The following is a 288358-nucleotide window of genomic DNA, read 5'->3' on the forward strand; positions in this document are numbered from 1 at the left end:
CGCTACAAACCCCTCCCTCCCTCGCTACAAACCCCTCCCTCCCTCGCTACAAACCCCTCCCTCCCTCGCTACAAACCCCTCCCTCCCTCGCTACAAACCCCTCCCTCCCTCGCTACAAACCCCTCCCTCCCTCGCTACAAACCCCTCCCTCCCTCGCTACAAACCCCTCCCTCCCTCGCTACAAACCCCTCCCTCCCTCGCTACAAACCCCTCCCTCCCTCGCTACAAACCCCTCCCTCCCTCGCTACAAACCCCTCCCTCCCTCGCTACAAACCCCTCCCTCCCTCGCTACAAACCCCTCCCTCCCTCGCTACAAACCCCTCCCTCCCTCGCTACAAACCCCTCCCTCCCTCGCTACAAACCCCTCCCTCCCTCGCTACAAACCCCTCCCTCCCTCGCTACAAACCCCTCCCTCCCTCGCTACAAACCCCTCCCTCCCTCGCTACAAACCCCTCCCTCCCTCGCTACAAACCCCTCCCTCCCTCGCTACAAACCCCTCCCTCCCTCGCTACAAACCCCTCCCTCCCTCGCTACAAACCCCTCCCTCCCTCGCTACAAACCCCTCCCTCCCTCGCTACAAACCCCTCCCTCCCTCGCTACAAACCCCTCCCTCCCTCGCTACAAACCCCTCCCTCCCTCGCTACAAACCCCTCCCTCCCTCGCTACAAACCCCTCCCTCCCTCGCTACAAACCCCTCCCTCCCTCGCTACAAACCCCTCCCTCCCTCGCTACAAACCCCTCCCTCCCTCGCTACAAACCCCTCCCTCCCTCGCTACAAACCCCTCCCTCCCTCGCTACAAACCCCTCCCTCCCTCGCTACAAACCCCTCCCTCCCTCGCTACAAACCCCTCCCTCCCTCGCTACAAACCCCTCCCTCCCTCGCTACAAACCCCTCCCTCCCTCGCTACAAACCCCTCCCTCCCTCGCTACAAACCCCTCCCTCCCTCGCTACAAACCCCTCCCTCCCTCGCTACAAACCCCTCCCTCCCTCGCTACAAACCCCTCCCTCCCTCGCTACAAACCCCTCCCTCCCTCGCTACAAACCCCTCCCTCCCTCGCTACAAACCCCTCCCTCCCTCGCTACAAACCCCTCCCTCCCTCGCTACAAACCCCTCCCTCCCTCGCTACAAACCCCTCCCTCCCTCGCTACAAACCCCTCCCTCCCTCGCTACAAACCCCTCCCTCCCTCGCTACAAACCCCTCCCTCCCTCGCTACAAACCCCTCCCTCCCTCGCTACAAACCCCTCCCTCCCTCGCTACAAACCCCTCCCTCCCTCGCTACAAACCCCTCCCTCCCTCGCTACAAACCCCTCCCTCCCTCGCTACAAACCCCTCCCTCCCTCGCTACAAACCCCTCCCTCCCTCGCTACAAACCCCTCCCTCCCTCGCTACAAACCCCTCCCTCCCTCGCTACAAACCCCTCCCTCCCTCGCTACAAACCCCTCCCTCCCTCGCTACAAACCCCTCCCTCCCTCGCTACAAACCCCTCCCTCCCTCGCTACAAACCCCTCCCTCCCTCGCTACAAACCCCTCCCTCCCTCGCTACAAACCCCTCCCTCCCTCGCTACAAACCCCTCCCTCCCTCGCTACAAACCCCTCCCTCCCTCGCTACAAACCCCTCCCTCCCTCGCTACAAACCCCTCCCTCCCTCGCTACAAACCCCTCCCTCCCTCGCTACAAACCCCTCCCTCCCTCGCTACAAACCCCTCCCTCCCTCGCTACAAACCCCTCCCTCCCTCGCTACAAACCCCTCCCTCCCTCGCTACAAACCCCTCCCTCCCTCGCTACAAACCCCTCCCTCCCTCGCTACAAACCCCTCCCTCCCTCGCTACAAACCCCTCCCTCCCTCGCTACAAACCCCTCCCTCCCTCGCTACAAACCCCTCCCTCCCTCGCTACAAACCCCTCCCTCCCTCGCTACAAACCCCTCCCTCCCTCGCTACAAACCCCTCCCTCCCTCGCTACAAACCCCTCCCTCCCTCGCTACAAACCCCTCCCTCCCTCGCTACAAACCCCTCCCTCCCTCGCTACAAACCCCTCCCTCCCTCGCTACAAACCCCTCCCTCCCTCGCTACAAACCCCTCCCTCCCTCGCTACAAACCCCTCCCTCCCTCGCTACAAACCCCTCCCTCCCTCGCTACAAACCCCTCCCTCCCTCGCTACAAACCCCTCCCTCCCTCGCTACAAACCCCTCCCTCCCTCGCTACAAACCCCTCCCTCCCTCGCTACAAACCCCTCCCTCCCTCGCTACAAACCCCTCCCTCCCTCGCTACAAACCCCTCCCTCCCTCGCTACAAACCCCTCCCTCCCTCGCTACAAACCCCTCCCTCCCTCGCTACAAACCCCTCCCTCCCTCGCTACAAACCCCTCCCTCCCTCGCTACAAACCCCTCCCTCCCTCGCTACAAACCCCTCCCTCCCTCGCTACAAACCCCTCCCTCCCTCGCTACAAACCCCTCCCTCCCTCGCTACAAACCCCTCCCTCCCTCGCTACAAACCCCTCCCTCCCTCGCTACAAACCCCTCCCTCCCTCGCTACAAACCCCTCCCTCCCTCGCTACAAACCCCTCCCTCCCTCGCTACAAACCCCTCCCTCCCTCGCTACAAACCCCTCCCTCCCTCGCTACAAACCCCTCCCTCCCTCGCTACAAACCCCTCCCTCCCTCGCTACAAACCCCTCCCTCCCTCGCTACAAACCCCTCCCTCCCTCGCTACAAACCCCTCCCTCCCTCGCTACAAACCCCTCCCTCCCTCGCTACAAACCCCTCCCTCCCTCGCTACAAACCCCTCCCTCCCTCGCTACAAACCCCTCCCTCCCTCGCTACAAACCCCTCCCTCCCTCGCTACAAACCCCTCCCTCCCTCGCTACAAACCCCTCCCTCCCTCGCTACAAACCCCTCCCTCCCTCGCTACAAACCCCTCCCTCCCTCGCTACAAACCCCTCCCTCCCTCGCTACAAACCCACGACAGTCTTCAGAAAATACACACAATTTCTAGACTCTTTTCAAAAAGAAATTCACTTCCCTCTGATACATACAGACCCCTGGATTTATCGGATATGTCTAAGGGTGTGACAACAAATACATACCTCACGTTGATGTTATTTCTTTGTTCTGGATGAAAAGCATTGGTTAGAACTAGGCTGAGCGGCCGATGGAGTTGTGGTCCTTACATTATACCTCCTTAATAATCTTGGATCATGTAATTCAACACCCAACACGAGTCCCTCCAGATCGTCACCACCATTCCTCTCAAACTCCCCCCCTTTCTTAACTCTCAAATGTTCCCTATAGTGGTGGATAAAGCGTTTCCTTCGAAGAATCTATGCGGGAAATACTTAAAAGAGAAGGGATTTTCAACCTTTGATCTACTCCGTACCCTTTCACATGGTATGTACGTACACCACGAAGGGATAAAGTTATAGAAAATACCAGACTGACAAAGAGGAAGATGTGCTAACGTTAATAACACTTAGCAATATAATAATGATTTCTTTGGATTTGTAGGCAGCATCTATGGATCTGGAGAAACCATATGATAGCGTTTATTCATATATGGTTTCTTGATGGTGTCACGAATGCATGGTGTGGAAAAAGAGCTATCAGAAGCAGCGAGCATATTTTTTACCGAAAGAGCTAAGGCGTAGGCGCAAGCACGTAGAGAGGAGGGGAGTGGCTCCAGGCGAAGGTGGGTGTATGATATCACCATGGCTGATTAAATCATTTGTGGATGGAGTGGTAAAGATGGCAAATGGGAGGGTCTTGAGGAGAAGGAGGTCGGGTCCCCAGCGTAAAGGGAAACTGGGCCGCCTGACAGTTGCTGAGGCAGACCCGACAATTGCAGGAACTGGTATGTGTTTGGGACCGTGTGTGGTGGTGAAGGGTGGATATGGCATATGAATTGGTCAGGAAACACCATGGAAAGGTGTGTGTGTGGCGGTTAGTGGTGGACAGGGAGCGCTGATTTCAGTGCACTGTAGAGAATGTGAGCAAATGAAGCCGCTTTTCGACTATTCCTGGCGCTCCCCCGCTGCACTGGAAATGGCGATTTCGTATGATATGTACAAATTAGTGTGTGGGTGTTTTGTTTATGTTCGTTTACTAACATCCACATCATACAAGACACTGGTGTAAACATATGATTATGAAGAGTAGTGAGCTACGCATGTGCGAAACCTTCAAATGTAGTGTTAAATGTGGACCTTTAATAATGAGACAGTTGTCTTAATACTCAAAACTAATCATGTTTCCACAAACAACTGTAGGAATGATGAAGTTTCATTCTACATGGACCTAAGCTGAACGGCTGAGCAAAGAGGCTGCTCTCAACCACAGCGGCGGGGCAGCGGGGAAGCCAGCTGTGAAACGGACTTATTGTAGGTTTTTATCAAAAGGTTCCCGATTCACATCTGAGATAAAAACCCAAGATGACCAGTACACACGAGTCTGTTATCACCTAGGCAGTTTTCTCAGTTCACAGTTAACGAGGTAAATAGTTTGATGATTTTTTTTTTAACTGATTTCTCTATGGTTAGCAATGATTTTTCTTATGTGATATAGCCGATCACCGTCAATAGGCTGCCCTTATAGGCTTAGAAATTACGTACAGTTTTGTGACGACTGTGAGCCACGGATGAAACACATTTGGCCAGCAGTTGTATGGGTCGTGCTCGACCACATCTTCTGCTGCACTTAGACTTCTACCACATACTTTCATCCACACATAGTTCTCCCACAACACAAACTTTATTCAAATAGGCTTCCCGTCTGATTGATACAGTTTGGGCGGAGACATTCAATGTCATATTGGTACATACTAAGGCTCAAGAGATGCGTACTAGCGAGGAAATCCCTGTAGTGTAGCGGGTGTGGCCCACGGCTGACCGCCTGCTTCACACACACACACACACACACACACACACACATCTTGCCATTGTTAAAGATATTTCGTCATTTTTATACAAAGGCAAAAACACTAATATCAGTAATGTCATGTGAATTACTGTAATTCCATTGAAAGTTTCAGATTACGAGACTAATTCAGAGGAACGAACTATGAAGTCATGAAAAACGTTGACAGAAACACAAAACCTGACAATGACAACACTCGAATCCAACGACCTCAAGGAATACTTCCAAATACCACAAGTTATCTATCAATAGTCTTTTTATTTCACAGCTATGGAAGTCCCGCAAGATATGAAATGGTCTCTAGTCAAATAGAAATTCTTATCGCATGAATACCATATCCGGTCATTCCACAAAAATAGAGCCATGTGATTAAAGTATATATAATTTCAGCATACTATTTCTGAGTGGAATTCCACAAACAGGAAGTGATACACCGTCACCCCGAACGAAACTTTCTGTACCGGGGACGCTCGCCGCGCCTCGGCCTTGACGGCCACACCACGTCACTCTACGGTTAAGTCTTGCCAGCTTTCACTTGACCGTCAAATTACTAGTTAGATAATTATATGTCTAAGCAAGAAATGGAGATTAGGTGAGACGATAAGTCTTTGCCAGACTCATACTGTTTCTCGAGATGAAGCTCACGAAAAGTTGATGTTGTACAATATGGTGTATTGATGCTTCCACTGTCAACACACTTGTGAAACCTCTCAAGTCTAATCACCAGGTGTTTTTTTACTCGTTTCCTAATTCGAAATACGTCCCTCATGCATGGTTCAGCAGACAGGTATTATCTTCGGCGTTTTATGAAGTTTGCTCTGTTTACTGGCATATAAAGTACTTTCTAAATCCATCATGTCCTAAAGTAGTCTATTTATAGTCAAAGAATGAACTTGCAATTACTTCTTGAAAAATGTCATATAGAAAGAACGCATTACAATTTTGTCCAGTGAATTACTTTGTCAACTATGTATAAACTGCTAGTATTGAGAGCAGATATATATTCTTGGTTATGTCCTCCACCTTATATGCAATGAGCTGCCGCGACCTATATAACAAAGAGTTAGAGTATTTACCTGTCTATTTACCTGTACAACTTGAAACATACAGGGTTGCGCAGTACCAATGCGTACACGTCTCTTTCAACACCGTGTTTCCTTGGGTTCCCGTATGAAGAAGAACTTTTTACTGTTGTTGTTGCGTCGTCTGCCAGTAATATTAGTTAGGGATGGTGCTTGAAGGCAAAAATCTTGCCAAATGAATTAAACATCAATGCAATTTCAGACGCATCGCACACACCTCAGACGGATTTAGGGTGGGCCCATTGCCCTAAGAAAATATTCAGGGCACCCATAGAAAAATGGTCACTCCGCACTAGTTTCAATGATGTTACTAGTCTGCCGCATTGGTTTTAATTCATTAGGTGATGCAATACGTGTTTGCTTTATCGTATTTCATATTGAGCTACTTGACATAGCTTTGGCTACATGATAATCCTACCCCACAACCAGTATGAGTTACAGGAGAATGGGAGGAGGTAATTATAAACATCCGGTGAAGAAACGGTAAAATAAATGCGTTTATTTGAAATCCTGGCCTTCGCTTTACAAAGTTAAATCCATCTTTCTTGTACCTCCTAGGCCTCTGAATGTGTAATTACAGTTCAATTACATTTACCATCGTAACTGATTTATCAGAGTATTCAGTTTGACCCTCTTCATACAGGTCAGATAGCTAGAGCCAAATGTTTGAATTAAGGTTGCTCATTGGTTAATGCAACACTCAGGAGGGTGGTAAATCTACAACTCTTCTTATTTTGACATATATATTCATATTTGTAAAGTGCTTGCAATAAATAAGCAGCCACTTTAAATATGGAATAATTTCCGAAGCTGAAGAGGTAAAAATTGGCTTAAAACTTTACCGTTATCAGAGAAAATTAAAGTTGATTATAAAGTTTTATAAAACGATGAGTGACGTTTGAAGTAAATGCGGGTATGTAGGTGTTCCCAATCAACAAGGTTACGTGTTTTGTCTCAATGAATAGTGCGAACTGTATAGAATCCTACTGTAAATATTGGTTATCTGCCAGTTTTCATTATTCTGTTGATAATCATTTTTTGCCAATTTAAGTAATTTTTTGTAACAATTGTATCTGGCTTTATTTTGCATGATTTAGAAAAAAAAAAAAGGCAAATTCAACATTAGGAGTAAAAAGGACATGCGGTTTCAGATTGTGTTTAATACCTTCATATATATTCACCACGATCCGTTTAGGACTGGTCACTCCATTTGGGGAGAGGCAAGATCAGTCAATTACTATTCCTGAAATGTTATACCATCTCTTATTTTGCTTTCATCTTTGGCTAAGGAAATATTCATGAGACATGATCGGGTACTCATAAGTGTATAGGGCTTTGAAGAAGGGAAACTGAGGGATAAAAATGTGCTAAGTACACTTAATCAACCTAAAGTACACTTAACCAAAACCCATCTAGGAAAGCCTAGTATTGGAGGGGATTGGTTATGCCTCATCGAGGATTCCAACACAGGGCTTGTTGCCTCTCTATTTGGTTAGTCTATTCTTACAACGTACTTGAAGAGAGTCAATTAGAAAATGATTCGCAGAATAACTGATCACAACTATACGTTGACAAGATTAAACTGCGCTTTTAAGAAACGCTATCACTTTCTCGCCCGTCTTTTACACTGATAAAGTTCCAAACTTCTCCAACCATACTTACGAAAAATAAAGAGGTTATATTACCTAACCTAAAGACGACAATCAATAGTACTCAATCAATCCAATATCTTGATCACCAGTAGTAGACAAAAATGCCACTTGCACAGCAGTCATAACAAAATTATGTACATAACGGAATAACTGAAAATTATCGAGATTCATGACAAGTTCATAGAAAAGGATTTGACATGTCCACTAGCTTATTTCCCGAGGTAAAAGAGTCTGTATCTTTCGAAGGCCTATCATTCATGACGGGATGGACAGCCTTAACAAACAGATAGCTGGTAAAAAAAAAAGGGGGGGAGAGAAATATTAGGTAAATCTACAAAATTGATGTCTTTACATTTCATTAATAACTAACACTTCCATATTTCAACCTACAGTCTTCCTTGCAAATCGGAGCCCTCTCCTCAAACGCATTTTTAGTATAAGAGGATCAAAACTAATGATGCAAATTAAGCTATCCCATCTGATTCCCCTACGCCATTTATAGGCATCCATTCATATGCGTTTTGTAGAAACCCATCAGTTATTCCAGTGGTGCCTCTAAACTGGAACTTGGGCCAAGTAACGTCATCGAAGAACAGCCTTAATGACATCTAATAAATAAAGTCTGCCAATTAAGAAACTGCACTGTGCTCGTAATTGACCACATACATCAGCATTCTGCCATTAAGTCACCACAATTAGTTGGTAAACGAGTGTAGTCAACCAATCAGGAAACCATTCATAGGTCATGCCTAATAAGAGACTGGACCTATATAGTCCTGAAATGGACGCTTGGCGTATTTAACCATATTTTCGCTTTCTTTCATCATGAGCACACACCAAGAACAGTTATCTCAGTAAAAGACTGCTCGAAAGTGATGTGCAGTATATCGAAAAATGAAAACTGGTTTTGTGATGATAAACTGTTGTGGTAAACGAAAATATTTACTTCAAATGAGTCTAGCATAGGCTGATATACTTTTGATGTGTGAGTATGTTGTGTAAATGAAAATATCCCTTTTACGTCTCTGCACACATTTATCTCACATTTACATCATTATAAAAATGCTGGTATGAGTATCAATGACTTCTTATAATTATGAAATTTTGTACAATCTTAAAACCCTTTACATAACATTATGCATCCACACGAAAGCCCTTCTAAATCCAAGAGCATTAATTAATAAGGAATCAATAAGCCGATTACTTCATTGTAACATCTCACACAATAGAAATAAAATAGCTTGCAATCAAACCTGATCGTCCTCACAAATTGGCGAATCCCTCTGGAACAAAATGCGTGGTTCGCCTCTGGGATCAAGGCCGTGAGTGTTGACAAAATGGAATGATGGATATTGAAATGTTCATAGGTGAGGTTCTGCAGTTGGGAAGAGCATCTAGGGAGGTCATGTGGAGGGGTGTGGTATGTAGATGCTGATTATGATGTAGCTGGTACTGTTAGGTTTCATTCTTATCGATTGTATTTCTAAGGTGCTTTCGCTTGTATTTCTAAGGTGCTGTCGCTGACTGTGAGCTGTTTTGTTGTTTTGGAGAAAGAGGTGGACGAGTGTTCGGGGGCCTCCTCCTGGTCCTTGTTGTCTGATGTTTCTTAAAGGTGTGTAGTTGTGGATAGGTGGGAGTCGTAGATCTTGTTGCGAGTCTGGTTTCTTGGATGAGAGCTGTGTGGATATTTTCTCTGAGCTGGTTGAGTATTTCAATGTTTGTTTCTCATGAAACTGGCGATGAGTTGCGAGACGTGTTGTTTGTCTCTGGAGTCGAATGGTTTGTTGGTAAGGAGTGTATGTTCTGTGGTGTTTGTTCAGTGCTTGTGCTGAAGGTGAAGAGGTTTGTGCTGACTAGGCTCCGCCCGCAAGAGGTTCCACTGTGAGAGAAAAGTCACTTATGGCAAGGCTGTACCACTGGTAGAACAGTCTCGTTACAGAACTTCACCCCCAAAGGAGTGTACATATCCCTTCTACTGGGGTAATCATAAATATGCATATACTACTTACTTCCTGCCCTGCATGAGTTCTTTTCATTCTTATGAGGCTCCTGCAGCACTCAGGAAGCTGGCCACATCCACTGGCTGGGACAACAGGTAATAAAATGTTATGATGCTGTGTGACTCTTTATGTTCAAAGAAAACAGGGCAACTGCTTGGTGTCTTCTTTATGGTAGTTGTTGCATCGTGAGCATGATGGTTCCCATGAAATGCAGAGACTGTTTGTAGTGCTGTAAATAAGAATGTGCAACTTGAGTTTGGGAGTGTGGTTTCTGATGGGTGTATCCTTGGTGGGAGTTTAAAACAGAGATGGGAGGTCAGTTGTTTACTACATTTCGAGTTATTTCAATGTGAATGTGTTTTGTCAATATTTAATGGAGGTTGTGGGATCTGTGAGAAGAGGTTACGAATGTGTGACACAGCCATTCTATAAAATGTTTATATCTACATGGAGGTTCATAGTCAGTTATAGAGTGTTTTGGGTAGGAGGGTTCTAATGCTCTTGCATAGAATTGGGTGCTGAGCATGCTGAGGTGGTCTAGACGTACTGGCAGGATCTTTGTTCAGTTGTGAAGGTGATAAGTATTTGTGGTTGCTAAGCATCCAGAGATTGCTCCAAGTGCACAATTTTCTTTGGTTTGGACCTTTGTTATATTTGCTTTTGAGTGAGTGGAAGACCAGATTGGTAAGACTGTTTAAAGAGAAGTGGATGACTTCTTTGTTTAAGATGCTGATGCATTCTTACTCGTCTACATCTGGTGCCAGTTAGTGTTTACAGGTCTTTTGGATTAGCTCTCTCTCTCTCTCTCTCTCTCTCTCTCTATATATATATATATATATATATATATATATATATATTCCTTTTATCGTACACACTGGCCTTTCCCCGCGTTAGCGAGCTAGCGTTAAGAACAGAGGATTGAACCTTAAGAGGGAATATCCTCACTTGGTCACCTTCTCCGTTCCTTTTTTCTTAAATTAAAAACGGGATAGGGGAGAAAGAATGCTTCTCACGTATTCCCTGCGTGTCGTAAACGGCGACTAAAAGGGGAGGGAGCGGGTGGCTGGAAATCCTCCCCTCTCTTTTTTTTTTTTTTTTTTGATTTTTCAAAAGAAGGAACAGAGAAGGGGGCCAGGTGAAGATATTCCCTCAAAGGCCCAGTCCTCTGTTCTTAACGCTACCTCGCTAACGCGGGAAATGGCGAATGGTATGGAGTATGGAAATAATATATATATATATATATATATATATATATATATATATATATATATATATATATATAAACTTCCCCTGTATTCCCAGAGTGTCGTAAAAGGTAACTAAAGGATGAGGGAGTGGGGGCTGGAAATCCTTCCCTCCAGTTTTTAATTTTCCAAAAGTAGGAGCAGAGAAAGGTGCAAAGTGAGGATATTCTCTCTCTCTCTCTCTCTCTCTCTATATATATATATATATATATATATATATATATATATATATATATATGATAATTTGTGAAGAAATGAAATCAAGAGAGAGAGACTTAAAGAGGCTGTATCAGCCAAATGATCGTTGAAAACAGCATGGCACATGCCAGTACACAAATCTGCTTCAAGGTCACAGAGACTTTCCTGCACACCTCAGTGAAGATTTTTGGTAACCATGGGATAAATTCTAACTTTACATTCACTGGGTACAAATATTTATTTGGATAAATCCAATGGTCACATCAAGAGGGTTAAACTATTTCCCAATATAAATACATGGCAAAGAGACTATCAATAACATGGAAGTTATTATCACAAAAGAAGAGCGAGGATGACAGATTACATAATTGAAGCAAAACTGTGGTGAGTTTAAAGGACAGAAAAGATGGGAACAAGCAGAGGAAATATGAAAACAAGTTAAAAAACTAATGTCCTTACCAACATCTGCCACCTTTCATTGGGAGACAACCTCCAAGAAGAAGAGTTAGCCAAGCCAAGGGTCTTTGGTATCATAGGCGGGCTTTGCACATCAGTAGCAGATTACACCCACCAATCCTGCCCAGTTACAAAAGTGAATGAATGTCTCATAGACTGAGAGGCCAGTGTCATAAAACAATGCTACTGAACTTTGTGTAAAATCTAAATGTGTGAAGAGTTATAAGTGCAAAATGTGTAGCGTGAACTGAGAAAGCAATGCATTTGCAGAAACAGAAAAACAACTTATTAATGAAATGAAAAGCAGTCAGAGGAAAAAAAATAGTATTCCTTTGAAGAACATATGGCATTACTTAAAATTGTGCTGATGTGTTTCCAATGACAATTATGATCATGAATCTACTTCATATACCTGAAGTTCTTATCTGTGAGCATCCATTGTAATGGTAAATAATTACACTATGCACTATAAATTCACAATTCTTTAATGACTATCAATTCTTAAGTACAAATTGTACAACTATAATTAATGGCACGAGAAGTAGGCCTGGGAATGAGCACTAGGATTACATATTCACCCTCATGTGCGACCATGATGTTTCAGGTAGGTTGTAATATGTTAACTACAAACATTCATTCCCACGATAGAAAAAGATTTACCAAATGGCATTCTTGCGCTAAGTGGAGGGGAGTTTTATACATCAAGTTACCCCATATGTATCAACTAATCATGACCCTACTTATCAAAATAAAATTCCTATTGAATAAATATCATAGACATCTAGAAGAAACATGGAATAAAGCCAAAATAAAGCTTGTGGAACAGAGATTTAATATCAAAAGTTGAACTCCCAAAAAGAAAAAGAAAAAATGTATATACTTCTTATGGAATGTAAACACTGATAAAGCCATTTCCTGCTGTGCTGCCAATCATTACCTGACCAACAGAAAATCAAATCTGTGTAGACTAATTACTTCACTCTGACATATAATGTCTAAGGGTTTTTAATCATCTCAGATGGTCATGTCTACTTTTAAACTTGGTTATCTTTCATGGCTGACATGTATTGATATGAAAATAATAAATGAACATTTTCCTTATACAGCTTGCCCTGGCCTGCCTTAGCAAAGTATCTCCAGGGAAAGACAACTTCCACACTAAAGACATTAAATGCTTATACCATTAGTCCTGCACTTTCTTTGCAAAGTCATACAAACAAAACTACGCTTCTTGACCAATGGTCCTGCCAAGTGGACATGACTGGCTTCCTGAGCACTGCAAGAGCCCTACAAAAGGGAATCCTTTAGGTTGGAAGGTATGGTAAGGTATTTATATATATTCTTTACTCTGGAATTAGCCACTTACAATGTTGGCAAAACATTGCCCCCATCCTCCAACATATTTTCGAAGATGATACCCAGGTTTATTGTGGGTACATGCGCACAATGCTCTAGGGGTGAAATCATTGTACATCAGGTTGCTAAGATTAGTGTTTCTAACAGTGTGAACACCAGCAGCCTGCCTCAGTGCACCTCAGGTTATCTTATGGAAAGGATGCTCTTTCTTTAATCTTCCTGGCTGCCACATCATTCATGGAATTTCACTTCTAAGCACTGTACTTCTTTCACCTTTACTTCAAGATGGTTGGCTCTCACCTTTCTAAGGAGAAAAAAGCCTCAAGTTTAGCCTGGAAGCAAGAAAAGTGGGTACACATGAGACTTCTGGGCACACTGGGCACTCAAAAAGCACTCTCAGGCAGCTGCTTCCTGCAACACCTCATCAAGACTCGTGGAACTCAAAACATGGACCCAGAATACTGCAGGAACCGTGAAAATTCCATGGTTAGACTTCTGCAGATGGTAAACAGGGCCAAAGTGAGATGATAAAGGACTAAATGTAAGTGTGACATAGCCTTTGAAAATGTATTGGGAGGTGGACAAGGGTTTTTACATGTAACTGCGGACACTGTACTTCAAATTTCATCTCTGAATCCTGAAAGGAAATTCCTACACTGCATATTCAATTTAACCTTGGAGTACAAAGATCCAAAAGCAGAAAATACAACAGCCCATTACCTTCCTCAACTCTAAAGGGGTCCATTACCCTCATAAACCCTAGTTACATTTAAGATCTTACCCAAATCTACTATATACAAAAGCTCATGTGCTTTTCCATATGATGCCTCAGCCTTACCAATAAACTTTTTAATGAACCGAAAAACTGAGGACCTGACATATGGATGCTTAACAGAGACGATTCTGCATTACCTGTAACAGTGACATCAGAAATTATGTTACTGCTGTTTACTGTTGATGAGCAACTCGGTCAGATTTAACAGCTAAAGTTCAGCGAGACTGTAACTTCAACACTTCATCCACTTTAGGTCCAAACTGCACTCTTCAGCCCTTACTTATAAGCTATCTAAAGCTTGGTCTGCCCATGTCTCCCAGGTTTTAATACCTTTGTAATTATGACTGCCATCTATACAGCATACCATTTTTTTTATTTCACTAACACTTGAGCTTTCCATACTTATCTGTCTTGCACTCTAGACAAAACCAGTCTAATTCTCATGGAACACGTAGATCAAACGTAAAACCCATAACATGAGCAATGACTTAATGCTGATCATAACTTTCATCAAGAGCAGTGGTTACATGGCTCATAGCAAAAGGTATATGAAAGTGACATATATTTTGTTTGGTTGGTCTGACAAACCATATCATGTTAAATTTTTTCAAGCTTGGGTCTTTCAAGATTTGTTGTGTTAAAATTCTGACAAGGTGATGATAATTCTGACCCACTTCATTAAAGAGTGGTGAACATTAAAATATAAAGATGTTTCATTAGATCACTAAGGCAGTTTCAGCTAAATTTTTCATAATTTCAAGTTCACTAAAGATAATCTTTATATGTACCAATCTTCATTCTACACCTTAAAATTTACATTTTGGCACTAAAACAAACAATCAAATTAGGAACATTTTGAAAATACAATATGCTTCAATAAGAAGTTATACAGTTACCTAAGTACTGTTGACAAGCACTATTACTAGGCATTCTACAAAGTTCTACAACTTACAAAACTTCTAAAAAAAAGTTAGTAAAAATATACAGACCAATAAACTTACACACGCACACACACACTACTTATCTTATGAGTGAGGTAGGCTCTGAAAGAGTCAACACTCAATGAGAAATGAGCTCCTTAAGAAGGATAATAATAATATTTACCTCAAAGAATATGCTGCAAAACATGAGGGCCATCAACACCTACCCAGCAGTTATAAACTACTTGATACCAAGGTGACTGTCGATGAAACTCCTTTCTTTTTTCTTTTCTTTTTTTTTTCAAAATCATACAATAAGGAAGGGAATGCACAGACAATAAATAGTTAAGAAGACTTCAGATGATCTGACAGAGCACTGCACATCCATGACACTGCTTCACAATTTACCTGAAGTTAATTGTGACCAGCTGGTACTATACCTCTCCTTAATTAGATAATACAAAGAGTCGGATACTATATAATATCAACAAAACTGTACCTCAGAATTTTTCAGGAAAGTCCACCAGACTAACTTATTTCATTTTGCAGGATGACCGCAAGGTGAGGAGCACATCACCACCTTGGGGAGAAGTAGCAATTCAAATATCTGAAAATTCATCGGAATACTGACTGATTGATTTTGTCATGAGGAGAATGAAAATTAAAAACATACTGGAAAAAACTTCAGAGGACAATATTCAACACTAATCCTTCTTCTTGGGTTTCTTGGGGTTGCGTGAGCGAGACTTGGCCTTACACAATGGACAAATTGGAGCATTGCGGTGGATCTGTTGGTGACAGCTAAGGCATGACTTCATTGGGGGTGGTTGTTGCCTGTGGTTAAACAAAATATCAAAGATATTGCAAAATCAGCGCACATTACAGCTTGAAACTCTAAACAACTTAAAGGAAAATCAGTCATTAAGGTTATTTGGTTTCAATTCTATCATACCTAAAGTTTTTTCTAAAATTCATTATACTTTCATTATTCCTACAACAAAACAGTGCTAGGAATTCTTTAGTCACAGTTTGGAAAAATGTGTCACCTAAAAGCTGGAGTGGGTGGTCCTGGTGGAGGCGGCAGGGGTCGCTGATCAGTTTTATGGGGAGTTGCTCGAAGGGGTGCTGGCAGTGGGGCTTGAGGGGAGAGGAAGGACGGTGGAGCACTCATAGCACCAAGGGAAGACAAGCTTAAACCCCCACCACGAAGGTCATCATGATCCATATTCCACTCTACACCAGCCTTCTCAAAGAAGCTGATAAGAAATAATTCTTTATACTAACGTGTACTATTTACACTACAGAGTAAAAGATTTCCAAATTTCTATCATGAATGTTCCTTCCCTCATTTGCTGTGAGGCAGGGTATATATGTACATCAAAGTCTTCTTTGAACATTCAGCCACTCATTATCTTCAAACTTTCAAATGCCTGAGACCCAACAGAAATGCATGTAATGTACGCTGAAGAATTCTGCATGTAAGTCTGGCTAACAAATTAGTGAAGCAGTCTTCAAATACCTTCTTTGAACTGTAAGTCTGTGGACTGAAAGCAAGAATTCTCAGCAAACTGACAAACAAGAAAAAGAAAAAACAGCAAAGGACACAAACACAATAAAAGGTAATGAAAGAACAAAAAGGAATTTACATAGCAACAGACCACTGGGTCCTTATGAGAATGTTCAATATAATGTAAAATATCAGAAACTTACAGATTAAAGTAGAAAAAGTTTAATGGTATTAATATAATTCAAAGAGAATAACCAGCATATTGTCAATATGACAAAGGAGTTGCATATAATGCAAGTTGTGGACTTGACTCAAAATATTTATCAAGTCTATTCTTAATTATACCTATAGCACTGCTTTAACCACTCTAATTGGCATATTGTTTTATATGTTAACAATCTTGTTAAAAAAAAATGTACTTCACCTCTTTCAAGGTTAAAAGACAAGTGTTTGTCTATTACAAGAGTGAAATCAGATAAATCACGTCTTAAGGAACTTGAGAGACCAAGATTATCAAAGCCTTTGATAATTCTGAAAACTTGTATTAGGTAATCCCTTAACCTTCTCTTTTCTAAACTAAACAGATTTAAGTTGTTTCATCTACTCTCATGGGATGTTTTGCAGCTCGGCAATCATCTTGGTAGCTTGACGCTCTTGCACTCTCTCCATTCTGTCTATGTCTTTTCTAAGGTACGGTGAAAAAAACAGGGAATTCAATTTGCAGAGCAAAGGTCTCTAATACCTATTGTTCAGGATGACAAAGGTCATGGATGCCCAACTCAACCTTAAACTTTTTTAATTTCATAATGAAGAATATAAATCCCAGCATTTGCATCTGAATATATCTTATTGTCCCTGAGATTTTGGTCTGTTATTTTGATCCCCATTCAAACTGAAGAAGCTAACATTCCTCCTTGTAAATGATAATCACTGCTTCTGAAGCCTAAAGTTTACAAGTCTCTGGTAACCATTCTGTCAAGCAATATCATGCCACACCAAAACTTCTGGAGTGAAGTAATCTAAAACTGCTAAAATGTTTAGAAAAACTTTGTATACCTAATCTTTTTTTAATCACAAATATTGTTTTCATTCTGCGAGATACTCCTTCCACATTTATAAGAATGCATCCAATTACTCTATAGCCCTCCTAGACAATATCCATTATACACCCAAGTTCCTTATCAATGATTTGTTCCTCACTCCTAAACTCTTTTCCTTAACATACAACATTCATTAGGCTCTTTGTCCCCATTATTCCATTTTTTCATGATAAATGTTTAAATGAATTTCATTGTTCAATAATACCTTGAGCCCTATCTATTTCAATGGTTATCACCACAAACTTCAAACATCCTCCTCCATACTTTCATTCTTTATTTCTTGTATCTTTCTTTTCCATCTCTATGTATGCTTTAATAATACACATGAAATGAAACTTTTCTGATTAAGAGTATGCAAACATCTATCAATTACATGGGAAAAATCAACCTCTAAAACCATATAAATTTCATCCTGCATATCATTTTTTCAAAGATCTATTGGAATGGTGTAGCAGTTGGGGGTTCCTGACCGCAATGAACTCCTGGGTTACCCTAGGTTTGAGTCAGTCACAGTCAACCTAGCTCTCATTCATCCCTACAGATTGATCGATAAAAAGGGTACCTGGCTCAGGCTAAGGTATATATATATATATATATATATATATATATATATATATATATATATATATATATATATATCCCTGGGGAGAGGGGAGAAAGAATACTTCCCACGTATTCCCTGCGTGTCGTAGAAGGCGACTAAAAGGGAAGGGAGCGGGGGGGGCTGGAAATCCTCCCCTCTCGTTTTTTTTTTTTTTTTAATTTTCCAAAAGAAGGAACAGAGAAGGGGGCCAGGTGAGGGTATTCCCTCATAGGCCCAGTCCTTTGTTCTTACCGCTATCTCGCTATCGCGGGAAATGGCGAATAGTATGAAAAGAAAAAGAAAAAAAAAAATATATATATATATATATATATATATATATATATATATATATATATATATATATATATATATATATACAAAGGTTTTACCTCTATAATTCGGCAACAGTGGGACCTGGCTATTGCCGGACCACAGAAAATGCCGGAAAACATATACTGACCCCTAAGTCATATACAGTTGACGATTCGATCTCATAGTACTCACACAAAGTGTCTACAAAAGTTTCTTTATCGAATTTTTTCAATAACTCCACCCTATTCAAGCACATATAATGATTAATGTTAACGCTTACTAGCACTAACACCATCTGCACCTCTTCTTGGTCTCTTGGATGACATCCTGAAGGGATAAAATACTGCTGAATATAAGAAATTAACCGGACTGCTAATTAGCGCAGCCACAGTGTAAACGTATTTCGACGCCTGTGTTGCCAACAGATCCACAAACTATTACCTAATGGCGGCAGGTTCAACATGTGCCGGACCACAGAGCGCCTGTTTAGAGGTTGCTGTTGTTTCGTGTGTGGCGGGGTGGCGATGGGAGTGAATGGGGGCAGACTGTGAATTATGTACATGTGTATTTATGTGTGTGTCTGTGTGTGAATGTTTATGTGTATGTTGGGATGTATAGGTGTGTATATTTGTGTGTGTGGACGTGTATGTATGTTCATGTATATGTGGGTGAGTTGGGCCATTCTTTCATGTTTCCTTGCGCTACCTCGCTGACGCGGTAGACAGCGACAAAGCAAAATAAATAAATAAATAAATAAATAAATATATATATATATATATATATATATATATATATATATATATATATATATATATATATATATATATATATATCACTAAGAAAATGATAAGTTCCCGAGTGCACTTTCATGTAATGATCACATTGTCAGAGAAGATACGAGAATGAGATAGATGACGCAGAATAGTCAGTTAATATGCAAGAGACGTAAACCAGACGGTTGTGTTAGGGTTGATGTTCGAGGCTAGCAGTCATATGCCTGTCGAAATTTAATCATGCGGACAAGAAATGTACCTGTTTACAAATTTTGCCAACGACAAAGCTATCCAATTTGTAAAGATCTTCACCAATATTGTTACATAAATGTAGTAAAAGAGCAGAACAAGAATCAAATGCCTCTTTTAAATCATGCTAAAAGTTATGTCCACTGTATTGACTGGTATAACACCAATTCAGTTATCAACTGTAACTACCACGAGAAATATCACCGAAAATTCTATTATCAAATATACAAAGAGTTGTAAAATTAATGTTAGTGAAGGTCTAAACAAACTGGATAGCTTTGTCGTAGGCAAATCTTGTAAACAGCTCCTTTTTCTTGTCCAAACAATAAAATCATTAGGGCAGGCATTATGCCCGACCTAAATAACACCAACCCGAACACCAATATCCGGTTAACGCCTGTTTCCCAACTGCGTATAAGCTACTTCTATTCCTTGTATATCAAGTGACTGTTCCACGTCTTCTATCACATTCTTGTATATCAACTCTGACGATGTGCTCATTACACGAAAGTGCACTTGGGGATTTATCGTGTTTCATTTTCGTAGTGGTTTGATGCATATATTCGATCACGCACACCACTGTGACCTCCTGGTAATATATATATATATATATATATATATATATATATATATATATATATATATATATATATATATATTCTTTTTTTTAATTTTCCAAAAGAAGGAACAGAGAAGGGGGCCAGGTGAGGATATTCCCTCAAAGGTCCAGTCCTCTGTTCTTAACGCTACCTTGCTAACGCGGGAAATGGCGAATAGTGCTGGAAATGAGATGTTTGAGGACAATGTGTGATGTGAGGTGGTTTGATCGAGTAAGTAACGTAAGGGTAAGAGAGATGTGTGGAAATAAAAAGAGCGTGGTTGAGAGAGCAGAAGAGGGTGTTTTGAAATGGTTTGGTCACATGGAGAGAATGAGTGAGGAAAGATTGACCAAGAGGATATATGTGTCGGAGGTGGAGGGAACAAGGAGAAGAGGGAGACCAAATTGGAGGTGGAAAGATGGAGTGAAAAAGATTTCGTGTGATCGGGGCCTGAACATGCAGGAGGGTGAAAGGAGGGCAAGGAATAGAGTGAATTGGAGCGATGTGGTATACCGGGGTTGACGTGCTGTCAGTGGATTGAATCAAGGCAGGTGAAGCGTCTGGGGTAAACCATGGAAAGCTGTGTAGGTATGTATATTTGCGTGTGTGGACGTATGTATATACATGTGTACGGGGATGGGTTGGGCCATTTCTTTCGTCTGTTTCCTTGCGCTACCTCGCAAACGCGGGAGACAGCGGCAAAAAAAAAAAAAAAAAAAAAAAAAAAAAAAAATATATATATATATATATATATATATATATATATATATATATATATATATATATATATATATATATATATATATATATATCACACTTTTCGTTGTCTCCCGCGTTAGCGAGGTAGCGCAAGGAAACAAACGAGACTGGCCCAACCCACCCAAATATACACATGTATATACATAAACGCCCACACACGCACATATACATACCTATGCATTTCAACGTATACATGCATATACATACACAGACGTAGACATATATACACGTACATATTTATGCTAGCTGCCTTCATTCATTCTCGTCGCCACCCCGCCACACATAAAATGGTACTCCCACTCCCACCGTGCGTGCGCGAGGTAGCGCTAGGAAATAACAAAGGCCACATTCGTTCACACTCAGTCTCTACTATCTGTCATGTATAATGGATCGAAACCACAGCTCGCTTTCCACATCCAGGCCCCATAGAACTTTCCATGGTTTACCCCAGACGCTTCACATGCCCTGGTTCAATCCACTGACAGCACGTAGACCCCGGTATACCATATCGTTCTAATTCACTCTATTCCTTGCACACTTTTCATCCTCCTGCATGTTCAGGCCCCGATCGCTCAAAATCTTTTTCACTCCATCCTTCACCTCCAATTTGGTCTCCCACTTCTTCTCGTTCAATCCACCTCTGTGACACAAATATCCTCAGTTAATCTTTCCTCACCCATTCTCTCCATGTGACCAAACCATTTCAATACACCCCCTTCTGCTCTCTCAACCAAACTCTTTTTATTACCACACATCTCTCTTACCCTTTCATTACTTACTCGATCAAACCACCTCACACCACATAATGTCCTCAAACATCAGACATCAAGCTGTCTCTGCTAACATATTGTCCTCAATCATCAAGCTGTCTCTGCTAACATATTGCCCTCAATCATCAAGCTGTCTCTGCTAACATATTGTCCTCAATCATCAAGCTGTCTCTGCTAACATATTGTCCTCAATCATCAAGCTGTCTCTGCTAACATATTGTCCTCAATCATCAAGCTGTCTCTGCTAACATATTGTCCTCAATCATCAAGCTGTCTCTGCTAACATATTGTCCTCAATCATCAAGCTGTCTCTGCTAGAAACAATGTGTTGACATTCACAGTAAACACACACAACACTACTGTAATGACACCAATACATATATACTCACTCTGGCGGCACAGGATCATCCTCAGCGGTCAAGTTAGGCAGACTGAGATCGTGACCCAGCTGTTGCGTCACTAAACGGTTCACTTCTTGTTTCAGGGGGTGGTACTCGTCATAGAGCCTCCGCGCATGCTCCAGACTTTTATTGCGCAGGTCCTCCGCTGATTTTATGATGCTCTCCATCTGGGGGAAGGTATGGGGAAACTTCGGATGATACTTCTCTTCCATACCTGGATAATTATCTACGATATTCCAAGGGGAAAAAAGCTACAATGTCACAGTGCATTTCAAATATAATATTGACTTAAGAACTACCAAACTGCCTGTTATTCAAAGTAATTAGGTCCCGTGTTTTGTTACAATCGTGAAGGTAGGAAGACATCAAATATGGCAGCACTAAGAAAAAATGGGTGGGCCTTAAATATGGTAGGCTTGGGATAAGTTTGATGGTTCTTGATATTCAGGATGAGTAAAATACCAGAGAATTCAGATGTTTGCTGAAGACACAGTACTGGTGCTGGTGTTACATTCAAGTGAGAAAACGGAGTTGTTGTTGACCGAGTTTGGAAGTGTGTGTGAGTGATAGGAGGAAGTTATCTTCAAACATTTCATTTCACACACATTCACCCTCCTCAACACAACTCTATCTATAGACCATGCCGCCCAACTACATAATATTCTTGGAACTACTATTCCTTCAAACAAACCCATTTCAAAGCTCTGGGAAATAACGTTCTCTCTCTCCACATATTATTTATCACTTCCAGAACCTTCGCCCCCTTCCCCACCCTATGCCTCACTACATCCTCCATGGTTCCGTTCACTACTAAATCCACTCCCAGATATCTAAAAAAAAAAAAAATTCACTTCCAATTTTTCTCCATTCAAACTTACAACCCAACATAATTGTCCCTCATCCCCGCTGAACCTAATAATCTTGCTCTTATTCACATTTACTCTAATATTTCTCCTTTCACACGCTTTTCTAAACTCACTCACCAACTTCAGTTGTTTCTCACTCCAATCAGCCACCAGTGCTGTATCATCGCCAAGCAATGATGACCCAATAATCCACAACACACTGCATACTCGCCCCTCTCTTCAAAACTCTTGCATTTACATTCCTAAGCACTTCATCCATAAACAAATTAAACGGCCAGACCCTCCTCTTAGTCAAATGTTTTTTCTTCACTTATTCTCCATATGTTCAAACCATTTCAACAAACCTCCTCTGCTCTCTCAACCACACTCATTTAAATTACCTTCTCATCAGTTACTTAAGCAAACCACCTTGCACAACATAGTCTTCAAAAATTTTATTTCCAACACATTCACCCTACTCCGCACAACTCTATCTTGAGGCCATGCCTCGCAACTATATAATATTGTTGAAGCTAGTATTCCTTCAAAAACAACCCACTTTTCATCTAGATAACGTTCTCTTAATACTAATTATTCATCACTTGCAGAACCTTCGCCCCCTTCCCCACCTTATGTCTCACTACAACTTCCATGGTTCCATTCACTGCCAAGTCCGCTCCTACACGACTAAAAAAAAATCACTTCCTCCAATTTCTCTCCACTCAAACTTACAACCTAACATAATTGCCCCTCATCCCTGCTGAACCTAATAATCTTGCTCTTATTCACATTCACTCTAAAATTTCTCCTTACACACACTTTTCCAAACTCACTCACCAACTTATGCAGTTTCTCCCTCCGATCAGCCATCAGTGCTGTACCATCGCCAAGCAACAAATGACGCACTTCCCCGGCCCTCTAATCCACAACACACTGCATACTCGCCACTCTCTCCAAAACTCTTGCATTTACATTCCTAAGAACTTCATCCATAAACAAATCAAACAACCATGGAGACATCACACACCCCTGCCGCACACAGACCTCTTTGTCAACCTTTCCTCACTCATTCTCTCCTTATGTTCAAAACATTTCAACACACCAACTCTCCTCTCTCAACCACACTCATTTTCACTACCACACATCTATCTTACCCTTTCATTGCTTACCCGATCAAACCACCTCACCCCATAATGGTTTTAAATATTTCATTTCCAACATATTCACCCTCCTCCGCACAACTTTATAGTCCATGCCTCGTAATTCTATGATATTGTTGGAACTACTATTCCTTCAAACATACCCATTTTTCCTCTAGGAAATAACATTATCTCCTTCCAAACTTTACTCATCACTTCCAGAACCTTCGCCCCCTTCCCCACCCTATGGGTCACGTTCAGCTTCCATGGTTCTATTCACAGCCAAGGCAAATCCCAGTTATCTAAAAAAAAACTATACTTCCTCCAATTTTTCTCCATTCAAACTCACATCCCAACAAAATTGTCCCTCAACCCTTTTGAACCTAATAATCTTGCTCTTATTCACATTTACTCTCAATTTTCTCTTTTCACGCACTTTTCCAAACTCACTTACCAAGTGCAATTTCTCACTCGAATCAGCCACCAGTGCTGTATCATTGCCAAGCAACAACTCACACACTCCCCGAACCAATAATCCACAACAGACTGCATACTCGCCCCTTTCTCCAACACTTGCATTTACATTCCTAAGCAATTCATCCATAAACAAATTAAACAGCCATGGTGACATCACACACCCTAGCACCAGACCCACCTCTTTGGAAACTTTTCCACACTCATTCTCTGTATATGTCAAAACAATTTCAACAAACCTCTCCTCTCTCAACCACAATCATTTTCATTACCACAACTCTCTCTTACCCTTTCATAACTTACTCGATCAAACCATCTTATACCACATACTGTCTTCAAACATTTCATTTCCAACACATTCACCCTACTCCGCACAACGCTATCTATAGGCCACGCCTGGCAACTACATAATATTCCTGGTACTACTATTCCTTCAAACACACCCATGTTTGCTCTAGAAAATAACGTTCTCTCTCTTTCCACACAATATTCATCACTTCCAGAACCTTCGCCCCCTTCCCCACCCGATAGCTCACTTCAGCTTCCATGGTTCCATTCAGTGCCAATTCCACTCCCACATTTACATAAAAATCTTCACCTCCTTCCATTTCTCTCCATTCAAAATTCCACCCCAACAAAATTTTCCTTCATCCCTGCTGAACCTAATAATGTGGCTCTTATTTACATTTACTCTCAACTTTTACCTTTCACACACTTTTCCAAACTCACTCACCAACTTATGCAGTTTGTCACACCAATCAGCCACCAGAGCTGTATCGTCGCAAAGCAACAACTAGCACACTCAGCAGGCCCTCTGATCCACAACAGACTGCATACTCGCCCCTTTCTCCAAAACTTTTGCACTGATATTCCAAAGCAGTTTAGCCATACACAAATCAAACAACCATGGGGACATCACACAACCCAGCCGCACACCGACCACTTTGTCAACCTTTCCTCACTCATTCCTTCCATATGTACAAACCATTTCAACACACCTCAGCTCTCTCAACCACACTCATTTTCATTACCATACATCTCTCCTACCTTTTCATTAATGACATGATGAAACCACCTCACACAACGTATTGTCTTCGAACGTTTCATTTCCAACATCATTCACCCTCCTCCGCACAACGCTATCTATAAACCATGCCTCCCAACTACACAATATTCTTGGAACTACTATTCGTTCAAACAAACCCATTTCAAAGCTCTGGGAAATAACGTTCTCTCTCTCCACATATTATTTATAACTTCCAGAACCTTCGCCCCCTTCCCCACCCTATGCCTCACTACATCCTCCATGGTTCCATTCACAACCAAATCCACTCCCAGATATCTAAAAAAAAATTCACTTCCAATTTTTCTCCATTCAAACTTACAACCCAACATAATTGTCCCTCATCCCCGCTGAACCTAATAATATTGCTCTTATTCACATTTACTCTCAAATTTCTCCTTTCACTCACTTTTCCAAACTCACTCACCAACTTCTGAAGTTTCTCACTCGAATCAGCCACCAGTGCTGTATCATCGCCAAGCAGCAACTGACACATTTCACGATCCAATAATCCACAACAGACTGCCTACTCGCCCCTCTCTTCCAAAGTCTAGCATTTATGTTCCTAAGCACTTTATCAATAAACAAATTAAACAGCCAGACCCTCCTCTTAGTCAAACTTTCCTCACATATATTCAAACCATATATTCAAACCATTTCACCACACCTCCTCTGCTCTCTTAACCACACTCATTTTCATTACAACACATCTCTCCTACCCTTTCATTAATCACTCGATCAAACCACCTTACACCACATATTGTCTTCGAATATTTCATTTCCAAAACATTCACCCTCCTCCGCACAACGCTATCTATAAACCATGTCTACCAACTATATAATATTGTTGAAACTAATATTCCTTCAAATACACCCATCTTTGCTCTAGGAAATAACGTTCTCTCTTTCCACACATTATTCATCACCTCCAGAACCTTCGCCCCCTTCCCCACCCTATGGCTCAATTCGGCTTCCAAGATTCCATTCACTGCCAAATCTACTCTCAGATATCTAAAAAACTTCACTTCCAATTTTTCTCCATTCAAACTTACATCCCAACAAAATTGTCCCTCATCCCAGCTGAATCTAATAATCTTCCTCTTCTTTACATTCATTCTCATATTTCTCCTTTCACGCACTTTTCCAAACTCATTCACCAATTTCTGCAGTTTCTCACTCGAATTAGCCATCAGTGCTGTATCATTGCTAAGCAACAACTGACACTCTCTGACACAATCCACAACAGACTGCATACTCGCCCGTCTCTCCAAAACTCTTGCATTTCCATTCCTAAGAACTTCATCCAAAAACAAATCAAACAGCCATAGTGACATCACACACCCTTGCACCAGACCTACCTCTTTGTCAGCCTTTCCTCGTCACTCTCTCCTCATGTTGCAACCATTTCAACATACCTCATCTGCTCTCTCAACCACACTCATTTTCATTACCACACATCTAAATTACCTTCTCATTACTTACTCAAGCAAACCACCTTACACAACATACTGTCTTCAAAAATTTTATTTCCATTACATTCACCCTACTCCGCACAACTCTATCTTGAGGCCATGCCTCGCAACTATATAATATTGTTGGAGCTAGTATTCCTTCAAAAACAACCAACTTTTCATCTAGGAGATAACGTTCTCTTAATACTCATTATCCATCACTTGCAGAACCTTCGCCCCCTTCCCCACCCTATGCCTAACTACAACTTCCATGGATCCATTCACAGCCAAGTCCACTCCTAGACAACTAAAAAAATTCACTTCCTCCAATTTCTCTCCATTCAAACTTTCAACCCAATAAAATTTTCCCTCATCCCTGCTGAACCTAATAATTTTGCTCTTATTCACATTCACTCTAAAATTTCTCCATTCACACACTTTTCCATACTCACTCACCAACTTCTGCAGTTTCTCACTCCAATCAGCCATCACTGCTGCATCATCGCCAAGCAACAATTGACACACTTCCCTGGCCCTCTAATCTACAACACATTGCATAATCCACACTCTCTCCAAATCTTTTGCATTTACATTCCTAAGCACTTCACGCATAAACAAATTAAACAGCCATGGTGACATCACACACCCCTGCCGCACACCGACCTCTTCGTCAACTTTCCTCACTCATTCTCTCCATGTTTTCAAACCATTTTAACGGCTCTCTCATCAACACTCATTTTCATTACCAAACATCTCTCTCACCCTTTCATTTCTTACTCGTTCAAACCACCTCACACAACATATTGTCTTCAAACATTTTATTTCTATCACATTCATCCTCCTCTGCATATCTATATAGGCCATGAATCGTAACTGTATGATATTGATGGAACTACTATTCCTTCAAACACGCCCAATTTTGCTCTAGGAAATAACGTTCTCTCTTTCCACACTTTATTCATCACTTCCAGACCCCTCGCCCCCTTCCCCACCCTATGGCTCACTTCACTTTCCATGGTTCCATTCATCACTGCCAAATCCACCCCCAGATATATAAAAAAATTCACTTCCTCCAATTTTCATCTATTCAAACTACATCCCAACAAAATTGTCCGCCATTCCTGCTGAACCTCATAATCTTGCTCTTATTCATATTTACTCTCAAATTTCTCCTTTCACACAGTTTTTCAAACATACTCACCAACTTCTGCAGATTCTCAATCGAATCAGCCAACAGTGCTGTATCATCGCCAAGCAACAACTGATACATTCCCCGACCCAATAATCCATAACACACTGCATACTCGCCACTCTCTCCAAAACTCTTGCATTTACATTCCTAAGCACGTCATCCATAAAAAATTAAACAGCCAAGGTGACATCACACCCTTGCACCAGACCCACCTCTTTGTCAACTTTTCCTCACTCATTTTCTCCATATGATCAAACCATTGTAACCACCTCCTGTACTCTCTAAAACACACTCATTTTCATTACTACACCTTTCTCTTACCCTTTCATTACTTAATCGATCAAACCATCTTACACATATTGTATTCAAACATTTCATTTCCAACACATTCGCCCTACTCCGCACAGCTCTACCTATAGGCCACACCTGGCAACTACATAATATTGTTGGAACTACTATTCCTTCAAACACACCCATTTTCGCTCTAGAAAATAACGTTCTCCCTTTCCACACAATGTTCATCACTTCCAGAACCTTCGCCCCCTTCCCCACCCTATGCCTCACTTCAGCTTCCATGGTTCCATTCCCTGCCAAGTCCATTCCCACATTTATATACAAAAAATTCACTTCCTCCTATTTTTCTCCATTCAAACTTACACCTCAACAAAATTTTCTTTCACCCCTGCTGAACCTAATAATCTTGCTCTTATTCACATTTACTCTCAACTTTCACCTCTCAAACACTTTTCCAAACTCACTCAACAACTTCTGCGGTTTCTCACTCAAATGAGCCACCAGTGTTGTACCGTCGCCAAGCAACAACTGACGCACTTCCCCGGCCCTCTGATCCAAAACAAACTGCATACTCGCCCCTCTTTCCAAAACTCTTGCATTTACCTTCCAAAGCACTTTAGCCAAAAACAAATTAAACAACCATGAGGACATCAAACCCAGCCGCACACCAACCTTTTGTCAACCTTTCCTCACTCATTCTATCCATATGTTCAAACCATTTCAACACACCTCCTCTGCTCTCTCAACCACACTCATTTTCATTACCACTCATCTCTCCTACCCTTTCATTAAAGACTCGATGAAACCACCTCACACAACGTATTGTCTTCGAATATTTCATTTCGAACAAGTTCACCCTCCTGAGCACAACGCTATCTATAAACCATGCCTTGCAACTATATAATATTGTTGGAACTACTATTCCTTCAAACACACCCATTTTTGCTCTAGGAAATAACGTCCTCTCTTCCCACACATTATTCATCACTTCCAGAACTTTCGCCCCCTTCCCCACCCTATGGGTCACTTCAGCCTTCATGGTTCCATCTACTGCCAAATCCAACCTCAGATACCTAAAAAAATTCATCTCCTTCAATTTTTCTCCATTCAAACTTATGTCCCATCAAAATTGTCCATAATCCTTGCTGAACCTAATAATCTTGCTCTTATTCGCATTCACTCTAAAATTTCTCCTTTCACAAACTTTTCCAAACTCACTCACCAACTTCTGCAGTTTCTCGCTCGAATCGGCCACCAGTGCTGTATCATCGCCAAGCAGCAACTGTCACACTCCCCGACCTCATAATCCACAACAGACTGCATACTCGCCACTCTCTCCAAAACTCTTGCATTTCCATTCCAAAGCACTTCATCCATAAATAAATCAAACAGCCACGGTGAGATCACACACCCTTTCACCAGACCTATCTCTTCCTCAACCTTTTCTCACATTCTCCCCATATGTTCAAACCACTTCAACACACCTCCTCTGCTCTCTCAACCACATTTTCATTACCACACCTCTCTCTTACCCTTTTATTACTTACTCGATCAAACCACCATACACCACATATTGTCTTCAAATATTTCATTTCTAACACATTCACCCTCCTCAACATAACTCTATCTATAGGCAATGCTACATAATATTGTTGGAACTAATACTACTTCAAAAACAACCCAGTTTTCCTCTAGGAGATAACGCTCTCTTTCCACACATTATTCATTACTTGCAGAACCTTCGCCCCCTTCCCCACCCTATGCCTCACTACAACTTCCATGATTCCATTCACTGCCAAGTCCACTCCTAGATATCTAAAAATATTCATTTCCTCCAATTTTTCTCCAATCAAACTTACAACCCAACAAAATTGTCCCTCATCCCTGCTGAACCTAATAATCTTGCTCATATTCACATTTCCTGTCAACCTTCTCCTTTCAAACACTTTTCCAAACTCAATTACTATCTTCTACAGTTTCTCAACCCAACTGGCCATCAATGCTGTTGACACAACAACTGACACACTTCCCCGGCCCTCTAATCCAAAACGGACTGTATACCAGCCCTTCTCTCCAAAACACTTGCATTAACATTCCTAAGCACTTCATCTATAAACAAATTACACAAACATGGTGACAACACACACCACTGCCGCACACCGACCTTTTTATCAACATTTCCTCACTTATTCTCTCCATATGTTCAAACCATTTCAACACACATCCTCTGTTTCATCAACTACACTCATTTTCATTACCACACATCTATCTTACCCTTTCATTGCCTACTCGATCAAACCGCCTCACACCACATATTGTCTTGAAACATTTCATTTCCAACACAATCACCCTCCTACGCACTACTCTATCTATAAGACATACCTCACAATTATATAATATTACTGAATGAAATATTCCTTCAAAAACAACCAACTTTTGCAATAAGAGATAACGATCTCTTTCTACACATTATCTATCACTTGGAAAACTTTCGCCCCATTCCCCACCTTATGCCTCACTACAATTTCCAAGGTTCTATTCACAGCAAAGTCCATTTCCAGATATCTAAAAAAAAAAATTTACTTACTCGAATTTTTCTCCATTCAAACTTATAACCCAATAAAATTGTCCCTCGCTCCTGCTGAGCCTAATAATCCTTGCTCTTATTCACATTTACTCACTACTTTCTCCTTTCTCTCACTTATCCAAACTCACTCACCAATTTCTGCAGTTTCTCACTCTAATCAGCCATCAGTGCATCCTTGCACAAGATCTACCTCTCTGTCAACCTTTCCTCAATAATTCTCTCCATATGTTCAAAAAATTTCAACCCACCTTATCTTCGTCTCAACCACACTGATTTCCATCACCACACCTCTCTATTACCCTTTTTTACTTACTCGATCGATCGAACGACCTTACATCACATATTGTCTTCATACATTTCATTTGCAAACGATTCACCCTCCTCTGCAGAGCTCTATCTATAGGCAATGATATATATTATTGGAACTACTCTTTCTTCAAAAACAACCCAGTTTTGCTCTAGGAATAACGTTCTCTCTCCATACATTATTCATCACGTGCAGAACCTTCGCCCCCTTCCCCACCCTATGCCTCACTACAACTTCCATGGTTCCGGAACAGTCACTGTCAAGTCCATTCCCAGATAACTAAAAAAAAATTCATTCCTCCAATTTCTCTCCATTCAGACTTACAACCCAATAAAATTGTACCTCATCTCTGCTGAACCTAATAATCTTGCTCCTATTCACATTTACTCCAAACTTTCACCCTCAAAAACTTTTCCAAACTCACTAACCAACTTCTGCAGTTTCTCACTCCAATCAGCCATCAGTGCTGTATCACCGCCAAGCAACAACTGACACCCTCCCCTGCCCTCTAGTCCACAACAGACTGCATAATCGCCCCTCTCTCCAAACTCTGGCATTTACATTCCCAAGCGCTTCATCCATAAAGAAATTAAACAACCATGGTGACATCACACACCCCTGCCACACACCCACCTCTTTGTCAACCTTTCCTCACTCATTCTCTCCATATGTTCAAACCATTTTAACACAATTCTTCTACTCTCTCAAATACACTCATTTTCATTACCACACATCTATCTTACCCTTTCATAATTCAATCGATGAAACCACCTCACACTACACATTGTCTTCGAACATAATTTCCAACACATTCACCCTCCTACGCATAACTTTATAGGCAATGCCTCGTGACTTTACGATATTGTTGGAATTACTATTCCTTCAAACACGCCCATTTTTGCTCTAGGAAATAACGTTCTCTTTTTCCACACTTTATTCATCACTTCCAGAACCTTCGCCCCCTTCCCCACCCTATGCCTCACTACAACTTCCATGGTTCCATTCACTGCCAAGTCCACCCCCATATATCTAAAAAACTTCACTTCCTCCAATTTTTCTCCATTCAAACCTACATCCCAACAAAATTGTCCCTCATCCCTGTTGAACCTAATAATCTTGCTCTTATTTACATTTATTCTCAAATTTCTCCTTTCACACACTTTTCCAAACTCACTCACCAACTTCTGCAGTTTCTCACTCGAATCAGCCACCAGTGCTGTATCATCGCCAACCAACAACTGACACACTCCCCGACCTATTAATCCACGACAGACTGCATACTAGCCCCTCTCACCAAAACTCTTGTAATTATTTTCGTAAGCACTTCATCCTTAAACAAATCCAACACTCATGGTGATATCACACACCCCTGCCGCACACCGACCTCTTTGTCAACATTTTAACAAACCTCTTCTGCTCTCTCAATTACACTCTTTTTCAATACCACACCTCTCTCTAATCCTTTCATTTTTTTACTCCATCAAACCACCTCACACCACATATTGTCTTGAAACATTTCATTTCCAACACATTCACCCTCCTCCGCATAACTCTATAGACCATGCCTTGTAACTGTATGATATTGCTGGAACTACTTTTCTTTCAAACACACCCATTTTTTGCTCTAGTACACAACGTTCTCTCTTTCCACACTTTATTCATCACTTGCAGAACCTCCGCCCCCTTCCCCACCCTATGCCTCACTACAACTTCCATGGTTCCAGTCACTGCCAAGTCCACTCCAAGATAACTAAAAAAAAAAATTCATTCCTCCAATTTTTCTCCATTCAGACTTACAACCCAACAAAATTGTCCCTTATGTCTGCTAAACCTAATGATCTTGCTCCTATTCACATTTACTCCAAACTTTCTCCCTCAAAAACCTTTGCAATCTCACTCACCAACCTCTGCAGTTTCTCACTCCAATCAGACAACAGTGCTGTATCATCACCAAGCAACAAGTGACACATTCCCCCGGCCCTCTAATCCACAACAGACTCCATACTCGTCATTCTCTCCAAACTCTGGCATTTACATTCCCAAGCACTTCATCCATAAAGAAATTAAACAACCATGGTGACATAACACACCCCTGCCACACACCCACCTCTTTGTCAACCTTTCCTCACTCATTCTCTCCATATGTTCAAACCATTTCAACACACCTCTTCTGCTCTCTCAACCACACTTATTTTCATTACCACACATCTATCTTACCCTTTCATCACTTAATCGATGAAACCACCTCACACTACACATTGTCTTCGAACATAATTTCCAACACATTCATCCTGCTACGCTTAACTTTATAGGCCATGCCTCGTGACTTTAACATATTGTTGGAATTACTATTCCTTCAAACACGCCCATTTTTGCTCAAGGAAATAACGTTCTCTTTTTCCACACTTTATTTATCACTTCCAGAACCTTCGCCCCCTTCCCCACCCAATGCCTCACTACAACTTCCATGGTTCCATTCACTGCCAAGTCCACCCCCAGATACCTAAAAAAAAACTTCACTTCCTCCAATTTTTCTCCATTCAAAACTACATCCCAACAAAATTCTTCCTCATCTCTACTGAACCTAATAATCTTGCTCTCATTCACATTTACTCTCAAATTTCTCCTTTCACACACGTTTCCAAACTCACTCACCAACTTCTGCAGTTTCTCACTCGAATCAGCCATCAGTGCTGTATCATCGCCAACCAACAACTGACACACTCCCCGACCTATTAATCCACGACAGACTGCATACTAGCCCCTCTCACCAAAACTCTTGCAATTATTTTCATAAGCACTTCATCCATAAACAAATTTAACATTCATGGTGATATCACACACCCCAGCCGCACACCGACCTCTTTGTCAACATTTCAACAAACCACTTCTGCTCTCTCAATTACACTCATTTTCAATACCACACCTCTCTCTAACCCCTTCATTTTTTACTCCATCAAACCACCTCACACCACATATTGTCTTGAAACATTTCATTTCCAACACATTCACCCTCCTCCGCATAACTCTATAGACCATGCCTTGTAACTGTATGATATTGCTGGAACTACTTTTCTTTCAAACACACCCATTTTTTGCTCTAGTACACAACGTTCTCTCTTTCCACACTTTATTCATCACTTGCAGAACCTCCGCCCCCTTCCCCACCCTATGCCTCACTACAACTTCCATGGTTCCAGTCACTGCCAAGTCCACTCCAAGATAACTAGAAAAAAAAAAAAAACTCATTCCTCCAATTTTTCTCCATTCAGACTTACAGCCCAACAAAATAGTCCCTTATATCTGCTAAACCTAATAATCTTGCTCTTATTAACATTTACTCCAAACTTTCTCCTTCAAAAACTTTTGCAAACTCACTCATCAACTTCTGCAGTTTCTCACTCCAATCAGACATCAGTGCTGTATCACCACCAAGCAACAAGTGACACATTCCTCCGGCCCTCTAATCCACAACAGACTCCATACTCGTCATTCTCTCCAAACTCTGGCATTCACATTCCTAAGCACTTCATCCATAAAGAAATTAAACACCCATGGTGACATCACACACCCCTGCCACACACCCACCTCTTTGTCAACCTTTCCTCTCTCATTCTCTCCATATGTTCAAACCAGTTCAACACACCTCTTCTGCTCTCTCTACCACACTTATTTTCATTACCACACATCTATCTCACCCTTTCATTACTTAATCGATGAAACCACCTCACACTACACATTGTCTTCGAACATAATTTCCAACACATTCATCCTCCTACGCTTAACTTTATAGGCCATGCCTCGTGACATTAAGATACTGTTGGAATTACTATGCCTTCAAACACGCCCATTTTTGCTCTAGGAAATAACGTTCTCTTTTTCCACACTTTATTCATCACTTCCAGAACCTTCGCGCCCTTCCCCACCCTATGCCTCACTACAACTTCCATGGTTCCATTCACTGCCAAGTCCACCCCCATATATCTAAAAAATTTCACGTCCTCCAATTTTTCTCCATTCAAACTTACATCCCAACAAAATTCTCCCTCATCCCTGCTGAACCTAATAATCTTGCTCTCATTCACATTTACTTTCAAATTTCTTCTTTCACACACTTTTCCAAACTCACTCACCAACTTCTGCAATTTCTCACTCGAATCAGCCATCAGTGCTGTATCATCGCCAACCAACAAATGACACACTCCCCGACCTATTAATCCACAACAGACTGCATACTAGCCCCTCTCACCAAAACTCTTGCAATTATTTTCGTAAGCACTTCATCCATAAACAAATTTAACATTCATGGTGATAACACACACCCCTGCCACACACCGACCTCTTTGTCAACATTTCAACAAACCTCTTCTGCTCTCTTAACTACACTCATTTTCATTACCATAACTCTCTCTAACCCTTTCATTTTTTTACTCCATCAAACCACCTCACACCACATATTGTCTTGAAACATTTCATTTCCAACACATTAACTCTCCTCCGCAAAACTCTATAGACCGTGCCTTGTAACTGTATGATATTGTTGGAACTACTTTTCTTTCAAACACACCCATTTTTTGCTCTGGTACACAACGTTCTCTCTTTCCACACTTTATTCATCACTTGCAGAACCTTCGCCCCCTTCCCCACCCTATGGCTCACTTCAGCTTTCATGGTTCCATTCACTGTCCATTACCAGATATCTGGAAAACTTCACTTCCTACGATTTTTCTCCGCTGAAACTTACATCCCAACAAAATTGTCCCTCATCCCTGCTGAACCTAATAATCTTGCTCTTATTCTCATTCAATCTAAAATTTCTCCTTTCACACACTTTTCTAAACTCACTCACCAACTTCTGCAGTTTCTCACTCGAATCAGCCACCAGTGCTATATCACTGCCAAGCAACAACTGGCACACTTCCCCGCCCTTTCATCCTCAACAGACTGCATACTCGCCACTCTCTCCAAAACTCTTGCACATTCCTAAGTACTTCATTCAGAAACAAATTATACAGCCACAGTGAAATCACACACCCTTGCACAAGATCTACCTCTTTGTCAACCTTTCCTCATTAATCCTCTCCATATGTTCAGAAAATTGCAACACACATTCTCTGCTCCCTCGACCACATTCATTTTCATTACCACGCCTCTCTATTACCCTTTTTTACTTACTCAAAGAAACCACCTTACATCACATATTGTCTTCATACATTTCATTTGCAAAGGATTCACCCTCCTCTGCACAGCTCTATCTATAGGCAATGATATATATTACTGGAACTACTATTCCTTCAAAAACAATCCAGTTTTGCTCTAGGAGATAACGTTCTCTTTCCATACATTATTCATCACTTGCAGAACCTTCGTCCTCTTCCCCCACCCTATGGATCACTTCAGCTTCCATTAACTGGCAAGTCCACTCCCACATATCTAAAAACTTCATTTCCTCCAATTTTTCTCGAATGAAACTTACATCCCAACCAAATTGTCCCTCACCCCTGTTGAGCCCTAATAATCTTTCTCTTATTCACATTTACTCTCAAATTTCTCCTTTCACACACTTTTCCAAACTCACTCACCAACTTCTATAGTTTCTCACTCGAATTAGCCACCAGCGAAGTATCACTGCCAAGGAACAACTGACACACTCCCAGACCCAATAATCCACAAAAGACTGCATACTCGCCCCTCTCTCTAAAACCCTTGTATTTACATACCTAAGCACTTCATCCATAAACAAAGTAATTCACTTGCAATTTTTCTCCATTCAAACTTACAACTCATCAAAATTGTCCCTCATCCCTGCTGAACCAAATAATCTTGCTCTTATTCACATCTACTCCCAGCTTTCCCATTTCACACACTTGTCCAAACTCACTCACCAACTTTTGCGGTTTCTCACTCGAATCAGCCACCAGTGCTGTATCACTGCCAAACAACAACTGACACACTCCCTGACCCAATAATCCACAACAGACTGCATACTCACCACTCTCTCCAAAACTCTTGCATTTACATTCCTAAAAACTTCATCCATAAACAAATTAAACAGCCATGGTGACACTAAACACCCTTGCACCAGACCTCTTTTTGTCAACCTTCTCTCACTCATTCTCTCCATGTGCTGAAACCACTTCAAAAAACCACCTCTGCTCTCTCAACCACACTCATTTTCATTACTACACCTCTCTTACCCTTTCTTTACTTAATCGATCAAACCACCTTACACCACAAACTGTCTTCAAACATTTCATTTCCAACACATTCGCCGTCCTCTGCACAGTTCTATCTATAGGCAGTGCTATATAATGATGTTGGAACTACTACTACTTCAAAAACTACCCAGTTTTGCTCTAGGAGACAGCGTTCTCTTTCCACACATCATTCATCACTTGCAGAACCTTCACCCCCTTCCCCACCCTATGGCTCACAACTTCCATGTTTCCATTCATTGCCAAGACCACTCCCAGATGTCGAAAAAAATTCATTCTCCAATTTTTCTCTATTCAAACTTACAACCCAACAAAATTGTCCCTCATCCCTGCTGAACCTAATAATCTTGCTATCATTCACATTTACTCCCAACCTTTTCCTTTCACACACTTTTCCAAACTCACTCACCAACTTCTGCAGTTTTTCACGCCAATACGCCATCAGTGCTATATCATCGCCAAGCAACAACCGACACACTACCCCAGCCCTCTAATCCACAACAGACTGCATACTCGCCCCTCTCTTCAAAACATTTTACATTTACATTCCTAAGCACTTCATCTATAAACAAATTAAACAACTATGGTGAAATCACACACCCCTGCCGCACACCGACCCCTTTGTCAACCTTTCCTGACTCATTGTCTCCATATGTTGAAACCATTTCAACATACCTCCTCTGCTCTCTCAACCACACTTATTTTCATTACCACACATCTACTTTACCGTTTCATTACTTACTCGATCAAACCACCTTACACCACATATTGTCTTCAAACATTTCTTTTCCAACACATTCACCCTCCTCCGCACAACTCTATCTACAGGCCATGCCTCGCAACTATATAATATTGCTAAAACTACTTTTCCTTCAAAGACAACCCATTTTTCCTCTAGAAGATAAAATTCTCTTTCCACACATTATTCATCACTTGCAGAACCTTCGCCCCCTTCCCCACCATATGCCTCACTACAACTTCCATGGATCCAGTCACTGCCATGTACACTCCCAGATATACAAAAAAAAAAATTCACTTCCTCCAATTTTTCTCAATTCATACTTACAACCCAACACAATTGTTCCTCATCCCTGCTGAACCTAATAATCTTACTCTTACTCGCATTTACTTCCAACTTTCTCCTGTCACACACTTTTCCAAACTCACTCAGCAACTTCTGTAGTTTCTCAATGACACACTTCCCACAACACACTGCATACTCACCCCTCTCTCCAAACTCTAGCATTTACATTCCTAAGCACTTCATCCATAAACAAATTAAACACCCATGGTGACATCATACACCCATGCCGCACATCGACCCCTCAATCAACCTTTCCTCACTCATTCTCTCCATATGTTGAAACCATTTCAATACACCTCCTCTGCTCTCTCAACCACACTTATTTTCATTACCACACATCTATTTTACCATTTCATTTCTTAATCGATCAAACCGCCTCAAACCACATATTGTCTTCAAACATTTCATTTCAAACACATTCATCCTCCTCCGCATAACTCTATAGGACATGCCTCGTAACTGTATGATATTGCTGAAACTACTATTCCTTCAAACACACCCATTTTTCTCTAAGAAATAACGTTCTCTCTTTCCACTCTTTATTAATCACTTCCAGAATCTTCGCCCCCTTCCCCACCCTATGGCTCACCTCACCTTCCATGGTTCCATTCTCTGCTAAGTCCACCCCCACATTTATATAAAAAAAATTCACTTTCTCCCATTTCTATCCATTCAAACTTACACCCCCAACAAAATTTTCCTCCATCCCTGCTGAACCTAATAATCTTGCTCTTATTCACATTTACTTTCAACTTTCATCTTTCACACACTTTTCCAAACTCACTCACCAACTTTTACAGTTTCTCAAAAGAATGAGCCACCAAAGCTGTATCGTCGCCAAGCAACACTTCCCCGGCCCTCTGATTCAAAACAGACTGCATACTCGCCCCACTCTCCAAAATTCTTCCATTTACATTTCAAAGCACTTAAGCCATAAACAAATTAAACAACCATGAGACATCACACACCCCAGCCGAACACCGACCTCTTGGTCAACCTTTCCTCACTCATTCTTTCCATATGTTCAAAACATTTCAACAAACCTCTTCTGCTCTCTCAACCACACTCATTTTCATTCCCCCACATCTCTCTGACCCTTTCATTACTTACACGATCAAACCACCTCACACTACGTATTGGCTTCAAACATTTCATTTCCAACGCACACTCACCCTCCTCTGCACAACTCTATCTATAGGCCAAGTATATAACATCGTTGGAACTAATATTCCTTCAAACACACCCATTTTTCTCTAAAAGATAACGCTCTCTCTTCCATACATTATTCACCACTTACAAAACCTTCGACCCCATCCCACCCCATGCCTCACTTGAGCTTCCATGGTTCCATTCACTGCCAAGTCTACTATCAGATATCTAACAAAAATTCACTTAGTCCAACTGCTCTCCATTCAAACATACAACTCAACAAAATTGTCCCTCATCTCTGCAGAACCTAATAATCTTGCTCTTATTCACATTTACTCTCAACTTTCTCCTTTCATACACATTTCGAAACTCACGCACCAACTTCTGGAGTTTTTCACTCGAACCAGCCACCAGTGCTGTATCATCGCTATGCAACAACTGACACACTTTCAAGGCCCTCTAATGTACAAAAGACTTTTTACTCGCCCCGCTCTCCAAAACTCTTCCATTTACATTCCAAAGCACTTGAGCCATAAACAAATTAAACAGCCATGGGGACATCACACACCCTTTACGCACATCGACCTCTTTGTCAACCTTTCCTCACTGAATCTCTCCATAAGTTCAAACCATTTCAACACACCTCCTCTGCTCTCTCAGCCACGCTTATTTTCATTCCCACATACCTTTCTTACCCTTTCATTACTTACTCTGTCTAATCACCTCACACCACATACCGTCTTCAAACATTTCATATCCAACGCATTCACCCTACTCCGCACAACTCTCTCTACAGGCCATGCCTCCTAACTATACAATATTGCTTTAACTACTATTCCTTCAAACACGTCTATTTTTGCTCCAGAGATAAAGTTCTCTCTTTCCACACATTATTCATCACTTCCAGAACCTTCGCCCCCTTCCCCACCCTATGGCTCACTTCATTTTCTATGGTTCCATTCACTACTATCTATAGGCCATGCCTCCCAATCATACAATATTGTTTTAACTACTATTCCTTCAAACACACCTATTTTTGCTCTAGAGATAGCATTCTCTCTTTCCACACATTATTCATCACTTTCAGAACCTTCGCCCCCTTCCCCACCTGATGGCTCACTTCAGCTTCTATGGTTCCATTTACTGCCAAGTCCACTCCCAGATACCTAAAAAAAACTTCACTTCCTCAAATTTTTCTCCATCTCAACTTACTTCACAACAAAATTGTCCTTCATCCCTACTGAACCTAGTATTCTTACTCTTGTTCACATTCACTCTTAAAATTTCTCCTGTCACACACTTTTCAAAACTCTCACCAACTTCTGCAGCCACCAGCGGTGTATCATCGCCAAGCAACTGACACACTTCCCCGGCCCTCTATTCCACAACAGAATGCATTTTCGCCCCTCTCTCCAAAACACTTGCATTTACATTCCTAAGCACTTCAACCATAAGAAATTAAACAACCATGGTGACATCACACACCCCTGACGCACACCGACCTATTTGTCAACCTTTCCTCACTCATTCTCTCCATAAACCGTTTCAACACACCTCCTCTTCTCTCTCAACTACACTCATTTTCATTACGAAACATCTCTGTTACCCTTTCATTACTTACTCGATCAAACCCCATCACACCATTCTCTTGAAGCATTTAATTTCCAACAAATTAACCTTCCTCCGCACAACTCTATCTATGGGCCATGCCTCGCAACTAAATAATATTGTTGGAACTACTAATCCTTCAAACACACCCACTTCCGCTCTAGAGTCCAAGTTCTCTCTTTCCACAGATTATTCATCACTTTCAGAACCTTCGCCCCCTTCTCCACCCTATGGCTCATTTCAGCTTCCATGGTTCCATTCACCACCATGTCCATTCCAAGATATGTAGGAAACTTCCCTTCATCCAATTTTTCTCCATTTAAACTTACATCTGAACTAACTTGTCCCTCATCCCTGATGAACCAAATAACCTTGCTGTTATTCACATTTACTGCCAATTTTTTCCTTTCACACGCTTTTTCCAAACTCATTCACTAACTTCAGCAGTTTTCTCACTCAATGAACAACCAGTGTTGTATCATGGCCAGCCAACAAATGAAACACTTCCCAGGGCCTCTAATGCAGAACAGACTGTATACTCTCCCCCTCTCTCCAAAACTCTTGCATTTACCTCCGAAAGCACTCTGTCCATAAACAAATTAAACAACCATGGAGACATCACATACCTCTGCTGGAGACCGACCTTGACTGGGAACCAATCACTCTCCTGTCTTTCTACTCGCACACATGTCTTACATCCTTGACAAAAAAAAACTTTTCACAGCTTCTAGCAAATTACCTCCCACACAATATTCTCTTAAAACCTTCCACAGAGCATCTCTATCATATGCCTTCTCCAGATCCGTAAATGCTATATACAAACCCCTTTGCTTTTCTAAATATTTCTCACACATTCTTTAAAGCAAAACACCAGATTCATACATTCTCTACCACTTGTGAAACCACACTGCTCCTCCCCCAATCTGATGCTCTGTGCATGCCTTCACCCTCTCAATCAACAACCTCCCATATAATTTCCCAGGAATACTCAAGAAACTTACGCCTCCGTACTTTGAACACACACCTTTATCCACTTTGCCTTTGTACAATGGCACTATACAAGCATTCCGCCAATCCTTACCCACTTGACCATGATCCATATATATACTGAATATCCTTATCAAGCAATCAACAACAAAGTCACCCCCTTTCTTTAAGAAATTTCACTGCGATACCATTGAAATACCGCCGCCTTGCCGGATTTCATCTTCCGCAAGGCTTTCACTACTTCTCTCTTAACCAAATCATTCTCCCTGACCCTCTCACTATACAAACCATCCCGACCAAAACACCCTACATCTGCCACTCTGTCATCAAACACATTCAACAAACCTTCAAAATACTCATTCCATCTCCGACTAATTTCAGCACTACATGTTATCACTTCCTCCCTTGCTCCCTTCACAGATGTTCCCATTTGTTCTCTTGTCTTTCGCACGTTATTTACCTCCTTTCAAAGCATCTTTTTATTCTCTCACTTGCCCTCTTTTTCAACACTTGCACCTTCCTCTTGGCCTCCTCTCACTTTATTTTACACATATCCCATTTATTTGCACTCGTTTCAACTAAGTATCGTCCAAACACCTATCTTTTCTCTTTCAGTAACAACTTTACTTCATCCCACCACTCACTGCCCTTTTTAATCATGATGTATATGCAAATATTCCAAAATCCGAAACACTTCTGGTCCCAGGTATTTCGGATAAAGGATACTCAACGTGTTTATGTATGCTGATATGTATATGTACGTTTATGTGCATATACGTATGTATATGTGTATGCGAGAGGATGGGTCTTCGTCTGCTTCCTAGCGCTACCTCGCTGACGCGGGAAACGGTAATAAAGTACAAAAATATATATGAAGCCGACTAAGAAGGGCGGAAGTGGGTGGCTGGAAATCCTCACTTCCTGTATCACTTTCCAAAAGAAAGAAGAGAACAAGGAGCCAAGTGAGGATTTTTTTCTTCTCAAGCTCTGTCATGTGTTCATGATGATACCTCAATGATGCGGGATATGGCGAACATGTATGGAAGAAAAAAAACTTTCATACTTGTTCCCTGTTTCCCACATTAGCAAGGTAGTGCCAGGAAGAGAAAAGGCCTCAGTCGAACACACCCATTGTTAGCTGTCATGTGTACTAGAATGAAACCACAGCCCAATATCCATATTAGACTAAATCTTTCTGTGGCTTCCCCTAGAAGCTGCACATACCCTGGTTCAGTCTGTGGTTTCGGAGCATTATACATGACAGATAGAGACTGAGTGTGAACGATGTGGCCTTTGTTGTCTTTTCCTAACGCTACCTCGCGCGCGAGGGGGAGGGGGTTGTCATTTCATGAGTGACACATGACGGGGTGGCGACGAAAATGAATACAGGTAGCAAGTATGAATTATGTACATGTGTATATATGTATATGTCTGTGTATATATATATATATATATATATATATATATATATATATATATATATATATATATATATATATATATATATATATATACCTATACGTTGAAATGTATAGGTATGTATATGTGCGTGTGTGGACGTGCATGTTATATACATGTGTATGTGGGTGGGTTGGGCCATTCTTTCGCCGGTTTCCTTGCGCAACCTCGCTAACGCGGGAGACATCGACAAATATATAAAATAATAATTTCCTATATTCCAAAAACTTTTACTGATATTTACCCACACCTCCACCAGGTAATGATCAGACATTCCACCAGCTGCCCCTCTCTGCACATTTTACTGATATTTACCCTCACCTCCACCAGGTAATGATCAGACATTCCACCAGCTGCCCCTCTGCACATTCACATCAAAGTTTCTCTTTTGCAAGGCTATGAATCTGTACTTAATCCAATAATGCCAGCTTACAATCTTTACAACTCATCCATGTATAATTGTTTGCATTCTTATTCTTAAACCTGGTAATCAAAATCACCAGTCCTTTTTCAGTACGCAATTCCACTGGCAGTTCACCACTTCCATTCGCCATTCTGAATATTCCATGCCCCTTATTATACCGTCAACTATCACATTACTCACTTTCGCATTTAAATCACCCATCATCAATACCAGGCCTCTTACATCAAAACTGCTGATGTAATCACTCAGGTGCTCCCAAAAGACACCCTTCTCTCACTATCTTTCATGTCACAACCAGGTGCATAAGCACTAACAATCATCCATCTCACTTTTATTCTCACCCACATCAGTCTGGAGTTTACTTTTTTACACTCCACACATTCCCACAACTCCTGTTTTAGCAGAAGTACTACCCCTTCCCTAGCTCTCACCCTGTCACCAACCACTTCATTTCTAAGACATTCCAATACTATTCTTCACCCTTACCCTTTAGCTTTGTTCCAATCAAAGCTAGAACATCCAGGTTCCTTTCCTCAAACATACTACCTATCCATTCTTTCTTCTCAAAAAAAATACAAGGTGAGGGTTTCCAGCCCCCAATACCACCCCTCTCACCCTCTATATGAAATGCAGGGAATACATGGGTAAAATTCTTCTTCCCCTATCTATATTCATGAGGATAGGATGAAACATGGGCTACTAATACCATAAAGGTTTTGCTCCAAATTGCAGCATCTAAAATGTGTTGGTGAAGAAGGGAAGGAATAAAAATAGTAAAAGCACTGAATAAAGAAACAGCAACTTGTGTGAATGACTTCCTGGTGATTAAGATGTTACGTTTTTGAAACAAAACACATCAAAATGATCACGAGTTGAATTTTCAAGATATGAAAAGCAAAACTAGTGTTAAAGTTCTTAAGGCATTTGTACTTGCATGTGCTAACACTATTTCCAAAGTGGGTGAAGTAGCCAAGTTAGAAAATGCACACAGACCTTTTATAACCTAAACAGATGGAAGATATACCATGTCATTCTTTTATATGAAAAATTAAAGAAGACATGGATCCCAAGAAACTGTAGAATATACCTCCTACTGGCATGATAATTATGGAAGATACAGTAAAATTTAAAGGTATGATGGCTTGCTCTTTGACATGACCCACCCACGGAAATCAAAGATAAACGTTCAAAGAGACAGAATTAATATCCAGGGAACAAATTCTTTAAAACATTGCCTTCAGGTATTAGAAGCAGTGGGACGACCAAATGAAGAAATATATAATGACCTGAACAAATACCTACAAAATGTGCCACAGTTAGGATGTGTTAGAAAAGGGTGAACAGGCTAATTGCTGGATGATAAATATCAGATGAAAAGGTTCCCATCTCTGAGGGGTGGGGCCCTGTCATACGAAGATGAAAAATAAAATTGTTATTCTGTATGGTCAAACATAGTTGACAGAGCACTTTCTAAATGTTAGGGAAAAGTAGGTTCAAAACTGACATTACGATGGAGATTGATGTTTAGTGAAACTTCTTTTGACAAAGATGCAATACCTAACATTAAAAAGAATGTGAATACAATGGCTGATGAAATACAGAAATTTACTATGGTGCTCTAAGTATAGGAAAAACCATGAAAGTTAAAAATCAATTAACTTGCACTTGTGCTTGCTCATCTGTTCTGTTTGTTTGAAAACCAAACTTTTCCTTCTCCCTGAAAGCATGCATTGATACACCCCATCCCTAAGAAGGGTGACTGTTCAGACCCCTCTAAATATCATCCTACTGTTTTGACATCTACCATTTCCAAAGTCTTTGAATCCCTCCTCAGCTTCCATATCGCTATACACCTCGAAAATCAGTCTTCTCTTCGATCACTAGTTAGGCTTCCATATGGCATGATCCACTGGTGATATTCTTTTCTATCTTACGAATATCTGTTCATCATCTCTGAAAGATTTTGGGAAGTCATGAGGAGCTGCCTTCGACATGTCTAAGGCTTCTAACAAGGTGTGGCTTTCGGGTCTTGTCTCTAAGCTTCCCTCCCTCACTTTGCTCTTCCATAACTAGCTTCCACTCTGGCCGATCTACCTCTGTAGTTGTTGATGGATCAGCCTTTCCCCTTTTCTCCATCAACAGCTGTATCCCTCAAGGTTCTGTCTTGTCCTCTACACAATTTTCTCTTATTCAACGATTTCCTCTCCTCCACAAATAATACAATGCACTCATATGCTGACGAATCAACACTGCATTCTCCTAAACCCTTCAATTCTGCTTCCTCTTCTCTCACTCAATCAGCATATTGTCTTGACTCAGCTTCCTCAATAAACTCAGACAGGATATCTCAGTGGGGTAGGCAAAATCTTGTTGAGTTCAATGCCTCTAAGACCCAATTTCTACCCATCGTTCTATCAAAAACTCCTTACAACTCTCTCCTTTGATGGTTCTGTAATTCCACCTCTTGACTCAATGAATATGCTTGCTATTACTATAACATCCACTCTTCCTTGGAAACCCCAAATTACAGGAATGGCTAAGTCTGCCTCTAAACAGTTGCTCCATTTATACAAGGGATCAATTCATCCTTGTATGGAGTACTGCTTACTTGACAGAGATGAGTCAAAAGTGATCCGACATATAAACTATCCCCAAGTTAACTTTCAAACTTGACCCCCTTGTCCTGTGCTGCAATGTTGGTTCACTTTCCCTCTTCTACAGATATCACTTAGGTTTTTGCTCCCAAGAGCTGGCTGCTTGTGTGCCCCCACCACTAACTAGACCACATAATACTCAGCGAGCTGCTGCATCAAATGATTATTGTGTGGCCATCAGCAACTCAAGGGTGGACCATTCTGATAACTGCTTCTTTCCCTACACATTGAAGCTTTGGAACTCTACCTTCTCATGTCTTTCTGAATAACTATGATCTGGCACATTTTAAAAGACAGGTCTTTCACTTCCTCCAAAATTCATGGATACTTTCCCTTGTCATTTCTTTTTCTGTTTCATAATTCTTTCGATATCTGAATTAAGCCTGGCATCGATGTAGACTTTTATCCTTGGCTGAAGCCTGCAACATAAAAAAATTGAGTAGTGTGTCAGAGCACATACAATGACAGGATAAGAATGAGATGGAATATCATAGTAAGGAAACGTGTGACTGGAAATATATATACTGAGGGGATAAGTACTGAAGAATGGGATGTGTGCAATGACTGCAGTTTGGAGATTGTTCACAACCTATACAGCAATACAGTGGAAATAAACTAATAACAGAGTTAGTATCATCCATTCATGCACATTCACTGATTCATAATTACATACTCTTAATCATAGTCATATGTACAATCATATATGTATGCTAATTTTTTTCTATGGTTAATTTTGTAAACAAACATGTTTGAATACTCACAGCATTAATGTCAGCATGAATCTGGCGCAGTTCCTCAACATGAGCCATCTTCTCTTGCAGCAAAAGTTCCATCTCAGCTCTATATTCTGCTAAACTGGCCTCCTCTGCTTGCACCACTTCCACCTCTTGAGCTAACCTTCCACGAAGTCGTTCCACCGCTACCACTTTGGCCCTGAATCACACATACACACACACACAAAATCTTTTAAGATTACACACGATAATTGTTTCAGGGCAGATAACATAAGTAACACTAATTGTAATTCGTTCTCCAACTGTAATAACAGACTTCTAGATGGTAACAGGCAAAAGCTTTCCCGTAACCCTGTGGAATTTAACTGCCTAATAATGCAAACTTAAACACTAACGATCACCAGAGTCGATATTTGTATGAATCTCGATTTGCAAGAGCACTTCTTTTATAAAATCTTATACAAAATTTGAAAAACTGGGAATTTTCAGTCGGCACAACACTCTTCCACTCACAGACGCAGCCAACTAGTATCATAACCCCGACGAAAAACTGAACTCTGGGATTTATTCACATGGCTCTATAACATTACGCTATTACGATAGTTATTCATTATATCATACTTCAAATTCTGTTATTCGCATTATATGTATTAATTTTAATTACACGTTTGCCATAAGAGCAACCGCCCCCCCCCAACCCCTTCACTTCCCTCCAAAAAAATCGAATCACCACTTCGATGGTTGGCCAAAATCAAGGTGCTCGGGAAGGCAAGATCAAAGAAGCTAACACAACCTTTAACTTAACAAAGACAATCTAAGTTACTGCTATCTATCTTGGAAAACATTATATCATTCACAGAATTACCTAATATCTTTGAGGGCCTCTAATTTCATATAAACTGCCCTATCTCGCTCGTCTGCCATTCCGCCTGACATGTTTGGTAAACAGTTGGGAGGACCAAGCGACAATCTAAATTATTTCAGAAAAGAATAAAAATCCATACAACCATAAAAATACAAAAGATTATGATAAAATTTCCAGTCTTTCAGTCTTAATATCATGACTGTCAATTTGTTAAAGAAACATTTTGCTTAGGTTTGATACGTGAAGCACCTCTTTTAGTGTATTACATTTTTCAAAACTAAATAGTAATATATACTGCAATTTTAGTCTTAATTATGAAATTATTATAATATACTTTTATAAGAGATATATCAAGATTTTCTTTCGGCCAGAGGAACTGAAGATCGGAAGGTGAATTGACTGATTCCAGAACTCGTGAGCCCCAGCTGTAAACAGCAGAGATTTCCCAGTTTCCCAGCACAGTTCACGGCACAGAATTACCGGTTCAACATGAGATCCTACATCGTCCTTTTGTCCCTGTTTGGGCTGTTGGCAGCTTCTCCTACTTTCTCTCAAGGTACGACTTTACGTTGTCCAACAACAAAATATGGTATTAATTGACTGGCAAGGCTTAGTCGAACGTTATCAACGGATGCAGTTAGATTAGCATGACATTGAAATTGAATGTCGTTCTATTGCGTAATATTTGGTAACTTGGCTGATATCTCTCCCTATTCTAACATTGTGTGGGAGGAAGAGTAGATGGTGATGGTCTAGGCCAAGAAATAAAAGAAATTTATCTTGAATCGATAATTCATAAATTCCTGGAATTAGTTAAGCCTGTGCGTTCCAAGACATTTGCCTCTTTTTTTTTTTTTCTAGTCCATTTTCCTGCTCATCATCCTTGTACTTACGATAATTAAGCTGAAAGTTCATTAGAGTTACAGAAAGTCGGAATATTACTATATGGAGGATTACTTTCTCAAGTTGTATCTGTATATGTCGTTCTCCTTTGATACTTGTTCAAGACATGGTCGGATACGGGCAGTGATGAGAACCAATATTATGTAGGTTGATTATACAGATTAGATTTGGTTAGGTTTGTGCTTGGTGACTTATATATAGCGGATTTCTGGGATAATTTTGATAATGATTTTAACTTGGATATGGATAAGGCCAACCGAGAACAAAATCTTGATGGATTTGAGAGTGAGAATCCATTTTTTTTTCTCCCCATGTATTATGTTGTCTTGGTAGAGTCTGACATGGATGGATTTTTGATGTTTCCAGCTGACATTGATGGTTTTTTGATGTTTTCATCTTGACACCCACATGTAATAAGAAAAGAAAACTGGTTTAATGAGTATTGGCCAGATTATTTTTCAACATGCATACATAGTCTTGAACAAAAAAAAAAAAATGTGGTACTGTCCAGACATATTCTTAGTTGAAAATATTGGGTAAACTTCGTGAAGAACGTGCGTATTCTAGATGGTAGAATGAATGAAATTGGTAAGAGTGAATTCCATTCAAAGTGTAATTGTGAAGAAGTTTAGGTGTAGCACCTCTAATTTCATTATATTCAAATGTGGGTAGGGCTATGAAGTAGATGGTAATTGTGGAGTGAAAAAAAACTGTAATTCGCAAATATACGAACTGAAAGGAAGTACACCCATGGTGTTACAATGTCATTTTCTATGAAATTTTGATGAACAACATTCACTTGGTGCTTGCTCGGATTCTGTAAAGGTCTATTTTGTATATATGTTGATATACAAATTAAATGAAACTATAACAAAAGAAAACTTGCATATAGAGTAGAATTGCCTATAATACTTGATGTTTGCATTCTGGTGAATGCTGCCATACATCATAATGGTTTAATCCGGTGTAATTTGAATTTTGCATATATGTTGAGTTCAGGTATTCATATAGATTTAGGGCTGGAATTGTTCATAATGGCCCACTCCAGGTCTTATTCGTATAAGTCATTAGACGTGTGGACTTGCTGTTTGCCTTTCATGCTATAAGAATCGTGTAGGTAAGTCTACATATTCTTGATGAGATTTCAGATATAACTTGAACCCAAAGGACATGTGAAGCATTAGAATGGGTAGGCTATCATTGTTTCTTTTAACTGATATTTTACATCTTAGATATATATAACCCTGCATTATCTCTCTTCCTTGTAACCTCATCAGTAACATTTTTGAATGAGTTATGAGCGAGAGAATCACTTCACGATGGCAACAACAGCTATATAAAAGTAGAACACACATTATCATATACAACTTCAGTCCACCTTCGTGACTTTTACCTAGTTTTGAAAGTGTTGACATTTGCAAATTTCTTTGGGACACCTTTGGCATTCTACATGACTGATGACAATGTTTGTGACCCGATAACCTGTTGATATGGTGTTCTTTTATCATCCTACAATATGCTCCTAATTCAGTATCAATACTCCAACAATATCAAGACTTGATATTATTGGAGTAGGTGAAAAATCTGTTGGCAAGAACTTGTGCACCTTCTTTCTTTTACTTTACGGTAAGATTATTGTAGAGGCACAAGGGCTTATCTGAAGAGCACTGATGACTGGTTTGTTTGTTTCTTAGGGCTTCTAGGGTAACTGTAACTATTTATTTTCTTATTTGCAGTACTGGGAGAGTAAGATGCTTGTGGGGACCAATCTCTTGAACTTTCTTTACCATCTAGTAGCATTTTAGACCTTTGTAAACTGTCCACCTTTTGGTGTCTCATTGGTTAGTTTATTCCAACTATCCACCACCCTAACCCTAGCACTAAACCAGTACATCTTGACATCCTCCTAAACTCAGTACCCAGCTTTTTGTCATGGCCTCTGTTTACTCTGGTGTTGCATGTCTTGAACTCATCGTTATCGCCCAGGTGATTTAGAAACTTGAAGGCTATCAGACACCCGTCTCCTCTTCTCGATGGTGAACAGTTTTGTGGTCTTAAGCCTAAAATTATAGTTTTTTTTTTAATCGGTTACCATCACAATTGCTTTTTTCTGCCATGTCAGACATTTGTGCTTATTTTGGTGTGATCAAACTTGCAGTGCATAATTGTTTTGTTTTGATGTGCATAGTGAATGAATTTACAAACATGTCCACATATTTCAGTAGATTTCTTTTGTCCAGCAGCTATTCTCATTCCTGTGTATACATGAAGATTTGTGTGTACACAATGCCAGGATTTTATGCTTGCAGTTTTAAAGAAAACATCTTAAAATGTTGCATTAAGAATATTTAAAATGCACAGATAACCCTAAGTGCAAATAGTATATGAAATGAAAAGCTGTGATGTAGAAGGGTGTGTTGGAATAATCAAGGTCAAATTATTGCCAGGCAAATGATGAAAATCTTTGTTAGTGATATTATGAATGGCACTTCTCTATTAGAAAAAAATGTGCATGTAATCCAATTTAGACATTTTTATTAGTATATACTTGCTAAAGAATCTTTGTCTACACCTATGTAAGAGTACAAACATGGACACCCTTCTTGAAGTTTTATCAATATTTCCAGTTTTTGAAGTATTTTGAGCTTGATATGCTTCTGTCTGTAGCTCTAGTCAGCACTATCATGTGGTTGCCTAATAAATGCCTTTGCAAGTGTTAAATTTTTGGTGACTAAATAAATGAGTTTGAGCACAGTTGTCGGAGGCTGTAGCATCCATTGAATGTAGAAAAATTGCCCTGTGATTCTGCACACTCAAGCTAACTTGTTAAAACAAATGAGAAACACATGGTGGGAAATTTGTGTTTGAATTTTGGAGATTGTGATTTGGAAGTTTTACCTGTGCTGAATTAAATCTAGTTGCTTCCAGCAAGCAGGATGTTAACTTGTATTTTGGAAGTTTTACCTGTGCTAAATTATATTTAGTTCCTTCCAGCAAGCAGTATGTTAATGTAGTACTTTTAGCACATGTATTGCTTTAGATATACCAGATTTTTTATTTTTTATCGACATGAAAATCTTAACAAGAACCACGTACTGTTAACCCAGTAAGGTTGTAGATAAGATTATTTGAATTTATGATATACTCATATTGCAAATTCCCTTGTGTTTATTTAAAATGTTGCAGATAACTGTACAGTGATATCAACATGCAGTGATTGCCTCTCTGCCTCGTGCCATTGGATAAAGTGTTTTAGGGAAGAACCAAGTTGTCAGAAAAGTGAGGTGGCTCAGTTCTGCCTGGAGATTTCTTGTATGTAATATCAACTCAAAATGTATGCCTGGAAATTTCTTGTATGTAATATCGACTCAAAATGTATTGGCTGCTAACCTACATGTAAATTCTTGAAGCATTGAGTACATGAAACATTAACAAATATAACCTCCTTAACTTTCTTACTTTGGTTGTAATGCTTCCATGTCATGAACTTTGTACATTTAATTGGCTACACTCGCTTTCTTAATGTCTCTAAAAAGGCCTGCCACCTGTCTGCTTTTCATATCCAGTGTTTCAGGGTTTTGTATTGCTGCTTGGAGTTGTCCTGTCTTATATAAGGGGTATATTTTGTTGATAATATGAAACCCACAACCTGTAGCAGGTTCAGGAAGTACAAGTAAGAGGATGAAGTGTAATACTCTGGTTTTATCTTGGAGCACAATACTGTTTTGACAGGAGTGAAAGCACAGTCTGTTGCTGGGTGTTGATCAGTTAACCCGTTAGGTGAGGCACCCCATCTAATTGTAAGATTGGCTCTCATGCTTATAGACCATGCCAGAAGAACAGTTGAATTAGTGTTCACTGTATTAAGGTCTTTTCATGTTGGCATGATCTTAATACTGAAACATTGCTTCGTAATTACATTTCATAACATTACTGTGTTTTAAATGTATAGTTCTCCATGCAGTAGAATCAATTCTAATAGACATAGACCCTTTGAACTCCTGGACTAAGTTTGGGATATAACTGAAATCTCCATGAAAGTCCATTACTTTCTACATCTTTCCAGCAGTTTAAGAACCCATTGGACCGAGTTTGAGATTTAACTGAATATGTAGTCTCTGTTCCCAAATTCCATCCAGGATGCTGGGCATCAGAACATGTAACAGCCTATTGTGCATCCCCTCTGTGCACTTTATTTTTGATTAACAATGACACTTCTCTCCTCACCCATATTGTAATTTTACACTGATTTGTAGCATTTTAATGGTGCACATACACTGATAATCTCAGTACATTTCAAGATGAAAAACACCTAGCATGGTCACTACCCACTAGATTGAGGCATGCATGAGCTTAGTCATCATGTGACCAAAGTCTGTGCCTGTGTTTTCACTCAATTGCTGTGTATTTTTGATAACAACAGCTTGTCTTTTTGTCATACGAGAGTGCTATCAGTTTTTCATGTGCTTAGAGACCCAGGAAACACCTCGGCATTGCTGAAAAGTTGAACATGTTTGAGAATCGTAAGGATGAGGAGAATCGCTTATGACCCATATCAGATCAGGGAGAGATTTGTATGAATCTGTTATCCTGGAACCGTTTCCTTTTGATTCTAAGTAATCTTTATTCCTCTCAATACCTCCAGCCTCGGGGTTGGATGGATGACTTATAACAGTAGCTATCAAATAAAACGGCAAGTTTCCAATACATATTTCACTTGTTAATGTTCCTTGGAAAAATTTCCCCTAGTTAGTCCAGTTGAATGGGTTTACTGTATGATGTGTCTTTGTCAGAGTTCTTATGTGGTTTCTAGACATGCTCTATTCCTGTTCTTGGTTGCATGCCATAACTTAATTTGTTCCAAAAGCAAGTATAACCTATATTGCTTGCAAATTTGAGTCAAGGTTTCTGTGTACAGATTCTGCACCTCAGATATAATGACTTAAGATAATCTTGCATATTTATAACCAGCTTTGCTTTTCTTATTGATAATTTTGATTTCTCTGTTGTACAGGACTGCCATTATTAGTGGTGGTTTGCTCATTTTTTTTCTAGTAGCCAAGACTGGATGGCTGAAGAGTGCTTGAAAGAAAACTTCTCATATGTGGTAGCCATTTCCCATGGTAGTGAGGTAGGGCCAGTAACATTGAGAAATGGCTTCATATTACAAGCATCCACATAACCACAATCAGGCTCTACAGACCTCCCTGTGATTTTCCCACATGTTCTCTTGTTTAGCCCATTGACAGTAAGTTGTCCTGTGTAAACCATGTCTCAAATTTGCTCAGTCCCTTGCCCACCATGCACCCTTCTGCATGTTCAGGTTCTGAGCTTTCAAAGTATGTTTCACTCCATTCTTCCTCATACTTGGTTTCCCCCTCCTTGTTCCTTTCATTTCTAATGAGTAAACCTTCTTGGTCATCCTCTTCATATGTCCTAACTATTTCAGCACACCCTCTTTAGCTTTCTCGTACAAACCTCTCATCCTGTCATTTTTTGTGTGATCAACCCAGCTAACAACACACATTTCATTTCCTATACATTCACCAAATCTTCGTACCTTGCATCCATATGGCAATGACAAGACTACTATACCATCAACATGCCCATCTTTGCCCGTAAAGACTGTGACATCTCTCCACAAATTCTTCATTGTTCCCAAAACCTTTGTCCCTTCATCTGCCCTTTGGCTCTCTTCAACTTCCATTGTTCCATTTGCTGCCAAATCCACTCCCAGGTATCTCAAATACTCCACATCCTCCAAGTTTTCTACATTTAAACTCGCTCTTAAGTAAACTGTCTCTTTACTGCTAAACCTAATAACTTGGACCAGCTTCTCACTCGTATCTGCCACCAGTTCTATGTCCTCCTAGCAGCCTGCATATCTGCTGCTCTGTCCAAGATTTGTGCATTCACTTCCCTCAATACTCTATCAATAAACAGATTAAACAGACATGATGATATCTACACTTTGCATCACACACCCTGCAGTAGACCCATGTTCACCTGGAACCACTCGCCCTTCTCTGAACCTACTCGCACACATAAAAAACTCTTCATGGCTTCAGATAGCTTTTTTCCTTTCACACCATATATCTCAGGATTCTCAGTACTTTCTAGAGAGCATTCCTATCAACCCTATTAAATGCTTTTCCACATCCATAAATGTCAGATACAAAACCTTTTTATTTTTGTTTCTTTCATTCTTCAAAGCAAATGCCTGATCCACACGTCCTTTGCCACTTCTGAAACCACGTTGTCTGATGCTCTGTTCATAACACCACCCACATAAACGACACTTCCATTCATTTCATGCCAGGTTTTTCTGACATAATATGCCATCCTGTCATCAAACACATTCAGCAATCTTCAGAGTACTTTTTCCATCTCTTCTTTACCCCATTTCTACCTGTTACCTCTTCCCCATTTGCCCCTTTACTTATGTTCTCATATGTTCCTTTATTTTGCGTTATCAGCTTGCTTCTAAACCATATTCTTATGTTCCCTGAATTTTATTAATATTTAATCACCTCAAACATTCATTTGCCTTCTTTTTTAGCACCCTCTGCTTTCTCTTGTACATTTCCCACTTTTACACAAAACTTCCCTTAAGTTACACTGATATGCACCTCTTTTCTCTTTTACCAGCAACTTCATTATCCCACTACTTGAACCATTTTTCACCTGCCCACCTCCTTCATAATTCACACTTCAGTCACATATGCCAGCAATACTTCCTATACATTTCCCATTCCTCACCCATTTCCCCTAGCCTCTTATACCCCAACCTTTTGGCATTCTGCATTCTGTCACTATTTCTTTTCACATGCATCTATTTTTTCAGCTTTACTTTTTTATTTGCATGATTTCCTGTTTTCTAAAAGCATCTATAAATCTTCGCTTGCCTCCAACTGGTAATGATCAGTCATCTCACCAGCACATTCACAAATAGGATTTTTTTTTTTTCTTTTTTGGCATACATATTGATTAGTAAGTAATCCACTAATGCCTGTTTATCTTTCCAATTTCATGTATACTTACATATGGCCACCTTTTTAAATTGAGTATTTGCAGCCACCAGTCATTTTTCAGCATGGAACTCTACAAGCTGTTCACCGTATCCACTTGCATCACTAAATACCCCATACCTCTCGACTACCTCATTACCCACTTTCAGATTCGAGTCCCCATCAAAGATATCCAATCTTTTGCCTCAAAACTATTGACACGCTCACTCTAAATTCAGAGCACTCTTCTCTTTTTCTTTTTCATGGCCAGGTTCTTTAGTAATAATAATCACCAGTCTCTGGTAATTCACCTTCATTTTTAACCACATTAGTTTGAAGCTCCTTTCCTTGCACTCTTTCACACATTCCTGCAACTCTCGGCAGAAGTGCTACACCTTCCTTGGCTTTTGCCCTCGTACTAACCCTTGACATAACCCCTAAGACGTTCCCAAACCAATAGATAGATTTGAGCTCTCAAGGTGTGTTTGAATTGATTCTTTAACCCCCTAAACTGTGGCTACTGGGAAAACCTGGCTACCAAGGTATCTAGTGAAAAAGAGAGAGAATTTGTATAAGATTAAAGAGTGAAACTTGAATCCATTATATATCTTTGTTTTGCTGTAGTGGTGTTTGAAGTTTGAATGTTACTCTTTGTGCATGATGATAAGGGTGACAAAATCACTTGAGGTATTGAAATATTTTTATTGACTGCCTTTTCCTGCTTCAGCAAGGTAGCGCCAGGAGACAGAGTAAGAATGGCCCATCGATTCATACTTTCTTTTTTCTTTCAAACTATTCGCCATTTCCCGCATTAGCGAGGTAGCGTTAAGAACAGATGACTGGGCCTTTGAGGGACTACCCTCACCTGGCCCAATTCTCTGTTCCTTCTTTTGGAAAATTAAAAAAAAAAAAAAAATGCCCATATACACATATACATACATATTGATTACATACACATAGACATATACACATGTACATATTCATATTTGCTTGCCTTCGTCTATTCCTGTTGCTACCCTGCCCCACAGGAAACAGCATCCCTACTCCCTGCTTCAGTGAGGTAGTGCCAGGAAAATGGACTAAAAAGGCCACAGTAGGTCACACTCGGTCTACAGCTGTCATGTGGAACACTCCAAAACCACAGCTCCCCATTCACATCCAGGCTCCACAGACCTGTTCCACAGCTCACCCCAGATGCTTCACTTGCCCTGGCTCAGCACATCGACCCTGGCACACCACATCGCTCCAACTCCTCCATTCCCGACTTTCCTCTCACCCCCTGCATGTTTAAGCCTCAACTGCTCAAAACTCCCCTCACTCCACCCCCCACGTCCAATCTGGTTTCTCTCCTCTCCCCATTCCCTCCACCTATGACACACACATCCTCCCTCTCAATCTCTCCTCGCTTATTCTCTCCACATGTCCACCAACCTCTCCCCTCCCCTCAGCCGCACACTCCCTATCTCCACACGTCTCTCACCCCTTCACCACCCTCCGTATGCAAATATATTTATGAATGCTGCACTTAGTGCACCATTTAAAACGGTTGCATGGATATCTTGCCTTACTTGGTTGATATGTCAGTTAATCGTGTCAACAAATGATTGGTATCACAGTTTAAGGATTTGAAGTGGAAAGGGAAAGAGTAGTGAGTAAAGATAATTCTTGAGCTTGCTGTGTATAGAAAAGAAGCCATCATAATAGCCTTCTTGAGGCTTGTCTGCATACTGAAGCAACCAGTCATGAGCTGCAGATGGTTAGATTATCTGAACACAGAAAAATTTACTTGGCAAAAATACAAAATACTTTACAAGAGATTTGGGTATTCAAACTTCCAGCAGCTTTGTTCACCAAAGTTTGAGTCATTAAGGAATCTTTGTTCAATCTATTTAACAAATGATTAGTGAAATGGCAGTCAAGTTTGTAAACTATAAATCTTTTCTACACCATTTTCTGTGCTAGATACTTGCCTAAGGGATGAAATTCTTACATGGGTCATGATTGTTTTGCATTCAGAGCATTGAAATTGTAACCATTGATTGATAGGGTAGGAACATTGAAATTGTAACCATTGATTGATAGGGTAGTAAGTATTTTTTCTTAAATTTTCTGAAGCTGGCTTTTATCTAGCTAAACAACTGATTATATTCATATATTAAGAAAAGGTTTTGAAAATTGGATGTATGAATGGAAGAGCTTTGTATAACATGAATTCTTGTAATCCTAGAATGGCTATCATGATCTTCAGCTGAAAACAGTTGACATGTACTCTGTAAATGATACAGTAAATTGCATTCTTTACAATTTTTCTTCATTTCTCATAAGTGGGTTTTTGATTCATGCCTGAGTTAATAAGCCCATGCATGTTCAGAACAACAGAGGAGAAATAGCTGAAATAGAATTCTTTCTAAGGTTGCAATAGCTGTCGGTTCAAAGCATTCAAGTTACAACTGGTGAATGATCGATTATATTGTATTTTTCATATGTTTTCAAAATGCCCTTCAGTAGGTTCTTGCACAATGCAAATATTAAAGATTATCTACAATTAAAAGTAACAAGTAGGAGAAAGTTGCTGAAACATTTGAAATGCCTACCTATCTCCCATTCATCACATGTTCAAAACGTGCCTTACGCTTGGTCAGTGGTATAGTAAAATGTATATCTCGTATAGTTTTTCTCCAAATCTCTTTCCAGTTGGGTATTCCCAAATTCATGAATCAATAATGATTAGATATCCAGAGAAGTAAATGTGAAAATGGGTGAACTGATTAAAGTGCTATGTAGAGTGTTAATGCTTGCAATACCAGGGAAGCTAGCGTTGCTTTCAGTTGAAATTCAGCTTGTACTTGATGAATGATGCAGGAAATTGTATTTTCAGTGTTTTTTTCCATGCATTTCTTGTTGCATGAGCAACCATCCGTTCATAACATTCGACTTATAATTGAATTTTATATTTATTTATTATACTTTGTCGCTCTCCTCCCGCTCTGGTGAGGTAGCGCAAGGAAACAGACGAAAGAATGGCCCAACCCATCCACATAAATATCCACACACGCACATATACAGTACCTATACATTTCAATATATACATATATTAAACATACAGAGACGTATACATATATACACATGTATGTAATTCATACTTGCTGCCTTTATTCATTTCGTCGCCACTTTTGAAATGACACCCCTCCCTTCCCCCGCACGCGCACAAGGTAGCCCTAGGAAGAGACAACAAAAGCCACATTCATTTACACTGTCTTTAGCTGTCATGTATTATGCACCGAAACCACAGCTCCCTTTCCATATCCAGGCCCCACAAAATTTTCCATGGTTTACCCCAGACACTTCACATGCACCAGTTCAGTTCATTGACAGCATGTCGACCCCATTATACCACATCATTCCAATTCGCTCTATTCCTTGCACGCCTTTCACCCTCCTGCATGTTCAGGCCCCGACTGCTCGTAACCTTTTTCACTCCATCCTTCCACCTCCAATTTGGTTTCCCACTTCTCGTTCCCTCCACCTCTGACACATACATCCTCTTAGTCAATCTTTCCTTACTCCTCTCCCTGTGTCCAAACCATTTCAGTACACCTTCTGCTCTCTCAACCACACTCTTTTTATTACCGTCACATATCTCTTGCCCCTTTCATTACTTAATCAAACTACCTCGCACGACATAGTGTCCTCAAACATTTCATTTCCAACACATCCACCCTCCTCCACACAACCCTATCTATAGCCCATGCCTCGCAACCATATAACATTGATGGAATCGCTATTTCTTTGAGCATACCCATTTTTGCTCTGAGGTAACGTTCTCGCCTTCCACACATTCTTCAACGTTCCCAGAACCTTCGCCCCCTCCCTTACTCTGTGACTCTCTTCTGCTTCCATGGTTCCATCTGCTGCTAAATCTGCTCCAAGATATATAAAACACTTCTTCCATTTTTTCTCCATCCACACTTACCTCCCAGTAGATTTGTCCCTCAACCCTACTAAACCTAATTACTTTGCTCTTATTCACGTTTACTCTCAGCTTTCTTCTTTCACACACTTTACCAAACTGTCACCAACTTCTGCAGTTTATTCACCCGAATCTGCCACCAGCGCTGTATCATCAGCGAACAACAACTGACTTGCTTCCCGAGCCCTCTCATCCACAACAGACTGCATACTTGCCCCTCTCAACAAAACTCTTGCATTCACCTCCCTAACCACCCTGTCCATAAACGAATTGAACAATCGTGGAGACATCACACACTCCTACCGCAAACTGACAATCACTGGGAACCACTTGCTTTCCTCCCTTCCTACTCGTACACATGCCTTACATCCTGGGTAAAAATTTTTCTGCTTCCAGCAACTTAGCTCCCACACCATATACTCGTAATACCTTCCACAAAGCATCCCAATCATATACCTTCTCCAGATCCATAAATGCTACATACAAATCCATACGTTTTTCTAAGTATTTCTCACATACATTCTTCAAAGCAAACGCCTGATCCTCACATCCTCTACCGCTTCTGAAACCACACTGCTCTTCCCCAGTCTGGTGCTCTGTACATGCCTTCACCCTCTCAATCAATACCCTCCCATATAATTTCCCAGGAATACCCGACAAACTTGTACCTCTGTAATTTGAACACTCGCTTTTACCCCCTTTGCCTTTGTGCAATGGCACTATGCATGCATTCCGCTGATCCTCAGGCACTTCATGAACCATACATAAAATGAATATCCTTACCAACCAATGAACAGCACAGTCATCCCTTTTTTTTAATAACGTCCATTGCAATACCATCCAAACTCGCTGACTTTCATCTTCCACATAGCTTTCACTACCTTTTCTGTTTGCCCAACCATTCTCCCTGACCCTCTTACTTCGCACAACACCTCGACCAAAACTCCCTATATCTGCCACTCTTATCATCATACACATTCAACAACAAGCCTTCAAAGTACTCTCTCCTTCTCACTTCACCACTGCTTGTTACCTCCCCATATGCCCCCTTCACTGATGTTCCCATTTGTTTCTTGTCTTTAACACTAAGTTTACCTCCTTCCAAAACATCTTATTATCCCTAAAATTTAATGATACTCTCTCACCCCAACTCTCCTTTGCCTTCTTTTCACCTCTTGCACCTTTCTCTTGACCTCCTGCCTCTTTCTTTTATACATATCCTGGTCATTTGCACTATTTCCTTGCAAAAATCGTACAAATGCCTCTCCTCTCGTTCACTAACAATCTTGCGTCTTCATCCCACCACTCGCTACCCTTTATAATTGCCCACCTTTCTCATGCCACAATCATCTTTTGCGCAAGCCATCACTGCTTCCCTAGATACATCCCAATCCTTCCCCACTCCACTTACGGCATTTGCTCTCACCTTTTGCCATTCTGCACTCAATCTCTCCTGGTACTTCCTCATGCAAGTCTCCTTTCCAAGCCCACTTATTCTTGCCACTTTCTTCACTTTTCTGAAGACCTCTACATATCTTTCACCTCCACTAGATCATACATCCCTCCAGCTGCCCCTCTGAGGACATTAGCATCCAAAAGTCTCTGTTTCACACACCGACCAATTAACTCGTAATCCAGAATGCTCTCTGGCCATCTCTCCTAGTTATGTACGTATACTTATGTATATCTCTTTTTAAATCAGGTATTATCAGTCACCAGTCCTTTTTCAGCACACAAATCAACAAGCTTTTCACCATTTACAACAGAACACCCCATGTACACCAATTATACCCTCAACTGCCACATTACTCACCTTTTTGCATTCAAATCACCCATCACTATAACCTGGTCTGCTGCATCAAAGCTGCGAACACACTCACTCAGCTGCTCCCAAAATACTTGCCTTTCAAGATCTTTCTTCTCATGACCAGGTGCATAGGCACCAATAATTGTCCAACTCTCTCCATCCACTTTCAGTTTTACCCATATCAATCTAGTGTACTTTGCATTATCACATACTCCTACAACTCCTGCTTCAGGAGTAGTTCTACTCCTTTCTTTGCTCTTGTCCTCTCACCAACCCCTGACGTTACTCCCAAGATATTCCCATACAACTCTTCCCTTTTACCCTTGAGCTTCCTTTCACTCGAAGCCAAAACACAGGTTCCTTTCCTCAAACATACTACCAATCTCTCCTTTTTCTTATCTTGGTTACATCCACACACATTTAAACACCCTAATCTGAGCCTTGGAGGAGGATGAACACTCCCCACATGACTCCTGTTTCCTCTTTTAGAAAGTTGTATTTAACTTTCATATATATGGTATAAGTTTGTTGAGTATTCCTGGTAAATTATATGGGAGGATATTGATTGAGAGGGTGAAGGCATGTACAGAGCATCAGACTGGGGAAGAGCAGTGTGGTTTCAGAAGTGGTAGAGGATGTGTGGATCAGGTGTTTGCTTTGAAGAATGTATGTGAGAAATACTTAGAAAAGCAAATGGATTTGTATGTAGCATTTATGGATCTGGAGAAGGCATATGATAGAGTTGATAGAGATGCTCTGTGGAAGGTATTAAGAATATATGGTGTGGGAGGCAAGTTGTTAGAAGCAGTGAAAAGTTTTTATCGAGGATGTAAGGCATGTGTACGTGTAGGAAGAGAGGAAAGTGATTGGTTCTCAGTGAATGTAGGTTTGCAGGCAGGGGTGTGTGATGTCTCCATGGTTGTTTAATTTGTTTATGGATGGAGTTGTTAGGGAGGTGAATGCAAGAGTTTTGGAAAGAGGGGCAAGTATGAAGTCTGTTGGGGATGAGAGAGCTTGGGAAGTGAGTCAGTTGTTGTTCGCTGATGATACAGCGCTGGTGGCTGATTCATGTGAGAAACTGCAGAAGCTGGTGACTGAGTTTGGTAAAGTGTGTGAAAGAAGAAAGTTTAGAGTAAATGTGAATAAGAGCAAGGTTATTAGGTACAGTAGGGTTGAGGGTCAAGTCAATTGGGAGGTGAGTTTGAATGGAGAAAAACTGGAGGAAGTGGTGTTTTAGATATCTGGGAGTGGATCTGGCAGCGGATGGAACCATGGAAGCGGAAGTGGATCATAGGGTGGGGGAGGGGGCGAAAATTCTGGGAGCCTTGAAGAATGTGTGGAAGTCGAGAACATTATCTCGGAAAGCAAAAATGGGTATGTTTGAAGGAATAGTGGTTCCAACAATGTTGTATGGTTGCTAGGCGTGGGCTATGGATAGAGTTGTGCGCAGGAGGATGGATGTGCTGGAAATGAGATGTTTGAGGACAATGTGTGGTGTGAGGTGGTTTGATCGAGTAAGTAACGTAAGGGTAAGAGAGATGTGTGGAAATAAAAAGAGCGTGGTTGAGAGAGCAGAAGAGGGTGTTTTGAAATGGTTTGGGCACATGGAGAGAATGAGTGAGGAAAGATTGACCAAGAGAATATATGTGTCGGAGGTGGAGGGAACGAGGAGAAGAGGGAGACCAAATTGGAGGTGGATAGATGGAGTGAAAAAGATTTTGTGTGATCGGGGCCTGAACATGCAGGAGGGTGAAAGGAGGGCAAGGAATAGAGTGAATTGGAGCGATGTGGTATACCGGGGTTGACGTGCTGTCAGTGGATTGAATCAAGGCATGTGAAGCGTCTGGGGTAAACCATGGAAAGCTGTGTAGGTATGTATATTTGCGTGTGTGGACGTATGTATATACATGTGTATGGGGGTGGGTTGGGCCATTTCTTTCGTATGTTTCCTTGCGCTACCTCGCAAATGCGGGAGACAGCGAAAAAAAAAATATATATATTATTTATATTTATTATACTTTGTCACTGTCTCCCGCGTTAGCAAGGTAGCTCAAGGAAACAGACGAAAGAATGGCCCAACCCACCCACATACACGTGTATATACATACATGTCCACACGCACATTTGCATACCTATACATTTCATCGTATACAGACATATACATACACAGACATATACATAGATACACATTTACATAATTCATACTTGCTGCCTTTATTCATTCCTGTCGCCACCCTGCCAGACATGAAATGACACCCCCTCTCCCTCACACGCGTGCGAGGTAACGCTAGGAAACGACAACAAAGGCCACATTATTCACACTCCATCTCTAGCTGTCATGTATAATGCACCAAAGCCACAGCTCCCTTTCCACATCCATGCCTCACAAAACTTTCCATGGTTTACCCGAGATGCTTCACATTCCCTGGTTCAATCCATTGATAGCACGTCGACCCCGGTATACCACACATTCCAAGTCGCTCTAGTCCTTGCACACCTTTCACCCTCCTACATGTTCAGGCCCTGATTGCTCAAAATCTTTTTCACTCCATCCTTCCACCTCCAATTTGGTCTCCCACTTCTCGTTCCCTCCACCTCTGATACATACATCCTTTGTCAGTCTTTCCTCACTCATTCTCTCCATGTGACCAAACCATTTCAGTAGACCCTATTCTGCTCTCTCAACCACACATATCTCTTACCCTTTCATTACTTACTCGATCAAACCACCTCACACCACATGTTGTCATCAAACATCTCATTTCCAACACATCCACCCTCCTCCACACAACCCTATCTGTAGCCCATGCCTTGCAACCATATAAGATTGTTGGAACCACTATCCTTTCAAACGTACCCATTTTTACTTTCAGAGATAATGTTCTTGTCTTCCATACATTTTTCAATGCTCCCAGAACTTTCGCCCCCTCCCCACCCTGTGACTTGCTTCCACTTTCATAGTTCCATCTGCTGTCAAATCCACTCCCATATATCTAAAACAGCTTCTTCCTCCAGTTTTTCTCTATTCAAACTCGCATCCCAATTGACTTGTCCCTCAACCCTACTGTACCTAATAACCTTGCTCCTCTTCACATTTACTCTCAGCTTTCCTCTTTCACGTACTTTACCAAACTCGGTCACCAGCTTCTGTAGTTACTTGCCCGAATCAGCCACCAGCGCTGTATCATGAGCAAACAACAACTGATTCGCTTCCCAAGCCCTTTCATCCACAACAGACTGCATACTTCCCCCTCTCTCCAAAACTCATGCATTCACCTCCCTCACAACAACCCCATCCATAAACAAATTAAACAACGATGGATGTTTGCCATGTTAAGAAGGCTGAAATTAACCTGAGAAAATTCATTGTTATTACAGTTGGTTTGAGAGGCTTCAATCTGAATTAGCAGATATCTTTGCCTGTCAGGAAAGCAAAGAACTTCACACTGGAGATGGCTCAGTGTGTCTGTATGTTTTTTCAAAATCAGACTCACGGTCCTCCCATTTCTCTCAAGAATATTGCTGACAATTACACTGTTTACTTCAAATTTTGCTTCAGGTGTATATAAAATGAAATGGTCTTGAAGCACTCTTAATATAGAAAAATGTTCGAATGACCATGAGAAAGATTATTTACATCTTTTGGCATCTGTTTATCTCCAGTCACCGAGGATACTAAAAATGAGAACTTCTTGAGTATCTGGGAACAGGGAAAACATAGCTAGTATGATATCCCTAAAGGCCAAAAATAAAGAAGTGGACATCATAAGCTGTTGTCAGTTAACAGTCAGCAGTTTAATGGTGCCAATATTAGTTTGGAATTGAAAGAGCAAGTGAATCCTCATGTTTGTATTTTTGTTTTATAAAGCAAATTATCTTAGATTTGCTGATAAGATTGTACACGAGAAAATAAGTAGGCACTTTTGTGATAGTGTTTCCTTTATTAAACAAAATAGTGAATGCTGTACAAGTATTAAGGCAGCCATATCATGTGGTGCACTTTTCTATGAATTCTTTTCTATGGAGCACCATATTTTCTTTTATTATTTTTGTAAGATTTACTTTAAGATGCAAGATGTAACATCATTTGTACATTCTGTATGTGTGATCATTGGAACTTTACTTAGGTTCAACAGTAAAACCGACAACAACGGAACCACCGACGACAACGGAACCACCGACGACAACGGAACCACCAACAACAACGGAGCCACCAACAACAACGGAGCCACCAACAACAACGGAGCCACCGACAACAACAGAGCCACCGACGACAACAGAGCCACCGACGACAACAGAGCCACCGACGACAACAGAGCCACCGACGACAACAGAGCCACCGACAACAACAGAGCCACCAACGACAACAGAGCCACCGACAACATTAGCACCAACAACAGAGGTACCAACAACAGAGGCACCAACAGAGGCACCAACAACTGCAGAACCAACTCCCCAGCCTACAGAACCTCCCACTACAGGTAAAGATTAGTTCACAAGACAGTAGAAAAATTTTTGACTGGGCATATTGAATATCTGAGTGATAGAAATGTAATAAGATTTTCTTTGCTAGAAAACAAAATGGGCACATAGTGTTGCACTTTCTTTTGGTAATTACCTATTAGTGTTATATGGTGAGGAAATTTTGATCTTGTGGGGCCCCATCTCTTGAACATTCTGTACTCTCATACTGAGTCTTAAGATTTCTGCATATTTCTGTATGTTACCTACATTAACCGTGTCATTTAATTTATTCCATTCATCCATCACTTTTCATGTGTGAAATTCTTCACATCGTATAGAAGTTTCTATCATAATTTCACTTCCTCTTGAAAAAATTTCAGTTTCTGTTGGGAATATGTTTTAAATGCTTAAAGGTTATGATCAAATCACTCCTCACTTTATTTGAATGTGACCCTGAACATTGAATTTTTTCGCCCTGGCAACCCTCAGGGCGGAAATATAGTTTGTGTTTCTTCATTTAGTTTTATCCAATAAATTTGACTGAATTGTACTTTGATTTGATAATAAAAAGAATTCTATTGATTGAAGAAAATGAAAGGTACAATTTCATGCAAATGAAATTTATAGCAAAATTAGGAAAACTGAGAAAAACAAACTTTTGACTGGCAACTATGATGATTCATGAGTAAACCCTTGAGACAATCGATTCTTTGCCTTTAAGTTTAGTAAACAAAGATTGTGGTTACTGTGTTTTTCTATGATAACACAAATGACAGGAATGATTTTTTATCTTCAAATGGACTTGATTGCAAAAATTTAAAGGAAGAAAACATTTAGTATTTGTGGCAACCATGGCTGTCCTTCATTTTATGGGTGAGTTCTTGCAGATTCAACTTTATGTTGTTAGATAGAGCATGGTGCAGATCTTGCTGAGGATTCATATGGTTCCTTGCTTTAGTCCCTGATTGTCACAAGAGCTGAAATCCTTGTTCAAAGAGGTGTATGGTGGGAAAAGGGAGAAGAGCCTTTTCAGCTTCATAAGTTAGAATAGGCTTATCCTTGAGTTGAGTCCAAAATTCAGAGTATCGAGACTTTCAAATTGTTGCTTCCGCACCAAAGTTTTCTAGAGATCTGTAAGTTCTTGAAAACTAGGGATATCTCTCCAACTTCACGGACATTCACATAGAACACATTCCTAACGTAGCTATGTTGACATGGGTCAGCATTTTATGGCAAATATCTGTTCATTTCCTCCAGAAGCTTCTTCAAATGTTGAAAAACCACTTAAATGTCAGCAACGGCTATATCTGATGAATCATCTAGCACTGCACTTGTTTCTGGAAAAGCACCTGTTTTTTCCCCTGGCTAATTTTCCACTAAAGCGCAAGTTTCTTCTTGAATAAGGAAGTTTTTTCACTAATGTCCATCATAGTTTGATTCTGGCCTTGCAGGTCATTTCATTTCTTTCAGGTCTCTGAAGATATCAGCTTAGTGCTTAAGCTAGCTTTGCCACCCAAGCAGGATTTTTGAAGCAGTTAGCCAGCTTTATGCTTCTTCTCTTGGAGAAAAACTTTAATATTAATGAAGTTTTAGTTCAATAACCTGTTCAAGAATGCACCCTTGAGACAGCCAGTGACATCAGAGTGGAAAAGTAAGTCCTGGTGATGTGATTCTGTCGCTTCGCACATTTTATGGAAAATGCCAGAGTTCAAAGCTCTGGAGCTCTGGCCTTGATAGAATTCACAGTTTGGATAACTTCATTCAGAACATGTTGTTCAGGCTGGAGACGTTGAGAGGCCAAGCTTTCTCAATGTTAGAAACTGGGAATTATTACATTGGGGTTTTCTCTTTTACTCTTGAGTTACAAAGCCTACATGACTTCCCATCATAGATGAAGCTCAATCAGTACATGCAGCCAAACAATTCAACCAGTCAAGGTTGTGTTTCTTTAAAGAATTGTCCACCATAACTAAGATGTCTCCACCACTGGTAGTTGTTAAGGCATTACAGAATGGAAATTTCTCCAGAAGGTCTCCTCTATACTTTGCAAAAACCATGTGTTGAGGTTCGCCGGCAGTGTCCACAGATTCGCTGTAAATTCTCTCGCTTTTATCAGCACCACAATTAGTCGATCCAAAATATCTAATGGCGTGAGATCAATTCAACGTTTGATGCTGTTTTTAGAAAGTATCATCTGCTTCTGCCTCGCAAGTAGTTTTCACCATGGCTACTGCTGCTGGTTTTACCAGCTCCTCTCCAATGTTATGAGGCATTTTGCAGTATGCCATACCAATTCAAAGGATGCAAAGGAAGCTTTCTCCAAAGAAATGGCTGAGCCTGAAGAAGCATTAATCTTTGTTTTACCTGTTCTTCCGTATTCTTCTAATAACTTAGTGGCTTTTAAACAAAGTTGGTTGAATTGAATACAGGTGATATATTTGTTTTCCTTCATAAATATGATGGCGAGGACTTGCAGGCAATTGACATGCCGAGGATGGATATTGTGCCCGATCCCTCTTTTCAGCTCGATGAAGCTGTAATTCATAAACTCGTTTATACTGCAATTGTTGTTTGCATTGAGCCAGTGTTCCCCCTGGAATTCAAACCTGAGAGGGCCTGGAAAGCGAGTCAGTTGTTGTTCGCTAATGATACAACACTGGTAACTGTTTCAAGTGGATAACTACAGAATTTGGTAACTGAATTTGGAAAAGTGTGTGAAAGAGAAAGTTGAGAGTATATGTGAATAAGGGCAAGGTTATTAGGTTCAGTAGGGTTGAGGGACAAGTTGATTGAGATGTAGCTTTGAATAGAGAAAGGTTGGAAGAAGTGGGAGTGGACTTGGCAGTGAATAGAACCATAGAAGTGGAAGCAAGTCACAGGGTGGTGGAGGGGGGCAAAGGTTCTGGGAGCAATGAAAAAAGTGTGGAAGGAGATAACATTATCTCTGAAAGCAAAAATTGGTATGTTTGAAGGAATAGTGGTTCCAACAATATTATATGTTTGCTAGGCATTAGCTGCAGATAGTGTTGTATGGAGGAGGGTGAATGTGTTGAAAATGAAATGTTTAAGGACAATATGTGGTGTGAGATGGTTTGATCGAGTAAGTAATGAAGGGGTAAGAGAGATATATGGAAATAAAAAGTGTGGTTGAGAGAGCAGAAGAGGGTGTGTTGAAATGGTTTGGATATATGGAGAGAATAATTGAGGAAAGATTGACAAAGGATATATTTGTCAGGTGGAGGGAACAAGGAGAAGCAGGAGACCAAATTGGGTGAGGAAGGAAGGAGTGAAAAAGATTTTGAGTGATCTGTACCTGAACATAAAGGGGGGGTGAGTAGTACGCAAGGAATAGATTGAATTGGAACGATGTGGTATACTGAGGTTGACATGCTGTCATGGACTGAAATAGGGAATGTGAAATGTCTGGGGTAAACTATGGAAAGGTCTGTAGGGCCTGGTAGTGGATAGGGGACTATGGTTTCGTTGCTTTACACATGACAACTAGAAACTGGGTGTGAACGAATGTAGCCTTTTCTGTCTGTTTTCCTGGCACTACCTCTCTTAATCAGGGGGGTAGTGATACTGCTGTTTTCCTGGCACTACCTCTCTTTATCAGGGGTAGCAATACTGTGGGGCAGGGTAGCACCAAGAATGGATGAAGGTAAGCAAGTATGAATATGTACATGTGTATATATGTGTGTATGTATGTAGATGTGCATATTATCCCTGGGGATAGGGGAAAAAGAATACTTCCCACATATTCCTTGCATGTTGTAAAAGGCAACTAAAAGGGGGCTAGAAATCCTCCCCTCCAGTTTTTACTTTTTCAAAAGAGGGAACAGAGAAGGGGGCCAACAGAGAGAGTTTCTCTAAGGCTCAGTCCTCTGGTCTTAACGCTCCCTTGCTAATGCGGGAAATGTCAGATATGTATGAAAAGATGTGTGCATGAATGGGCGTTTATGTATATACATGTGTATATGAGTGGATGGTCCATTCTTTGTTTGTTTCGGCGCTACCTTGCTGATGCAGGAAACAACGATTGAGTAGAAGAAAATTGTATATGAGTGGATGGGCTGTTCTTTGTTTCCTGGCACTACCTCATTGACGTGGGAAACTGCAATCAAGTATAATGAAAAATCATTCTTTGAGGTTTGTGTACAAGTATACCTCTCTATGCTTTTAAACAAATTAGCAGTCCGTGACCATTCGTCAAATTATATATATGATTATTAGGTGAATACGAGTACTCTGCCCATGAATTAGAATTCTAAAACCATTTTATAAGAATAATTTGAATACAAATGAATACTGGATTTGAATTCATTCAAAGATGAATGCTAAATACAAATTTTCCATCTCTGCATCATACATTGTTCTATCTTGTAATCCTCTCACTTATTCACAAACACTCGCCCACATGCTCAATGATAATAACTTTAATTATAAAACACACTCGTGTAGAAGTTACCAACCTTATTGTGCCAGTCATAGCAATGAAATTTATCTTTGGCAAGTTTCCTTCTTAAAGTGAAAATTCCCAAGCTTAAGATGTTTCCTCTATTAGGATATTAAATGACAATTGTACTCGTGAAGTAGCTTGGCAATCGCAGTAAATACGAAATGCAAGAGGCAAATGTTACTTAACATTATAACTGCATATCACAGAACACTGTCATCCACCACAGCCACACCAGAAGTAAGAAACGACTGTGATTGCATCAAGCTCCAGCTGCTTCAGAGTACAATTTTCCACTTCCTGTGGCCAATCTTTTAACTGTGATTTGAACATGCTCCTTTATCAGTGATGACTTTCTACAGTGTCACTATACATGCATTTTTCCCGTCCTCGCCATGATCCATACATACTTTGAAAATCCCGACAAACCAGTCAAGGACACATGCACAATCTTTAAGAAATTCAGCCGCAGTACCATTCACTTAAGCTGCCTTTGCACATTTCATCTCATGTAAGACTTTCACCAAACCACTCTCCACTACTGTCTCGCATCACATACTGCTCCAACCCATACACCCTACATCTGCCACCCTATCATCAAACTTGTTCAACAATCCTTCAGAATACATGCTCCATCTCCTCCTAATTTCATCACTACTTGTTACTTCTCTTTGCATATTGTTAATTTCCCTCCAAAACATCTTATTCTCCTTAAAGTTATTCTCACCCTTCCCAACTCTCATTTACCTTCTGTCAAATCCTTTACCTTCATGACCTGCTGCTTTCTCATGTACATTTCCAATCCTTTTTTTGTAAGTATTGCCCAAAAGTTTGTTGAGTATTCCTGGTAAATTATATGGGAGGGTATTGATTGAGAGGGTGAAAGCATGTACAGAGCATCAGATTGGGGAAGAGCAGTGTAGTTTCAGAAGTGGTAGAGGATGTGTGGATCAGGTGTTTGCTTTGAAGAATGTGTGTGAGAAATACTTGGAAAAGCAAATGGATTTGTATGTAGCATTTATGGATCTGGAGAAGGCATATGATAGAGTTGATAGAGATGCTCTGTGGAAGGTATTAAGAATATGTGGTGTGGGAGGCAAGTTGTTAGAAGCAGTGAAAAGTTTTTATCGAGGATGTAAGGCATGTGTACGTGTAGGAAGAGAGGAAAGTGATTGGTTCTCAGTGAATGTAGGTTTACGGCAGGGGTGTGTGATGTCTCCATGGTTGTTTAATTTGTTTATGGATGGGGTTGTTAGGGAGGTGAATGCAAGAGTTTTGGAAAGAGGGGCAAGTATGAAGTCTGTTGGGGATGAGAGAGCTTGGGAAGTGAGTCAGTTGTTGTTCGCTGATGATACAGCGCTGGTGGCTGATTCATGTGAGAAACTGCAGAAGCTGGTGACTGAGTTTGGTAAAGTGTGTGAAAGAAGAAAGTTAAGAGTAAATGTGAATAAGAGCAAGGTTATTAGGTACAGTAGGGTTGAAGGTCAAGTCAATTGGGAGGTAAGTTTGAATGGAGAAAAACTGGAGGAAGTAAAGTGTTTTAAATATCTGGGAGTGGATCTGGCAGCGGATGGAACCATGGAAGCGGAAGTGGATCATAGGGTGGGGGAGGGGGCGAAAAGTCTGGGAGCCTTGAAGAATGTTTGGAAGTCGAGAACATTATCTCGGAAAGCAAAAATGGGTATGTTTGAAGGAATAGTGGTTCCAACAATGTTGTATGGTTGCGAGGCGTGGGCTATGGATAGAGTGGTGCGCAGGAGGATGGATGTGCTGGAAATGAGATGTTTGAGGACAATGTGTGGTGTGAGGTGGTTTGATCGAGTAAGTAACGTAAGGGTAAGAGAGATGTGTGGAAATAAAAAGAGTGTGGTTGAGAGAGCAGAAGAGGGTGTTTTGAAATGGTTTGGGCACATGGAGAGAATGAGTGAGGAAAGATTGACCAAGAGGATATGTGTGTCAGAGGTGGAGGGAACAAGGAGAAGTGGGAGACCAAATTTTAGGTGGAAAGATGGAGTGAAAAAGATTTTGTGTGATCGGGGCCTGAACATGCAGGAGGGTGAAAGGAGGGCAAGGAATAGAGTGAATTGGATCGATGTGGTATACCGGGGTTGACGTGCTGTCAGTGGGTTGAATCAGGGCATGTGAAGCGTCTGGGGTAAACCATGGAAAGCTGTGTAGATATGTATATTTGCGTGTGTGGACGTATGTATATACATGCGTATGGGGGTGGATTGGGCCATTTCTTTCGTCTCTTTCCTTGCGCTACCTCGCAAATGCGGGAGACAGCGACAAAGCACAAAAAAAAAAAAAAAAATTGCCCAAATGCCTTTCTTTTCTGTTAGCAATTTTTTATCTTCATTCCACCACTTGCTTCACATTACCTCTTCATCTTACAACTCTACCCTTTCTAATCTGCAAGCCTTTCACCTTTTGCATGTCACATGCATCTTTTGCACATGCCATCACTGCTTCCCTAAATGCCTCCCTTTCCTCACCAACTCCCTTAGTGTCAATTACTCTTAACTTTTGCCACTCTGCACACACTCTCCAGGTATTTCTACAATTAATGTTTTGTGAAAAATGGCATAGGAACAGTGAAGATCGGGGACATAATTGTACCAGCTTGTCAACTTATTTGCTGTTTACAGTACTGTACAGTAATCATACAAGTTTACTATATAGAAGTAATTGTTTCATAGCCCTTCATTCTTATTACATGTTTTTTTCACATATGAGTGAATAAATACTATGCTAGACTTGCCATCTGCCATTGGCCTGTTAAGGGTGAGGCACTAAAGGCTAAGAAAAGGTACTGAAATTCTATAGTTAAGGAGAATCTGTTGCAGTGGCCACTCCTTTGAGGGACTTCCAATTGGAACAGGCATCAGAGATATATATAGATAGTAAATAAAGAAAAATAGGGTAGTCTAGCAAGAGTTTCAGAGGCAGGCAGTGTTAGGCAAATTGGTTGGCAGTTTACTTTGTCCCAACAGTATTTGTTCTTTGCCTGGCGCTCGAGTTTTCTTGATTTACAGCACTTATGCATGTAAGGATGAAATACTGCGAGTTTTTGAATGTGATAGTGTGAGAGTAAGGGAATAATGAAGTACGTTTATTTCCTATCATTATTTCAAGGCATATGAAGCAGTTGGAAGAAACGGAGGTGGTGGATAGGGGGCTATGGTTTTAGTGCATTGTACATGATATCTAGAGAATGGATGTGGGCAAATGAGGCCATGTCTTCATCTGTTACTGGTGTAAGTTTGTTAGTTACTTTAACATGCAAAATAGCGAACATATAATAGATACTGTTATTTGTAGTACCGCATACTTTGATTTTTCTGACTTGTCTTTCGGTAATTATTCTTGTTTTTGACTGTCTGTGTACGTGTGTGTTTGTTTGTGGAACTGCTTGTTTTTAACTACTTGTACAGTTTAGTGAGGGAGCTCTACATTTGTGAGGCCCATTTATCGAAATTTGTCAGTTTTTTTTAACTTTTGTACAGTCGGCACTTTTAGTTTCTTCTTGGCTTTTTCATTGTATCCACTACTCTTGCAATTCACTGACACGTTTTCTAACAAGTTTCTTGCATATTGTATATTTCCGAAGATAAGGCAACAAAGGGCCTTGGTTGGGAGCTATTTAGAAGGGTTGTACAGAAGTACAGTACTCTTGTAGTGACAGAGTTGTTGAATGAACTGTGATGTTTAAATGCTGACAGCCCTAACTCTCAGTGCAGTACACCATTCTTCTTGTGCCAGTCCTGTGAGCAAAGATGGCTTTTACACATAAAGTTATAGACTAATACTGGTTTACATGTGTGAATGTCTTTAGACAATGAATTGTGTAATTGTTATTGTGTTTGGTGAATATTGGACAAGTGATCAGATTTATAAAATATTTGTTCTTTTTTTCCTAATTCTGTAAATCGTAATATTCTTTTGAAGTCTGAATGCTGTCTGTATCTGGTAATCTTTTGTATATCGTGACTTTTAATAGAAGCCATTGCTCCAAAATCTTTGATCACAGCAGTAGTCTAGGTAATTTCAGTTTCTATTTCCAGTGGTGCAAAATTTCAAATATTTGTTATAATGTTAGAAGTGGAATGGTTGCATATATGACATTGTACAGGAAGATCACAAATAAGCATGGTATGACTGTGAGACACTGGTATTGTGGACAGTACAAGTGTCAGTGATTTAACTAGTAATAAACATTTTTTGGAATTTTCCAAGTTAGTGAAAAATAAAGCATATTTTGATATGGAGTAATTCATAACCTTCAGTAATGTATAAGGGCCATGGCCTGGGCCAAGTATCATAATTTAATGGTTTTGCTGTACTAGCCAATGATAATGTTACTACCTAATTGTAAAAATCTTTTTACTGCATTTGTGCTATATTTCTTTCTATGACACAACCTTGAAGGCTATTTGAAGCTAATTACAGAAAAATTAGAGGTATTAGGCTTAGGAAATCAGCCACTTGTAAACTGGTTTGGTATGGTGTAGTGCAAGAAGTGGGGTAGCCATTTTCCTTGTAAATAATTATGAATTATGAAATGAGAACGATGAAAAATATTTGAATGTTGAATAGAAAATATATTGTTCCTTTTTGAAAAAGTTTAGAATGTTGATCTGTGAATATAGTTGGATGTTTTGATGTTTCTGCAACCATAACAAAGCAATGAGACAGCAGCCCTAACTTGTTTCAGCTGGAGAAAATACTTTTTTTCCTATTATCTTCTAGTTTGGGAGATTTTATCTTTAGGGAATCTTAACACCATTGAATTAGGTAATGTCCAGCTATGTGAAATTTGTTCCTTTGGTATAAAAGATATTGCATGGGGGAAAATATTGGTCTATAGTCTGTTTTGATGCCTAAATCGCAACCGTAGGAAATGTTCATTGGAGTGGGAGACGTATGTTCTCAAGGTCTGTCCCACTATATTGATCATTCGAGTTTTTACTGCTGTAACTGAATGAAACCCCATGTAAAATAGATAAAAACATTCAAGTCATTGACATTACTCTTCTTGGAAGAAGAAACTATTAATGTAAAGGTATTATTGGATATAAGGGATGCTTAGCAGCTCAGATGGCATGCTTGAAACATATTTTTTGGATATTCCTTGCCAAATTAGGGGTGCATCTTACATGGTGGTGCATCTAATATACTGTAAAATACAGTTTATGTTCAATGATTTATAGATGTTTTATATTTAATTCCAGAAATCCCAACCACCACTACAGCACCACCTTCTCCTCCAGGAAGGCATTTTGATGCTGCCAGTTTCTTTGGTAAGTATAAAGAAACATTTGTCATGTGCACTAGAAACTGACACTATTTAGTAACATGTAGGTAATAAGCTATATTTGTGTTATTTGCACAGCATGACAAGCTGGTTGCTTTGTCCTTTGTCTGTCCATCTGTCAGTGGAAGTCTCATTTTAACCCTGAAAGTCCTGCTGACATTCAGAAACTTGGATATGATTTGGAACAGAACTACCAGGTTGTAAATGTAAAGTATATGTTCAAACAAATGAGCTAAAATAACTTTTATGGCTATGGCATGGTGCTGAGGTTAATACATAGATCACCTGGTAGAGGTGGTGGAGGGATGTATGGGGGAATTAGTGGGGATGGACCTCATTATTCAAATACACTGTGTAACACTAGGTACCGTTTGGTTGCAGTTTACAAATTTACGTGTATTTATACATTAACATATCTTTAGGAGAGATGGCCAGAGAGCGTTATTGGATTACGTGTTAATTGACAGGCGTGCGAAAGAGAGACTTTTGGATGTTAATGTGCTGAGAGGTGCAACTGGAGGGATGTCTGATCATTATCTTGTGGAGGCTAAGGTGAAGATTTGTATGGGTTTTCAGAAAAGAAGAGTGAATGTTGGGGTGAAGAGGGTGGTGAGAGTAAGTGAGCTTGAGAAGGAGACCTGTGTGAGGAAGTACCAGGAGAGACTGAGTACAGAATGGAAAAAGGTGAGAACAATGGAAGTAAGGGGAGTGGGGGAGGAATGGGATGTATTTAGGGAATCGGTGATGGATTGCGCAAAAGATGCTTGTGGCATGAGAAGAGTGGGAGGTGGGTTGATTAGAAAGGGTAGTGAGTGGTGGGATGAAGAAGTAAGAGTATTAGTGAAAGAGAAGAGAGAGGCATTTGGACGATTTTTGCAGGGAAAAAATGCAATTGAGTGGGAGATGTATAAAAGAAAGACAGGAGGTCAAGAGAAAGGTGCAAGAGGTGAAAAAAAGGGCAAATGAGAGTTGGGGTGAGAGAGTATCATTAAATTTTAGGGAGAATAAAAAGATGTTCTGGAAGGAGGTAAGTAAAGTGCGTAAGACAAGGGAGCAAATGGGAACTGCGGTGAAGGGCGCAAGTGGGGAGGTGATAACAAGTAGTGGTGATGTGAGAAGGAGATGGAGTGAGTATTTTGAAGGTTTGTTGAATGTGTTTGATGATAGAGTGGCAGATATAGGGTGTTTTGGTCGAGGTGGTGTGCAAAGTGAGAGGGTTAGGGAAAATGATTTGGTAAACAGAGAAGAGGTAGTGAAAGCTCTGCGGAAGATGAAAGCCAGCAAGGCAGCAGGTTTGGATGGTATTGCAGTGGAATTTATTAAAAAAGGGGGTGACTGTATTGTTGACTGGTTGGTAAGGTTATTTAATGTATGTATGACTCATGGTGAGGTGCCTGAGGATTGGCGGAATGCGTGCATAGTGCCATTGTACAAAGGCAAAGGGGATAAGAGTGAGTGCTCAAATTACAGAGGTATAAGTTTGTTGAGTATTCCTGGTAAATTGTATGGGAGGGTATTGATTGAGAGGGTGAGGGCATGTACAGAGCATCAGATTGGGGAAGAGCAGTGTGGTTTCAGAAGTGGTAGAGGATGTGTGGATCAGGTGTTTGCTTTGAAGAATGTATGTGAGAAATACTTAGAAAAGCAAATGGATTTGTATGTAGCATTTATGGATCTGGAGAAGGCATATGATAGAGTTGATAGAGATGCTCTGTGGAAGGTATTAAGAATATATGGTGTGGGAGGAAAGTTGTTAACAGCAGTGAAAAGTTTTTATCGAGGATGTAAGGCATGTGTACGTGTAGGAAGAGAGGAAAGTGATTGGTTCTCAGTGAATGTAGGTTTGCGTCAGGGGTGTGTGATGTCTCCATGGTTGTTTAATTTGTTTATGGATGGGGTTGTTAGGGAGGTAAATGCAAGAGTTTTGGAAAGAGGGGCAAGTATTAAGTCTGTTGGGGATGAGAGAGCTTGGGAAGTGAGTCAGTTGTTGTTTGCTGATGATACAGTGCTGGTGGCTGATTCATGTGAGAAACTGCAGAAGCTGGTGACTGAGTTTGGAAAAGTGTGTGGAAGAAGAAAGTTAAGAGTAAATGTGAATAAGAGCAAGGTTATTAGGTACAGTAGGGTTGAGGGTCAAGTCAATTGGGAGGTGAGTTTGAATGGAGAAAAACTGGAGGAAGTGAAGTGTTTTAGATATCTGGGAGTGGATCTGGCAGCGGATGGAACCATGGAAGCGGAAGTGGATCATAGGGTGGGGGAGGGGGCGAAAATCCTGGGAGCCTTGAAGAATGTGTGGAAGTCGAGAACATTATCTCGGAAAGCAAAAATGGGTATGTTTGAAGGAATAGTGGTTCCAACAATGTTGTATGGTTGCGAGGCGTGGGCTATGGATAGAGTTGTGCGCAGGAGGATGGATGTGCTGGAAATGAGATGTTTGAGGACAATGTGTGGTGTGAGGTGGTTTGATCGAGTGAGTAACGTACGGGTAAGAGAGATGTGTGGAAATAAAAAGAGCGTGGTTGAGAGAGCAGAAGAGGGTGTTTTGAAGTGGTTTGGGCACATGGAGAGGATGAGTGAGGAAAGATTGACCAAGAGGATATATGTGTCGGAGGTGGAGGGAACAAGGAGAAGAGGGAGACCAAATTGGAGGTGGAAAGATGGAGTGAAAAAGATTTTGTGTGATCGGGGCCTGAACATGCAGGAGGGTGAAAGGAGGGCAAGGAATAGAGTGAATTGGAGCGATGTGGTATACCGGGGTTGATGTGCTGTCAGTGGATTGAAGCAGGGCATGTGAAGCGTCTGGGGTAAACCATGGAAAGCTGTGTAGGTATGTATATTTGCGTGTGTGGACGTATGTATATACATGTGTATGGGGGGGGGTTGGGCCATTTCTTTCGTCTGTTTCCTTGCGCTACCTCGCAAACGCGGGAGACAGCGACAAAGTATAATAAAAAAAAAAATATATCTTTATAAATTGGGAGAGTAGGTAAGGGAATGAGCCTTTGGATTCAGACTCCCTAATTGACAGTTATAATTGTTTTTAGGTATTCTATGTAGTAACTGTGACTTGTTGGCATACTGAATATTGGTAGAGCTAGTTATTGCTGGTCACATAGAAGCAGCTACTTGTTGGATGTAAAAAGCAAAGTTAGTTTTACATGAGCAAGGAACCAACAATTTGGAGTATGAGGTCAGACCAGGTAATCTGATGGTTTAGTACTCTAGACTCCATTTTATTTGAAGAAATATTCCAGAGAGCCCTCTTGATATCTGTAACTGCCTGCATTGTAATGTTATTCGTCATTTATTGTCTTTTCAGGTGGTATGATTTTGGCGATAGGCATCTTGGCAGTGGCTTATGCTGCTTGGCGCTACTACAAGTCACGGAATGAGAATAACTACCATACCCTGTAAGTAGTAACCTGTTGTCTATCTGTAGCTAGCTATTGCTAGCTGTGCGCACCATACATCACTTGAGTGTTGCCTTCTGATCCTTCAGCAAGCTGTAGGTTCATCTCCACTATTGTTATTAGTTAATTAGTACTGCTCACTTGATATCAGTAGTTTTTGGAAGATATAGATAATCAAGAAACTCTATGGCTTGGAACTATATTGTTAAGCATCATACCACCTGTTATTTGAACAGTGCCTAGAAAGTGCCTATTGTTGGAAATGTTTCGTATTTTTATTTGTTGAATATATGTTGCTTTTATATATAACTATTATTGGTTTTCCATATCTTCCAACTCTGAAGACTTGAAGCCTGGCTAAAGACTTTTGATTTCAAGTTTTTGCCATAGACCTTCTTGGCCATCCTTGTAACTCTGGTTGTGGGATGCGAGTCATATATGTGATATGTGATGGAAGCTTTGAGTAGTAGAAAAATTCCAGGTATAAAAACCTGGAGTTCTTGGTGGTCTGAAGAGGGTTAAGGGCTTTATTATTTTTTAAGTCCATGTTACCTACAGTTTAAGGTACAAGATTACAAGGTGTTTACATTACTCTTATTTGAGTAATAATGTAAATAATGATTCTGTAAATTATTACTTTGCATACAATTTTATACAAGATCTCCATTGCAATGAGAATGGATTTAAGCTTGGTTCATGAATAGGTTGCAACTTTATTAATATAGTTGTTGAGTAGAATCAAGAAAATACTGAATTGTTAAGCATTAGACCCTGAATTTTTTTTTTTTGCAGTACTGTTGTGCATATCTTGGAAAAAATTTGTTTAAATTGGTGAGTCATATATTAGTAGGAACATGAAGTGTATGAAAATTGAAAAAAAAAAAATTAGATTTTATATAATTATTTTAAGATGCAAGACGACCCATCAGGCTCATACGTTAGCCTCCACATTTATCAACAGACTTTACAATTCTCTGTCTTGTAGAATTTCTTAATTTAATTGCCCTTTAAGGGCTTTTAATTGCTGTTGGAGTATCTGTAGGTCCTTAACATGCATGTCTGTATGGATGGACTTGACTAGAGTAGGTTTGAATGTTAGAAAAAAATATATATTGATATTAATTTGTCTCATAAACATAGGTGATGTGGTGAGCATCCTAGAATTATGATGGGATTTAAAGATCTGCTCATACATAAGTGTGTGCAAATGTGTGTTTGTAATTGCTGTATTTTATGGAATAAGATGCACTTTTTTCCCTGAAAAATGTGTCCAGTAGTCACCATGTGTCTAGTATGCCAAAGGTTACCCCAGTCATCTGTAAGGCATGTCACTTGCAGGAGAGGACCCTGTTTAAAGTTTCAGTAGAGCTGCAATTTCATATGAGTTTCATGCGAGGCATGTATGCCTTTCCATTGATGCACATAGTGGATATTTTTCAATGATGTACGAATGAGATTTGTTTAAATCATAACTATCAATATATAATATACATTGGCTATTTCCAGCAGGTCTTACCAGAAGATAGATGTATTATTAGTGGTCAATGAGTGGGGTCATTGATTTTGCAGGGACAGCATTGATCTGTTCAGATTGAGGAAAAGCCATGGTTTAAGCTTGCTACATAGTTTGTTTTTTTTTATAGTAAATGTCCGATTCTTAGCATGAACCTCAGAATTTTTTGCCGAATACTTTATAATATCAGGGTACATCGTAAGTACTGGTGCATTTTATGTGCCAGAAAATACAGTACATGTTTGCACCCTATGGGGAGGGAATTTTATACTCGCTGTGCCCCATCTCTTGAACATTCTAGGCTGTAATAAAACTTTTTAAACTAAAGTATGATTGTCCACATTTGCCTTGTCCTCATTCATTTTTTTCATTTGTCCACCACTCGTACTGTAAAAGTGCTTGTTTACATCTTTTGTAGTGATAAAATTTCATGTTTAATTTTGTTTGCTCTGGATGTTGTTCATTGCATATTTTAAAAAACTGTTCACTTTCTTCTTCTTCTTGATTTAAATACCTGAAGGTTGTAATTATGTCCTTTCAACTGCCTTCTGTGGTTTGCAAATTTTAGGCCAATACTCATTTTCTGTAATTCTGCTCATTGTTGTCTTCCTCTTGACTACCTCGATTAGCACATTTTACTTCTTTAGGTACAGTGAACAGACTTGAGAAGCATTATCTAGTTTTGGCCTTATTTAACGATGTGAACATCTTAGATATTTCCTAAATCATGTACTTGAATGATGTGATATTTACTTGCAGACAGTTTCTCCTTTATTGTTCTAATGTGGGACTCTTATCAGGTTTGGGAGGTGTGTGTGAAGTTACCTGTTTTTACTGTAGAGAGTTTTACTCTGCTGGGACCCATTAAACATTTTCTACTCGTGCTTTTTAAATTCATTTGTTCATGTTAACCATGTCTTTTTGTTCCATTTCCCCACAACTTATTATAGAAATGTAATTCACATCTTTTTATAACAAATTTCTTATTTTAAGACCTCTGTTCTATCCCCTTATTTTTCAAAGAATATTATCTGTGCATTAATAGTCCTTAAGAATTTAAATTGTGATCAGATCACCTGTCACTCTTTCATTATGGGCAAATTCAAGGCCTCCTGTCTTTCATATTGGTTGGATATCTTAATTCTGGTACAGTTGTTGATGCTGTTCTTGAACCTTTGTTTTTTCTTTTTTCTGCTGCTTAAGAAGCATATTCTAGTTTTATCCTTCTGTATGACATATGCAGCTCTCTGAATATTTCTGTATCTGTGTACTTTAAATCCTTTCTAATATTTGCTACCAAATAGTTGGTTTGGTTTATTCTTCAAAGGTAGGACTCTATGATGGGTGTAGACTTCCAAGTCTTGTTCACACTCGTTTGTGTAGCTTATTTTTCTGCTAAATGATATTCATATAAAGTTTTTCTTTCACTGTGACCCATCATTATTTTACATTTACTTGTCAGACTGACTTTAGAGTTCTTAAAGGTCCCTTCATAACTTGATGCAATCCTCATGCTCTTTACTTCATAACATTTGCTTCACCTGCAAAGATGTATATATTTGTGTGTGCATATTATTGAACTTTTGATTGCTTGTGGTTATGCCAAAATGAGAAGTTGCCTCCAGTGAGGTTGTATTATCAGAAGTGGATGAAAATAGTTTATTATAGAACTTCTTATGCCCAAGGACTCCCATCCTTCTCTGTTATCAATTTTAGCTCAGCTTTGTAGTTGCAGAAGCCTGATGAAAGGGGTCCTTATGTTTAAGCAAATATAGCAAAGCTGCAAACCACACATGATAATGTATTCTGAACAGTCTTTGGCTGCCAGACAACCACAAACACTCAAGACTTACACAATAAAGTAAAGATATTCTCAATACAACCCCACCTCAGCATGCTTGGCACTCGATTCTATGCAGCAACACAAAATTTCTTACTCGCAAACAACTACAAAACTAACCACCATCCCCAAGTTGAAATATATAGTCTTTCCCTGCATCACACTTCAGCAACCTATACTCGCAGATCCCCCAACCCCCAACAGATATAACTTGTAATAAATTCGTATGCAGTGACACCAGCTGATCTCGCCACTCTCTTTCTCCCACATTCCACATCTTGCTTTTTTCACATGTATAAGTGTTGCATCCTAATTACCTCCCATTCTTCACCTTTTACCATTCTACTCTGTCTCCTATGTTATCTTGTCATATAGGCATAGTTTTCAAGTACATTTGTTCGTCACTCTCTTCCCTCTTATCATTTTGTTGTCCCGAAGCATTTTCAAACCTTCATCCAATCTACTATCGAGTAATGGTCCTACTTCTTACATTCCACCAGCTGCTCATCTTCACACAGTCACATCAAAGACTTTCCTTTACATGCCTGTCAGTTAGTATGTAATCTGATAATGCCTGCTTTTCATCATCCCAACAAATGCACTTTCTTATGTCACTATTTTGAAACCAGGGATTTCCAGTCACTAGTCTCTTTTGAGCACACTGGTACAAGCTGTTCACCATTTTCATTCACAACAAAGGGTAACTAACCCATTTATTCATACTTGCTTGCTTTCATCCATTCCCAGCACCACCCCACCCCTTATAAAACAGCATCGCTACCCCCCACATCAGTGAGGTAGCACCAGGAAAATGGACAAAAAAGGCCACATTCATTCACACTCACTCTCTAGCTGTCGTGTGCGATGCATCAAAACCACAGCTTCTTATCCACATCCAGGCCTCGCTTGTTTGCTGTTTCTTGTGTTTGCAAGATAGCATAGGAACAGGCAAAGAAAGGCCTCATTTGCTCGCATACATTGTTTAGCTGTCGTATATAATGCCATATCCACAACCAGACCTCCCAGACTTTTTTGTTATACACCACCTGCTTCATATACCCTGGTTCAGTCCATTGACAGTATGTCGTCCCCTGTATATCACATTGCTCCAGTTCACTCTATCCCATGTACACCTTTCACCTTCCTTGCTGTTCAGACCTCTGTAGATAAATTTTCACTCTCTCCTTTAATCTCCTCCTCCCTCACCTTAGCTCACAATTAGCTTGTCAGTCACATTCTTATTACAACCTCTTTCATATCCTTTTATTACTTGATCATACCACTTCTTACAACATATTGTTTTCAATTATTTAATTTCCAGCATATCCACCCAACTTTGTTCATCTCATGTATAGCCATTTCTCGCATCCAGATAAGGAACTTTCTTTCCATGCATTTCTCAGTGCTCCCAAATGCTCTTTTCATGCATTTCTCAGTGCTCCCAAATGCTTCACCCCTTCACTTGTCCTGCCCTGCTTAATGTACTAATCTTGACTTTATTCACATTTACAATCAACTTCATTCTTTCTCATGCTTTTTGAGACATAGATACCAACTTCTGTACTTTCCGTTTTGAATCTGCCACCAGTTCTGTTTCATCAGCAGAGAACTGACCTCTTTTTAAGCCCCCTCACCCCCTATAGACTACAGAGATCACCATCAATTTGTGTAAATTTCTATTCCTTTTGAATGATGTGGTACCCTACACGAAGGTTTTAGTTAGTATCGTATATACATGAAAAGGCAACCCCCTTCCCCCTGCATGCACGCAAGGTAGCGCTAGGAAAAGACAACAAAGGCCACATACGTTCACACTGTCTCTATCTGTCATGTATAATGCACCGAAAACCACAGCTATCTTTCCACATCCAGACCCCACAAAACTTTTCATGGTTTACCCCAGATGCTTCACATGCCCTGGTTCAGTCCATTGACAGCATGTTGACCCCAATATACCACATCGGTCCAATTCACTCTATTCCTTGCACACCTTTCATCCTCCTGTATGTTCAGGCCCCGATCACTTAAAAATCTTTTTCACTCTATCTTTCCACCTCCAATTTGGTCTCCCACTTCTCCTAGTTTCCTCCACCTCTGACACATATATCCTCTTTGTCAATCTTTCCTCACTCATTCTCTCCATGTGATCAAACCATTTCAAAACGTCCTCTTCTTCTCTCTCAGCCACAATCTTTTATTACCACACATCTTTTACCCTTTCATTACTTACTCGATCAAACCACATTACTCCACATATTGTCCTCGGACATCTCATTTCCAGCACATCCACCCTCCTCCACACAACTCTGTCTATATCCCACATCTCGCAACCATATAACATTGCTGGAACCACTCTTCCTTCATACATACCCATTTTTGCTTTCCGAGATAATGTTCTCGCCTTCCACACATTTTTCAACGCTCCCAGAACTTTTGTCCTCTCTCCCACCCTGTAAAAGTATTTATTATTAATTATTATACTTAATTGCTGTTTACCGCGTTGGCAAGGTAGTGCCAGGAAACAGGTGAAGAATGGCCCATACACACACTTATACATGCATAGCCATATCAACATGTACACATATACATACACATACAAATTAATATATACACATGTACATATTCATACTGGCTTGCCTTCATCCATTCCTATTGCTACCATGCCTCACAGGAAACAGCATTGCTACTGCCACTTCAGCGAGGTAGCACCAGGAAACTGACAAAAAAAGGCCACATTCGTTCATACTGTCTCCAGATGTCATGTGTAATGGACTGAAACCACAGTTTCCTAATCTACATCCAGGCCCCACAGACCTTTCCATGGTTTACCCCAGATGCTTTACATGCCTTGGTCCGGTCCTTTGACAGCATGTAGACCCCGGTATACCATGTCATTCCAATTCCCTTTATTCCATGCATGCCTCTCTCCCTCCTTTTATGTTCAGGCCCTGATCACTCAAAATCTTTTTACTCCATCCTTCCACCTCCAGTTAGGTCTCTTGCTTCCCCTTGTTCCCTCCACCTCTGACATGTGTATCCTCTATGTCAATCTTTCCTCACTCATTCTCTCCATATGTCCAAACCATTTCAACACACCCTATTCTGCTCTCTCAACCACACTTTTTATTTCCACACATCTCTTACCCTTTCATTATATAATATGTATGTATATGTATGTATATATATGTATGTGTATGTATATGTATATTGTATGTATATGTAAATATATGTATATATACAAATATATATGTATGTATATGTATAATGCTATGCATTCGCCACACCATGACATGAGAGAGTGAGCACTTACATAGCATTTCAGTAGTGAAATGGAGGGCAATGCAAAATGCTTGAATGATAATTTTTTTATTTTTTCTTTCAAGGCAGACTGTATACTGATGGAACTGTAAGTGAAGCTTTTTTGTTTTTGTTTTTTTTCTTCAGCACGATGGCCTGTTTGTTAAAAGAACCTTCCTTTTTAAGTTGCAGCATATGTTGTTTTTAAAAAGAAAAAGTCCTTTAGTTTTGTGATGACAATGTTTAGGAGAGTTTTGTGATGACAGTGATTAGGTGCCTTGAAACCAGGTTGATGAGAAGTAACTATATTTTCCAAATGGAATACCTTAATGGGCTGAAAGGAGTGATTGTGTGTTCAAGTAAACACTGTAATGAAAGCAGTGATTTTGTTCTTAACAGATGATACCATATGGTATAGTACTATTTTTTTAAAGATTATCTGAATGTTGTTAATGATAGATTTTTGTTTTGGGATAGTTACATATAAAGATATATTTGATGGGTAGGCTAAAGCAGAATTTGCACTCTTAATTTTTTTTTATCTCGGAGTGAATTCTAACTCGGGGAAAGGCTCTCTTTATATTTCTTCAGAGTACTTTGATGCTCATATCCGTCCATGGCATTGTAAAGAAAATAAATCATAATTCAGAGTACCTTCACACAAAACATGAATAATTATGAATAAATGTTGGTGACGGAAGGTTAGCATTGTAGTAATTAAAGAAGAGAGTAGACAATTGGATTTACTTATGAGTGGTTTGGTATTTAGCCTTATTAATTTTGCATGCTGTATACATTAACACACCTGTGCATGATAGAACATGCATTTTGGAAAAGCAAGAAATTTTGTTAAAGATGATTACTAATGTAACACCCTTGTATAAAAACATGACAGTGCCTGGTATATGCATTTGATCTGAACATGTTTAGACTTTATCTGTCGTAGCTAAAATATGTGCTCTCAGTAGTGGTAGTAAGCCCAAGAGTTTGGATGGCACTATTTGTAGTTGAACATTTCTAATCATTATGTAGTAGGCTTAATAACATATGTATATATATATATATTTTTCTTTTATTTTTTTTTGTTTGCTAATGTAGATTTTAAAATTGAATTTAATGTAAAATGATACTTGTTAATTTTGCTTCATTTTTGCAAGCATTTGGTGTAAATTTAAGCCAGAATGAGAATGTGAACATGTATAGCTTGCAGTGATAAGTCGTGTTACCTTTTGATTTTGTGCGTTAGTATTAAAGTGAAATTGGATGAAGCAAATGTTAGGAATGTCTTTAGACCTCAAGTAAACGGTAATTCTGTATGAACAAAGATATTGTGAGAATCGGCTTTGTTTATCAGTTTTGAATTACTTCTTTTTTGTCATTTCTCCAGGAGTGTTTAGTGTGTGATTAAGTAGATGAAAAATATCATAATTTGGTATTTGCCCAAAGATACTGATATTATATACCCATATTTTGTATATGTTCTTGATGCTACCTCACTTGCATGAAAAAGGTGAACATGAATGATATATATCAATTTTCAGTGATCAGGGCTTGAACATACAGGAGGGTGAGAGGCTTGCAAGGAATAGAATGAATTGGAATGATTTGGTATACTGGGGCCGACATGCTGTCTGTGGATCGAACCAAGGCATGTGAAATGTCTGGGATAAACCATGGAAAGGTATATGGGGCCTGGATGTAGGTAGGGAGCTGTGGTGGCTAGAGATTGTGTGTGAACGAATGTGGCCTGTTTTTGTCCGTTTTCCTGGCACTACCTTGCTAAAGTGGGGAGGTAACAATGCTGTTTCCTGTGGGGCATGGTTGCGCCAGGGATGTATGAAGGCAAGCAAGTATATGTACATGTGTATGTATGTGTATTTGTTATTTATACGTATGTGTGCGTGTATGGGCATTTGTTTATATATATGTGTGTGTTTGTATATGTGGATGGGCCATTCCTCCTGTGTCGTGGTAATCAAATATGATATATAGATAGAAATATAAGTGTGTATATATATATATATTTTTTTTCTTGCTTTGTCGCTGTTTCCCGCGTTTGCGAGGTAGTGATATATATATATATATATATATATATATATATATATATATATATATATATATATATATATCCCTGGGGATAGGGGAGAAAGAATACTTTCCACGTACTCCCTGCGTGTTGTAGAAGGCGACTAAAAGGGAAGGGAGCGGGGGGCTGGAAATCCTCCCCTCTCATTTTTTCTTAATTTTCCAAAAGAAGGAACAGAGAAGGGGGCCAGGTGAGGATATTCCCTCAAAGGCCCAGTCCTCTGTTCTTAACGCTACCTCGCTAATGCGGGAAATGGTGAATAGTATGAAAAAAAAAATATATATATACATACACATGGACATATTCATACTTGCTTGCCCTCATCCATTCCTGGCAATATCCAGCCTCACAGGAAATAGCATTGCTACCCTTAGCTTCACCATTTCCAGCATTGGCAAGGTAGCAATCAAGAACAAATGAATGAGCCTTTGAGGGAAAGCTCCTCACTTGACCCCTTTTTCTGTTCCTCCTTTTGGTAAAGTAAAACTGGATGGGAGGATTTCCAGTCCCCAGCTTCCTCCCCTTTTAGTAGCCTTCTACAACACGCAGGGAATACATGGGGAGTATTCTTTCTTGCATATCCCCTTGTGCTACCTCGCTAATGTGGGAAATGGCAATCGATAAATTGATGAATTATATATATGTATATATATGCACACATGTCCCTCATTTAGAAATTAAGATACAATTGAGGGGCATACACAGTATAGTGAATTGGAACGATGTTGTATACTAGGTTGACATGCTGTCAGTGGACTGAATCATGGCTTGAGAGATGTTTGGAGTATACCTTGGAAAGGTCTGTGGAGCCGGATTGTGAATAGGGAGCTGTGTTTTTATTGTATCGCACATGATAGCTAGAGAATGGATGCGAGCAGGTTGTCCCTTCATCTGTTCCTGGCACTTCCTCGTTAATGTGGGAAATGATGATCACGTATAAAAAAATGAAATGTATATAACCTGCCCTTGAAGGCCCCTTTATGTTTCAGGCTCTTGCATTGCTCAGGAAGCCAGCCATGTCCACCAGTCAGGACTACTGGTCATAAAGTGTAGTGATGTATGTGTTGACGATGCAGTCAATGAAGTAGTAGGTGCTTAGCATCTTCATGGTTATTGCAATATGGCCAAATAGGATCTTGTAATATGTTAAAACTCTTTTGTGTTGGATGGATGGGGAATGAGCAGAGTGTAGACAAGTAAGTGTGACTTGTTTGTGTGGGGATTGTGGCAGATTTTTTTTTTTTTTTCACTTTGGACATCATCCATCCCTAGACTAGTGGATATGGCTGGCTTTATGAACATTGCAGAAGTCTCATTAAGATGCAAGGGACTCTTGCGGCAGGAAGTAAGTACTTAAGTGGTGTGTGTAGGAGTAACTCCTGAGGCAGGAGGTAAGTACTTAAGAAGGGAGTCTGTTTGTCTGTCTGTACCCCCTGAAGCAAGGGGTAGGGATGCTGTTTCCTGTGGGGCGGCTTAGTGCCAGGAATGGATGAAGGCAAGCAAGTATGAATATGTACATGTATATATGTGTGTTTTTGTGTATATGTATATATGTATGTTATGTATATGTGTGGGTGGGCCATTCTTCGTCTGTTTCCTCTCATTACCTTGCTGATGCAGGAAACTGTGATCAAGTATGGTAGTTATATATATGTGTGTATGTATGTGTATGTATAAGTTAAAATGTATATGTATCTATATGTATATGTGGGTATTTGTATATACATGTGTATGTGCATATACATATAAATTTATATACACTTGTATATATTTATCCTAGTTTGCCCTCGTCTATTCCCGGCTCCACCCCACACTACAGGAAACTGCGTCGCCACCCCCTGCTTCAGTAAGGTAGCACCAGGAAAGCAGACATAAAAGGCCACATTTGTTCACGCTGTCTCTACCTGTCATTTGTAATACACTGAAACCACAGCTCTCTGTCCACAGCCAGCTACCTCGCAAACGCGGGAGACAGCGACAAAGTATAAAAAAAAAAAAGAAAAAAAAAAAAAAATATATATATATATATATATATATATATATATATATATATATATATATATATATATTTATATATATCAGCTGGTGGCTGATTCATGTGAGAAACTGCAGAAGCTGGTGACTGAGTTTGGTAAAGTGTGTGAAAGAAGAAAGTTAAGAGTAAATGTGAATAAGAGCAAGGTTATTAGGTACAGTAGGGTTGAGGGTCAAGTCAATTGGGAGGTAAGTTTGAATGGAGAAAAACTGGAAGAAGTAAAGTGTTTTAGATATCTGGGAGTGGATCTGGCAGCGGATGGAACCATGGAAGCGGAAGTGGAACATAGGGTGGGGGAGGGGGCAAAAATTCTGGGAGCCTTGAAGAATGTGTGGAAGTCGAGAACATTATCTCGGAAAGCAAAAATGGGTATGTTTGAAGGAATAGTGGTTCCAACAATGTTGTATGGTTGCGAGGCGTGGGCTATGGATAGAGTTGTGCGCAGGAGGATGGATGTGCTGGAAATGAGATGTTTGAGGACAATGTGTGGTGTGAGGTGGTTTGATCGAGTGAGTAACGTAAGGGTAAGAGAGATGTGTGGAAATAAAAGAGCGTGGTTGAGAGAGCAGAAGAGGGTGTTTTGAAGTGGTTTAGGGCACATGGAGAGGATGAGTGAGGAAAGATTGACCAAGAGGATATATGTGTCGGAGGTGGAGGGAACGAGGAGAAGAGGGAGACCAAATTGGAGGTGGAAAGATGGAGTGAAAAAGATTTTGTGTGATCGGGGCCTGAACATGCAGGAGGGTGAAAGGAGGGCAAGGAATAGAGTGAATTGGAGCGATGTGGTATACCGGGGCTGACGTGCTGTCAGTGGATTGAATCAAGGCATGTGAAGCATCTGGGGTAAACCATGGAAAGCTGTGTAGGTATGTATATTTGCGTGTGTGGACGTATGTATATACATGTGTATGGGGGGGGGGTTGGGCCATTTCTTTCGTCTGTTTCCTTGCGCTACCTCGCAAACGCGGGAGACCGACAAAGTATAAAAAAAAAAAAAGAATATATATATATATATATATATATATATATATATATATAGATATATATAGATATATATATATAGATGTATATATATAGATGTATATATATAGATATATATATATATATATATATATATATATATATATATATATATATATATATATATATATATATATATAGATATAGATATATATATAGATATATATATATAGATATAGATATATATATAGATATATATATATATAGATATATATATATATATAGATATATATATATATAGATATATATATATAGATATATATAGATATATATATATAGATATATATAGATATATATATATATATATATATATATATATATATATATATATATATATATATATATATACATACATAAGTATTGGAAAGGATCACAATTTTGCGCATGATCAAGTATATTCCTATGAGTTCACAGGGAAAATGAAACACTATAAGTCCCCAAGTGTACTTTCGTGTAATAATCACATCATCAGGGGAGATGCAAGAAAGAAATATAAATCTGCTGATATCACGTGTTTACCAAATGGCGTCCTAGCTATGTCTCTTCGTTGTATATCAGTAGACTTGTATTTCTTTCTCATATCTCCCCTGATGTGATTATTACACGAAAGTGCACTCGGGAACTTATTGTTTCATTTTCCCCGTGGACTCATAGGAATACATAAGTATATATTATTTCGTACTTAATCGCTGTTTCCCGCATCAGCAAGGTAGTGCCAGGAAACAGATGAAGAATGGCTTGTCCACTCTTATACACGTATATATGTACATAAATGCCCATACATGCACATATACATGCATATCAACATAGTATACATATGTAGACATATACATATTCACGCTTGCTTTCATCCATTCCTGGCGCTACCCTACCCTACAGGAAACAGCATCGCTGCCACCAGCTTCAGTGAGGTAGTGCTTAGAAACAGAAGAAAGAATCCACTCACACATGTACACATGCACATTCATGTACATATACAGACACATAAATTTACATATACATGTATACACATGTACATATTCATACTTGCTCACCTTTGTACATAGCCAGTGCCACCCCCTCCCACAGTAAGCGGCATTGCCTACCCCCTGCAACAGCATGGTAGCACCAGGGAACATACAAAGACAGCCTACATCCACTCTCGTCCATTTTCAGGTGTCGTGTGTAATTCAACAAAACTACAACTCCACATCCAGGCCCCACAAACCTTTCCATGGTTTACCCCAGATATTTCACATGCCCTGGTTCAGTCCGTTGATGGCACGTTGACCATAGTATACCACTTCGTTCCACTTCACTCTATTCATCTCTTACCGTTTTATTCATTACTTACTTGATCAAACCACCTCAAGCCACATATTGTCCTCAAACCTTTCATTTCCAACATATCCACCCTCCTTGGTGCAAACCTGTCTATATATATTTTGTGTGATATATATTTTATGCTTGCTGCCATTAACCATGCTTGTGAGTTTGTCAGGGGCAGATGAAGAACAAGCTCATTTGATAATATCTGTTCTTTAGCTGTCTTGTATAATTTACTCAAACCAGAGCTATCATTTTTGTCATATGTTCTAGACATTTGTGATTGGCAAATTCATACACAATTAATCTAATTAGGGATAAATGTAAATATATGTAAGTGTACAGTATAATTATAGGGCATATTGTCTTTTAGCTTTGAGTGTACTTGGAGAGTAGGGGTTCATAAGCATAGGCAACAAAAGAATTAGATCAACTGGTCAATTCAGTTTAGGGTAAGCCACATGCACAAAGCCAGTCAAAGCAAAAATTTTCAAAGTTTATTCTTGAATGAAAATGGATTCTTAGAAGGGAAAGTACCATGATGAAACAGTAGTGACTATAATTTAACAGAGTATAGAAGATGAAGGTTATGTGGGTCTTGCAAAGGGTACAGAAAATCGATAGAGAAATGAAGGATGATTTAACTGAGCCAAAGGCTAAAGAAATAATTGAAACTTGTTAAAAAACAGGACTAAAGGTTTCATAAGTGAAAGAGCAAATAAAGAAACGGGAACCAAATCAAAAGATCATAAGCCGTTTTGTCAGATGAGTGAGGAACTTGGAAGACTTTCAAGTAGTGGCATGAACACAGATTGGATCAATTGAGGGGATTTGGAAGGTACATGATTAGAAGAAGGAAGTGACTGAAAAGGTCAGAAGGGCATACATATAGACTGCAGAGGCTGTTCAACATAGAATATGCCTATGACAGTGGGTAGGAAGCATGACTACTGCCATGGAAAAAGAGATCGGGGAATTTTGAAATGAGGCACACCGAGAATTACGGGATGTTGTAGCACGAATAATGTGCTCTGTTAGAGACAGAACACATTGGAAAATGTATTGTCTGGTGGATGAAAAATCATAAAAGATTGAGCAAAGGTACCAGTGCTTGTTTGTAGAAAAGGAGATTTTAGAGAGCCAGAATCATGTCGATTTACAAATCGACACCGAAATATTTAGCAGAAAAGTGAATAGTGTGCCAGAATTAGAAATATTAGTAAAGCAGGAGGTTGATATTTGTTAATTGCTGAAGATTTTTGGACTAGGTCATACTTAGGAAAGCTGTTAAAACAGTATTAGAGGCAATAGTAATGCTAGACGTACTTTGTGATGTAAGAAAGAGATTTCTTGGTATAGGACATATAAGGGGTGACCTGTTTTGGGTACATTTGGAGTCGGACTAAAAAGGTATCTAGGCATGGTAAGAAACTTGTGTAAGAAAAAAAAAAAAGGTGATAGACAAAGGCAAGAGAGGGAGGAAAGCAAAAAATACAATAAAAAGGCAAAAATGGAAGAAGTCAAATGGAACAACCCTGTCAGTGCTGCAGAAAGTGTTAAAAATGTTATTTGAAGGAATTGTCACTGAAATAAGGTTGAACCTCCTTAATCCGGCCACATGGGACCTGGCCATTACTGGACTACAGAAAATGATGGAAGACACGGATTACCCCTAAGGGAACCCCCTATGTAAATATATACCCAACCTGTGGTCTTGCCAGCTCATTCCACATACATATTGCTGTGTAGAACAAAGCTTTAAGCAGGAAATAATACAACAATTAATGCTTCCAAACAAGTCTCCTCCCCCCCCCCCCCCCCCCCCCCCCCCCCCCAGAAGTCCCCCCAGATGGAGACTGCAATATCTTGTTCAAGGGTTTTTGTGGCATACCCCGCCAATACAGGGCTTATTTGGCAGCATTATGCATTTGTTCTGGGACTAATTTTTCTGCTGCCGCTAACTGCAATTTCCATCCTCAAACTTTGTCACAGCTCTGTGACGAGTAGTTAATGTAATGAATGACCATAAGTTGGTTGCTGGCTTTGGTTGACTCTAGTTACTATTGCTTTTTTTTTTTATCTGTACTGCATGAGATCCTGCGAGGTGATGGGCACATGTATTGAGTGTATGTGGTCTTGGAATTATCTGGGTGTTAAAGATTTTTCAGTTGGTTGATGTAGCTTACGTTGACAGCCTCGATGACCCTGGCAGTTGATAGGCCTAAAGCCCAAACAACCATCCAATCAGCCAGGCTGCCGGCTTGTACACACTTGCCCTGTACATATTGCTGTTGGTTGTTTGATAGAAAATTTAGTTTTTACAGATTCTTTTAATGACCTTACACTACAAGCTTCCATGTCAGTACTAACTGCACTTTTCACTGCACACACTATGTAACCATCCTTGCAGATATTGTCATATCGCAGCTTTAGTTTATGAAAATCTTGCTCAATGCGCATCTCCCCAGAAATGCTTGCACCTTTATTATGTGGGAGCTTAAACCACTTTATAAGTGCACTGTCAAATTCTGTACTCCTGGCAGCTTTCAATGTTTTCCAAAACTTTGAATTTTTCTTGCTTCCATTTTCAGCAAAAAAAACTGAATATATGAAATTAGAAGGACTTAATTAGCTCAGCTGCACTGTAAACAGATTTTGGCATCCTAGCACTGCTAACAGCACCACCCTAGTGGCAGATCCACAAACTGATGGTGGCAGATTCAAGATGAAGATGTCCCAGACCATGGGAATTACCAGACCACAGAGCACCAGATTAGAGAGGTACATCCTGTAATGTATACAATTGCAGATGGAGTTGTAGCAAATGGTAAAGAGCTAAGATTGAAGGAGTGCACTAATTAGGGCAAATGCTCTTTGTGTTATTGTAATGGAAAGAAAGTTTACCACAATATATCTTAACTTTCTGTTCTCAAGAACCTTTAATAGCAAGGAGTGAAGGGAGACAAATGAGCGAGGAATTGGCTCTCTTAAGAAGACAGTTTTAAGTTTTGGGAAATACTGGTCGATGGATCATTCACAAAGTTCAAATTGGGAAGCCTAACAGTAGAAAAAAGTACATATTGGTGTTGATAATGTATAATTCTTTAATAAATTTTAGAGTAAATATAAGATAAGTGAAGAAATGTTCAGGATTGTACATGTAGCTATAAAAAAAAGCACTTCTCATGAGTTAGTGCCAGTAATTGGGCATTTTCTTAAGGAGTTTGTACTTTTGTGGAGCATAGATTTGCTCTACCAGGATGTCACTAAGCACAAGGATCAGAAGATTGATACACTATCATTATTAGATGTTTTTACACATAATAAAAATATGTAATGGAGTTTATCTGGTAAATGATTTATAAAATGTATTGGTAAAATCTAACTCCAAGTGGAGATAAGATTGAAATTTATACTGACTTGTGTGATTGCTATGGTGAGAGGTGGTCAGTATCCATGAACCAAGGCATTGTGGTAAAAGCAAAGTACAGATGAAGGGCCAAAAAGGAGCTGCAGTTAACAAAAAATGAAAAAGTGGTGTTAAGACACAGACAGCACCCAAACCAGTCGACTTTTGAAAGTATAAGAGAGCAAGAAACAACTATTGGAAGAATGAGGAGGAGGAAGAAAAAGCTTTTGAAAACAGAGGCAAGAGAGTCCAAAACTTATCCACAAATTCGTCGAGTAAATTTAAGAGTAGCTAATATACACCACAGGAATTCAGAAAGAACAACTGCAGAGGATGATGTTATGATACACAAGGATCAAAATGACATGTTCTCACAAGAAATTTATCCCTATTACTAGTGAGATTGGAAAGGAGGGAGGCCCTAGTAATAAAATTTTGAGAAAAGACCTAAACAGAATACTGAAGGATCTTTCTCTGTATATGTTGATGTATTTGATGCATTTGAGAAATCACTTGAAATGTCCAGGATTCTGCTGGATGAAGGTGAAGTGCCTAGGGAAGGGAAGAAGTCTGTCATACTCTTCATTATGAAGATACCTTGGAGATGTGTTGAACTACTGACCAGTCTTCCAGATGAGTGTGGGCTGTAAATTAGGGGGGAAGATAGTAAGAAAGCAGAGTAAGACTTCTAGGAAATGAAAAATTACCTTAGTAGGAACCAGCACAATTTTAGGTAAAGTTCATGTGTAATGATCCTCTTAGATTTCCAAGAGATTGAGATTTGTTTTAGACAAAAGAGAATGCTGCATGGTTTAGACAAAAGAGAGTGCTGCATGGATTCCGTATTTGAATTGCCAGAAATATACCATACTGTAGGCTGGTGAAAAACCTATATCTTGAAACGGGAATAAGGGGAGACAAATATGATGCATAGATTAATCACAATGGAAAAGAACAAGAGGTGCATATTGGGGAACCTTCTCAGAATTGGTTGAGGTCAGTAGTGGCATGCCACAGGGGTCCTTTCTGGGACCATTGCTCTTTTTTATGTACTCAAATGACTTGGAAGGATTGGACTTTCTCCAAAATGTTTGTGGATGATGCCAAAGTAATGGTGTAGGTGGATTGCATCCATCTACAGGGACTTGGAAAATCCTCAAAATTAGTCTTAAGATGTAACAAGGATGGGGTACAGTTAAAAAAGGCTTAAATTTGAATATTTTTTTGCTGGAAATAAGCTGCAGGGATCGTTGTGTGACAGGGGCTTCAGTCAACATCATTCCTAGCCTGTTGACAGAGTCCTGTATCGAGAGAATTGTAAAGTTGGCAATAACTTTTCAAGTACTTTGATAGGGAAAAATTCAGCAAGCTAACCTCCTACATAAGGCCAAGCAAAAATTTACTGTAAAGTTTGGTCACCTTACAAAAAAAGGAAACTTATAAGAAAGTAATTTTATAGTATGAATGGTGGATGTGTGAAATAAAATGACCCAAAACATAGTTAATGAATCACTAGACCTAGAACACAGTTAATGAATTCACTACAAGTAAATTTAAGACACTGAATGATACTGTTGTGGCGATGGGGTCCCACATCTTAGTCTCGCTTTTCATTACAGATATGTAATTACAATGAACTATAGAAAAGATCCAGGGAAGGTTAACAAAGATGGAGCCAGAATAAATTGAGCTGTGTTACAAAGAAAGATTAGAGCCCTTATATTTAACAGTGGAAAATGAAGGGTATGTTTGATACAATCACAGCCTTTTATTTGTAAACCAAATTGATGGTGATTGTCAAATCATTGATAGATGCACTGATTAAACAACCAGGAACCATACTTAAAAAAGTTAGCAAGAAACTTGTTTTGAAAAAATGTAACTGCTTTCTTAATAAGAGTAGTGGATGAATGGAATAAACTAAATGAAGGAATTGTAAATGTGAACAGCACACAGTTTAAAGAGTTTTACGATAAAGGTTCAAGAGATGGGGCCCCACAAGTGTAGAACTTGCTCTGCATACAGCACATATTGATTACACACACACCAGGTAAAGTTTGTCCAGTTTTGAAAAAAGTTATTTTTAGCTGATTAAGATTTAAGGTCTGAACATTTTTGAGAATTTTATCTATGACCTACGCTTAGTCCAAGAGATAACTCATGAATTCATAATTAGTTTTGTCTGTGGCATTTAGATATTTTATTATAGATTATGATTGTGTGTCTGTTAAGTTATAGTGCGCAATAATTGAAAATGGTTGTATATCTTGAAAACGTTAACACGTCTTACTAGCCCTGAAAATTCTGAATAGGTCTGTATTTTGAATTTCCAGTAAGTTTTACTAACTCCTTGTAAATATTGCTGATTAATACTTCAAGGAGCACTATGCTGTATGGATTATTTATATGCCTGGCCAGTTTTTGTAAACATTCTACCCTATTTCTATTAATAAAACAAAAATATTAGACTAAAGATATTGCCACTAAATTAGAAATTTTTTGTAAAGAGGGACCACATGTAATGTTGATTTGAAGAAGGTTCATTATTGTTGTTTAACTAAGCTGTACCAAATTGAATGTAAGATACATTTGCCTTTTGTTGAGTGTGCATAGTGTGGGTTTGATTTTATTTGTACATTGGATGAACCACTTAAATCGTTGTTGCACCTTTGATTAGTAACTATCCTCGTGGAACGTGTGTTAATCTGGACATGCACTTTACATATACTTTCACTCGGCGAGATTTGCCATAAATTTCAGGGTTAATTTCTCGGTAGGGGTGGGTGGGTGTGTGTGGATGCCAGGACTCTCTTTTACTTGTGAGGAATGAGAAAGGAAGATATTAAACAGTTATTGTATGCTACTGCCATCACCAGTTTCTGGTGATATACGATATATCTGTATATTTTTATCAATCATTGCTGATTAAGTATATATGAACTTTGTTGATTTGAGTAGAATGTTTAGATATATTTCATTACACAGTGTATAGAGATAAGGTAGAAAAAAGTGAATGTTGAAAAACAGGCATTGTGGCTACATTGTTCACTGTTATCTAGTATTGTTGTTGCAGTCAGTGGATTTTAGAAACCTAACTTTAATATTGTTTTTCTTTTATTCTTTATGGGAATGCTTTTTTTATGCAACTAAAAGTATATTGGACATGAAGAAACTTGGTGAGAAATTGAGGATATAAACTTGTGATATGTACCGACTTGGCTGCCTGTTTTGGGTCATTGGAAATTAACCCATAGTCATGCTGCTGATGTGCTATATAAAGGTCTACATAAGGAGAAGATTTTTTGTTTATACCTTTTTAAATTGATATTTAAACATATGGTTGAAAATTTAAAATTGTCGCATGTGACCTGAGTATCTTCAATCAGACTGTACCAGGTTGATAATTATCATAGCTATTGTATCAGGATTTCAAGCATTGAAGCTGGTGATAGTTATTTATTGGTTAAAGTACTTTGTGTGAAGAAGATTTAGAGATAGATCTTGAAATTAGGATGAAATATGCCAGATTTTTATAGTTCCATTGGCTTTAAAGAAATTGTGCTTTATATCTAGTAAAATTTTGTTAAAAGTTTACAGTGTGTGTGATAACACTTTTATTTTCTTTTATATTGATTAGTTGGTTTTTGTGTTATTTAGTTTTGCTCTACAAGGTATGCTTTATCTAATAGGTTGCTTTTTGAATTGTGTAAAGTAGGATACAAATTTTCTTTTGAAAATACCTGTTTTACACTTTCAAAATGAATTACAACAAATATTACATGTGATTAGATAGAAACGTTGGAAGTTGTTTAGCTTTTGACCTATGGTTATGCTCAAGACCTCTGTGTGATATATCTAACAATTAATATGACAAATTCTTTTTATCTATTTTCTTTAACCAGTGGTACTTTGCTATTACTCTTATTTTATATAGATTTACATTCTTTTTACTTGTCAATTCCTGTGTTAGTGAGGTAGTGCCAGGAACAGAGGAAGAATGGCCTCATTTGCTCTCATCCATTTTCTGTCATGGGCAATGCACTGAAACCGCAACCCCAAACAGGCAGTCCATACAGGTATTTCCGATGGCTGCCCATGGCTGTGTCATTTCCCCTGGTTCAATGTATTGACATTGCTCCTATTCACTCTGTCCTGTTCACTTGCACCCTCCTGCATGTTCAGTCCCCAAGCAATCAAAATCTCCTTTTTCTCTTTCCTTCCATTTCCAGTTTAGTCTCCCTCTTCTTTTACCCTGCACCATTGACGTATATTTCCTCTCTGGCAGCCTCTCCTGACTTGTTCTCTCCTTATGTCCAAAACCATTTTAACCCACCCTTAAAAGCACTCTTGAAGATATATTTGTTTTATGAGGTCTGTGTAGTGCGTTAGTGAAATGATTGGGTCTAAAGCCATGTTGTGTAAGTGGTATTGATATATTTCTTGGTTCTGTTGTGGATTTTTTTTCATTTTCAGAGATTCGGTATACTGATAATAGTGAAATAAGGCATTAGGAGAAGGGAGAGTTGGATGGTGTGGATGTATTTGATTGGTTTCATGTCGGATTCGCTAAATGACAATTTATAACAAAACATATTTTTCATAACACATTTACATATAGTTACAAATTTACATTGATTTTTTTTACTTGTGTATTTCTTTTTTTCCAACATGTTTGCCATTTTCTATGATTGCCAAAAACACACATAAATGGCTGCATTTGCTCTCACATCCACTTGTTATATATGATGCACCAGAACCAGATCCCCCCTATGTATTAACACTTAAAAATTTATTCCAGAGGGTGGTAGTCTGAAGAAAGCACTTGTAGTGAACCAGATGACACTAAGCAGTCATACAGATGTCAAAATATTGGCAGGAGATTTAAACAAAGCCTGTGAACATTTGTGCCCATATGATGAGTCCCGGAGCCTGCTTTACATGATGACTCTGGGGTTAAGGATTAATGTATGTGGGACCTTAACCCCCTCCACTATGTGATGTGCTTCATTCCCTATGGTTCCATCCACTGCCACGTCATTTCTTCAGGTTTTTCTCGTTAAAATTTAGATTCAAACTATCCTGTCTCAACCCCCTCTTGCACCACATTACCTTGCCTTGCTTTTGTGGGATAGGTTAGTGTTTGAGAGCACGTGGGTTTTTTGTAGTACAGTATTCATGATAGTATTATATAGATGCAAGCAAGTCTTGGGATTCAGATGCATGTGAAAGTGAATGGACAGTTAGAAAATTAGATACCCTTGGACATGTGGAGTGAGAATAATTGATCTTGCAAGGAATAATAGAGCAAGATGGGTTGATAAGTGTGATAGTAAATGCTGTCAGATTGAAAGAGCTGACCAGGGTGTTCTGAAAAGGTTTGGACATGTGGAAAGACTTGATAAGAAGTGGGAGATTAGGGGAAAGTTGGAGTGCAAGAGGATCTGGAATATCAAGGCCTGAACGTTCATGAGCATGAGAAGCAAGCATGGAATAGTGAATTGATATGGTATGTGGGGGGCAATGGGCTTAATCATGACATGGGAGATGTTAAGTGTAAATCATGGATTAGTCTGAAGTGTTTTGCAATGGGTGGTAGGCTTTGGTTTTGTTGCCTAGTATGTCTAAAGTGGATATATGCAAATGAGGCTGTTTGCATTTTCTTGAAGCCATATCTCTGAGGCAAGAGAAGCAGTTATGTACAAAAAGATTTATCGTAGTACGTGGATAGTGTAATATATGTATGTATATATTCCTATGAGTCCACGGGGAAAATGAAACACGATAAGTTCCTAACTGCACTTTTCATGTAATATTCACATCATCAGGGAAGAAACAAAGAGATGTGATTATTACACGAAAGTGCACTTGGGAACTTAACGTGTTTCATTTTCTCTGTGGACTCATAGGAATATACTTGATCGCGTAAAATTGTGATCCTTTCCAATATATATATATATATATATATATATATATATATATATATATATATATATGTGTGTGTGTGTGTGTGTATATGGAGCGAGGAGGCTGGAAATCCCCCCCCCCCCCCCCCCAAAAAAAAAAGGGGGGGGGGAACAGAGAAGGGGGCCAGGCGAGGATATTCCCTCAAAGGCGCAGAACAGTCCTCTGTCCTCAACGCTACCTCACTAATGCGGGAAATGGCTAATAGTATGAAAGTGAAAGAAATATATATCTCGGAAAGCAAAAATGGGTATGTTTGAAGGAATAGTGGTTCCAACAATGTTGTGTGGTTGTGAGGCGTGGGCTATGGATAGAGTTGTGCGCAGGAGGATGGATGTGCTGGAAATGAGATGTTTAAGGACAATGTGTGGTGTGAGGTGGTTTGATCGAGTAAGTAACGTAAGGGTAAGAGAGATGTGTGGAAATAAAAAGAGCGTGGTTGAGAGAGCTGAAGAGGGTGTTTTGAAATGGTTTGGGCACATGGAGAGAATGAGTGAGGAAAGATTGACCAAGAGGATATATGTGTCGGAGGTGGAGGGAACGAGGAGAAGAGGGAGACCAAATTGGAGGTGGAAAGATGGAGTGAAAAAGATTTTGTGTGATCGGGGCCTGAACATGCAGGAGGGTGAAAGGAGGGCAAGGAATAGAGTGAATTGGAGCGATGTGGTATACCGGGGTTGACGTGCTGTCAGTGGATTGAATCAGGGCATGTGAAGCGTCTGGGGTAAACCATGGAAAGCTGTGTAGGTATGTATATTTGCGTGTGTGGACGTATGTATATACATATGTATGGGGGTGGGTTGGGCCATTTCTTTCGTCTGTTTCCTTGCGCTACCTCGCAAACGCGGGAGACCGACAAAGCAAAAATATATATATATATATATATATATATATATATATATATATATATATATATATATATAATTTTTTTTTTTTCTCCAAAAGAAGGAACAGAGGGGGCCAGGTGAGGATATTCCAAAAAAGCCCCAGTCCTCTGTTCTTAATGCTACCTCGCTAACGCGGGAAATGGCGAATAGTTTAAAAGAAAGAAAAGATATGTATATATATATATATATATATATATATCCTTTCATACTATTCGCCATTTCCCGCGATAGCGAGGTAGCGTTAAGAACAGAGGACTGGGCCTTTATATATATATATATATATATATATATATATATATATATATATATATATATATATATATATATATATATATTTGTGGAGCGGGGGACTGGAAATCCTCACTTCTCGTTTTTAGTTTTCCAAAAGAAGCAACAGAGGAGGGGGCTGAGTGAGGATATTCCCTCAAAGGCTCACTCCTCTGTTCTTAATGCGACCTTGCTAATGTGGGGAATGGCGAATAGTATAAAAGAAAAATATTTATTATACTTTAGTCGCTGTCTCCTGCACTAGTGAGGTAGCTAAGGAAACTGACGAAAGAATGGCCTATCCACTCGTGTACACATGTATACCTAAATGCCCACATACGCACATCCATTCCTGGCGCCACCCTGCTCGATAGGAAAACAGCAATGCTGCCCCCCACTTCAAGATAGTGCCAAGAAAATTGACAAAAAGCCACATTTGTTCACCCTCAGTGTCTATCTGTCATGTGTAATGCATGAACATTACAGCTGCCTATCCACACCCAGGCCCCACAGACCTTTCCATGCTTTATCCCAGTCATTTCACATGCCCTAGTTCAGTCCATTGATAGCATTTTGACCCTGATATATCACATTGTTCCAATTTACTTTTTACCTTGCATGCCTCTCACCCTCCTGTATGTTCATGCCCCGATCACTCAAAATCTTTTCCACTCCATCCCTCCACCTCCAGTTTGGTCTCCCGCTTCTTGTTCCCTCCACCTTTCCTCACTCATTCTTTCCATATATCCAAACCATTTCAACATACCCTTTTCTGCTCTATCAACCACACCTTTTATTACCACACATCTCTCTTACATATGTGTATTACTTACTCTATCAAACCTTTTCCTTAAACATTTCATTTCCAACACATCCACCCTCCTCCGTACACCCATATCTTTAGCCCATGCATTGCAACCATATGATATGTATGTGTGTGTATGTAGGTGTATTTGTATGTATGTGTATACGAGTGGATGGGCCATTCTTTATCTGTTTCTTGGCGCTACCTTGCTGATGCGGGAAATGGTGACCGGGAAATGGTGACCAAGTATGATAATAATAAATGAATGTTTGGGGTGTGTATATATATATATATATATATATATATATATATATATATATATATATATATATCTTTTTTTTCTTTCATACTATTAGCCATTTCCCGCATTAGCGAGGTAGCGTTAAGAACAGAGGACTGGGCCTTTGAGGGAATATCCTCACCTGGAGGAATGTGTTATCCATGGAGCAACATTCTTTCAGTTCACTGTATCAAGGAATATGAAGCAGCCAACCAGGGGAAACCACAGAAAGGCCTTTAGTACCTGGCTGTGGTTTCAGTATTACACATGACAGCTAGAGAATGAATGCATGAGAAAATGAGGCCTTTTCTTGGTATGTTCCTGGTACTACCTCACTAATGTAGGAAATTGCAAACAAGTAGGAAACATGGAGATAAAATACATATTTTACTGATGAGTTCTCTTTACCTGTAGAGGATAATAGCAAAGGTTATCACTGGTTTCTGTCAGATTTGGCTAAAAAATTCCTTGCTATCTGATAGTTTGATAGTTCCCTAGGAAGTGTGGCGACTTTCTCCTTTGATTCATGGTATTTGTTTAATGTTGAGCAAAGGTGTTGCTGTATTCTGCCTGTTCATAGTTAGACCTTGAGTGAAAAGGTCACCTTCAGCAAGGCTGCATTACTATCAGGTGTTGAAAGGGATTACAGTCTTATAGAAGAGAGTATCCCTTCAAAAGAGTCCTTTGTTTCCCTGCTTCTGATTGTAATGCAGCCTTATGGTTGGAGCCCAAATTGAAGGGTCCTATATTTGTGTTCAGCAATTGGTTTGATTTATTTTAACAGTAGTAGGAAAAATGGACAGCTTTGATCATTTCACTTTTTCAGGAACAGCTGAAAAAAAAGTTTGCCCATACTTTGCTGGTGTAACAAAGGTGGTTCTCCTTTTTTTTTTTTTACCAGCTTGCCTTATTCTGCCTTTGTGAGGTATTTTAAATATATATAAATTTATTTTGATATAAAGGTTATGTACATTAAATGAAATTATGCAGAACTTACTGGAGTTACCTATGATCATTAAAGTGCTCTTAATGTCGAGAGAAAACATCAAAATTTTTCATTCTTGTTGTTTGCAGACTTGGATTTTAGTATTTTTTATGTATCTTATTAGGAATCTTCTTGATTGACATTTGGACTAATATAGATAACCCAGTTAGAAGAGAATATATCTCTGATTTATTCCTGAATAGATATTTAACAAGTAGATAACCATACTAGAAGTAATTCATTGATGTATTTATTGATTGACTGTTTAAGCTGGAAACAAGTTGTAAACAGTAATGTGAAAGAATGGAGAGTTTGAGAAATATCACTACATCAAAGTGTAATGAATGCTGTAGTTAAGACAAGAGATGTATTATAAGCTTTTAGTTGCTTGATTTTATATTGATTATCCAACAGTTGTTTATGCTTAGTCATATCTAGCTTGATCTCCATCCACATTACTTACCTGCACTTGTATGCTCCAATGAAATCAGCATCAAGGGGTCTTGGTAGTTAAAGTGAATAAAGTACTAAGATGATTATTTCCTTAGCATTGCATTATCAAAAGCTAATAGGAGGGAACTAGGAGCTTTTACCTTACTTAGGGCATGATTTCTCCCTTGTCATTGTGGTATTTCTTGGTTTTATGTATTTATCTTCCTTTTCTTTGGGATTAGTGTACCTCTGACAAGTATGTATGTATAGAGGTTGTATTTTGGTGCTTGGATGCCTTATCAATAAACTAGGTAACTGGACACACTTTTTGCTCACCTGAGAATATATTAGTATTATAATGTATACAGTAGCATGAAGTATGTTAGCCATTAATACACATGATAGAAATGAAGTTTTGCTTGATTGATTTTGTCTACTGTAAGTATTTGTATTTAAATGTATTTTGTAGGGTATTTTATTTTACTCAAGTTTATGAAGACTGAATTGGCTTTGCTTCATTTTTATATTTTGCTTGTTGTATCTTCAGGCATATAGCTTTCCATGTTCTCTCTAGCAAATTTTGTTACTACTTTATATATATATATATATATATATATATATATATATATATATATATATATATATATATATATATATATATATATATATATATATATATATATATATATATATATATATCTGACTTTGAATTGATAATCATGAACATAAAATGAAAAAATGAACATCCTAAGATTAACTTTTTTGATTATACATTTGTTAAAATCCATTTCATTGTTAACCGTTTGCCAACATTTTGAACTGCTCTAATAAACCTAAAATCATGCAGTACAGGGATTTTGATTAATGTCATTAGTATGACTCCTGTTAATTGGTATTGAGAAGTAGTGAATGGAAGTAATTTTAGATTTAACTTCAGATTAATTTATTATCCAGGATCCTTCAGAAGACCAAACTTATTATCCAGGTCACTAGATTTGAAGACTATTTTTGTTTATTAGAAAATAGAATGAATTTGCAATTGAGGTTGTTTGTCTCTCCAGTAAGTCATTTTCCATGGATGAAGCAGAGTCATTAATACAGATCCCTCCTATGTACTATTTAGCACTTAGTATGTATAAATAGATTTTTGCTGTAAATGGTAAAGATTGTGGTCACTGGGTCCTGGAAAATTACGGCAGTTTTGCATAAAGAATTATTCTCCCTGCCATGTGCTTCATCTCGTGATCATCTCTCTACCATCACCTTCCCTTAGGTCTCACCACGGCTTCAGGTATGTTTACTTTGGTTTCCTTTCGTGTATCAATTAAGCTTTGACTTTTAATAATCTATAAGTAGTTACAAGTTGAATAGTGTTGAGCTTCTCCCAAAGGTCAAGGGAACAGGGCTTTGGAAAACATTTGTATTTACTTGTTGGATAAGAAGACTTGTAGGTATTCCTCCTCCTTGGCCATTGTCTTCTTTACAGAGTTTGGGAGTAATCTTTTATTTTTGAAGTTTGTTTCAATGAAAACTTGGGAAAGATTATACCATTTCTGTGGAAGACTAGGTAATTTTTGTTTGTAGACATTTGTTTTAGTGTGATATTGCTTTATAATATTGTGTATGTCGGACTAACATTTAGGCCTGTGTTGTAATAGCTTGCTGCCATGGTTACAAAAGAGATAATCATGAGTGAAGTCTGTAGTGTATGTGTTACATGTTTAATACCAGTAAATTATGATTTGATTAAACTTCGTGGCTTAATCTCTTCTACCTTGTTTTCAAGTCGTTAACCATCTTACGGTAACATGTAACTGGCCACAGAAAATCTCTTGTACAAAGTTTTGTAAGTTTTTATGCATATACGGTAACTGTAACCATCATAATGAGAAAGAAGACATGTTAGTGTGATACGGTTGGACATGAAAAGCCAATCCTTAGGACAACTCTTTATGCTTTTTTTTTTTTTTTTTTTTTTTTTTTTTTCTGGGTATCTAAATTTTGAATAATTCTTATCCAGGTATCTCTTTCAAGAGATCTACTTCATGCAGTGTAGGAACTCCTGCGTTTGCTGTGCCTTGTGTTGTTTTACTGGGTAGAATGGAAATGTGCTGGTTGCCATAACTTGTTGAAATGGGGCACTACCACACTTTCTTAGTACTTACCTCCCTTAACCCTTAAATGGCTCCCATCATCACATGACACTCCTCCAGAGAATGTTTTCCATTGTCACATTATTGAAATTTTCCTGTCTTTAAATAACCATTAGACTAATGTACAGTTATTAACCTATATAGTTCTCTTATAATGGTAGGGATTTTGTTGAAAAAACTACTGTCCGTAGTACCCCTTCATCCACCATCTTAGATATATAGCTGTTGACCTGCAGGTCATGTTTAAATGGTATCCCTGTGAAAGATGTGTGAAGTTTGTAAGATGAAGTGGGAAATGAGGAGGAACACATGATAGGTGTTGGTTGTTGAAAAGTGAAATAGGAAAACTGACGAAATAAGCGATTAAGAGGAATTTAGTGGGGTAATGAGGAGACAGAGGTGAAGATCTACATTGTCTAAAGAAAGAACTTCAATAACCTCTTCATAATCTTGGAAATACCTAATCTTGGAAAACAATTGTAAGCATGTATAGTGTAGTCTATATATTTATCTAAATCTCTTGACGCTCACTCCCTTTGGGAACTCCCATCAAGGGGATGGCCACAGCAAAAGTCTCTCCACTTGACCTTTCCCATACATTACTGTCTTGCATACACCATGCTGCACATTTTCTACCATGGTGTGGGAAGGGTAACTTGACAGGTGTGAAAATATGTTAGCATTCATGTAAGCAGGCAGAATATTTTCTTAAATACTTTGTCAAAGACCATTGTACATATGACATTCGCTGGCTTTCTGTTGGTTTTTAAGCTTGTAATGCATTTTGCATCACATAAGATGTATGTGAAGTGTCATGTTATTTCATTCTTGAAGTTCACAAGATGTTTCAGGCATATGAATATTCAGTCAAATTGACTATAAATGTTACAACACATTGTAAAGAACAAAACAGGAATGAAGCACATCTTGAAGTGTTACAAATTAGTGGGGACATAGATATGTTGAGTGGTGGCCCATGTTCCCTCAGAGTTGATGCATGGTAGTGAAGGTCACTTTGGGTCATACTCATTAGATTCATGGTTAGGGAGTTTGTTTGAGGTCTCCGCACTTAGGAAAGTTTGGTGAAGGTAAAGAGTGGGGTCAATTAGGATGCGGTAGAGGATAATTTTGAGTCCTAGCTTGCCCTGTACTTTGATGGTTTATGAAGGGATTATATTCTCTTATCTACATGGCTTCTGTAACCTGTAGTCTAGTAGGGTTGTGGCAGCTTTTCAGTATTATCAAATTTTTAGTAAGATGCTAACGAGTGAGATTTGTTGTGTAGCTATGGGAATACAAGGTCCTTTTTGAAGTTGAAGTATTACGAGTCAGCTAAGTGATGTATTAGTCACACCGATGTGGTTTAAGATTTGAAGTTTACAACCTTCATTTAGGCAGGAGTACTTGTAAAATACATACACAACATAGGTTGACTGTAGTGTAATATCCCAACATCACACTTGGTACCTGCCGTCCAACACTAGTCTCTAGGCTAAGCCAGTGCTTGGCCTAGAAAGATTTGATGTTGGATGGCAGGAACCAAGTGCAATGTTGGGATTTAAATAACTTTAAGTACTGACACCTGGTGAGATTGATTGTCTCCATGAAACATGTTGAATAAAATTGTATGAACTCCTACTGAAGTGCAATTTTGCCTTCATACTGTCATCATGGACAAATGTGATCATCATGTCTAAAAAAGTACTTCTATAGTAAGTAGGGTTACAGATAGTTACAAGGGGACCTAGGCAGACACTAAAGTTATGATAGTGACTGATGAAATTTAACCCAAACAAATGTAGGTAATGAAGATGAGAGTGAAAGAAGACCCCAGAATTACTGCTATCTTGCAGGAATTAGTTTGGATTCAATTTTTGATAAGGAGTCGGGTGTTATCATTCTTAACCAGAGTCCTACTTTATAATAGTAAAGAATACAAACTACCTCTTTTGCAAATATCAGAATAGCTTTCAACTATATGGATTACGAAATGTGTATTTGGCTGGCTGTCCATATCCTACACATGGTCAGAACTGAATTTTCGCTTTACGAGATTGGTGACTGTACCTAAAGAAGCACAGAATTCATAGAAAAGGTCCAAAGGAAGGTGACAAAGATAATACCAGAATTAAGGGTGCTAAGTTAAGGGAAAGGGGAGGCTTTATGTGCCCACATGTAAAAAGAGAGGAGTGAGGGGTGACTTTATGGCAACCTTTGTTCTTAAAACTATTGACTTGAACAGTGAACAGTTTGAGAGATTTGAGGATAGAGCAACTTGAGGACATTACACAAAATTAAACAATAATGTGAAGAAGTATGGGTATAGTGCAAATGTTAGGTGAAAGGAATAGACTGATTAAGGACATGGTTTATGCAGATAGCTTACATAAGTTTGAAATGTAGTATGATTATAGAGAGTGTTTAAGGTGGGACACCACAAGTGTGAAACTCCTTTTCCATACAGTGCAAATAAGTGATTATACACACATACGTATGCCATATATAATTGTGGAAACTTCTTCCCTAAATATAACGTATGGAGACATAAACTGGGAAATCTAGTATAGTAGACACAGTCCATGTTATTGTAGAGTTGGAACACCAGTACTTTACTTCAAATGTAGAGGATAATTTGAAAGAGATGGTAATTCGGGGAAAGATGTACTGTGGAGAAGATGGGGCTGTGTTCCAGCCAGGCAGCATTTGAAAGGCATGATATAGCAAGAACTGAGTACAGTAGGGTAAGAAAAATGGAACAAGAATTTTGCAAAGGATATGGTGGACAAGGCTGGAGATAATGTAAAGCTTTTCAGAAGTTCATAGATTAGATTGACAGTTTGAGCAGCAAATTAGGCATTGGGATTGGGAGGGAAGAGTTCTAAAGGACGTAAAGATATGTAAGGAGCTGTTGACAAGTTTGAGAGAGAGAGAGAGAGAGAGAGAGAGAGAGAGAGAGAGAGAGAGAGAGAGAGAGAGAGAGAGAGAGGAGAGAGGGGGGAAAGTAGTGAGGGTCTTGTATAGGTAAGCTCTTCTGGCTTTCATTATTGGCTGCCTGTCATAGATATTCATAAAGACTTTTATTTGGGGGACTATAAGCCACCCAATCTGGCAGTTCATTCAAAGAATTGAGCACTGGTATTTTTGTTTTCCCCTTCCTTGACTCGACAATTTTAATTGAGGCATCTCATTTTTTTCTCAGCTGATCTCCACTTGAGGAATTGGAGAGTAATTGATAGTTTCAAAACCATTTTAGCTTTAGAACTTTGACTTTTTTTTCCTGGGCTAACCCTGCCACAATGACAAAATCTTGTCATAGGTACTTTTAGGAAGTTACTCTACAATTTTCATCCTAACTTCATTTAGACTTGTTTTAGCAAATCTCTTTGCTCAGGAATTAATTTAAAAGCATTTCTTTTTTATACTTCAGCTTTTTTCATTTGGTGTAGAGAGACCAGGCTTTCATTTTAATTTCCCTGAGGGAGAAAATTAAATCTTATTAAGGCCTGGGGAAAATCTTATTTACATATGTAAATATTTCTTCACCCTAAAATGGCATTTACTTTTGTTGCAGCCTTAGCAGCATGAACTGATGGCTTTAGGTAAGTGGTAACTTGAAGAAAACTTTTTTCAACATCTTTCTCTCGCTATGCTCTTTAATTTTGTATTTATATCCTCTCGTACCTTTGTGCATGACGATTTATGAACCCAAGAAACTAGTAACCACTTTTTTTTTTTAATTTCTTGCAAAATATGTCTTTTAGGTTATTCCCCTATATATTTCTTTCTTATTTGATTTATGACTTTATAAAATGCACTATGGGCACAAAAGTACCATAGAATATCCTGACATTTTATTAACCCCTTTATATATATCATGAAAAGGTGCGCTTTTTTTGTATGAAATAAGACTTAACTGTCCCTAGTTTAGGTAACCCATTATTTGCAAAGTTAGCCAATTTTAAGTGCAATGCATTTACAACATTGTTTATATCATTAGGTGCCCAAAACAACTGAACCATTAATTTATTTTTTCCTTCTTCTTGGTTGAGTCTTCCTCGTTTGGCAAAACATTTTATTCGCCAAGTAGGTCCATCCTGAGTTTGGGTGTCATGGGTGAGGTGGTGGGTGCAACAGGCTACAGTGTACATGATGCATGACACTGGGCTCTGTATCTGTAGTGAGTCCATCGAGAAGGTGCACACCACCCACTGTTGGCTAGCAGGTTACTTGTGCTTCCAGGCAGCTCTTATCACTTTAACTTCATATAGGTTGTCATTCATGGTTAGCCAACAGTGTGTGAAATTCAGCTTGTGGCGGAAAAGCACATTTTCTCATTAAAGACAATAGCTCCCTACTGGGTTTACCTCGACTTAGGTCTGTAGCAGTGAAATGATGAAAGAAAAAGGATTATTTTATACACAATATACTTTTCTTTTTTCTTTTAAACTATTCGCCATTTCCCGCGTTAGTGAGGTAGCGTTAAGAACAGAGGACTGGGCCTTTTTTGGAATATCCTCACCTGGCCCCCTCTGTTTCTTCTTTTGGAAAAATTAAAAAAAAAAACGAGAGGGGAGGATTTCCAGCACCCCGCTCCCTCCCCTTTTAGTCGCCTTCTATGACACGCAGGGAATACGTGGGAAGTATTCTTAATCCCCTATCCCCAGGGATAACACAATATACATGATTATTTATTTTTTCCTCGTATAGTAATTACTTGGCCTTACCTGTTGTAATTCAAGCCTGTACCCTAATTTTATACTGTTGTCATTGCAAAACATTACAAATGAAAAGTTACAAATTGATGTGCTTTAAAAGTACTAATTTCCATCTTTTGTAACTGATTTTTATGATTAGAAAATTCCTGTTATGTCATCTGGTTGTCCCACGTTTGAATCTTTTGAAGAACAGCTCTTTCCTGACAGTCAAATAAGTTTAAAAATTTACAGGATGTGATCATCACCCCCATATTTTTTCTTTTATTTTGCATTGATGTATAGTCTATAAACTCTCTCTATTGTATTCGTTTAACATCCACTATTTTTCCCTTTACAACCCTCAAAGTTTACATTTTTCAAGTTGTTTGAAATGTGTGTGTAACCTAACAATTTCAAAGATATTCTTATAACAATATGAAATGAAATCACTTTGAAGTGTTTTCATCCACAACCTTCACCATAATTATGTGAAGAAGTATTGTAGGTGTCACAGCATAATCTGCTAAAAAGTGCATGTGTCAATTGAAATCCCTCTGCATGCTTTATTTTTTACCTACCCCAAAATATCAGGTTTTATGTTATGTAAAAAAAATTTTTTTGCTCTAATCAATCATTCGCTGATAATTTTTCTTAGTGTTGTCAAGATCAGGCAGGCACAGTAACAATGCCATTTTTTTTTTTTTTTTTTTTTTTTTTCACTGGGAAACTGCTGCCTTGGTGTGGGGAACTTTTGGTGCTTAAAGGTGTCTGTGTCCATAAGTTAGATCTCCATTCATTATACAGATCATGATTGTCAAATAATTCAGGATCTTCTGCCTGGTCCTCTAAATTTAAATAAAGTCTGCTCAGTTTCCTCCCTAGAAAACTGGAAATGTATTCTCACCATTATGGGTGGAGTATGACTTGACCATAGGGAAAATTTGTTTTGCCTCGGCCACCATCTAGGCTTGGTGCATAGCAACGAAATTGAGGTGTGAAACGTGATACATGATTATCAGTTTAGAGATGTGATTCAGCTTGCATAAATGTCTAACTGTTGGAATTAAGTGATTAATTCTAGTGCCATCCTAGTTGCCTTCTGGACATTTTCTACTTATTTTTGGTTTTAAGTGCAGTGACGTAATTTGAGGAGTTTGTATTAGTTTTACCCTAATACATGATAGGAGCAGTCTGTTGATTTTCTTTGCCATGTACTTGAATGTATTTCTAATGCTATATTGGCCGGCAGAGAGTTTTGTCTCCTTTACAGTCTCTCTCTCTCTCTCTCTCTCTCTCTCTCTCTCTCTCTCTCTCTCTCTCTCTCTCAATTGATATATAGAGAATTATGAACTACTAAAAGAAAAGGCAAGGGAAAGTATTTGTGAATTTTGGAGGAAGTGGAAAAACCTATCTTTTAAAATGTGCCAGGTCATAATTGTTGGGAAAGACATCAGAAGGTAGAAAGTTCCAAAGCTTTGAGGTGTAGGGAAAGACATGATTATCAAAATGGCCCACCTTTGAGTTTCCAACAGCCAGGCAGTAACCATGTGATGCAGCAGCTTGCCAAGTATTGTTTGGTCTAGCTAGTGGTGGTGGTACACAAGCAGCCAGGTCTTAGGAGCAAAAACCAAAGTAATACCTATAGAAGAGAGAAAGTGAACCAACATTGCAGCGTAAGGCAAGAGGGTCAGGTTTGGAAGTTACCTGGGATAGTTCTTAAGATGGACTGTTTTTGACTTGCCTCTGTAAGGATGCAATGCAGAGTTGGAACTTCATGCAAGGATGAATCAGTCCTTTATATAAACGAACAACTGTTCAGGAGGAAACAAGTCTAGACATCTAAACAGACCACCCAGTTTCTTAGAGGCAGACATAGCTGTTCCCGTAAAGTGGGGTTTCCAAGAAAGGATGGATGTTGCAGTAGTATCAGTTATGTTCATTATGTCGAGGTGGAATTACAGACCTGTCAAAGGAAAGGCGAGAGTTGAGAGTTTTCGATAGGGATATGGGTAGAAATTGGGTGTTGGAGGCATTGAACTATATTGAATTTCATTCACCTCACTGGGATATCCTGTCCAAGTCTTGAGTTTATTGGAAAAGCTGTGTCAAGATAGTGACATAAGGGGCAAAATTGAAGGATGTGGATGATTGCGGTATTGAGTCGTCAGCAGACGAGTGTATCTGATTATTTGTGGAGGAGAGGAAGTCATTGAAGAAGAGTGTAGGCGACAGGCCAGAACCTGAGGGATAACCACTGTTGGAGAATGGGGGAAGGCTGATCCATCACCAACCACCAAGATAGGTTGGCTGGAGAGGAAGCTAGACATGCAGCAAAGTGTGAGAGGAGAGCTTAGAAATGAGATCCTGAGTATTTCTCCCGTCAAAAGCTTTTGATTTCTCAAGGGCAACTACCCAGAATCTTTCAGGGATGACCACTTTAGTAAGAGGGGAAAGAATACAACCTGTGGATCTCACCTTACAAAATATATGTTAGTGTTCCTAGAGAAGATGGATTCAAGATGTCTCAGGATATGGGAGTTGAAGATGGATTTAAAGACTTTGGAAATGGTAGACATCAAATCAGTAAGACAATAGTTAGAGATGTCAGAATGGTCACTCTTCTTAGGAAAGGGATGGATTAATGTCTGCTTCCGGGGAGAAGGAAAAGTTTTGATTTTTAAACAGAAAGGGAACTGATGAGCAGTCACAGGTGCAAGCTCAGAGGCATACTCTTCGAGTACACTGGGATGGATGCCATCAGGACCATCAGCCTTGCTTGTGTCTAGAAAAAGAATTGCTGTTTGAACAGTCCGAAAAGAGATAAGGACCATCAGCCATGCTTGTGTCTAGAGAAAGAATTGCTGTTTGGACAGTCCAAAAAGAGATGAGAGAATAATTATCCAAGGAAAGTTAGAAAAGTTATTCAAGTTCTTCCAGTCAGCTTTGTTGAGGTGCCATTATTTACATTTAGAAGGGGATGTTGGAGGGCAAGGTGCCATAAAGATCACATCTTTATGAATGTTTGCCCATAAAGATCGCATATTTATGAATGTGTGACCAGATGAATCGGTTGGGGGCAAGATTGTGCCATTACAGAGGGATGTACCACAGGTGAAAAACAGATACAGAATATCAGGAGAGTGGTCACAGGGGTTGGGAATGTGGAAGGGTGGGAAATGAATTTGCTCTAAATCATTGAGAATGGAGAATGTGAGGATTTCAATCCTTCCATCATACATAAGTGAGGAATTCAGCCATTCCCTTGGGTGAACATTGAAATCACTGAGGTAGAGGATCTACTTACAATATTGAGTTGGATTCATCTCGTATACAGTTTCTTAAAGCTTATTTCCAACTAGATTTTTGTATTGAGGCCTTCTTTAACTGTGTCCCATGTCATTATTCTGCACTTGGGTAGAATTTCATCGACCATGTATCGGACCATTTTTGGGATATGTATCGGGTCTCTTGCAAGTCATTTTTTGAGTGTTTATCAGAAAATCTGTATCGCTGAATTTATTAAAAAAAAAAAATGCAAAGAATTAAGATCCTCTCACAAAGATTCTTTTGAGATCAAAGGAATGCTTGCTGAAGAGTGGAAAATAAATAAAATGAATGATTAATCTATGCTGGATGATTAATCTATGTTGGTCCGGCCATAGTAGAGTGTTGAAGGGGGTATCTTGGTGCTGCCAAGCTGACTGTTAGTATGTTAGTATATTGTAGGGCTAGAAAGGAGGAGTTATAGGAGAGGGGGTGATGGATATTGTATTGCAAGAGACAAGTGATGGAGTAGTGAGCACCAGAGGTGGAGTTGCTCAGTTATTCTGTGTTGTCCCTGTTGTTTACATACACCTTATTGCTGATTTGTGCATTCTTATCTAATGTTGGAAAGCTTCATGCTTTTGTATTAGAAATGTATTGAGTAAACTTAAAAACAAGAAAAGCAAAATAGTCATTCTTTGGTTGGCATTGTACACACACTGAAACCCATTCTTGTTTGTAGATTGCTGTCTTTAAGCTGTATCATCACTAATGTAGATGTTTGTGTTGATAGTATTAAGGGTATTTTAAGGTAATTATAATAGATGCTCCTCTCATATTTTAAGTGAGATTTGAAAATGCTTCGCTAGAGTTGCCCTCTGCTGGTGGTCCGTTAAGGGTGAGGAACTAAAGGCTAAGAAGCGGCGCTGGAAGTCACCAGTTATGGAGACTTTTGCCATGGCCACCCCCTTGAGGGAGTTCCCAAAGGGAAGAGGTGTCAGATATTGATAAATTGATCACCATTTTTGTTGATTCCAGTAATTTGGAATCATTCATAGAATTCTGTTGAATTTTGAACTTCCCAATTGCAGACAATATTGTTCGATAACAGTAGTGTGTGTGATAAGTATGATGTTCGTGTTGAAAATATGTTTCGTGTCCATGTGCTCTCTTTGGATCATTTATTGAATTACTGTAACAATATGTTGCTTATCTAACTGCATGGAAACTTTAGTCGAGTAGCAGTTTATCTTCTGGTATTTTAGGAAAGTGCCCTTTTCAGAAATGTCAGAAGCTCCCTTTGCATAATGACATCTGTTTACTTCACATGAATGTTTACACCAAAATTATTGAGATTGTTGGAAAGTGTGGAATATGTGAATGGATTCAAGTGTAAGTCTTGTGTGTTTAAGGAAGTCAGCTAAACCAAACAAACGATTTTAGCAAGGTTAGCATGCTGCTTTAAGCACAGCCACTTAGTCTTGCATTTTTTAGTATGTTAGTGTTAAATGTTTAAGATTGTTGTATTACGCTTAATTTGTCTTTGCATGAGTTTTCATCTTGCATGGTAAAATGGCATTTAGATAAAGAAATGGGGAAAGTGTTAAAGCACATGTAGTGGCTATAGGTAGGTTTTTGCATGAAAAAGTTCATTGAAATGTAATTGTAACTAAAAGATATTTGAATATCATTCTTGTTCCATTTATATTTTCAGTTTTAGTTTGTAAGAATTTGTTTTAAGTAAACTCTTTAATTTGATCACATTACTTGTTTCACAACATACACCATTCTTTACAACTTCAATAAATTTAGACCATTACAAAATCCAGATGTACCAATTTACTATAAAACAATTTTATGAGCTTCAGAAGAATTCTTTATCATTTTCTCCATAAACGCACAATCTCTATTTGTCATATGTGACACTTGACAGCACTTAACATGCACGGCTCATTCTTCATAACTCTAGATTTTCCTGTAGTGAGCACTATGTGCTAGCCCTGCCTTTTAGGAAAATGGCATGAGCAGCAGATAGAAGTATTTGGTAGGATTAACATTTAGGCAGGAGCATTATTTAGAAACATTAGGTAAAAATAGGTGGTAGGATCATTAGATAGTAGTAATTAGGAACATTAGGAAGGAGCCTCTGCAAATATTGTGCTAGACTTGCCCTTTGCTTGTTGCCTGTTAAGGGTGAGGCTTTAGTACTAAAGGCTAAGAAGCGGCACTGCGAACTTCTTTGGTTATGGAGACTTTGTTGCTGTGGCTACACCTTTGAGGGAGTTCCAGTTGGAACGGGTGTCCAAGATAGAAGAATTTGGAAAGATGAGAGTATTATGTAACACTACTTTGGTGCAAATTTTCATAAACTCCATATTAGATATGTATTATAAATAAATGAGTGCGAAAGGAGGAAGTTGAGAGTAAATGTGAATAAAAGCAAGGTTATTAGGTTTAGCAGGGTTGAGGGATAAGTTAGTAGGGATGTTTGTTGGAGTGGAGAAAAATTAGAAGAACTGAAGAATTTAGATGTGTAGGAGTGGACTTTGCAGCGAATGGAGCCATGGAAGCAGAATTGAGTCATAGCGTGTGGAAGGGGGCAAAGGTCCTAGGAGCAATGAAGAATGTGTGGAAAGAGAGAATATTATCTCGGAGAGCAAAAATGGGCATGTTTGAAGGAATTTTAGTTATAACAATATTAGATAGTTGAGACATGGGCTAAAGCTGAGGTTGTGCAGAGGAGGGTGAATGTCTTGGAAATGAAATGTTTGTGGACAGTATGTTGGGTGAGGTGGTTTGATTAAGTAATGGAAAGGTAAGAGATGTGCAGTGATAAAAAGTGTGGTTGAGAGAGCATTAGAGGTTGTATTGAAATGGTTTAGACGTGAGAGAGTGGGAGGAAAGGTTGACAAAGAGGATATATGTCAGAAGTGGAGGGAACAAGAAGTGGGAGACCAAATTTGAGGTGGAAGATGGAGTAAAGATTTTGAGTGATTGGGACCTGTGTGTGTAGGAGGGTGAGAGGCTTTCAAGGAAAATAGTGAATTGGAATGATGTGTATTGGGGTCAACGTGCTGTCACTGAACTGAAGCAGGGCATGTGAAATGTCTGGGGTAAACCATGGAAAGGTTTGTTGATCCTGGATGTGGATAGGGAGCTGTGGTTTTGATTCATTACACTTGACAACTAGAGACCGAGTGTGAGCGAACGTGGCCTTTTTTGTCCATATTCCTGGTGCTACCTTGCTGACGCAGAGGGTGGCAATTCCATTGCCTGTAGGGCGGGGTGTTCTCAGGAATGGATGAAGACAAGCATGAATATGTACATGTGTATATATGTATATGTATGTACACACCTTGACATTGCATTATGCGTGGGGGAGCCAGTTGATAAGATAAACTATTTTCTAGTTATGTACAGTTTTGATAGAAGATTTGCTTCCCTTATCTCTCTACATTCTTGAGGTATAAGTTTGTTGAGTATTCCTGGTAAATTATATGGGAGGGTATTGATTGAGAGGGTGAAGGCATGTACAGAGCATCAGATTGGGGAAGAGCAGTGTGATTTCAGAAGTGGTAGAGGATGTGTGGATCAGGTGTTTGCTTTGAAGAATGTATGTGAGAAAAACTTAGAAAAGCAAATGGATTTGTATGTAGCATTTATGGATCTGGAGAAGGCATATGAGTTGATAGAGATGCTCTGTGGAAGGTATTAAGAATATATGGTGTGGGAGGCAAGTTGTTAGAAGCAGTGAAAAGTTTTTATCAAGGATGTAAGGCATGTGTACGTGTAGGAAGAGAGGAAAGTGATTGGTTCTCAGTGAATGTAGGTTTGCGGCAGGGGTGTGTGATGTCTCCATGGTTGTTTAATTTGTTTATGGATGGGGTTGTTAGGGAGGTGAATGCAAGAGTTTTGGAAAGAGGGGCAAATATGAAGTCTGTTGGGGATGAGAGAGCTTGGGAAGTGAGTCAGTTGTTGTTCGCTGATGATACAGCGCTGGTGGCTGATTCATGTGAGAAACTGCAGAAGCTGGTGACTGAGTTTGGTAAAGTGTGTGAAAGAAGAAAGTTAAGAGTAAATGTGAATAAGAGCAAGGTTATTAGGTACAGTAGGGTTGAGGGTCAAGTCAATTGGGAGGTAAGTTTGAATGGAGAAAAACTGGAGGAAGTGAAGTGTTTTAGATATCTGGGAGTGGATCTGGCAGCGGATGGAACCATGGAAGCGGAAGTGGATCATAGGGTGGGGGAGGGGGCGAAAATTCTGGGAGCCTTGAAGAATGTTTGGAAGTCGAGAACATTATCTCGGAAAGCAAAAATGGGTATGTTTGAAGGAATAGTGGTTCCAACAATGTTGTATGGTTGCGAGGCGTGGGCTATGGATAGAGTTGTGCGCAGGAGGATGGATGTGCTGGAAATGAGATGTTTGAGGACAATGTGTGGTGTGAGGTGGTTTGATCGAGTAAGTAACGTAAGGGTAAGAGAGATGTGTGGAAATAAAAAGAGCGTGGTTTAGAGAGCAGAAGAGGGTGTTTTGAAATGGTTTGGGCACATGGAGAGAATGAGTGAGGAAAGATTGACCAAGAGGATATATGTGTCGGAGGTGGAGGGAACGAGGAGAAGTGGGAGACCAAATTTTAGGTGGAAAGATGGAGTGAAAAAGATTTTGTGTGATCGGGGCCTGAACATGCAGGAGGGTGAAGGGAGGGCAAGGAATAGAGTGAATTGGATCGATGTGGTATACCGGGGTTGACGTGCTGTCAGTGAATTGAATCAGGGCATGTGAAGCGTCTGGGGTAAACCATGGAAAGCTGTGTAGGTATGTATATTTGCGTGTGTGAACGTATGTATATACATGTGTATGGGGGTGGGTTGGGCCATTTCTTTCGTCTGTTTCCTTGCGCTACCTCGCAAACGCGGGAGACCGCAAAAAAAAAAAAAATCTCTCTACATTCTTGAAGGTGTGAAGGCACCGATTCTACCAAGTTTTTGAGAAGCTCTGGAACCAAATTGTGCCACTCTTCATGAATGGCCGCCTCAAGCTTGGGGACACTGCTTATGTCTTTCCCTGAAAGTTGGGACTTGATGATGCTCTACAAGTTTCTTATCGGATTGATATCTGGACTGTTTCTAGGACAATCGTTGATGAAGTCAGTTCTATAGTTGATAAGCCACTGCTTCAGATTTTGCCATATGGCAAGGAGTGCCATCCTGCATTGAACACATCTGCATGGCATTTTTGAAAACATTGGTAAATAGTCCATCAATAGCTCGAGGTAGTTGTGCTGATTCATGGTTTGATTTTTAGGCAGTATAACAAGGTCACTATTTCCATAAACAACCCCAAACCATAAGAGAATCAGGGTAATTAACACCACTGAAATATTTGGGATTGAGAGGGTCACTCCTGGAATGCCGATAAGCTTGCCAACTCTGTTCCCAGTTGCAGAAATTGTGGTTTCGTCGCTCCATAGAATGTGCTTCCAATTGGTCTTTTCCCACAGAAGTTATGTCTTAGTAAATGCAACCCTAGGCTGCCTCTGCATAAAGGTGAGGAGGGGCTTCTTTTGGGCTTGATGGCAGATGAAGTGCTGGTCATCGTGGATGTGCCGTGGATGTGCCGATGAATGGTCCTTGCTGACTCTTCACTAATCAGTCTTCTGTTCTTTTAATTCCTGTGCTGACAAACATGGATTAGCTTCTAGCTGACACTCCAGGATGGTTAGTGTGCTTGGTGAAGTTTTCTGAGCCTTTCCAGGTCTTCCCTTGTGCGCTGGTATTTCCTTAACTCTGCTGTTGCAAAATCTTTTTGTCCATACCTGAATTGATACACTCCTCAGTATTTCCCTTACTGGCCCCTATGCCTTGTAAAGACTAATACTTGATGCCATTTGCTCTTTTGTAGAGTCCTTTCTCTTCCCCATTGTGGCTAGAGAGCATGAAAACCTTCGGCAGTAGGGTATCAGATGGGGACAAACTCGGGTAGACCATTAACATTCATCAACTTGCTACTAATGCTGAAAGACTACTTGCAGTTGTTTCCCTGGGCATGCTCGTAGCACCTCCCCTCTCATCCCTTCCTGGTGCTAGATAACTAGAGAAGCTTCAGTGGTTTGGCTGTGAAGATAGCCATAATTGGTCATAGGATTATGCACTGTCCTCTCGTACATAATGCAATGTCGAGGTATGTATATGTACGTGTGTGTATATATGAGGTATGTATATGTACGTGTGTGTATATATGGGTGTATATGAATGGATGGGTCTGTTTCCTGTGCAAACTGCAATCAAGTATAATAATAAAGAATATGTATTGGGAGATGGGCAGACTAGAAAGGATAGTGAATGGTGGGATGAAGAAGTAAAGATGCTTGTGAAAAAGAAAAGAGGCAGTTTAACAGTACTCTTTGGGAGAGTGTAAATAATTGTAAATTATCGTAAATAATTGCAAAAAGCAGTAACAACATTATGATGTTCCTTAGATTTACTCATTACTATGATTCTGACATTTAATCTTGAAAATTCAGCACAACCCTTCATCACCAAATAACAGTGGTAGACTGCAGTTATTCAGCACATCTCCAGCACAAACGTTCATCTTACCATCTTTGATGTACCATTTTTCTAAAAATCACAGTACTGAATTGCATCTGTTCTACAACTAACCTTACCACGTTCAGTATTCTGGAACTTATTCCACTGTAAGATCTTCAGTATTATTTAACACTGTAGTCACACTGCTTTCTTGATACTATAACAGTTAGCATTTTTTCAGTACTTCATCAGCAGTTCAGCATTGCAAGACCATTACTATTGCTCTATTTTTTCTATTATTATTATACTTTATCGCTGTCTCCTGCGTTAGCGAGGTATTGCAAGGAAACAGATGAAAGAATGGCCCAACCCACCCACATACACATGTATATACATACACGTCCACACATGCACATATACATACTTATACATTTCAACATGTACATATGTATACATACACACACATATATATATGTGGGATAGGGGAGAAAGAATACTTCCCACGTATTCCCTGCGTGTCGTAGAAGGCGACTAAAAGGGGAGGGAGCGGGTGGCTGGAAATCCTCCCCTCTCGTTTTTTTTTAATTTTCCAAAAGAAGGAACAGAGAAGGGGGCCAGGTGAGGATTTTCCCTCTAAGGCCCAGTCCTCTGTTCTTAATGCTACCTCGCAAATGCGGGAAATGGCGAATCGTATGAAAAAAAAAAAAAAAAAACATATATATATATATTCTTTCTTTTCTTTCATACTATTCTCCATTTCCCGCCTCAGCGAGGTAACGTTAAGAACAGAGGACTGGGCTCTGAGGGAATATTCTCACCTGGCCCCCTTCTCTGTTCCTTCCTATGGGGGGAAAAAAAAAAAAAAAGAGGGGAAGATTTCCAGCCCCCCGCTCCCTTCCCTTTTAGTCGCCTTCTACGACATGCAGGGAATACGTGGGAAGTATTCTTTCTCCCCTATATATATATATATTTCATACTATTCGCCATTTCCCGCGATAGCGAGGTAGCGAAATATATATATTATATATATATATATATTTATATATGTATATATATATATATATATATATATATATATATACATACATACATACACATGTACATAATTCATATTTGCCACCTTTATTCATTCCTGTTACCACCCTGCCACACATGAAATGACCCCCCCCCCCCCCCCCCCCCCCCCCCCCCAAAAAAAAAAAAAAAAAAAAAAAAAAAAAAAAAAAAAAAAACCACGCATGCTCGAGGTACCGCTAGGAAAAGACGACAAAGGCCACATTCATTCACACTCAGTCTCTAGCTTTCATGTATAATGCACTGAAACCACAGCTCCCTTTCCACATCCAGACCCCACAAAACTTTACATGGTTTACCCCAGACACTTCACATGCCCTGGTTCAATCCATTGACAGCACATCGACTGCGGTATACCACATCATTCCAATTCACTCTATTCCTTGCACGCCTTTCACCCTCCTGCATGTTCAGTTCCCGATCGCTCAAAATCTTTTTCACTCCATCTTTCCACCTCCAGTTTGGTCTCCCACTTCATCTCGTTCCCTCCACCTCTGACACGCATATCCTCTTTGTCAATCTTTCCTCACTCATTCTCTCCCTGAGCGAAATCTAAACATCATTTGCTGTCTAGAATATAATTGTTTGAAGCCCTTGTGTGAATGATAATGGTAGGGTATTTATTTTGTTAGTATTATTATTGTAGGGTATTTATTTTGTTAGTATTATTATTGTAGGGTATTTATTTTGTTAGTATTATTGTTGGTAGTTTTTAAGCAGCCACCAACCATGGAGGTATATTACTGGTACTACCCGCCAAGGTATTAGGAGGGTTAGTGATGCATGCCTAGTGAGCCAGCACTTAATTGAATGTCAAGTTGCACTTCTCTGACCCAGGTAACTGTCTGTCTGTCTGTCTCACACACTCGTGGACTGCTGGTGTTCTGTCTACAAACATACAATCTCCCCTTGTCATACACATTTGACACCACTTGCACAGTTTATTCTTTATAATTATTTTCTTGTGGTAAGTGCTATGCCCATGCTATGATAAGGCCATCATGCATCAGGATTTATTTTAGAACAAGTCTAATTATTTGCTTGATGTATGTGGTGAGTGCTATCCACTACCCCTGCCTTTTGGCAAAATGGTAGGAGCAATAGATAGAAGTAGTTGGTAGGAACATTAGACAAGGAGCATTAGGTAGAGAAATTAGATTGAATTAGTAGGTTAGAACATTAGTTTGAATTAGTAGGTTGGAACATTAGGTTGTGGTGGGTTGGAACATTAGGTTGAATTAGTAGTGGGTTGGAAGATAAGGTTGAATTAGTAGTGGGTTGGAAGATAATGTTGAATTAGTAGTGGGTTGGAAGATAAGGTTGAATTAGTAGTGGGTTGGAACATAAGGTTGAATTAGGTAGTTCGAACATTAGGTTGTAGTAGTGGGTTGGAACATAGGTTGAAGTAGTAGTGGGTTGGAACATGAGGTAGAAGTAGTAGTGGGTTAGAACTTTTAGTAGGAGACTTTGGAAACCCTATGCTAGAGTTGTTCTCTTCCAGTGGCATGTTAAGGTTGAGGTTCTAAAGGCTAAGATGCTGCAATAGAGTTCACCAGTTATGTTGACACTTTAGGCTGTGGTGTCCTTGGAGTTCCCACAGGGAATGGGCATCAGAGATAGATCGATAGATTATTGTTAAACAGAGGCTTAAGTATGTTTTGTACCTGGTAAGTTTGATGGGATAGTGTGATTGTGAGGGTAATGATATGCTCAGAAAATGACTGGGGAGGAGGAGGGTGGCTTCAGAAAAGGTAGATGATATGTGGTCCGGGTATTTGCTTTGAAGAGTTTGAGAAATCTTTGGAGAAATAATGACTTGATATGGGGCACTACAAATCTGGAGAAACTTTATGATAGGATTAGCAGAGGCCACTTGGAAGGTGCCCAATGTATGGGGTAAATGGAAGATATTGACTGCAGTGAGGAGTTTTTAGACGCTTAGTCATGTGTTAGGAGGATGAATAGTTCTTGTTGAAAGCGAGTCTTCTTCAAAGATGTGTGATTTCTCTGTGGCTGTTTAATGTGTAAATAGATAGGGTGGTGAGTTAGGTGAATGTAAGGGTTTTAGAAAGAGGGGCAGGCATGCAGCATATTTGGGAATGGAGTGGGAAGGCCTTGGAGATAAATCCATTGCTGTATGTGGATGACGAGGTTACAAACTTGAAATTCCAGAAGCTGGTGACAGTTTTAGTGCATGTATGTGTCTGTGTGAAAGGAAAATGTTGAGGGTGAATTTGAGCATAATTAGGGTGATGTGATAAAACCAAGATGACACAGGATAGATGGCAAAGGTGGGTATATATGAGGATATATTTCCAAGGGGAGGATGCTATTTCCTGTGTGGCGGGGTAGTATTGACAGTATTGGATGAAGGCAAACAAGTATGAATATGTTCATGTGTGTATATGCATGTGTATGTATATGTATATATATGTTATGTATATGTGCATGTAGGTGTTTATGTATATATGTGTATATGAGTGGATGGGCCATTCTTCGTATGTCTTCTGATGCCATAAAAAAGGATATTTCCAAGGGTGTTGTAAGAATGATAGTTTTGGGCACTGAATGCAGAAGAAAGAAGGTGGATGCCTGAGGACAGTATGTGGTGTTAAATGCAGTGAATGCGTAAGAAATGACTGGGTAAGTCAGAAGTGTGATAGCAAGCAGAAAATGAAAGAGAGCTAATTAGGGTGTGCTGAAATGGTTTGGATGTATGGAAAGGATAAGTGAAGAGAGACTTAAGAGGTTGTACTCTTTATGGAAAAAACATAATCCAGTTATCAGAGTTTAAAATAAGGCTGGTGTATCGGGTTTTATTTTGGAAACAAATCGAATTACTCGCTGACATTGGGATATTGTTTCACAGCATGGTGCGGTCTTCGAAGTCGGATAACATGACTTGCGGCCTCAGTTGCCCATGGTATTGAGAATGGAGGGATTTGACTTTTGCTCCCTAAATACTTTCCAGACAATATTTTCATCCTCCAGTAATGAACTATGGGTCCTGAGAAATTGTCGTAGGAAGAAAAGGGCATATTCTTGTTTGGGAGCAAGAAATGTGCATACAAGCAAGTTTTCAAGATGCACTGGTAGGGCCAGCTTAATTCAGAAATTGTTATTGTTTGTTATTATTATAAGTAATTCTTTTCTTTTTTCATACATTCATTATTTCCTGCACAAGTGAGGTAGCATCAAGAACAGATGACCGATCCTTAGAAGGGAAAATCCTTACTTTGCCCCATATGTTACTTCATTTGGAATATTAAAACTGGAGAGAATTTACAACCCTCAAACCCCAGTCACTTTCTGACACTCTAGGGAATATGTTGGAAGTGTCTCCTATCCCCAGGGATGATTATCACTAATTATTATTATTATTTATAATCTCCACTTGGGAAAACCAGTGATACAGTTGATAGCGTGATGAAACACACGATATTGAAAATCCCTCCCTGTTGGGTTATCAATTTAGGAGGGATGATGGTAGGAGGAAGCCCAGAAAGTGTCTAAATGGTGAACTTGGCCCTGCCAGTATGCCTTGAAATCTTGCTTGTTGGCACATTTTATTGCTTCCAAGCAATAATATGGGCCTTTTCTTCCAAGGACAACTGCCTAGGACCTGTGCTATGGTAAAGGTAGAGGAAAAATATCATAGAAAAGAAATAGGGAGAGCAAGCAAAAGTTACATCCCTCCACTCTTAATACCATTGGGTAACCAAGATGGTTTATCTTGTCATTTGATTTGTAAAACTATACATCCAGAGTTAAGATACACTTGCCATAAGTGAATAGCAAGATTTGTTCTGCAACTAAAATCTGAAGCACAAAAGCCTTATTTTTGCAGTGTTATTTAATGAGGCACTAGAACCCCACGTTCATTTTGATAAAGTTTTTACAATCTCATTGCCTGGATGTGCATTTGATTGGACATTGTATTTATTATTAGTCACAAAGAGAGAACTTGTGGCTTGGCCACCATGATGCAGAAACCAGTAGTTTCCCTTCATATTTAAGGAGTTCTGCCTTGCCTGATTTAGAGCATGAGACAAAACAAAATGAAAAGCTTAGGAAAATTAATCAGTTTAAAGTTTTACTAATTTTTCTTTCTGCCCGTAGCCAAGAGACGGTTCACATGTAATCTGAGGAGGAGGAGGAGCTGAGAAGCATCCCAGAAGACTAGCAAAGGCACTGTGAAATCGCATGTTAGTAAGTAAGAAAAGTATACTTTACAAACAAAACCAGATTTTTGTAGTAAGTTATATGATGATGCACTGGAGCTGCACCATGTTTCGTAAGTGCAATTTAATCTCATAAAATATACTTCATTGATTATGAAACATGTTTTGTGCATCTGCTTATTAGTGTTTTAAAGTTTGTTTGTCAGTGCTGTGAAATATGATGGTTAGCCACAAATTTTTGTTTTATTGAAAGGTAATTTTAAAGTGAAGATATTGTAATGTATGAAATAGAATAAAAAAAAGTTTCATTTTAAGTTTTAAAGTGAAGATATTGTAATGTATGAAATAGAAAAAAAAGGTTCATTTTAAGAACTCCGTAATGAAAGGTAATTTTAAAGTGAAGATATTGTAATGTCCAAAATAAAAAAAGAATATGGTTCATTATAAGAACTTGGGAGAATGAAGATTGACAGTAAATAACTGCAGTAGTGATTACTAGAACTGCATCTAGTTCATTTATTAAAGATTTGGTGAACAGACATTTTGGAGTGATTCTACAGTACAGTAGTTTTATACCAGGTTTTTATAGAACAGGAAGTACCACTAAAATGATTGTGCAAGCTCATCCGAAAAGGATGTAATATTGTCTTCTCTTGGGTCCAGAAAATTTCCTATTTGTTTTTGTTTAAAGCTAGAATATAGCTGAACATGAAACTGAGGTATCTTAAAAAGAGAGATGATCCATAATGTACTCGTGCATAGCATTAAGGTCACTAGATTCATCCTTGAAGCTGATTTTGTTTTTCCTACTGTGATAGTATGATGAAGTGAAGACAGGTAGTCCTTGTGTGCTATAGTCTGTGCATTGTGTCTTGTTGACTCTTACTTTTATCTATAGATGCAAGTGCTGTAGTCTTTATTATCATAGTTATTGGTATAGTTTCTTCAGTTATTGATATAATTTCTCTTCTGGTGGCCTATAGCTTCAGACCTACATTTTGTATTCTAGTATTTGGTTGTGTAATATTTTGTTGAATGCATTATTTGAGTGATATCTTTGATGGTATGCAGTATTTGAAATAGAGCAAATATTTTTGGAAGATGTTACAGGCAGTAGAATTTTAAATGGGTGCAGTTCATTTTCTTGCAGCTTCAGAATGCAAGGAACATTTATGGTGACATTTTCCTAATAGATTTTCAGACTATTTCTAAGAAACATAAAGCTTTAAGAAGAATTTGTTTTGACTTAGACATTGATTAATTTTTCACTTTATAAGTTTGTTTGAGTGATAACTTGCTACATGAATTGGACAAGCTGTGTAATATTTATCTCATTTTGCTTTAGTTTGTAATAGGCTTGACATTTGTTGAATGTAGTTTGATTCAGATTGTTTCAAGTTTATTTGAATCACGTACAGTCATAAGTCACAAATGAAAGCACTCGTGGTGTAGTTTTGAAAATTATCAAAATAGTGGAAATTACCCATGCTATTTCAGTGAAAGGGACAATACTTAAGATTGTCTTATTGTTTACAGTCTGTCTACATAACCATTTCATACATCTGCAGGACAGGGGTGTCTTCTGTACAATTTCCTCTGTTTACCTTGTATGCTAGACATCTCTGCACAGTCTTTAGTGTGCACAGTGTTTTGTGGTCTCTCTTCACTCTGTCTGATTCACCTTTACTTTTCCCTGCTCAAACATTATGCCATTTGCAGACTGAAGTAGCTCTTGCATTACCACTTTCAGGGCATCATATGCCTGCATTGGGAATCGGGTCTTAGAATATTAGAAAACTAAGATGAATATAAAGTATGATGTGATATACTAACAGGTAATTAATTGCCTGGTTGAAATGTTGCCTTAGGTTGCTATGAAGCAGCATTTGATTATACCATCAAATTATCATGTTTGAATGTGTAAACAAAACCTTAACTCGTGTTTGAGGTTGGCTTGCATAACGTAAACCACGATGTGGTGCTTTAGAACAAGGACTAATTGATGCTTTTATTTACTCAAGTGCAAGCAAGGCTTTCACAAGGATATAGTAAATAAACCTTTTGACAGTAATCACATGTGTGAAAACAGTATGCCTGCATGCCTATGGATGTTATTGATTCCAATAAAAGGTGAGCTATCTACTGTGGCAAGAGTAAGCATTGTAGACGATTTTGAGATAAACAAGGACATGTTACCTAACACAGTATTAGGGTTAGATGGCTTTATTTGTGCAATGTGAACTTGGATATCCTGGCAGTAATTTGGCAAATTATAATCCTTTATAAAAGCAGGAACAAATACAAGGACTCTGTGATAACTGTATACCAGAAGATATAGGGAGAAAACTAAAAGATTATTCAGGAAAAATAGCTGACTTTGAAAGATTGTGGGATTAGATATTTGGCAGGCCATAAGGTATTTTTGCTGTTTGAGATACCAGAGTTGTTGATTACTCAGAATTTTTTATTTTGGCTAAAGGTTAAATTCAAAGCAGAAACGCCAAAAATATTTGTTTCTTAGTCAGTGCAGTTGGATGTCCGGGTAAGTGGTTTTCAGATACCAGTTTGCATTGAGGATAGTATCTATAAGCAAAAGTAATGGAAATGAATAGATTCTTGTATCGTGGTAACGTGCACCTTTTCCCAAGATCAAAATAGAGTGCTGTGTGTAAGAATTTTCCCCAGTTTCATTACTTCACCATCTTCATACCTGGAAGAATTGATTACCAGCAGCCATGCTCAAATTTTTTGCTATATATTTGTAAATGCATATTTGGTTTGAATTAGATAAAATGGCATCAGTTGTTGACTTCAAGTATGATTGTGGTAATGAGTAAATGTTCTCAGCGAATGCACATGGGAAATGGACAAGACATGAAAGGATTGAAGTAGAAGCGACATATTCAAAGAAGACACTTGATTTTTTTTATTTCCTGTTTGCCATAAAAAGGTGATGTCTTCCTCAAAAAAAAATGTTCACAGCTCCTTTCTCTGTTCCTATTCATTGGAAAGAAATAAAGGAGGGGGGATTTTCAGGGCCCCTCTCCCTCTTTTGCTCCTTGTAGTATCCTATAACGTGTAGGAGACGATTGGTTATTATTTTCTCCATCACTTTAGATGATAGAATGTATGGGAATGGAAAATTTTCAGTATTTGAAGACATTATGGAGTCCTAAAATGTTGCAGACCATGAAGCACTTATGACATAGGAATTCAAATTCAGTGGATTACAAGTGCCAGTAATAATGATTTTCAGGTGACCAATGTAGCCTAGTCTAATGATGAAAGCTAAATGCTCTATATTTGTTAGAAAATTTACAGAAGACGAAGTTGAAGCTGTCTGAGTGGGTATTGTGCAGAATGGCCTCGATAGAAGTGCATTACAGTCTATTGTAGGGAGAAATTGGAACGGTTATAGATTTTATTCATGTGTTTGTCTGTTCACACATCATACTTAGAATTGGTAATGTAAGAATTCACTTTAGAAGAAAACTTGAGCTTTTTTTTACAGTAGTGAATTGAAGGAATATTAATTCTAGAATATCACTGAAATTAGTTTTTCACAAATTCTTAGCATTTGACATGATGAAATGATCTAGCTTTCTTTATATTCTCAAAGGATTTGTCGCAACTCCATTTTCATGAGATTGATAAAGTGCATGCAGAAAATGCACATTTTGTGAGAATTAATTTTGTGGAATGACTTCCCAGCCAAAACCATGAAGGCTGGCAAAAGGCAGGGTGCTTATTTCAGAGATGAATTTTTTACCCTGATGCCCTGAATTTTGATGAGATATTCTCTTGCCTCTGCTGAAGCATTTATTATAGTTGTATACTCAAAAGTATTTGAATTCTATATTTGTGTTCTTCATTGTATTTACTGTTAACACAAAAATCTTGGAAGGCATCCTCATGGTGTTTGCTTATGTATATTCTTAACCTGTATTGTATTCCTGAGTATTCCAACTCTTAAGACTCCTTTTCAGCTGACATTTTGATCTTGCACTGTCCAGTCTGCTGGTCTTATTGTATGTACTTACTGTTCGTCTTTCTTTTATATGTGTTTTCCATTTCCCACGTGAGCGAGGGAGATGAATGAACCTGAAGAGGAAATCCTTGTTTGGCTCCTTTGTCTGTTCCTTCTTTTTGAATGTAATAGCAGAGGGGAGAATTTCCAGTCTCCTGTTCCTGCCCCTTGATTGCCTTCTACAAAATGTAGGAGGCAAGTTGGCTGTACCCTTTCTCCCCAATCCCTTGGTAAAACTGCACAACATAATAGGATGAAGTTTTACACCCTCCCTTTTGTTTTTTACATAATGCATTTGCTATGCTCAGCTCATTAAGCAGTGTTTCACTAATGCATGTTTTATATTCAGACATCAGTTTACAAAAACACAGGGTGGATTTTACCTGTGTGAGCTACCCTACCCATGACCATGGCAAAGGAGAGGTATCTTGGGCTTTTTTGCTACCTTTCATGTTGGGCTTCTGGATTATCTGATCCCTTTAAACCCCCCCCCCCCTCTACACCCATATTTTGTTCTTGTTTTCACCACAATATTCATGTGAATTTTAACTAATTTGCACTGTATTCTTAAGGTCTACAGCAGTGGTGAAAAAACTAAGAGTTCAAAATGTATTTTCTTGTAAAATATATGGTCACAATCAAAGATATACTTAACCCAGTATGGCAAAGGCATATTGAAGAAGGAAAACTAAACATTCTGTGGATAACTCGAGCTAATGAATTATTAACTTTTCTTGATGGTAATCTCATAATTAACTTTGGAGATGAAAAATTTGATATACCATGGTTGAAATTCAAAGTTTCTTAATTCTAATATACTTAAACCCCATTATGTACATAGGGAAAAAAAGATTCAATTAGACTTGTTTTGCTTCATTAATTAATGTTATCTATCATAAATCAAATTTATTAGCTTAGTAGTTATACTTTTGATTATTACTTGTAAAATTTTAGGTGAAAAAATGTTATATTGTGCATATACACTCTCTCTCTCTCTCTCTCTCTCTCTCTCTCTCTCTCTCTCTCTCTCTCTCTCTCTCTCTCTCTCTCTCTCTCCTGACCAAAGCTCTCTTTAACCAACAACTATGCATAATTATATATCTAACCCCTGCCTCTCATTTTGGCAACTTGTACTTATAAACTACACATTCTCCAACAAACACGGTGATGATAAAACTTAGTCTAATCTTAAACTCCAGTGTACATTCATCTATGGGAAACTACACTCTTAAGCACACAGGAGTTACTTCTCGTCTATGTTCTCGACAATACCAACCTTGTCAGTATTACATGCATTGATTCCCTGTAATGCAAGACCTCTTGTGCTGAAAATGCAGCTTTCACACTGAAGATTTGAACACGTACTCCTTATTTGCCCTGCACTCGCCCAGCAAGAGCAAAACAAAATCTTGATATATTGATTGACCAATGGTCTTACTGGTGGTTGTGGGTGGCTCCTTGAGTGACGTTGGAGCCCCTATAAAAGGGGGTCTTAAGGCAGAAAGTTAGATATTCAGTTGATATATTTCACAGTATTTTATTTTTGAATACTAATTGCTAATATAATCAGATGGTAAATTCAGTGTGTTCTGTCTCTGATAGAGGGTTTCTATTAGGGGTATTGGGGTCCTGAGGTGGCAAGATACAGGGAGGCCTGGGAGTAATGTGTGTGTATGTAAATTGGCTGTAAATATTTTTCTTTGGTGGAAGTGAAAAAATGGGAGGGACTGAGAGATGTGAATGCACCCCTAATTTCTGCATATACTCTCCATATGGATTCGCTGTTCATTCATTTTTCGCGGAACAGATCCTCAGTGCATGACAGTGCATTCCTATTCAGACTCAATGTTTCTGGTTTCATGTGCATTATTTTTTTCTTCAAAATACCTTCATTTCTTCTTTGCCATGTCTGGTAATTCCTATAACCTTGCCTTTTATCACCATACCATTGTCAAGTAACTTTGTCTTTTTAGTTATATATTTCTGTATTCATAACACTCGTGCTACCCTATTGCTAAATACATTTGAATCACCAAATGTAACTTTGAATCGGTCACTTAGTAGGCTTCTACTTATAGCAGATGTTTTGATCTCATTATTTACATCTGTTTTGATAGAGAGGCACCTCCCAAGTAAGGAGGTTTATATGAATTCTTTGCTTTGTATTTCCCTAAACTGTTGTTTCTTTCAAACTGTGCACCTCAAAGATTTTTCTTTATTGTATTAAGTAGCCCTACTTTAAGGCCATGTATTTGACCATATGTCTTTCCAGGCTGTTTTATTTTACTCTTTCAAATCGAACGAAATGCAACATCCATTTGTCTTTGTTGCACAATCTATTTGTGTATAAACTGTTAAAATCTGATTGTCAGATCCACTTCTATGTTGACATCCCAGTGTTCAGGCTATGCTACCACATGTGGCCATAATTATGCATCGCACTTGGTAATGTTTTATACTCCTTTTATTAAGGCAGTTCTTTAAGTATTACAGTCTTGACCATTTCCTTGTACACTGATAACTGTCTTATCCCACAGCTGGTTTCTTGATATCATCTTTGCCCTTGTTAATTTCGGTTAAGACTTTGTGTATTGCTTTCAAACATTTCAACACATGTAATATTCTGTTTTGATCATCCATATTTTGCTTGCACATATTCTGACATCACTTTAGTTTCCTGTACATTATATCTATATATCTATCTATCTCTCTATCTTTATATCTGATGCCTGTTTCCTTCGGCAACTCCCTCAAGGAATTGGCCATGGTACAAGAGACTCCATGACTAATGAAACTCTAGTGCCGTATCTTAGCCTCTAGTGTTAATATAGAGGAGATATTGTTGCTACCTGCATTATGGACAACAGATCCAAGAATTTCCCAATTTCTCGAACATTCTTCTCCCGATCATATTTCCTCGTTTGTTTTGTCGGTGGTAGTGTATCGTTTTGTCGAGTATTATTCAGTTTTATTTGTTGTATTCTGATCAGCAATTTTTATGATAATGTATTTGAATCATATTGAATGTAACATAATGCTGCAATATTGTATGAAGACTTCCTTTTGTAGTGATTTATCCTATCCATGCTTTGTTGACCCTAGTATGTTAGTTTTCATGTTGGGAGGAATTCCCTGAAAACCATGACAGTATTTCATTTAGTTTGTATGCATTATGTATGTTGCTTTAGGTACCATTTCCATTTTAGCAGATATAATGTAAAACTTTATGTACAATGCTTTTTACTTCGTTCATGTGTGTATGCTGATACTTTAGTGAAATCTGTTGACACTACTCATGATTCTTAAACAATATCTGCTTGGTTTCCAAAGTAACAATGATTGAGTTTTAAGAATTGGGCATTAAAAGATTTAATTTATTTACTAGCCAAGATGTACTGAACTGTATTGTAGAAATTCACTTTGCATCATTCATATGATACATTGTTAGCATTTTTAAGTATCTCGAGTGTGAGGTTCATAAACTTTAAAGTAGCATCTGGTTGAGTGTATTAACTGTAGTCTGAATTGCATTGTATTGGATATACTATATTAATGCTTCCCAGAGCCTTCTTTTAGTGTGTTAGATTAAAACTGGCCATTGCCTAGAAGACAGCATACACTAAAGATTGCCAAATGACAAGTGATACCATCAGTTCTTCAATGTACACCTTATGTAGATGCTTATTGGAAATCTCCTTCATAATGAATGCGCCTTTTGTATTGGTGCTCTGTTTGCTGAAATTTTAAATGGGTTTGTCCCCCTTGATCTGTGTACAATGAGTGACACTAGATGATATGGTAGGTAGCATATGGGAAATGTCTTGAAAGTTATGTAAAGCTAATTAGCCATTTAGGGAATTCATAGAATACAATGGCAAAGATAGGCTGCCATTGAAACCCAAATAATATACTTTTTCTGGAAAGTTCCTCAAACGTATTCAGTAAATTGTAGCAGTGATAATGGAAAAATCGTTTGGATAGAATACTGTATTGCGCAGATGAATTAAGTAAAACCACATGAATGTTTGGATGCTATTTCCTGTGGGATGAGGTGGTGCCAGGAATGGATGAAGGTAGATAAGTATGGATATGTACATGTGTGTATATGTATGTTTGTGTATGTATATATGTGTGTATATTAGTGGATGGATCTTTTTTTGTTTCCTGGTGCTACCTCGCTGATGCAGGAAACTGATCAAGTATAATGATTATAGTAATAATGATAATATATATATATATATATATATATATATCCCTAGGGATATACATATATACCCCTACCCCCACTTGGTGCAAGTAGTAAATGTGATAGAAGCTGGAAAAAAATTAGATTCTCTTGGAAGTGGTGAGAAAATTTGAGATTGTCTAGATGGAAGTTTGTAGCATATGAGTACCTTATCAGTTATAATTGTTAAAGGAACATTTACTAGTTCAGAATCTCTGGAATGTAATCTGCATTATGAGTTACGAATTTCTCCTTAGCTTGTAACTGCAGAAGATCTCATTTAAATGTCCTCTGCAAAGAGTTTATGTGCCTAAGTAATAATGTGTGTAAACTGGTACAAATGACAGATGTCAAATGATCACTTTGTTCTGATGTGCCTCAATGACATTGCCTGTGAGCTGATAAGAATGTAATAAGAAGCATGGCAATTGTCTGTGAGTTAGTGGGAGTGAAATTAGAAACAAGGTGTTTCTTTTTTGTGATGTTCTTAGCAACATTGCATTTATTTGTATGATTGATGTCAGAGGCCAGTTGATGCGTTCACTCTGGTGTGCCTAAATGATATGAGCTAACATAGATTACATCAGAAGCCAAATTATTTGATGATTATTTACCAAAACCTAAGGGAAGGCCTTAACTTATTCTTTTAGTAGGCTTTGCTCTGAAGGAAATGTTAAAGAAGAAGCAAAAATGGATTGATTCTTTATTTTTTGTGTGCAGGCCATATTTCTGTGGATAACAGCTGTAATATAGATTACTTTTAACTGGTTGTCAGAAAATAACTGGCATTTAACTTAAAAGATCATGAGTGGCATTTGTTTAAATCAGAGTTAAGTATTTATAGAATTATGATCATACTCCTGGTCATCGTAAGAAATGTGAAGAGCATAAGATTGTGATCTTGCAGAATGAGAGTTTCCCCGATTACCAGGAAATGAAGTTCATTGGGAGTTAGGATACTCGATAGTTAAGAAGTTATTATAAAGTTCTAATCAACTAACTGACTGTCATTGATATTATTGGAAAGCGTTTGCTATAGATATTTTTTGATGTTCTTGCTATTTTTGATAAACTTTTCTTGCAGATTTTGAAGGTTGTTTAAAACCTCTGTATATTACATACTTAAGGTCAGACGTTGTATGTGATAATGATTGTGTGATTATATATAAGAATTTTAGTACAGTATATGTATGCACCCTAGTATACTGATAGTAATACAGTAGTTATAAGATATATGTTAAAAAAGAATTTTTATTTGTGTGCATTTTTCTTTTTCCAATTGAAAACATGATGCCAGAGCACTGGCATGGTCATAGTGACTTCTAGGGACTGTTGGTGTTAATTGTGCATACCGTGTTAAGGTCACTATTCTTCTGATGTAGTAGGTGTTAATTATGTACTGTATGAATTATAGATATATATATTTTTTTCCTAGTACAGTGGGTTAATGTTTTTGCCTTGGTTTGAAATTTTTTTAAATTGGTGCTTTAATCTTTACAATATTGTATTTATATAGTACCCATTTGCTAAACTAGAATATAATGCCATTCTTTGATAATGAAATGGGGAAAAATATTTTCCAGTTTGTGATAGTATTAACTATTTTTTCTTTTCCCTGTGGTGATAAATCCTGTAACTACACCATTTCCATAATGTGCCTGATCAAGCATAAGGTAAACATAAAACCACTGAAACATGGCATTTTTTTTTTTTTAATAAAGTACATAGCTTTTTGCAGAAATTTGTCATAGGGTAAGAACTTTGAATTTTTTTTTGTAATAAAGCACCTTCATTTCCAAAATATTCATATGTGAGCATTATGTGCCCACTGTAAGTATACAGGCTTATAAGTTGATTATGGGGTAAGTAGATTTAATAGGAGAAGTTTTAGTTATATAGAGGGAATGAAATGTTTTGAAAAAAGAAAATACTATAGGCATGGATTATTAAACAAAGGAATCGGTAGCCTATTCACAGGTTTCATGTACTGGTACAACAAAATAAGTGTTTAGGGTAAAGTAGCATATGCCTACCAGGGTCAGTTATTACTTGCAGATATCCAGTCTGAAAGGGATTGAGTGGTTACCTTTGATTTTCATAGTTTTGCATCATAAAAATAACTAGTGGTTTGTGTTTGGTATGAAGTACATTGCATTAAAGTTAATAGCATCCACAGATTATTTTCAAGACTGATTGAAGTCCATATTTTGCTTTGATATGTATGTATATTGATAAACAAAGCCTAAGTATTACTTTTTATTTCCAAAGTGTTACTTTGTTAGTGAACAATATGGTAGGTCATAGTTTAGAAATCTTTTGCTCTGATGAGTTAAGATGTACCCAGTGATGGGAAAAACTCCATCAAAGTTGGTCAAATAATAATATAACAAAACCAAAAAATTCTTCAAAGATATGATGAAAACTTGTTGCAATAATTTTCCATCCCATTATCTTTTGCATTTAGTTGATGGACTTTCATTGTAAAGTCTTGTATGATAAATCAGTCGTATTTTATGGAATTTTCCAAATAATCAGAGCTTTTACTTAACCTGCTGAATTTTTACACAACCTATGAGCCCATGAATGCTGAGCCACTGAAAATTAGTATAACATACAGATGTCAATGACCAGAGTCCATTCTGAGTTTTAGGAGTAATGAAATGAATCAATTATAGATAGTCCTTGTTTTTATGTACTTTAACCAGTCATAGGCAGTGGAATAATTTAATCGGTCACAGGCACTGAAAAGATATTTTGGTATCCTTGGATGTTATACTTTGTTCTTTAAAAGAATAAACATAAAATTTTTCAGATGTTGAATGGATGGAAGTCAGATTCCTGCAGAAATGGCATTGTACAATATTTTTGATAAAAAAGTATTATTCATATGTTAAAGTTATTGAAGTGAATATCTTTTGTAAAATCATTGGGCAGTGCCTAAAACATTGGTATAGCAAAAGGGTTAAAAGCAATCAAATGAAATTCTTTTACATTAACCAGTAATTAGTTTGTCCATGTTAAAGATCTTCAGATTTATACTGAACTTAGCTACTGTATATTATGGCGTCCAAGTACCTAATAAAAAGGTTATTTTAGTGGGTGTTTTTAACCTTCAGATTTATTGTATACAGGTACATCCCATCTGTAGAGTTGGTGTTGAGTTGTAATGCGACATAAATCTTCCAGATTTTTTTATGCGAGTAGATTCGTGCACATGTTCCAGATAGATTGATATTATTAGTAATGAAAGAGATATCTTTATATCTCTGACACCTGTTAGCCTTGTGTCCAATGATGACACAATTGAGTGAAAAACTGTATTAGTTTCTCTGAGTTTAGGTGTGCAAGTGAAATGAGAAAGTTGAGAGTAATGTGAATAGTACCAAGGTTCTTAGGTTTATCAGTGAAGAGAAAGAGGTTATATGGAATTTAGATGAAGAGAACTTTGAAGCATTGTTTTAGATACATGGGAATGGATATTGCAGTGATTGGAACCACTGAAGCTGGTGAGCTATCAGTTAGGTAAGGGGTCAAAGGTCCTGGGCACACGGAGGAATGTGTGGAAAGACATGTTGGACTTTTGAGAAAGATGGGTTTATTTGATGGTATAGTAATCCCTTCGGTGCTGTATGGATGCAAGGCACAGGTCTCAGACAAAAATGTAAAGAACAGGGTGGATGTGTTGGAAATGGAATATTTAATATCTGTGTGTTTGAGGGTCATTTATGGTCGAGAGATGTGGCAGTAAAGAGTAGAAGCATGCATTAAAGGACTGAAGAGGGTGTTAACAAATGGTTTGGACGTGGGGAGGATGACTAAGAGGGTAAATATGTTAGAAGTGGAGGAAGCAAAGAAAAAGCAAACGGTGTGGCGAAATATGCTTTGAACATGCAGGAAAATGAGGCGTGCAAGAGTTAGAGCGTTGAGCTATATAGGGTACATCAACTGGGGAGTGAATGCGAGCAAATGAGCCAATTTTTGCATATGGTGCTACTTCGATTAACATGGGAAATGGAAATGTATAAAAAAAAAAATTTATGTATCCCCCACCCTAAGATGATTTTGAAGTCTGTGTTACCTAGGACGTAGAGGCTTAGGAAGTCTAAGGCTGCATTATTTCCAGTAACAGATGTGTGGATTTCTTTGGAGTATGTTATTTGGATACTTTACTCCCTAATGTGCAGCTATGCTGCAGATAACTATCACTTGCGTTGTAATTACAACCTCATGCAGGCGCAGTCCAGTAACCAACACTAACCTTGAAAGCCGGCATGGCAGCGGGTTTGGATGGTATTGTAGTGGAATTTATTAAAAAAGGGAGTGACTGTATTGTTGACTGGTTGATAAGGTTGTTTAGTGTATGTATGACTCATGGTGAGGTGCCTGAAGATTGGCGGAATGCTTGCATAGTGCCATTGTACAAAGGCAAAGGGGATAAAAGTGAGTGCTCAAATTACAGAGGTATAAGTTTGTTGAGTATTTCTGGGAAATTTTGTGGAAGGGTATTGATTGAGAGGGTGAAGACATGTACAGAGCATCAGATTGGGGAAGAACAGTGTGGTCTCAGAAGTGGTAGAGGATGTGTGGATCAGGTGTTTGCTTTGAAGAATGTATGTAAGAAATACTTAGAAAAGCAAATAGATTTGTATGTAGCATTTATGGATCTGGAGAAGGCATATGATAAGAGTTGATAGAGATGCTCTGTGGAAGGTATTAAGAATATATGGTGTGGGAGGCAAGTTGTTAGAAGCAGTGAAAAGTTTTTATCGAGAATGTAAGGCATGTATACATGTAGGAAGAAAGGAAAGCGATTGGTTCTCGGTGAATGTTGGTTTGCGTTAGGGGTGTGTGATGTCTCCATGGTTGTTTAATTTGATTACAGATGGGGTTGTTAGGGAGGTGAATGCAAGTTTTGGAAAGGGGCAAGTATGCAGTCTGTTGTGGATGAGAGAGCTTGGGAAGCGAGTCAGTTGTTATTCACTGGTGATACAACGCTGGTGGCTGATTCGGTTGAGAAATTGCAGAAGCTGGTAACTGAGTTTGGTAAAGTGTGTGAAAGAAGAAAGCCGAGACTAAATGTGAATAAGAGCAAGGTGAAACCACAGCTCCCTTCCCATAGAACTTTCAGTGGTTTATCCCAGACGCTTCACATGCCCTGGTTCAATCCATTGACAGCACGTCGACCCCGGTATACCTCATCGTTCCAATTCACTCTATTCCTTGCACACCTTTCACCCTCCTGCATGTTCAGGCCCCAATCACTCAAAATCTTTTTCACTCCATCTTTCCTCCAATTTGGTCTCCTACTTCTCCTCGTTCCCTCCACCTCTGACACATGTATCCTCTTTGTCAATCTTTCCTCACTCATTCTCTTCATGTGACAAAGCCATTTCAAAACACCTTCTGCTCTCTCAACCATACAATTTTTATTACCACACATCTCTCTTACCCTATTATTACTTACTTGATCAAACCACCTCACACCACATATTGTCCTCGAACATCTCATTTCCAGCACATCCACCCTCCCGCGCACAATTCTATCTATAGCCCACGCCTCGCAACCATATAACATTGTTGGAACCACTACTTCAAACATACCCATCTTTGCTTTCCGAGATAATGTTCTCGACTTCCACACATTCTTCAACGCTCCCAGAACTTTCGCCCCCTCCCCCACCCTGTGATTCACTTCCGCTTCCATGGTTCCATCCGCTGCCAGATCCACTCCCAGATATCTAAAACACTTCACTTCCTCCAGTTTTTCTCCATTCAGACTTACCTCCCAAATGACTTGTCCCTTAACCCTACTGTACCTAATAACCTTGATCTTATTTACTTAGCTTTCTTTCACACACTTTACCAAACTCAGTCACCAGCTTCTGCACTCACACGAATCAGCCACCAGTGTTGTATCATCAGCGAACAACAACTCTCTCACTTCCCAAGCTCTCTTACCCACAACAGACTGCATACTTGCCCCTCTTTCCAAAACTCTTGCATTCACCTCCCTAACAACCCCATCCATAAACAAATTAGACAACCATAGAGACATCACACACCCCTGCCACAAACCTACATTCACTGAGAACCAATCACTTTCCTTTCTTCCTACACGTATACATGCCTTACATTCTCGATAAAAACTTTTCACTGCTTCTTACAACTTGCCTCCCACACCATATATTCTTAATACCTTCCACAGAGCATTTCTATTAACTCTTATCATATGCCTTCTCCAGATCCATAAATGCTACATACAAATCCATTTGCTTTTTTAAGTATTTCTCATACATTCTTCAAAGCAAACCCCTGATCCACACATCCTCTACCACTTCTGAAACCACACTGCTCTTCCCAAATCTGATGCTCTGTACATGCCTTCACCCTCTCAATCAATACCCTCCCATATAATTTACCAGGAATACTCAACAAACTTGTACCTCTGTAATTTGAGCACTCGCTTTTATCCCCTTTGCCTTTGTGCAATGGCACTATGCAAGCATTCCGCCAATCTTCAGGCACCTCACCATGAGTCATACATGCATTAAATAACCTTACCAACCAGTCAACAATAGTCACCCCCTATTTTTTATAAATTCCACTGCAATAGCATCCACACCCGCTGCCTTGCTGGCTTTCATCTTCCACGGAGCTTTTACTTCCTCTTCTATGTTTACCAAATCATTCTCCCTAACCCTCTCACTTTGCACACCACCTCGACCAAAACACCCTATATCTCCCACTCTATCATTAAACACAATCAACAAACCTTCAAAATACTCACTCCACATGACCACTACTTGTAATCACCTCCCCACTAGTCCCCTTCACTGAAGTTCCCATTTGTTCCCTTGTCTTACGCACTTTATTTACCTCCTTCCAAAGTATTTTTTATTCTCCCTAAAATTTAATGATACTCTCTCACCCCAACTCTCATTTGCCCCCTTTTTCACCTCTTGCGCCTGTCCCTTGACCTCCTGCCTCTTTCTTTTATACATCTCCCACTTATTTGCATTATTTCCCTGTAAAAATCATCCAAATGCCTCTCTCTTTTCTTTCACTAATAATCTTGCTTCTTCATCCCACCACTCACTACCCTTTCTAATCTGCCCACCTCCCACGCTTCTCATGCCACAAACATCTTTTGCGCAAACCATTACTGCTTCCCTAAATACATCCCATTCCTCTCCCACTCCCCTTACGTTCTTTGTTCTCACCTTTTCCCATTCTGTACTTAAGTCTCTCTTGGTACTTCCTCACACAAGTCTCCTTCCCAAGCTCACTTACTCTCACCACTCTTTTCACCCCACCATTCTCTCTTCTTTTCTGAAAACCTCTACAAATCTTCACTTTCGCCTCCATAAGATAATGATCAGACATCCCTCCAGTTGCACCTCTCAGCACATTTACATCCAAAAGTCTCTCTTTCGCGCACCTATCAATTAACACGTAATCCAATAACGCTCTCTGGCCATCTCTCCTACTTACATACGTATACTTATGTATATCTCTCTTTTTAAACCTGGTATTCCCAATCACCAGTCCTTTTTCAGCACATAAATCTACAAGCTCTTCACCTTTTCCATTTACAACACTGAACACCCCATGTACACCAATTATTCCCTCAACTTCCACATTACTCACCTTTGCATTCAAATCACCCATCACTTTAACCCGGTCCGTGCATCAAAACTACTAACACACCACTCAGCTGCTCCCAAAACACTTGCCTCTCATGATCTTTCTTCTCATGCCCAGGTGCATATGCACCAATAGTTACCCATCTCTCTCCATCCACATTCAGTTTTACCCATATCAATCTAGAGTTTACTCTCTTACTCTCAATCACATACCCCCACCACTCCTGTTTCATGAGTCGTGTTTCTCCTTCCCTTGCTCTCGTCCTCTCACTAACCCCAGACTTTACTCCCAAGACATTCCCAAACCACTCTTCCCCTTTACCCTTGAGCTTCATTTCACTCATAGCTAAAACATCCAGGTTCCTTTCCTCAAACATACAACCTATCTCCTATTTTCTCATCTTGGTTACATCCACACATTTAGACACCCCAATCTGAGCCTTCGAGGAGGATGAGCACTCCACTCCTGACTCCTTCTGTTTCCCCTTTTAGGAAGTTAAAATACAAGGAGGGGAGGGTTTCTGGCCCCCCCCGCTCCCGTCCCCTCTAGTCGCCTTCTACGACACGTGAGGGATACTTGGGAAGTATTCTTTCTCCCCATCCCCAGGGATATATATATTCATGCTTGCTTGCCTTCATCCATTCCTCTCGCCACCGCTCCCCACAGGAAACAGCATCGCTACCCCTGCTTCAGCGAGGTAGCGCCAGGAAAACGGGCAAGAAGTCTACATTCATTCACACAATGTCTCTGTATTGTGTAATGCACCGAAACCGCAGCCCCTTGTCAACATGCATCCCCCACAGACCTTTCCATGGTGTACCCCAGACACTTTACATACCCTGGTTCAGTCCATTGACAGCACGACTACGGCCAAAGATGACGGAAGAACTAATGGGGTTGTTGGGTACCTGGTTTTTATAAGAATGTGAGACTAAAGGCTCGAGGTGGAAATGTAGCAGATGTTGATTGCGACATCGTGTACAGGAGCCGTGGGCTGGTTTGGTTCAGCGGATGGATGACCAGACTGAGGGAGGGTCATCCGATACGTGGGGAGCGAAGGTGGGTGGACGAGACGACTGGTGTGAGGGACTGCCGCTTCCACTCCACCTGGTGGACGAGACCAGTGGTATGAGGGACTGCTGCTTCCACTCCACCTGTTAGACGAGACCAGTGGTGTGAGGGACTGCTGCTTCCACTCCACCTGATGGACGAGACGAGTGGTGTGAGGGACTGCTGCTTCCACTCCACCTGGTGGACGAGACGAGTGGTGTGAGGGACTGCTGCTTCCACTCCACCTGTTAGACGAGACCAGTGGTGTGAGGGACTGCTGCTTCCACTCCACCTGGTGGACGAGACCAGTGGTGTGAGGGACTGCTGCTTCCACTCCACCTGTTAGGCGAGACCAGTGGTGTGAGGGACTGCTGCTTCCACTCCACTTGATGGACGAGACCAGTGGTGTGAGGGACTGCTGCTTCCACTCCACCTGTTAGACGAGACCAGTGGTGTGAGGGACTGCTGCTTCCACTCCACCTGGTGGACGAGAACATTGGTGTGAGGGACTGCTGCTTCCACTCCACCTGGTGAACGAGACCAGTGGTGTGAGGGCCTGCTGCTTCCACTCCACCTGTTAGGCGAGACCAGTGGTGTGAGGGACTGCTGCTTCCACTCCACTTGATGGACGAGACCAGTGGTGTGAGGGACTGCTGCTTCCACTCCACCTGTTAGACGAGACCAGTGGTGTGAGGGACTGCTGCTTCCACTCCACCTGGTGGACGAGAACATTGGTGTGAGGGACTGCTGCTTCCACTCCACCTGGTGGACGAGACCAGTGGTGTGAGGGCCTGCTGCTTCCACTCCACCCGTTAGGCGAGACCAGTGGTGTGAGGGACTGCTGCTTCCACTCCACCTGGTGGACGAGACGAGTGGTGTGAGGGACTGCTGCTTCCACTCCACCTGTTAGACGAGACCAGTGGTGTGAGGGACTGCTGCTTCCACTCCACCTGGTGGACGAGACCAGTGGTGTGAGGGACTGCTGCTTCCACTCCACCTGTTAGGCGAGACCAGTGGTGTGAGGGACTGCTGCTTCCACTCCACTTGATGGACGAGACCAGTGGTGTGAGGGACTGCTGCTTCCACTCCACCTGTTAGACGAGACCAGTGGTGTGAGGGACTGCTGCTTCCACTCCACCTGGTGGACGAGAACATTGGTGTGAGGGACTGCTGCTTCCACTCCACCTGGTGGACGAGACCAGTGGTGTGAGGGCCTGCTGCTTCCACTCCACCCGTTAGGCGAGACCAGTGGTGTGAGGGACTGCTGCTTCCACTCCACCTGGTGGACGAGATGAGTGGTATGAGGGACTGCTGCTTCCACTCCACCTGTTAGACGAGACCAGTGGTTTGAGGGACTGCTGCTTCCACTCCACCCGTTAGGCGAGACCAGTGGTGTGAGGGACTGCTGCTTCCACTCCACCTGGTGGACGAGATGAGTGATGTGAAGGACTGCTGCTTCCACTCCAACTGGTGGACGAGACCATTGGTGTGAGGGACTGCTGCTTCCACTCCACCTGGTGGACGAGACCAGTGGTGTGAGGGACTGCTGCTTCCACTCCACCTGGTGGACGAGACCAGTGGTGTGAGGGACAGCTGCTTCCACTCCACCTCGTGTATCTTGTGGATAACACCGTCACTTGAGTTATCAGTGTCACAGGGTCCAATGTCCAGTGCCAAGAGGGTAGCCACATGATCGGGCTGTACGAAATGTACTGGTGGGAGCCTTGGGGGGGAAGAGCGAGCGGTGTTACGGAACTCCAATGGCACAAGACTACGCCGTGAGTGAAAAGTCACTTTTGGTAAAGCTGTATCATTGGCAGTCAGTGTGGTCAAAGAACTTAACACCCCAAAGGACTCCGTCACTTCCCTGCTACTGGAAGTAGCGCATCCTTGGGAGGTGCAGGATTCCTTGGAAAGGTCCTTGTTAATACCAGGGCTCGTCACTTCCCGCGTTAGAGAGGTAGCGTCAAGAACAGAGGAGAGAGAGAGAGCCTTAGAGGGAAAATTTCTCTTGACCCCCCCAGCTCTGTTCCTCCTCTTGGAGAAGTAAAACGGGAGGGGAGGACTTCCAGCCCTCCGCTGCTATCACTATTAGTCGTCTTTTACGACACGCAGTGAATACGTGGGCAATATTCTTTCCCCACTATCTCCAGGGATTAATATATATATATATATATATATATATATATATATATATATATATATATATATATATATATATTACGAACCTGTGTATTACATAGGTTGTAGGTAATGTATGTTATAGGGTTATGGGCCAGTGTGGAGATCCAGCGTCATCCCGTATCTCGGCTAGGATTTCACACCCTCTCTCCGCAGCGTTGCTCAAGTTGCCACCGTCACATAGTCCTGTCAAAAATTTTCCTCGCCTGCGGCGCCAGACGACCGGGGTCATCCAAGAGGTCATTCCCTGGGAAAGGTCACCTCCCGATTATCGTCGGGACGAGGGCGTGACCATCCGGCTTTGACCAATCAAGACTAATTGTGCGTGGTCATATCTTCCAATCGTAGTCAAGATGAGGCAGGTCAGCGCGGGACTGGCCGCTTCCGACTGGTTCCCCTTTCAGTAAAACCCCTTTGACGACTGATTGGCCGTGATTCCTTCAGCCACCACGTCCACAGCAGGTAAAGTGAGAGGTTTTCCCTATTTCTCTAAACCCTGTAACCTATACGATGCAGCGCTACACTGATCTGTACCAAGTTGGACCGAATCGTTTCGGGTCCCAAGTGTAGCAGTGTATGGTAACTGATAGCATTGCCCACCGATGAAGTGTATTGTCATTCTTTTTTTTTTTTGTAACCGAGTTGTTATAAAGGATAGAGATCTGTTTTGAAATCTGACCTGGGATGTTAAGTGTTGAAGTAAATGTTTGTGCCCGAGAAAATGAGCTTCTTGTGTCTTGTATTCTTTATTTTTTGAAATAGAAGTAGTTTTAGTCCTGGGGTTTAATTTCATCCCTTAACATTAAGATAACGTTTTCCTGTTCCATAAGTATATATATATATATATATATATATATATATATATATATAGAGAGAGAGAGAGAGAGAGAGAGAGAGAGAGAGAGTCATGCACACTGAGAATAAAAACCTTTGAACAAGGTACAAGCCATTGTGAATACTGCAGATACAAGCGTAGGACCTTCGTTAGACTTAATGATCTACACAGTACACTTGTATGTGTATGTTTGCAACCCAGTACGTGAGCGTATTACACGGTAATTCTGAGATGTAGTGGTTAAAGTGAACGAGATAACGTCTTGCAAATGTCCAAGTGTGAGTCATGCTTTAGGTTTACGGAGGAAGAGTTAGATGCCATCAACAACATTCATACGACCTGGGCCTTGGATCCATCCCTGCACGAAGCACCACCACAAAGAGTCTGTTGTCTGTGATGGCATCAGGCACTTCGACCGAATTTGCGGGTGTACATTTCCCGCTATGGCCTTCTGCAGGAGGACATGGTTAGGATGGACGGAAGGTTGTGGGTGGCACTTACCACAGCCTTCTGGCCCGGTAAAGACCATCACAGGAAGACTTTCACTGACCACAAACAGGCTGGAAAGAATCTCAAACCCGGATAGAAGAATTAGTCATAACGGGCTGGAAGAGGCCACAAACACAGCCTGGCTCTACGACCTTACACAGGCTGGAAAGAGTAGACCTAGGGGAAGTGGTGTGCCTCAGACACTTGCCAGTAGGTATTGCAGTGAATGGAACCATAGGAGATGGATGAAGCCATCGTTGTGCTCCCCGTGATGCCCCGCCAGGGCGAGGCAGATCTCCTGGCCAATGGAATAGCCATTTATCAGTTCGTAGTTCAGGTTTCCCTCCTCCTGTATTGATGCTGAACTGTGAGGTGGAGAGGAGAGATTGGTGGATGTTGTGGGTACCGAGGCTCTGGTAATGTGTTTACTACCCTGCGTGGTGCTGAGTGGGTCGTGTGACCTGGTTGTCGAGAGGAAACAGGGAGTGGATGATCCAACTGAACGTGTCCAGGACTGAAAGGTCTGTGTCATGAGCCAGTGAGAGGTGGGCCCTGTACAGCCTCATGAACCAGTGAGAGGTGGGCCCTGTACGGCCTCATGAGCCAGTGAGAGGTGGGCCCTGTACGGCCTCATGAGCCAGAGAGGTGGGCCCTGTACGGCTTTATGAGCCAGTGAGAGGTGGGCCCTGTACGGCTTTATGAGCCAGAGAGGTGGGCCCTGTACGGCCTCATGAGCCAGAGAGGTGGGCCCTGTACGGCCTCATGAGCCAGTGAGAGGTGGGCCCTGTACGGCCTCGTGAGCCAGTGAGAGGTGGGCCCTGTGCGGCCTCATGCCAGTGAGAGGTGGGCCCTGTACGGCCTTGTAAGCCAGTGAGAGGTGGGCCCTGTACGGCCTCGTGAGCCAGTGAGAGGTGGGCCCTGTACAGCATGGACCAGGCTCGTACCTTGACTAGGGGCTTACAAGGCTTTTGTCTAATTGCACACAATATCGTGAGGGAGCAGTAACTCTGTGTTACTCAAGATAAACTGCTGGTGCTCAGGGGAGGAGGGAGGATTTGTGGCATTGTACTAATTCCTGCTTCGACACTCGAGACGACCAGCTCTCTCTCTCTCTCTCTCTCTCTCTCTCTCTCTCTCCTTTGTTCGCAGCCCACGTCCCAGGCGTTGTGAAGTGTGTTGATGGTGTAACCCACATTTACCTGGTTGATGTAAAGTTCGTGAGGTAAGTTTTCTTTTTCCCCTCTCATTTAGTAGATGAATAACACGCACATCAGACATTTTGTTTAACCGCTGTGATCCATGGTATATCGACTGGTTGCTCGTAAGTAATGTTGTCCATTATTTGATGTAATGAATCACCTGAACTAGTCAGATTTGCATTCAGTGGGATTCATGGCACATCTGTGTGTGTGTGTGTGTGTGTGTGTGTGTCCTGATGCTCTTCTGCCGTTGCTGACAGTGTGAGGTGACTCCTGAGGGCCCCGGGTTAACCCATGTGTCGTACGGTTGGTGTATGTGAGGTGAGCGGGTGAGGGTGGAGCAAGGAAGGGTGAGGGGAGGTGGATGACGTACCACACGAGGGTGAGGGTGAAGGAGGGGGGGTGAGGGAGGGGAGGTGGATGACGTACCGCGCCAGGGTGAGGCAGGGAGGGTGAGGGAGGGGAGGTGGATGACGTACCACACGAGGGTGAGGCCAGCCAGCAGGAGGAGGAGGAGGTTCTTCATGATGGGTTCCTGGGACTGAGAGGCCGCCACCGTCCTCCCCACACGCTTAAATAACAAGTTCTGGATGATGGCTTTAACTTGGGTTCCAGATCCCCTCCCAAGGACCGATTCTTGTATCTTATATTGATGAATTTTATGGTCACAATCCAGTCTGTCCTCGTTTCCTGCGTTAGCGATGTAGCGCTAGGAACAGACGAAGGAAAAGTCTCATTCACTCGCTTTCAATATCTAGACGTAATGTGTCATGCAACGAAACTACACCCCTGTGTATCACATTTCTTGCTTCACTCCAGTACTATCACGTCTACCCAAGCCTGTATACTGTATACGTCGCTCCAATTTTTTCTATCCCGTGCATGCCATCCACCCTCCTGCTTGTTCAGGTTTGGAGCACTTGAAATTTGTTTCACCCCATCCTTCCATCTCCAGTTGTGTCTCCCACTTCCCCTTGACCCCTCCACTTCTGACAGATAAATCCTCTTTGTCAATCTCTCCGCCACTCACACTGTCTCAGCACACACCCCTTATCTCCCTCTCTCTCTACACCCCTTTCTTACCCTGTCATTACTTACTTGATCAATCCTCCTCCCACCATATATAGTCCTCTGGCAATTAATTTCCATCACATCCACCCTCCTCTGTACATTATCTTGCCACCTTCAGTCTTTCCCATCTCCTCCCCCCCAGTGATTGATCTCTCTTTCCACACATTCCTCAGTGTTACCAGAACCTCCGCGTCCTTACCCCTCCTGTCACTCACCTCATCTTCCACGGTCTCATTCGCTGCCACTCCCGGGTATCTGAAACACTTCACTTCCTCCAAGTTCTTTCCATTCATTTTCACACGCCAACCAACCCGTCCGTGTGCTCTGCTGATAATAACTTTGCTTTTATTCGCATTGACTCTCGTCTTTCTCCTTCCACACTCCCTCCCAGAGTCACACACCAGCTTGAAGTCCCTCACAAGTACATTTAGAGAGTTAGTGTAGCCACGGGCTGGTCTGTTGACTTGTTCACTAAGCGACCTCGTCTGCACGGCACTTTGAGTCTTGATTGGTTAGTTCTCGCACACTCGAGGCCTTTGCTTCACTGATATCGTTGTGGTCAAAAAGATATACATTTGATACGGGTCAATATTTATTATGAACTGTAATGATAGAGATAATTGTTGAGTCTCATGTAGGAAGACGAGGAACTGACCCACTCTTGGCCGGGTCTGTGACGAGGGACATGTTGAAGCCTCTTCGCCAGTACTGTTTCAGTGGTCAGGTCGCTACATCAAATATTATAAAAACTATCAGAGAACAGTAGATAGTTAGGTCATCACTAGCTAGGTGTGTATAGACCATATCGCCAACACAGTCAGGGTCACCACTAGCAGGGTGTGAAGAAACCATCTTGGCAGCAGAGAGAGTTGATGGTCGAGACGCCATCATACACCCAGGGACCATTGCAGAGGTTGGCGTACCCGTAAACCTGCAGTAGAGAGGAATACACGAGTCCTGTACTATGTGTCGTCAGGTGAGGACAGTTCCTGCTGCTTTGTAGCTTTACACAAGGGGACTGACGGTACTCACTCCTCCTCCAGCAACCTCGTCGTACACTATGTACATTTGAGGTAACCTGACTTGGTCACTCAACGTTCACCTTCACTCGCGTTCTTGTGCGTCTCGTCTTTACTGTCTCATCCACTCCCAACGCTCCGCCGTACTACACCCCGTGTGGTAGGCTCTCACAACCTCCTCCTCACATTTGGCCATCCCATTTGTCACGAGTGCCTCACGCCACATACCACCTCCTCACCGTATATAGACTTATCATACCACCTCCCTGTTATCTGACGCATGCATTCAACAGTCCCTCAAAATATCCTTCTCGCACGGCAGCTTTTAACGTCATTTTCGCCTCTGACTACTTCCTCACTTGTTCTCATCCCTATTCATCATCATCTCACATTATTCACATCCTTCCAGAAATGTTCATATTTTCTCAGAAGTTGGTCTATAATCCTTCACCATTTCATGGCCATCTCGGGCGAATGGGGAGGAGAAAAAGGGAATGAGAAAAAGAATGAAGAAATTAATCAGAACTCCTCAGTCGTGTTGACATAACTCTTCAAGAAACAAGTTGTTAATGGCAGAAGTGATGATGGCAGAAGAAGGAGTTCCTGAGCTTTGCCGCTTGAAGGAAAAATAGGATACCCTGATGGTCAGGCCTCGTCTGGTTGGCCTCCACACAGAAACTGTGGGAAGCAGAGGACAGATGCCAGCCACGGATCCAAGCCAACGTTCCCCACAGACAGCCACAGCCCACGAGAGCAGTGAGCCAAAATGATACCTGTACAACAGGAAGAGGACAACAACCTCACGGTGGAGAAAGAAGGAGAGATGAGACAGAACAGATACCTGGAGAGGCAATGGAACAGAAGGCCTGATAAAGTAACGGGAGAAGAGCCAGAGGCGTCATGCAGGAAGGACAGGGCAATGAAGGAAAAGTGAGGTACTTACGATAGCATTGTGCACGTTGTGTTCACCATGATGCTGCACCAGGGCTATGCAGATCTCCTGGCCAACAGAATACCCGTTGCTCAGTTCGTAGTTCAGGTCTCCTCCTCCTGTACTGTTGCTGAACTGTGGGGCGGAGATGAGAAGTGGTTTAATTGGCGCTGTAGTGACTAGGGCTATGACATAGTGGTTACCACCCCACACCTTTATGGTGCTGCTAGTGTTGTGTCAGTACCTCCCTGTGTTGGGCTAGTGTTGTGTCAGTACCTCCCTGTGTGGTGCTAGTCGTGTGTCAGTACCTCCCTGTGTGGGGCTAGTGTTGTGTCAGTGCCTCCCTGTGTGGTGCTAGTGTTGTGTCAGTACCTCCCTGTGTGGTGCTAGTGTTGTGTCAGTACCTCCCTGTGTTGGGCTAGTGTTGTGTCAGTACCTCCCTGTGTGGTGCTAGTCGTGTGTCAGTACCTCCCTGTGTGGTGCTAGTGTTGTGTCAGTACCTCCCTGTGTGGTGCTAGTCGTGTGTCAGTACCTCCCTGTGTGGTGCTAGTGTTGTGTCAGTACCTCCCTGTGTGGTGCTAGTCTTGTGTCAGTACCTCCCTGTGTGGGGCTAGTGTTGTGTCAGTACCTCCTGTGGTGCTAGTCTTGTGTCAGTACCTCCCTGTGTGGTGCTAGTGTTGTGTCAGTACCTTCCTGTGTGGGGCTAGTGTTGTGTCAGTACCTCCCTGTGTGGTGCTAGTGTTGTGTCAGTGCCTCCCTGTGTGGTGCTAGTGTTGTGTCAGTACCTTCCTGTGTGGGGCTAGTGTTGTGTCAGTACCTCCCTGTGTGGTGCTAGTCGTGTGTCAGTACCTCCCTGTGTGGTGCTAGTCTTGTGTCAGTACCTCCCTGTGTGGTGCTAGTGTTGTGTCAGTACCTCCCTGTGTGGTGCTAGTCTTGTGTCAGTACCTCCCTGTGTGGGGCTAGTGTTGTGTCAGTACCTCCTGTGGTGCTAGTCTTGTGTCAGTACCTCCCTGTGTGGTGCTAGTGTTGTGTCAGTACCTTCCTGTGTGGGGCTAGTGTTGTGTCAGTACCTCCCTGTGTGGTGCTAGTGTTGTGTCAGTGCCTCCCTGTGTGGTGCTAGTGTTGTGTCAGTACCTTCCTGTGTGGGGCTAGTGTTGTGTCAGTACCTCCCTGTGTGGTGCTAGTCGTGTGTCAGTACCTCCCTGTGTGGTGCTAGTCTTGTGTCAGTACCTCCCTGTGTGGTGCTAGTGTTGTGTCAGTACCTTCCTGTGTGGGGCTAGTGTTGTGTCAGTACCTCCCTGTGTGGTGCTAGTGTTGTGTCAGTGCCTCCCTGTGTGGTGCTAGTGTTGTGTCAGTACCTTCCTGTGTGGGGCTAGTGTTGTGTCAGTACCTCCCTGTGTGGTGCTAGTCGTGTGTCAGTACCTCCCTGTGTGGTGCTAGTCTTGTGTCAGTACCTCCCTGTGTGGTGCTAGTCTTGTGTCAGTACCTCCCTGTGTGGTGCTAGTGATGTGTCAGTACCTCCCTGTGTGGTGCTAGTGTTGTGTCAGTACCTCCCTGTGTGGTGCTAGTGTTGTGTCAGTACCTCCCTGTGTGGAACACCTGGGGTGATCCTCACCTCGTTCGCACAGCTGGTCTTGCAGACGTCCCAGGCGTCGCAGTTGTCCACCTGGAAGGGATCGAGGCGGTAGACCCTCCTAATGATGTCATCCTTCTGGATGTACATCCCGCAGGAGCAGTTGGGCCGGTCGTCCTCAGCCCTGGGGAGAGAGTTAGGGGCGTCAAGAGAGGTCGATGGACGCCCCTGGGTGTGTGGGTGGGCAGTGGAACCCGGTTCTCCGTGGGTGACGAGAGGAGCCTGGAGAGTTATATGGATATGTGGTTATTGCATGAGCTGGAGGGGAAGGATCCTGGCAAGCATAGGGTTCAGTATTGCACCGTGGGACTGGATCCACCTGCAAGAAAAACCCAAGGCAGGGAAACCGCTTGAGGAAGAGCATCAACAAATGGCCGGTGTCGTCAAAACAGTTGGGCACAAGGACAGACCGGAGCGAGGCGACGAAGAACTCTCCTCTTGAATCTGTCAGTTGTGACAGGAAGGTAACACATCACCTGATCTCTTTCTAGTGATATTTGTCACATAGTTTCATCCACTACGTGCGATATTTGTCACATAGTTTCATCCACTACGTGCGATATTTGTCACATAGTTTCATCCACTACGTGCGATATTTGTCACATAGTTTCATCCACTACGTGCGATATTTGTCACATAGTTTCATCCACTACGTGCGATATTTGTCACATAGTTTCATCCACTACGTGCGATATTTCCTCATGATGGCCGGGATTATTCTCTTACTGACTGTCGGATCTGAAGGCATCATTTCCATCACCTTAAAGTTTGAGCCTCTCCTGCAAGTGATGTGTTACAACTAATACCTGTGGGGTAGTTTGCTTCTGACGAGTGTCATGACTTACCCTTAAGTACTGTGGTGATGAAAACAGGAAACAACGTTACATATGAGTAACAGTAATGCAATGAACTGGTGACATACGGAAGGGTATGGCCACAGTCCACTTGTACTTCGGGACACATAGGTCAGGTGGTCAGCCGCTGCCCAGGTTACCCTCGCACTCAAGACTCGACTCATGATATTCATTCTTTAACTCGACCTCACTTCACTCGTGTCCTAAGAGTCTGACTAGCTTCGCCTTCTGCCGCTTCAGGAGGAGCTCCTATAATGAAGTTCATCTTCTGTGGATCGTACGTTAAGTGAACCTAAATCTTATTACGGATGTCAGCCGCTCTCTAGATAGGAACCAGTTGTCATTATTCTGTCGTCTCCTTCGTGTACAGTTGATGAAGATGTACAGGTGAGGTGTAGTGAGAGGAGAGCAGGATTTACCAGACGAGGGCGATGGCAAGAAGCAGGAGGCCAATGGTCTTCATGTCGGAGCCTTGACAGAGTGGGTGTCGCCCCTCGCTACACAGCCTTACATACCTCCGTCGCTGCACCCAAGATGACCCCCTTACCTGGGAACTCGCACCTGCTCTCCCCTCACTGCATTGCGTAATGCTCATCATTTACGTAAAGGTCACAAGGTGTTGGTGGCCAGCAGGGGACACCATGCACACCAGAACACTGTCACTTCTCCGTGGTTCCTGGAGGACGCCCCCCCACGGAAGGGAAGTATGTCAGCGACGCTCGTATCAGCGTTGACAACAGCTCTCTCGTCCCTCCCCAACAACACCCACCTGACTCCTAAAGTGTGGACCACTCCTAGCGTCGCTATCAACCTCGCCAAGACTCTGGCCGTCTATACCACCTTCCTCTACAACCATATCAGAGAACTGCCTCTCCTCCAGCTGCTGCACGATACAGCAGTCCACCAAGATGGTCACTGTAGACAACACATTAAAGGTGGGAGGAACACTACAGAGAATGTAGGCATGATAACTGGATGACATGGCGATGTTACTGACGTGCTGCTCATTATATCCTGGTTTCTGTTGACAGCGACACCATGTAACACTGAAGAACATGGACAGCCTCAGAGGGTTTGTGGGGTAGACAGCTGGGGTGGATACGTTGCTGTGGATGCCCTCGGTCATGAGATACTTGGTGACGCACCAATGGCCATCTGCAGGAGGCAGTTGTCTACCTTCTGGAGGGTGGCAGTAGGGTCGAGGTGCCATGGTACAGCATCAGTGATAAAGAGTGAGGAAGCAGAGAGGTGTTCAAGGGAGTGTGCGTACGACCATCTGGTGCTGGCCACCAACACCTTGTGACCTTTACGTAAATGATGAGCATTACGTAATGCAGTGAGGGGAGAGCAGGTGCGAGTTCCCAGGTAAGGGGGTCATCTTGGGTGCAGCGACGGAGGTATGTAAGGCTGTGTAGCGAGGGGCGACACCCACTCTGTCAAGGCTCCGACATGAAGACCATTGGCCTCCTGCTTCTTGCCATCGCCCTCGTCTGGTAAATCCTGCTCTCCTCTCACTACACCTCACCTGTACATCTTCATCAACTGTACACGAAGGAGGCAGTAGAAGAATCTTTACAAATGGTTCCCATGTCGAAAGCGTATGACATCTGCGATCATTATAATGAATGCCGCAGCATGATGACTCTCTTTTTACCTTCATCTTCCCTCCAGGGCCGAGGATGACTGGCCCAACTGTTCCTGTGGGTTGTTCATCCAGAAAGATGACCACATCGACAGAGTCTACCGCCTCGATCCCTTCCAGGTGGACAACTGCGACGCCTGGGACGTCTGCAAGACCAGCTGTGCGAACGAGGTGAGGATCACCCCAGGTGTTCCACACAGGGAGGTACTGACACAACACTAGCACCACACAGGGAGGTACTGACACAACACTAGCCCCACACAGGGAGGTACTGACACAACACTAGCCCCACACAGGAAGGTACTGACAACACTAGCCCCACACAGGGAGGTACTGACACAACACTAGCCCCACACAGGGAGGTACTGACACAACACTAGCACCACACAGGGAGGTACTGACACAACACTAGCACCACACAGGGAGGTACTGACACAACACTAGCACCACACAGGGAGGTACTGACACAACACTAGCACCACACAGGGAGGTACTGACACAAGACTAGCACCACACAGGGAGGTACTGACACAACACTAGCACCACACAGGGAGGTACTGACACAACACTAGCACCACACAGGGAGGTACTGACACAACGACTAGCACCACACAGGGAGGTACTGACACATCACTAGCCCCACACAGGGAGGTACTGACACAACACTAGCACCACACAGGGAGGTACTGACACAACACTAGCACCACACAGGGAGGTACTGACACAACACTAGCACCACACAGGGAGGTACTGACACAAGACTAGCACCACACAGGGAGGTACTGACACAACACTAGCACCACACAGGGAGGTACTGACACAACACTAGCACCACACAGGGAGGTACTGACACAACAGTAGCCCCACACAGGGAGGTACTGACACAACACTAGCCCCACACAGGGAGGTACTGACACAACACTAGCACCACACAGGGAGGTACTGACACAACACTAGCACCACACAGGGAGGTACTGACACAATACTAGCCCCACACAGGGAGGTACTGACACAACACTAGCACCACACAGGGAGGTACTGACACAACACTAGCACCACACAGGGAGGTACTGACACAACACTAGCACCACACAGGGAGGTACTGACACAATACTAGCACCACACAGGGAGGTACTGACACAACACTAGCACCACACAGGGAGGTACTGACACAACAATAGCCCCACACAGGGAGGTACTGACACAACACTAGCACCACACAGGGAGGTACTGACACAACACTAGCACCACACAGGAAGGTACTGACACAACACTAGCACCACACAGGGAGGTACTGACACAACACTAGCACCACACAGGAAGGTACTGACACAACACTAGCACCACACAGGGAGGTACTGACACAACACTAGCACCACACAGGGAGGTACTGACACAACACTAGCCCCACACAGGGAGGTACTGACACAACACTAGCCCCACACAGGGAGGTACTGACACAACACTAGCACCACACAGGGAGGTACTGACACAACACTAGCACCATACAGGGAGGTGCTGACACAACACTAGCACCACACAGGGAGGTACTGACACAACACTAGCACCACACAGGGAGGTACTGACACAACACTAGCACCACACAGGGAGGTACTGACACAACACTAGCCCCACACAGGGAGGTGCTGACACAACACTAGCCCCACACAGGGAGGTGCTGACACAACACTAGCACCACACAGGGAGGTACTGACACAACACTAGCACCACACAGGGAGGTGCTGACACAACACTAGCACCACACAGGGAGGTACTGACACAACACTAGCCCCACACAGGGAGGTACTGACACAACACTAGCCCCACACAGGGAGGTACTGACACAACACTAGCCCCACACAGGGAGGTACTGACACAACACTAGCCCCACACAGGGAGGTACTGACACAACACTAGCCCCACACAGGGAGGTACTGACACAACACTAGCACCACACAGGGAGGTACTGACACAACACTAGCACCACACAGGGAGGTACTGACACAACACTAGCACCACACAGGGAGGTACTGACACAACACTAGCCCCACACAGGGAGGTACTGACACAACACTAGCCCCACACAGGGAGGTACTGACACAACACTAGCACCACACAGGGAGGTACTGACACAACACTAGCACCACACAGGGAGGTACTGACACAACACTAGCACTACACAGGGAGGTACTGACACACGACTAGCACCACACAGGGAGGTACTGACACAACACTAGTCCCACACAGGGAGGTACTGACACAACACTAGCCCCACACAGGGAGGTACTGACACAACACTAGCCCCACACAGGGAGGTACTGACACAACACTAGCCCCACACAGGGAGGTACTGACACAACACTAGCACCACACAGGGAGGTGCTAACACAACACTAGCACCACACAGGGAGGTACTGACACAACACTAGCCCCACACAGGGAGGTACTGACACAACACTAGCCCCACACAGGGAGGTACTGACACAACACTAGCACCACACAGGGAGGTACTGACACAACACTAGCACCACACAGGGAGGTACTGACACACACACCACCACCACCACACAGAAGTAGGGTAGTAACCACTTTACCATAGCCCTAGTAACTACACCGCCGACTGAACCACTTCTCATCTCCGCCCCACAGTTCAGCAACAACACAGGAGGAGGAGACCTGAACTACCCGCTGAGCAACGGGTATTCTGTTGGCCAGGAGATCTGCATAGCCCTGGTGCAGCATCATGGTGACCACAACGTAGACAATGCCATCGTAAGTACTTCACTTTCCCTCATCCACCTGTCCTCTTGCTTGACGGCTCTCAGTCTCCAAGAACCCGGGTCTGGGGGGTTATGGGGTGGGTGCTGGGAGGTCCCTGGTCTGGGGTCACACTGTGGATGCTTGGGGTCCCCGGGTCTGGGGTCATATTTCAGAGGGAGGAAGGAGGAGGAGGAGCCTGGATCTAGAGGTCACAACAATGTAGGTGTTCCCACGCCACCCTCCCAGAGAAACCCATGGGAAGTGTCACCTCCCAGGCAGGATATGCAGCACTGAGATTGTGGTGTGTTTTACATTGCAGGTTTACGGGTACGCCAACCTCTGCAATGGTCCCTGGGTTTACGATGGCGTCTCGACCATCAACTCTCTCTGCTGCAAAGATGGTTTCTACAGACCCTGTTATTAATGACATCAACTGTGCTGGCAAGATGGTTTCTACAGACCCTGTTATTAATGACATCAACTGTACTGGCAAGATGGTTTCTACAGACCCCTGTCAGTAATCACAACTATGCTGGCAATATGGTTTCTGCATACCTCCAAGATGGTTTCTACAGACCGTGTTAGTGACGACATCAACTGTGCTGGCAAGATGGGGTCTTTATCCTACCTTGCTGTAGCGACCTGGCCACCAACAGTACTGCTGGAAGGGAGTCAACATGCCTAGCCAACACTGGGCCTGTGCCACATCCACATAATAACGAATTCAACAATTATCTCCAACTTTGACACATGACAATAACAACTGCTCTGAAACCAATGTGTATCTTTATTTCTCGACCCAAATCTCATCAAGACCCAGAGTCGACGACATTATGAAATGAAATACAGCTTTTATTACCAGGAAGCGTGAGGACGAGTCCCACCACAGACCTGCCTGTAGGAATGCTAAATTCCTGATAATCCTATGAAGAATATATGTCTCTGTCCTTGTCCTAGTTGTGGCCAGCTCTGGGCTGGTCTTCTGCTTCTTCTTGTCAAGTTCTGCGTCGTCTGTCTTCGCGGCCCTGACGCAGGTGGACGTCACGGGTCTGTCACTTCCGTCCCTCTGGCCCTACCTGTCCCATTGCTCTGCTTCTCAGTCCGCGAGCCACTTGGCGTCAACGCGGAGGTTCTGTCTCCTTTTGGCTTTAAATCATTAAGTTCCTCCTCGTCTGGTTCTGCGCCAGCTGCTCCCACTTCTCTCATATCAAGTTCCTCCTTGTCTGGTTCTGCGTCATCTGCTCCCACTTCTCTCGTCCTCTATGCTTCGGTTCTCCTCTCCCAGTTGTGCAAGCCTTGGTCCTGTTCCCCGTGGTCTTGCTCTATCCGGTGACGGTGCTTCCATGGGTTTCGAACCCTTTCATTCAGCTTTCGTAACTTCGCTACCATTGTTCTGGATACTGGTTAGAGAGGCAAACTGTCAGCTGGTTATTAAAACTGCTTTTAAGTACATAGAAGTTACTGTCCGATGAACTACTTAAAACCTGTACACTTTACATAATTGGAGTATGCATGTCAAGTTTGGTCACCTCACTTAAACAAGATCTGATAGAGGAGGTCCAGAGGAAGGCTTCGAAGCAGAGAGAGAGAGAGTGAGGGGAGACCTGATGACATCCTTCATGTCCCTCACACAGCTCGACAGTGTACAGTTGTTGTTTGATAGATGGAATTAGCAGCCAGAGGTCACACCATGAAGCTTAGAAACGTTGGGAAAGACGAAAGAAATATTTTTGTTGTATCAGAGCTGAGGATGAACGTAATAAGCTAAGCGATGAAATGGACGAATGCTGAAGGATAAGAAATTTTTGAAGTTTAATGACACGAAAGTTCAAGTGATGGGGCCTTAGAAGTACACATCGGGAGGTACAACAAAGAGAAATAATGAAGGATTTAAGCAGAAATATCAACAGGTCAGGGAGCGTAAGAGATACTCCTTGGGAGAGAGACAGAGACAGTAGTCCGGTAGTGTTCTACAGGCACAAGAGAAGCAGCGATAGTTCGATTAAGACAAAATGAAAATAAAGTTATATGCGTTGCTGACAGTTCAGTGGACCAATCTATACTGTGACAGATATATGAAAAATACAAATTACTGATAAAGAACCAAACTGATAGACTTTACATTTCACAGGGGAATGTTATCGACACAGATGAAGATACTTGTGAAAAGTTTTACACAAATGTTTGGACTACGAGGACTCAGTGTTTCCATCGCTGTCAGACTGATAACCTGGAAGACAAATGACATTGAAGATCTCATTTAGAGGGAGTGTCTGAACCCACACATGCATTGCTCGTGTACCAAAACACTTCTCGCCGATCGTGTTCAGGACAAATGACATCAGAGGTCTCATTTAGGAGTGTCTGAACCCACACATGCATTGCTCGTGTACCAAAACACTTCTCGCCAATCGTGTTCAAGAAGTAATCTGAACACCTAAGAGGTTATTTAAGATGTCGAATCTTTACTTGAAGAAGAGGGCAACATACCAAGGATGCAGAGGAGAACATCTTCAGTACCCATCTTTAAGAAAGTTGATAGCGAAGGAGTCCAAGATGGTAAGATTAGGTAATGGGATAACAAACTGGAGACTCGAACTCGTAAGAACTATCGAGAGATGATGCAGATGCAGAGCGAAATCATGCAGGACGAATATATAAGACTTTTATAATAGAACAACGAGATTATAGGAGAGAGAAATGCTATAAAGGTTGTATGTTTTGGTCTATGTTAGAGTTCTCTTCTACTGGACGGACAACGAGATGTTCTGGAATATATAAATATATATATATATATATATATATATATATATATATATATATATATATATATATATGGTTGTTTAATTTGTTTATGGATGGGGTTGTAAAGGAGGTAAATGCAAGAGTCCTGGAAAGAGGGGCAAGTATGAAGTCTGTTGGGGATGAGAGAGCTTGGGAAGTGAGTCAATTGTTGTTCGCTGATGATACAGCGCTGGTGGCTGATTCATGTGAGAAACTGCAGAAGCTGGTGACTGAGTTTGGTAAAGTGTGTGGAAGAAGAAAGTTGAGAGTAAATGTGAATAAGAGCAAGGTTATTAGGTACAGTAGGGGTGAGGGTCAAGTCAATTGGGAGGTGAGTTTGAATGGAGAAAAACTGGAGGAAGTGAAGTGTTTTAGATATCTGGGAGTGGATCTGTCAGCGGATGGAACCATGGAAGCGGAAGTGGATCATAGGGTGGGGGAGGGGGCGAAAATTTTGGGAGCCTTGAAAAATGTGTGGAAGTCGAGAACATTATCTCGGAAAGCAAAAATGGGTATGTTTGAGGGAATAGTGGTTCCAACAATGCTGTATGGTTGCGAGGCGTGGGCTATGGATAGAGATGTGCGCAGGAGGATGGATGTGCTGGAAATGAGATGTTTGAGGACAATGTGTGGTGTGAGGTGGTTTGAGCGAGTAAGTAACGTAAGGGTAAGAGAGATGTGTGGAAATAAAAAGAGCGTGGTTGAGAGAGCAGAAGAGGGTGTTTTGAAATGGTTTGGGCACATGGAGAGAATGAGTGAGGAGAGATTGACCAAGAGGATATATGTGTCGGAGGTGGAGGGAACGAGGAGAAGAGGGAGACCAAATTGGAGGTGGAAAGATGGAGTGAAAAAGATTTTGTGTGATCGGGGCCTGAACATGCAGGAGGGTGAAAGGAGGGCAAGAAATAGAGTGAATTGGAGTCATGTGGTATACAGGGGTTGACGTGCTGTCAGTGGATTGAAGCAAGGCATGTGAAGCGTCTGGGGTAAACCATGGAAAGCTGTGTAGGTATGTATATTTGCGTGTGTGGACGTGTGTATGTACATGTGTATGGGGGGGGGGGGGTTGGGCCATTTCTTTCGTCTGTTTCCTTGCGCTACCTCGCAAACGCGGGAGACAGCGACAAAGTATAAAAAAAAAAAAAAAAAAAAAATATATATATATATACACACACACGACGTATGGGCTTACGCAACCTATTCCATGCTCCCGTTCCTCACACATTCAACATCTCTGGTTTTGCTTCCATATTTTCGCACCACCATTCCTGCTCTTCCTCTGTCCTTCCTGGCGTTGCCCCCACGGTGCTGCTGGCGGGTATATGCAGACGTGGTCATATTGCTGACCGTCGCCCACCTCACGTGCCGTCTCAGGCCTGATGGAAGCTTCTGCCTCGCCTGATTTTTACACACCGTCACCGTGTTACTCCCTCATACCCTGACGTGGGTGTACTCGTCCCGCCTCCCCCTTTTCCCTGGTGCCTCGTTGTCTCCTCTACCACCGCCGCCTACCAACCTCCATCACCTTCAGGTACTGCCTCCTTAGTCTCACCTCGCTGCTTCACGACCTGGGTCGGATCTTCCTCAACACCTTCTCGACCTATTCTCCCCAACACCCTCTCGACCTACTCTCCCTCCATTCCTCCCTCCCTCCTTCCCTCCAGGCTGCTGCTCCTCTGATGATTTTGTTCATCCTCTCGTCTTGATCCCCTGAGGTGTTCTACCCACCTCCCTGGCTGGCCTGGCCTGGCTACCCACATGATGTTGTATCTAATTCCCTTTCTCGGTTCTGTGTCGTGTGGTCCTATGCCCTCAGGTCCAACTCCCCACTCGATCTGTGCCCCACAGATCCTACCTGGCTGGACGACCCACCTCCACCAGGTTCTTCACTCAGGGTTGGGCCACAGACCAGGTACTTCACATGGTTCACGTCATTCAGCGAACCACAACAGTGTGGTCACGTCTCGTGTCTGGCAGCTGAACCTGAACGGTCACATTATTGGCCTATGGTCGTAACGTCGTCCTCAAGGGTCGTGCCGTCGTTCCAAAAAGGTCGTATACACACAGCGACAGTGGTGTTTCCCTTCCAACCGAAATGAATTGCCTAAACCTCATCAAAATCAACACTTGGCATCTCTTAAGACCACATCATAGCAATGTACCAACATAAAGGAGCGTTCGTCTCGTAAAGAGACCTTAATACCTGTCCTTCAAATTGATTGTCATCATTAGTAATATGGCATAGTTATGGACGGGAAGATGGCCAACCTCTCCACACACAATACACTGAGGCTATGGGTAATAAGTATGAAATAAAGAGCAATGCAGACACCAGACTCAAGGGGCAAATATGAAGTCGAGGAAACCACACAGAACCCAACAGTGTCTCTGGCATCATAAACTGGGAAATGAAGGTCAGTTGATCCTGTGAACTTTACAGAGAAGGAGTAACAAGAACATAGCTACCTGTAGCTTCAGATATAGAGGAAGGATTGTCAAAGGAGGGGAGAGCGGGAGTGAGAGAGAGGCCTGGTGAAGGATGTGAAAAAGCGAAGGAGCTTAGCAATGTGCTGTGACCAAGATAAGGACAACTTCCCCTCCAATCAGTCAGTATTCACAAGGTATAACAGAGCAAGAAATGAGTGCAGGAGGATAAGGGAAGAGAATCAGTAGAAAACAAATGAATAACGTGGACGAGAAAGGGGAAAAATCCAAAACTTTGCCATACATTTTCCAGTTGTAGATTGTCATTTAGAAAGCAGTGGATCAGACTAAGGGAACGAGACAGAGAAGAGTTATGAGGATCTGCAAGGAACTGAAGAACAAGTTCAAAGGTGTTTTTATTTTCAACAGTGGGAGACGCTAGAGAGCCTCTATACCACTGAGGTGGAATGGAGAGGAGGTGGTCTTGGAGAGAGACATTGTCCAAATGACACCTGTGCATCTCCGTACGTGCTGGGGGTGTGTGCACCTCCGTCTAACCTAACCACTTCACATGGTCTTCAAGATCCACCTTGATGACGAAGACAGTAAACAGTTCTTGGACAGATAGCAAGACCTACCCACCCATGACTTCACTATGAAGTTCACGAAGAGAATGTACGTGAAGAAGTACTTTGATAGCACAATGGATGGGAGACACTGAGTTAGGAGTGAATCTAAAGAGCTTATACAAGTCTTCAAAAGATGGATATATGATCACAGGAAAACTTCAAGAGCTGGAGGGGGGGGGGAGCCCCTTCCCACAAGTGTGTGGAACTCCTGCCTAGCACAGTGACAATAGGTGATCATATCTGGGTAATCACATACACAGTTACAGAAGCCGTCTTGGCCTGACACTGTGGTTACGTAAGCCAGTGTGATCGTCTGTGACTTACAAAACAGTGAAGTCATCTTATGTGACGAGGAGGAAGGGAGGGTATGGCCACTATGCTGCTCACATGGTGGACAGTCACAACATTTTACTCCCTTCGGTAAATTGTCTCAAAGAATTTCATTGACTACCTCGACAAGTTTTGAGTTATTGTCTGTTTTTGTGTGTACAGACACGTTTGTTTGTGTATGTTGTGTGTCTATGTTCTACCGTGTGTTTGTGTACATCCAGTGTGTGTGTGTGTGTGTGTGTGTGTGTGTGTAGGGCAGAAGGTGGTGTTAGGCAACAGGGGTCACCAGGACACAGGTGCAGGTTCCCAGGCGGTGGCCTGTGCCTGTTATTTAAGCGTGTGGGGAGGACGGTGGCGGCCTCTCAGTCCCAGGAACCCATCATGAAGAACCTCCTCCTCCTGCTGGCTGGCCTCACCCTCGTGTGGTACGTCATCCACCTCCCCTCCCTCACCCTCATTGCTCCACCCTCACCCACTCTCCTCATATACCCGTTTGAAATCATGAGGTATGTTAATTCCCCCTCATTAGAAAGACGACCAAAGCCTCCCCTATGTTACCTCAGGGGCGTCCCTATGTCCCCGTCCACCCTTTGACCCTACCGTGTCTCTCTCTCTCTCTCTCCCCAGGGGCACGAAGGACTTAGCTACCTGCCGGTGTGGGATGTTCATCCAGATGGATGACGACGTGCACATGGTCTACCACTTGGACCCCATCAACATCGAGACCTGTGAGCCTTACGAACTGTGCAAGATCAAGTGTGCTGAGGAGGTGAGTACTGCTGCCTCGCCCAGGGAGGTACAGACACACACATTATACAGGGATGTACTGACACACACCTCGCACGTAGGGAGGTACTGACACACACCTCACACAGGGAGGTACTGACACACACCTCACACACAGGGGAGGTACTGACACACACCTCACACACAGGAGGTACTGACACGCCTCACACAGGGAGGTACTGACACATCACACACAGGGAGGTACTGACACACACCTCACACAGGGAGGTACTGACACACACCTCACACACAGGGAGGTACTATCACCCCCCGCCATCATCAGTGACCACTGACCTCAGCCTCTGTCCCGCAGTTCAACACCCTGACGGACGGTGGGAACCTGAACAACGAGTTGAACAGTGGCTACACCGTCGCCCAGGAGATCTGCCTCACCATGATGCAGCATCATGGTGTTCATGACGTCCAGAATGCTGTGGTAAGTATTGACTTGTTCCCTGACGATCCTCATTGCTGGGGTGAGTCCTGGACTGTTCCCTGACAATCCTCCTTGCTAGATTAAGTCCTGGACTGTTCCCTGACGATCCTCGACCCTGGAATAAGTCCTGGACTGTTTCCAGACGATCCTCGACCCTGGAATAAGTCCTGGACTGTTTCCAGACGATTCTGCTGGTATAGTAGTGTGGTTACAGCGTCGGCATTGTGTTGCAGGTGTACGGGTACGCCAACATGTGCAATGGTCCCTGGATGTGGGATGGGGTCTCGTCCATCAACAAGTTATGCTGCGACAGAGGCCACAACACGCCATGTTGAAAGAGTACCTGACGCAGCCCCTCCCCTTGGAGGAGGGAGGAACTCCTCCGTCCACCCAATTCTACACCCACCTGTCCACTACGATCACCTGACTTCTACAAGACTGTTGTAACCTCATCTCCCCCAACACAAGTGATAACTTATCCTACATACATTTGTATTATTTTACCACACAAGAGAAAGTCTGAGGATTGTAGGTCCCAAGCAGCAGGGGAGAGGTGATGGAAAGTCATTCGCCAAGTGAAGTGATTACAAGGAACATGAGAGGGACTTGCTCAGAGACATGCTGGTCGATGTCTCTGCACTGGGCCATATCCTGGCCATAGCCAACCTTAATCCTGCTCCATGATGTGTGTGTGTGTGTGTGTGTGTGTGTGTGTGGAGGGAGGACATACCGACCACAGACAGACCTCTCCAGCAAAAGGACTCGATTCTTAACTGCGGGAGGATGCTGCGGGTGAAGGAGCCACTCGGATATGTTACGTATCTTGTCTTATCTCTCTCTCTCTCTCTCTCTCTCTCTCTCTCTCTCTCTCTCTCTCTCTCTCCCCCGTGAACGTGACTCAGGCCGGGAGGCAGTGGGGAGGGGTGATGGAGGTCAGCGGTGCGGGGGTACTAAGAGAGGTAACGCAGTGGCCAGCGCGGCAGCAAACAGGAAACCCTTACGGCCATGAGAGCGACCTTTCGCCACAAACAACAATGATAAGCTTTTACTTAGGAAACCCTAAGCACATCTCTCCACACACACACGCCCCTCCTCCTGAACTCCGGAGCAGTGGCCACTTCTCAAACCTTTCATTAAGCAATGATTTTGTTTATGTCCTTATGACGTCTACAACGTTCTTACCAGGAAGAGACATGACTCCACGCTGAGGGGAGGTGGTTCATGGCTGATGGTTGGTATAAGTTCAAGAGGACGTGAGGATGCGACAAGACACCACACGACCACCACCACTTGGGTCTCCTGGACCCAGCTTGTGTGTGTGTGTGTGTCTTGTCCGTGCCGTGATAGGCGACCATCCAACAATGACCTTAAAAGCCTGGAGTCACTCCCACCCTCCTTGGGGTAAAATTATGGTTATTCGTCCAAAATGAAGTTAGCTCTTAATGCCCCTAAACCCCTGGGAGTGAGCGTGGACGCCACCAGCAGGAGAAGGGAGAGGGTAAATGAAGAGGGACACTGCCAACAACAACTGCTAATGTTATCTACCACCATTTGTGGTCAAGGAAAATGGACAGTGATTCTCACCGTTATCCTCTCTCTCTCTCTCTCTCTCTCTCTCTCTCTCTATATATATATATATATATATATATATATATATATATATATATATATATATATATATATATATATATATGATCTACATCTCGACTCGTCACAACTGCTTCTATAATCTTGGATTCGGATATAATTTGCCCAGTGAGTCTGGCGCAACCTATTTCTCTCGTGTTAAAGACTTTATCAAGAGTAACTCGTCTCCCTGGATGATTCTATCATTCCAGCACTCAGCAGACACTGTTGGCATCACCCATGACGTCCTAAGTATCTTAAAAAAACACAACGAGCAGGAATGAAGTGCAAAAAAGGTTTCTTCTCCTCTGTGTATTGTCCCTCGAACATACCAAAGACTTGAGGTAGAGTGTGTGGTATACTGCTCTCACGTTGAGGGTGATACCACGGTCTTGCTACGTGGGTAACAGAGTCAAACCTAAAGCAATCCGACGTGTAGACTCGCCTGGTCTAACCTCCAACCTTCTTAACCACTCTGAACCCATCGCCCTCCACCACAAGGTATGGGTTCGCATTCCTTTACTGATATTTCTCTCGTTTCTCTGGTCCCTAGAACTCGCATGCCTCTGCGATGAACACCCTGACTATATAACGCTAGCAATATTCAGCAAGCCAGCGCGTCGCATAATTATGAAGGTCGTTGTCACATCTATTTCTTCCCTTACGCTGCTCAATTTGGAGGAACTCTTCAGTTCCTCCTGCTGTACGTCTTGATCATAGTCGAGCACCTCTGTCGGGTAGGGAGAGGCTGGGTGGTGATAGGTTAATGACTGAACAAGAATGAGCTTTATAACAAATATTTTGTTTGATCTTCATACATGGTCACGTCCATGTATCATACAGGTTGAATTATAACAAATATTTATTGGATCTTCATACATGGTCACGTCCATGTATCATACAGGTTAAATTATAAATATCATACAGGTTGAAGAGACTCCCTTAAGCACATTCCTCATGACCTCCAGATGACCTGTGTGACCTGCTGGTGTTCCCTGTAACGCTGCCTGCAGGCACGCAGGCAAGGACACCCCCCTTCCCTTCCCCACTGACGCCTGGAGGACCCGCTCTTGTGTGGCAGGTCCCTGAAGAAGACCACAATGGTCTGAGCTGCTGCTTCAACTCGCGTTTGTCTTAGGAGGACTTGGTGATGTGTGACCTCGAGGCCTTCGTCTGAGGACAAGATCCTGGTGCCTGTCTGGTCTCCCGCGCAGTAGTGGTGCCCTTGGTGACGTGGGGCGTTGGATGGTGGAGGAAGGGCTTCAGTACGCCTCACACCTGCAGGAGGGGAAAGAGAGAGTGTAAGTGTGTGAGTGAGGGAGAGTGTGAGGAGGGAGGGGGTCGTGTCGTGGTGACTGACTTAACCTGAAGGGGGGCATGTGAGGGATGGAGTTGAACGAGTGATGAAATGGAAAGGAATATTGGTGGGAGAGAGAGAGAGAGAGAGAGAGAGAGAGAGAGAGAGAGAGAGAGAGACAGACAGACAGATAGACAGAATGTTAATGACAGTAATCCTACCCACATTATGGCTCTGGGAATGAACATGATTACCTTAATGTCCTCATCCCTGCCTGACCTCATCAACTCACCCAGCAGTTAATGAGGCAATTAACGCTACCAGACACCTCACGCTACACACAACACCTCCTCCTACTCCTCCACTTTCACTGAGGAGAACCAGTCTCACTGGGGAGAACCAGTCTCACTGGGGAGAACCAGTCTCACTGGGGAGAACCAGTCTCACCGGGGAGAACCGCTCTCACTCATGGTAGGAGAACCTGAGAGAGACAGAGTGTCAGTGAGTGTGACCTGAAGAGTGAGGATAGTATATAGGTGGTGACGTGGGGGTCATGTAGGTGGTGGTGTAGGTGACGATGTAGGTGGAGGTGTAGTTGACGATGTAGGTGGTGGTGTAGGTGACGATGTAGGTGGTGGTGTAGGTGACGATGTAGGTGGTGGTGTAGGTGACGATGTAGGTGGTGGTGTAGGTGACGATGTAGGTGGTGGTGTAGGTGACGATGTAGGTGGTGGTGTAGGTGACGATGTAGGTGGAGGTGTAGGTGACGATGTAGGTGGTTCAGGTGGTGGTGTAGGTGGTGGCGAAGGGTCATGCCGTTGGCGATGTAGGTGATGTAGTTGGCGGTGTAGGTGGAGGTGTAGATGGCGCGGTGTAGGTGGTGATGTAGGTGGTTGAGCCACTGACCTGCACAGTTCGGGGATGAAGATCTCGCCGGAGGAGCACTGGGACACGAGGGAGGGAGAACACACACACTTGCACGTAGATGGGTCCCACAGCCGCTGTCGCATCTCACACATCGACTGTTCCACGGGGTCGCAGTCGCACCTGCACGCCTCGGTGTTCACCATCTGTAGGGCAAAATGGACCCGTAATTAACGCATTTATTCCCCCATTTATTCGTATATAACATTAATGACTAAGCCGCGCGCGTAGTGCTACAACCCCTCCATGAGACGGATGTCTAAGCGAATTGTGGCAGGGGACGTCGGAGGCACAAAAAGCGACCGACCGATGACCGAAGAACGCTGGTCGAGGTGGTTGCTGGTCGAGTCGGTTGCTGGTCGAGTTGGTGGCTGGTCGAGGTGGTTGCTGGTCGAGTTGTTTGCTGGTCGAGTTGGTTGCTAGTCGAGGTGGTTGCTGGTCGAGGTGGTCGCTGGTCGAGGTGGTTGCTGGTCGAGGTGGTCGCTGGTCGAGGTGGTTGCTGGTCGAGGTGGTCGCTGGTCGAGGTGGTTGCTGGTTGAGTTGGTTCCTGGTCGAGTTGGTTGCTAGTCGAGGTGGTTGCTGGTCGAGGTGGCTGCTGGAGGAGGAGGAGGAGGAGGAGCCCAGGTCACGTCCGGAGGTTTCCCAAGCGGTGAGGGGCAGGCCGACCAGCGGGGAGGACGTTGCTGAAACCTCCATTCACATCAGCGGAGGTGACACGCGACTTCCGGCCATTGTCTTGACCGCTCCAGAGGACAGGTCTCTCGTAAAGAGGGTCATACATCACGACGCGGCAGGAGACAGGTGTGTGTATGTATGTATGTATATATGTATTGCAGTAGGTCTATGTATGTATGTATGTATTGCAGTAGGTCGCAGCGGTGCGCGTGATCCAGTATTATTTGCTGATGATGACTACGAGGGAGACTGAAACGCGACAAGTCACTAGTGCACTTTTTCGTGTCATTGCATCACCCGGCGATTAATACAGGTGTAGGTATTGAGTGGTACACCCAAACCTACACTTATACACTTACCTGGTTCTTACCGCAGGTCTTGCCACAGTCACAGGAACACCCTGTGTGCTCCTCCACAGTCAGCTGGAGGCAGCGCCGTCTCCCATTCCTGTCGTGAGCGTAGACCTGCGGGTTAGGGGAAGCAGGATCAATATTGACAGAATATTCTACAGTTTGGTATGTATTCTCAGTGGTTTACGTTGGTACTGGGTGAGGGGGGGCTATAGTAGTGATGTGGTCGTAATTACTGTGGTTTTGTGGTAGTATGGTCGTAGTCGTGGTAGTATGGTCGTAGTGACTGTGGTCGTTGTGGTAGTATGGTCGTGTAGGCTTTGTGGTGGTAGTGTGGTAGTTGGGGAGGGGAAGGGAAGGAGGTACTGTGGTGGCGGTGGTGGTACTCACTGGGATGGTGACGTTGGCGAAGTGGGCCGGGAGGCAGGAGTGGCTGCTGGGGTAGCAGGCGAGGCCCTGACACCTGTTCACGAACACCACCGCCGGGCTCACCTGCGTCAGGGAGGGTCAAGGAGGGCGACATTAAGATCACATGATGTGGATGGAACGGTGGAACGGTGATGGAATGGTTGGAACGGTGAAGGAATGGTTGGAATGGTTGGAACGGTGATGGAATGGTTGGAACGGTGAAGGAATGGTTGGAATGGTTGGAACGGTGATGGAATGGTTGGAACGGTGAAGGAATGGAGAAAGAACGATTTAAAAAGAAAAAAATGAATGAAGATTAAGAATACCAGAAACGCGTGTGATCTGTACTGTTCACTTGCCTTTAAATCTGCCACATTGTTGAGTTTTCGTCAAAATTTTATGAAAACTTCATTATCGAGAAAATAATTCATTTATTTGACAAAGTAGAAATTCTATATCTCGAACAACTGTCGATCAGGTGGCTACGGGTTTAAATTTAGGGCAAATCTGCTCAAAATCAAAATTTCCTTCTGTCTTATCGTATACTTCCTTATTTCTAACTCCTGATGTCCATCTTGGAAGAAGGTCACCTGAACTCAGTCTCAAAAAGAGACCATCATCAAGGACCATCCCTGCCAAGTTGGGTCACGGCTGGTCCAGTACTCTCAAAGGAGGAGACCAAAACTTAAAAACATCAGTGGGCGGAATATTCTAGCGAAACAGCGGCCATCTTAAGTTGTTGGCTGGCGTCGCTGGACATATAGTTTTTGATAAAAAATATCAAAAAATAGGATTCACCAGGGGCTCATCCTTACTAAATTTAGTTAAAATTGATTCTATAGTTTCAAAGGAGAAGGTAAAAACAGGAAGAGGTGAAGGACAGATGGTGAAAAACGGAATTGAAATGTGATAACAAAGGTCGCTTGGCCTTGAGCCAGGTGGGCTGAGGTGGAACGGAACACAGGCGAGTAGACGAAGGAAACATGGGAATGAAACACACGATCATAAAGAGGAAGATGAGGAACGAGACATATGAAGGACAAGAGGAAGATGAGGAACGAGATATATGAAGGACAAGAGGAAGATGAGGAACGAGATATATGAAGGACAAGAGGAAGATGAGGAACGAGACATATGAAGGACAAGAGGAAGATGAGGAACGAGACATATGAAGGACAAGAGGAAGATGAGGAACGAGATATATGAAGGACAAGAGGAAGATGAGGAACGAGATATATGAAGGACAAGAGGAAGATGAGGAACGAGACATATGAAGGACAAGAGGAAGATGAGGAACGAGATATATGAAGGACAAGAGGAAGATGAGGAACGAGACATATGAAGGACAAGAGGAAGATGAGGAACGAGATATATGAAGGACAAGAGGAAGATGAGGAACGAGACATATGAAGGACAAGAGGAAGATGAGGAACGAGATATATGAAGGACAAGAGGAAGATGAGGAACGAGATATATGAAGGACAAGAGGAAGATGAGGAACGAGATATATGAAGGACAAGAGGAAGATGAGGAACGAGACATATGAAGGACAAGAGGAAGATGAGGAACGAGATATATGAAGGACAAGAGGAAGATGAGGAACGAGACATATGAAGGACAAGAGGAAGATGAGGAACGAGACATATGAAGGACAAGAGGAAGATGAGGAACGAGACATATGAAGGACAAGAGGAAGATGAGGAACGAGACATATGACGGACAAGAGGAAGATGAGGAACGAGACATATGAAGGAGAAGACGATGGAATGGGACAGATGAAGCAGAAGACATAATTGATAAAAGTTGCTCATAAAAACATACGACAAATTAAAAAAGAAAAAGGATTAATTTAAGGAAAAAATAGAAATTGGATAATTCCTAGTAGTAAATCGTTTTTATTTTTTTTTTTCAAATTGATTACTTTTGAATTGATTTCTTAATACGGAACTAAATTTATATTATGAAAAAAAAAAAACTGTAGGCAGACATTTATTTGTGTCGGATTTAAAAAAGTTAAGATGAATGGAGGAAAATCATTTAGAAAACAATGAATCTGTATAACTCGGGAACGGAATAATGATAATGATAATAATAATGATAATAATTATGATAATGATAATTATAGAATCAGTTTTTGAATAACCTTTAATGGCGCTATTGTCCCTACGTCATCTGTATCATTAGTCATAGGATGTTGTGGTGTCTGGCGACAATATGCTTCCTCATATCCCAAGTCCCTCCCCTCACACCCCAGGTCCTTCCCTTATACCCCAAGTCCTTCCCCTCACACCCTAGGTCCTTGCCTCATACCGCAAGTCCTTCCCCTCACACCCTAGGTACTTGCCTCATACCCCAAGTCCCTCCCCTCATACCCTAGGTCCTTGCCTCACACCCCAGGACCCTCCCTCACACCCCAAGTCCCTCCCCTCACACCCCAGGTCCTTCCCTCACACCCCAGGACCCTTCCTCATACCCCAAGTCCCTCCCTCACACCCAAGGTCCCTTACTCACACCCCAAGTCCCTCCCCTCACACCCCAGGACCCTCCCTCACACCCCAAGTCCTTCCCTCACACCCCAGACCCTCCCTCACACCCCAAGCCCTCCCTCACACCCCAAGCCCCTCCCCTCACACCCCCAGGTCCTTCCCTCCCTCACAGCGCCCCTGGGGGGTTTACTCACCGCGTCATATCCCCGTGGTACTGGTACTGGCACTGGCTGTTTCACGGGTCTACACCTGGCCTCCTTGATCAGCTCCACTATGGTCGCCAACTCCCGACACTGGGGCTCTGCCGGCACACCGCATTAGTCAGTGGGTGTCAGTGGTGAGGTTAGGTGGTGAGCGAAGAATGATGGATGTGAATCATAGGGCTAGGTGACTGGTGGTAGTGAACCACAGGGCTAGGTGACTGGTAGTAGTGAATCACAGGGCTAGGTGACTGGTAGTGGTGAATCACAGGGCTAGGTGACCGGTAGTGGTGAATCACAGGGCTAGGTGACCGGTAGTGGTGAATCACAGGGCTAGGTGACTGGTGGTAGTGAATCACAGGGCTAGGTGACTGGTGGTAGTGAATCACAGGGCTAGGTGACTGGTAGTAGTGAATCACAGGGCTAGGTGACCGGTGGTAGTGAATCACAGGGCTAGGTGACCGGTGGTAGTGAATCACAGGGCTAGGTGACTGGTAGTAGTGAATCACAGGGCTAGGTGACTGGTAGTAGTGAATCACAGGGCTAGGTGACCTGGTAGTAGTGAATCACAGGGCTAGGTGACCGGTAGTAGTGAATCACAGGGCTAGGTGACGATGGTAGTGAATCACAGGGCTAGGTGACTGGTAGTAGTGAATCACAGGGCTAGGTGACCGGTGGTAGTGAATCACAGGGCTAGGTGACTGGTAGTAGTGAATCACAGGGCTAGGTGACTGGTAGTAGTGAATCACAGGGCTAGGTGACTGGTGGTAGTGAATCACAGGGCTAGGTGACTGGTGGTAGTGAATCACAGGGCTAGGTGACTGGTAGTAGTGAATCACAGGGCTAGGTGACTGGTAGTAGTGAATCACAGGGCTAGGTGACTGGTAGTAGTGAATCACAGGGCTAGGTGACTGGTGGTAGTGAATCACAGGGCTAGGTGACCGGTAGGTAGTGAATCACAGGGCTAGGTGACTGGTAGTAGTGAATCACAGGGCTAGGTGACTGGTAGTAGTGAATCACAGGGCTAGGTGACTGGTGGTAGTGAATCACAGGGCTAGGTGACTGGTAGTAGTGAATCACAGGGCTAGGTGACTGGTAGTAGTGAATCACAGGGCTAGGTGACCTGGTAGTAGTGAATCACAGGGCTAGGTGACTGGTAGTAGTGAATCACAGGGCTAGGTGACTGGTAGTAGTGAATCACAGGGCTAGGTGACTGGTAGTAGTGAATCACAGGGCTAGGTGACTGGTAGTGGTGAATCACAGGGCTAGGTGACTGGTGGTAGTGAATCACAGGGCTAGGTGACTGGTAGTGGTGAATCACAGGGGCTAGGTGACGGTAGTAGTGAATCACAGGGCTAGGTGACTGGTAGTAGTGAATCACAGGGCTAGGTGACTGGTAGTAGTGAATCACAGGGCTAGGTGACCGGTAGTAGTGAATCACAGGGCTAGGTGACTGGTGTAGTGAATCACAGGGCTAGGTGACTGGTAGTAGTGAATCACAGGGCTAGGTGACTGGTAGTAGTGAATCACAGGGCTAGGTGACTGGTAGTAGTGAATCACAGGGCTAGGTGACTGGTGGTAGTGAATCACAGGGCTAGGTGACTGGTAGTAGTGAATCACAGGGCTAGGTGACCGGTAGTAGTGAATCACAGGGCTAGGTGACCGGTAGTAGTGAATCACAGGGCTAGGTGACTGGTAGTAGTGAATCACAGGGCTAGGTGACTGGTAGTAGTGAATCACAGGGCTAGGTGACTGGTAGTAGTGAATCACAGGGCTAGGTGACCTGGTAGTAGTGAATCACAGGGCTAGGTGACTGGTAGTAGTGAATCACAGGGCTAGGTGACTGGTAGTAGTGAATCACAGGGCTAGGTGACTGGTAGTAGTGAATCACAGGGCTAGGTGACTGGTAGTAGTGAATCACAGGGCTAGGTGACTGGTAGTAGTGAATCACAGGGCTAGGTGACTGGTAGTAGTGAATCACAGGGCTAGGTGACTGGTAGTAGTGAATCACAGGGCTAGGTGACCGGTAGTAGTGAATCACAGGGCTAGGTGACTGGTAGTGGTGAATCACAGGGCTAGGTGACTGGTAGTAGTGAATCACAGGGCTAGGTGACTGGTAGTGGTGAATCACAGGGCTAGGTGACTGGTAGTAGTGAATCACAGGGCTAGGTGACTGGTAGTAGTGAATCACAGGGCTAGGTGACTGGTAGTAGTGAATCACAGGGCTAGGTGACTGGTAGTAGTGAATCACAGGGCTAGGTGACTGGTAGTAGTGAATCACAGGGCTAGGTGACTGGTAGTAGTGAATCACAGGGCTAGGTGACTGGTAGTGGTGAATCACAGGGCTAGGTGACTGGTGGTAGTGAATCACAGGGCTAGGTGACTGGTAGTGGTGAATCACAGGGCTAGGTGACTGGTAGTAGTGAATCACAGGGCTAGGTGACTGGTGGTAGTGAATCACAGGGCTAGGTGACTGGTAGTGGTGAATCACAGGGCTAGGTGACTGGTAGTGGTGAATCACAGGGCTAGGTGACCGGTAGTAGTGAATCACAGGGCTAGGTGACTGGTGGTAGTGAATCACAGGGCTAGGTGACTGGTGGTAGTGAATCACAGGGCTAGGTGACCGGTAGTAGTGAATCACAGGGCTAGGTGACCGGTAGTAGTGAATCACAGGGCTAGGTGACCGGTAGTAGTGAATCACAGGGCTAGGTGACTGGTGGTAGTGAATCACAGGGCTAGGTGACTGGTAGTAGTGAATCACAGGGCTAGGTGACTGGTAGTGGTGAATCACAGGGCTAGGTGACTGGTAGTGGTGAATCACAGGGCTAGGTGACTGGTAGTGGTGAATCACAAAGATTCAGGGAAGCTATGTAATTGGGGAAGGGAGTGTGGGGTAGGGGTTAGGTTTGTTGGTGAGTGTAGTAACTGTATAACAACATTGCTCTTTTGAAATCCCTTTCATCATCACAAAATCTAATTCTAAAACTAATTATGCCAGTCTAATTCCAGTGCTAATGATGGAGCGTTTGCCTGGTCAACTTCACGCCTCATACAGCGTTGTGCTGATGAGAAAATTGCTTGTTTATACAGGATGGCCTGAGGCCAGGTGGTTATCGACCTGGAGGAGGGAGGAGGAGGAGGTGGTGTGGAGGTGGTGTCTGCTTAACCTGGGATAAAAATAATGAGCTGTTGGTTCACGGGTCACTTGACCTACTCAAGCAAAGACGACACAACCCTCTTGCCTGTCGTCGCCTGTGACCTTTGACCTGAGCCTCGCAAGGGTCAGGTCAAAGGATAGGCCATGAAAGGTCATACCACCATGGTCGAAAATGGCGACAATGTTTCTCTAAACAAAAGCGATCGAAAATGGCGATAAACAAGAGCGAATATTAAAGTCCCGTCGTTTCAGGAACGCACCCAACCTTACCTTTCTGAGTGTACCTTCTGGGCGACTGGGGTAACGCCCCTGGGGCACCCAGGACCAGCCCGAGCACAAGGGTGTTCACGATCTTCGCCATCACCACCATCATCACCTGGTCGCCACGTCGCGCCACACACCGACAGTCAGTGTCCTACACTTCTCGCTGCCCGGCAGAGGTGTGGTAGGTTGGTGGTGTTGTGGGGACAGAGAGAGAGAGAGAGGCTCCAGCACTGCGTGTGTCCTCTGCTAAGGCAGTTTGCTATGTGAAGGGGAGGAGGAGGAGGAGGAGAGACAGCTGTCCTGCCGACCCTCCCTCCCTCCTGCCTCCCTCACCGGATGTCCTGCAAGGCCATCCTCGACGTGTGACGTCAGGTCAGTAGTCCCTTTTCAAAATGTCAACAACACACACACGATTCTTTGTATCGGGTCTTCAAACCAGAACGACGTGGTCATTGTAGGTTGTCGGAGTGGTGTATTTCTCTTAGGTGTGTGTTTATATAAATGTATAATGTACTGAATAGATAAGTAGATCAATAGATACCTAAAAGTTTATTCAATGTAGGCAGCCACTTGGTTGAAAATACACAGTTGATGTTACCAGAACTTGGGAGGTTATGATAGTTACGAGTTAACTATTGTAAGAGCTGAATATTCAGGGTGTGGTGGATATTTCCACACTGTGGATTAAAGCATATGAGTGAGGTACGTCTAGACATCCAGGGTGGCAGATATTCAGGGATGTTTACAGAGTCACTGATATGTTTTATACATTCCGAGTTTGACTGAAGGTTAAGTGATGAATATTACAGTGATTCAGTAGTTGACGTACCACACAGCCTAACCCACAGGACACTGAGATGTTCACTTGCATAGCTATACACATACTCGTTCGTGGATTGTTTATGAGGTTCACAATGGTAGGTGTAGGACTGTTCATATGTTTGTCTGTGCGAGATCTGATTGAAATGAGTCGATTGTGGTGACGAACGGCGGTGGAGGGGCGCTGGGAGGGAGGAGGTCTACGTGACGGGAGGTGGTGGGTGAGGGGGTGTCAGCAGTTTATTGCCGAAGTGCTGTATGAGCTGCCGGTGTTGGTCGGAGAGGGTGGATGGGTTCAGCGAGATGAAGTCCACCTGGTAGGTAGTATAGGAAGGGCCCAGGATGATTCTGCACGCCCTTATGTGTATTCTTTTAAGCTGGTGCCTCCGTATAGCTGTTGGTGAGGAGGACCAGGCTGGAAGGGCGTTGATGAACTGAAGTAGAATGAAGACCATGGAGATATGTCTGAGCTCAGTTGGTGGGACGCCTAAGGATTTCAGTCGGCGGAGAAGGTACAGACGGTATGAGGAAGATTTGATGTGAGGGATGACATGACTTTTCCCTGTTTCATCCGTCGTCTATTGTGACACCAAGATGTTTGAAGTCTTTGACTACCTGGAGGATGTCAGGGCCTCGTGTGTGATGTCAGGGGACAGGGTGTTGCCTGCGCCCAGGTTGGTGTGCCTCACCGCAATCTCAGTATGGTCGTTAGTGACGTCGTTTGGCCATAGTCCTCTCGTGAAGGTTATTGACGATGTGCTAAAGTGTACTGAAGTCGTCAGCTGTTCATAGACTCCAGGTTGGTGGATGTGGGTAGTGGAGGTGACATACGCTGTTTCCCAAGCTGTGGGGCATTTCCAGTGATGTATTGATGCGTTGATTTGGGAGGTTAACGGTGTAGCCAAATCATGGGAGAATTCCTCGTATAGTCTGGTTGACTGGGAGGTCTATGGGTGTGGTTGAGCGTTTGGTTGGTAAGGCGGTGAAGGCGCTTCGCTGCTTGATATTCTTGCACTGTGTACAGGTTTGGTATGTATGCTGGGAGGAGGCAAGGTGTCCAGCATTGGTAATTGTTGGTTTGTGTGTGTGTGTGTGTGTGTGTGTGTGTGTGTGAGTGTGTGTAAGGGGTGTTCATGGCGTCCTACAGTGTTGTGGATGGTGGTCATCTCGTATCCAGGGCCCTTGTTAGTGTGCCCCGAGCCATTACTACTGTGTCCAGGACCATTAATACTACGTCCAGGACCCTTACCACTGTGCCACACTTGTGACTGAGATTTGGCACTGGTGGCCAGGCCCACAGTGCTATAGCCTGCCCTGGATGCTCATCCTCAAGATTGAAGATTTGATTACTGGCTTTGATTGTCTCCTAAATGTGGTCGAAGGGGGAAAGAAATAACTGAATCTCGAAGCTTTCGCGGTGCCGTTTTTCACAGAGATATTTACAGACATGGGTTCGAGTCCCAAACAGGGCGGTGAATCGGCTCACAGCCAACCCAAGACGTTCATCGTCTACTTTGGAGTTGGTTGAGGAATGAGTGCCTGGCGTAAGATGAGTTGTGTGTGTATGACTGTGTGCATACCTGACATGCGTCAAGTATACACACACACACACACACACACACACACACACACACACACTTCTAAGATGTTTGTGATGAAAGAACGTTCAAGCGATGGGGTTTGGACCCACCAATACAGACCTCCCTCCCGCGTACTGTACAAGAAGGTTACCACCACACACACTATACCATCCATCACCTCCTCCATCGTCCTACCACAACCACACCACACATTGGCCTCTCCTCCGCATGCATGGCTGTGCGTGTCCTTCCTGGGCGGTGAGTAATGTAAGCATATGTATGATTAACCTTTGAATCAAGTTTCCTTTATACATAATACATGGCGATGTATCAGGGATGGGACTAAGGTTAACCAGTTGTTGTGGGGCTGGAGGACGCAGGTGTGTGTGTGTGTGTGTGTGTGTGTGTGTGTGTGTGTGTGTATGTGTGGAGGAGGTGCTGGCGGAGCTCCAGGACGGGTGAGGGCCGGAGGCTTCCCCCCTCCACTCATCGCCCCTCGTCCAACACTTGGCCCTGATGCAAGGGCCTCTGTCGAGGGTTTTGGCTCCTCTTCCTTGTCAGACCTAAGGACCGACCGCCGTCCAGTCTGTGTGTCTGTGGCTATGTGTGTCTCGGTGTGTGTGTCTGTGTCTGTGTGTGTGTGTGTGTGTGTGTGTGTGTGTCTGTGTCTGTGTCGCATGTAGCGCCCTCTCTGACTCTTCATGAAACACGATGGTCTTCACTAAATTCCTTGACATCTTCTTGTCCTCACTTCGCCCACGAGTGCCATGAGCGAGGGGGGTCTCTCTCTCTCTCTCTCTCTCTCTCTCTCTCTCTCTCTCTCTCTCTCTCTCTCTCTCTCTCTCTCTCTCTCTCTCCAGGCACGTGCTGAGCCCCAATCATTTCCTGTCCTCCTCAGTGCCCCGTGCAGCCCCCGTGGGGCCTCCTGCCCCTACCCTGGAGTGGCACTTGCTCCCAAGAACTCCAGCTTTGCCTACCCTGATATTTAACCCATGGGTCGTGTACCGTCGTGCTTGAGGGTCGTGTACCGTCGTGGTTGAGGGTCGTGCACCGTCTTGCTTGAGGGTCGTGTACCGTCGTGGTTGAGGGTCGTGTACCGTCGTGCTTGAGGGTCGTGTACCGTCGTGGCTGAGGGTCGTGTACCGTCGTGCTTGAGGGTCGTGTACCGTCGTGCTTGAGGGTCGTGTACCGTCGTGCTTGAGGGTCGTGTACCGTCGTGCTTGAGGGTCGTGTACCGTCGTGCTTGAGGGTCGTGTACCGTCGTGGTTGAGGGTCGTGTGCCGTCGTGGTTGAGGGTCGTGTACCGTCGTGGTTGAGGGTCGTGTACCGTCGTGGTTGAGGGTCGTGTGCCGTCGTGGTTGAGGGTCGTGTTCCGTCGTGGTTGAGGGTCGTGTACCGTCGTGGTTGAGGGTCGTGTACCGTCGTGGCTGAGGGTCGTGTACCGTCGTGGTTGAGGGTCATGTACCGTCGTGGTTGAGGGTCGTGTACCGTCGTGGTTGAGGGTCGTGTACCGTCGTGGTTGAGGGTCATGTACCGTCGTGGTTGAGGGTCGTGTACCGTTGTTCCGTTATGCTCCGTGCGTCACAGGCTGGAGCTCTGGATGTCACTTGTGATCTGCTGTCTCACCTGCAACGTCTCCTACCTGGCGAAGACCTGATTCTGTCTCTTGAAGATGTCTGCACCGTACCCATAGAACCCAGAGACACAGGTCCCAGGAACACTGGAACCCAGAGACACAGGACCACGGGACACTGGAACCCAGAGACACAGGACCATGGGACACTGGAACCCAGAGACACAAGACCCAGGAACGCTGGAACCCAGGAACATTATAGATCACGAACAGTAAACGAACATGATGAAGAACTTCCTGGAACGAAGGACAACAAAGACACAGAAAGTCGTGGGACGTCGACAAATACAGCAAGTCACCACAGCTGGCCACCATGGCTGGGTGAGACTCGCCTGGGAGACATCTGGTTTGACTTTTCTCGTTAGTGTCTAACGAGGGACTATCGTTAGTCTCCGAGGGATATACGTGGGTAGAGATAAATGTATATATATATATATATATATATATATATATATATATATATATATATATATATATATATATATATATATACGTCGGTAGAGATAGATGCTTTCTATATACGTGGGTAGAGATAGATGTATATATATACGTGGGTAGAGATGTATATATATATACTTGGGTAGAGATGTATATACCTCGATGTCTTGGGTACACTGGGCCTGTTGATGATAACTGTGGGGTTGGTGGGTGGGTGTGGGGGCGGCATCCCCGTAATCCCAGGGACCATGGTAGGGTGGGGACGTGAGGAGGAGGAGGAGGTGGAGGCCATCCCGTGACCCAGGGACGTAAGGCAGGTTAGGGTGAGCGTCCCGTGACCTTCCAGTGTCTCACCTATAGTCGTACTAAGAGTGAATATCCTTTGTCTATATAGACCAACATTCCACAGTGGGCCAGAGGTGAAGGCTGGAAGGAGGAGACTATTTGACGACATTCTTGGGCCCTCCACTCTCCAGACGAGCTATTAACATTACCAAACGCTTCACGGTAAAGGTGTGTGTGTGTGTGTCCTCACACACACACGCTACTGACGCAAGTCGTCCTGAGAGTGAAAGTCTTAAGCGTCATTGATGCAATCAAGGGGAGAATGGTAGACTGGAGCTCACCTCTTGTGTTGAGAATACAAATGAGAGGTAGAAACTGCGTTCGATTCGCTTATTCTTACTGTATCTTGTGCTTTAGGGCAACGTCTTAGGTCTGTGCATACGTAGATCCCCTGCTCAGGATGGGCTGAGGTCATAACTGACCACCACCCCCGATGTGTGAGGCTTGGTTGAGGTCACACTGACCATCTCCTGCTGAGGAGGCTTGGATGAGGTCACACCTACTCCCTGGTGAGGCTTGGTTGAGGTCACTGACCACCCCTTGCTGAGGCTTGGTTCAGGTCACACTGACTCCCTGCTGAGGCTTGGTTGAGGTCACACCGAGCCCTTGCTGAGGCTGGACCGAGGTCACACTGACCACCTCCTGCTGAGGCTGGGCCGAGGTCACACTGACCACCTCCTGCTGAGGCTGGGCCGAGGTCACACTGACTCTCCGGTGAGACTTGGCTGAGGTCATAATGACCCCTCCCCCCTAGTGAGGTTTGGGATGGGGTCACACTGGTCACCTGGTGAGGCTTGGCTGAAGCCACAGTGGCCCTCTGCTGAGGATGGGGCTGAGGTCACACTGACCAGCCCCTTCTGAGGATGGGGCTGAGGTCACACCAACACCCCATTGAGGTTGAGCTGGGGGGGTCTCACTTACCCCCTAGTACAACCCCAGACCTCACTCTGACCTTGTCGTTATCCTCAACGAAACATACACATACAATAGCTCTCCATACACCTGATGTATAATGTATAAGATGCATTCAACCTGTTATTTCCGTGGTGTGTGTCGTGGTCTTGCCTTGTTTTCCTGGTGTGTGTGTACCTGCCTCCTGCCACGACACACGTCGCTGTTCCATGATTGGAAGCGATGAGGCGATGGTAGGGAGGGAGGTGTTGGGCCAGAGTTGCCCAAGGATGTTAGATTATCTCGTGAGGGCCAAGTCAGCAGGTCGGTCTTCCCCTCCACACACACTCTGTGTGGGACAGAGACTCGCTCGTTTTCTTCAACGAGAGAGAGAGAGAGAGAGAGAGAGAGAGAGAGAGAGAGAGAGAGAGAGAGAGAGAGAGAGAGAGAGAGGCTATCCCGTGCGTTTTCTGTGGTTGTAAGACCCCCCTCGTTTTCTTTCCCCCCCATCCCGCGAGGCTCGCACGTTTTCTATCTTGGTTTTGTTTGTTTCGTGTTTGGGTGAAGTGTCGCGCTTGGTCTTGTATTGCGGCCACGGTCGTAAATAAGACGCTTTCAGAGCTCTTCCATTCATACTCCCTCGTCACAAGGAGCTTACCTACCAGTGGTGAAGAGATTTTCTTACACTACGTCGATGGTCGTAATGTTGCGGCATTTGGAGGAGCCGCAACCCGCCTGATGCCGAGTAAGTGATCCGTACATTTGAGTGGACTTCGCTGAAAGATGAGGAATGAGTTTGATAAGAACGTCCTTAAAGACTCATTAATGACTGAAATACTGTACCAAGAGATGCAGAACGGACGCACCTGTCAGGATATAGAGTTGCTTTCAAGATGGTGAAGTTTTCAAAGTTTGAAGAGGTAAAAACTTCTGTTATTCTAACTTTTTTTGGTTCGTGTGCTTGGCCTGTTGTGGCACAATCATCACTGTTATTTTTGACAGAGAGAAGGTGGATGATTGTGTGAGATCATATTAGATTTTATACTTGGTTTCATTCCCGGCGCCACCCCGCCCCACGGGAGACAGCATCGCCACTCCCTGCTTCAGTGAGGTAGCGCCAGGAAAAAGATAAAAAAAAAGGCCACATTCGTTCACACTCAGTCTCTAGCTGTCTTGTGTAATGCACCGAAACCACAGCTCCCTATCCACATCCAGGCTCCACAGACCTTCCCATGGTATACCCCAGACGTTTCACATGCCCTGGTTCATTCCATTGACAGCACGTCGACCCCGGTATACCACAGCGTCCCAATTTAATCTATTCCTTGCACGCTCTCACCGTCCTGCATGTTCAAGCCCCGATCACTTAAAAATCTTTTTCCTTCTTTTCCCCTCCACCTCCAATCTGGTCTCCCACTTCTCCTTGTTCCCTCCACCTCTGACACATATATCCTCTTTGTCAATCTTTCCTCACACATTCTCTCCATGTGACCAAACCATTTCAAAACACCCTCTTCTGCTCTCTCAACCACACTCTTTTTATTACGACATATCTCTCTTACCCTTTCATTACTTACTCGATCAAACCACCTCACACAACATATTGTCCTCAAACATCTCATTTCCAGCACATCCACCCTCCTCCGTACAACCCTATCTATAGCCCACGCCTCGCAACCATGTAACATTATTGGAACTACTATTTCTTCAAACAGACCCATTGTTTGCCCACCGATATAACGTTCTTTCCTTCCACACATTCTTCATCGCTCCCAGAATTTTCGCCCCCCTTCCCCACCTTGTGACTCACTCCGCTTCCATGGTTCCATTCCTTGACAAGTCCACTCCCAGATATCTAAAACACTTCCCTTCCTCCAACCTTTCTTCATTCAAACATTCAAACTTACATCCCAAATAACTTGTCCCTCAACCCTACTGTATCTAATAACCTTGCTCTTATTCACATTTACTCTCAGCTTTCTTCTTTCACACACTTTTCCAAACTCAGTCACCAACTTATGCCGTTTCTCACTTGAATCAGCCAAACCTCAACGATAGTAACCCTCACTAGTAGGCTAAAAGTAGGCTAAAGTAGGGTAACCTCACCAAAACTAAACTCGCTTAAAATAGCTCTACTAGATTAACCTTGAATGAAAATTACTTAACCTAATGTAAACTAACCTTACTAAACCAGTTTAGCCTAACCTAAGATATCTTACCATAAACTATAGAAAACGTGTATGGGAGAAAGTGTTTTGGCTAAGCTTTACGAAATAGTACTCACTCTTGTATGATTTGTGTAGTGGCAGAGTTGAAAGAAGATCACTTACCACTGAACTTTTTATTGTGAGTGTGTTGTGGGTGTTATTAAAACAATGAGTCGCCAATAACCTCTTTATTAGTGTATGTACAGACAAGGCCACAGGCGGGTCATAAACAGGTCAGAAAGGTCACCTTGACCCCACAAGGTCGTGGGTCATCCAGGTCACAGAGATGACCTTATTACACCGCCAGTCTACACTACGGGTCTGACTTTCAAGAGCGTTGTCAGTGGTCCACGATATAGAATGATATAACGAACTTATGTATAGAACAACTGCTCGAATTCAAACCTCCCCTTTGAGTATGGCGGTACGACAACACCTTAAGCAGGAGGCGCCACCATTGCCCAAAGTATCGTACCGTCGTACTCAAAAGTGTCGTACCGTCGCGCTCGAAGTGTCGTCGTACCGTCGCGCTCAAAGTGTAATGCCGTCGTACTCAGTGTCGTACCGTCGTATTCAAAGTGTCGTACCGTCGTGCTAAGGGAGGTACCGGAGACAGAAGACTCGTGACGTCAGGACAACAGATAAATACGTCTTGGCTGTAGGACAATAGATCTATACGTCTTGGCTGTAGGGCAACAGATCAATACGTCTTGGCTGTAGGACAACAGATCAATACGTCTTGGCCGTAGGACAACAGATCAATACGTCTTGGTTGTAGGAACAACAGATCAATACGTCTTGGCTGTAGGAACAACACATCAATACGTCTTGGCTTTAGGACAACAGATCAATACGTCTTGGCTGTAGGACAACAGATCAATACGTCTTGGCTGTAGGACAACAGATCAATACGTCTTGGTTGTAGGACAACAGATCAATACGTCTTGGCTGTAGGGCAACAGATCAATACGTCTTGGCTGTAGGGCAACAGATCAATACGTCTTGGCTGTAGGACAACAGATCAATACGTCTTGGCTGTAGGGCAACAGATCAATACGTCTTGGCTGTAGGGCAACAGATCAATACGTCTTGGCTGTAGGGCAACAGATCAATACGTCTTGGCTGTAGGACAACAGATCAATACGTCTTGGCCGTAGGACAATAGATCAATACGTCTTGGCTGTAGGACAACAGATCAATACGTCTTGGCTGTAGGACAATAGATCAATACGTCTTGGCTGTAGGACAACAGATCAATACGTCTTGGCTGTAGGACAATAGATCAATACGTCTTGGCTGTAGGACAACAGATCAATACGTCTTGGCTGTAGGACAATAGATCAATACGTCTTGGCTGTAGGACACAGAGCTAGAAAAAAAAAAAAAAATTGTCTCCAAGGGTCCTTGGGCGTCGCCGGGCACTAAGTGCGTGGAGTGTGGCATCCTATCTGGATGTGTGGCTGTGAGTGCGTCATGGTAGCTGTGTACAAAGGAGTGTGTGCGAGGGAAAAGTCCATCCCAATTAATTTTCAAGAACTATTGATTGCTCACCCAAAAATTTGTTTTTTTGTGAGAGGGAACGCCATCTCTCCTCTGCTTACAATTGTTTCGTTCCTCTTTTCAAAATAGATAGATAACGAAGTATAAATAAATAATGGAGTATGTGCCCCCTTCCAAAGAGTTCATTTCAAGTTTTATATATATTTTTTTTTCTTGAATTCGAAGTGAGAACTTACAAAGGTGTGCATGGCATCAGGCACTTAGAAGCGTTTTGTGATGCATTTAACTTTACTGGTCCGTTATATGTACACAAGCTTATCATATACTCTCTTTTATCACTTTTTATCACCCTATATATATATATATATATATATATATATATATATATATATATATATATATATATATATATATATATTATCCTTTTATCATCGCTTAAGTTATAAAAATATACCATATAAAATTCATTGCAATCTTAATATCCAATTTTGTGTTGATTGGATTTTACAGAGTAGTGTGGCTCCGGCAGAGCGGTATAAACCTCACACACATCGCCAGTTTGTCTTCACCAGATTTTTTCGAATAAATGAGATCATAAAACTGCTTTGACCATTACACTGTTTGATGTTTTATTTATGATTTGCTGACTTTTTATCGCTGAATATGATTCCATACAATATATATATATATATATATATATATATATATATATATATATATATATATATATATATATATATATATTACTCGAGTACTGAGCCATAACTCTAGTAATCCTGTATTGATAACAGTAAATTATGTAATATATATGATTTTCTCAGAATAACAAAATGTAACATTAATCTTATTATCCAAGCGAGTAATGGCAACTTCCAGAACCTCTCACGACCCTGTATCACGACCCACTACTACTTCTGACTATTCCTCCGTGGAAGTTTACGTGTCAGATATATTTCCTAAAAAATAAAAAAAACATAATGTTGGAGATAAGATTAATTATACCTGTTCATAAATTGATATCCAAGAATGATGGGTGTTACATGTCTGAAAGTTTAGCGTTACCGCGCTAGGCTTATTCTTCTTGTAACACATTGATTCACATTTATCTACCTTCATCACGAACACTGTCACAACTAGTATGTTACCTTGGCTGTTACTACAGACTTGACTGTTCTCTACAGGTACTACAGGGGCCGCTTCTCACTGCACTACGTCTACTGACCTCAATATACGTATATTTCTTCGTCCTTACCCAACATTCTCTCGCCTTCCCTCATCGGTAAGTGTACGACGACTGTGGACCCTAACTCACCTACCTTTGCCTACCTAATACACGCACATACACACAATATATATATATATATATATATATATATATATATATATATATATATATATATATATATATATATATATATGGGAATGGTGTTTGATTTAAGGTCACCTATGGGGTGTGATGTTTGATATTTACGGTCACTTATGAGGATAATGTTTTTGATTTATGGTCACTTATGAGAATAATAATTGATTTACGGTCACCTATGGGAGTAATGTTTGATTTACAGTCACCTATGGGGGTAATGTTTGATTTACGGTCACCTTTGGGGGTAATGTTTGATTTACGGTCACCTTTGGGGGTAATGTTTGATTTATTGGGAAGTGTTTACTTATGTGCGAGTATGTTACTCAGTTACAGATGTTTCGGAGCTGTGTTGGTGAAGTGTGTCTATAAAGTGTTAGGAGAGCGTTAGTGATGTTTGATCATGGTTGGTGTTAGAGCAGTGTTTGTGGGAGTATTAGAACGGTACTGAAGTGTTTATAAAAAGTCCAGCAATGTGGGGGTACTAATGGTATATCGTCACAGTGCTGGTGAAGTGTTGGGAGTGGCTTGGAAGTGTTGGATACATGACGAATTCCTGGGGTAGTGTTGATGAACTGTTGCATAGGAACCTTTGGTTGTGTGTTGTGTTGGTCTTCACAGACTGACAGACAAACAGGCCATCACTTGTCTAATACAAGTGTTACTATACACAACCTCTCTCCGCTCTCCAGTTTCCACTCGACAACACCCTCAAAGACCATAGTCTTCCACAGGTATACTATTCATATGTAGAAACTTACAATAATACTCTGAAGTTTATATATATATATATATATATATATATATATATATATATATATATATATATATATATATATATATATATATGATGCTTTTTAACGCAAATGAAAATGTGAAATCAAATGTTTACGTTTATACAATGATATTTTGTGACATCAGGGAACATCTCTCGATGATGGTGTGTCTCACTAGGAGTTGTCTATAACACCATGTCTTTCCTGACCTGAAGCATCTCGTGATGTATGCCTCCGTCACCAAGGATCTCTCACAGGATCTCTCTGGTTCGTCATATCTCTCTCGTGTATATTCACATCGACTGGGAATTCGACACTCCCCCCCCTTCGAAGTCTCAGGGTTCCTGACTTGACAGTCCCGTCGTCGTCCCATGTCAACACTCGGCGTATCCTTCGTGGTTGTTGGCGTCGTTGCCCTGGACGGAAAATTGCCTGTAGGAGAGGTAGTCCTTGTTGGCGCTGGCCTCCTGCTTGGCCGTCTCCCTCCTGTCCTTACACATCTGGCAGCAGCAGATGATGGTGCCGCCCACCAGGAAGATGGTGATGCCCAGCGACGACCCGATCATGATGGCTAGGCGGTTGTTGAGCACGATCTCAGCCGGCGGGGCCTCCTGCGTCTTGACCCGCACACACTTGGTCGCCATGTCCTGTTGGGGGCAGGAAACACGCACTTAGAGAGAGAGAGAGAGAGAGAGAGAGAGAGAGAGAGAGAGAGAGAGAGAGAGAGAGAGAGAGAGATCCAATCAGTACAAAAAAAAAAAACATTATTCAGATAACCTACACGAAGGTTGGTCAGTTCGACACCTCCAAGGGAAGGACAAATCAGTCCTCAATTCCTCACCTGACGTGGTGGACCAGTGATGGTATCTGTCCACTTTATTACCTTCATATTTTCCCCCACCACCACCACCACCTTCGACCAGCGAAGAGAGACCTGGAGTAAAGCCAGAACTCAAACACTCTTACTCCCAAAGCCTTACTTGTAGGACTTAGTGTTATAAGGCACTAGAACCCCCCTTTTCTTTTCTTTTTTTTTTTCTAAGATTAAAAGAAAAGAGGATCTACATTTTAATACATCAAGAGTCTTTCCTTGAGGCTTTCACTTGTAAGAGTATTTGAATGCCTGTGGCAGGAGAGGCCAGAGAGGAGGATCGATACTCTTGGCACAGAGCTTATGCTAGCGTCCTGCTGACGCGCCTGAGGCCACTGGACTGACCTTTAACCTGTGACCCGGCCCCCTCCGCCAGCAACCACCACGCAAAACTGACCTGGCTCATCGACCGCCGTCACTGTTTGCCACAAGACGGAAGTGCGAGTCGACAGCATGACCCCTGGAGACAGCATTGACCCCACTAGACAGCGTGACCCCACTAGACGATATGACCCCACTAGATAGCATGATCTCAAAAGATAGCATGACCCCAGTTGACAGCATGACCCCAGTAGATAGCATGACCCCAGTGGACAGCATGACTCCTGAGGACAGCATGACCCGAATAAACAGCATGACCCCAGTAGATAGCATGACCCCAGTGGACAGCATGACCCCTGAAGACAGCATGACCCCAATAAACAGCATGACCCCAGTAGACAGCATGACCCCTGAAGACAGCATGACCCCTGAAGACAGCATGACCCCAGTAGACAGCATGACCCCAGTAGACAGCATGACCCCTAAAGACAGCATGACCCCAGTGGACAGCATAAGCCCAGTAGACAGCATGACCCCTGAAGACAGCATGACCCCAGTGGACAGCATGACCCCTGAAGACGGCATGACCCCAGTGGACAGCATAAGCCCAGTTGACAGCATGACCCCTGAAGACAGCATGACCCCAGTGGACAGCATGACCCCTGAAGACAGCATGACCCCTGAAGACAGCATGACCCCAGTGGACAGCATGACCCCAGTGGACAGCATAAGCCCAGTAGACAGCATGACCCCTGAAGACAGCATGACCCCTGAAGGCAATGAAAGATATATATAGATTACGATATTACCGGAGGCAGGTGGACATGGTGGCGGGTAGGGATGGCACTGGTGGAGGAGGTGGTGATGAGGGCGCCGGTGGTGTGGGCGTGGGTGAGGGCGTGCACACACACCAGGTAACTGGTGCTGGGTCTGAGCACCCCTAACTGGTGGGTGCGGGTCGTGGGCCCCGGCAGGACACGGGTCTTCAGCGTCCCCACCACACGACCCTCGCTCGTCGTCTCCCGGTACGACACCTGTTGGTATAAAACACCTCCTGTTGACACCCCAGGTGGGACGATACTGTTGAGATAACAGGGGGGACGGTACTGTTGAGATAACAGGTGGGACGGTACTGTTGAGATAACAAGGGGACGGTACTGTTGAGGTAACAGGGGGTACAGTACTGTTGAGATAACAGGTGGGACGGTACTGTTGAGATAACAAGGGAACGGTACTGTTGACGTAACAGGTGGGACGGTACTGTTGAGATAACAGGGGAACAGTACCGTTGAGATAACAGGGGGTACAGTACTGTTGAGATAACAGGGGGTACAGTACTGTTGAGATAACAGGGTGTACAGTACCGTTGGGATAGCAGAGTGTACAGTACTGTTAAGGCAACAGAGTGTACAGTACTGCTGAGGCAACAGAGTGTACAGTACTGTTAAGGTAACAGAGTGTACAGTACTGTTGAGATAACAGGGGGTACAGTACTGTTGAGATAACAGTTGGTATTTTACTGTTGAGATAACAGGGGGTACAGTACTGTTGAGATAACAGTTGGTATTGTACTGTTGAGATAACAGTTGGTATTGTACTGTTGAGATAACAGGGGGTACAGTACTGTTGAGATAACAGGTGGGACGGTACTGTTGAGATAACAGTTGGTATTGTACTGTTGAGATAACAGGTGGGACGGTACTGTTGAGATAACAGGTGGGACGGTACTGTTGAGATAACAGGTGGGACGGTACTGTTGAGATAACAGGTGGGACGGTACTGTTGAGATAACAGGGGGTACAGTACTGTTGAGATAACAGTTGGTATTGTACTGTTGAGATAACAGGGGGTACAGTACTGTTGAGATAACAGGTGGGACGGTACTGTTGAGATAACAGGGGGTACAGTACTGTTGAGATAACAGGGGGTACAGTACTGTTGAGATAACAGTTGGTATTGTACTGTTGAGATAACAGGGGGTACAGTACTGTTGAGATAACAGGTGGGACGGTACTGTTGAGATAACAGGTGGGACGGTACTGTTGAGATAACAGTTGGTATTGTACTGTTGAGATAACAGGGGGTACAGTACTGTTGAGATAACAGGTGGGACGGTACTGTTGAGATAACAGTTGGTATTGTACTGTTGAGATAACAGGTGGGACGGTACTGTTGAGATAACAGTTGGTATTGTACTGTTGAGATAACAGTTGGTATTGTACTGTTGAGATAACAGGGGGTACAGTACTGTTGAGATAACAGGGGGTACAGTACTGTTGAGATAACAGTTGGTATTGTACTGTTGAGATAACAGGGGGTACAGTACTGTTGAGATAACAGTTGGTATTGTACTGTTGAGATAACAGGGGGTACAGTACTGTTGAGATAACAGGGGGTACAGTACTGTTGAGATAACAGTTGGTATTGTACTGTTGAGATAACAGGTGGGACGGTACTGTTGAGATAACAGGTGGGACGGTACTGTTGAGATAACAGGTGGGACGGTACTGTTGAGATAACAGGTGGGACGGTACTGTTGAGGTAACAGAGTGTACAGTACTGTTAAGGTAACAGAGTGTACAGTACTGTTAAGGTAACAGAGTGTACAGTACTGTTAAGGTAACAGAGTGTACAGTACTGTTAAGGTAACAGAGTGTACAGTACTGTTAAGGTAACAGAGTGTACAGTACTGTTAAGGTAACAGAGTGTACAGTACTGTTAAGGTAACAGAGTGTACAGTACTGTTAAGGTAACAGAGTGTACAGTACTGTTAAGGTAACAGAGTGTACAGTACTGTTAAGGTAACAGAGTGTACAGTACTGTTAAGGTAACAGAGTGTACAGTACTGTTAAGGTAACAGAGTGTACAGTACTGTTGAGATAACAGGGGGTACAGTACTGTTGAGATAACAGTTGGTATTGTACTGTTGAGATAACAGGGGGTACAGTACTGTTGAGATAACAGTTGGTATTGTACTGTTGAGATAACAGTTGGTATTGTACTGTTGAGATAACAGTTGGTATTGTACTGTTGAGATAACAGGGGGTACAGTACTGTTGAGATAACAGTTGGTATTGTACTGTTGAGATAACAGTTGGTATTGTACTGTTGAGATAACAGGGGGTACAGTACTGTTGAGATAACAGGTGGGACGGTACTGTTGAGATAACAGTTGGTATTGTACTGTTGAGATAACAGGTGGGACGGTACTGTTGAGATAACAGGTGGGACGGTACTGTTGAGATAACAGTTGGTATTGTACTGTTGAGATAACAGTTGGTATTGTACTGTTGAGATAACAGTTGGTATTGTACTGTTGAGATAACAGTTGGTATTGTACTGTTGAGATAACAGTTGGTATTGTACTGTTGAGATAACAGGTGGGACGGTACTGTTGAGGTAACAGAGTGTACAGTACTGTTAAGGTAACAGAGTGTACAGTACTGTTGAGATAACAGGTGGGACGGTACTGTTGAGATAACAGGGGGTACAGTACTGTTGAGATAACAGTTGGTATTGTACTGTTGAGATAACAGGTGGGACGGTACTGTTGAGATAACAGTTGGTATTGTACTGTTGAGATAACAGTTGGTATTGTACTGTTGAGATAACAGGGGGTACAGTACTGTTGAGATAACAGGGGGTACAGTACTGTTGAGATAACAGGGGGTACAGTACTGTTGAGATAACAGTTGGTATTGTACTGTTGAGATAACAGGTGGGACGGTACTGTTGAGGTAACAGAGTGTACAGTACTGTTAAGGTAACAGAGTGTACAGTACTGTTAAGGTAACAGAGTGTACAGTACTGTTGAGATAACAGTTGGTATTGTACTGTTGAGATAACAGGTGGGACGGTACTGTTGAGGTAACAGAGTGTACAGTACTGTTAAGGTAACAGAGTGTACAGTACTGTTAAGGTAACAGAGTGTACAGTACTGTTAAGGTAACAGAGTGTACAGTACTGTTAAGGTAACAGAGTGTACAGTACTGTTAAGGTAACAGAGTGTACAGTACTGTTAAGGTAACAGAGTGTACAGTACTGTTAAGGTAACAGAGTGTACAGTACTGTTAAGGTAACAGAGTGTACAGTACTGTTGAGATAACAGGGGGTACAGTACTGTTGAGATAACAGTTGGTATTGTACTGTTGAGATAACAGGGGGTACAGTACTGTTGAGATAACAGGTGGGACGGTACTGTTGAGATAACAGTTGGTATTGTACTGTTGAGATAACAGTTGGTATTGTACTGTTGAGATAACAGGGGGTACAGTACTGTTGAGATAACAGGTGGGACGGTACTGTTGAGATAACAGGGGGTACAGTACTGTTGAGATAACAGGTGGGACGGTACTGTTGAGATAACAGGGGGTACAGTACTGTTGAGATAACAGGGGGTACAGTACTGTTGAGATAACAGTTGGTATTGTACTGTTGAGATAACAGGTGGGACGGTACTGTTGAGGTAACAGAGTGTACAGTACTGTTGAGATAACAGGTGGGACGGTACTGTTGAGATAACAGTTGGTATTGTACTGTTGAGATAACAGGTGGGACGGTACTGTTGAGATAACAGTTGGTATTGTACTGTTGAGATAACAGTTGGTATTGTACTGTTGAGATAACAGGGGGTACAGTACTGTTGAGATAACAGGTGGGACGGTACTGTTGAGGTAACAGAGTGTACAGTACTGTTAAGGTAACAGAGTGTACAGTACTGTTAAGGTAACAGAGTGTACAGTACTGTTAAGGTAACAGAGTGTACAGTACTGTTAAGGTAACAGAGTGTACAGTACTGTTAAGGTAACAGAGTGTACAGTACTGTTAAGGTAACAGAGTGTACAGTACTGTTGAGATAACAGTTGGTATTGTACTGTTGAGATAACAGTTGGTATTGTACTGTTGACTATTTTTTTTCCCCTGGACGCAGTCAAGGCCTCGTACCCAGGCGAGCAAATCATCTTACACACACACACACACACACACACACACACACACACAAATGAAAATAAATAAAAAAAAATGAAAAGAATGAAGTTGTTAGCGAGAGGTGGTCCTCATTTTCTAAAAGTATTGTTCATGTTTTCAGAATACTAGATCATCGTACTTCAATGGATTAAGTCACGAGACTCTCATTTCATGATGTTATCGTACTTTACACGTTAAATCAACGTACTTAGGATGTTGGGTTATGACACTCCAACGGGTGAGTTACCATAACACAAGGGGTCAGTTTGCCATGATTAATGGGGGTTGTATTATCGTAATGATCCCACTCAGCAGACTGAATGATAGAGTCGGTCATATAATTCAGCGATTTGAGTTGTGTCTGGAAGATTCATTGTTACCACGACCAAATGTTAGGGTGTTAGAACAAAGGATTTAAAACCTTATCCAAAGAGACTTTTAACATTGCATTTGGGGTATTAAGCGTCGTATTTACCGGGCTGTCTGCATTCACAGTAAACAAACGTCGCACACAGGGGGGATGGGGATTAAACCATCATTCTTAAAGGATTACGTCCATTTTAGGGATTATCCGACCGTAGTTAAAGAGGTTAACAAGCTTATCCTTCTTTCTATGAGTCTCTCTGTTGTCCTTGTTCTTACCCGACGACAGCAGGTGTTAAAGAACTGGAAGGATGTCCTTGTTGTACATAAGGGTGATTAGGGTCACTTTAAGGGGACGAGTGAGTGTTCAGAAGGGTGAAGCAATCATGCCTAAATGTATTCAGTCACTCCTATGTTACGGGACATGTCCCTACACTCACTGGGCTTGAGTGATCTGCGAAAATGACTCACCTTCAGTGCATGAGACCCGGAAGGAAGCTGCTCCAGCTTCTTCAGGATGTTGCCAGTTAGGTTAAGGAGCGAGAGAGCCCTCAGGCCCCGGAGCCTCTCCCTCGGCAGGACCTGAAGGCGGTTGAAGGCCAGGTTTAAGCGTGTCAGATGCGTCAGGTTCCTGAAACTCCCGGGCGAGATCTTGGTGATGCCAGCTTGTGCCAAGTTGAGGGAGCGGAGCGACGGCGTCAGCTGCAGGTCTTGGCTCGTCAACAGCGTCAGGTTGGTTCTTGCGGCTTCCAGTTCTTCCAGGAAGGCCAGAGGAGGGCCGCCGGATACCAGAGGACCCGTCACACGCCTCATGGGATTACCGGACATGTCAAGGACACGCAGAGCCGACATGCCGTCCAGAAACAAGGCGTTGGGAATCTTAGTGAAAGAGTTATCGGCTAGGTTGAGCGACTCGATGCCCAGATCTGTAAATATTCCAGGTGGGATCTCCATCAGGTTGTTGTGGGATAGATCGAGGGCTCTGAGATGCTTCAGCGGGCCTAACACTGTGTTATCCATCCTGTGCAGCTGTGTTTTTGAGAAGGAGATTTCTCGAAGATTTGGAAGTCCATGAATAGACCCTCGAAGTTCACCTAAAGGATTTCCATTCAGCGTTAAGATTTCCAGCTTGGATAGTCCCCCTAAGGAGTTCAATATACTGTTACTCAAGTCATTAAACGAGAGATCCAGTTGTCTCAGGTTTAGCATTTTCTGGAAGAAAGTAGAGTTAAATCCTCTGAAGTTGTTCTTGGCCAGGTTGAGTGATCTAAGTTCTGTTGCTTCGACCAGAAAGTGTTGTGGGAGCCTGTAGAACCCACAGTCACTCAGGTCGAGTGATTCCAGATCGAGCAAGCCATACAGGGAGTCTTCCTCGATGATATCGAACTTATTTTGAGCAAGATCTAACTTCCTTATGTTATGGATGATGAGAGATAGTCTGTTCAAGTGAGCCAGCATGTTGCCCCTGAGGTTCAGCTCCTCCAGGTGCTGGAGTTCACTAAAAGCGAATGGATCAATCTCGGTGATGAAGGAACCCATGAGACTCAGTGTCCTTATAGGGATCTTTCCCTGGAACACGTACCGCCGGATGACAGACAACTGATTGTTGGATAGATTAAGCTCCTGCAACTTTGTCAGTTTCTGGAAAGTTTGTGGCTTAATGTCGTTGATTTTGTTATTGTCCAAATAAAGTTTCTTGAGCGAGACGAGACCTTCGAAGAGGAGTGGAGTGATTTGCTTCATCTGGTTGCCAGAGAGTGAGAGAAGCTCCAGGTTCTTCATGTTCTCGAAGCATTTGTCTTGGATGTTGCTGATCTGGTTATTTTCCAGGTACAGTTCCTGCACAAATGATAAGTCGTACAGTAAAACCTTCTCCATACTTGTGATGTTGTTATCGTTCAGCCAAAATATTTCAAGTTTGCTCTGTCCCCTGAAGGCATCCACGTCTAATATATTGATTAGATTTTTGGAAAATTTTAATGTAATTAGATTTGCAGGATACTGACTAAGGGCATCGGGGAGTTCAATTAGTCTATTGCCTTCCAGATTTAAATGTTGTAGATTCCCCAATGATGAAAAGACTTCCTTGTCAATAAAGTCAATGACATTATTCTGTAAATGGAGTTCCAGGAGGTTTGGTAGAGGCGAGAAGACCCCTTTGTCAATACTGGAGAGCCGGTTGTTCTGTAGCCGCAGTTCGCTCAGCTCTGAGAGGTTGGCGAAGGTGTCGTTCGCCAGTGATGAGATCTTGTTATTGTCCAGACTCAAGGAATGGAGGGTGCGGGTGTTCGAAAACAGACCCGCTGGAATCTCTGCCAGTTTGTTGGAGCTGAGCTGGAGGTTGAAGAGCAGCGGCATGCTGGCGAAGGCACCGCCCTCGATGGATCGAATCTCGTTATTCTGCAGGTACAGCACAGAGATCTTGGTGGAGTTGGCAAAAGTTTGGTCGGTTATTTTCAGGATGTTGTTATTGGCTAAGAACACCTCCTGTAACTCCGGGAGGTTAGTGAAGAGCCCGTTACTGATGGAGTGAAGATGGTTGTCTCCCAGGTCGATCACCCTCATGAATATTGTGTAGGAGAAGGTCTCGGGAGGAAGGGCCATAATGTTATTTTGGTTCATGTAGAGCGTCTGCAGACCAGAGTTTTGGATGAAGCTATCGCCAGCAACGGTGGAGATGAGGTTGGTGTACAGTGAGAGAGAGACGAGGGCGGGCATGGTGGCTAGGCTGCTGCTGGTGAGTTCGGCGAAGTGGTTGCTGCTCAAGTCCAGCACTCTGAGTGCCGGCATTCGGGAGTACCCGTCACTGACCACGTCAGAGATACGGTTCCAAGTGGCCTTCAGTGTGTGCAGCTTGTTAAGCCGTCGGAGCGCTGGTATGGGAAGCTGCTTAAGTTTGTTATTCATGAGGTTAAGTTCTTCCAGACTTTTCTCGAGTCCTTCGAAGGCATATTCTGATATCAGTCTTAAATCGTTGCCCTTGAGGTTGATGCTGACGAGGTTCATGTTGAAAAAGCTGAAACTCTGTAGTTCAGTGATATTGTTGGCTTCCAGGTCCAAGGACCTAAGTCTGGAGAGCTTCTGGAGTGCTGCTTTGGGAACCGCAGACAGCTGGCTGTGCATGATGGTCAGGCTCTGGAGGGAATTCTCCAGGCCCAAGAAGCTCCCCTCGGCGATGCTCTGAAGGCTGGAATGCGAGATCTGGAGGCTGGACACTCCTGAAGTCTTGCTGAAGATTCCGGGCGGGAGGGAGGTCACGTTACTGTCCAGGTCATATACAGTGAGGGATTTAACTGGATAGTGGACGAGCCCCATGACCCTGGCCACCCTACCCAGCGGCACCATCGAGCATTCCAGGAAGACACCGTCGTCGAAATGATAGCAGGAGCACCAGGGGTTATCCTCCCAGCTGGGGCAGGTGGTGCTGCTGATGTGTAGACCGTCTGTTTGCCGCCAGCCATCTGCTGCCCACGCCACCAGCAGGCCAGTGAAGAACAGCCACTCCATGCTAGGCGGCCTCGGCTGCCATCCATTCTGGATCTGCAGAAGGAAACTGGAAGTTAAGTCAGTCACAGGAGTTCGCATACAGAAGTACTCAATGTCTCATCAATATGGCCTCCCTCTGGAAAGCGATGATTAAACCATGTTCGAAGTTTATTCCTTATGGACTCAGAGACAACGTGATTCATGCGAAGGCTGACGACTTCAATCTACAAGAAAAGGGTAACCACTCAAGCACTCGTATTGGATTTCGATTAAGAACAACTGTAGTTTATCCCAACCGTAGGTAATCCTGTCAACTTTGACCCTAAGAGGGTGACATAGCATTTGAAGCAAGGGGAGGAGGGACAAAAGTGAATGTACGACTTTACAAATGTATGTGTGTGTTGAGTACACCTGGCAAGTTGTATGGGAGAGTGACGATTGAGAGAGTGGCGACATGCATAAAGCATCAGACTGGCGAGGAACAATGAGGTTTCATGAGTGGTAGATTTTTTGGGACCAGATGTTTACTGTGAAGAATCTGTGTAAGAAATAGAGAAGAAGAAGAGGGATTTGTCTGTAGAAATTATGATTCTGTAGAGGGCGTTTGATAGGGCTGACAGAGGTGCTTAGCGGGAGGTGCTATAGAAATATGGCGTAGAAGAAGGAGTTTAACACGACAGAAAGACATGTATGCGAGTAGGAAGAGAGGAGGGCGAATGCTCTCTCTTTGAAGGTGGGTCTGCGGCAGGAGTGTGTGTGTGAATCTAACGAAAATGATCCGAGAAACTAGAATTGGAACAACAATATATATGATAAGAAATGTCAAGGAAACTTTACTCTGGTTATCTGACGAAGATGACATTCACGTGAACGATAGACACAGATCCATCAGCCTCATTAAAGAAATATATCAAACTCGCGTCGACCGTCGAAGAAAAAAAAATTATAATCAAATATTCCCAACCGACATGATGCTTTGGCAGGGGAAGATAATGGAGAAATTAAACATGTATGACGTTGGAATAGGCAGGCTGTGTACCTGAATATCTGGAGATGTTGTATCGGAATAACCCAGTACGAAGAGAGAGAGAGAGAGAGAGAGAGAGAGAGAGAGAGAGAGAGAGAGAGAGAGAGAGAGATTTAACGAATCTCCCGACTACCCACATTTTTAAAACATTTCGTTCGACGGAGGCGAAACACGGACTTAGAACCTCGCATTACGTTATCAACAAATCTCCAAATCATGTTTGTTTTAATCCTATATTTTCGCTAAGGTTCATATGGACACTATAAGAATCCTAGAAAAGACATGAACTCGATTCTAATCTCTTAAATTTGGTTTAAACTTCTTTATCAGGTTCGTATCGTTCTCTTGGGGTTGCCAAGCGTATGTGTACTTCCCTCTATTGTTCTACAGGACTCGCTTAATCCTCCGCCTCCCGCGCCCTGAGTTATACCAGATCCTCTTCCATAAGTTCACAGAAGAAATGCTATAATTCTTTTCCCCCCTCTCAGTACCTGATAACTGCAAAAAGTAAAAAAAAAAAAAGAAATAGACTTTTCGGGCCCTTGATTCATTTGTTATCTCCTTAACCACGACGGAATGACCCTCAAAAAACGACGAGGTGAATCCTTAGGCACGACAGCATAGCCCCTTGAGCACGACGTTAGCAACCCCTTGAGCACGACAGAGCGACCGCTTGAGTACGACAACATTATACCCTTGTGTACGATGACCTCTCCGGTACGATCGTTACGACTCGGGGAACACAGGAGCCAACAGAGCCAGACCCGTCCACTCTCTCACGCAGGCTGATGTATGACGTGCTTGTGTGGTGACATAAGTCCCGGCTGTGTGGGTCCTGGCTCTGTGTGGGTCCCGGCTGTGTGGGTCCTGGCTCTGTGTGGGTCCCGGCTGTGTGGATCCCGGCTGTGTAGGTCCTGGCTGTGTGGGTCCTGGCTGTGTGGGTCCTGGCTGTGTGGGTCCCGGCTGTGTGGGTCCTGGCTCTGTGTGGGTCCCGGCTGTGTGGGTCCTGGCTCTGTGTGGGTCCTGGCTCTGTGTGGGTCCCGGCTGTGTGGGTCCTGGCTGTGTGGGTCCTGGCTGTGTGGGTCCTGGCTGTGTGGGTCCTGGCTCTGTGGGCCCCGGCTGTGTGGGTCCTGGCTCTGTGTGGGTCCCGGCTGTGTGGATCCCGGCTGTGTAGGTCCTGGCTGTGTGGGTCCTGGCTGTGTGGGTCCTGGCTGTGTGGGTCCCGGCTGTGTGGGTCCTGGCTCTGTGTGGGTCCCGGCTGTGTGGGTCCTGGCTCTGTGTGGGTCCTGGCTCTGTGTGGGTCCCGGCTGTGTGGGTCCTGGCTGTGTGGGTCCCGGCTGTGTGGGTCCTGGCTCTGTGTGGGTCCCGGCTGTGTGGGTCCCGGCTGTGTGGGTCCCCGGCTGTGTGGGTCCTGGCTGTGTGGGTCCTGGCTGTGTGGGTCCCGGCTGTGTGGGTCCCGGCTGAGGCTACAGATTATTACCCCCAGGGTTGTCCTACAGGAGGGAGAGACAATGGTTGTGATATAAGTGGCGAGAGAAAGGTCGCCCCACTGATGGGGTATCGATCCCGTGTTCCCAGAGGTAGTGTGTGTGGCTCCCATGTTACCAGATGTGGTGTGTGGCTCCCCACGTTACCAGATGTGGTGTGTGGCTCCCACGTTACCAGATGTGTGAAGCCCCACGTTACCAGATGTGGTGTGTGGCTTCCACGTTACCAGATGTGGTGTGTGGCTCCCACGTTACCAGATGTGGTGTGTGGCTCCCCACGTTACCAGATGTGGTGTGTGGCTCCCCACGTTACCAGATGTGGTGTGTGGCTCCCCACGTTACCAGATGTGGTGTGTGGCTCCCCACGTTACCAGATGTGGTGTGTGGCTCCCACGTTACCAGATGTGGTGTGTGGCTCCCCACGTTACCAGATGTGGTGTGTGGCTCCCCACGTTACCAGATGTGGTGTGTGGCTCCCACGTTACCAGATGTGTGAAGCCCCACGTTACCAGATGTGGTGTGTGGCTCCCCACGTTACCAGATGTGGTGTGTGGCTCCCACGTTACCAGATGTGTGAAGCCCCACGTTACCAGATGTGGTGTGTGGCTCCCCACGTTACCAGATGTGGTGTGTGGCCTCCACGTTACCAGATGTGGTGTGTGGCTCCCCACGTTACCAGATGTGTGAAGCCCCACGTTACCAGATGTGGTGTGTGGCTCCCCACGTTACCAGATGTGGTGTGTGGCTCCCCACGTTACCAGATGTGGTGTGTGGCTCCCCACGTTACCAGATGTGTGAAGCCCCACGTTACCAGATGTGGTGTGTGGCTCCCCACGTTACCAGATGTGGTGTGTGGCCTCCACGTTACCAGATGTGGTGTGTGGCTCCCCACGTTACCAGATGTGGTGTGTGGCCTCCCACGTTACCAGATGTGGTATGCAGCTCCCGCGTTACCAGATGTGGTGTGTGGCCTCCCACGTTACTAGATGTGGAGGGAGAGGCTCGCTGGGAGTGTTCAAGCCTTGAGCCACGAGCAAGTGAAATTCAACATTGCTTTTGTAGATCTTTTGTTTGGCAGTGTTTACGTCCAGCGGGTGAACACAGCAGGTTTAAAGCTCAGCAAATGTCTGCTGGGGCGAAGGGACGCTTTGTCCAGCTGGTGGGGAGGTAGATGTCGGTGGGAGGGGACGAGATGCAGGAGTGACTGACGTGTGTGTGTGTGTGTGTGTCTGTCTGGTGGCGAGGCTCGGGTTCCAGATGGAGGGAACCATGTGCTGCAAGAGAGAGAGAGGTGAGAGAGAGAGAGAGAGAGAGAGAGAGAGAGAGAGAGAGAGAGAGAGAGAGAGAGAGAGAGGCATGATAAAAAAAAAAAAAAAGAGAGAAAATGCGTGTAGGAAGTTTGAAGACCTTGGAGAGAGGGTGTGATGATGGACGAGATCCGATGTGAAGCTGTGATAGTGTGTAGGAGGAGGAGGAGGAGGCTGCTGTAGAGGGCAGGTGAAAAGGGAGGGAAGTAGGGCCGATGGTGCTCCACAGCGCCAGGGGAGGGAGTGAGGGTAGCGTAGGTCGGTGAGCCTGCGGGGGTTGGGTTACGAGCGGAGACACGAGCGGAGTAAGGTCGCTTGATGCCACTCTAGTAAAGGGAGGCCCTGGGAACCATCCAGACCTCCTCGACCTGTGGCCTCCTCCTCAGCACCGGAGGAGTCTAGATGTAGGTGACCCGCCGTCCAGTACTGAAGGGAAGGAAGCATTGGGGTGGAGAGCAGAGGGGTTTATATATGTGTGTGTCTTAGTTATCAAGGGTTACGTTGGCGATGGAGGGGACGGGGTATGTGCAATTAGCCACCGCTGTGTAGGTATGATAGGGAGAGAGAGAGAGAGAGAGAGAGAGAGAGAGAGAGAGAGAGAGAGAGATCCCCGCTTTAATGTCCGCCTCGTGACATCTTTCGCGCGCGATTGAGGCGTCGTCCTCAGGGAAGGTATCAATATCGCTTGACGTCGGGCCAGAGAAATAAGCGGTCAGGGCCAGAGACGCCCCCGGGTCTGGACAATGGACGGCTGGCTCTGTGAAGTGTCGAAGGTCAGTAATGCATTGGCCGTTGGCTCGTGACGCTGAGAGGAGCTGGGCAATCGTCAGGATGAATGGGAGCTTCGCTGGGAGGGCTGAGCCAGGAATGGAAGGGCTGGACCAGCACTGGGAGGGCTGGACCAGCACTGGGAGGGCTGGACCAGCACTGGGAGGGCTGGACCAGCACTGGGAGGGCTGGACTAGCATTGGAAGGGCTAGACCAAGACTAGGAGGGGCTGGAGCAGTACTGGAAGGGCTGGACCAGCACTGGAAGGGCTGGACCAGCACTGGCAGGGCTGTACCAGTACTGGCAGGGCTAGACCAAGACTAGGAGGGGCTGGACCAGCACTAGGAGGGCTGGACCAGCACTGGGAGAGCTGGACCAGCACTGGCAGGGCTGGACCAGTACTGGCAGGGCTAGACCAAGACTAGGAGGGGCTGGACCAGCACTGGGAGAGCTGGACTAGCACTGGCAGGGCTAGACCAAGACTAGAAGGGGCTGGAGCAGTACTGGGAGGGCCGGACCAGCACTGGGAGGGCTGGAGCAGCACTGAGAGAGCTGGACCAGCACTGGGAGGGCTGGAGCAGCACTAGGAGGGCTGGACCAGCACTGGGAGGGCTGGACCAGCACTGGGAGGGCTGGACCAGCACTAGGAGGGCTGGACCAGCACTGGGAGGGCTGAGCCAGGAATGGAAGGGCTGGACCAGCACTGGGAGGGCTGGACCAGCACTGGAAGGGCTGGACCAGCACTGGAAGGGCTGGACCAGCACTAGGAGGGCTGGACCAGCACTAGGAGGGCTGGACCAGCACTGGGAGGGCTGGACCAGCACTGGGAGGGCTGGACCAGCACTGGGAGGGCTGGACCAGCACTGGGAGGGCTGGACCAGCACTGGGAGGGCTGGACCAGCACTAGGAGGGCTGGACCAGCACTAGGAGGGCTGGACCAGCACTAGGAGGGCTGGACCAGCACTGGAAGGGCTGGACCAGCACTGGAAGGGCTGGACCAGCACTGGGAGGGCTGGACCAGCACTAGGAGGGCTGGACCAGCACTGGGAGGGCTGGACCAGCACTGGGAGGGCTGGACCAGCACTGGGAGGGCTGGACCAGCACTAGGAGGGCTGGACCAGCACTAGGAGGGCTGGACCAGCACTAGGAGGGCTGGACCAGCACTGGGAGGGCTGGACCAGCACTGGAAGGGCTGGACCAGCACTAGGAGGGCTGGACCAGCACTGGGAGGGCTGGACCAGCACTAGGAGGGCTGGACCAGCACTGGGAGGGCTGGACCAGCACTAGGAGGGCTGGACCAGCACTAGGAGGGCTGGACCAGCACTAGGAGGGCTGGACCAGCACTGGGAGGGCTGAGCCAGGAATGGAAGGGCTGGACCAGCACTGGGAGGGCTGGACCAGCACTGGGAGGGCTGGACCAGCACTAGGAGGGCTGGACCAGCACTGGAAGGGCTGGACCAGCACTGGGAGGGCTGGACCAGCACTAGGAGGGCTGGACCAGCACTGGGAGAGCTGGACCAGCACTGGGAGGGCTGGACCAGCACTGGGAGGGCTGGACCAGCACTAGGAGGGCTGGACCAGCACTAGGAGGGCTGGACCAGCACTGGGAGGGCTGAGCCAGGAATGGAAGGGCTGGACCAGCACTGGGAGGGCTGGACCAGCACTAGGAGGGCTGGACCAGCACTGGGAGAGCTGGACCAGCACTGGGAGGGCTGGACCAGCACTGGGAGGGCTGAGCCAGGAATGGAAGGGCTGGACCAGCACTGGGAGGGCTGGACCAGCACTGGAAGGGCTGGACCAGCACTGGGAGAGCTGGACCAGCACTGGGAGGGCTGGACCAGCACTGGGAGGGCTGGACCAGCACTGGGAGAGCTGGACCAGCACTGGGAGGGCTGGACCAGCACTGGGAGGGCTGGACCAGCACTAGGAGGGCTGGACCAGCACTAGGAGGGCTGGACCAGCACTGGGAGAGCTGGACCAGCACTGGGAGGGCTGGACCAGCACTAGGAGGGCTGGACCAGCACTGGGAGAGCTGGACCAGCACTGGGAGGGCTGGACCAGCACTAGGAGGGCTGGACCAGCACTGGGAGGGCTGGACCAGCACTGGGAGGGCTGGACCAGCACTGGGAGGGCTGGACCAGCACTGGGAGAGCTGGACCAGCACTGGGAGGGCTGGACCAGCACTAGGAGGGCTGGACCAGCACTGGGAGGGCTGGACCAGCACTGGGAGGGCTGGACCAGCACTGGGAGAGCTGGACCAGCACTGGGAGGGCTGGACCAGCACTAGGAGGGCTGGACCAGCACTAGGAGGGCTGGACCAGCACTGGGAGGGCTGGACCAGCACTGGGAGAGCTGGACCAGCACTGGGAGGGCTGGACCAGCACTAGGAGGGCTGGACCAGCACTAGGAGGGCTGGACCAGCACTGGGAGGGCTGGACCAGCACTGGAAGGGCTGGACCAGCACTGGGAGAGCTGGACCAGCACTGGGAGGGCTGGACCAGCACTGGAAGGGCTGGACCAGCACTAGGAGGGCTGGACCAGCACTGGGAGGGCTGGACCAGCACTAGGAGGGCTGGACCAGCACTGGGAGGGCTGGACCAGCACTGGGAGGGCTGGACCAGCACTGGGAGGGCTGGACCAGCACTGGGAGGGCTGGACCAGCACTAGGAGGGCTGGACCAGCACTGGGAGAGCTGGACCAGCACTGGGAGGGCTGGACCAGCACTAGGAGGGCTGGACCAGCACTAGGAGGGCTGGACCAGCACTGGGAGGGCTGGACCAGCACTAGGAGGGCTGGACCAGCACTGGGAGAGCTGGACCAGCACTGGGAGGGCTGGACCAGCACTAGGAGGGCTGGACCAGCACTGGGAGAGCTGGACCAGCACTGGAAGGGCTGGACCAGCACTGGGAGGGCTGGACCAGCACTAGGAGGGCTGGACCAGCACTGGGAGAGCTGGACCAGCACTGGGAGGGCTGGACCAGCACTGGGAGGGCTGGACCAGCACTGGGAGGGCTGGACCAGCACTAGGAGGGCTGGACCAGCACTGGGAGGGCTGGACCAGCACTAGGAGGGCTGGACCAGCACTAGGAGGGCTGGACCAGCACTAGGAGGGCTGGACCAGCACTAGGAGGGCTGGACCAGCACTGGAAGGGCTGGACCAGCACTAGGAGGGCTGGACCAGCACTAGGAGGGCTGGACCAGCACTGGGAGGGCTGGACCAGCACTAGGAGGGCTGGACCAGCACTAGGAGGGCTGGACCAGCACTGGGAGGGCTGGACCAGCACTAGGAGGGCTGGACCAGCACTGGGAGGGCTGGACCAGCACTGGGAGGGCTGGACCAGCACTGGGAGGGCTGGACCAGCACTGGGAGGGCTGGACCAGCACTGGGAGGGCTGGACCAGCACTGGGAGGGCTGGACCAGCACTAGGAGGGCTGGACCAGCACTGGGAGGGCTGGACCAGCACTGGGAGGGCTGGACCAGCACTGGGAGGGCTGGACCAGCACTGGGAGGGCTGGACCAGCACTGGGAGGGCTGGACCAGCACTGGGAGGGCTGGACCAGCACTGGGAGGGCTGGACCAGCACTGGGAGGGCTGGACCAGCACTGGGAGGGCTGGACCAGCACTGGGAGGGCTGGACCAGCACTGGGAGGGCTGGACCAGCACTGGGAGGGCTGGACCAGCACTGGGAGGGCTGGACCAGCACTAGGAGGGCTGGACCAGCACTGGGAGGGCTGGACCAGCACTAGGAGGGCTGGACCAGCACTAGGAGGGCTGGACCAGCACTGGGAGAGCTGGACCAGCACTGGGAGGGCTGGACCAGCACTGGGAGAGCTGGACCAGCACTGGAAGGGCTGGACCAGCACTAGGAGGGCTGGACCAGCACTAGGAGGGCTGGACCAGCACTAGGAGGGCTGGACCAGCACTAGGAGGGCTGGACCAGCACTAGGAGGGCTGGACCAGCACTGGGAGGGCTGGACCAGCACTAGGAGGGCTGGACCAGCACTAGGAGGGCTGGACCAGCACTAGGAGGGCTGGACCAGCACTGGGAGAGCTGGACCAGCACTGGGAGGGCTGGACCAGCACTAGGAGGGCTGGACCAGCACTGGGAGAGCTGGACCAGCACTGGGAGGGCTGGACCAGCACTAGGAGGGCTGGACCAGCACTAGGAGGGCTGGACCAGCACTGGGAGGGCTGGACCAGCACTGGGAGGGCTGGACCAGCACTGGGAGGGCTGGACCAGCACTGGGAGAGCTGGACCAGCACTGGGAGGGCTGGACCAGCACTAGGAGGGCTGGACCAGCACTGGGAGGGCTGGACCAGCACTAGGAGGGCTGGACCAGCACTAGGAGGGCTGGACCAGCACTGGGAGGGCTGGACCAGCACTGGGAGGGCTGGACCAGCACTAGGAGGGCTGGACCAGCACTAGGAGGGCTGGACCAGCACTAGGAGGGCTGGACCAGCACTAGGAGGGCTGGACCAGCACTAGGAGGGCTGGACCAGCACTGGAAGGGCTGGACCAGCACTAGGAGGGCTGGACCAGCACTAGGAGGGCTGGACCAGCACTAGGAGGGCTGGACCAGCACTAGGAGGGCTGGACCAGCACTGGAAGGGCTGGACCAGCACTGGGAGAGCTGGACCAGCACTGGGAGGGCTGGACCAGCACTAGGAGGGCTGGACCAGCACTGGGAGAGCTGGACCAGCACTGGAAGGGCTGGACCAGCACTGGAAGGGCTGGACCAGCACTAGGAGGGCTGGACCAGCACTAGGAGGGCTGGACCAGCACTAGGAGGGCTGGACCAGCACTGGGAGAGCTGGACCAGCACTGGCAGGGCTAGACCAAGACTAGGAGGGCTGGACCAGCACTAGGAGGGCTGGACCAGCACTGGGAGGGCTGGACCAGCACTGGGAGGGCTGAGCCAGGAATGGAAGGGCTGGACCAGCACTAGGAGGGCTGGACCAGCACTGGGAGGGCTGGACCAGCACTAGGAGGGCTGGACCAGCACTAGGAGGGCTGGACCAGCACTAGGAGGGCTGGACCAGCACTGGGAGAGCTGGACCAGCACTGGCAGGGCTAGACCAAGACTAGGAGGGCTGGACCAGCACTGGGAGAGCTGGACCAGCACTGGGAGGGCTGGACCAGCACTAGGAGGGCTGGACCAGCACTGGCAGGGCTAGACCAAGACTAGGAGGGCTGGACCAGCACTAGGAGGGCTGGACCAGCACTAGGAGGGCTGGACCAGCACTAGGAGGGCTGGACCAGCACTGGAAGGGCTGGACCAGCACTAGGAGGGCTGGACCAGCACTAGGAGGGCTGGACCAGCACTAGGAGGGCTGGACCAGCACTGGGAGAGCTGGACCAGCACTGGGAGGGCTGGACCAGCACTAGGAGGGCTGGACCAGCACTAGGAGGGCTGGACCAGCACTAGGAGGGCTGGACCAGCACTGGGAGGGCTGGACCAGCACTGGCAGGGCTAGACCAGCACTAGGAGGGCTGGACCAGCACTAGGAGGGCTGGACCAGCACTGGAAGGGCTGGACCAGCACTGGGAGGGCTGGACCAGCACTAGGAGGGCTGGACCAGCACTAGGAGGGCTGGACCAGCACTAGGAGGGCTGGACCAGCACTAGGAGGGCTGGACCAGCACTGGGAGGGCTGGACCAGCACTGGGAGGGCTGAGCCAGGAATGGAAGGGCTGGACCAGCACTAGGAGGGCTGGACCAGCACTGGAAGGGCTGGACCAGCACTGGGAGGGCTGGACCAGCACTAGGAGGGCTGGACCAGCACTAGGAGGGCTGGACCAGCACTAGGAGGGCTGGACCAGCACTAGGAGGGCTGGACCAGCACTAGGAGGGCTGGACCAGCACTGGAAGGGCTGGACCAGCACTGGAAGGGCTGGACCAGCACTGGGAGGGCTGGACCAGCACTGGGAGGGCTGGACCAGCACTGGGAGGGCTGGACCAGCACTAGGAGGGCTGGACCAGCACTGGGAGAGCTGGACCAGCACTGGGAGGGCTGGACCAGCACTGGGAGGGCTGGACCAGCACTAGGAGGGCTGGACCAGCACTAGGAGGGCTGGACCAGCACTGGAAGGGCTGGACCAGCACTAGGAGGGCTGGACCAGCACTGGGAGAGCTGGACCAGCACTGGGAGGGCTGGACCAGCACTGGAAGGGCTGGACCAGCACTAGGAGGGCTGGACCAGCACTGGGAGGGCTGGACCAGCACTAGGAGGGCTGGACCAGCACTAGGAGGGCTGGACCAGCACTGGAAGGGCTGGACCAGCACTAGGAGGGCTGGACCAGCACTGGCAGGGCTAGACCAAGACTAGGAGGGCTGGACCAGCACTAGGAGGGCTGGACCAGCACTGGGAGGGCTGGACCAGCACTGGGAGGGCTGGACCAGCACTAGGAGGGCTGGACCAGCACTAGGAGGGCTGGACCAGCACTAGGAGGGCTGGACCAGCACTGGAAGGGCTGGACCAGCACTAGGAGGGCTGGACCAGCACTAGGAGGGCTGGACCAGCACTGGAAGGGCTGGACCAGCACTAGGAGGGCTGGACCAGCACTAGGAGGGCTGGACCAGCACTAGGAGGGCTGGACCAGCACTAGGAGGGCTGGACCAGCACTAGGAGGGCTGGACCAGCACTAGGAGGGCTGGACCAGCACTAGGAGGGCTGGACCAGCACTAGGAGGGCTGGACCAGCACTAGGAGGGCTGGACCAGCACTGGCAGGGCTAGACCAAGACTAGGAGGGCTGGACCAGCACTAGGAGGGCTGGACCAGCACTAGGAGGGCTGGACCAGCACTGGGAGGGCTGGACCAGCACTGGGAGGGCTGGACCAGCACTGGGAGGGCTGAGCCAGGAATGGAAGGGCTGGACCAGCACTGGGAGGGCTGGACCAGCACTGGGAGAGCTGGACCAGCACTGGGAGGGCTGAGCCAGGAATGGAAGGGCTGGACCAGCACTAGGAGGGCTGGACCAGCACTGGAAGGGCTGGACCAGCACTGGGAGGGCTGAGCCAGGAATGGAAGGGCTGGACCAGCACTGGGAGGGCTGGACCAGCACTGGGAGGGCTGGACCAGCACTGGGAGGGCTGGACCAGCACTGGGAGGGCTGGACCAGCACTGGGAGGGCTGGACCAGCACTGGGAGGGCTGGACCAGCACTAGGAGGGCTGGACCAGCACTGGGAGGGCTGGACCAGCACTGGGAGGGCTGGACCAGCACTGGGAGGGCTGGACCAGCACTGGGAGGGCTGAGCCAGGAATGGAAGGGCTGGACCAGCACTAGGAGGGCTGGACCAGCACTGGGAGGGCTGGACCAGCACTGGGAGGGCTGGACCAGCACTAGGAGGGCTGGACCAGCACTAGGAGGGCTGGACCAGCACTGGGAGGGCTGGACCAGCACTAGGAGGGCTGGACCAGCACTGGGAGGGCTGGACCAGCACTGGGAGAGCTGGACCAGCACTGGGAGGGCTGGACCAGCACTGGGAGGGCTGGACCAGCACTGGGAGAGCTGGACCAGCACTGGGAGAGCTGGACCAGCACTGGGAGAGCTGGACCAGCACTAGGAGGGCTGGACCAGCACTGGGAGGGCTGGACCAGCACTGGGAGAGCTGGACCAGCACTGGGAGAGCTGGACCAGCACTGGGAGAGCTGGACCAGCACTGGGAGAGCTGGACCAGCACTGGGAGAGCTGGACCAGCACTGGGAGGGCTGGACCAGCACTAGGAGGGCTGGACCAGCACTGGGAGGGCTGGACCAGCACTGGAAGGGCTGGACCAGCACTAGGAGGGCTGGACCAGCACTAGGAGGGCTGGACCAGCACTAGGAGGGCTGGACCAGCACTAGGAGGGCTGGACCAGCACTGGGAGGGCTGGACCAGCACTGGAAGGGCTGGACCAGCACTGGCAGGGCTGTACCAGTACTGGCAGGGCTAGACCAAGACTAGGAGGGCTGGACCAGCACTGGGAGAGCTGGACCAGCACTGGGAGAGCTGGACCAGCACTGGGAGGGCTGGACCAGCACTAGGAGGGCTGGACCAGCACTAGGAGGGCTGGACCAGCACTGGAAGGGCTGGACCAGCACTGGCAGGGCTAGACCAAGACTAGGAGGGCTGGACCAGCACTAGGAGGGCTGGACCAGCACTAGGAGGGCTGGACCAGCACTGGAAGGGCTGGACCAGCACTAGGAGGGCTGGACCAGCACTGGGAGGGCTGGACCAGCACTAGGAGGGCTGGACCAGCACTGGGAGGGCTGGACCAGCACTGGAAGGGCTGGACCAGCACTAGGAGGGCTGGACCAGCACTAGGAGGGCTGGACCAGCACTAGGAGGGCTGGACCAGCACTAGGAGGGCTGGACCAGCACTAGGAGGGCTGGACCAGCACTAGGAGGGCTGGACCAGCACTAGGAGGGCTGGACCAGCACTGGGAGGGCTGGACCAGCACTGGAAGGGCTGGACCAGCACTAGGAGGGCTGGACCAGCACTGGGAGGGCTGAGCCAGGAATGGAAGGGCTGGACCAGCACTAGGAGGGCTGGACCAGCACTAGGAGGGCTGGACCAGCACTGGGAGGGCTGGACCAGCACTAGGAGGGCTGGACCAGCACTAGGAGGGCTGGACCAGCACTAGGAGGGCTGGACCAGCACTAGGAGGGCTGGACCAGCACTAGGAGGGCTGGACCAGCACTAGGAGGGCTGGACCAGCACTAGGAGGGCTGGACCAGCACTAGGAGGGCTGGACCAGCACTGGGAGAGCTGGACCAGCACTGGGAGGGCTGGACCAGCACTAGGAGGGCTGGACCAGCACTAGGAGGGCTGGACCAGCACTAGGAGGGCTGGACCAGCACTGGGAGGGCTGGACCAGCACTAGGAGGGCTGGACCAGCACTGGGAGGGCTGGACCAGCACTGGGAGAGCTGGACCAGCACTGGAAGGGCTGGACCAGCACTAGGAGGGCTGGACCAGCACTGGGAGGGCTGGACCAGCACTGGGAGGGCTGGACCAGCACTGGGAGAGCTGGACCAGCACTGGGAGGGCTGGACCAGCACTGGGAGGGCTGGACCAGCACTGGGAGGGCTGGACCAGCACTGGAAGGGCTGGACCAGCACTGGAAGGGCTGGACCAGCACTAGGAGGGCTGGACCAGCACTGGCAGGGCTAGACCAAGACTAGGAGGGCTGGACCAGCACTGGGAGGGCTGGACCAGCACTAGGAGGGCTGGACCAGCACTAGGAGGGCTGGACCAGCACTAGGAGGGCTGGACCAGCACTGGGAGGGCTGGACCAGCACTAGGAGGGCTGGACCAGCACTGGAAGGGCTGGACCAGCACTGGGAGAGCTGGACCAGCACTGGGAGAGCTGGACCAGCACTGGGAGAGCTGGACCAGCACTGGGAGAGCTGGACCAGCACTGGCAGGGCTAGACCAAGACTAGGAGGGCTGGACCAGCACTGGAAGGGCTGGACCAGCACTGGGAGAGCTGGACCACAGCAAGAATATCCCCCTTTGTGTTTCTGTGTATCAAATTACCTAATTGTATGGTACAGGAATGGGTTGGGGAATGGGGGTGAGGTAGATTATACACTCGTGAGGCCCCATTTTTATACCTTACACATGATCATTTTTCGTATCTTGTTATAAAACTTTTTGATATATTTTTTCCTCTCCATCCTTCAAAATGCTGTTCATCGTCGAAAGTCAATTTGAATCAGTAAATCCGGGTTGATAACCGTGTCCTTTATCCATAGTTGGTCGCTATACTGTCTGTAACCCAACCTAACAGAGAGTAACGGTATAGATTTAACATCCTAACGGGAACCAACGGTAAGAACAACAGACCGGCACATCTTAAAATTAAATCTTATGAAAACATTAACGAAAAACAGTTGATAAAAACGCCCTTTAAACGCAATTATCAACATTACCAAGACAATACTTAACAGGTCAGTAAAGACAAACACAGGAGACAAATGGCGTCTTAGCTACGTATCTTCGTTGTATATCAACTGACTGTTATATTTCTCTCTTGTGTCTCCCCTGATGATGATGTGATTATTACACGAAAGTGCACTTGGGAACTTATCGTGTTTCATTTCCCCGTGGACTCATAGGTAGGGTAGGTAGGTAGGTAGAGAGAGAGAGAGAGAGAGAGAGAGAGAGAGAGAGAGAGAGAGAGAGAGAGAGAGATTCATGCCTGGTATCATGCATTTCCCTCACATCCCCTCACGCACTTGATTAACAAGCGCCCAGAACGCACCTAATTAACAGGCGATGAACACACTCAACCCAACCCATTAAACAATGCTTCGACCTCATCACTTCAGTGAACGGTGTATAATCAGGCCTGTATAGACCTGTTCGATCAGAAAACAAGTAATGGCTTCAGTTAACAGAGACATTTGGACAGACACAGATTTTCCTTATCTGCTGGCTAACATCTGACAGCTGATGGCCGCTTATAATACTATTCATTACCATTCAACACTGGTTTAGATATCAAACACAGGTCCATAGAATAGAAATATGTATTTAAATCATAAAAATAACATGTGCTTTCTGAACATATACATGTAACACAATTTGTTGCAAGTACAATGTTCTCTATGTATCACATTTGGTCAGTCGTAAGCAATAAACTGGACATTGATTTACGAAATGATAATTCAAAATCAACAAGATGTATGTAGATGACCTGATACATATATCTTAAATGTATCTTTTAGTCTCCCAGATGTACAAAATATTAAAGATACATACCATTAATTTATACACAGTCAAATAAACAAAATTGCACATTTTAGCGCACAATTCGACGTTTCAAAAGAGCATATTGTACCTGAACACAGAAAACTGAACAAAATATAATGGGTAACTGAAACCATGATTGGGACAGAGGAGGAAATGAGTGTTACCAACAGGCATTGAACGCACTCGAGTAACAACAGGTGGTGAACGCACTCAATGCGCCCGTTAAACAGGCGATGGCCGCACTCAACGAATCGAGTAACAGGTGGTGTGAACACAGCTCAGTAAACAGGCGGTGAAAGAAAGCACAAACAGGACAACAGTAATGCCACTGTAGAACATACTCACCCAGCTGGCTGAAGATGAGGCCTTTGCTATGTGCTAAGCCCTCACTACTCCAACAAGGAAGGTGCAAACAAATAAACTCCCATGGTCATTGCGTTGTGGGTTCGTTTTCTCCGTGTTTATTTGTATGTTTTGTCTTTGTCCGCGGGCGGAGTGGGGAGAGATGAGTCCAGATGCTATACCTCAAAAAATCCTCATTTTCGTATATAATTGTTGTTGATCACATCGTCTTGAGAGGTTTATGGTTTGATGGTATAGGAATGTTTTTATTGGTGGGGGAGTGGAGGGTGTGTGGTGGTGGGAGATATGCGGGCGTTGTCTTTGTTAAGTGGACTTACGCCCATGAGACCGCCTGTAGTTTTGGTGTTCGTTCAAGTGCTTTTGTCGGAGCTAAAAATATACAGGTGATGCAGCGTGTTGCCATTGATCAGCGGGTGGCCCGACGCTCCACACACACACTCACACACACACACCCCTCAGTAGACCAGTGTGTAATGGACGCTTCATTTAAATACCGTAGACTTTATATCGTTCATTTTTATTTCCGGGGTAGATCACCTAAACAGTTAACTTTTGTTTGTTTGTTTGTTTTTTTAAACTGTCGGGAGTTTATAATTCGGGTTAAAAAAGAAAAAATCGGTGTTATTCCTTTAAACGTGAATATCGGCCGCTAGCTTGAGATTCACCTCATCGGCGAGCCGAAATGGGGAAATTCTTATCTCAACCGGTGTCTGGGCCCTCCACGGCCTCACCGGGTCTATTTCCCGATGACTGGGGCCCCACGTGCGCCCCCCACACCCACACCGGCGGCCGCGACAGATATATGACCCATAAAACCGTAACTGGTGGCAGGGTTGGTGGTGGGAGCGTACCTTCCCCAACCGCTGGTCGGGTCACTACTGACTGGCCTGGAATTCTCTCCTGCTGGAAACGCAGGTTAGGTGCAGTTGCCATATGTCGAGTTTTGCGCCGAGTTAAATCCAAGTTACGAGGGCTACAGAAGCGATACAGGATTTCTAGAACTGAAACTGTGTCTTCTGTAATTGAATTTGTTATGTATTTGTGTGTGACCCAAATGCTGCTGCATTCTGCGCGTGATTTCATATCAGGTGTAAACTCTGTTGCATTCAGCATAAACATAATACTATTTAGATATACTGTTTTGACTACCAGTTGATAAATGTCTTATTATCGTGTTATTAAGTCCAAGGGATTCCATAATTAAAGGTATTAATGGGATTAGAAATCGATAGATATATTATATTCCGTGTATGAAGTGACTTCGTTAAATACAGGTGCTCACCATTCGGGAATTTTAGCACTGGTGTTCCAAAATGTTAAATCTGTATCAGGTCGTATCGATTACAATCCTTTATGTACTCTTACAGCAGCGGCACTTGGCCTCCTAAACTGCTTGCCCAGGGACCCACCACCTCTTGCTATACGTTGGCGGGAGGAACAACTTGACGTATGAGAATGATTTCGGCTCGTGATGATGTGGCATCTGATAAAAAAAAAAAGAGTAATTGGTGCGACAGCTGGTGTGAATTATGAAGGTAATTAAGAAGCCCCAGAATATACTGCCATGGATGTTGTAAGGTGAAGCACGACTGCAGTGCCATTAGGCTAACATAGCAGGTAAAGCAGGGGCAATACAAGCCGTAGTGCCTCTGTCTAACATAGCAGGCAAGGCAGCGGAAACACCTGCAGTTCCCCTGTCCTGCCACAGCAGTAAGGCAACACAGCTGTGGTCCCACTGGCCTAACATAGCAGGAATGGCTGCAGTAGCAACATAATGTAGTGCCACTGGGCTAACATAGCAAGTGAGCCGGCGGAAATACCGCCATGATATCACTGGGCTAACAGAGCAGGTAAAGCTTAAGGAACACATAAATCTCTAGCTTAACATAGCAGGTAAAGCAGTGGTCACGTACGCATTGGAACTATCCTAACATAGCAATGTAGGCGGATATAACACATGTAGTAAGATCTAGGTTGATAGTGATGACCGGAGTTATAAACATGTGTTTAATTACGTCTATATTCATGTTCCGGTGTGTGTAGACGAATGTTGAAGACAAGAAATGCATGTGACAGTGAACATTTAACCCTAATGATATTGCTTTGTAGCCAATAAAGTGTCATAATCATTTACAATTATTATTGCTAAGCTACTAAAAAGATACGCAATAGAAAAATGAAGAACTGTTTCCAATGAAATTTGTATGTTGCTGGTGATATAAATTCCCTTTTTAGGTGTCAGATATGGTAAAAAAAAAAAAAAAATCTGAATATCTAGTAAATTTATGAATATGAAAACCGAGAAGTTACAGAGTCTGCAGCAGGCATTTTCCCACCCGCTTGTAGCTATAAAACAAAAAAAATGAAAAAAAAAGAATCCTTCACTATGAACTAGTGGTTAGCAGCAAGAAAACCCTGGCTGGCAAGACTACACCTATTGTGCAACCAATTCAACCCACATTTACGAGTGGTGGAGAAGCGGAGGAAGAAAATACGGCGTCGTTCGAGCCAACCAACATCATCATCAATCAACAACCGCTTAGTTCCCAGTTCACAAGGAGGAGGAGAAGATGTCTGCTGACGGTTTCGTCCAGTTATCATCCCCAAACCACCTGGCCTTCCTTCCTTCCATCCTGTACACGAATGGCTCCAAGATATGATGAACTGATGGTGCAGGTGTACGGTCCTTGTGCTGTCATCAACTTGTACATCATAGTGCAGACAGAAACCTAGCCTAGTTTTTTTTTTTTTTTTGCAGTCGGTGGCCATCAAATCAGACCAAAAAAAAGAAGAAAAAAAATAGACACCAGCTTCACAGTCACGTGAGCAGTCAGTAAATAGCTGTTGTGCTTTTCAAGCCAACAATACCTTCCCCAGGAATAATCTATAGTTTCTGCTTCCGAAAAATGTGATCGGGAAAGTCGTCCTTCGTAAACTTTTCTGTCTGGGTTAGGTTCCGTGAGGGTACGGGAGGATATGTCGATCGCGCTGTCCGCACTTTGCATCGACTTATCCCATGCGAAATGCACGGTACAGTTATCCACCAGAGCCATATTGGTAGCCTAAAGCGTATTGTGAGAATGGAACATTAACGTCATGAAACAGTGGTGTATCTTCATGTCTTGAAACAGGGCCGGTGGGACTATATCCCAAGGGAGCAGTACTAAAGAGGGCTATGTATGTATCTATGTCTTTATCTATCTATCTATCTATCTATCTATCTATCTATATATATATATATATATATATATATATATATATATATATATATATTGATGATAGATATGTGAGTTAGGATGGTGAGTTAACACAGGTGAGAGCGCGTTGAGTTTAGCCTTCCAACGTTCCAGCTTGTTGAGAAGCCTTCCTCAAAGAAACATTTCCTCTCAAGAAAGCCTCTGAGCAAACCGAAATTTTAGATTATATAAACCATCACCCATCAGTGCTACACTCAAGCACCTTATCAACATATCCCAAGCCCCTCAGTGTCCACGATGCAGCTACCGTAAAAGACACAGAGCACTTACGACTCAATTGCCCTGCATATTTTTATACACAGACATTCCCACAACATAACAACACTTTATGACCTGTGGTCTCGACCGGTGTACGTGGCCAGCTTTCTGAGTGCGGCCAGGAGCCTCGTGAGGGTAGGAGGGATTGTTCGGGCAGGAAGGTAAGGTAAGGTACATCATGGGAAAGAACCACTTGGCTTGTTCTGATCTGTGGGTCCCACAGAGTTTAACCCAGCCACCTTTGAGCACGACGATAGTTCAATAGGGGTATGATGGGGGTGACCTTTGACCTGACTCGTGAGATAAAATGATACCAGTACTGGTGCTTTAATTAAAAGATAAACACAGAGCAAATGTTCAAACTCTGACAAAATAACTAGAGATCATGATTCAAGTATATGAATTTATCCTCAGCTGTACAGCACACACACATCCGCTGTCTGATAAATAGCTGTAGTGTCTCGTTCAGAACCCGCACCCAGAGGTAGTCTTAAAGTATCCAGTTCAAGCCAGGGAGAGAGGAATACGAAAAAAAAAGAAAATGTTTTATCTACAATAAATAGATGAGAAAAGTTGAAAGTTCCTTGGAGTTTGGTTCATCAGGCTGTTGCTGCCGTTCCTGCTAGACCACGCAACGAAGGGGTTCGAACTCTTAGCATTGCTGGGGGAACAAGCATTTTGGACACTGCTGTTGACATCATAATAGGTGAGGTCTGATTGGTCCGCTTCTGTTGAGGTGGCTCGCCTTCCGTCCGTCAGCAACGTTCCACAAAGTACGTTGTGGTTGCCATTATCAAAGACCTTTTAGCACACTTCATCACGAAAGTTGTAAGCATTATTAATGACATTAATCCTCACCAACGTGAATCCCTGTCGCATTAAGCTATGACATCATTTGCTTAGGAAATGTGGCAATGAAATCATTGTAGAAGGATTTCCATATGGTGGGGTTTCGCTTAATCTTACAGGGACGATGGTAGATTCGCGGGCCCAAGAGCAGCAAGCAAGCAAATACAAGTCAATACCGGAGTAATGGTCAAGTTATTCTATGACGTACGAAGTGAATTATTGAGAACACCTGTGGTAACTGTGAAATGCAGACATGTATATCTTATTTCTAGCATTCAGGCTGTAGGTGGATGAGGTATGACGAACATGTTTTAGTAAAAACTCTTCAGTGTTCTAATGCTCGACTAAGTGCAACAAGTCTTCCATTACACACATTCATAGTCATGTTCGACATAGTTAAAAAAGAATTGATGATTGCTCAGTTTAATTCTTATCCATATTTTTTTCCCATCCCATTTGCTATATGAAAATTCCCGGTCAGAGCAACGTAATGACGATAAATTCCCAATTTCGACAATATCTACCCAATTTTTTATTTTCTTTTAGCAATTGCAAATTGGTGGTGAACGCAAAAGTGTTATATTCGTTTGTGAAATTTTTCCTCCATATAAGCAGATTATATGATTCAAAAATCTTTTCAAGATTTTTCCATAAAAAGTTTAATAGTATCTTTTTATCTGCATGCAAACAACACTATTTTTTTCACAGCACATTCTTAGAAAAAAAAAAGTTAAACTATGCAAAATGTTTTCATATCAAACAACGAACTGCAAGATGCTACAAAAAAAAATCTTACATCGGAAAAAAATGGATTATGAAAAATGTATATAATAGCAAATCATGCAGGCCTGCCACATTGCGAATCCAAGTCTGTCATACCAGACTACCTACACACTCACTACTTTCTTATTATATGATATTTCAGCTTCATATCACTTAATGTATCGTTATTCATATTCGTAACAATGTTAACCACTCGTGCATTTTTCTGAGCGTTTTTATGATTGTATATCGCGCGTTACCCGCATTTTTCCTGAGCGTTTTTATGACTGCATCGCGCGTTACCCTTCCTCTCTTGCACACATGCACCAAACAATGTCTTATGGTCCCGTCTCCTTGAACCTTTTGCAATTAATCGTTCATAACCCACCCAAAATGGCTGGATAATGTTGATATCAACAGCCTATTACAGTTCTTGACCGCCAGGAATAAGGTCAAAAGTTTTACGAATGAAGGGAAAGAAAAGCTGGGTACAAATCCATGCCTCACGCGGACAAACAGATTTGGGAGGTATTTTTCTCTCTATCTCTCTAGGGGAATGTCTTCCATGTTCCAGTTCTAGAGCTCCTAGAGAAGGAAAGGTTGCCGATGAAAAAGAAAACTTTAGAAGAAGCAGGAGAAGGCGAGCACCGCTCCTGACGGAAGAGGGATGCATCATCGCCTGTCTTCTGGCCATAAAACTCCACCGAGTCACTTGCAACAAGAATAGCAGGGACGTAAGTCTTATAATATATATCTTGAAATCCTCGTGAGCAAGACTTAGCAGAGCCTGGGACACTTTCTCCAGCCCGCCCCCTTCTCTCTCTCTCTCTCTCTCTCTCTCTCTCTCTCTCTCTCTCTCTCTCTCTGGTTCTAACCTGAGGGCTTTTCTTACCACATATCTTTGTATAAACTTATTTCTTGTGCATTTGGTGGAAGATTCACTGGAATATCTTTAGTGTTTCTTGGTTCAACATTTATTCTTTGCTATAGGATTCTTTTCAAGAAGTCGGGAATATCATATGCAAACATATCAAAGTCGATCTTGTAGAATTTATAAATCTCTCTGAGCAGGCTAGGCTTCACGTTCTTGTAGTAGTCGCTGTAGTCGACGGATTGGTTGTTGGTGGTGGCGTGCCTCTTATATTCCGCATTCACCTGTCAAGATAACAAGAATGGTAACAACATAGGTGTATAGGATATGGCTCTGAGCAAATGTATCGAGTTAATGAGCTAGTTCCAAACGACATTAATGCTGAGAGAGGAGTTAGTTGTACGTTGGAGAAAAGTGAGACTTGCTGTCGACATGGAGACACGGTATTACCGCAGTCTTCACCATCTACCGCACTTTGACCCAAGAGGTAAATTATCTGTAGGATGCTAATATACTAATGATATGAGCCAATATCTAACTGTTTTTCCTTTGATGATTGCTGCACTTATTTCAAAATATTGTGAAAGGACTAGTAATGGTCCAGCCTCTTTTATGGAAGCCTTTTGTAATGTTTTCAACTTTAGGGTAACCGGAATAGCAAGTCTTATCTGTACCTCACCCTGGAGCAGCAGTTTTCGAAATGTAAACTCTAAATACTTGGCAACCCTGCCTTAGGGCTTGGCACCCCCTCCGGAGCGAGAATTATCGTGACCAGGGTATGTTTCCTGCAGTACTGTATATTTAATCGCGCATATTTCACCTAAAACCATCAGAGCAATCCTGAAAAATGAAGCACCTAGCAAAATCGTCTCTTGCTCCCTAAGTTCACGTTTACTTGTGAGTGCAGAGGGTAAAAAATGTCGTAATATTTTAGCTATAAGGTGTAACATGAACATGGAGGGGGTGGTAGTATCAAGCCTAACTTACACTCCACCAACATACCCGTGGCAACACCCACACAAGGTTCACCACGTATGATCAACAAAGCCGTAAAATACCTATACTGGCTGAGTGCTAAACCTCCTCCACCAGCATTCTACCTCTAGATCTCCAGCAACCCCTGTGACGGCATAACAGTATCTAGGGAGGCTGCAATGCTCCCAGGAGAGCAGTCTTGACCACCTGACGGAGGTTGATGTAGGCCTTTAGGTGAAGGACGCTTCACCTAAAATTCGTTTCCAAAAGTCGATTTCTATCTTTACGGACCAAAGGGCTTATGTAATCTATTTGTAGTTTAATGGATTTTCCCGTGAATAACTAAGGCGCTACCGGTAGTAGAGGAGGTGAGAAATCTTACCCTTTTTATGCCAAACTTCTTAACGATGTAGCTGAGGTCTTCGCTGTAAGTCTCTATCTTGACGATGTAGTCGTAGTGGAGGCTACAAGGAGAGCAGATGTCGCTGTATCTATTCCAGTGGGGGTTGACGGGCACTCTCTTCCTCTGCCACACGGGAGAATAACATTCCTTACAGCACATTATTTCCAGTTTCTTCTTAAAAAAAAAATTTCCTCGTCTGTAAGTCTGAGAATAGTCTATCGAACTCATGGAAGGGTATCTTAAGATGCATCTAATATCACAATCGATTTATTCTGAGACTAATGCCCTAAAAAAGTGTTTAGATTAAGCAAAAAAAAAAAAAAATTAGTAAATATTCCTTGCCACTTCAGGTGTCTCGCTTAGTTCCACATACTATTACTTGGGTTTTCGCCTGGTACAAGGAACAAGACGCTAGTGAGTTTTAAACATTTCAGCTGAACTATATATCTGTTACAGTGATACAGTATATTACTTACAGCTCGCTACTGTAGTGACCTGTCAATACTAGTCTTACCTGTCATTAGCTCCCTGAACTATCATAACCTCTGACCTGTCATTAGTGTTCTGACCTATCATTTCTGTCTAGACTAGACACCGCCTATGTCCTAACCTGTCATTATGCCAATGTTTAGATATGTCATTTGTACGCTGACCTGTACCTACACCACCTGTATCCTGACCTGTTATTATACCAGTGTATCCTGACCTGTTATTATACCGTTGTATCCTGACCTGTCAGGTTTCCAATCTTTTTACTTGCCACATCTCACCTGTGTCCTGACGTATTGACAGCTGTAGGCTTGCCTGGCATGGTCTACTGACAACCGGGGGCTCATCTGACCTTCCCCAATTGACAGTTTGTGGGCTCACCTGATAGTTTATGTGCGTGGTGAGGACATGCGTGAGGAATTCTGGGAAGGTAATGGACACTTTTGCCTTTCCCACTTCCCTTCCCAGGCTCTTCAGGGCCCCCTTCATGAACCGCCTGCAAAGAGCGGTCGTTATGCTGAGGGTGGTCGATGTTAACTGTGGTATGACTTATGCTGTGGGGTAACCGTTATGCTGTGATGGGTCGTTATGCTGCAGAAGGGGGCGGGGGGGGGGGCACCCGTTGTACCAATAGGGTCGTTACTGTTGTAGGGTAACTGTAATGCTGAGGTAATTGTTATGCTGGAGGGGTAACCGTTATGCTGAAGTGGTGATCATGCTGAGGTCATCGTTTCACTGAAGGGATAACCGTTATGCTGAGGTCTTCGTTTTACTGAAGGGGTAACAGTTATGCTGAGGTCTTCGTTTTACTGAAGGGGTAACCGTTATGCTGAGGTCTTCGTTTTACTGAAGGGGTAACAGTTATGCTGAGGTCTTCGTTTTACTGAAGGGGTAACAGTTATGCTGAGGTCTTCGTTTTACTGAAGGGGTAACAGTTATGCTGAGGTCTTCGTTTTACTGAAGGGGTAACAGTTATGCTGAGGTCTTCGTTTTACTGAAGGGGTAACAGTTATGCTGAGGTCTTCGTTTTACTGAAGGGGTAACCGTTATGCTGAGGTCTTCGTTTTACTGAAGGGGTAACAGTTATGCTGAGGTCTTCGTTTTACTGAAGGGGTAACAGTTATGCTGAGGTCTTCGTTTTACTGAAGGGGTAACCGTTATGCTGAAGGGTGACCGTTAATCAGAGATGGAATCGTTATGATGAGGAAACAGTATGTTATGCTGGCGTGATTGCTATATCAAGGTGGTCATTATGCTGCAATGACTATTATTCTGGCTACTTAATGATTTTCGTCTCTTTTTAGTGAATGCGTTCGGTCAATATCCCATTCGTTAAGGGAAGGAGACCTGTGAGTACACATTGCTAAAGTACTTTGTGTGTAAGTGGGAATGGGTTGGTTAATGGTGTTATACTTGTGAGAGTTATTGTTACATTATGAGTTTTAAGCTGCTGACTCGCTGTGAAGTTAGGCCTGGAAGTGGTTGTTAGGTATGAAGTAATTGTTAGGCCTTGGGTGAGTGACTGTTAGGCCGTGAAGTAGTTGTTAGGTATGGAGTAATTGTTAGGCCATGGGTGAGTACGACTATTAGGTCGTGGAGTAATTGTTAGGCCGTGGGTGAGTGACTCTTAAGCCGTGGAGTAATTGTTAAGTCGTGGATGATTGTTAGGCCGTGGATGAGTGATGGTTAAGACCTGGAGTGATTGTTATACCAGCCAATGAGGGATGTTTTCCTGGGGACTAACCACTCGTTGAGTTATATGATTGTTTACCTGATTGTGACATCTACCCGAGATGATTATTTGTTGAGTAATACGGCACTTCCCAACTATCATACACATACAACACTTGCAAACCAACACAAAACTGCTTTGACAAGAACCTCTCAAACACGAATCACAATTTTGACATCAGCCATTTCCCAAATACAAATTATACATGATCGATTCAGTATATCACAAGATACATGATGTTTCGAATTCTTCTTAATCCATTATCAAAGAAATGCAATAATTGTGTTAAGTTTCACAATGGAGTCAGCTGAGATACATGTAACACAAAACAAAACAAAAATTGAATCACAATCAGAAATACCAGATGAAACCTACATGTTCAAATGCTGAAATATGTTAATAAAAACGATATGAATAGTTTATATGCCACAATATATGAACATAAACTATGTACATAGTTTATATGCCAAAATGTCTGACCAAAAACTATATGATTAGTTCATATAACATGACATTTGAACATAAACTAGATTTGAATAGAATTGTATACTGAAATATCATGACATGAAAATGGGTTTTAAGTAGACATCCCCACATCCTAAAAGTAAACAAATGCTAATCTTCAGTATTAGCATTGGATCTCATATGGCCCAGTCCCTCTGGTGTTGGAAGGGAGAATGAAGGTTTTAGGGGAGACTAACTTACCAACTTATTACGCCCATGGCGTAATGAAGTCATCATTCGACGTAATATCTCTTTCCATATCCACATTCTCTAGAATATACAAGTTGAAATATCGTTAGACAGAATCCGCGAATTTGAATCTTCTAGCTACACCGTCTGCTGGAGAGTAGGTTAAGAGTTGGCTGGAGAGTAATATAAGGGATGGCTGGAGGGTAAGGTAAGGGTTAGCTGGAGGGTAAGGCAAGGGCTAGCTGGAGGGCAAGGCAAGGGCTGGCTGGAGGCCAAGGTAAGGGCTGGCTGGAGGGTAAGGTAAGGGTTAGCTGGAGGGTAAGGTAAGGGTTAGCTGGAGGGTAAGGTAAGGGCTGGCTGGAGGATAAGGCAAGGGCTGGCTGGAGGGTAAGGTAAGGGCTGGCTGGAGGGTAAGGTAAGGGCTGGCTGGAGGGCAGGGTAAGTGCTGGTGAGGGCTAGGCCCTGGTAGGTACTCACTCGGCATACATGGGTTGACCGTCGTGGTACTTGTCCCGGTAAGCTGAGACCAGCCGGTCAAATGGATAACGGGAGCTCATGATTCGAATGGCGGTGAAGTCGTCCATGACTCTCTTGGTGCCCGCCATACCCAGCTGGTACCTGCAGGAGCACACGCACTCGAACTCAAGGTTGATGTTCACACTGCCCCATCTTTGTAGGAGCACAGACGTGGACGAAAGCATTGTACACGTCTGTAGTGGCACGGGGAGGGAGGGGTGATCCCCTTAGCCTAGAAGGATGTTGAGGAAAGACGCGGCCCCATCCACTCCAGGTGGATGATGGGGATAGACATGACCCCAAGGGGTTGGTTGAGAGGGATGACACGCCAAGTGGATGATGAGGATAGAAGCGACCCCATAGGGGTTGTGGGGATGGCTGAGGGACCTGCCCAGAGGGCTGCTGGATAATTTGTAAGGATGTAAAGAAGTCCTTTGTCCCGACTTTACCTTAAAGATTAGATCAAAGGGCAGCAGTGTTGTTGATGTAGAGAAAGAACTTCCTTACAAATTAGTTCAAAACACATCTATACTACATCCTCATTTTGACCAAAGCCCTATACTCCTTAAATCCTCAGGTGCTGACCTTTGACCTGACCTTTACAAGTTAGGATAAAAGAACTTCATTACATCCTCACAAATTAGGTCAAGGGATATTTATACTGCACCCCCTATATTCGCTATGATACTTTTCACTGCACTGGCCCTCACAGTTTGGGGTGGGTGTACAGGCAGGGCCCCTGAGAGGAATTCTATCAGGGGGTAAAAAAATTTCTTTAGGGTCCCCTTCCCTTTTCCATTAGTCATCTTCTTTTTATCCATTACGGTTTTATGCCATGAGCTGTTAGGCCAAAAAGCGGGTATGGAAGATGAGAGAGGGGTGGAATGGAGGGAGCTTCCGCTCTGTTGATTTTCTGAGATCCCAGGAAATTCCCTGGCCCGGGTACGATGTACCATCTGCACCTCTCTCTCTCTCTCTCTCTCTCTCTCTCTCTCTCTCTCTCTCTCTCTCTCTCTCTCTCTCTCTCTCTCTCTCTCTCAGACGCCCTGTGTGCAGGTGGTGACCCCCCTTGGGATAGGCCACCAACATACAAATGTGACCCTCACACAGCTGATGTGGACTCTGATGTCAAGCAACACAAGGAACCTACCTGCCATAGAGACTGGCTATTGTGTGTACGTTCCCCTCGAAGGAAAGGTCGCCACGCATTCTCAGTAGGTGGGACTTCCAGGTTGATGATCCGGCCTGAGGGAGATGAGTGGTTAGGGGTGTCAACACGCACTACATAATGACACAATCAAAAGCTGGCAAATTAAGAAAAGTTCGTTAGCGTCTGGTTCAGTAGCGTAATATAGATCATCGCGGAAATCAACATAAATTCATGAGCAGTGAAAATGCAATTACTCTCCTGTACGTAAGCCAGCACACCTCTTTATAAAACTAATGTTGTAAGGTGATGTCAGGGGAGGAAAAAGAAACTGCCACAGCTAAGGCCAAGCCTGACATGGTCCCTGGGTTTACGATGGCGAGCTCTCGGGTTGGCTTTCTCTGTAAATCTGTTTCGGTAATAATTTCTCCAGAAGCTAACTAGGAAAAAAAAACTAGTTTTACTCCCCCGATTACTGTCGAGGCCATTATAAGAAAATCGAAGAAGGAAAGCGTCACTTACCTTTGGCACTGCACAAACCATCAGGTTGTATTTCTTGCTGAAAAACAAATGAGCCCCTAGTGTTCTAGTAACAGAGTCAAATATCTGATCTCTGTATTTTTCGCAAGCCATCTTCAGTGTGGCAAGACGCTCCGCAAACCTCGTCTCCATTGCCTCCTCCCAGGAAGGCGTGTTGTGGCTAGGCTCCGTAACACTGCTCCTAGTGCTGGATGGCGCATTGTCGTCATTCTGTTCGTCTGTAACTCCGGCAACAGAGGGATGGCTGGTGTCGTAGTCTTCGCCGTTACCGTCACTCGAGTCAGGTTTGCTGCTGTGCAACACAGATGCATTACTACAGTCATCACCAACCAAGAAACGAAGGCGGGCGACGGAGGATGCAGAGTTGGTGAGTATGGTCTCGACTACAGAGGTTGGATAAGGTGGATGCAACACTAGAAGCGAGAGGAGAGTGAGGAGAACGGCTGTGGCCAGCAACCGCTTGACGAGGAACATCTCCGTGCACTACGAGTGGCTGCTGCCCTTCCACCCCTGCTACGACTGGCGTACAACTGGTCGTCAGCTGGAGCCTCGCTCCCACCCAAACCAATGCGATTGGAAGTATCAGACAGTGATTAATCTACCACCTTCCTCTTTACCTTTTCTCCTTTTTGATACAGTTTTGTACATGCTCAAGGAAAGGGAAATGCTTCGGTGAATAGAGTACTTTCGTTTATATTACATCCTAAGACAGACTGGAGGAGGTAAAAATGCTGATCCCCCAGAATAACCTTGTTCACACACCAAGTTTAGCAAGGTCAGGCATTTCAGGTCACATTCATTATGCCTCACTTCCCACCTGCTTTCCACGGGGATAAGTGAAGCCCGGCCTCACTGATGCATGTGTACTTTTAATGGCTTCATCGCTCGGATCTAACCCAGTCTGTCTGAGGATGTAATAAACGAAAGTACTCACTGTTCCTATTTTCTCTTTCCAGTGGTGATTGTACAAATACCTCTTCTCGGTGAAGTGAGGGTTCTGCATAATATATATATATATATATATATATATATATATATATATATATATATATATATATATATATATATATATATATATATATATATCATAATTTATTTATTTGTTTATATGAGGAGAGAGAGAGAGAGAGCATATATCAAACCAAAATTGATGGAATAAAATCCGGATAAAGGCTTTGCACTGAACCACAGCGAAGGAAAGCCCCAGCATGATTGCTATCTATCAGGAAATAAGATCCAGGAATATGTGTGTGTGTGTGTGTGTGGGAGGGACACTGTGCAGCCGACTTTGTGCCTCAAGCAATCGCCAGAACTGCCACGGGAAACAGTAAGGGAGTTCAAATTTTCCTGCTGGCCGACATTAGAACAGCATTAATGTACAGAGATAAGGAAACATTTGGATGAGAAGCGAATCACACCGTACACCTCTGGGGCTAGGATACGCTTCTTAAATCTCGTCATTGCATCTTAAAAACTAGAGATGTAGTTGAGAGGACTTAAAGCAACAGATGGTACCCGAGTTAAGGTAACGGAGGTGGAAGGAGAGGCTAGAGACAATTGATTTGTCCAGTATAGAAGAAAGAAGGGCAAAGGATGACCAGAGGACAGCCTTCAATTCGGTATCGACCTTCGTGATATGCAGTGGCGGCTGCCACAAGGCGTAGCAAGAAGCTAAGATAGGTTCTTATTAGAAAGGATATACAGCATTACATGCTCAGTAATAGTGTGGCGTGAGGTTGGAGCAAGCTAAGTGACGAAGTGATGAATACAGGTGACATACAGATATTTATAGTTTACCCAGCTCATCAGCAGGTGGCCACCAACCATCGTGAGCTAGGCTGGGATCATGACTTTGAGAATGGTGAAGTTAGCTGGTGAATACTGCCACCTCTCCCTCCCCCCCTCCAGACGGGGGACATGACCCTCCTTGACAGACCCACTAGTGCTTCGTCATTTTACTCCCCCCTTACCATCATACCCTGTTACCTCCACCCCTTACCACCAACCCTGGAGCCATAACGTCCATCATTAAGCTGCCAGTGTTGGGCCATACAGATGATTACTTTGAAAAGGGAGACATTTGGACCAGAGTGTAATGAGGCATCTGCAGGACAGATATTGTTTATTGAGGAGGCCATGTGTCACACACCTGCCTCACATGTACATTCAGTCATAAGCACAAGCACTACCTACACAAGCAGGACCTGCTAAACGCTCCCCACACCACCGCTTGGACCACTTGTCTCCCTACCCACACAGCCCCCTTCAGGAGGGCTGCACTATAGCTAGATCCTTCACGAACCTTACCCTACACACACGCCCACCTCCTTCATACGGTAATGTCCTTCCTCACAACCACGTCTTGCATAGAACCTTATCCTCCAAGTAGCTACGTCCCTCACGTGACTTACTCCAGACCAAATCCCTTACACGTTCTCCACACACCACGCCCTCCACACACCACGCCCTCCACACACCACAACCTCCACACACCACACCCTCCACACAGCACATCTACCACACTCTCCACACACCACACCCTCCAAACAACACGCCTTTCACACAGCACGTAATACCTACCTACACTGTACAGGGAATCATGTTTCTGATATATTTGGTCCCTTCTTTTAGTTCAAGGGTTATGTGGTCATATTTTTATCTCTTTTTTTCTTTTTTTTTTTTTTTAGATTGTCGAGGGATAAGTAGAGTCACTGTCTAGGATGTGAGGTAAGTTGTTAGGCGCCTTCGAGAGATAGGTTTCTGAAGCAAGCTGAGGATTGTTTCGGTTCCTTGTGGAATGGTGTCGCCACCTCGCGGTCGCCTGGACCCTGCGGAATGGTGACGACACCTCGCGGTCGCCTGGTCCCTATGGAATGGGTACGTCAGCTCGCGGTCGCCTGGATCTTGTGGAAAGGTGACGCCTCCTCGCGGTCGCCTGGACCCTGTGGAATGGGGACGCCAGCTCGCGGTCGCCTGGATCTTGTGGAAAGGTGACGCCTCCTCGCGGTCGCCTGGACCCTGTGGAATGGGGACGCCACCTCACAGTCGCCTGGACCCTTTGGAATGGGGACGCCACCTCGCGTCTGCTTGGAGACGGTATTTACAACATTAGTATTGATTGAGTACCTCACGCCACATACTTGATGAATACTTGGCAACCCTAGCGAGACTTGCGGCTACCTAGCACACCTCACCACACATAAACTGCCTCCACCACCACACATAAACTGCCCCCACCATCACACATAAACTGCCTCCACCATAACATAAACTGCCTCCACCATCACACATAAACTGCCTCCACCATCACACAGAAGCTGCCCCACCACCACAGAAACTGCCTCCGCCATCACACATAAACTGCCTCCACCATAACACATAAACTGCCCCACCACCACACAGAAACTGCCCCACCACCACCACCACCACACAGAAACTGCCCCACCACCACCACCACCACACAGAAACTGCCTCCACCATCACACATAAACTGCCTCCACCATCACATATAAACTGCCTCCACCATAACGCATAAACTGCCTCCACCATCACACATAAACTGCCCCACCATCACACAGAAACTGCCCCCACCACCACCACCACCACACATAAACTGCCTCCACCACCACACATAAACTGCCCCCACCATCACACATAAACTGCCTCCACCATAACATAAACTGCCTCCACCATCACACATAAACTGCCTCCACCATCACACATAAACTGCCCCACCACCACAGAAACTGCCTCCGCCATCACACATAAACTGCCTCCACCATAACACATAAACTGCCCCACCACCACACAGAAACTGCCCCCACCACCACCACACATAAACTGCCTCCACCATCACATATAAACTGCCTCCACCATAACGCATAAACTGCCTCCACCATCACACATAAACTGCCCCACCACCACCACACAGAAACTGTCCCCACCACCACCACCACACATAAACTGCCTCCACCACCACACATAAACTGCCCCACCACCACACATAAACTGCTTCCACCACCACACATAAACTGCCTCCACCACCACATATAAACTGCCTCCACCACCACACATAAACTGCTTCCACCACCACACAAACTTCCCCACCCGCACACATAAACTGCCCCACCACTACACATAAACTGCCTCCACCACCACACAAACTGCCCCACCACCACCACCACCACACATAAACTGCCCCTACCACCACCACCACCACCGCACAAACTGACCCCACCACCACCACACATAAACTGCCCCACCACCACCACCGCACAAACTGACCCCACCACCACCACACATAAACTGCCCCCACCACCACACATAAACTGCCTCCACCACCACACAAACTGCCCCACCACCACACAAATTGCCTCCACCACCACACGTAAACTGCCCCTCCACTACACATAAACTACCTCCACCACCACACATAAACTGCCCCACCACCACACAAACTGCCACCACTACCACACATAAACTGCCCCACCACCACCACACATAAACTGCCCCACCACCACACATAAACTGCCCCCACTACCACGCAAAATGCCTCCACCACCACACATAAACTGCCCCACCTCCACACATAAACTGCCCCCACCACACATAAACCCCACCAACTTATGATATAGATTGCATTTCCTCTATTATTTTTATCCCGTAAATGTAGGTCATTGAGTAAACCGTTGAGTATCACAATTATTATTATTATTATTATTATTATTATTATTATTATTATTATTATTATTATTATTATTATTCTCATTATTATTGTTATTATTATCATTATTATTATTATTATTATTATTATTATTATTATTATTATTATTATTATCATTGCATATCATCCCACTCCACATACCACAACACCAAGACACTCAGTCCGCCACATACCAAAACACTACCCCATAAATCTTTCCATGATGATAAGTAGACATATTGGTTGGCTCGGTGTTATGGTAATGAAGAGAGTGCAAGTTGCCATAGTGAGAGAGGTGTGTACATACACAGGCCGGGCTAGCGGCAGTGCTCCCGACAGTGTGGTCGCTGCCATTGTGGTGCGCCAGGTCCTGCCAGGTCAGTGTGCCTTCACCTCTATATTTCTATGGTCACAGTCTCTATACCCAATGGTAACTAATTCCATTTTCTTTACTCGTGATCGCATCTATACCCAGTGATAACTTATTCCATTCTCTTTACTCCTTATGTAAGGGATGACAAATTGTATAAGTGCACTTGGTAAACACCAAAATCAAAATATGGAGGTCAGACGTCAAGCAAATATTTTTTGATAGGATTAACTTTCATGGGAACGACTCGATTCTTAAGAAATTCATTTATTAGAGTTTTAGACATTACTAAATAAGATCATGCAGTGATCTCGGCTCATTTACTACGGATATAAACATCTTTTAAACTAAATACTCTATGATGAAGTGTAACAAATTTAAGTATATAGAATACCTAAGTTAAATAAACAAATGTGATCTAAATAATTTGTCTCATTTGAATTTTGAATAATATCAACTTTGATAAATACTGAATTTGTTAATACTAAATAATTAACATATTTTTCTATGGCAAACACATGTGATGTACATAGTAGTTCTTGATATTTATTTTGACGGACTTAGATGACAAAAAGGACCACACATATATACTGAGAATATACATGGCAGTAGAAGCATCATGAACACTCGAAGGTGTTCATGAGTTTTCCATTTTATAACAAAATATAACATTTATTAATACATGAAGACCAGATATATATATATATATGTATATATATATATATATATATATATATATATATATATATATATATATATATATATATATATAGCATCTGATAGGGGAGGAGCAGTGTGACTTCAGAAGTGGTAGAGGATGTGTGGATCAGGTGTCTGCTTTGAAGAATGTGTTTGAGAAATACTTAGAAAAAACAGATGGATTTGTATGTGGTATCTATGGATCTGGAGAAGGCATGTGATAGGATTGATAGAGATGCTTTGTGGAAGGTTTTAAAAGTATATGGTGTGGGAGGTAAGCTGCTAGAAGCAGAGAAGTTTTTATCAAGGGTATTAGACATGTGTACGAGTAGTAAGAGAGGAGAGTGATTGGTTCCCAGAGAAGGTCGGTCTGCGGCAGGGGTGTGTGGTGTCTCCATGGTTGATTAACTTGCTAATGGATGGGGTGGTTAAGGAGGTAAATGCAAGAGCTTTGGAGAGAGGGGTGAGTATGAAGTCTGTTGGGGATGAGAGGGTCTAGGAAAAGAGTCATTTGTTGTTCACCGATGATACAGTACTGGTGGCTGATTCGGGTGACTGAGTTTGGAAAAGTGTGTGAAAGGAGAAACTTGAGAGAAAATGTAAATAAGAGCAAGGTTATTAGGTTCAACAGGATTGATGGGTTAGTTAACTGGGATGTCAGTTTGCATGGAGAGAAATTGGAGGAAGTGAAGTGTTTTAGATATCTGGGAGTGGACTTAGCAGCGAATGGAACCATGGAAGTGGAAGTGAGTCAAAAGGTGAGAGAGGGGGCGAAGGTTCTGGGAGCGTTGAAGAATGGGTGGAAAGAGAGAACGTTATCTCGCCAGGCAAAAGTGGGTATATGTGTGTGTGTGTGTGTATGCGTGGATGGCGCATATAATTATACTTAATCGCCGTCTCCCGCGTTAGCGAGGTAGCGCATTGAAACAGATGAGGTATGGCCCAACCCATCTACATACACATGTATATACATAAACGTCCACACACGCACATGTACATACATATACATTTCAACGTATACATACACAGACATATACATATATACACATGTACATATTCATACTTGCTGCCTTCATCCATTTCGTCGCCACCCCGCCACACATGAAATAGCACCCCCCCCTCCCACCACCTCCCCTCCAGCGAGGTAGCGCTAGGAAAAGACAAAGGCCACATTCGTTCACACTCAGTCTCTGACTGTCATGTGTAATGCACCGAAACCACAGCCCCCATTCCACATCCAGGCCCCACAGACCTTTCCATGGTTTACCCCAGACGCTTCACATGCCCTGGTTCAATCCATTGACAGCACGTCGACCCCGGTATACCACATCTTTCCGATTCACTCTATTCCTTGCACACCTTTCATCCCCCTGCATGTTCAGGCCCCGATCGCTCAAAATCTTTTTCACTCCATCATTCCACCTCCAATTTGGTCTCCCACTTCTCCTCGTTCCCTCTACCTCTGACACACATATATCCTGACTCATATATTAAATTCAGATGTGGAATTCGGCTTAATGACATTTAACACCTGTTCACTACACTGGTGTCAGTGCACACTATCGGATGGCACACCTGCCCACACTTCCATCAAGGTGCAGGAGTGTTATTGTTGGCACTTCCCTCACACCCACTTCAGAAGTCTTAATCCTCTTCGCTAGACTTTCAAACCTCAGAACCTCTCGTTACTGTGGAAGGAATTTCATCTGAAATTACTTATTACAAATACTAGTATCACATTTTGTACGCAAGCCTTCTGGTACATAAGAACATTGTACTAAAGTTTTACAGTCTGTATCTCTCAGATTTAGAAAGTATATTGACAAAAGTTATGAATTTGCCAAGTCATACGAATACGATCAACACGTTCTAAATAAACATATGAGAACCTAAATTGACCTAAAATGACTTCCATTCAATCTTCTTGTTCATTAAGCCCGCAATATAAACCCAATGGTTATTTTACCATAAGGAACTACTGTGTGTCATCACGAGCATGGCCTAATATAATAAATAAGACGTAACTCTCAACGTTGCTTCCAGGGTCAGTGAAGCATCTAAACTAACCCGGCCGCCATCATGACGCTGCCCAGTAAGGCCAATATACCTTCACCTCAAGTCTCGCTTGGGTCTCCTCTCCTCTTTTGCCTTTTATCCAGACACTATTCTTTACCTTATTACGCCTACCGCCATAGTTATCATACCTATTTATGGCTTTCTCTAATGTAACCATTTTGTTTTGGTGATTCTTTAAGGAGCATGCATACGACACTCCGGCAAGCTTGAGGTTTGGCTTCCTCATGTACGTTTTCTGAAGCAGTTAGACATGGCTTTCTCATGTTCTGAGGCAGCTAGACATGGCTTTCTCATGTTCTGAGGCAGTTGGGCATGGCTTTCTCATGTTCTGAGGCAGCTAGACATGGCTTTTTCATGTTCTGAGGCAGCTAGACATGGCTTTCTCATGTTCTGAGGCAGCTAGACATGGCTTTCTCATGTTCTAAGGCAGTTGGGCATGGCTTTCTCATGTTCTGAGGCAGCTAGACATGGCTTTCTCATGTTCTAAGGCAGTTGGGCATGGCTTTCTCATGTTCTGAGGCAGCTAGACATGGCTTTCTCATGTTCTGAGGCAGTTGGACATGGCTCATGTTCTAAGGCAGCTAGAAACAGCTTCCTCGATTTCTGAGGCAGCTGGAGGTTTGGTTTCCTCGTTCAGTTTTTCTGAGATAACTTAGAGGTTTGGCCTCTTCATGTACTTGTTCTAAGGCAGCTAAGTACTTGGCTTCCACAAGCTTCATGCATATTTACGTTTCAGCTATTTCCCATCCAGCTACACATTATCTAGATTTCCGCACTTTTTTTTTTCTTATTTTTGCACAGTTTACCAACGTCAGCCATGACGAGGCTGACTCGGGCTACCACCATCAAGTCCCGGCTGACGTCTCAGGCTCTTGTCCTCCAGTCATTCTGATTTTTTTTTTTCCAATTATCTTAAGTTATGAATTTATTTGTGTGATGTTTTAGATGCTCCCTGAGTCTGCGCACTTCCTCATAAGATTCGCACCATTTTTTTTATTCCTCTTTCCGAATATATATATATATATATATATATATATATATATATATATATATATATATATATATATATATATATATATATATATATATGGTAAAACAAAATGCAGGACTGGAGTCTTTTTATACCTAGTTTTACCTAAACATTTCAGTCAAAACTAGTTTCAACAACTGCTTTGTTTGAGTGAACTAATCTAACGTAACCTAACCTAACCTATATAATCTTGACATACAGTTATGAATTCCGTCATTGCAATAACACAAGAACCAGTCCTGGCGCACAAATATCTTGGCAGTTGATCTTTGTGGGGTGAAGTATTACGAGCGACCTTTTTTTTTATATTTACATTTGAACATGTGCAAGTTCAATGGCTAACACAGAGTTCTTTCCCTCCTCTTGCCCTGTCCCACTGAAGGCTTCAATAGGATGGTGAACAACTTGGGCGGCCCGGTCCGCAAGAGCACCAGCTGCTGCAAGACCTTCGCCAAGATCCTCCTCTCCCACTTGGGCCTCTTCATCCTGGTGGGGGTGTACGCTGCCGTTGGTGAGTCAGGGAGGGGCCAGGCAGGTGGGGCGCTGGGGATGAGGTGAGTCAGGCAATAAGGGGAAGGCTGGAAGGGCAAGGAACACCCAGATGGGAAAGCTAGGTAACAGAAGACCTGATGGTCCGTGGCTAAGATAACAAAAAACCTGATGGTCCGTGGCTTAGGTAACAGAAGATCCGCTGCTCCATGACCAAGATAAGAGAAGACCTAATGGCGCGACTAAGACAACAGAAGACCTGGTGGTCTTTGACGAAGTTAACGGTCTTTGACGAGGTTATCTGTTGGATACAACAGTAGAAACCACAGTATATAACCTGTATAAGTATATGGGGACCTGTGTAGTAAAGCAGAAGGCACCTCCCCTCTCACCACTGCTCCCTCTGGCTCAACACCTGGCCAGATAAATATCCAAGACACCGTGTGGTATAGAGAGGGTATACCGATGTGGACATTCTATAGGGATGGATGAATGGAGAAAACACACATTCTGATCTAATGATTTTATCATTTAGTCTGTAAAGAATAGATGAGTTCAAAATTGAATATAATTTCTTCATTCTCGAAGAACCTTAACATAGGTCATGAACAAGTCGAATTCATTGCAAACTAATATTACCCCATAGCATTTAAGCTGTAATGATAGGCTTTACCTTAACGATGTGTGATGGTAGTTCAATCTAGTTCAGTCCATGGGTTTTCCAGTGCCATTGGTGAAGACAATTTAATCTACATTGGAATTCCTCTCCTTGCCTTTTATCATGGTAACATATTGGTTATCAGTTAATGATGTAGTTTTTTTTCATTAATATTTTCTTCTTTTCGTGATTATGGTTCATATATTTCTACTGAGACGGAAGTGAGCACGACGGTACGACCACTGAGCACGACGGTACGACTACTGAGCACGACGGTACGACGACTGAGTGATGGTACGACTATGAGCACGACGATACGACTACTGAGTGATGGTACGACTAATGAGCGTGACGTTAAGACCACTGAGCATGACGGTACGACTAATGACAGTCACAGCACGACCACTGAGCATGACGGTACGACCACTGAGCATGACGGGTACAAGTGGGATGAAACGTAAGAGGACTGACTGGTGGTCATGCAGGGGCCTGCCTGTACTTGACGCTCGAGAGGAGTGAAGAGGAGAAGCGACGCTTCGAGAAGCAGCTGATCTCGCTAGACATTAGCGACTCCAAGAAGTACATCGTGAACTACGTGTGGTTCCTCAACACCCAGAACCTTACCAAGGCTGATTACCACCTGCAGGTAGGTGTCAACACACCAGGTACCAGTGGCTCAACCTCACACCTCCATGCCATGAGAGGGAGGGAGTGTATACCATGGGAAGGGAGGGAGTGTATACCATGAGAAGGAGGAAGGGAGGGAGGGTATACCATGAGAAGGAGGTAGGGAGGGAGGGTATACCATGAGAAGGAGGAAGGGAGGGAGTGTATACCATGAGAAGGAGGTAGGGAGGGAGGGTATACCATGAGAAGGAGGAAGTGAGGGTATACCATGAGAAGGAGGAAGGGAGGGAGGGTATACCATGAGAAGGAGGAAGGGAGGGAGTGTATACCATTAGAAGGAGGTAGGGAGGGAGTGTATACCATGAGAAGGAGGAAGGGAGGGAGTGTATACCATGAGAAGGAGGTAGGGAGGGAGGGTATACCATGAGAAGGAGGAAGGGAGGGTATACCATGAGAAGGAGGAAGGGAGGGAGGGTATACCATGAGAAGGAGGAAGGGAGGGAGTGTATACCATGAGAAGGAGGAAGGGAGGGAGTGTATACCATGAGAAGGAGGTAGGGAGGGAGTGTATACCATGAGAGGGGGGGTATCGAGTGTATACCATGGGAGGGAGGGAGGGTGGTGTGCTATGTTTGTTGGCTGCTGGAGTGGCATGGTAGTACCTGTTAGAGTGTGTTGTTCGTGGTAGTGAGTGTTGAGTGTGTCATGGTAGTGAGTGTTGAGTGTGTCATGGTAGTGAGTGTTGAGTGTGTCATGGTAGTGAGTGTTGAGTGTGTCATGGTAGAGAGTGTTGAGTGTGTCATGGTAGAGAGTGTTGAGTGTGTCATGGTAGTGAGTGTTGAGTGTGTCATGGTAGAGAGTGTTGAGTGTGTCATGGTAGAGAGTGTTGAGTGTGTCATGGTAGAGAGTGTTGAGTGTGTCATGGTAGAGAGTGTTGAGTGTGTCATGGTAGTGAGTGTTGAGTGTGTCATGGCAGTGAGTGTTGAGTGTGTCATGGTAGTGAGTGTTGAGAGTGTTGAGGTAGCAGTTATGAAGTGTTCAGTATGAGGCCAGGCATGTATCCTTCTGTCCTACAGGAAACCAATTACATCCTCAGCCATCTGAGTTCCGCTCCCGTCCTCCCGTTACAGTGTCCTTGTTTACAATGCTCTCCAGCTGAAGAAACAGTTCAGTGCATCACGCCAACCTTGACACACGAAGATATTTGGCGAGGGAGGAGAATTGGCGAGGGAGGAGCAAGGGACGATTTGGCGTCATGTTTTCTTCAGTGGGTCTGCGACATCAAGAAATATTCTGTGAATTTTCGAAATGTGCAAAAGTGTATCTTTTTTTCTTCTTGTTTTTCTGTCATCACACCAGGTACCAGAGTCTCCCCCAGACCAGCAGAACACGTACCCAACAACACCCACGCCCACCACCAGCAGACAGTACCTGACGCCTTTGCCCCCTCCCCTCCTGCAGGTGATGAAAACGTTGAGAATATTCCATGACTTCGTGGTGAAGACGTCCTCAGACCCCAACATCAACTACGACGGCCACGTCGACTCGTGGGAGTACGACTGGACCTTCCCCAAGTCCCTCCTCTTCACCGTCACCAGCATGGCTGTCATAGGTCAGTCTCTACCCCACCGCCGGATTCCAGGATACGGTACGATCGGTACGATACGACTGCTGGACACGACGGTACGGAGAGGGGTTGTCTTGAACACGACGGTACGGAGGGACTTGAACTCGACGGTACGGGGGAACTTGAACACGACGGTACGGGGGGTGGTTTGAACACGACGGTACGGGGGGACTTGAACACGACGGTACGGGGGGGTCGGGTCTTGAACACGACGGTACGGGGGGACTTGAACACGACGGTACGGGGGGGTGGTCTTGAACACGATGGTACAGTTGAACACGACGGTACAGGCCCTTAAGTACGATGGACGGGACTTCGACTTCACCCTAATTAAGACGAGGGCCTGATGATTGTATAGATACAATACGATGAAAAATAAATGTGCACAAAAATAGATTTAAAAGAGGCATCATGGCTCTGTACTATATATATATATATATATATATATATATATATATATATATATATATATATATATATATATATATATATATTGCTACATTTGACATATCTGTATGTCGTGTTTATCGATCATCTCCATTCACCCTGAAATTGGCTCAGAACACCTGGTCTGTAATCATGATGTGTTATTTCAGTCCTAATGGTCACTAAACATGAACCTGATTTTGTCACATGTACGTACACTCATGTTTAAAAGCAAAACATTGAATATAATTCTATTTCTAGGACAAGTACGTTCACCCCATCTACTATATATGTACTTTTTTGGCATCAAGCAGCATTCTTTTGTAGTTTTTATTTCTACTTTATCATTTATTTGATGTATGATGTCTAAATTTTGTGAAATAATGATTGCCATAATTTTCAGGTGAGCAGTGTGCGCATGCGTGTAATCAAAATGGCGCTGTATCTTTGATTGAAGCTGTCTTAAATGCCTTCATGATAGCTGGAAAACTTTGTGTCCTGCGCTACAACCTACAAAATGTAGTTGACTTATACTAGAACTAATGCAAAAACACTGTTCCAGCCTCGAGAAATATCATAAATGAGGAAAACAGTAAATTATAGCTACGATATTAAATCTGGACATAGCTCAAACGTATAGTTCCTGAAAAATTACATTTTTTTTTTTTCTCTCATATGAGAGTAGGCAAAACACCGGAAAGTCTATTCTTTTGTATGTAAGATAAAGTAGATCTTTCCTTTTGGCGTAACACGTATTTATTGATGTGAGTGTTCTGAGGTTAGGTAAAAGTGAAGATGACGCCCCTGGGGAAGTGGATAGAATTACGTGCTATTTTTCCAGGTTATGGCCATATCGCCCCCAAGACCTACAAGGGCCGCATCTTCACCATCTTCTACAACGTGGTAGGCATCCCACTCCTTCTGGTCTTCCTGGCGAACATCGGCGACTTCTTCGCCAAATCCTTCAAGTACATCTACAGGTAGGGTAGGTCGCCCGAGCCCCCAGGCTCACAGTGGACAAGGGAAGGAAGGGAACGAGAGAGTACAGTTCAAGGTTACAGTTTAGAGTCACTAACCATGGACTTTAGCCACAGGCAATGACCACAGCCACTAACCATTGCCACTAACCACAGCCACTAACCATTGCCACTAACCACAGCCACTAACCATTGCCACTAACCACAGCTACTAACTATGGCCCTTAGCCACAACCATTGACCACAGGCGTTTGCCACATCCGATGACCCCCCTCAGCCACTAACACTTAACCCTGGGCCCCGTCAGCCGGGTGTGCTGCCGCTGGTGTCGGCTTCGCCGCAGGATAGCGGAGGCCAGGAAGGGCGCCACCCTCCTGGAGAAGCGGACGCTTTGGAAAGACAGCGTGGGCTACGAGACCTACATGTCCACAGCCAAGGTAGGTCCTCCCTCACCAGTGTAGCGACTACTTCATGGTTTGTGAGAGCCAACACCATTCCTTGTAGGGGCCAGCTGGTCCCTGCTGAGTGGCTTGCTCACATGTAGCACCCCTGCTGAGTATCTTATTGACCTGCTACACCCCTACTGAGTATCTTATTAACCTGCTACACCCCTGCTGAGTATCTTATTGACCTACTACACCCCTGCTGAGTACCTTACTGACCTGCTATACCCTGCTGAGTATCTTACTGGCCTGCTACACCCTTGCTGAGTATCTTATTGACCTGGTACACCCCTGCTGAGTATCTTATTGACCTGCTACACCCCTGCTGAGTATCTTATTGACCTGCTACACCCCTGCTGAGTATCTTATTAACCTGCTACACCCCTGCTGAGTATCTTATTAACCTGCTACACCCCTGCTGAGTATCTTACTGACCTGCTGCACCCCTGCTGAGTATCTTATTAACCTGCTACACCCCTGCTGAGTATCTTATTGACCTGCTACACCCCTGCTGAGTATCTTATTGACCTGCTACACCCCTGCTGAGTATCTTATTGACCTGCTACACCCCTGCTGAGTATCTTATTGACCTGCTACACCCCTGCTGAGTATCTTATTGACCTGCTACACCCCTGCTGAGTATCTTATTAACCTGCTCCACCCCTGCTGAGTATCTTATTGACCTGCTACACCCCTGCTGAGTATCTTACTGACCTGCTATACCCTGCTGAGTATCTTACTGGCCTGCTACACCCCTGCTGAGTATCTTATTGACCTGCTACACCCCTGCTGAGTATCTTATTGACCTGCTACACCCCTGCTGAGTATCTTACTGACCTGCTATACCCTGCTGAGTATCTTACTGGCCTGCTACACCCCTACTGAGTATCTTATTGACCTGCTACACCCCTGCTGAGTATCATATTGACCTGTTACACCCCTGCTGAGTGTCTTATTGACCTGCTACACCCCTGCTGAGTATCTTACTGACCTGCTACACCCCTTCTGAGTATCTTATTGACCAGCTGCACCCCTGCTGAGTATCTTACTGACCTGCTGCACCCCTACTGAGTATCTTTCTGACCTGCTGCGCTCCTATTGAGTATCTTTCTGACCTGCTGCACCCCTGTTGAGTATCTTGCTGCCCTGTTGCACCCCTTCTGAGTATATTACTGACCTGCAGCACCCCTGCTGAGTATCTTACTGACCTGCTACCCCCTGCTGAGTGTCTTACTGACCTGCTACACCCTGCTGGGTATCTTACTGACCTGCTACACCCTTCTAAGTGTCTTACTCCCCTTCCGCACCCCTGCTGAGTGTCATGGGGGAGCCGGGTGACCCCCTGAGTGACGGGTGTCGTGCACGCCGGCAGGTGGAGGTGCCCATCGCGGTCAACCTGAGTGTGATCTCGGCCTACCTGATGATGGGTGGCGCGGTGTTCAGCGCCTGGGAGGGCTGGGACCTCCTGACGGCCGTCTACTTCACCTTGATCACCCTCACCACCATCGGTTTCGGCGACCTCGTCCCCGGCAACTCCTTCCTGGACCTCGAAGATGGCTTCATGGCCGCCGTGAAGATGGCGGTCACTGTCCTCTTCTGTCTCTTTGGTTAGTGGAAGGTGGCACGACGGTACGACCCCTGAGCACGACGGTACGAACCCTTGAGCACGACGATACGAACCCTTGAGCACGACGATGCAACTCTTGAGCACGATGGTACGGACCCTTGAGCACGACAGTACGACCCTTGAGCACGACGGTACGACCTTTGAGCACGACAGTACGACCTTTGAGCACGACGGTACGACCCTTGATCACAACAATACGACCCTTGAGCACGACGGTACGACCCTTGAGCACGACGGTACGGACCCTTGAGCACGACGATACGAGCCTTGAGCACGACGGTACGACCCTCGAGCACGGCGACGTTACGACCCTTGAGCACGACGGTACGACCATTAAACACGACCGTACGACCCTTGAGCACGACGGTACGACCCTTAAGCACGACCGTACGACCCTTGAGCACGACGTTACGACCCTTGAACACGAAGGTTGTGTGAAGGGTGATCTACATCACACAATGACGCAGGTGAGGCAGATGACAGCACTAGCCGACCAGACTTTACAGTAATAAAAGACATGGTTCACCTGTGTGTGATTCCCCCTCACATATTTCCCTCTACCACACCACCGACGACTTCCCTCCCTCCCAATCCACTTCAGCAAAGGCGCCCCCTACGAAAAATGTCCTCTCAGCCCTTCCACTGAGATTACTTTTTGGTCCAGAAGCTAAATTTTGCCCTCATGTCTGCACGAATATCCTTAATTATTTACCATCCACTTGTGAGGGATGGTGTCCAATGCTTTCAGACATTATGAAGAACACGGTCCACTCATCCATCTCTCGCCTGCGACAATGCTATGACTCTCTCTCACACTCGTATCTATGCGTGAGTTATTTCTCTAATCCCTTGTTGATTTTCATTTTGATCATCCATCCTCTGCCAGTGATCATCCATTCGATTTTTGATTATCTTTTCAAGCATTTTACAGATCACATTCATCAGAGATACTCATCTGTAGTTCAAAAGCAGTATCCCTGCCACCTTATTTTTATTTAAAAAAAAAATAGGCACGAAATTTGTTCTCTTCCATTCCATTGGCATTATATCTTCCTCCACAATTTTTTTTCTTGCAATATTTTACGTTTGAAACGACTAAGTAGGTGTTGCTGCACGTTGCTTGAGCAGATAGAGCGAGACGCCATCAGGTCCATCCATTTTATATGCCTCGAAACCCAACAGTCCACTGGAGTTACAGTGTCTTGTAACCACTGGAGCTACAGTGTCTCGTAACAACTGGAGTTACAGTGTCTCCTCCCCCCCCACTATGAATATAGTTTCTGAATACATTAGCATTCGGCATATCATTCCACGCCATGTTCAACAACCCATTCATTCCCTCTGATCTTTGTGACCCGAGTCATCAGATCGCTTACTTCCCCATTTACTACTTGTGGTTACCGTGTGTGTTGCAGGGATGGCTCTGCTCTCCATGTGCATCACCCTGATGCAGGAGCAGCTGGTGAACAGAACCCGCTGGCTCCTGACGCAGCTGGGCATCCTTGAAGAAGACATCGACCCCATGGAGAAGTACAAGGTGAGTTCGCCCATGGCCCCTGCCCCCGCCCATTGATCACCCATTACGTGAGGAAGAGGAAGGTCTTCTGCCTTCGTCAGTATCTCATGATCCTCATTATGGGGAGGTTCGGCAGGTTCTCATAGCCTCATAACCTCTTCCTTCCTCATCAGTACAAGAAGACCAAGCTGGGCACCGTGATGGAGACGCGGACAGAGCGGGATGGCAACGAGCGACTCCAGCTGACGAACGTCGAGGAGGGCGAGTCCACCGCCAGGAGGCCCCCAACCGTGGTCAGCATCAGCCAAGAAGTGATGTGACAGGGATAAGAAGGTCAAGTGGAGAGGGACGAGATGGGACAGGGCTAAGAGGGTCAAGTGGAGAGGGACGAGATGGGACAGGGATAAGAGGGTCAAGTGGAGAGGGACGAGATGGGACAGGGATAAGAAGGTCAAGTGGAGAGGGACGATATGGGACAGGGATAAGAAGGTCAAGTGGAGAGGGACGAGATGGCACAGGGCTAAGAGGGTCAAGTGGAGAGGGACGAGATGCGACAGGTCTGAGAGGGACGAGGTGTGACAAGGCTAAGAGGGACGATTGGAGAGGGATTGAAATGTGAGAGAGCTAAGAGGGACGAGTTGTGACGAGTCCCAGAGGGATAAGAGGAGAGGAACGAGTTGTGACGAAGCTCTAAGGAATATATGTGGAGAAAGACAAGTGTGTGGAGAGGGATGGAAGAAGGATGGGTTCTGACCAGTCATATGACATCACAATGTGACCACTCATATGACATCACAATGTGACCACTCATATGACATCACAATGTGACCACTCATATGACATGGCAATGTAACCTGAAATAAAAATGTCAACAACACAGTTGTAGTATGATTGGTAACCTATCATTCATTCTCTATTGAATATCGTTATACAGTTATCAAAACATTGGAATTTTAATTGATTTCTTTGTGTCTCCATAAAACATAATTGCAAGATGACTATCCTTACGTAAATGTGTAAATGTAAGCCATAAATAGGTAAAGAACCCAAGAACTTTCATGGTTATATTATCTCTGGGGATAGGGAAGAAAGAATACTTCTCACGTATTCCCTGCGTGTCGTAGAAGGCGACTAAAAGGGGAGGGAGCGGGGGGCTGGAAATCCTTCCCTCTCTCTTTCTTTTTTTTTTTTTTTCCAAAAGAAGGAACAGAGAAGGGGGCCAGGTGAGGATATTCCTTCAGGGGCCCAGTCCTCTGTTTTTAGCGCTACCTCGCTAACGCGGGAAATGGCGAATAGTATGAAAGAAAAAAGAAAGAATATATGATATTCATTTTTCCCGTGGACTCATAGGAATATATATATATATATATATATATATATATATATATATATATATATATATATATATATATATATATATATATATATAGTACAACAGACATTGCTGATTTTTACCCGCCTTGAAGATGTTGTACAATGAAAATCACAATGATTAATATTCTTGTTTTATTGCTGTACCTTAAATACCCTAAAAGATATCATAAAGGTTGATATGTACACCTATTTTAAGTAGCCTACCCGAAGCCCTATTAGTGATGTGAATATCGGGAAAAATAATTACTGAGTAAATTCCTGTATTTCGAGTGTGAGGGTGAGAGACTGTGGCTACCTCTGCCACCTACCGATGCTGAACGAAACTCTCTTTTGTGTTGTATTGCGTTTTTACGGTATTTATTGAGCGAAAATGGCAACATCACTTCAAGAACGTGAGTGTTATAGACTTAGCATTTAGGAACTTAATTGTGCATTTAATAAGCTACCGTGTGATGGGTGAGAAAGAAACATGTAAACAACGCAGAGGACAGTGTTATTGTTTATGTTTACAGGTGGCCTGGTTGTGCACGACCAGTCATTGTATTATAGATTTATTTATGGAAGCTTTAACATTTTTCATCGCTTTTATTAGGTCAGAGTTTGACTGTCAAATGAAAAGAGTTGCTGTCACGTATTTTGGCCGACAGCTTATAAGACACTCGTATGTGATGATCCCCAAAGTATGTCGTTTTTGTCGTTTCCAAAATTTCTGATAAAAAAAGATCCACGATAAAAAAAGATCCACAATTTAAACTTGTATTCATATCTTCAATACTTAAAAAAAGAAAATTCCTCTACGTTCAACCTCATCCCATTCACTGTGAGTTAGAATATGATAATGCCAAACAGATGGGAAAATTAGATTTTGCGTATGCACCTGTATTATATTGATTTATTGACTAAAGATAAATAGCTTATTTAATGTTCTGTTTAAGTTTAGGTAAGGTGAGTTCTGTTGCTATTTTTGTTTTTATATTTTCCATCTCAAGCCATGCTAGGTTTAAAAGCGGCCCACTTTCAACCATTTATGATGGATTAACAAGTAAATAAAGGCACATCTCTACTTTCAACCATTTGTGATGGATTAACAAATAAATAAAAGCACATCTCTAAATGACACTATTATCCTTTATTATATCCTGACATTATTACATTCAGATGAAAAATTTGTGAAAAATTCTGATGTTGAATGCTAATGAAGATTAGGATATGACATCTATTATTTATAGTTGCGGAATACTTATCCCAGCCTGCGTTAAGAAATAAAAAGGAGCTCATGGTTACCCAAGAGAGAACCTACATACGTGCCAAAGCAACCAAAATCCTCAAGGATCTTCATTTTCATATTTCTCTGAACTTTACCATTACCGAAATGCTGTTATTTTAGCCGATTGAGTGGCAGTGGTGAGTCAAATTGCTGATAGGTAGTTTTTCTTTTATTTCTGCTGTGTGTCTGTATTTATCTACTGTTTACGAAGAGGTTTTTGCAGATATCGAGATTCTTACATATAACAGTTCTAATGATTAAAGAATTACATGAGCATAGAGCATTAGATAAGCATGTGATGAATTGCTCCAACTCCACCAGAGTTGTGAAAGAGCTCATATTTTTCAGCACCTGGATAGCTTTTTGATATCTTTGCAAAATTTTGGGTTAGAACAGTCAACTCAATCAGTCATCTATACATTTTCCCAACTAGGGGTAGAGTCCTCCCTTTTCCCTGACCTAGCCTACCTTAGTGTAACTTGCCTTTCGCACTGTAACCCACATGTGGTGCAGGGAAAATGAAATTTCGAAACTAAGCTACTCAGCAAAAGCGGCTTGTAACCAGCCAGAGCTGTGACTAGTTGGCAAAATAGCTAATATCATTGCCTGTAAAATGCTTCATCTGTGACAATAGCTAATTTCTTTGTAAGAAATATTAGGGAATTGTTAAAAGTGGAATTTCGTGCATTAAAAAAGTGAACATCTGTGCACAGTGAAGAACAAGCTAATTTGCCCCGAGCAGAAGACACCAGAGAATGTTTGACATAGTGACAGACAGTGGTGAGATATTGGCCTGAATTGTCTGCTTTATTTATTAGAATTGAAGAAACCAGAATCTAGCATAGAAAGGTAGATTTGCTGATATTGTTAGATTTTGATAGGACCTCCACATTAGGGGGTTGAATACTAGCAATTCTTAGAACTACTGATTATTCCTTAGAAACTTCTGTTATTTCTTAACTTATTTGTTAGATATTTGAATTTAGAAATTTGTAGAATTAGAATTTATTTAATACACTGGATGAAATAAGGAAATTGCGATGATGAATTTTTCATGCCCATCAGTAAAGAGCTTTTGAAATTGCGATGATGAATTTTTCATGTCCATTGGTAAAGAGCTTTTGCTTTTTGCTGTGAACATGTCAGTCTATGCCATATTAAAAAAGATCTTCTGTATGTACTAATTTTTAGCAAGGCTTTGCTCCCTTTGAATTAAGACTCGTCTCATTCTAATAAAAAATTTTGAGTTGATAGCTGATAATGGCTAAAAGAAAGATGCAAGTCTTAAACAGATTTATTCTTCAAGTGGGCCAAGTTGTTGACTAAATAGGACATTTCTGATCCTCCTTGTCATGTATGTGTTTGCTTGCCTTCACTGATCATTTAGAGTGAGGTGGTAACAGGCAGGTTAGGTCTGACGTAAGACTGTTTTAGTGCAGTAGAGCTGCTAGAATGTTGCATTTTTATTTTCATTCTTTGAAGCTCTTTCAGCCATTGAAATATGCTCTTGGGCAACATCTGTGTTTAGGTTTGTGCATTGGATAATATTGAGCTTAGTAGGAAAGCTGATAGCCTGGCAGGGCAAGAACATATGAATCTTCATCAAGACCAGGGTTTTATTCTTCATAAATTTTTTGTGCAAAACACCATTGTAGGATTCATTATATTAGAAACTGATAGTTTGATAGGTGATTAACTTCATTTTTTCTACAGCATCTGAGTATTTGTAGATGGAATTTTTAGTAAAATTAAAGTACTATATACAGAATGTGCTTCTCTTCAAAACTATGATGAGCATGCAGAATCCTCATTGAGTTCCCTGTGCATTAGTTATGAACTGAGTAATATAATTTTTCAGGTCTCAAACTGAAGCAGTATCAGATAGATACATGGACAACACGCGAACAACTATGCCTTGCATCAGCTGTTATGCGCAGTGGTGACCAAAACTGGTGAGCTAGTGGATAAAACTTTTCTCATAAAGTTGCATTCTTCAAACAAATTTCCAATTGCAGATACTTTTATAAAGATATCCCTAGCCTTTTGTTGGGATATTCCTGGAAAACACAGCTCAAGTAAAAAAAACGTATAGTGAATTTTTTCCTATAGTAAACAATGGGGTAAGGGGGTTGCATTCCTTGGGGAGACCTTTTATCTTAATTTTCCACTCAGAATATTAATAAAATGTCAAAAAAACAGTACAATATGGGTATATTATGAATGAAAGTATTTAGATTGAAACTCAAGCATATCCTGCATATCATATCTGTCAGAGGTAGGATGAACTTTTGAAAAACTTTTACATAGATAGCTGGACACTTTCAGATGTCCAAATATTATCTCTTATTATTTTTTATGCAGTCATGAAGTTTGTGCCTACTGTTGTACAAAAACACCTATTAGTTCACCTTGTGGATCTAGAGGCCCTTGGCTTTGATACTTTCTGGCTCAAAGTCTCTCTGTACTATATTATCTTGCCTTTGTGTTTTGTGTATTGCACCCTCTTCCATTCCATTACTTCAGTTATGTATAACTCTTCGACTATTTGACTTCATGCCACAATGCTTTGCTCTCTTCACATCCATTTGCTTAGATCTCTTTGAGGGATTTCAGTGTATACTACAATGATTGGTTAGACTCAAACCAAGACACTCCTATTGGAGCCAGTGCTTTCCTTTTTCCCTTTATAATGATCCGGAAAAAAGTAGTTAAACACCCTACCTAAGCTCCTAATTGTCATGACCACTCTTTGAACACTTTTTTTTTTTTTTTTTTTTTTTTTTTCCCTCTATTCACCATTTCTTCCTCCCACCTTAGTGTCTTGTGATCTTAATCTTATTTCTGTTACTTCTAATTGGGCATGCCCACCCTCTATCCTTCCCTTGAAATGCCAACTTTAGTACTTCACCAGAGCTCATCAGTATCCCTGCTGAGCTTCTTTGTTGACTCTACCTGGTGTGGGTACTGCTGCTCTGGTTGGGATGTCATTTTTTGTCCTGAGCACATAGCACAGGTTATCCACCATGTCATGGTTTGATCACTTCTGCTCTGATGCCTGTTACATCAGAGACAGTGCATACTGGGCCATAAAATTTCCCTTCTAAAACCCCTCTGCCTTTACTTCTGGTTGAAATCACTGCAAAGCTGTTCTTTGTAATTTCAAGCACACCTTCATAAAAAGAAAGTATGATGACTTATGCTGATAGATCTTTTGATCCTAAACTACAAACATCAACAACTTCTATATTTCAGCCTTTCTTCTCCTCCAACCTGATCAGTTTAATGCTAGTTCTCCAACTGACAAAGATACTAGTGTTGGTATCTTATTTTCCTTTTTCTGAACTTAGGGTAATTCTGCTTCTCATCTTCTGCCTTCATCTCGCCCCACTGAACCTGTCCTCCTTCCACTTTCTTCAGGCACAGGATCATCTAGGCATATGGTCCAAATGACATAACAAATTCTAAGAGAATGTGCCTCTAAGCTATCTCCAGTCTTTGCTTGCTTGTAGTTATTTCACTCATAAAGTTTGTTAAACTTTCTCTCAGGGTTGCTGTAAGACGAAATATTAAGATGTTGACAAATGAAAAAGGCAGACCACCAGACTGGTATTCAACCAAGAATTGTGCTTTGCAATATGCCAAGTTACTGGAATGTGTTGATACACCCAAAAGGAAAAGGGAACGTGGAGATGGAGCAAATGAAACCCCGGGAGAGATTGTCACAAAGATGCTTAGTAGACGTAAGTTATGATGTCTTACACTGTCCTTAAAGATTCATAGTACTGTAGAAAATATATTACATAAAGCTGAAAGCAGTGATTTTCCTGTAATTTTTTTCTATTTTTTACTGAGGGAAGCAATGGATTTTGTATATGTCAGTGTCAGCAGTTAATAATCTGGACAATACCTGTTGATGAAAATAATCATTGTGTAATGAAAGTATGTTTGCCCAGTATTCCTGGTTAGTAGATCTTTTGACGTGATGGCAGAACAAGTGCTCTTTCTCTAGTTGATTTTGTCCATGCCACATAATGTATTTTCAATTAAGCTATGTCTTCCCATTCTTTGAGAATAGAATATGACATTGCTCTTGGTAGATGGATTAACTTTTGAGAAATATTTGTAGTATGTGTTATATGTATCACTACTTTCATTATCCCTTTCATATCACATTTAAAGCCTTGCTAAAATTTGGATTTTTGTCTGTGACTGAAGCCTCCACCTTCAAAAAAGAGATGTATTTCTTTAGGTTTCCACTTTTGAACTTTTTTTACAAATTTGTAAGCACACAAAAGTAACCTTTTTTAAGAGAATGAGTGATCAGATTTAATTTACTTGTGTTTCTGCATCATATTATGAGTGTATCTGTACAGTAACAGTTTACTCTTTAGAACGTGTGGAAGAGCTTCAGGCTTTAGAAGCTGAGGAACGGGCAGCATACAACCAGCTCAGGCATGAGATAAACCAGCTAGAGGCAGGCCTTTTGGATCACCAGCTGGATGGTTTTTGGGAGCAATTAGTGAAGTGAGTGTATTTTTACATTTTTAGTATATATCTAGAATGTCGGTAACTACACTGCTGTTGTTTTTATACCTCTATCCAATACATTAACAAAGATACATCCCTGAAAACCTGGTTTTCCATGAAATGTCATTTTATAAACATTCAAAATATTTTATTAGTGGGTTACTCTGAGCACTAATTTAACAATTATGAAATATAGATTCAGTGACATACACTAAGAGATATGTACCACGGATTGACACCAATAAATTTAGATGATATGTGATGAGACCCTACTAAAAATGAGGTGATGAAGGTTTGAGGTGGTAGTAAAGTGGGTTGGGAGACTGAGGGAGAGGGAGAGGTACTAGGGTTGTTTATATAAACCCCAGAATTAGCTATTCAGCTGTTTCAACAAAAGGTGGGAGAGGGGAAATTTTCATTGGCCTTATGAAAAAGCTGTCTAGTTTTAGCTGTGTGGCATGGCTTTTTATCTCTTTTTAAAGCACCCTGTAATTAAGTGAAATGTCTTAGCTTTCTAGAGAATGCAAGGGCTTTTTCATGGTTGTGATCCACATCTTTTTCTTAGAAGTCAGACACATCTGCTAACCTTGGTTTTTGAATGGCATATGGTAAGGCATGTTTTTTTCCTTTCCTCATGGAGTTGTTTAGCATTGAACTGCATGAACTCCTTATTGGTCAGGTCCTTAGAATGTGACTTTAGCAACTAAGCCACATTGTTACTAAGAGTCACAATTGTCTGTTGGATCCAGGGCTTTGTTTCTGTTTATACAAAACCTTCACACACTCAGAACATAACATACCTCTAACACTGTTCATTGTTGTTGGTTTGACTTCCTTCCTATGATATGGTAGACTTCACAGTATTCATGAAGATACAGCTGCTTCATCATTCCCTAGCATTTAGATTCCTCTCAGTCCAGCATTCAGTATGGTTCTTTGACAAGAATATGCATTGATTCCTGGCTCAGTAATGCTTTATAGTAGGACAGAAAGAGCTTATGAAACTACTCCTGAAAAATACTCTTGAGGACCCAAATCTTTTGGTTAGAATGCCAAATCAGTGTTGATATAAACTTTACACAGCTCATTATAGCCTTATGATTTTCTGAGTGAAATGCTCTCAAAGGATTAAGCTTAAAAGCTCTCAGAATTCCTTCTTAGTAGAGGCATCAAGTGCTCATTGGCTGCCTTTAACATGGAGCAGTCATTTTATTCCTTGCCCTAAATGGCATTCTTTGCCCCAACAGTCCCATCCACATTAAACACTTGCTGAGGTGTGTAACTTCCTTTTCTTTAAATGATATATAAAGTACTATTTTGCTGCCTTTGCATTAGCACTGTTAGCCTCACCAGTCATACAGATGTTATGCAAACTGTGATGCCTCTTAAACCTCTCAGTCCATCTCTTACCTTTATCAGAAGTTTCCTTCTAAGTTTTCATGCCTCCTTCCTAATTTCAGTATTTTCATGATTCCATTTGAAAGTGCCAATACTCCTTTGTTATGCACACAACACAGCTGAAGCTAGCCACCAAATTACCTCTCCTAAATATTTTGTACCACTTCTTGTTCTTTTTCTTATATCTTTTCAGCCATATGACTCCACATCTCTTTTCATAAATGACAGAAAGTATTACACCCATGATCAAGGTCATATGCACCTTTCATAATATCAGTGTTTAGCAGAGCTTGTATTTGTACTTGTGCGAAGTTGCAGAATTCTTGTACATCTGTTTAATGTTTGTTGCTTTTGGATTTTCATATCATGAAAGTGGAAAGGTGCTTTGTAACCCAAATATTCAAGAAAGATTAATCGTCCCAATTGGTTATGAATGCAGGAAAATGCAGATGTAGTATCATTATTGGATATTCATGTGATACCATAATGTATCCATTGTTTTGTTTTATTCATGTGTGCTGGCAAGTTTTGTTTAACTTTTTTTTTTTTCTAAAGGGAACGTGCAGAGGAGGAAGAAGAAGAGTTGCGACATCAGCAGTGGCTGAAAGAACGAGAAGAAAAAATAACTGCTATCCAGTGGGCCTTGAAACATCAAGGACCTAAAGGTATTTTTTTTATACATGAATGTGTAATAAACATCCAAAAATTTTGGATGGGCTTTGTTAGTTTCCATGTGGAATTAGAGGTTGTGAATAAGATGGTTCTTCTAAGCAGTGTGGAAGAAATGCATGGTTATCAGGGAGACCCCAATTCAGGAAATTCTGACACTTTCATTGCAACCTGATTAAGCGAATGACCTAACCAAAGATGTTAGATTGATGCATTTATTTTTCAGTATAAAAAGCTTAGGCATTCATGTGATATAGTAGTACTCTTCTGGTAATGAATTAATTTCTTACATGTGATGGTAGGAATGCCTTGGTTACATGTGGTTGCTCATAGTCATTGAAGTTTTGGTTAAAGGCATTGAATGGTTAGCATTGTGAAAGCAAGTTTTGTATACTTTCATAAACTACAGCTTGTAATTATCGTCATGAAGCTACTAGAAACCTTACTGAAGATAGGAAATTAGAGTTTCTAGAAAAAGTGGATGCATATTCATTGTGGGTACAAATGATACATACTGTGGTGTGAAGAAAACATGCTGTTGTCACATTTGTAAAGCAAAGGAATACTAATGTTGTCTTACACAGAAGGAAGATAACTCCAGAAGCTCTTTTCAAGTCAGGAATGCAACTCATTAGAATGGCAGAGCACATATCTAGTAGCCTTTGAGCATTGAAAAATACTAGTTCTTATATATGCAAAGTTGAGAGCTGTCCCTCAGAGCACACCATAGAGAAACCTTGAAATGCAGGAAGTCATCTTGTGAGCACTAGTTTTCTTGATTTTTTTTTTGAATAATCTGCCATATTTTGACCTATATGATTGTTAAATAAATGAGATCAATAAGAAACTTGCATTATAGTGTTGATAATTTACAATCCTCTAAAGACTTGTAATGAGCTAAAACACTTAATTAATGAAAATTTGAAGACATAGGGTGGTGCAGGAGTCAGCAAAAACTTAAAGGTCTGCTAATGTAAAGATATAGACTGGGAATACCTACATTGACATGGAAATGAAAGTCGATGTGACATTTTTTCATATAATTGTCATCCTTTTTTATTTTTTCATTTCAACATAACTAGCCTAACCAGCTTTTCCAATTCTTATACAGTTTATTTCCTTTTTCATATCACTCCAGACTTTTTTCTTAGCTCATGCATAGTATGTTGCTCCTGTCTTAAAGTTGTTTTCAGTCTTTTACATTACCTTAGAACAACCACATCCCAGATCATTACTTTCCACTTTGCTTGCCTCTGTAATATGACATGTCATTAATTGTTACAGTTTCCTTTCAACAGTACCTATGCCACCAAACAAGAAGAAACAGAAGTTACACATGGGTGGCTCAGGAGGACAAGCGGCAAGTCATCGAAATAGTGGCCCTTCAGAAACATCTTCTGAAGTTGACAGTGCTGTTGACAGTCCAGATTTGATTGAAGCTGCATCAGAAAGTCTAGTTAGTAATAAGGTTAATATAGATTTTGATGTATACATGGATCATATTTAACCCTTAAATGCCAGGCGAATGGAGTATTGCAAATCATGATTGAGACAATGAATAAGGTCTTCTGATTTTTTTTATGTAACAGGAACCATATCTAATATTTCTGTAAATACTCCCATATTTTGGCTTCTTTTTTAGTGCTGATCCTTCTTTTAGTGTTTAAATGTATATCCGTTCTTCTTGTTCATCACTCTTTTCTCCTTCCTCTTATTGTATAGCACTTTTTTTCTTGTTTGTTGAATATCTTTAGTTATGTTTTCAGTTTCTTTTTGTCTGCTTTGTAATTTAGAACCAAAAGCAAAGGCCTAATGGTTATTCTTTTCCATCTAGATAGGCATCGAATGTCTGAATTTTGCAGCATAATGTGACGAGGCTCGTACATGCATGTTATATAGTATAGCTTTTGTGCTAATGAAGGAGAGTATATAACTATATTTTTTTTTGTGTGTGTGGCTTCCAGAAGGTAAAAAGTGTACATAGGAAAGTTCTTATGTAGTTAATTTACCCTTAGATGGAAAGACTTCATCATTGGAAGATGAATTATTGCCCAAGTAAAGAACCCTGAAAAAGACAGGAATTTCATATTTTGCTATGATCACTGAATCCTGTCAACAAAAGTTATATTTTTTCTCTCTTTTTTGACTTAAGAGTCAAGATGAAGGAGTGTCTCAAGAGTCAGAGACCAAAACTACTCCAACATCACCACTGCTGTCCTCCCTCCTCAGCCAGTCACCCATCACCAATGTGCCAATTCCCAGTGTGCCAGGGTCATCATCATCGCTAAATCCGGTTAGTCAGGCAGTGGAGGACAAGCTATAGCATCATTTGAAAACTTGTTATTGTTATTTTTGTATTTTTAAGAATACCGGAATAAGACTTTATTGGAGGAAAATTTGTATAATGAAATACTAAGAAAATTGGTTTATTTATAGTCCTCAGCAAGAACTGATTCTAAGCCTAACAGGACAAATAAATTATCAGATGTCACAGGCATGATTCTCTTTTCTGACAAAGAGGGTGCTTGATTTAAGAACTGTAAACCTTTTAGTAATCACTCTTTGGTTATCTTTCTATATATATGGCTGCTCAGTCCACATCAGTCAGCAGTTTCCTTTAAACAACAAAATTTAGCAACTTGATTCTTTTTCATGAAATTTTATGTGTACATATCCTTGAAAATGTTGGGATGCTAAATGTTTTCTTGCCCATTGGGATCTGGTTTTGATGCATTAAGTGAGCAAATGAGTCCATCCTTCTTGTGTTCCAGTTACGACCTCAATAAGCAGGATATGGCGAATGAGTTTAAAAACATGTATACATGGGGTCCTCAGGTTACTAACGGGTTAGGTTCGTGGACCACGTTTGTAAGACGATCTGTTCAGAAATTGGAGAATGTAAAAAATTGCACAAAATTAGAGTATTTACCTGTACCTGACTATGGTAATGTATTAGATACTGTATTCTGAAGTATGCATGGTTGGTACTGATTGGTAGGCACCCATCAGTCAGGGAGGTATGCTACTGGTACTAATTGCTTGGATATCAGGAGGGTTAGCGATTGCTGCATAGTGAGCCAGCACTTCAGTAGCTATCAAGCTGCACTCCTCTGACCCAGGTATCTGCCTTTTCCTTCTGCCTCACTCACACATGGACTGCTGGCATTCTGTCTACAAGCATACAATCTCTCCTTGTTACACATAGCACTTACAGCAATGAAGACACACAACTCATTCAAGTAATTTGCAGAAGTAGTAGGTTGGATCATTAGACAGGAGCATTGGGTAGAAGTAGTAAATAGGAACATTTGGGAATGTTGGGTAGAAGTAGTAGATGGAAACACAAGGTTGGTACAAACATTAGGTAGGAACCTCTAGAAACACTGCATTAGAGTTGCCCACTGCCATTGACCTATTAAGGGTGAGGCACTAAAAGGCTAAGAAGCAGCACTGGAGTTCACCCGTTAATGAGACACTTTTGCCATGGCCACCAGTTAGTGAAAAAAAGTGCAGTTCCATTTTTTAAGTTAAGTAATTGATTGTTTGTCAGATTTGAAATTATATTTTGTTCATTTGGAGCTCATTCATAAGTACAGGTATTCATAGGTTGGATGCTCACAAGTCAGAGATGCCCCTGTTTTTTGATTTCTTCACATAAAGATGTAACCTAATCTAAACATTATTAATTTTCAGATGGGATTGGGCAGTAGAGGCATAAGGGGCATTGGAATTTCTCCAGTGTCTGAAGCTCTCCAAAACTTAGTATCATCTGCTATCTCTGGGACAGACACTGTTGACAAAGACAAATCAAGTCACTCAGCTGCTGGAGCAGGTAGTCCTTTTTACCTATTTTGATTCCAGGGTTGGATGGTTCCACAAGCCTTGAATGAATCTCAGGGGGCCCTGGGGCAGGTGGTCCAGTCAACCCTGCTGTTCATCGTTTTCTAGGGGTTGGTTCGATAAAATGGGTACCTGATTCAGGATAGAGTGTATATCTTTCTTCTTTCTTTCAAACTATTCGCCATTTCCCGCGTTAGCGAGGTAGCATTAAGAACAGAGAACTGGGTCTTTGAGGGAATATCCTCACCTGGCCCCCTTCTCTGTTCCTTCTTTTGGAAAATTAAAAAAAAATAATGGGAGGGGAGGATTTCCAGCCCCCCGCTCCCTCCCCTTTTAGTCGCCTTCTACAACACGCAGGGAATATGTGGGAAGTATTCTTTCTCCCCTATCCCCAGGGATAGTATATGTATATATATATATGTAAATATGCCATCTCAGCTAACATAGAAAAAATCATTAATGTTATATATTTTATTTACATAAGTACTTTTCCTGAATGGATGGTGACACATTCTCCTCCTCCCCATCATTATCTTTTTTTTTAGGCTTAAGTTTTTTTCTATTCCTGTTGAGGCTTTCAGTACATGGGCCCCTTGGAGGAGGAGTACAGTGGAGTATCAGCCATCAGCACTAGAACAGAATGAAGTGTACGATGGGATCATGTCCTTATTAGAGTCTTGGGTCATTTTGTATCCCTAGGTTACCACTGGAATGTACAAAGCTACACCTGTGTTCCTACAGTATCATTAGGAAGTTTATCATTGTTTCTCCCAGTTTGGGTCATATAATCATGAATCAGTCATATGCTATAAAATATATATGGTAGGATCTCTACCCAGAGGGTTGTATATAATCCCTGTTTTGAAACTCTTTTTCTCTAGCTCTCTTCTTCTATGCTCATGTTCTGAAAGCTTGTAGGATGTCATAACCATAGAGAGATATGTGAATTTGAAGTATGAAAAATTGTATCTCTCAAGGCCTTTGTCGCAAGAGCGTTGTTTTTTCAGAGTTTGCTTTCCCAATCTTCCTTCTCCTCTCTTCTGAAAACCCTACCTTTTAAGATAATACATAATGACTTCCATTGGATTGACTTCTGTGCTCCAGAGAAAATGAAGTAGTTTTGTATGAGTAGCCAAGGGATAATGACTTCATTGCCAAGTGGAAGTAGCATATTGATGGGTTGATGGACCCAGGCTGAGCCAGTAGGCTGCTATCACTGAACAGGGGGTTGGCAAGGCATAAAAGACATTTACTTTACCAGAAGGTAGGGAGTTAAGAGATTTCTAACCCCTTGGGATCAAAGAGATTTTCTCAAGCTTTTCAAGCACCTCCCATAAGAGAAGTATTTTATACTTCAAAACTTATATTTCATGTTCTTTTGTAAGGAAGAGTTTAATGTTTCATCTTAACATTGATTCACACTTGTGAGAATTTAATTATATACATTTTTTGTCACTAACTTCGTTTTTGATGCTTTGATCTGTACACAATTTCTCTTAGGTTTTAAAGTAATTTCAGCATATGTGTAACGAGGATTATCTTTTTAGGAAAGTAATACTAACAAGTTTAATTGAGTAGAGAGGCATAGAGTCTGTTGTTTTAGTTGACCAGTTACCAGCAGGGACTTTTTCATCCATTAGTGTGACTATTGGACCTATGAATTAGTCAAGACATTAGAAAAAGGAGGGGTTGATAGGCTTACTATATATGTATTGTACTCTTATACATTAAATTTGATGACTTGCATATACCTGCATATACTTCTAAATGAAATGTGAAGGGCAAGAAAATGATATCTTAATGTGATTTTCACTCTGTTTGACCAGATTATTTTATAAAGTTTTATCATGCCCAAACTTCTCAATGTCATGTATGTGTGCATTCACAATAGTTTTTTGCTATTGTTTGCAGTTACATTCCTGATGATAAGTCACTTTGATGAGGCTGTATCATTTTTGATTGATGGAAGTGAGTACAGTTTCATTGAGGAACTTTTCACCAGAAAGGAGGCAGCCATTTCCCTGCTCCTGATTGTAGCACAGCCTTGAAACTGTAGTAGGATGCAGGATCTCATAAAATGGGTCCTAGGATATGCAATTATGTGATTAAAATATAATAGTTTTTCTTTTAGCATTTACCAGACCTTTCAACTGCCACCTTGTGCTATTACAATGACTCTGCAAGTAGGGCATTATGCATTATCATCTTATTGAGCATCTTTTTCTGTGCTACCAGGAAAGAAACATTGCTAATTATCCTTGATTATTTTAGGATCTTCAACGTTGTCTCTTCTTTTGGATCTTCCTCCAAGTACACCTGGTGGACCTCTTCCCAGACTTAGTGATTTATCTGGACCAGCATATGATCGGAGAGAGCAGGTCAGTCCTTGGAAAAATCTCAAGCATTCTAGAATTTAGATTTTGACCATAGGTTCTTAAGAAAGTAACTGCATTTAATGAATTTTAAAGAAACTTTTATTTATCTCCTTTGTTAGTCTGTCTTATGAGCATGAGATATTCTGTAGGAAATATGTAGCTTAAGACCTTCAAATTTCATTATACTGGTGGGCAAGTGTTAGCCATACTTCGTCTATTGTTTCCTAATTACATGCAGTAGCAGCCACTCACTCATATTTGGTCCCACCTTCAAGCTTGTTCATGTCCCATGATTTTTTATCAGTCATTCCTTTTAGATATGTGAGGGAGGAGCTCCACCTGGAGAGTCAAGAAAAATTTGTCTCTTTTATTTCCATCTATGGTGGTTTTTCTTTTTGACTTGAGTCCTTACCTTAGACCTGGCTGCTACAAGCCAAATGAGAGTACAGAAATGTTAGTTTCTTCAACAAATAGGTCTCACAGCAGGTGTCAGTCTCTACATCTGATCTTTTTTACTGCAGTCTGGTCCTTTGTCTTTATCTCAGTGTGTTTCTTCCCTGAAGCTATATATGCATATGTTTGTGTATGTGTATGTATATGTTGACATGTATATGTGCGTGTATGGGCATTTATGAATATACATGTATATGAGTGGATGGGCCATTCTTCGTCTGTGTCCTGGTGCTACCTCTCTGATGCGGATAACAGCGATCAAGTATAATAAAAAGAATGATAATAATATAATATATATTTACTTATCAGTAGGGCTGTTCCACCAGACTCGATGTTTAGTTTATTACTGGTAGGGATTTGAATAGATAATCTCAGTAAAGTGGTTTCCAAGACACAGTACTAACATAGTAAAAATGCCACAGAACTATCAGGCTAATGTAAGACTGAGGCCAATGGAAGGAAAGTTGGTATGTATCTGTTCTGGAAACAGCTAGTGGTTTTTTGTACTGTTTTCTAGATTTTCCCAGAAGCAGAGGTTGTGGGAATGTGTGATAAATTGTAAGAAAGTAGATTCTAGATTGATGTAGGTGAAACTGAAAGTGGATGGCAAAAGATGGGACATGTGGGGTGTCTAGGAAGAACCATGGAAAGGTCTGTTGGGCTTGGATGTTTATAGGGAGCTGTGGTTATGGTGCATTACACATGACAGCTAGAGAATGAATGTGAACACGTGGTCTTTCTTAACCTGTTTCCTGTCATGACCTTGCTGACACAGAGTGGCAGTGGGAATGGATGAGGGTGAGCAAGTATGAATATGTATGCGTTTATATTTGTGTGTGTATCTATATGTTTATATATAGTTTTTTTCATACATAGCATTAAGAACAGAGGACTGAGCCTTAGAGAGAAAATCCTCACTTGGCCCCCTTCTGTGTTCCCTCTTTTGGAAAAGTAAAAACTGGATGGGAGGATTTCCAGCCCCCTTCTCCCTCCCCTTTTAGTCACCTTTTATGGTAGCAGGGAATGCATGGGAAGTATTCTTTCTTTCCTATCCCCAGGGATAATGTATATAGATATGTATATGTATATAAAGATACTCCTGACCAGTTATATCTCGTAATGGACGTGAGTCAGACGTATGTCAGCATGGCATGTATAATTCATATACTTGTACAGCATTCTTTTACCCTACTCATGATTGTCTCATTGTTTATTAAGCAGCTTTATTATGTGATTCTGTAGTTACTTTTTATTTTTTATTGAAGATTCTTTTGTTCATAAATTGATTCATCCAAACTTTCATTGAACCTTTGGGCAGCTCCTTCACCTGTGACTCGAATGTTGTACAAGCTATATCTTCTTTTAAATCTATTGAACCAACCATGACTTGCTGTGAAGTTCTCGATTTAATCCTCTCCTACTCACTCCTTCATAGTCTCAGAAAGCCTTCTATCCTTCCCCTGAATTATTAGTAAGCTTAGTAGTGCACATTTTTTAATTTGATCTTCCATCCACAGCATCAACAGCTTTATCATTTCATGGATGGGACCTTGTCATTGCTTTGTTATCATCGTAGATATCATACTTGCTTAACCTTTTTTTGTTTCACGTATTTTTTTCTTTGTCCATCAAAATTATGGAGACCATTGAATGGGACAACTGTAGATCATGTGCAATCACATGAACTTTTTTCCTCCTTCATATTGACCATCTCGAAAACTCATTAGATTCACTTGAATAAAGCATGCTTACTGAATGGTAACAGAGCGAGAACTGAGAGAGATGCTGTGATGTACAAGATGCCAGGATTGTCTGACATTCACTATTGTACACATGCAGCCTGTTAGCATTGGCAGACATATGACCAGGCATAATTTTTGTATTTACAGATATATTTTAATTTATATTCTTTTTCTGCTCGTATGTATGGATGGTCGGAGGTCGCATTGGTCATAAGTCAGGGAGCATCTGTATATGTATAAATGAGTGGTTGGGTGACTCTTTCTTCTGTTTTCCCTTTTAGAAAGTTAAAATACAAGGAGGGGAGGGTTTCCAGCCCCCCCGCTCCTGTCCCCTTTAGTCGCCTTCCACGACATGTGAGGAATGTGTGGGAAGTATTCTTTCTCCCCTATCCTCAGGGTCTTTCTTCACCCGTTTCCTGGCACTCTCTTGCTAACACTTTAAATGGTGACCAAGTATGATAAATGAATGTGAATAGGTGTAGTAGTAATAGTAGTTGGTAGGCAGCCAGTGACCAGGGAGGTATATTACCAGCACTACCCACCTGGGTATCGAGAGGGTTAGTGGCATCTGCTTAGTTAGCTGGCACTTTAGTGGTTGTCTTTTCCTTGTGCCTCACTAACATGCAGACTACTGGCATTTAGTCCTCAAACATACAGTCTTTATTTGTCATATGTAACACTTGACAACACTAAACTCTCAAAGCTCATATTTTGTAATCCTAGATTTTTCTGCGGTGAGGACTATGCACTAACCCTGCCTTTTGGCAAAATGGTGGGAACAGTTGATAAAAGTAGTAGGTGGGAAGGTTTAGGAAGGAGCATTATGTTGAAAGATTAGGTAAAAGTAGTAGGTAGGAGCATTATGTTGAAAGATGAGGTAAAAGTAGTAGGTAGGAGCATTAGATAGGATTAGTCATTCGAACATTAGGTGGGAGCTTCTGCAAACGCTGTACTAGAGTTGCCCTCTGCCAGTGGCTTGTAAGGATGAAGCACTAAAGGCTAAGAAACGGCATTGGAGTTCTTTAGTTATGGAAACTCATTGCCACAGCTGCTCCTTTAAGGAAGTTCCAATTGGAACGGGTTTCAGAGATAGAGATAGATTTAACAGATTTTATCATTTCATGTCTCGTGACATACAGTATCCAAATCTCTGTTGTTTACTGCATTATTCTTTGCATAGTGAATGATTATTTTCCCTTTCATGTTATATTTGAGTTGTTGGTAATTGATAAGTATTCTCATGTTCTGGATAAGTAGCATTTCTTTAAATGGTGATGTTTATATGTTTAATACACATTTTGTGTTGGTGAAATGAAAAATTAATGTTATGCAACAGTTTATGTTATTGTTTCTCTATGTTACAGGAGAAAAGGCTTGACATTAGAAAGACATTTGAGAAAGAGACAGAAAATGATGCTGAGACTAAAGCGTGTAAGGAGGAAGAAATTTCCACTGAGAAAACCTTAAATAGAGAATCAGAGAGAACAGATGAGAAAGTTTCTGGTGAGTTATTTAATGTATATCATAAAAAAATGGGAGAGATGCTGATGTTTTAGTCACATTTACTCATTATTTGGAAGCTCGTGAATATTGAATCAATTAATTTCAAACTGCTTGTAGGTAATTACATTTCTTGTTTATCTTTGTAATTTTTAACTTTACTTTCAATATTTCACTCCAAGATATAATCAGATATATATCACTGTGCAGCAATAATGGCTGTGGAAGGGGAAGATGGAGGAGAAGGAGAAGAAATTAAAGAGGAGACACAGATGGAAGAAAATAAAGGTAGGGCATATTTAATGGGTTTTAGAAAACACTTAATTTTTTCCCCCTAAACAAAAGTGCTTACAGTGAGATAGTGGTGAATATTATTTTATTGTTGAATTACCTTAGCTGCACTGTCAGAAATGGTAGATAGTGTAGTAGGTTGTTGTGCTTTGTCTTGGGAAAGTGTACAGTGGGAAAAGTAAAGGGATTACCCACTCTTTCATCGATTTTGCTTTTGGTCACATTTTCACTGTAGCGTCACTTGGACTGCTACTTATTCTGTCCCCATAATCATGTAAAAAGATTATGTTACATTTTCTATTTTTTTTGTTATTGTTTCCCCTTAGTCTTTTACAATAATCATATTCTCATACATGTGTTTTCTTCCTTATGTTTACTTGATGAGGTACACCATGTTCGTATCACATATTCTAATCTTTTCTTTAGGTTGGGTAGATGATGCCTGCTATTTGTTATAGCTAGACTAACATGCAAGTTCCATAAGCTTGCATTAAAAGTTTTTTCTTATTAATACTAACTAAATGGAAGATTCTTTTTTGCATGTACCTTTCTGTCTTTAGTTTAGAGAAGTTGTATATGATGCAGGTACTAACTGCTCGACTTGCAATATGTAAAATTTAGTTCATTCTGATTCTAAATGCTCGAGCTCTTGTATATCACTAAACAGGAAAATTATTATTTGTTTACATAAATTTTCATCCTAATATTTTACCACAAATTATTCTTAACTTGTAACCCCTCCTTTACTTGTACAGTCCAGTCCTCCAAACTTACTAAAGAACATGCACACTTGGATTGATCCATATTAACTCAACTGATGACTTTTTGGGAAGTAAGGCATTTGCCCTTGATCTACCACATAAGCAGCATTGTTCAAACCAAATGTCATTTTCTCTTGTGATGGTTGTTTTATATTATTAATGTCACTTTTTGATCTTTCTCACATTCACAAACACTGCAATGTCCTTTGGAGGTTGTAGTTTTTCCATTTTTCTATCTTCTTATCTGATTTGATTCAGACCCTAGGAACTTATTGTCATCCATAATCATTATCTTTTTTCTACCACTTCAGTAGTGAATGATTTCTGTGTTTGACACAGCTGTAAAGACGCTTGCTTTAGATTATCTGTCTCGTATGGGCTTTGAGAGACACAACATAGTAAAATGTTTGGGACACATGAACCATCTACCCATTATTTGCCCCCGCACAAACAGACCCCTTCTCAGTTCTGTCACTTATCCCTTGAAGATGCTTGTGGATGTGACCAAGTTCCTTAGATCTCTTGATTTTTTATGATTTATCTAACAGGTGCAAAAGCAACATTATTTTAGAGCGATATATTATTTGATGATTGTGCACAGCATGATTGTAACTGAGATGCGTGGAAATTTTTAAGATAACCACACTTCACACTGAAAAGACCTTCTTTGACAGCAAGAATTTTTTTTCCCCAGCTGGGACAGCACAAGCAACTGAGGCCTTCTTTCCTTGAACATCTATGCCATAGAATACTCTTCATTCTTTTGTTTTTCCCTCAGCTTGTCTGTCTGATGCCCATTCCCCCATCCAGGAACTATCAAGAGAATGGCCATGGCAAGAGTCTGCACATATCCCAGTCTTCATATGTCACCTTCACATATTCCAATCTGTGCATTCTTCCCCATTTCTCTCCTTCCAGTACTCTTCCCCCTCTGTTTTTCCATGTCACTGGTGATCTTCCTCGTACACCAACCCCTTTAATCATACCATCATGTATTCTCCTTGTAAACTTCCCTTCTTGCATTCTTTCCACATGCCCAAACCATCTCAAACCCACTCTACCACTTTCTACAAGGCATGCATTCCTTCCCATACTAAGTATCTCGCACACCCCCTCATTACTTTCTTCATTCCATCTAGTCAGTCTTTCCCTCTTCATATAACATTTCTTGCTTTAAGATTCAGGTCTGCAAAGACCTGCAGAGCCTTTATTAATTTCTTTCTTTTTCTTCGACTTTTTTTCTCCTGAGATGGCTTTAATTAAACCATGTTTTGCTTGTGCCATATCAGTTGCTTTAAAAAAAGAGTTATTGCTTCCAAAGCAAGTTTTCTCCCACCTTTCTCATTCTCATTGGTTTATGTCTTAATGAATAAAGACACTTTGCTTGGTTTCAAACTTAAACGTTGGGAGTGATGGTATTTTGATGATCAGGGGAGTTTTAGCTTACTGAACTGTGAGTTGGCTGTATGGTCATCCCATCACATCAAATAATTTTATTTTCTTTTTTCGTAAAGTGGGGTTCACCCAGCTTTTGTGTAGTCCCCCTAGGTATTCTAAAAGATAACCCCCACAACAGATTTTATGTTCTTCAGCATCTTAATATCAGTCTAGTACAAGTTAGTACCTTGGTGACATGCTTGATATTGTCAGCTCTTTTTAATTGGTGTGTTTTTTGTTTTTTAAGGAAATCTTTCAAATTCCAACAGTCTTACTTCTAAGGCATAGTTAGATCATATTCACAAGGGATTCATGCAAGGAAGACAATCACATAAAGAAAATTAAGTTTTCTTCCCCTTCGTTTTTCCTTCTATGTCCTTTTTTATTTTTCTACTTTCCTTTTTGGCTTATACTAAGTCAGTTTTCTTTTTCATGCAATATTATTATTCTAATCTTAGCACATGCAAGTGGTGACTGTTTTTTTATATTCCAACCAAACAGGTTTTGGGAAAATTTGGTATGTGTCTCCTTAATTTTAATGAAGGACCAGATGTATATGGTATAGGTCATTAGTTATCCAAATGGAACAGTTAGTTATTTTACACCATGATAATTTTGATTTTAGGACTGTTTCCCATTAATCCATAAATCATTATCCTGGAGTAACTATAGTAACTTCAGTATAGATTCAGCATGACAATGCAGTGCATTATTAATGGGCCTTAACCACCTCAGCTGGCAAAAAAATTGATGGACTTGAGCAAATGAGGTAATTTTCAATTTCTAAAACATTTCCAAAATGTAAATTACCATTGACACAACATTTGAATATTTTTTGGTTTGAACATCTTCCCACATCTTATTTATGTATGCCATGCTTACTGCTTGAGACCCTTGATTTTTAGAGGATTTTTCTCTTTTTTTGTGCTTTCTGTTTTTGGTGTTTCTTACAAAATGGGTCTGTCTCGTTAGTTGTAGATGGACATCCATAGCTTGAATCATTGTGCATTATAGAAGGCACATTAATCTGTAGGTCAAGAAAACTGTGATATGAGTGGAGTATCAGACTTAAGCCTTATTTTCTCAAAAGTTTCTGCACATTTAGATTTTGAAAACCCTTTATTTTATGCTATTATGATAGTCATTGTAAGTTTTATAATATTACTTTAGTTTATTATATGGCATTAAGATTTTTCTTGAGACTTTTTGTGTGTTTTGTTTGTTTGACTGCACCTTGCTTGAAGGTTTTTATCTCGCTTAGGAAGCATGACTTAAAACAATTAAAGCATGAATTTAGAAAGGAGGGATTAAGGTGATAATGAGATTATTAGATTATAGTATATAATGGAATTATTTTTTTCTTTTTTGATCCCTCACTTGCCCTTCATCCATTTAATTCCGTAAAGTCTTCTGGCTGAGATCAGTGAGATAGGCAAACACTTGCAAAAAATGCCAGTCACACATAATGCTCACAGAAATCACAACTGAAATGTGCCCTGAAAGATAGTACAACAAAACTGCTAAAAAGTACTATTGTAATTATTGCATCCCTGTTCTCTGTCTGTGATGTCATACTGCTGCTTTATCCTCACTCGTTCATCTATTCCATTATAGTATACTGTCTTTGAATCAGTGAAGATAGGCTTAGCTCATGTTAAGCTTAAACTTTCTTATACCTATTTTGCCTTTTCCTTGAGTTGGTTTATTATTCTCTTTTACATTTTACTAATATTCTTGCAGTATTTATATTGATTGTGGTATTTTTAAATGTATTTTCTTGCCAGTGATCTAATGGAAATGTTACACCTGTTTTGTTAATACTCAGAGTGAATACAGTTTTTTCATATTTTTTCTTTCTTTCATACTATTCGCCATTTCCCGCGTTAGCAAGGTAGCGTTAAGAAGAGAGGACTGGGCCTCTGAGGGAATATCCTCACCTGGCCTCGTTCTCTGTTCCTTCTTTTGGAAAATTAAAAAAATGTTAAAAATGTTTTCATGCCCTTAGATTTTTCACATTGCCCATCATTATATGTTCTCATTTGTTTACATTAAGCATGATTATTCATTTACTTCATGTTTTTTCCTATCCTGCCATTGCCATCACATTGGCTTTATAGAACTACATGGTTAAAGAGCAAATGAGGCTTACAACTCAAAGAGGAGAAATGCTTGATTGCAAATTAGAACATTGTCAGTCACAGATTAGTATTAATTTTCAGTGTAATCATACAACCTAAGGACCCATTTTAAGGGCTCCTGCAGCTTCAAGGCTTTGCTACATCTAGTAGCAGGGAAAGGATGGACTCCTTTGGAGCAAGATGTTCTTCAATGATACCACATTCCTTTTCATCCATTGAAGATACAATTTCACCAAAGGTGACTTCTTAATTGTGGGTAACCACATGCAGGCAGAGTCCAGTAATGCCATAATTTTTGGCTGAATATTAGAATAAATCCAGTCATTTATATGGTCACTCTTAAGAGGCAATGTGGTTAAGGTCCCTTAATATTCTTTTCTTTGACTTCTCTACTTTTTATGTTGTTGTATATCTGCATTTTTTGTTTTTGCAAGGAACCGCAGAGGAGATTATGGAGGAGGTTGACAAGTTGGAGATAGGAAAGAGTGAGATAAAGGATATGGAAACAGAAGATATTAAAGAGACAAACCACCAAAAGGAGAACTTGGAGGGAAAGCATGGAGAATTGAAGGTGAAAGAAAAAGACCCACAGGTATGAAGAGGGAATCACAGTAAAATTGTGTTAATGCTGTATTTATATATATGAGTCCATTGGAGCTAAGTTACTTAATTAGATTATTGTGTTAGGATGGAGAAACATATAAAAGATAAAAGGTATTTATGCAAGCACTTTGTATCTTAGCATTTGAAATGCTAAGAAGTGGCACTGTAGTTCACCAGTTATGGAGACTTTTGCTGTGGCCGCCTCCTTTAGAGAGTTCTCAAAATAGAACAGGCATCAGAGATATAGATAGATAGATATGTATTTCACCAGAATGGAAACTTATGATTTCCTAATATGTGTATGACATAAACATTCATTATGCTTAGTTTTAAACAGATATCCTCACAAGTAAGATAGGAATACATTGCTTTTAGACTGTGTCCCTTCATTTTATTATCTGAGTAAAGAGTATAAAACAGGTGGAGGAGGAGTTTCTATGAACATTGTCAGAATGTCATGAAATTAGTACAGTATTAAGAAACTGTTACCAGCACTACAACTGAGAAAAAAGAAATATATTCGTGGTAAGACAGATCTGATGTAGTTATGAAAAATATACATAATAAGATTCCTTTTTCTCAGTAAGTGGCAAATTGATCATATTTAATATTTATCATATAATATTTTATTTGTGTTTTCAGGATGCAGTTGGTATAGATGTTGGTATCTTGAAAATTGATATGAAAAAGATGAATGAGAAGAAGGAGGATATTATTGGTGCTGAGGATAAAAAGAGCTTAGAGGACAAATGCCTTGAAGCTGTGGAAATCATGAAGGAAAAAAAGGAGAAGGAGGACGATTCTGTGAAAAATTTTGAGGAAATTACATTATTCAAAAATGATGATAAAGAAATCAAGGAAGAGAACCTTAGTATGTGTGAACTGGCAAAGGAAGAGGATTGCAAAAAACCTGAATATGACTTTGAAAAGTTTGAAGAGGATAAACAGAGTGAAATAGGAGATGATGTGATCAATTTTATGAAGAAACCTGATGTTGAGGAATATTTTGACAAGAAGGAGAAGTCTTCTGAAGAAGAGTCCTCCGTTAAGATTAAAAGAAGTGAAGACAGTGAACAAGATATGGAGATGGAGAAGTTTAAGAAAAGCCATAAGAAAGAAGATGAAGATGACCACCATGAAAGTCAAGATAGCAAGTATGTATATTTTGTGTATTATATTTTTAATGGGCTAAAGAGTATTACCAGAGTATTCAGACTCAGTATCTCAATTGACTATATATAACATTGTTTATATCTGGTGGGCCATTGACTGCATAAATAGTACATTCTGAATTTTTCTGAATATTTTGATAAATTTACACCAGCAAACTACATCTTTTTGAAAATAAAGACAACATTTGCTGAAAGATTTCATGTATTGACCTTGCTATCTAATTGAGTAACATACTTACATCTCCAAACACCATTATTTTTTGCTTATCTTTTATTTGACTTCATATTGACACCCATCACATGGGCTTGTTTTCATGACACCATACTTTCTCTGTATAGAATATGGTTCTTTGGTTATACACTGATATTACTATTTAGTAATTCTTTCATTTGTTATTATTCTTGCTAGTTCCCTTATTACTGGCCTGTACTTGTATCTGTAAATGCACTGAATATGCAAACTCTTTCAGGGACTGGGCAAGTGAAGAAGAGGGAAGCTTTGCAGAAAGCAGGAAACGGAAAATCTCTGGTGGGGAACTTGGAGGCTGTTCTTCTCCAGTTATATCTGAATCTGCTCCTAATTCACCTGCATCCACACACTATGGGTTTGTCTCTCAAATGTTTTTGATATTTTTGGAAGTAGAATGAGAATACACAATCATTGAATGATATAATGAATGCATTTTGTTGAGTTTAATTTGATTGACTAAATGTTGAATGGGAACAGTATACAGAGTAAGGATGTGAGAGGGAAGTATTTTGATATTTTTGGAGGTAGAATCAGAATACACAATCATTGAATGATCTAATGAATGCATTTTGTTGATTTTAATTGGATTAACTAAATGTTGAATGGGAACAGTATATAGAGTAAGGATGTGAGAGGGAAGTATGGTAAAGAGACGGAATGGTTGAGAATCAAACAGGAACATAGAAAAGAATAACGTGGGAAGGATGATAATAAAAGTGTATGTAGGGAGGATAGACACTGAGAACGGGATATAAGGATGGTAAGAGAATAAATGTTTGAGATGGGTCATAGCATACAGGAGTTCATGGAATTGTTTAAGGATAGGATCATCAGAGGAGAGTCCAGTAGAACACTTCCTTCTGATCTGTGGTAGAAGGCCTACTTGATGTAAACATAGTGATACTAACTGTATATTTTATTCATAGATTGGTAATATTCTGAGTAATTTTGATATGAAAAGCAGTAGATATATCTGTAGTAGAAGATATTAACTTATGCTATTAGATATCCATGTTTTTCAAGATATAAAGTTTGGAAAGTAGACAAATGTATCTTAAGGCTAACATATTTATGGATTTGATTGCAACTGTTTTTTCTATTTAGACTGTCATTTTTTGCTCTCAGTTTTACAGTAGTGAAACAGCAATCTTCCCCACAAAATAAAGCCATTACTTTGATAAAGGAATAATTTCTTTGTGTACAGCAATCTTATTTTCAAATTCTCTGAGGTGTTGCCTTTAATATGTGCAGAGAATTTTCTTGTATCTCTTTACATTTCTGAGTTATTCAGAATTATTCTTGCCCAACCACATAATTTTTTTGTTGCTGGTGTATTAATAACGCTCTCCAAATGTTCGTACTAATAGGTGTGAAGCAAGGGTAACTTTTTGTTTCTACTTGGGGGTTGATGGTTGATTATAGTGTGATTTTGGAGGAAAGAGGTCTAGGTAAAGATAGGTAGAGACTGACTTCTTTTCTTTTTTCAGAGATGATTCAGAAAGTGAACGTGCTTATAGATCTTGGAAGAAGCCAATTATGATACTATGGAATGAAATTGCTGCACACAAATTTGCTTCTATATTTCTGCGACCTATAACAGATGATCAAGCTCCAGGATACCACTCAGTTGTTTACAGGTAGGCAAAGTGACAATGTAAGTGAAAAGTATATCAGCAATGTGAAAAGAATTATTAAAAACGTTTTATCATTTGATGTGTAATAACTGGAAATATCTGTTTACTCATTCTATTTCTCAATTTTAGATCCATGGACCTTCAAAAAGTCAAGCGTAATATAGAAAGTGGAATTACACGTACCACGGGAGAATTTCAGCGTGATATAATGCTGATGTTTCTTAATGCCAAGATGTATAACACTAGTGACCATGATGTGTATCATATGGCTGACCAGATGATGTATGATGCTATCGCTACTATTGAGGTAAAATTTTATATTTTTTCTAAAATTTTAGAGATCTTTTAGCATTATAATGTACTGTACTAAGACAGAACTTATTCTTTAAGTAAGTAAATTGCAGGTGTAATCATTGCATATGAATGTTTTTATGCATACGGATGAATTCATTAATCACGAAAGAATAAGATTTGTGCCACTTATGATCTTTCCTTTGATATGAGAATGAAAATTCTCTCAACAACACCCTAGAACCTTTCCGTACCCTTATTATCTAGTTTATTAAGCACCTCTTGGTTTAACAAATTTTTCTTAATAATTCCTGATATTTTATCCTGTATCTAAGCTTTCCTGCACTACTTGATTTGCATGTTTTTTTTTTCGTATTTTCTGATTTTCAAGTTTTCGATTCTTTAAGCTTAAAACTAGGTAAATTGGATATCTTACATTAGTTAATTGTAAAGCATATACGTTTTACAGAGTGCTGTTAAACACATCATGCTTGTATATCTTTACAACAATTTCATGGTATTTGCAGCTGCACTTCATAATTCGCTTCAGGATTTTGCTTTTCAGTGAATGAAAAAACATTTAGGTGTAAATGGACACTGTAGCTGTCATAAATCATATGTGTATTATTTAAGTTTTGAAAAATATGAGTCAGGATTACATGGGAAATAACAAACCTGTATAAAAGAAAAGAAATGAATCAGAATCAGGTATGTACACCCTCTCAAATTATACATACATAGCCTCAGCCCATACCTTATATGTTAAAGTGAAGCATATATCTATTACATTTGATTCCAGTTGATTCCTCTAATACTGTATCCAAAATAACCATAGCCCTAATCATTTCTTTCTGTATTTTTCTATCTCCTCCATGGTCTAACTCCTCCTTGCATCTTCAGCTGCACTACTACTAGTGTACATACATTCTTGACCAATGAAAGATTATATAGCATAGTATCAGGAGAAATAAGAAACATGCATGAAGTGACCATAGGAACTTGCAAAAGAAGGCCAGACTCCTCGCTAAAGTCAGTCCTTGTTGAACCTCAAGTAGAAAATTATTGGAGAGGCATCACAGTGGAGAGAAATAGTATAATTCAACAAGCAAAATATGCATTGAATGCTACGTGCTATCCCTGCCATTTTGGTAAGATCTCATCATGGTTACTCTTAGTTAGGTTGGTAGTTTGGTACATCTGCATGGATAAATAACACACACATATTAGTGGTTAATCTTATATTTATCTTTTTCACAAGGACTTTTGAAATTGGTTGCTTTCGTCAATGTAATGGAAATTGTTAAATTAAGTACTGTATTTGGATACCTTCATTTAATTGCACGTATAACCCTTAGGGACCTTGGTTTTCTGGAAGCCATCTCCCACAGATGATGGATAAAAGAAGGTATTAAAAGCCACATAAACAACCCCAGCTATTTAACACAGCACTACATGAACTTATAAACTGTTTTGCACTGCTTAGCCCCTTAAATCTTCATGTGCTGCTGCCACTTAATCTGAGTGTTTAATCAGTGACCCCAACAAGTAATCTTCCCTCTGACTTAACTCTTTGCTTGGAGAACGAGTTTTCCTCTAATATTCTATTAAGAATCACTGTCCATAGTCTTCTTATGTTTAAATATGATAATTGGCTGTTTTTGTCATCTGAACCACATGTAATCTCAATTGTTTACACCCTGGATGGAGTTGGTGTAGCATTTCCCACCATGTCTTTCTCTGGGTGCATGAGCTTTGTTGATATTTCTGCACGGTTTTTAGATGTAAAGGTGACATCTCTAATCTACGTATGCCTCTAATCAGTAAAGGAAACATGGGATCCTTCAAACACAGGTGGAAATATTAGGCCTGCAATTGTGGCGAGGTTCATCCGTAATGGGCACCCACAGTCACTTGAATCATCCTTTAAGGGTTAAGAATAACATATATCGGCAATATCATAATAATTAACCTTTGTATCTTCTGATAGGAATTTCTCAACACCCAAATGCTGGCAAGGGCTGAAGAAACTCCCCAGAAATCACTCAGAAGGGAAACTCGAGAGTCTTCAGCAAAGAGGAGTGATGATGATCTTAAAAGGAAGAGAGACTCACTGGAGGACAAAAATATTAAGAAAAGAAGACTGGTTTGAAGAATGTAGCACAAGAGAGATGGTGAAATTATTGAATTTCCATGCTGTATGCATATGACTCTTCAGTGTTGTGCCTCACTAGCTGACTTCATTGTCCCCCTTTCAATGTTGACCTAAAGTAGTTTCCAGTATTGTAGTAATCTTACTGAATATTTTTCCAAGATAATTGTAATCCTTGATTTACTCTTATTTATGCAAAAAAATATTAGTAGAACTGTATGTAGCAAATTTCTGTTAGGTAGACAATATTCATTGAACATTATTATATTTTTGAATTATTATTCAATTAAAGAGTTTAAAATTTCTCATTTATAGAAATGAATATTGATGATATATTTGTACCAAATCAGCTGTTTTTGTCAGGAGACGTGTAGCATATACATGGGATTAGAGATATTTATATCAATTCTTCAATAAAAGAGATTTCTGTCATTATTAACTTTATTCCCAAATTCATCAGATGGAGGAGTAACATAGGCTTTCAAATCATTTATACATATCTTCAACCCATATCGTGTGTTAGTTGTCTTTTCTTTACAGAGTGCAATGTGTTCAAGTAAGGCTATTATTTATTTGTTCATTTTCCACCCATAGACAACTTCAGCCCCAATAGCATGATCAGTTGCCACATCCTTTCCCAGGCAGTGGTGGCTATAGAAGAGGACAAATTGGACAACTGTGTGGAGTCCCACACTTTCGGAGGTTCCCAAGATTTTGTATTATGCAAAATTATTTCTGTTATTCATATTATCAATATTGTATGAAGATGAATTCACTGGAGTTTCATAGATAGGGCAAGGTGAATATGAAGTCAAAAAGTTTAGCATGCTTATAGATAATCATAAGTAAGTCTATAATGGGCTTCAATTGATTCTTCCCAAGGGCAGTAACATCCATATGACCAAATCTGTTAAATATACTTAAAGCATTTCACTTCCCTCAGGTTATTCCCACTCAAAAAATCATCTTGTCAAACTTTCCTCCTGCACTTCATTATCTTGCTTCGTACACATTTACTCTGTTTTTCTTGTCACATATTACTATCTCAGTGTGCAACTAGTGTTACTGAGTACAGGGGCTCGTACTCCCAGACATGTGATAATTAGTAACTAATGCTAGTTAGGACAAGAGGAGACTAAGAAGTGCCAGTTAGGACAGATCTTTATACTTCTTTGAGTTAGTCTGGACTTGTGGAAAGAATGCAAGACAAGGAGTTTACAAGGAAAGTGTTTGATAGTACAATTAAAGGGGTTGTGGATGTTGTTGGATGTTTGTTATGGGTTCTCTGTTTTTACAGATCTAAGACTGAATTTTAGCTCTGAAATTACACTACTAACCATATTCATATACACTGCAACCTGATAATCAGTAGTTTCCTTCATTATTTTCTACTTTCCCATCTTGTTCCCCATGATATATAACAGGGCTCAGAGGAAAGTCGCAGGTGGTACAAGCTGAGCAGCATACTGGTCAAGGTCTACCAGGTCCGTATCTTTCATGGGCAGTGATAGTATGAGCTCCTCAGCCTCCTCCTGTGACAGGGCCTCACCCTCACATGTCATCAGGCTCACAAGGTCATCACGGGTCAAACTTCCTGCTGGACGGAACTTTGCCAAATAAAAATAAATGTTAACACATACTATGAACTTTGTCAGAAAACACTGAAAGTATTTCACATGCTATATTTGAATTAAAATTGTATCTTGGGCTTCTGAAAAATGATACAGAAAAGTCTGCTTACCATAGGTACTAAGATGCTCGGTGGAGCATGATCTATAAATAGAACTATTTGCTGAAACCCTGTAGTTCCAGAGAGGATTTCATAATCGAAATAGTGTGTTCTGATTAAATTTTGCATATACAAATTTAGTGGTGAAATGTGGGATTAGGATGATTAAGGTACATTTTGATGATATTACAAACTAAATATTACTTAACAGATGTTGACCCACAAAGGCACTAATAAATGGGTAAGAGAGAGGTTACCACGTGGTAATATGAAGAATGTGGTTTAGAAAGCTGAAATGGTTTGGACAAATAGAGAGACTGACAAAGAATGTATATTTGTAAGAAGATAAACAAATGAGGAGGGGAGACCAAATTGGAGATGGAAGGATGAAGTGAAAAAGAATTCAAGTGAACGGGACATGAATATGCAGGAGGGTGAAGGGTGTGCATGAAATAAACGGAACCAGAGCTATGTGGTATACATGGGACGACGTGCTGCCAATGATTTGAAGCAGCCAGGGGCTATTTCAGTGCATTGCATATGACAGCATGAGAATGGATGTGAGCAAATGAGGCCTTTTCTTTGTCCAGTCTTGCAGTTTCTTTGATAATAGTGGAAACAGCAAACAAGTATGAAAATTACCTCATGTTCTCAGCACTTTCCTGAAGCATGCCTATATCATTTCATTACGATGATTTTTTGGGCAACTGAGAAGCTTGAGCATTTCTCTATGTGCTAGTATTAGTGGGAAAGGATCTGGAAATCACTTTATCACTCCTAATTCAGGAAAGCAGTACATCCCTTGGCAGTTGCTTACTACAGCCTGCTGACACGGAGTGTTTGAAATGGTTCTGGGCATCATTTCAACACTTGCAAGTTGTAAGAACTTGTATAAAACAAGGATTATATTACATTTTTCTATTCTTTGTGCATGTGCTTCTGCCTTCAATCTTTGGAAAGAGTGGTTAATAAACGTAAATGGGTGAAACTGCTAAATTTGAACAGTTTATCTGAAAATCTTACCCGTCTCCTAGTAGCTGAGGTTACACTTATTTTTTCATTATTTCAAAACTGTATTCTCTTTTTATGTGCATTCTGACCTTGTTTCTGAGAGATTTGATCACTGAGCATGCTTCAGGTAGATTGCTTTATACTGCTAGATAAAATGAGGTCAAGTAGTATAAAAGTACTTGAAATGCTTTTAAAAATTGTATGGGCATATTAAATTTCATCCAACTTTTCATACCACCCTTCTGAAAGCTTTGAGGGAAGGAGCAGTCAGAAATATTTGAACAATTCACCTATACCAAATGAAAGGTAAGGGAAAGTTAGATTAGATTTTCATTCTTGTTACTTTCTTAACTCTGCCTGGATTCATCAAATTTAAGTTAACCTCCAAAATATATATGTATATGATTTTTACCGGGATATCACCATATTATTCTGGCATATTCCCAATGCAGGAGCAACCAAGGCTTTTTTGAAACTTAAGAAATATATATGTATTTTCTTCAAACATATTCGCCTTTCCCATGTTAGCGAGGTAGTATTAAGAACAGAGGACTGAGCCTTAGAGGGAATATCCTCACTTGGCCCCCTTCTCTGTTCCTTCTTTTGGAAAATTAAAAAATGGGAGGGGAGGATTTCCAGCCCCCGCTCCCTCCCCTTTTAGTCGCCTTCTACAACACGCAGGTAATACATGGGAAGTATTCTTTCTCCCGTATCCCCAGGGATAAGTAGAGTGACCTCACACTGTCATTAAAGTTATTTTAGACTGCCTCTAGATCCTTAACTCAAAAAATGTAGCATTTATTAACCTACTTACACTAACTCGTACTTTTGGCATTTCCATCCCCTTATATATTTAATTAGAAAACATATTCAGTAGAATATAAATGCACATTTGACAGTTTATCATAATTAATGAAACATTGGTCACTGATGAATAACCCAAAAATGTTGTGATAAAGCAATGAGTAATTTGTGCCAGAATTGCTCATTTGACAATTATTCCACCTTGATAATCATAGATAGTAGGGAAAAAGAAAAAAGCCATTCTGACAGTTTAGATAGGTCTACTTGCATGCTTCTCAGTCTCTTGGTGGGTGTGAAGACAGTTGATAATTTGTAAAAGGGGGTTACTTTTCTGGGCCTAGCTTCACATAAGGTTAAGCTACACTACTGAACTCTGAAGTAACCTGAATTTATATTTCAAGTGTTTAATCCTAACAAAAAGGACTAATCTTTTTTCTTTTTTTTCTTAATGAAACTTTGACATCGGTCATTCATTGCTCAAAATATAACATGCCCAGGACCATCTTTTTTCTTCTTTTTTTTTTTTTTAATGAAATTTTGACATTGGTCATTCATCGCTCAAAGTATAACATGCCCAGGACCAAGTTGTCATGGAAGTTAGGCCCATACCTGGGTTGGACCTATCAAGTATTGAAAAACAAAGACCTTCTTAAACCAATATGCCATTGTTTAACATCATTAACATAACCAGATTAATGGAAAGTTGTGGCTTCTCCTGTGGAATGTTTTATGGAGTCATTAACCTATATTCGTTTGTAAATTATCTGTAAAAAGGAAAATGAGTGGCTTATATATGAGATAGGTATAGCAATATTTCCTATCTTCATATGAATATCATCATATGTACCTGAAATCATCCCAAATCTTTGTGCAAGCTCTTACTCTCCACAAAGAGCATGTAGTGCACACACCCCATATGACATCCCAGCTCCTCACTCTACTACCTACCACAGGTCTCTTGCCGTCACCGTAAACACTTTTGCTCTCAGGCTGAGGATGAAATTCCGCCAGGTAGGTCCTGCCCTCCTTAGCCAACACTGCCAGAGCGCGGCTTACTTCCTCCTTGTTGCTGCTTAAGAACCTGAGGAAAGATATGCCTGTATTAATATCCAGATACTTATTCAAACAAATACTTCTGTTCCTTCATACCATAAACCAGCTTAAACTTCTCTTTGGGTTCAAATCTCCCTAAACACCTACAAGTCTGTTGGGCGGTTGCAGGGAATTGAAAGGAATATACAAGACTATATTCGACTATACCCATAACAAGTATAATTCAATACCCTAAAGGCTGTGAGTACTTTACCATAGTATTGGCACCAGTGGACCAAACGCTGGATTAGGTAAGATGCATTTACCTCAACGTATGGAATGATTTACCAATTATAGAAGTTCCAGGTATGTCTCCTCTGTTTCTGATATCTTCAACTGTCACAAACAGCCCGAGAGGACATAAATGATCTGTTATGGTGTACTTTTCTTTGTACAGTATAGCAAAACGTTCAGTATCTGTGCATCTTTAGAGGCTGGTTCTCTCTCTCTCTCTCTCTCTCTCTCTCTCTCTCTCTCTCTCTCTCTCTCTCTCTCTCTCTCTCTCCTTCAATATATTCAAAATCAGGTGTATTTTTACTCTTCCTCAACCCATGAACTTTATACCTGTTTAGGCTGAAATATATCAGCCATTTGACTGACCTTTGCTTCAACTTAATCTAAATCCTACCTTCCTACAAACCGGAATTAAAAGCATATATGTAAGCGCACTTCATTAGCAAGCAGTCTCTCTAACATTTCACTTATGATGTGGCAATGAAAATAAATATAAGGTTCAAAAATTCAATTCAGAATGATTGTGACGGACCTCCTGTCTAATATGAGTTTCTTGGCGATGGTTAAAAAGGCCGCCAGGTGTACGGTGTCGGCGCTCTCCTCGCCCACCATGGCCGCCACAGTCTTCCTCATTTCTACCTCAGACGGCACTAGACCTGCATGAAAGAAACAGTGTGATTACTATAAATTCATCATTTAATTAATTATGATTATTCTGTCTTCATTTAGGCTTAACGTTTCATCGCAGTGGCATGTCATGTTGAGATAGAGAGGATGTCCATATTCTTAATGTTAAGGACTGCAACAGGGATGGAGAAACACAAGTAACACAACATAGGTACTCTTGATATACATAGGAGAGTGCAACTGATGATCGAGCTGGTGTTGCATGTGCAAGAAAAAAAAAGTTGCATGGCGTTGCTTAGGAAGAGGTGAGTCGTTTGGTCGCCTAGTGCTGATGTAAGATGGAGTAAACGATGCACACGTCAGCTGGTTGTGTTGGCTGCAGAAGGAAGGAAGGAAGAGTGGCCGAGGTCCTGCGGTTCTTCCTGCAAGAGGGAAGAGACATGAAGTTCTGTGGCTGTGCTTCAGCGGAAGCACCATGCAACCTCGGTAACGCTTCCCTTCCTCATGCAGGAGCACTACTAGTGGACCTCGAGAACACCTTCATCTTGCAGCAAAAACAGCGTGCACTCGGCAACGCCTCCTTCCTCCTGAGGCATATCCAAGGAAACACAGCTATGACTCCTCCCTCCCGAAGCATATCCAAGGAAATACAGCTATGCCTCCTCCCTCCTGCTGCACCTCCGAGGAACTTCGTCAATGCCTCCTTCCTCCTGCAGCATACCTAAAGAACCTCAGCAATGCCTCCCTCCCGCAGCACATCCAAAGAACCTCGGAAACGCCTCCTTCCTCCTGCAGGGAACCTCGCAACGCCTCCGTCCTTCTGCAGTACATCCAAGGAACCTTGGCAACGCCTCCTTCCTCTAGTAGCACGTTCAAGAAACCTCACAACGCCTCCTTCCTCCTACAGCACATCCAGGGAACCTCGGCAATGCCTCCTCCTTCCTGCAGCACATCCATGAAACCAAGGCAGCGCCTCCCTCCTGCAACATACCCAGGGAACCTTGGCAATGCCTTCTTACCCTTTCAGCACATCCAGGGAACCTCGGCAACGCCTCCTCCCTCCTACAGCACAACCACGAGATCCCCTAACGTCTCCTACTTTCAGCAACAGCATCATGAGATCAGGCAACTCCTTGCGTCTCTTTCAGTAGCACTACCGGATTCCTGATTCGCCCCCTCAGCAGGAGTATCTACTGTTACAGTAGCTTCACGCCCCTGTATGTACATACGTATTAATGTAGCATTATGTTATTCATACTTCTTGTTACCCCTTCTAGAACCTCATATTCCTAAAGGATGTTAATTCTAATCTCAACATTATTGTTTGGTATAAATCACTAATCTACAATAATAATAAGTAAGAGATTATGCATATTTCATGCTACAAAATTTTATTCTCAATAAATCTCTATGTTTGTAGTCAATGCCTCACCTAAGGTCCTAATTATTGTCGGGATGTCTTTGACACTAACGACATTTTTATCTTTGTCTTGGAAGAATGTAAATATTTCTGTCAGTTTCTTATCTAGTGACATTTTTACAGACTTCCTTGGCTCCAGCTGGCAGGAAGGGGCCAAGCCATTGAAAGTTGTTGACTGTTGCTATGGTGATACAAGCGTTCGTTTGGCTTCAGTTCATTTTTCATCTAGCAAAAATGTTGAAAAATATATTATTCTTACTTTATTGTAAAACTTTAATCAGGTGAATATTAACAGTGCACGTGCTATCTTTAGCGTTAACCATCGAGAATAGAAAAAAAAAGCTTATCATTTTCCTTGCTTATTCATTATTGAGGCATACTGTATTTTGCATTTACCTTCATATGCTGAAATACATATTAATTGAACTTATCAAATCAGATAAAGATATCAAACGAACGCAAGACTTTTCTATTTTGTTTGTTTTTGTGAAGTCTTCTGGGTGTTTACGTCTGCTACTCCTTCATACAGTTCCATGATATCAAAATCGAGGATATCAGCTGTTACATTATAAATCAATCAAGAATTATCACACGATGACTAATTTATTTCTTACTGCTGTATAATGATTTGACGCTATTGAACATTTTTTTGATACGGCATTTGGGTAAAGATCATGAATAAGTAAGCGTAGAATATTTTTAGGAGAAGGAGGCAAAGCTTAAGTGAACATTCCTGGATATACAAGTGGAGGTTGGAGCCAAGGTTGTGGCACTCAGCTGAGTTGTGTCATAAACATTTAGTATATGTAGCAAATATAATTATATTGATAAGTTATGAACACTGACGAATTAAACACAACTTCTCGTGGTTTTCAGAGTTCTTTTGACAAAAGCAGAAGCATGAAAGCAAGAATTATAGAACAAATGAGAATATTATCAAGCTAGACCATTTCCGACGTATACCCGTGGCAAGTACAACTCATACCCTAAAGGCTGTGGTTATTTTACCAACGTAATGGCACCAGTAGATCAAACCCTTATACTAACACATATATCCATTATGTCCTCGTTATTACCGGATTTACCGACTTTCCCTCTTTTAAGAAGTTTTTACAGATATCCAAATTTATGTATAAATTCAGATGAAAAAGGAGATTGATTTTAATTTCATTAATTCCAGTGAGATTGTCCAAGAGCCTTCTCCTAACGCCACCTTGAAATGAAAAGAAAAGTTGAATTAGAACAGACAAAATATTCAACATTATCTAACCCCAATATCCTAACCGTAGCCTCCCTAAATATAACAAGAAGGTGGATGATGATGCAAGTAAATCCAGTAATAAGATGACACAAAGGACAACAAAGAATGTCAGAATTGTAGTGTTTGACTCGCTGATGCTTATATAATTTGTATTTTTTTTGGGGGGGGAGGGTGACAAGATAATCACTATGTGTAGTTGTCACCTAAATGCTTTGTTTCTTATGGTATTGGTGAAGGGTGGTATTGAACGAGAGTATCATATACCAAGATATTTGTTAATCCATGCTTTATAGCTGCATTTTGTATATTAAGTGATGATTAAGGCCTCGAACTCAGTTGTAAACTCCCTTACTACCACACCTTGCTTTTACTTTGTTATTCCTGAATAAGTATTCGCAAAAATTTTGCACTTAGCTTGTTCAGATAGAGAAGCTGATATTGGTACATTTACTGAGATGGTTTAACTTTAGAGCCTTCCCATTTCAGTACATTACATGACTTTTTACTGAAACAGTCACGCCAAGAATCACTAAAATATCAGCAAAGTCTTGAGATTGTCCTGCTGATGTCTGTCGTTTCTCTTTTGTGCAATGCCATCTCATCAACTTAGTCATTGTTTGAATGATAAGTACTGAGTATCAGTGGTTTCTTCATGCTTTCTTTTGCTAATTTGCCTCTTTTATTCTTTAAGTTTTTGGGTAGTTTGGACTGCCTTCATTTTCTTTTCTATTTTCCCTTTTGAAATACACCAGCCTTTGTGCAGTGCTTCCTTTACCTCTTGATATGTAAATGGTCACATGTACTGCAAAGCTTTATTGTGTAAACTCCGTAAATGATAGGTGAAGTATTGAAAAATTAATTTGCAATGTATAACTTTTTCTACATATGCATCTTATGATTTTAATTTCTAAATGGAGTGTGGTGCAAGTACTTTCTGTGGTTTTTATGTAGAATAGATCTATCATATCTTTGATAACTGTTCCCTCTAGGAACTCCCATTAAGGGGATGGCCACTTCAAAAGTCTCCACTTATCCTTTCTCATGTAGAATAGAAGTAATATAACACTTTGCTGTGCAGTATATCATTTAAAGGTTTTCTTCTATCCCATTGTTTTGCAGATTGTAGCATAATGAACATTCATAATGACTGAGGTTGGAAGTGGCTTAGTTTCATCATTAACGGTGACCAGTCATGGCTGGAGACAGTGTCTGTATTGCCAAGTTCGCATCTTCAAAGCACCCAATGACTTTATTAAGTGAGTTATATTGACTGCATTTTCTTTTGCATGTTTTTATAATTAGATGTTTTTCTTGCCTTTGAATAGAGTCTTATAAACATCAGGGAGAGCACTCACTTATAAGGGGGATTAAAGCAGAGGATTACCTCCCAAAATAATATGTTACTGCCGGGGTATCTCACACTTTGACGACTATATTATCTATGAGGCTTGCTAATATTTTTTCATAAAGTCCCAGCAACTAAACTACAACCCACCCGGGTCTTTGATATCATGTTGAAGTGGTGCTTTCTAGCCTCCTACCCTCATCACACTTTTTCACACTTCATGAGTGCAGACTTGGTGGTTATTTTGGTTTTTTTTTTACCTGGGCAGTTTCTTTCATGACTTCCTCTGACTGTCAAAGATGGGCTAGATCTTGCAGTACTAAGTAAGCCAGTGCATCCCATGAACTACTGTGTAGCTATTAAGAACTCATGAGTGGGCTTTTGTGGTGTGTATTTCTTTCACTCACAACCCATCTTTGAAACTCCTAACCTTGCCATACTTTCCCCTCTAGGCAAAGGCAAGGTTTTGGAGTCTTCTTAAAAACTCTGTCTTTTTTTCTACCTCTTCAGTCTCTTTAAGCACACTTTAATGTTTCATTTAAAGTCTGGCCTTGAAGAGGACTTTTGTCCATGGCTGGAGCCTTCAACAATTAAGAAAGAAAGGTCCTTTACAAACTTTTTGATAGCATTATGGCCATGGTTATTCCACATTTTTCTTTTACTTCAGGTATTGTAATCCAACCCATAATTCATTATAACCATTGAAGGAAACTTCAGGCAAGAAGGATAAGCTTGGATCTACCCAAGTAGATGCAAATAAGCATAAAGATATTGACCCAGGACCAGAAATATGTCCTTGTGTTTCAGGCAAGTAGGATAAGCTTGGATCTACCCAAGTAGATGCAAATAAATATAGATATAAACCCAGGGACCAGAAATATGTTCTTTTTTTTCTATCATCTATGAATGACCATTACCTCTTCATTCTTCATTTTGTTTCACAAGAAGCATTTATTTGCAGACATTTACGTGAATGCCACTGCACAAAGGAAGGTGGTAGTTTTGTGTGTAGATATGGCTACAATGGAGTTTGCTCATCATTGCCACTTGAGGGAGTGAGTGACCAAGATTACGAGGACCATGTGCTGAAACACCATGCTTTTACCATGTTTAACAAAGGTGAGAGAGATTGTGTTGCATTACATATTCTCCATATTTTTTCATAGCCATTCATATTCATATGCAGAGAAACTTTTAGAATCCTCTAGGCTGATAGATGAGGTGTTGCAGCACAGCATGATGTCCCACAAAGACATCTTTAGGACTACAAATTATTTGGTAAGCCCAATAACTACTAGGTTGGTAGCCACAAAATCCTTAGTAAATTACCTTAAAATGGTATCAGCCTTTCATAGATAATGGAAAGAAAGGTTTATCATGTTGCCCAGTCACACCATAGAATGCTATCATCTTGACCTCCTGTTATTGAAAGAATCAGAATTTATTGATCCAGAACTATGCTCATGTTAAGAGTTGAAAATTCTTTAGTGTTTAATTGATATTGCTTAGAGGCAGACGTGATCGTTATATGGTCTTTTGTTCCTGTGCTCCCATTTGTCTTCATTGTTTGTGTCCTGGTAGGTTTATGGAGAATATAAAGCAATCATTTAGTAAACCAACAGGTTTTAGTGAAGCTATAATTCTGATTCAGTTGATTCAATTATTAATTAAATTGTATTTTACTTCATGTCATCAGTTTGACTAGAATATTAGTTTGCTGCAGTGAATGAGCCACCTTTTCACTAAGAGAGTGGAGATGAGATGTAGTCAGACTCCTGCTACTTTCATGGTCAGCATTAGCAACAGGCACAATGACCTTAGGATGTCTCTGCTAAATTTAAGTGTTTTAGGCAACAAAAGTGTTGGAGTAATGATCTTAGGATAAAGGGTGGTGAATTTAATGCTGTTCATCATAATTGTAAGTACAGTTTTGTTAATATTTTACCAGTTTTCATACTAAGACATTAGGTGAATTATTGTCATCCTTTTTGTTTATGTGGGAAGTCACAGAGTGCCTAACAAAGCCAACGATGACATGTTGGATATAGCTCCTCTCCACATTCATGCTGTTGGTAAGTTCTGGAATTGTACCCTAAGTAACTTAGCTAATGGATTATGATTTGGAGTATCTACCTTTGAGTTATTTACCTATGACAAGATTTTTCCAAAAGTTAGGGTTAGCATATATCTGTCATTGAACATCTTGTGTGATGAATGATACTGTTTCTCTTTGACACTACCTTAGGTTCATCTGGGATTGACTCCAGCCACATATAAAGTTATTTTTAATGTCTGTATTTGTTCCATACTTGCTTCTTATTTCTCTAGGTAATAACAGTACACTAATTAGTCTAACTTTCCTGCAGTGGCTCTCATATATTTTTCTTTGAGATGTTTGTGGCAGAGTCACAGTGCTGAGTGTTTAACTTCACAGTCTTTCCTCATAGTGCTTGGGACAATATTATGAATTTGTCTTAATAGCTGGATACATGTGCATTAGCAGACCTTTGTTTATATAATTTGAGGAGAGAATTCTACACTCATTCGACCCCATCTCGTGGAATTCCTCTAGCATCATTTGACTTTTAAAACATTTGTATATTGTCATCATTAATAATTTTTTACCTGAATTTTTATCCTTAGATGTTATTTGTATAGATTATAGATTAGATATACCATATGGCATCTGATGAAAAAAAAAATTTTCAATTTTTACATCAGGAACTTGACAGGTCTACCTGATGCCCAAAGTTACGTCTGTCAGTAGACCACCCTCTAACTCTTTATTATCATGACTGAGACTTACATTGTTTTATGCAGGTTCTGTTAGGTATTACTTTATGTATTTAATCAGATACTCAAACAACTTGGTCCCAAGGAATTGGGATTGGGGATCTTATAGTGCATTGCCCCATTTTCTTATGATGGTCAAGTATTTTGCTACCTGAGGTGCTAAGGTCACCTTAACAATGTTTGTGAATGTGTCCTGTGAGTTTCCCACCACAGAAAAAAAATTTCTTGAAAATCCATAATAGCAAGATGAAAGGTTACTGTATAAGTGTATAAGATTATGGGAAACAAAAGAAGAATGTTGTGAACAAAAGCCAAAGAGTGCCCTCGCTCTCAGCCCTTTTAGTCGCCTTATGCAACACACAGAAGTATTTTTTTTTTTCCTCTATCCCCAGGGATACCATTTTGTAGTATGTAATGATTACTTTTCCTATTCTAAATCTGGTTTTGGTTTCCAGGAAGCTCAGGAGTGATATCAGAAGCCCAAACAAGAGGCAGAGAGGAGAAATGGGGTGTTTTCTCCTCAACTCAGAATATTCCAGCAGTACTTAATGATCCCAGAAGGGGGATGAAGGTATGACAAAAACAGTCAATATGGTGTATCTCCATGTTGCGTTTTTGTTGCAAGTCAGATTTATCGTAAGGGTTAGCCTAATTTTTTTGCATTTTTATTTGAAAAAACAAAAAACACTGATAATATTGGAATTTTAGAAGGTCGATGATTTAGGAATAAAGATGTGTACTGTTATACTCTTTAATGAGAATTATCATCTCTTTTGTTAGAATCAAGAGGGTGAAGATTACAAATTGTTTTGTTCTCTCCTAATATGGTAGACTACGGCATCCAGAAATTTCTTCCTTATTTATGTTTATACCCTTCTATGTGTGTAGGCCCTCTGCTTTATCCTTTGAGGTATTTACTTGATTGATGGATGTGGCATGGTCGCATGATTAATGCCTAGTTGTAGACTTAACATAACTAAATCATCCATACAAGAGTATTGCTCTAGATCCTCAAGCCAGCTTTTCAATTTCTGACTTCCCTAATCTTTTTTTTTTGGATATCCTGCTTTACTGTTTGTACCTCACCTTAAAGGTTCAGTAACCTTTTTTGTTTGTTTCATGATCATGCAGATGGCATGTGACATGGAGTTCAAAGTATGTTTTATTTTTTCCAGTACCTTTTTTGAAACACTGAAGTGGAGAGTCTTTTTGGGAGAATGGTAGTGCTGTGGCAAAGTGTGGTTGATTTCTATATAGTGGGTCTTCCTAAAAGTTATATTATCCATACCCAATTGTGCCTCAAT

General features: G+C 42.4%; 12 protein-coding genes across 36 annotated transcripts in view; 6 read left to right on the forward strand and 6 right to left on the reverse strand.

Moving 5' to 3' along the window:
* Window positions 1-12006: 12006 nt before the first annotated feature.
* LOC139759136 (zinc finger C4H2 domain-containing protein) lies at window positions 12007-48263 on the reverse strand. 2 transcript variants are annotated; one of them, XM_071681128.1, is made up of 5 exons: window positions 48174-48263; window positions 47336-47507; window positions 21632-21810; window positions 15637-15846; window positions 12007-15424 (listed from the first exon to the last, which is right to left on the reverse strand). In XM_071681128.1, the coding sequence occupies exons 1-5, from the start codon at window positions 48242-48244 to the stop codon at window positions 15295-15297; spliced, it is 762 nt and encodes a 253-aa protein (XP_071537229.1). In that variant the 5' UTR covers window positions 48245-48263; the 3' UTR covers window positions 12007-15294. The 2 variants fall into 2 exon arrangements, with proteins under 2 accessions (XP_071537229.1, XP_071537230.1); XM_071681129.1 differs by lacking the exon at window positions 15637-15846 and having other exon boundaries at window positions 15142-15424.
* Window positions 48264-48544: 281 nt separating this feature from the next.
* LOC139759138 (uncharacterized) lies at window positions 48545-138869 on the forward strand. Of its 8 annotated transcripts, XM_071681135.1 has the most exons (8): window positions 48545-48729; window positions 52263-52388; window positions 65988-66341; window positions 76012-76080; window positions 79414-79504; window positions 86241-86263; window positions 106900-106917; window positions 127461-138869. In XM_071681135.1, exons 1-6 carry the CDS (start codon window positions 48663-48665, stop codon window positions 86254-86256), a joined length of 723 nt encoding a protein of 240 aa, XP_071537236.1. In that variant the 5' UTR covers window positions 48545-48662; the 3' UTR covers window positions 86257-86263; window positions 106900-106917; window positions 127461-138869. The 8 variants fall into 8 exon arrangements, with proteins under 8 accessions (XP_071537236.1, XP_071537233.1, XP_071537232.1 ...); XM_071681132.1 differs by lacking the exon at window positions 106900-106917; XM_071681131.1 differs by lacking the exons at window positions 86241-86263; window positions 106900-106917 and adding an exon at window positions 111351-111378.
* Window positions 138870-150817: 11948 nt separating this feature from the next.
* LOC139759139 (uncharacterized) lies at window positions 150818-155231 on the reverse strand. The gene is made up of 4 exons (XM_071681139.1): window positions 155100-155231; window positions 153809-153950; window positions 152206-152328; window positions 150818-151174 (listed from the first exon to the last, which is right to left on the reverse strand). Exons 1-4 carry the CDS (start codon window positions 155141-155143, stop codon window positions 151073-151075), a joined length of 411 nt encoding a protein of 136 aa, XP_071537240.1. The 5' UTR covers window positions 155144-155231; the 3' UTR covers window positions 150818-151072.
* An 801-nt stretch (window positions 155232-156032) lies between these two features.
* On the forward strand, window positions 156033-159860 carry LOC139759140 (uncharacterized). Its single transcript, XM_071681140.1, has 4 exons — window positions 156033-156173; window positions 156352-156493; window positions 158972-159094; window positions 159402-159860. Exons 1-4 carry the CDS (start codon window positions 156130-156132, stop codon window positions 159504-159506), a joined length of 414 nt encoding a protein of 137 aa, XP_071537241.1. The 5' UTR covers window positions 156033-156129; the 3' UTR covers window positions 159507-159860.
* A 5702-nt stretch (window positions 159861-165562) lies between these two features.
* Window positions 165563-166956, forward strand: LOC139759345 (uncharacterized). The gene is made up of 4 exons (XM_071681470.1): window positions 165563-165674; window positions 165877-166018; window positions 166349-166471; window positions 166705-166956. Exons 1-4 carry the CDS (start codon window positions 165631-165633, stop codon window positions 166804-166806), a joined length of 411 nt encoding a protein of 136 aa, XP_071537571.1. The 5' UTR covers window positions 165563-165630; the 3' UTR covers window positions 166807-166956.
* Window positions 166957-168878: 1922 nt separating this feature from the next.
* LOC139759146 (uncharacterized) lies at window positions 168879-178180 on the reverse strand. Its single transcript, XM_071681158.1, has 6 exons — window positions 177865-178180; window positions 174432-174538; window positions 171734-171835; window positions 171353-171457; window positions 170301-170464; window positions 168879-169375 (listed from the first exon to the last, which is right to left on the reverse strand). Exons 1-6 carry the CDS (start codon window positions 177965-177967, stop codon window positions 169360-169362), a joined length of 597 nt encoding a protein of 198 aa, XP_071537259.1. The 5' UTR covers window positions 177968-178180; the 3' UTR covers window positions 168879-169359.
* Window positions 178091-245754, forward strand: LOC139759143 (TWiK family of potassium channels protein 7-like). Of its 8 annotated transcripts, none has more exons than XM_071681150.1 (11): window positions 178091-178230; window positions 188453-188550; window positions 230288-232679; window positions 236860-236988; window positions 238110-238270; window positions 239713-239863; window positions 241146-241284; window positions 241589-241718; window positions 243097-243331; window positions 244767-244888; window positions 245041-245753. In XM_071681150.1, the coding sequence occupies exons 3-11, from the start codon at window positions 232523-232525 to the stop codon at window positions 245185-245187; spliced, it is 1371 nt and encodes a 456-aa protein (XP_071537251.1). In that variant the 5' UTR covers window positions 178091-178230; window positions 188453-188550; window positions 230288-232522; the 3' UTR covers window positions 245188-245753. The 8 variants fall into 8 exon arrangements, with proteins under 8 accessions (XP_071537251.1, XP_071537256.1, XP_071537252.1 ...); XM_071681152.1 differs by lacking the exon at window positions 178091-178230 and adding an exon at window positions 235415-235463 and having other exon boundaries at window positions 185913-188550; window positions 245041-245751; XM_071681155.1 differs by lacking the exon at window positions 230288-232679 and having other exon boundaries at window positions 245041-245751.
* On the reverse strand, window positions 185945-216394 carry LOC139759272 (uncharacterized). The gene is made up of 4 exons (XM_071681417.1): window positions 215091-216394; window positions 196402-199470; window positions 191409-191633; window positions 185945-190054 (listed from the first exon to the last, which is right to left on the reverse strand). Exons 2-4 carry the CDS (start codon window positions 199435-199437, stop codon window positions 189782-189784), a joined length of 3534 nt encoding a protein of 1177 aa, XP_071537518.1. The 5' UTR covers window positions 199438-199470; window positions 215091-216394; the 3' UTR covers window positions 185945-189781.
* On the reverse strand, window positions 218935-228141 carry LOC139759144 (carbohydrate sulfotransferase 11-like). Its single transcript, XM_071681157.1, has 6 exons — window positions 227583-228141; window positions 227064-227158; window positions 225875-226015; window positions 223354-223468; window positions 222463-222606; window positions 218935-221389 (listed from the first exon to the last, which is right to left on the reverse strand). The coding sequence occupies exons 1-6, from the start codon at window positions 228072-228074 to the stop codon at window positions 221219-221221; spliced, it is 1158 nt and encodes a 385-aa protein (XP_071537258.1). The 5' UTR covers window positions 228075-228141; the 3' UTR covers window positions 218935-221218.
* Window positions 245755-246509: 755 nt separating the features above from the next.
* On the forward strand, window positions 246510-275170 carry LOC139759141 (uncharacterized). 7 transcript variants are annotated; one of them, XM_071681142.1, is made up of 17 exons: window positions 246510-246633; window positions 249367-249460; window positions 251055-251248; window positions 251900-252032; window positions 253989-254098; window positions 255401-255570; window positions 256255-256395; window positions 257796-257934; window positions 260214-260320; window positions 263877-264015; window positions 264223-264300; window positions 269074-269231; window positions 269885-270396; window positions 270885-271019; window positions 272152-272301; window positions 272428-272605; window positions 274577-275170. In XM_071681142.1, the coding sequence occupies exons 1-17, from the start codon at window positions 246612-246614 to the stop codon at window positions 274736-274738; spliced, it is 2622 nt and encodes an 873-aa protein (XP_071537243.1). In that variant the 5' UTR covers window positions 246510-246611; the 3' UTR covers window positions 274739-275170. The 7 variants fall into 7 exon arrangements, with proteins under 7 accessions (XP_071537243.1, XP_071537245.1, XP_071537247.1 ...); XM_071681144.1 differs by having other exon boundaries at window positions 255401-255558; XM_071681143.1 differs by lacking the exon at window positions 246510-246633 and adding an exon at window positions 248238-248288 and having other exon boundaries at window positions 255401-255558.
* Window positions 275171-275320: 150 nt separating this feature from the next.
* On the reverse strand, window positions 275321-281820 carry LOC139759147 (dynein regulatory complex protein 8-like). Of its 2 annotated transcripts, none has more exons than XM_071681159.1 (4): window positions 281668-281820; window positions 280141-280264; window positions 279231-279363; window positions 275321-276345 (listed from the first exon to the last, which is right to left on the reverse strand). In XM_071681159.1, exons 1-4 carry the CDS (start codon window positions 281768-281770, stop codon window positions 276166-276168), a joined length of 540 nt encoding a protein of 179 aa, XP_071537260.1. In that variant the 5' UTR covers window positions 281771-281820; the 3' UTR covers window positions 275321-276165. The 2 variants fall into 2 exon arrangements, with proteins under 2 accessions (XP_071537260.1, XP_071537261.1); XM_071681160.1 differs by lacking the exon at window positions 281668-281820 and adding an exon at window positions 280462-280737.
* A 454-nt stretch (window positions 281821-282274) lies between these two features.
* scat (VPS54 subunit of GARP complex scat) overlaps window positions 282275-288358 on the forward strand; it is a 26439-nt gene continuing 20355 nt past the window's right edge. The window contains exons 1-5 of one of the 3 annotated variants that reach the window (XM_071681165.1): window positions 282275-282406; window positions 282532-282623; window positions 284036-284172; window positions 285223-285380; window positions 287510-287625. In XM_071681165.1, coding sequence (XP_071537266.1) covers window positions 284060-284172; window positions 285223-285380; window positions 287510-287625 — 387 coding nt within the window. In that variant the 5' untranslated portion in view covers window positions 282275-282406; window positions 282532-282623; window positions 284036-284059. Of the gene's footprint in view, window positions 282419-282482; window positions 282624-284035; window positions 284173-285222; window positions 285381-287509; window positions 287626-288358 lie in introns of those variants that run through there. The other 2 variants (XM_071681164.1, XM_071681161.1) reach the window with 2 other exon arrangements.

Source organism: Panulirus ornatus, chromosome 32 (assembly GCF_036320965.1).
Source record: "Panulirus ornatus isolate Po-2019 chromosome 32, ASM3632096v1, whole genome shotgun sequence".
NCBI lineage: Eukaryota > Metazoa > Arthropoda > Malacostraca > Decapoda > Palinuridae > Panulirus > Panulirus ornatus.

Bases quoted from the DNA above. Each gene is read 5' to 3' on its own strand.
- LOC139759136 (XM_071681128.1), bottom strand. From the start codon at position 48,244: ATGTCAGGCGGAATGGCAGACGAGCGAGATAGGGCAGTTTATATGAAA. The intron at 47,508-48,173 runs GTAATTCTGTGA...TGTGTGATTCAG, and splicing joins GAGGCCCTCAAAGATATTAG to GGCCAAAGTGGTAGCGGTGG. The intron at 15,425-15,636 runs GTGACACATTTT...GTTTAACCACAG, and splicing joins CCACCCACTCCAGCTTTTAG to GCAACAACCACCCCCAATGA.
- LOC139759138 (XM_071681130.1), top strand. From the start codon at position 48,663: ATGAGATCCTACATCGTCCTTTTGTCCCTGTTTGGGCTGTTGGCAGCT. The intron at 76,081-79,413 runs GTAAGTATAAAG...TTGTCTTTTCAG, and splicing joins TGATGCTGCCAGTTTCTTTG to GTGGTATGATTTTGGCGATA. The intron at 79,505-127,460 runs GTAAGTAGTAAC...TTCTGCCCGTAG, and splicing joins GAGAATAACTACCATACCCT to CCAAGAGACGGTTCACATGT.
- LOC139759139 (XM_071681139.1), bottom strand. From the start codon at position 155,143: ATGAAGACCATTGGCCTCCTGCTTCTTGCCATCGCCCTCGTCTG. The intron at 153,951-155,099 runs GTAAATCCTGCT...CTCTCTCCCCAG, and splicing joins CTTGCCATCGCCCTCGTCTG to GGCTGAGGACGACCGGCCCA. The intron at 152,329-153,808 runs GTGAGGATCACC...TCCGCCCCACAG, and splicing joins AGACCAGCTGTGCGAACGAG to TTCAGCAACAGTACAGGAGG.
- LOC139759140 (XM_071681140.1), top strand. From the start codon at position 156,130: ATGAAGACCATTGGCCTCCTGCTTCTTGCCATCGCCCTCGTCTG. The intron at 156,494-158,971 runs GTGAGGATCACC...TCCGCCCCACAG, and splicing joins AGACCAGCTGTGCGAACGAG to TTCAGCAACAACACAGGAGG. The intron at 159,095-159,401 runs GTAAGTACTTCA...TTTACATTGCAG, and splicing joins ACAACGTAGACAATGCCATC to GTTTACGGGTACGCCAACCT.
- LOC139759345 (XM_071681470.1), top strand. From the start codon at position 165,631: ATGAAGAACCTCCTCCTCCTGCTGGCTGGCCTCACCCTCGTGTG. The intron at 166,019-166,348 runs GTGAGTACTGCT...TCTGTCCCGCAG, and splicing joins AGATCAAGTGTGCTGAGGAG to TTCAACACCCTGACGGACGG. The intron at 166,472-166,704 runs GTAAGTATTGAC...ATTGTGTTGCAG, and splicing joins ATGACGTCCAGAATGCTGTG to GTGTACGGGTACGCCAACAT.
- LOC139759146 (XM_071681158.1), bottom strand. From the start codon at position 177,967: ATGATGGTGGTGATGGCGAAGATCGTGAACACCCTTGTGCTCGGGCTG. The intron at 171,836-174,431 runs GTGAGTAAACCC...TCCCTGACGCAG, and splicing joins TACCACGGGGATATGACGCG to GTGAGCCCGGCGGTGGTGTT. The intron at 171,458-171,733 runs GTGAGTACCACC...CCTAACCCGCAG, and splicing joins TCGCCAACGTCACCATCCCA to GTCTACGCTCACGACAGGAA.
- LOC139759272 (XM_071681417.1), bottom strand. From the start codon at position 199,437: ATGGAGTGGCTGTTCTTCACTGGCCTGCTGGTGGCGTGGGCAGCAGAT. The intron at 191,634-196,401 runs GTGAGTCATTTT...TTATACCAACAG, and splicing joins CCGGGTCTCATGCACTGAAG to GTGTCGTACCGGGAGACGAC. The intron at 190,055-191,408 runs GTAATATCGTAA...TGCCCCCAACAG, and splicing joins ACCATGTCCACCTGCCTCCG to GACATGGCGACCAAGTGTGT.
- LOC139759144 (XM_071681157.1), bottom strand. From the start codon at position 228,074: ATGTTCCTCGTCAAGCGGTTGCTGGCCACAGCCGTTCTCCTCACTCTC. The intron at 223,469-225,874 runs GTGAGTACCTAC...CGCTCTTTGCAG, and splicing joins GGTCAACCCATGTATGCCGA to GCGGTTCATGAAGGGGGCCC. The intron at 221,390-222,462 runs GTAAGATTTCTC...TTATCTTGACAG, and splicing joins AGAAGTTTGGCATAAAAAGG to GTGAATGCGGAATATAAGAG.
- LOC139759143 (XM_071681150.1), top strand. From the start codon at position 232,523: ATGATGATAAGTAGACATATTGGTTGGCTCGGTGTTATGGTAATGAAG. The intron at 236,989-238,109 runs GTGAGTCAGGGA...GTGGTCATGCAG, and splicing joins GGGGGTGTACGCTGCCGTTG to GGGCCTGCCTGTACTTGACG. The intron at 241,719-243,096 runs GTAGGTCCTCCC...GCACGCCGGCAG, and splicing joins CCTACATGTCCACAGCCAAG to GTGGAGGTGCCCATCGCGGT.
- LOC139759141 (XM_071681141.1), top strand. From the start codon at position 248,264: ATGTTTGACATAGTGACAGACAGTG. The intron at 255,571-256,254 runs GTTAATATAGAT...TTTTGACTTAAG, and splicing joins AAAGTCTAGTTAGTAATAAG to AGTCAAGATGAAGGAGTGTC. The intron at 256,396-257,795 runs GTTAGTCAGGCA...ATTAATTTTCAG, and splicing joins CATCATCATCGCTAAATCCG to ATGGGATTGGGCAGTAGAGG.
- LOC139759147 (XM_071681159.1), bottom strand. From the start codon at position 281,770: ATGTCACTAGATAAGAAACTGACAGAAATATTTACATTCTTCCAAGAC. The intron at 279,364-280,140 runs GTCCGTCACAAT...ATCTTTCCTCAG, and splicing joins AAACTCATATTAGACAGGAG to GTTCTTAAGCAGCAACAAGG. The intron at 276,346-279,230 runs GTAGGTAGTAGA...TATTTGGCAAAG, and splicing joins GTGACGGCAAGAGACCTGTG to TTCCGTCCAGCAGGAAGTTT.